At 41.9% G+C, this 288,358-nt stretch overlaps 5 protein-coding genes, 2 long non-coding RNA genes and 3 pseudogenes across 36 annotated transcripts; 6 read left to right on the top strand and 4 right to left on the bottom strand.

The window, feature by feature from the left end:
* Nucleotides 1-14,852: 14,852 nt before the first annotated feature.
* EFCAB7 (EF-hand calcium binding domain 7) lies at nt 14,853-68,143 on the bottom strand. Of its 17 annotated transcripts, none has more exons than XM_089300527.1 (15): nt 68,003-68,134; nt 64,705-64,874; nt 63,274-63,372; nt 58,173-58,384; nt 57,233-57,319; nt 56,353-56,548; nt 55,804-55,925; nt 44,832-44,973; nt 40,700-40,809; nt 38,040-38,197; nt 36,171-36,304; nt 30,076-30,224; nt 23,407-23,616; nt 18,263-18,370; nt 15,811-16,225 (listed from the first exon to the last, which is right to left on the bottom strand). In XM_089300527.1, the coding sequence occupies exons 5-15, from the start codon at nt 57,305-57,307 to the stop codon at nt 16,151-16,153; spliced, it is 1,479 nt and encodes a 492-aa protein (XP_089156653.1). In that variant the 5' UTR covers nt 57,308-57,319; nt 58,173-58,384; nt 63,274-63,372; nt 64,705-64,874; nt 68,003-68,134; the 3' UTR covers nt 15,811-16,150. The 17 variants fall into 17 exon arrangements, with proteins under 17 accessions (XP_008263349.4, XP_089156653.1, XP_089156649.1 ...); XM_089300523.1 differs by having other exon boundaries at nt 67,899-68,039; XM_008265127.5 differs by lacking the exon at nt 63,274-63,372 and having other exon boundaries at nt 14,853-16,225; nt 68,003-68,143.
* Nucleotides 68,144-68,304: 161 nt separating this feature from the next.
* ITGB3BP (integrin subunit beta 3 binding protein) lies at nt 68,305-148,139 on the top strand. Of its 11 annotated transcripts, none has more exons than XM_089300535.1 (9): nt 68,305-68,519; nt 90,407-90,437; nt 101,900-102,026; nt 117,482-117,551; nt 130,371-130,449; nt 130,875-130,968; nt 131,346-131,405; nt 138,583-138,633; nt 147,408-148,139. In XM_089300535.1, exons 1-8 carry the CDS (start codon nt 68,305-68,307, stop codon nt 138,630-138,632), a joined length of 726 nt encoding a protein of 241 aa, XP_089156661.1. In that variant the 3' UTR covers nt 138,633; nt 147,408-148,139. The 11 variants fall into 11 exon arrangements, 10 of the variants coding, with proteins under 10 accessions (XP_089156661.1, XP_089156662.1, XP_089156660.1 ...); XM_089300536.1 differs by lacking the exon at nt 147,408-148,139 and adding an exon at nt 140,362-140,453; XM_051857684.3 differs by having other exon boundaries at nt 68,330-68,515.
* Nucleotides 124,920-125,487, top strand: LOC149125683 (large ribosomal subunit protein uL23 pseudogene; annotated as a pseudogene). Its single transcript, XR_016210982.1, has one exon. The product of XR_016210982.1 is annotated as a large ribosomal subunit protein uL23 pseudogene (transcript).
* Nucleotides 148,140-149,698: 1,559 nt separating the features above from the next.
* Nucleotides 149,699-153,141, top strand: LOC149125684 (large ribosomal subunit protein eL42-like; annotated as a pseudogene).
* A 424-nt stretch (nt 153,142-153,565) lies between these two features.
* Nucleotides 153,566-213,139, bottom strand: ALG6 (ALG6 alpha-1,3-glucosyltransferase). 3 transcript variants are annotated; one of them, XM_089300542.1, is made up of 15 exons: nt 212,380-212,525; nt 208,290-208,552; nt 194,135-194,219; nt 186,486-186,575; nt 183,951-184,039; nt 183,260-183,342; nt 182,202-182,266; nt 176,387-176,578; nt 175,351-175,486; nt 173,204-173,289; nt 171,820-171,904; nt 166,608-166,678; nt 161,533-161,601; nt 161,211-161,409; nt 153,566-153,931 (listed from the first exon to the last, which is right to left on the bottom strand). In XM_089300542.1, exons 2-15 carry the CDS (start codon nt 208,369-208,371, stop codon nt 153,734-153,736), a joined length of 1,530 nt encoding a protein of 509 aa, XP_089156668.1. In that variant the 5' UTR covers nt 208,372-208,552; nt 212,380-212,525; the 3' UTR covers nt 153,566-153,733. The 3 variants fall into 3 exon arrangements, 2 of the variants coding, with proteins under 2 accessions (XP_089156668.1, XP_089156667.1); XR_016210983.1 differs by lacking the exons at nt 153,566-153,931; nt 161,211-161,409; nt 161,533-161,601; ... (8 more) ...; nt 186,486-186,575; nt 194,135-194,219 and adding exons at nt 210,484-210,562; nt 211,180-211,320; nt 211,901-212,057 and having other exon boundaries at nt 208,423-208,552; nt 212,380-213,139; XM_089300541.1 differs by lacking the exons at nt 153,566-153,931; nt 161,211-161,409; nt 161,533-161,601; ... (8 more) ...; nt 186,486-186,575; nt 194,135-194,219 and adding an exon at nt 211,901-212,057 and having other exon boundaries at nt 208,387-208,552; nt 212,380-213,125.
* Nucleotides 213,140-224,580: 11,441 nt separating this feature from the next.
* On the bottom strand, nt 224,581-232,542 carry LOC103350275 (activating signal cointegrator 1-like; annotated as a pseudogene).
* Nucleotides 232,543-252,367: 19,825 nt separating this feature from the next.
* On the top strand, nt 252,368-254,099 carry LOC149125685 (uncharacterized). The gene is made up of 2 exons (XR_016210984.1): nt 252,368-252,634; nt 253,745-254,099. It is a non-coding gene; the product is annotated as an uncharacterized LOC149125685 (long non-coding RNA).
* Nucleotides 254,100-256,929: 2,830 nt separating this feature from the next.
* Nucleotides 256,930-259,119, bottom strand: FOXD3 (forkhead box D3). Its single transcript, XM_051856414.3, has one exon. The coding sequence runs from the start codon at nt 258,979-258,981 to the stop codon at nt 257,539-257,541; it is 1,443 nt and encodes a 480-aa protein (XP_051712374.2). The 5' UTR covers nt 258,982-259,119; the 3' UTR covers nt 256,930-257,538.
* Nucleotides 259,120-259,881: 762 nt separating this feature from the next.
* On the top strand, nt 259,882-261,819 carry LOC103350276 (uncharacterized). The gene is made up of 4 exons (XM_070076978.2): nt 259,882-260,321; nt 260,483-260,604; nt 261,030-261,140; nt 261,229-261,819. Exons 3-4 carry the CDS (start codon nt 261,116-261,118, stop codon nt 261,804-261,806), a joined length of 603 nt encoding a protein of 200 aa, XP_069933079.1. The 5' UTR covers nt 259,882-260,321; nt 260,483-260,604; nt 261,030-261,115; the 3' UTR covers nt 261,807-261,819.
* Nucleotides 261,820-264,364: 2,545 nt separating this feature from the next.
* Nucleotides 264,365-273,103, top strand: LOC138850362 (uncharacterized). Its single transcript, XR_016210985.1, has 4 exons — nt 264,365-264,548; nt 265,648-265,716; nt 266,043-266,077; nt 272,618-273,103. It is a non-coding gene; the product is annotated as an uncharacterized LOC138850362 (long non-coding RNA).
* The last annotated feature ends 15,255 nt before the right edge of the window (nt 273,104-288,358 follow it).

Consider the following 288,358-nt stretch of genomic DNA (forward strand, 5'->3'; position numbering starts at 1 on the left):
GAGACCTAAGCTGAGTTCCCCACTCTTAGTTTTGGCTCTGGGAGTCTTGACTGTTGCAGCCATTTGGGGAGTGAACCAACAAATAGGAACTTCTTCTGTCTCCCTGTCTTGTTTTCTCTGCCTCTGAAATAAACAAAAATATATATTTTTTTGACAGGCAGAGTTAGACAGTGAGAGAGAGAGAGACAGAGAGACTGAGAGAAAGGTCTTCCTTCCGTTGGTTCACCCCCCAAATGGCTGCTACGGCTGGCGTGCTGCGCCGATCCGAAGCCAGGAGCCAGGTGCTTCCTCCTGGTCTCCCATACAGATGCAGGGGTCCAAGCACTTGGGCCATCCTCCACTGCCTTCCCGGGCCACAGCAGAGAGCTGGACTGGAAGAGGAGTAACTGGGACAGAACCAGCGCCCTAACCAGGACTAGAACCCAGAGTACTGGTGCCGCAGGCGGAGGATTAGCCTAGTGAGCCGTGGCGCCGGCCACAAAAATATTTTTTAAAAGATAAATTTCTCTTGGTGCAAAAAAAATTGAAATCCACATTTTTTTAAAAAAGTAGAATTTTAAAAAAAATGTTTATTTATTTATTTGAAAGGCAGAGTTACAGAGAGGTGGAAGCAGAGGCAGAGAGAAGTCTTCCAGCCACTGGTTCACTCCCCAAATGGCCGCAACAGCCTGAGCTAGGCCAATCCGAACCTGGAGCTTCTTCAGAGTCTCCCAGGCACACACAGGTTTATTGTTTTGTTTTGTTTTGTTTTGTTTTGTTTTTGTGATATGCATTTTCTATGAGCTTTTTGAAGATCCCTTATATTCCACTGCAGACAATATATCAAGGTGACCAGATTCAAGATATTCTAAGGAAGTAGGATCAACAGAACTTGATGATAGGTATGGGTTGAGTGAAAAGGAATGATGGCTCCTAGCATCCTGGGATTAGGAATTTTTAAAAATTTTTTAAAAATTTTGACAGAGTTATAGACAGTGAGAGGCAGAGACAGAGAAAAAAGTCTTCCTTCCGTTGGTTCACTCCTCAAATGGCCGCCACAGCTGGCGCTGTGCAGATCCAAAGCCAGGAGCCAGGCGCTTCCTCCTGGTCTCCAATGCGGGTGCAGGGCCCAAGCACTTGGGCCATCCTCCACTGCCCTCCCGGGCCACAGCAAAGAGCTGCACTGGAAGAGGAGCATCCAGGACTAGAACGGTGCCCATATGGGATGCCGGCGCCGCAGGCGGAGGATTAACCAAGTGAGCCATGGTGCTGGCCCTAAGGGATCAGGAATTTCATGCATATGGAGTTGGAGAGTAATCAGGTATGACCATGAATCGTTTTGGACATGTAAACTTTGGAGTGGCTGTCATCAGTTTAAGAGGAAGTACAGAATCAGATGCTGAATATATAGATCTAGTCCTTAGAAACAAGATTTGGCCAGTGCTACGGATTTACAATCCATTAGCTCACATAGTATTGGAAGACATAGGAGTGGGTAAGATCCTCTACAGAAAAGAACACAGAAGACAGAATCAATAGAGTCCAATACTGAGCTTTGAGAAACTCGCATTTAAAGGCAGGCCAAGAACTGCAGTGTGGACAAGTTGGGCTTTTTATACTTTTGAAAGAAAATTTATTTAGAAACACTGATCCAGCAAGAAGAGTTAGATGTGTTGTCCTATATGTCACCCATCATAAGCCTCGGCTTTGAACATTAGGTTACACTGAAAGGCAAGGCAGGACACATTACTGCTATGCCAATCAGGAGCCTTCCGACGACTCAAATCACCTGGAATTTGGTTGGGTTTGGACACAAAGAACAGGGAATTTCTTTGTTTCTTTTTTTGTTTTACAGACTTGTCAACTACAATTCTGAATGATTTTTTCCCCCTGCACATATAAATGACAGGTAAGTTAAATCCTGGTTAGATAAATATACAATGCTTGGTTAAATACAGTATTAATTAAAAAAAAAAAAAAAGCTTTATCTTCACCCTTCAGATATCATTATTTGCATCCCATTTTTATTGGGACTTGAACCAATGCCCACAGGGATGCCGGTACTGCAAGTGGCAGATTTACCCACTACACCACGGTGCCACCCCCACCCCCCTTTTAGGATTTTATTTATTTATTTGAGAGGTAGAGTTACAGAGAGTGGGAGAGACAGAGAGAGAGGTCTTCTATATGCTGGTTCATTCCCCAAATGGCTGCAAGAGCCGGATCTGGGCCAATCCAAAGCCAGGAGCCAGGAGCCAGGAGCCAGGAGCTTTCTCTGGGGTCTCCCATGTGGGTGCAGGGGACCAAGCACTTGGGCCATTTTCTACTGCTTTCCAAAGCCATAGCAGAGAGCTGGATTGGAAGAGGAGCAGCCAGGACTAGAACTGGTGCCCACATGGGATGCCAGTGCCACAGGTGGCGGCTTAGCCAACTATGCCACAGTGCCTACCCCCCAAATCCTTTTCTTACCCAAGAGTTCTATGAGGTCTGAGAGTCTTCCAATTAAGAGAACTGTAATAGAATAAATCATCTATATTGTCCAATAAGAATTTTCAATTATTTGTAGCTGTTTTTCGTATGTACTCGGATTAATGCTGAACAATATGTCATTTTAGTCCATTTGTTAACCCTAAATCATAAGTTCTTCCTGACCATAGATTTAGTTTATTACACTAAATTCTGATCTATTGTAGTTTGCTGAAACTACTAATTCCTACATATGGAAGCAATACAAAGCAATCTAATGTTGAATTGTGTCCATAACTTATTCAGGTATTTAAAACTTGTATGTGAATAAAACTTAGTGGATATTTGGAAGCCATAATCCTGAAATTGTTTGTTCCTACACCAAAATTATAATACTTTCTGAACTCATGTTTCAGTGGCAAGTGGTTATTCATGAAGCTATACATGAAAGGGATTGATATATGATAAATTGGACTTTTCCTTATAAGTCATTTTTGGAATCTTCTATAAAGGATATCAGTCTGAATTAATTTAAATGAATATTTGATATGCAAATATTAATATTTCAAGTGGCAAAAAGATAAGATTTTTAAAAATACAGATTGTAAAGGACATTTTTCAAGAGATAATGAATGTCTTCATTACCCTATTTCATCAATGTTCTCAATTCCTTGTTAGATGCTGTGGTAGGTTAAATAATGACCACCCCAAAAGATCTCCATGTCCTAATCCCTATAACCTGTGACCGTTACCTTAAATGGCAAAGATGACTTTGAAGATGTAATTAAATGAAGGATCTTGGGGTGGGCATGTTATCCCGGATTATTCAAGTGGGCTCTCCATGCAATCACAAGTGTCCTTGAAAGAGGAAGCCGGGGAAGATGTGACTCTAGATGCGAGGAGGGCGATATGACCATGGAGGCAGGGACTGGAATGTTGTAGTAGCAAACCAAGGCGTTAGCAGAAGCCACCACGAGCTGGAAGAGGCAAGAAATGCAGTCTCCTCCAAGAACTTCCCAGGTTAGCACAACAGCCCACTGACGCTGATTTTTGAACCTGGCCTCTAGAACTGTGAGAAAATAAATTTCTATTGTTTTGAGTCACAGAGTTTGTGGTGATTTGGTTCCATGGCCATGGGGAACTAATAAAGATGCTTTAAGTCAGGAAACTTAAGGCTTGATTCCCTGGAGGCTGAACACATGACTTCTGGAGGCCAGAAAGAGACACAAGAAAAACAAAGGGCTATCCTCAGGCTTTACTAATGAATAAGCAACAGAGAAATGTTCATCACGTAGAGCACAAATAAAGCAACCAAGAAAATCATAGAGGTAATTATTTCCAAATTGTTATTTTGATTAAATAATGATTGATCAAGGTCAAAAATGTTTTTTCTTGAATCGTCTAACAGAGTTCTCTGTTTATACATTATATAGAATTATCTACAATATACCACCTTGGAATTCTGAACATTGTCTATCAGAACTAATTTAGAGCTGTTAGTTATTATTATTATTTTTTTTTGACAGGCAGAGTTAGACAGAGAGAAGACAGAAGAAGAGAGACACAGAGAAAAAGGTCTTCCTTCCATTGGTTCACCCCCAAAAATGGCTGCCACAGCCGGCGCACTGCGCCAATCCAAAGCCAAGAGCCAAGTGCTTCCTCCTGGTCTTCCATGCGGCTGCAGGGCCCAAACACTTGGGCCATCCTCCACTGCCTTCCTGGGCCACAGCAGAGAGCGGGACTGGAAGAGGAACCGGCAGAGCTGTTAGTTATTAACAGTTTTTTCGGGGCAGCACTGAGGTGGAGCCAGTAAAGCAGCTCCCTGCAGTACCTGCATCCCATACGAGTGCTGGTTCGAATCCCGGCTGCTCCTCTTGATTCAGCTCTCTGCTATTCCCTGTGAAAGTGGTAAAAGTTGGCCTAAGTCCTTGGGCCTCCTGTACCCATGCGGGAGACCAGAAGAAGCTTCTGGCTCCTGGTTTCAAACAGTCCTGCTCCAGCCGTTGCAGTCATTTGGAAAGTGAACCAGTGGATGGAAGATTTCTCTCTCTACCTCTGCCTCCTATAACTCTGCTTTTCAAATAAATAAGTAACTCTTTAAAAAACACACACACACACACTTTTTTCTCACTTGCTTCTCAATTCTTTCTCTTGGTATTACTAACTCTTTTAGCTTCTATTATATATTTTTTCTATTTTTGAACATTTTATATTCATTATCTTCATTTACATTTATCCATCTGTTCCCATTCAAGTCATTGTATCAAATATTTACAAAACACATTTTGTATGAAACACATAGTAAAAAATACTTGGTTAGGCCTCAGATTAGTCACCTAAAATAAGATCCATATATTCAAGAAATTAAAAATAGGAAAGAAATTGATAAAAAGTAAGATATATAGTAAAATCAACAGTTACTGATTTTTTAAACAAAAGATTTATTTATTTGAAAGGCAGAATTACAGAGAGGCAGAGATAGAGAGAAAGAGAGGGTAAGAGAGAGAAAGAGAGAGATAGAGGTCTTCCATCCACTGGTTCACTCCCCAAATGGCCACAGTGGTGGAGCTAGGCCAATCTGAAGCCAGGAACCAGGAGCCAGGGGCTTATTCTGGGTCTCCCATGCAGGTGCAGGGGCCCAAGGACTTGGGCCATCTTCTACTGCTTTCTCAAGCTATAGCAGAGAGCTGGATCAGATGTTGAACAGCTGGGACTTGAGCAGGCGCCCATATGGGATGCTGGCACTGCAGGTGGTGACTTTACTTACTATGCCACAGCTCCAGTCCCAGAGCTAGGTACTGAACCCCAGTAATATGATATGAGACCTGGGTTTCTTAATCGCTAGGCTAAATGTCTGCTCCTTCTCCCCACCAGATGATTTAGAAAAAAACTCTAGGCATACAAATTGGACAATTTAGATCAAATGGACCAATTCCTCAAGAACCAAAACTACAAAAATTCAACCAAGATGAAATAGATAAACTGAAATGATGTATAGCTGTTGAAGAATAGAATTAGTATTTAAAAACTTCCTCAAAAGAAATCTCCATGTATATTTATAGTTTTTTTTTTTATTTTTTTTTTATTTTTTTTTTTTTGACAGGCAGAGTGGACAGTGAGAGAGAGAGACAGAGAGAAAGGTCTTCCTTTGCCGTTGGTTCACCCTCCAATGGCTGCCACGGCCGGCACACCGCGCTGATCCGATGGCAGGAGCCAGGAGCCAGGTGCTTTTGCTGGTCTCCCATGGGGTGCAGGACCCAAGCACTTGGGCCATCCTCCACTGCACTCCCGGGCCACAGCAGAGAGCTGGCCTGGAAGAGGGGCAACCGGGACAGAATCCGGCGCCCCAACCGGGACTAGAACCCGGTGTGCCGGCGCCGCTAGGCAGAGGATTAGCCTAGTGAGCCGCGGCGCCGGCCCATGTTTATAGTTTTAATGGGAAATAAAATATTTCAAAAAACAGAACTAATTTTACAGTCTATCCCATAAAACAAAAAGGAGCATTCCCAACTTATTTTTATGAAGCCAGCATTACTCTGATACCCATATGAGAAAGAGATTACAAATAAAACTATAGACCAACATCTCTAATAGTCACAAAAATGTTCAACAATATATCAGCACATACAATCTATAAACATATAATGATACTTCAAGATATAGAGGGGCTGGTGCTGTGGTGTAGTGGGTGAAGCCACCGCCTGCAGTGCCAGCATCCCATATAGGCGCTGGTTTGATCCCTGCTGCTCCATTTCCGATCCAGCTCTCTGCTGTGGCCTGGGAAAGCAGTAGAAGATGGCCCAAGTACTTCGGATCCTGCACCCACGTGGGAGACCCAGAAGCTCCTGGCTCCTGGCTTCGGATCAGTATAGCTCTGGCCATTGTGGCCAATTGGGGAGTGAACCATGGGATGGAAGACCCATCTCTCTCTCTGCCTCTCCTTCTCTCTGTGAAACTGTGACTTTCAAGTAAAATAAATAAATCTTAAAAAAAAAGTATGTAGAAAAATGGAATTAAAATTATGATTTTATTTTGATGCAAAACTTTTAAATCTATGCATTTTTTCATAATATGCATTTTCATGTATTATGAAAAACATGTTCCAAAATTTTTTTTGTACCAGAATAAACTCATTTGTTTCCATGAACTTTTTGAAATATCTCCACATGAAAAGAATAATATATCACAATCAAGTGGGTTTTATTCACTTGAAATTTTATCCACTTGAAATTTGAAAATCAATGAATATGACTCAATATATTTGCAGTCTAAAGAAGAAAAACCATGTAGCCATATCAATTGATGCAGAAAAAAGTCTGACAAAATTCAGCATACATTATCGATTAAAAAAATCAGAAAAATAGGAATAGAAGGAAACTTCTCCGCCCTAATAAAGGACATCTACAAAAACAAAAACATTCCCAGGTACTGGACTGAAGACTGAATGGTTTCTTACTCTAGACTGTGAGCAAGATCAGGATGTCATCCACTCCCACCACACTTATTTGACATTATAATAGAAGTGTTGGCCATTGCAATAAGCCAAGAACTAAAGTAAGAAAATGCATACAGATAAGAAAGAAACTGTCCCTATTTGCAAATGACATAATTTTCTGTGTAAGAAATCTACAAAAGAAAACAGACAAAAAAAAAAAGACAAAAATCTCCTACAACTAATAAGACTTTAGCAAGGGTCTCAGGAAATAAGACCAAATACAAAAATCAATCATATTTTTATACATTGGCAATGCAGAACTGGAAACTGGAATCTAAAAAACAACCCATTTCTAATAGCTCATAACATTTAGGAATAAATCTATTGAAGAATGTATAGGATCTGTTCTACTGAAAGCTACAAAATGCTGATGAAACAAGGAAAACCTAAATAAATACCATGCTCATGGATTAAGAATCATTTTCCTCCAAATAATTCATATATTTACGACAAAACCAAACAAAATCCTAGCAGGATTTTTTTGAAATATAAACAAGCTAGTCATAACATTTATATGGAATGAAAAAGAAAGATTAGTTATGACAATTCTGAAAAAGATATAATTGGAGGGATCATATTAGTTTTTAGACCAACTGTAAAGCTGGTCTAAATACAGTGTAATATTAGAAACACACATTAAGTAGGGCCGGTTTTGTGGCATAGTAGGGTAAACCTCCACCTGTGACACCAGCAGCCCCATATTAGTGCTGGCTGAAGATCCAGCTACTGCACTTCTGATCAAGCTTCCTGCTAATGTGTCTGAGAAAGCAGTGGAGGATGACCCAAGTGCTTGGGCCCCTGCACCCATGTGGGAGACCCAGAATAGGCTCCAGGCTCCTGGCTTTGGCTTGGTCTACCCCCAGATGTTGTAGCCATTTGGGGAGTGAACCAGTGGATGGAAGATCTCCTCTTCCTCCCTCTCTCTCTCTCTCTAACTGCCTTTCAAATAAATAAAAATTAAAAATCTTAAAAAAAAAAAAAAAGGCCGGCGCCGCAGCTCACTAGGCTAATCCTCTGCCTTGTGGCGCCGGCACACCGGATTCTGTTCCAGTTGCCCCTCTTCCAGGCCAGCTCTCTGCTGTGGCCCGGGAGTGCAGTGGAGGATGGCCCAAGTGCTTGGGCCCTGCACCCCATGGGAGACCAGGAGAAGCACCTGGGTCCTGCCTTCGGATCAGCACGGTGTGCTGGCCGCGGTGGCCATTGGAGGGTGAACCAACGGCAAAAAGGAAGACCTTTCTCTCTGTCTCTCACTGTCCACTCTGCCTGTCCAAAAAAAAAAAAAAAAAAAACCACACACACACATAAGTCAATGGAGCAGACTAGACCCAGAAATAGACTCACATAAATAGTTGGGTCAGTATAATCAGTTGATGTTCAATAATGAACAAGGACAATTTAATGGAGAAAGGAAAATCTTTTCAACAAAAACTACTAGAATAATTAACATTCATATAAAAAATGAGCCTGAACTAAAGCCTTATAACTCATATAAGAATTAACTCAAAATTAGTTATAGATACAAAGTTACAAAGTAAAACTATAAAACTTTTAGAAGAAACAGGAGAAAATCTTTGTGGCTGGGTTAGGCAAGGTCTTCTTACATTTGACACCATTGATAATGCATACTCTTAAAAGGAAATATTGAGACAATGGACTTCATCAAAATTAAAAACTCTCACTCTCCGTATGGTCCAGTTGAGAGAAGGAAAAGACAAGCTACAGACTATAATACAGTGTTTTAAAAATCACATATTCAGCAAAAGACATACCTAGAATTGATAAAGAACTCAAAACTCAATGGTAAGAAAACAAACAACTCGGCTTAGAAATGGACAAAACTCCTGAAGAGACACCTCACAAAAAGGACATATACAGACTACAAGCAAGTATATGAAAAGTTGTTAAGTATTATTACTTACTTCAAAAATGCAAATTAAAACCATACAAGGCACTACTGTACATCTATTGGAATGGGTAGTATGAAAAACAGCGACAATACCAGCTGCTGATGGGGATGCAGAACAACTGGAGTTCTCATTGCTGTGGAAATATAAAATGGTACAGCCATTCTGGAAAACACTCTGGCAGTTTCTTACTAGCTTCTCTGCTTCCCATCTAGCTTCCTGCTGACATGCACTCTGGACAGAGGATGATAGCTCAAGTACTTGAGTCTCTACTAACTACAAAGACTTGGGCTTTGGCTTTGGCCTGGCCCAGTCTGAGCTGTTGAGGGCATCTTGAGAGTGAATCAGTAAAGATCTCTCCTTGTTTATCTCTCTCTCTCTCTCTCTCTCTCTTTGCTTTTCAAGTAAAATAAAAACAAATAAACAGCAAAAAAAATTTTAAGTCAACCTGTATTTACCAGGTGACCTAGCAATTCTAACTCTGGTCCATAGGGAAATGGAAACTCATGTTCATGTAAAAACCTTAGAAAGAGTGGGGTGGGAGGAGTGGAAATTTCAGGTATTTTCTTTGTTTTCATTGGCTCTAAGTGTGCTATTTATTTCTGCACACTAATATTATAGGCAATGTGTCAATCATTACCATAGCCATTTTTAAGTACATGGATGTTAACAGCAGCTGTAAAATAATTGCCAAAATACTGGAAAGAACCCGCAGATGAATGGATAAGTAAATGATGGCATGACCATATAATAAAAACACTACTCAGAAATAAGCGCCACCAAAAAAAACACAATTATTGATACCTACATTTTAGATGATTTTCCAAGACTGAAAGAATTGAGTCTCAAATGGCTGCAATACTTCATGGTCCCATCCATGTGACATTCTTAGAAAAAAACTGTAGTGATGGAGAATAGCAGTGGTCGATGCAGCGGGGGTACACAGCAGGGTGGAACGTGGCTGTGTGGGATAGCAGGCAGGAGGCAGTTTCTTGGTGATGGAACTAGTCCATATCCAGATTGTGATGGTGGTTATATGAATTTATACAGGGGGTTAAATGAATAGAATTGCACAATTTCCCCCTGAAAAGGGTCAACTTCGCTGAATGGTGATTTAAAAAAAAAAATCCGAAATAAAAGCCCCATAGGAATAAAAAGGTATTAGTTTTAAAATAGAAGCTCAGAAGTGGAACAGCTTCTTCTGGGCTGGGGAAGGATTAAAGGTTTCATGAAAGATGAGGCATTTAAAAAATGTATGTTAGAGGTACAGCCTGTAATACTGGTTCACAATCCATCTTCTCTGATACTTTATATAATGAGGGCCAGGAACAATGTCTGCCTTGTTCGCCTCTAAGTAAGCAGTAACGAAAGCAGTGCTCTGCATGTATTAGGCACTCAATAAGTGTTTGATGAATTGATCTAATGCCTATGATATTAATAAGCATAGATAAAATAACAGGACGCTCTAGAGCAAATGAAAAACACAATACCTGAGATTTCCATCCTCCAGTCCGCCCTACTCTAAGTCCTTCCTACCCCTTCAAAGTCAAAGATGTAACTCATTCCTCTGATTTTTCCAGCCCACACTCACTTTTCCAACTTGTCCAAACTTGCTCTATCAAACTTAGTCTAACATTTTAGTGTAGTGCTTCTCAGTATTTTAAAGCCTCTGCTTCATTTCCTTTGTCATCAAAACATCCCCTTTTTATATAATTTAAAATTAAAAATACAATATATTGCATGACTAAGGATCAGTGAGTGGATTGGAGCTCTATCAAATAAATAAATAATTAACAGATCAAAGCACTACTTAGCTTCAAATTACACTTCCTTCAGTCTTCAAAAGAGATCCTCATCTGCCCCTAAATGCCTAAAATAGGCAAGCCTTCCCGCTCTCCTTTCTGTTGCCAGACCCTCACCACTAGGATAATGCTTAATGAGCAGCTTACTAACTTCAGATTTATTACAATTCCCGAATAGGCTAACGGGGCGCTCATTTCCTCAGTCCCCCCCCCCCCAGTCTTCTACTTCTTTATTATGATTAATACAGCATGTAATGGATACTTGCTCATTGGATATCAATATGTACCATTCCCCAGCTTACTCCTAATATATTTACTTCTCTGCTATAAAGAAAAAATACTTCTCAAAAGCTAAACCCAGATGACTTTTGTAATAAATGCTTAGAAAAGACATAGAGAAATTTACTTTTTAGTAATGATGCACATTCATATCTTTTTTTTTTTTTTTTTTTTTTTGGACAGGCAGAGTTAAACAGAAAGAGAGAGACAGAGAGAAAAGTCTTCCTTCCGTTGGTTCACCTCCCAAATGGCTGCCACAGCCAGGGCGCTGTGCTGATTCGAAGCCAGGAGCCAGGTGCTTCCTCCTGGTTTCCCATGCGGGTGCAGGGCCCAAGCACCTGGGCCATCCTCCACTGCACTCCCGGGCCACAGCAGAGAGCTAGACTGGAAGTGGAGCAACCGGGACAGAATCTGGTGCCCCAACCAGGACTAGAACCCGGGGTGCCAGCGCCACAGGCGGAGGATTAGCCTAGTGAGCCGAGGTGCTGGCCGGATGCACATTTATATCTAAAATTGCCAGAAAAAATACAAGGTGGTCATCTGTAACTGGCACCATTGCCTTTATGTGGTACAAGGAAATTAGTTTCAATCAGATTGTTGTACTTTAGCTGGCCTTGAATTTAACTTGATGTTGTATCCAATTGTAAAGAAAATAATAAAAATAAGAGTATGTATAAATGTCTACCATTTATTCATGTGTGCCTAAGAGAAGCTGAAAAATATGTTTTTTAATTTTTGGAGAATGGAACCACATTCCAACCCTTAATGATATGCAGATATTTTTTTCAACATTCACATACAAAGGGGTCTTCAAAAAGTTTATGGAAAACGTATATCATGAAAAAACTATGCATGGGTTTCAAGATACTTTCCACCAAAATAAACTTCTTTTATTTTTTTCACAGTTTGGATTTTTAAAAAAATTTTTCTCTACGATAGATTTAAATTTACAAAACAAAAAATTATGTAGTACTTCACTTGTTGAATACCTTCCTACATTTTCAAAACTGCATTATATACAAAAGTAGCGAAGTCCCTATTTTTAAGGTACAAACTGACGTTGGTCAATTATCACAAATGTAGGTGACTTGGGCCCTTACACTTTTCCTTTTGCAAAGACAAAGTCAGTACCTTGTTAAGAGCAGATTTCCTATTCACTTTAGAAGTTAGAAATGATTTTCAAGTAGGAATGTATATAAACCTAAGTATGCATATAGCCATAGTGTCCAGTATCTTGCTAAAAGCAGCCTAAGTCATCACAAAGGACTTACAGTGCTGAGACATTCATTCTCTCTCTGTCTGTCTCTCTCTGTGTGAGTGTATGTGTGTGTGTGTGTGTGTGTGTGTGTGTGTGTTTGTGTGTGTGAAAATAATATGCTCACCCTCTGGTGGCCAAGATCAGAAATACATTTCCATTTTCTCGGGTTGTATCCAAAATATGATTAATGTGGTATATTAAGTTTCTGCTTCATCTTTAACTTAAAACAAAATATATGAAAGAAGGCTGGCAGTTTAGTTTACTCCAATATCTAAAGAAAATTAACAAAGCAATTAATACTAATTTTGAATTGCTTATGATAGTATTTGATACTGAGTACTTCAACTGATTCTATAACATCATCAGAACTGTAAAATTTTAGAGTTGAGAGGAATTACAGTGGTTCTATAGTCTATTCTCCACTTAAAACTGCAGTGAAAAATCAAATTTTTGTTTCAGTTGTTTTTAAATCAATTAATGAAAGGAAAAAGGTCTGGTAAAAAATTCGTCATAATACTTCTATTCTGATGCTTCTAGTTTTAATTTATAAATATCCTTAGGAATTGGGAAGGTCATATTACAAATAGGTTTATTTTAATTTTCTGCTCATTTTATTCAGCCACCCAACCAATATTTATTGCATATCTGTTATGTTTAATGTGGCACATGTTGAGGTTACAACTGCCCCTGCTTTCAACTTAGTCAAAGGTACAAATAAATAACCACAATCTCAACAGTGTACAATGAGTGCTACAAGAGTGAGCGAGCACAGAGGGTCAGGGCCATCGAAGTAGTCATAGTTGGGGGAATCACTAGGGAAGGGCTCTTGGGAAAATGACTTATTCATTCAGACCTGAAAAAGGAAGAGGGAAGGGAGAGGGGAGAATTATTCTATAAGCAAGAAGGGAAAAATAACGTTCAAAGGTCCTGAGGTGGCAAAGAATGTGGAAATTGGGAGAAATTACAGAAGTATGGGTGGGAAAAAAAAAGGCTGAAGAGGAATGGTCAGAGGTGAGAAGAAAATCTGAAGAATACGGTGTTCCAGAAAGGTCACCAGTGTCCAATGCTGGAGAAAAGACTAAAATATCCACTGGATTTAATGACAAGGATGTAATTTTGACCTGGGAGGGAGTCATCGATCACATTTGAATTAACTGGGAAGAATAAATGAGTCAAAGTGGTTGTAGCAAATGTGGACAATTCTTATGTGAAGAGAAGAACAGAAATAAGAGATGCGTAAGGACAGGCTTCTTAAAGAGACTAGAACACGTGTAAGTAACAGTGGGAAAAAGCCGACACTCGGGGCATGTCTGCGGACATTTAATGGACATACTGAGGAAACAGGCAGGAATGGATTCAGAGCACAGGAGAGAGCTGGGGCACATAGCTGTCTTTTTAAATTAAACCACATATAAAGTTACCTTTTAAAATAGTATGGTCCAGGGGCTGGCCTGTGGCGTAGTGGGTAAAGCCACCACCTGCAGTGCCGGCATCCCATATGGGAGCTGGTTCAAATCCTACCTGCTCCTCTTCTGATCCAGCTCTCTGCAATGGCCTGGGAAAGCAGTAGAAGATGGCCAAGTCTTTGGGTCCCTGCACCCGTGTGAGAGACTTGGAAGAGGATCCTGGCTCCTGGCTTCAGATCAGCACAGCTCTGGCCGTTGCAGCCAAATGGGGAGTGAATCAGCAAATGGAAGACTTCTCTCTCTCTCTCTCTCTCTCTCTCTCTCTGTAACTCTGACTTTCAAATAAATAAGTCTTTAAAATAAAATAAAATAGTATGGTCAATCAGTGCAAAAGTACCTTGAAAAAGGGAAACACCTCTCAAATGTAAAGAAAACACTGTTATATGCCAATCAAGCATATTTGCTTGGTTAAAGAATTACCAGGAGCTGGAACTACAGTATAGTGGGTTGGGCCACCACCTGCAGCGCTGACATCTCATGTGGGCACCTGTTCTGGTCAGGCTGCTACATTTAATCTGGCTCCCTGCTGGTGTTCCTGGGAAAGCAGTGGACGATTGCCCAGGGGCTTGGGCCTCTGCATCCACCTGGGAGACTTAGAGGAAGCGCCTGGCTCCTGACTTCAGCCTGGCCTAGCCCTGGCTGTTGTAGCCATTTAGGGAGTGAACCAGTGAACAGAAGACCTCTCTCTCTGCCTATGGCCCTCCCTCTCTGTGATTCCGCCTTTCAAATAAATAAATACATCTTTAAAAACAATAACAACAACAATAAAAAGAATTACAAAAGCCTAGAAGTAAGGTATTTTAGGACTTGAATCAAATTTTCCTAGATATTCCACTACCACAGTAATTAAGTAATCCATAACAAGTACCTAGTTTACTGAAAGATTCAAAAATGTAACCCTGTTTATATTCATTATATAGCTGGTTCCCATGAACTTCCATTGACTTGGAAAAAAGTTTCACTTTAATCAAAATATCTGTCTTTTCTACTAAGTTTAAATGTGATTGATAAAAGACAGTTGCTTTTCCATCATTTTATGAGTGAGTTCTGGGAAGGAAAAAGGCTTAGTATGTCCAAGTGCTAATAGGGGTGGAAGGCCAGGCTTAAGTGCTTGTTGTTCTTTTTCTTAAATCTCCATGTTCCAAAGACATGGCTTAAGTTAGCCCGTCAATATCCCATTATAAAAGAACCTTTACAACTCTGGACAAAGATAACAACTTTATTACATGTTTTTATTATCATAGAGATAATTTCCTATAGCTCAACAACTGGTGAAATAGAGTATATGGTCATACTTATTAGATTTATAAAGCATTTGGCAATTAATGAAATGTTTTCATATTCCATTTCTTTTTAAAACATATTATCTAAAGAATTTAACTGCTGGCCGGCGCCGCGGCTCACTAGGCTAATCCTCCGCCTAGCGGCGCCGGCACACCGGGTTCTAGTCCCGGTCGGGGCGCCGGATTCTGTCCCGGTTGCCCCTCTTCCAGGCCAGCTCTCTGCTGTGGCCAGGGAGTGCAGTGGAGGATGGCCCAGGTGCTTGGGCCCTGCACCCCATGGGAGACCAGGAAAAGCACCTGGCTCCTGGCTCCTGCCGTCGGATCAGCGCGGTGCGCCGGCCGCAGCGCGCCGGCCGCGGCGGCCATTGGAGGGTGAACCAACGGCAAAGGAAGACCTTTCTCTCTGTCTCTCTCTCTCACTGTCCACTCTGCCTGTCAAAAAAAAAAAAAAAAAAAAAAAAAAAAAAGAATTTAACTGCTAGATAATAACCACCCATTTTATAGATACCTAAATCAAGGGCCAAAAATCCAATGACATTTAAACTATGTGCTAGCATGTACTGGGTACAAAAATAACACACTGCCATATGGTACTCATATTTCAAAAGCTGACATTTACTAGCCAAGTATTCTGTTAATGACATTGCCATTCAGTTCTTAATCGCTTAATATAATTTCATGCCCTCTACTGCTTCATTAAATGCTATATAGATTTAATTTCCATTATTTCAAAATACATTAATTAAGAGCAACCTACAAGTCAATTCATAAAAAGAACAAAATATTTCAACTACTCTCATTAGATTTTGGCCTCTTAATATAAAGATGAATTTTTCCAAATTTTGTTTCAATTTTTTCTGATTAGAAAACCAAATGGCTATTTTTATATTGAATTTTATTTTGGTTCTTTAATTAAGATAAACCAAAAATATACAATATTTTATAGAATTCACTGAGTATTACTTTTTAATTTTTATTTTGACTTACTAATCATAAATAAAATATGCTTAGAGTTACCACTAAATTAATAAGAAGGTCACAGATTAAAAACATTTATATTTTAATAATAAAAATGTCTAACATGAACATAAAATGTAGATGCATATAAATTAGTTAATTATTACATACATCAGTAAAATTGATTAGCATTTACTTGATCAATATATAGAGTAAATCTGAAGTAATTATTCTTATTTAGATAGTTCCAGGTGGAATTATTTAAGATATAAGGGAATACACACAATGATATATCCATTCTTGTCGTTCATTCAGAGGCATTACATGTTGACAAACCTGCATATAAAAATAGAAAGCTTTTACTTTTACATACTGGGTTTTTTGGCTAATTTTTCACTAGGACCAATATTTCTAGGCCTTAAATTTAAAAAAATTCTTCTACAGATAAAATTCAATAATATTTGTCCTTAGCAAGGGCTGGCAGTATATGATATATGATCTGAGGTTTAACAGGATAATCCAGTGTAAATCCTACCCCGATATAGTAGTTGTTAGCTGGAGTATAAGAATATGGGTAAAGGAGGGTGATAGAAAGTGAAGTAAATATCTTTCCTTACTAATCCTAGAGCGTTTTCTATAATGTTTTCCAGTTTTTTACTTTGTTTTGTTATTGTTGTTGTTTTAAAGATTATTTATTTATTTATTTGAAAGGCACAGATACAGAAAGAGAGGGAGAGAAGGAGACAGAAATCTTCCATTTGCTGGTTCACTCCCCAAATGGCTGCAATGGCAGGGGCTGGGCCAACCGAAGCCAGAAGCCAGAAGCTTCTGAGTCTCCCACGTGGGTGCAGGGGCCCAAGCACTTGGGCCATCTTCTGCTGCTTTCCCAAGAGCATTAGCAGGGAGCTGGATCAGAAGTAGAACAGCAGGGACTTGAACTGGTGCCCATATTGGATGCCAATTATACAAGTGGTGGCTTTACCCACTATGCCACAATGCCGGCCCCTATTTTCTGTACTCTTAATTTGAGAAACAAAGAATAATCTCTATTTATCCTGTTCTAGAATGTATTAGAATTCTATGGACAGTGTGGAGAAAGAACGGGTAAGAATATAAAGCTTCTTCCTTTTTCTCTTCACCAGATCCTGAGGTGAGGTGGGGGGCAGTGGAATGGGGAGGGGACAGTCTATTGATCTGTCCCTGTTTCTGGCTAAATTAGAATCCCAGAGTTCTGCTAATACCAGAACTAGACTCTTGACTTAATTGTTTATCTAAAATCCAGGGGTATTTTCTCTTTCAAATTAACTTAGGCAGTCTGAATAATATAGATAAAATATTTTCATTTATCAAGGTTCTTCTCTGGGGGCCCATGCTGTGGAGTAGAAGGTTAAGCCACTGCCTGCAGCACTGGTATCCCATATGAGTACCAATTCGATTCCTGGCGGCTCTACTTCCAATCCAGCTCCATGTTAATGTGTCTGAGAAAGTGTTGGAAGATGGCCCAAGTCCCTGGGCTCCTGCACCCACATGGGAGACCGGAAGAAGCTCCTGTCTCCTGGCTTCGGTCTGGGATAACTCTGGCTGTTGCAGCCATTTGGGGAAGTGAACCAACAGATGGAAGATCTCTCTCTCTCTAACTCTGCCTTTCAAATAAATAAATATTTAAAAATAAAAAAGATTCTTCTCTCTTTCTCTTTCTTAAATAAATAAAAAATCTATGGTTGGGGGACAAGAGCTTAGCCTAGCTGTTAAGACGATAGTTAAGATGTCCGCATACTACATTAGAGGACGTAGGTTTGATTCCCAGCTCTGGCTCCTGATTCTGCTTCCAGCTAATGCAGACTCTGTGAGGCAGCAGTGACAGCTCAGGTAATCAAGTTGGGTTACCTGGATTACTCAGATCCTGGCTTCAGCCCCAGCCATTACAGACATTTGGGAATGGCAGCTCTCTGTTTCTTCCTCACTGTCTCTCAAATAAATTTTAAAAATTCAAAAAATTTAAATTCCTATTATTATTAACACTACTTTGCACTTCTATATGGTGTTCTAAAATGCTTTTATGTATATCACTTTATTTTTTATCTTTACATTAACCTTGATAAGTGTCTAAAACTAATGATACTACACATGTATCACGTGTAAAGGGACTGGGACAGAGAGGTTAAATGACCTTTCCTTAGTCATTCAACCAAATAGTGGCAGAATTAGATTAAAACCAAAGTCTCTTATCTCTGAGTACAGAATAACACTGATATGAATATCATACTTTTAATAAATCTTCAACTTCAGTTCCTTTCTACATGTTTATTCATAGCATTAAAACAAACATTCAGACATAAAACAAAAAGTTTTAATTAGAAAATAATACATTACCATTGTAGATTTTGGTGCCACTTCTACTACATATGTGTTGAGTCCTTTGTTGTTCACACAGTTTTTACTTAGTTCATTGTTGACATGAATAATCAGTTTATTATCTGACTAAAAAAAAGATTTCATAAGTTACCAGTCATTTCTTTAATAAATAGAAACAAAAATAAACCTCAAATAATCCTAGAATCCTGTTAAGATCATATGGCCCGTTACAAACTCATATATACTGGCTCCTTCTCTCATCTTTGTATCTGCATCTTTTTCTCATTCATCTCATTTCTATCTGTTGCCAATAAACTTTTCTTCTAAATATTTTTTTTATTCTAAATGTGACCTTAGTCTTGATCCTTAGGCCATTATTGATATATGCTGGGCCACATTATCTTACCCTTGTCTTACTAAGGTAATAATCTTTATTTCTTTTGCTGAACCTCTAATGTTTCTACCCTCCATTAATTCTGATTCTACCTCCCAAACAAAATGCCTGAAACATCCATTTAAATGTATTACTCATCTGCTCATTTGATAAAGGTGATTTACTTAGTATCAATGATGTTTTGGGCACTGTTCTCTAGAGTCCAGAGACACTGAGATAAAAGACTCTAATGAGCTAGCTCACAATCTAGGGGAGATAGACAAAATGACAATTACAAAACACCATTCAATTTTATAATAGGGAACCATTAAACATAAAAGATGAACATTAGCTCAGACTGGAATTTCAAGAAAGAATGTTTGCAAGAAGTGACAATAATAAATAATGGTTTCTTGAGTGGACAAGAAGCAAGAGAAAATAGAATGAAGATGAAAAATGGGAGAAATGCAGGAGTCAAAATATTCCCCTGGTAAAGAACCTACAATCACTCCCAAATGACTATGAAGGGCAGTATAATGTTTTGTATGTGTGACTTTTTGCAAGTTATCTAGTCTCCCTGTGCTTTGGTTTCCTGTGTATAAAATAGGGATAGTATTTACCTTAAAGGGTTGCTAAAAATAGAAAACACACTAATATATAAAAATTCTTGTCACATGGACGGTTCTAAAATGTTAATATTATCAGCACATTTTGATGAAGGAAGTTTATTTAATTTCTTTGAGGGAGGGGCGGGCACCATTGCTCACTTGGTTAATCCTCCGCCTGCGGTGCCAGAACCCATATGGGCGCCAGGTTCTAGTCCCAGTTGCTCCTCTTCCAGTCCAGCTCTCTGCTGTGGCCCGGGAGGGCAGTGGAGGATGGCCCAGGTGCTTGGGCTCCTGCACCCGCGTGGGAGACCAGGAGGAGTCACCTGGCTCCTGGCTTTGGATTGGCGCAGTGCCGGCCATTGCGACCATTTGGGGGAGTAAACCAACGGAAGGAGGACCTTTCTCTGTTTTTCTCTCTCACTATCTGTAACTCTACCTGTCAAATAAATTTTAAATAAAATTTCTTTGAGGGAAAAGAAGGTGATAGAGGATTGCAACATGACAGGTGACAGAACAGAGGGATTGGGGTAAGGGAATGATTTTTCTACAAACTCTTTTTTTTTTTTTTTTTTTTTTGAGAGGCAGAGATAGGGACTCAAAGAGAGAAAGATAGAGACCAAGACAAAGAAAGGAAGAGCTCCCATCCTCTGGTTCATTCCTCAAATGTCCACATGGTTGCCTGCAATGGTCTGAACCAAAGCCAAGAATTCAATCCAGGTCTCCCATGTGGGTGACAGGGACTCCCACTAGAGCCATCACCTGTTGTCTCCCACATTCTGCATTGGCAGGAAGATGGAACTGGGAGCTGAGTCAGAACTCAAACCCAAGTACTCTGATGTGGAATGTGGACAACCCAACAGGCATCTTAACAGCTAAGCCAGATGCCACCTACCTCCATCTACTTTTAATTCTAAGAAAACACAGAGTCAGACAGGCAAGCAGGCTAGATCTTAAGAATCACCTTCTGGGACTGGTGTTGGGGCGTAGTGGGTAAAGCTGCTGCCTGTGATGCCAGCATCCCACATGGATGCCGGTTCATGTCCCAGCTGTTCTACTTCTGATCCAGATCCCGGCCAATGGCCTGGGAAAAACAGAGGAAGATGGCCTAAATGTTTGGGCCCCTACGACCCATGTGGGAGACCCAGATGAAGCTTCTGCCTTTGGCTGGCCCAGCCGTGGTTGTTGCAGCCATCTGGGAAGTAAACCAGAGAATGGAGTATCTCTCTCTGCGTGTCTCTTCCCCTCTTCTCTGAAACTCTTTCAAATCAATTAATCAATAAATCTTAAAAAAAAAAAAAAAGAATCACCTTTCAAAGCTGTATGACCCATGGGCATATTACAATCTATTAGGGGAAGACCCTAGTTTACTTAATCAAATCCAAATGCCTCCATCTTGGTTTCAAGATAACATAGATAATCTGGATTAGTTTTAACTATGCATTTACCTTCCTAATACTCCAAATAAAGTTTTCTGCTGCTACAAGGAAGTTACTTCATACTGATCTTCCCCATGTTTCTTTTTATACTATTTCTCCTACTTCTAAAGGCTGTCTCTATGTGCATAAATCCTAATCATCCTGAAATCCCCCACCACAGCCCCTTCTTCACCATCACAAATCCTTCCCCAAGTTTTAAGATTCAAACTAACAGCATCTACTAGAGATACAAATAGAAGAAACTACTACATACAGGAATAATACTATTTAAATTCAGTTAATTATTCTCTGATCACTTTTGAGAATATTAATTTTGTCTTTTCAACTAGCTCATAAATTCCTCAAAAGCAGAAACCATGTGTCATGTTTTAAGGTTGGCTTCTATTATGACTAAGAGATTTGGTTATATAACATTAACTCAAAATTCAGCCAAACCTTAAGTACTTACCACAAATTTATAGGAGGCATAAAAATAAGTCTCATCCACAGACTGAAAGAAATAAGCCAAAATCCTGTTTATGATTTTATAAAAATTTATAATTTCTGGAGAACTGAATATGACTGACTAAAAATTTATGCAGGGGTAGGCATCTAGCCTACAATTTTTTAAAAAGATTTATTTATTTGAAAGTCAAAGTTACACAGAGAGAGAAGGAGAGGCAAAGAGAGAAAGAGAGGTCTTCCATCTGCTGGTTCACTTCCCAAATGGTCATAACAGCTGGAGTTGGGGCAATCTAAAGCCAGGAGCCAGGAGCTTCTTCCATGGGTCTCCCATGTGGGTGCAGGGCCCAAGCACTTGGGCCATCTTTCACTGCTTTCCCAGGCCATAGCAGAGAGCTGCATCAGAAGTGGAGCAGCCAGGACTTGAACCAACATCCAGATGTGATGGTGGAGCTGCAGAGCAGTCCTACCTGCTACGCCACAGTGCTGGCCCAAATTTAAGACATCTACCTCCTACATCAGAGAGCCTAGGTTTGATACCTGGCTCTGGCTTCTGACTCCAGCTTCCTGTTGATGGACACCCAAGGGAGGTTATGATGATGGCTCAAGTAGGTAGATTCCTGCCACCTACCCACATGGGAGACCTGAACTGAATTACAGACTCCCAGCTTCAGTTCTGGTAAGTGGCCACTGTAGGCATTTGGAGAGTGAATCAGGGGTTGGGAGTTCTCTTTCTCTGCCTCTCAAATAAATTTTTAAAAAAAATTCATGCATGTACTCTCTTGACCTGTAATATCAATACAGGTTGAACATCCCTAATCCAAAAATTCAAAATCTGAAAGGCTCCAAAATCTGAAACTTTTTGATCACTGACTTGATACCTTAAGTGGAAAATCCACACCTGACCTCATGTAACAGTTGGAGTCAAAATGTAGGTGCACTAAAAATACTGAATAAAAGTACTGATGGGGCGGTGCTGCGGCGTAGTGGATTAAGTCTCTGCCTGCAGTACCAGCATCCCATGTGGGTGCTGGTTCTAGTCCCGGTTGCTCCGCTTCCAATCTAGCTCTCTGCTATGGCTTGGGAAAGTAGTAGAAGATGGCCCAGGAGCTTGGGCCCTTGTACCCACGTGGGAGACCCGGAAGAAACTCCTAGCTCCTGGCTTCAGATCGGCACAGCTCCGGCTGTGGCAGCCATTTGAGGAGTGAATGAGCGGAAGGAAGACCTTTCTCTCTGTCTCTCCCTCTCATTGTCTGTAACTCTACTTCTCAAATAAATAAATAAATCTTAAAAAAAAAAAAAAGTACTGGCCGGCGTTGCGGCTCAGTAGGCTAATCCTCTGCCTGTGGCACCAGCAACCCGGGTTCTAGTCCCAGTTGGGGCGCCGGATTCTGTCCCGGTTGCCCCTCTGTCAGTCCAGCTTTCTGCTGTGGCCTGGGAGTGCAGTGGAGGATGCAAGTCACTGGGCCCTGCACCCGCATGGGAGACCAGGAGAAACATCTGGCTCCTGGCTTCGGATCAGCGTCGTGCGCTGGCTGCAGCGCACTGGCCACAGCGGCCATTGGAGAGTGAGGAAGACCTTTCTGTCTCTCTCTCTCACTGTCCACTCTGCCTGTCCAAAAAAAAAAAAAACGTACTGACATAATATGTCAACAAAATTCATATGAAACATAAGTGAATTCTACATTTGGACTTGAGCCCCATCCCCAAGATATTTCATTATGTATAAGCAAAATACCCCCACATATGAAAAATATCCCAAATCTGAAATGTTTCTGGTCCCAAGAATTTTAGATAAGGGATATTCAACTTGTAGCAGAAAAGATGGCCAAACTAGAAATAATTACCTTGAAAAAAAGTATGTTTTCTACAGAATAAATTTAGCTAGATAAAATTATGATAATCTAAAGGATCTCTGTTAAAAGTTAATGTAAAAAGTTTTCTTCTTTGTTTATATCCTTAAATCATGATGTTTATTATTTAAAATTGCTATGTATATGTGAAGACTTTCACCAACAAATGAGACAAAATACCCAGCACCAGATTATTCTGTACTTCACTGATTTCTAAATATTTAATTTTTATAGTCTAAGAGGAACAACAATGATTTCAAGGCTTTAAAAATCAGATAAGAATTATCATGCCCAATTTAATTTGAAACCTGAGGAGAATGAATAATCACCTATTATAAGGATTATTAGTATAATGGGATATTTAATTACTGTATAATAACAGAGTAAAGGAGAAGACTAACATAATAGTGGGTTCACAGTAAAATAGGAAGAATTATCTTATAACTTATACCTTATTTTCAATAACAGAAGTTATCCAGCTGTCATGTTTGTAAGTATATATGATTATATTCTCATAGCCATCCATTGATTTGGCATTGCCGTTGGTAAGAACATATTTACAAATGGTCTTCTCAAGTTGCCCATTGCATGCCTCCATACAGACAGCTTTAATTCTTGGCTTGCACTTTTCTGCATGAATATTGATGACAAATGGACAAGCCTGAAAGGGAAGAGAAAGCGAACCTTGGTTTAGCCTTGTGGTAGAACTGAAAATTATTTATTTGGTTAAATATTTATTTATTTAATTATTTGAAAGGCAGAGTTACAGATAGAGAGGGAAAGGCAAAGAGAGACAGAGAGAGATCTTCCATCTGCTGGTTCACTCTCCAAATGGCCTCAAAGGCCAGGATTGAGCCAGGCCAGCAGCCAGGAGCCAGGAACTCCATCTGGATCTCCCACGTGGGTGGCAGAGGCCCAAGCATCTGGGCCATATTCTGCTGTTTTTCCAGGATCATTAGCAGGGAGCTCAATTGGAAGTGGAGCAGCTGGTCTTCAAACTGGCACTCATATGGTATGCCAGTGTCACAGGTGGTGGCTGCGACTAGGCCACAGTACTGGCCCCCAAAATAAATTATTATTAATATGTTTATTTTGGGGCTGGTACTGTAGTGCAGTGGGTTAACACCCTGGCCTGAAGCACCGGCATCCCATATGGGTGCCGGTTTGAGTCCCAGCTGCACCACTTCCGACCTAGTCTCTGCTATGGCCTGGGATAGCAGTAGAAGATGGCTCAAGTCCTTGGGCCCCTGCAGCCACATGGGAGACCAGGAAGAAGATCCTGGCTCCTGGCTTCGGATTGGCGCAGCTCCAGCCATTGTGGCCATCTGGGGAGTGAATCAGCGGGTGGAAGACCTCTCTCTCTCTCTGCCTCTCCTATCTCTGTGTAACTCTGACTATCAAGGAAAATAAATGTAAAATCTTTATAAAAAAAAACTGATATGTTTATTTTGTGCTTGAAGAAAATATACCATACCTTCTGACTTGTCTCTCTGATATACTTTTAGAGGAAAACATTAGCATTATGATTAAGAAATTTAAAAGCACAAAACTTTTTTTGGTAACATATTAACTGATAATGTTTATAGAAAATTATAACCTCTAGCAAATCAGAAATATCTCCTTTAGGCCATAATACCATCTCTCCATTTGGTTCAATGCTAACTAGTATCATGTTATTTAACTTTTTTTATAACTTTAAGCTTACAGAAAGAATTAATCAAAGGGTTCTATAGAAATTATGTTTGGGCCAGCGCTGTGGCATAGTATATTAAGCCTCCGCCTATGGTGCTGACATCTCATATGGGTGCCAGCTGGTGTCCTGGCTGCTCTTCTTCCTACCCAGCTCTCTGCTTATGTCCTGGGAAAGCAGTGGAAGATGGTCCAAGTGAGAAACCTGGAAGAAGCTCTTGGTTCCCAGCTTCAGATTGGCCCAGCTTCAGCTATTGCGGCCACTTGGGGAGTGAACCTCTCTCTGTAACTCTGCCTCTCAAATAAATAAATAAAAGTATTTTAAAAATTGAATTATTATATTTACAATTGAAACAATAAATAATATAGAATTGGATGTTGAGATAAGGCTGGTTATCTGAAAGACCAAGTGATTAGAGGCTGCAACTCCCAGCTTATTCACTGACTTCCAGGTAGAGGGAAGGGTCTGGAAAACACAGTCTATAAAAACTTTCAACCCTGAGATCAGACGAGCGGGACTGCTGGACCCGTGGAGGTTCTGAGAGGCTGGTGGGTTCACAGAGGGCATGGAAACTCTTGGGCCTCCCATGCCTCCAGCCTAACCCATGCATTTCTTTACCTGGCTGACCATCAATATCCTGTGTGATATATTGGCTAACACAAGTAAAGCATTTCCCTGGGTTCTGTGAGCCATCCCGGCAAATTATCAAGCCAGAGGATGTGAGGTATGAGAACTTCTTCATCTTTTTTTAGGATTTATTTTATTTGTTTGAGAGGCAGAGTTAGAGATAGAGAGGGAGAGAGATCTTCCATCCACTGGGAGTCTACTCCCAAATGGATGCAATGGCCAATGCTGGGCCAGTCTGAAGCTAGGGCCAGGAGTTTCTCCCACATGGGCCCAAGCACTTGGGCTGTCCTCTGCTGCTTTCCTAGGCACATTAGCAGGGAGCTGGATCAGAGGTAGAGCAGCCAGGACTCCAATAGGTACCCAAATGGGATGCCAGCACTGCAGGCAGCAGCTTTACCTGCTACATCACAGTGCCAGACCCATGGTTTGGGAATTTCTGTCTACAGCTGGTCAGAAACAGAGGGATATGCATGTTGGTGTTTCATGTGAGGGAGATTTTGTGGGACTGAGCCCTTAACATGTGGGATCTGAGGCTCTCTCTAGGTAGATTATGTCAGAATTGTACTGAATTACAGTGGTCCCCCGTTATCCAAGAGAGACACGTTCCTGGACCTCCAATGGATGTCTGAAAGCCCCATATACCAAACCCTGTAAGTACTGTTGTATCTACACATAGATGCCTAAGATTCAATTTAAAAATTAGGCACAGTGAAAGACTAACACCTAATAATAAGGTACACACTAATAATAAAGTAGAAGTGATTTAGAAAAAAATTAGATGTTGATAATAAGTTCACAATTCAAACAATCTAAAAACACCTTAGCTGAGGAAGATAAAGAAGATGAGAAGGAGGTGGAAGATGAAGAAGATGAAGATGATGATGAATATGTTGGTTCTAGTGTAGGGTTTTTTTATTGTCTATAAAGTATTTAATCCCCTGGACACAACTCACTCTTTTTAAAGCAAAAACTGGAAATTTAAGGCTATGTGAGATCTGTTTTAAACTGTACAATGTCTTTTTTTTTTGTCACTGTGTTTTTAGATAGCCCTTTCCTGGTGTGGTGGTATTTTCAATAGTCACTAACCCTGCTCTGGTACAGTATGCGGTTGTAGATTTGCATGGAAATTTAAAGCATGTTCTTGGTGTACAGCACAATTTAATTATATATGGGGATGGGAGTTTTTTCATCTTCAGTTGCCTCTGATGTAACTTACACGAAATGTTTTCTGTTAATTGAAAGCACTCTGTAATTGCAAAAAAAAATTTCAGCTGTTTCATTGACATTCTGAATGCTTTTAAGTGAATAGATTCTTTAAAATTAGTATTGTCTTTTTCATAGGTATGAAATTTTTCTTCTTCAGGGGAATTTAGTCTTGTTTTTGTCCCTTTTGGGTAACATGAATTATGACAGTGTTTATCTTTCCATGTAGTTAATAAAAAGCTTTTGTCTACATATCCTACATCATCATGATGGGGGTAATAAATGTTAAATTGAGGCCATTTTTATCCATTAAAAACAATCTAATATCCAAGGATATCTCTGCATTTGGATCTGAACTTTTCCAATGTGTACTTTTAGTCTTTACAACCTACAATGTATTGCACACAGTAGTATTTGACTCTTTATCCAACACAGTCTCCTGTTTTACTGTGTTCTAATTGCACTGAACTTTCAGATCCCAGGTCAAAGGACGCTCTTTCCTATGTGAGGCCTCTCTACTTGTAATGTTCTCTCCACTTCTAAGATTCCCCTCATATCTTTTCATCTACTCAGTGCCTCTTACAGATTTATCATATAGTAGGTATTCAGTAAGTACTTGTTGAATAAATGAATATATTCACAGGCAGTGATGGTAAAACTTTGGCGAAATAAAATCTGAAGTTGATTTAGAGAAGCATCAGCAGAGATTTCTGTTTTGGGGCTGGTGCTATGATGCAGCAGGTTAAGTGTGCCTGCAATGCCAGCATGTCATATGAGAATCCATTAGAGTTCTGGCTGCTCCACTTCTGACCCAGCTCCCTGCTAATGCACCTAGGAAAGCAGCAGATGGGATTCCTGGCTCCTGCCTTTGGCCAGGCACAGATCCGGCCATTTGTGGAGTGAATCAGCAGATAGATCTCATTCACTATCTCTCTCTCCTCCTCTCTCTGTAACTTTGCCTTTCAAATATATAAATTAATCTTTAAAAAAATTCTCACAAACTTTGGAAAAAAACTGATTATTCTTTGTATTTAGAACCATCGGATCTGGTTCTAAATCTGTTCAACCAGTCAGGAACAATCCCACCTAAATGAACTATCAATGCTCCTCACCTTTGAAAGACAGGCAATCAAGGACAAAATCACATTAATAAATATACCAATCAAGTGCCAACCAATCAACAGTATTCCCTGAGTAACCATGCTTTTTCAAATGTTGTCAACTCATTTATGCTTTTTTTTTTTTTTTTTTTTTTGACAGGCAGAGTGGACAGTGAGAGAGAGAGACAGAGAGAGAAAGGTCTTCCTTTTGCCGTTGGTTCACCCTCCAATGGCCGCCGCTGCAGCCAGCGCACCACGCTGATCCGATGGCAGGAGCCAGGATCCAGGTGCTTTTCCTGGTCTCCCATGGGGTGCAGGGCCCAAGCACCTGGGCCATCCTCCACTGCACTCCCTGGCCATAGCAGAGAGCTGGCCTGGAAGAGGGGCAACCGGGACAGAATCCGGCGCCCCGACCGGGACTAGAACCCGGTGTGCCGGCGCCGCAAGGTGGAGGATTAGCTCATTTATGCTTTTAAAAGCTAGACAATTACTGAACTCTGTCTTTCCTAAATCTTATATCAATGGGTATTCTACCTTATACAGAGACTATATCTGAGCATATTACCTACTCAATATATAAATAAAATTTAAATTAAAAAATTACCTCAGAATTCTGCCTTATGACTTCAAAGGTAAATGACATCAGCAAATACTATAAAAAGTCTTAAATAGGGGCTGGCGCTGTGGCGCAGTGGGTTAAAGTGTGGCCTGAAGTGCTGGCATCCCATATGGATGCTGGTTCAAGTCCCGGCTGCTCCATTTCCTATCCAGTTCTCTGCTATGGCCTGGGAAAGCAGTAGAAGATGGCTCAAGTCCTTGGGCCCCTGCACCCATGTGGGAGACCCAGAAGAAGCTCCTGGCTCCAGGCTTCGGATTAGCTCAGTTTTGGCTATTAGGTCATCTGGGCAGTGGGCCAGCAGATGGAAGACCTCTCTCTCTCTCTCTCTCTCTCTCTGGCTCTACCTCTCTCTGTAACTCTTTCAAATAAATAAAATAAAACTTTAAAAAAAAGTCTTACATAGCTCTTAACTAATTTCTTTATTAAGTGAAGCATGTATAGCAGAATCAGTACTGTTCATTAGTTAAAAGCTGATTTTATAGCATGGTTAGAATGTGGAGTTCACTCAATGTTAGGTTAAAGTAGGATAGAAAGAGTTATTATAACTATTCACCTCCTATTAATACAAATAGCAAAAATAAAAATAGAAACAACTTCTCAGAAAACAGGTTTATGAGGGTTGCTGAATGTCAAAACCAGAAATTAAACCAGGCTATCAATGAATCTTAAACTTAAAAAACTTATTGATGACAGAACTGCCCTCTTAAATTGATTTTTATATGGAAAAGGACAGTATTTTTAAGGATAGTATATTCTGGGGCCAGCACTGTGGCGTAGCAGGTAAAGCCACCGCCTGTAGTGCCAGCATCCCATATGGGCACTGGTTTGAGTCCCAGGTGCTCCACTTCCAATCCAGCTCTCTGCTATGGCCTGGGAAAGCAGTGGAAGATGGCTGAAGTTCTTGAGCCCCTGCACCCACATGGGAAACCTAGAAGAAGCTCCAGGCTCCTGGCTTCAGATCGCCCAGCTCCAGCTGTTGTGGCCATTTGGGGAATGAACCAGTGGAACAAAGAGCCCTCTCTCTCTCTCTTTCCTCTCTCTCTCTCTGTAATTCTGCCTTTCAAAGAAATAAATAAATCTTAAAAAAAAAGTATATTCTTAAAATACTCATATATTGTTATCTAACATACAGCTTGAAAACAAAACTTAAATTTTATGTATTTCTTAAACAATTTAAAAATTTTTAACTGACATAAACACTGTACCTATTTATTGAGTATCATGTGCTGTTATAATACACAGGCACACTGTGTAAACATATCTACCTCCTGAAACACTGAATTCTGTCATTTAAATATGAAGCACAAATATGGAATTGAAGAATAAAGTCTAATTTTTATTATCTCTAGCTTATCACAAGTCATTTGACTTCTGTACCTATCATGTAAATAAATAATCATTAATAGCTAAGAGCATACACAGTGCTTTGTATGAGCTAGCCACTGTCCAAGTGTTTTACAAATATTAACAAATATACCACTTATAAAAAGATCAGAATTCCAAATTCTCATATGGATACATTCTCCTCATTCTAAGAGAAATGTTCTTTTAGGACAGAGTTTCCCATTTAAGTGAGCCTTTAGTAACTCAAACAGCTATCTCCACTTAAAGAGTATAGTTTTCAAAATCATCAGTTTTTGCCTGAATATAATATGCACACATTCTTTTGTCTCTGAATAACTGAGATGTTGACAGTAACTGTGAAGTGAGAATAGTAACTTGCATAAACTGACAGAAATATGCTGTTCCACTCAGTACTCATTAATATACTACTGAAATTGAAGAATTTGAGAGCCTAATTCAAAAAATCACGTATCAGGAAAATGTTAAGGGGGTAAAATACCATGTACACTACACCCACTGGAAACAAGGAAGCCACACCTCTGTCAGCTCCAGAGCTTTATTGTAGCCCATCGAGTGCAGAATCACCCAAAGGTCACGAGGATCTCCGCCTTGATCGCTGGCTTCCATCATATTCAATTCCATAAATCCTTGTCTTGTTAATTCATTCTTCTTCGTATCAAAATTCTCTGTTAACCAAAAGTTTCTTACATAATTAAACATTTATATGGTTAATAAAATGTCTATGTATTATAATTTATAAGTGCTTATTTTAAAGGTGGCTTTATGAATCTGTAAGCAGAATAAAAGTAAATTAAGAATCGCTCCAAACATGCTTGTGAGCTACACTTCTAATTCCTGACAAGTTAGCATAGCTACTGTCACAGTACACATTTAGTTTCTCAACAAATTCTGAACTTATCAATAATATAAACATCCTAAATTAGAGGAAAGTGTAATTTATTTATTTATTTATTTTTTGACAGGCAGAGTGGACAGTGAGAGAGAGAGACAGACAGAAAGGTCTTCCTTTGCTGTTGGTTCACCCTCCAATGGCTGCCGCAACCGGTGCGCTGCGGCTAGCGCACCGCGCTGATCCGATGGCAGGAGCCAGGAGCCAGGTGCTTTTCCTGGTCTCCCATGGGGTGCAGGGCCCAAGCACCTGAGCCATCCTCCACTGTACTCCCTGGCCACAGCAGAGAACTGGCCTGGAAGAGGGGCAACCGGGACAGAATCCGGCGCCCCGACCGGGACTAGAACCCGGTGTGCCGGCGCCGCTAGGCGGAGGATTAGCCTAGTGAGCCGCGGCGCCGGCCCGGAAAGTGTAATTTTTTCTGAGTAAATTCTAGCTTACCTGCTCAATTAAGTATATAATTATATACATTTCAAAAATTAAAATGATTCATGTATATTTGCCACTTAAAACAAGTAGAACCTGTATAAATTAGATATAATAACTTAAAACTACTGGATTTTGAAAAAGGTGGATGTGGATAGGGTTATATTTGAGACTACTATCTGCCTAATTCCTCTGTTCCCTGGTCCTTAAAAGACTGTTAGACTTTGGGAATACCCCAGAGTTCAAGAGTCAATCACATTTACACAGGTAATTCTAATTATACCCATTTACCATTGGTTGTGAGGAACAACATTAAATTCACCTAGAAGTATTTAGAAATATGCAATCCCTGGATTTATCTATAACCTAGATAATAAACATCCACTTACAATAGATGCTTAAACTTTGTTAACTGTCCTACAAGAAGTGTTTTATTTTTCAACTTCTGTCTGTAATGTACCCAAGGGAAAGAGATTTTCTTACTTGAGATACTGCTTCTTTTTGTATGCGATATTCTGAAAGAGAAATACCTGTCCAAAATTTGTCAGCTGATTAATACATTAAAATGTTTAGGGTTGAAAGTGATTCATAACTTTTGCAAGGAAAAAGAAAAACAAAAAACAAATGCAGATTAAATTATATCACAGCAAGAAATGGTAGCTACCTAAATGGAAGCTGGAATCACTAGTATTAAAGCTAGATGAAAAAAAATAATATTTGATATACAATACAAAGAAATCATTACTTTAGAAAATTGTGTCTAGGTTCTGTGTTACAGACTGTCAATAACCAGTTTACTTTTAAACTTAAAATTCTAGAGCCTCATTAATTTTTTTTTCACAGAGTTAGAGAGAGAGAGAGAGAGAGAGAGAGAGAAAGGTCTTCCTTCCATTAATTCACCTCCCAAATGGCTGCTACAGTCGGCGCGCTGCACTGATCCAAAACCAGGAGCCAGGTGCCTCTTCCTGGTCTCCCATGCGGGTGCAGGGCCCAAGCACTTGGGCCATCCTCCACTGCCTTCCTGGGCCACAGCAGATAGCTGGACTGGAAGAGGAGCAACTGGGACAGAATCCGGGGCCCCATCTGGGACTAGAACCTGGTGTGCCAGTGCCACAGGTGGAGGATTAGCCTAGTGAGCCGCAGCGCCGGCCGATCCTCATTAATTTTTAAAAAGCTTATTAACACCTGAGTTCAAGACTTAATACAAACCTACCATAATCAAGACAGTGTGGTGATGGTGAAAGCACTGACAGTTAATGGAACAGAATACAGAGCCCACAAAACAGACCCACACAAATATATTCAAGACATTTAACAAAGGAGCAAAGACAGTTCACGGGAGAAATGATACTCTGAAATAATTCCACATGCAAAATGGACAAATCTAGACACAGACTACTCTTTCAACAAAATTAACTCAAAATGGGTCACAGACTCAAACGTAAAACACTAAACTAAAAAATCTAGAGATAATTTAAGAGAAAATCTAAGCAAACTTGGCTTTGTGATGAGTTTTTAGATATAACACTAAAAGTATACAAACCAAAAGTATGATCTATAAGACAAAAAAATTGATAAGTAGAACTTCATTAAAATTAAAAACTACTGTGAGGAACATTAAGAGAATGAAAATTACAAGCCGCATGCTTGAAAAAAATACTTGCAAACTATAATATGAAAAAAAGATTTGCATTCAAAATATAAAACAAACTGTTGAAGCTCAAGAAAACAAACATCCCAATTAAAAACTGGCAAAATGTCTGAACAGTCATCTCACAAAAGAAGAAATACAGAAGATGGCAAATAAGCATACGAAAAGATGCTCAACATTGTGTGTCATTAGGGAGCTGCAAATTAAGACCGCAATGAGAGATATTACACCTATTTGGAAGGCTAAAATCCAAAAAATTTACAATACCAAATGCTACTAAAAGTGTAATGCAATAGAAATTTTAATTCATTGATGTGGGAATTCAAAATGGTATAGCCACTTCAGAAGATAGTTTGCCAGTTCTTTCAAAGCTAAATGAGTTTCACCACAAAATTGAGTTGTTTAAATGAATTGAGTTAAAACTTAAATGCATACACTGTGTGAATCCAGCTTTAGGATATAAGTAAAATTATAGACATCACAGGTCGCTGAATGTTAGAGGGAAGGAAAAGACAAATGAATAACCGAAACACAGAGGCTTTTTAGGGCAATGGAGCTATTCTGTATGGCACTGTAATGGTAGATACATAATATTACATAATTGTCAAAACCCATAGAACTGTACAAGACTGAATTTTTTTTTAAATTTTTATTTTGTTTATTTGCAGAGCCAAAGAGAGATGGAGAGACACAGAGGTCTTATCTCCTGGTTTGTTCTCCAAATGCCTGCAATGGCCAGGGTTGGGCCAGGCAGGCTAAAGCCAGGAACCAGGAGCTTCTTCCAAGTATCCCACATGGGTGCAGGGGCCCAAGCACTTGGGCAGTCCTCTGCTATTTTCCCAGGCACATTAGAAGGGAGATGGATCAGAAGTAGAGCAGCTGGGACTCAAATGAGCACCAATAAAGGATGCCAGCATTGCAGGTGGTGACTTTACCTGCTACACCACAATGTCAGCCCCAAGATTGAATGCTAATAGTGAATCCTAAAATAAACTATGTACTTTAGCTAATAATGTATCAATATTTAGTTCACCAATTGTACCAATGTGCCATACTGATGTAACATGTTAATAATTGGCAGGAAAGAGAAGGATAGGTATATGGGTGATCTCTGTGTTTTCTATTCAATTTTTTCCTGTAAACTTAATATTGGTCTACAGAATTAAGTTTTTAAAATAGAATCTTACTTACCAACAATTTACCATAAGAAAATCCTAATTATGATTAACTTTTAAGGAATGTGTTCTGGTCCTAACACATATAAAATTAAAAGATCCTGTTGGGGGGCCCTTGCTGTGGCATAGCAGGTAAAGCCACTGCCTCCAGTACCGGCATCCCATATGGGCACCTGATTGAGTCTTGGTTGCTCCACTTCTGATCCAGCTCTCTGCTATAGTCTGGGAAAGTGGCAGTAGAAGATGGCCCATGTCCCTGGGCCCCTGGGCCTGCTTGGGAGACCAGGAAGAAGCTCCTGGCTCCTGGCTTTGGATTGGCGCAGCTCTGGCAGTTGTGGCCACTGGGGAGTGACCAATGGATGGAAGACCTCTCTGTCTCTCTCTCTGCCTCTGCCTCTCTGTAACTCTATCTTTCAAATAAATAAATATATCTTAAAAAAAAAAAAGATCCTATCAGTGTGGGATCTATCCAGTAGCCACTGCTTGGGATGCACACATCCCATATCAGAAGGCTGTTTTGTTTTGTTTTGTTTTGTTTTTCCTTAAAGATTTATTTATTTATTTGAAAGGCAGAATTACAGAGAGGCAGAGAGCGACAGAGAGAGAGGTCTTCCATCCACTGGTTCACTCCCCAGATGGCTGCAATGACTGGAGCTGTGCCAATCTGAAGCCAGGAGCCAGGAACTTCCTCCAGGTCTCCCACAGATGCAGGGGCCCAAGGACTTGGGCCATCTTCCACTGCTTTTCTAGGCCATAGCAGAGAGCTGGCTCAGAAGTGGAGCAGCCAGGACTTGAACTGGCGCCCATATGGGATGCTGGCACTGCAGGCGGCGGCTTTACCTGCTATGCCACAGCGCCAGCCCCTAGATGGCTGGTTTAAGTCCTGGCTGCTCTGCTTCTGATCTAGCTTCCTGCTAATGTGACTGGGAAGGCAGTAGATAATAGCCCAAGTACTAGGGTCTCTGCCACTCATGTGGGAAATGCAGATGAAATTCCAGGTTCCTGGCTCTGGCCTGGCTCAGACTCGGCTGTTACAGGCATTTGGGGAATGAACCAGCAGATGGTAAGTATCTCTTCTGTCTCTCCCTCTGTCACTCTGCCTTTCAAATAAAAAAAAATCTTATCACTACTGTTATGATTGTATATCATAAATCTTATTAATCAAAGTGTAATATTATAAAGGAATATTATATATTTCTTATTGTTTATAAAATTTAAATTTTCAGTTAAAAAGAGATACACAAAAGAATTCCTTATATTAACAATGTATTTCCAACCTCCTTGCTCTTTAGATAAACAGATTTACCAGACTTCTAGTTGGCTGACTCTGACAAGCTTAAACCGTTTTTAGAAATATACATTACTACTCCAATGACAGTATTTGTGAGTTAATCTCTCTCTTGAGCACAGTCTGGCTTCCTCATACTTCTTGTTCTCTGATCTATACATAGTTGGAGAAACCTTCTGGTTTCCCTCTTTGACCTTTGGTCCCTGGCTTAGATACACAATTTTACTTCCTAAATGACAATCAATTTTGCTTCATTCTTAGCGATATTCTTTGTCCATCTTGGCACTTTTGACTGCAATAACTCTATAGATGGACTTCCTTAATTCAAATCAAACACAAAAAACATTAAAGAATTCTTAACATATATAAGCAACTTCGTGGAAACCTCTTAATTTTTCAGTAAAACTCTAGCTTGTTGGCCCTTTGCTGCCCTCTCCTGACAATGTTAGGTCCAGTGTATCAAGAGTTAGGACTGCCTCATCTTCTGAGCCCCAAAGGGTACAGGCTGAAAACTGACATTATAATTAATTCACATTTTCTTTCTTTCTTTTTTTTTTAAAAAGACTTATTTGTTTATTTGAAAGGCAGAGTTATAGCGAGAGAAGGAGAGATAGAGATAGAGATAGAGATAGAGATAGAGATAGAGATAGAGATAGAGATAGAGATAGAGAGAGAGAGAGAATCTTTCATCCATTGGTTCACTCCCCAGATGGCTACAACAGCCAGGGTTGGGTCAGGTCAAAGCCAGGAGCCAGGAGCCAGGAGCCAGGAGGTTCATCTGGGTCTCCCATGGGGGTGGCAGGGACCCAAGGACTGGGTCATCTGCCGCTGCTTTCCCAGGTACATTACTGGATCACAAGTGGAGCAGCCAGGACTCAAACCAGCACCCAAATGGGATGCTGGCATTGCAGGTGGCAGCTTAACCCACTACACCACAACACCAGCTCCAATTCACATTTTCTTTTAACTTAAGTATTAGGCCAGCTATCAGTTTAAGGAAAATAAATATTTATGTTTTAAGTCTACAAACATGCTAACCCTTTTAATCTAATCTAAATGCAATAATAATATTCCACAGAGAAGTTTGACTTCTTATTTCTTAGGAATCAAAGGGTGAAATACATATGTATATTATATATATAAATATAATTTTTACACATTAAAAAAAAGAAAAGTGCTTACCTCTGCACACAGCCCAAGCATCTTCATCACATTTCTCACCACTTGCTCTCAATTCAAAAAAATTATATTCTTCAAGGCTAAGAAGACCATTTCCATCTAAATCAATTACTTCAAATATATCTGATAAAGCTGACCTAAAATGATCAAAATAGCAAATTATTTTTTGTCTCTAAGACAGCTAAACTGAAGAAAATCTCTATGAGGATAACTTCCAAAACAAAGTAATATCATAGATTAAACAACTTTTATGGACAATAAAGTTAATATTACCCATATACAATTTTGACTCAGTTCCACATTATGTGAGAAAAACAGGCTTCCTAGGCAACCACTGAATGAACATAGTGGAACTCAATTCACAGTAACTCCCCTTCTTCCTTTAACATTTCTCCAACTTATTTTCTTCATTCTTCCCACCTGCAGCCACATCCTATTGTGTATATGTAAGGCACAGGAGAACTAAGTTTTGGATTTTGTATTTGACAGTTGTCAAAATTAAGACAGCAATAGTAGGATCTATTTCTTTTCTTTTTTTTTTTTTTCTTTGACAGAGTGGACAGTGAGAGAGAGAGAGAGACAGAGAGAAAGGTCTTCCTTTGCCGTTGGTTCACCCTCCAATGGCCGCTGCGGCCGGTGCACTGCGCTGATCCGAAGGCAGGAGCCAGGTGCTTCCTCCTGGTCTCCCATGGGGTGCAGGGCCCAGGCACTTGGGCCATCCTCCACTGCACTCCCTGGCCACAGCAGAGAGCTGGCCTGGAAGAGGGGCAACCGGGACAGAATCCGGCGCCCTGACCGGGACTAGAACCCGGTGTGCCGGAGCTACTAGGCGGGATCTATTTCTAAGGGCAGCATATAATGAGGGGAAATTAGCAGAAGTGAGACTAAAGTGGATTTGCCAAATATATGAAACCCAGACATGAATGATAATTCTAGACCTATGAATGGAAAGTTACGTTAAAAAAGACTTATTTATTTTATTTGAATGGCAGAGAGAGAGAGAGAGGAAGGAAGGGAGGGTGGGATGGAGGGAGGAAGGAGAAATAGGGAGAGGCAGAGAAAGGGATCTTCCATTTTCTGGTTCACTCCCCAAATGCCCACTACGGTGAGAGGTGGGCAGATCATGACTTTGATAGTCATGACCCGTAACTTCTCCTGGGTCTCCCATGTGTGTGCAGGGGCCCACACATTTAGGCCATCCTCTGCTGCTTTCCCAGGCACATCAGCAGAGTGCTGGATTGGAAGTAGAACAGCCAGGACTCGGACTGGTGCCCATATGGGATGCCAGCATTGCAGGTGGCGGCTTTATCAACTACGCCACAGTGCTATCTCTGAAGGTCACTGCCAGACACCTAGTGAGTAAGTTGAGTGGAATTTAAGCATGATTTTTTGATGTATGTATACACTGCAGTTAATTTAATGAAGCTGATTAACATACTCGTTACCTCACATACTTACATTTTTGTGGGGAGAACATTTAAATTCTCCTCTCAGTAATTTTCATGTATGTAGTACACTGCGATTAACTATAGTTACCATGTTGTATGATAGATCTCTTGAACTTATTCTTCCTGTCCGAAATTCTGTGTCTTGTAAACAATCCTTCCCCCTCCATTCCCAGGCCCTTTAACCACCATTCTACTCTCTGCTTCTCTGAGTTTGACATTTTTTTAGATTCCACATTCAGTATTTGTCTTTATGTGCCTGACTTGTTCGACTTAGCATCTCCTCTAGGTTTATCCACATTGTTGTAAGAGTTGGGTTGTAAGGGTTGGATTTGAGTGGGGGCTGGCCAAAGGAAAAGGTGGAAGACAGGTTACTTACATATCCAGTCTAGATGTTGTACTTCTAACCTTAGCAAACAAAACTTACCTAAATTCCTTTGTAAGAAATAATTTTCCTGTTTCATCTCTATATACAAGTAGGGCTTCTTCTGGTACCGGCTTTCTTTCTTTCTTCAGTCTACAGCCAGTTGTGGAAGGAATTAACCAGTAAATTCCAGGTCCTAGTTCACCAGTCCATCCAAACACCTTTTCTCAAAAGAATTAAACAAAACAGAATAGAATAATGATGAGTTTTAATGAATTTTAAATTTTTTTCCTGAAAGACAAGCATTATCAATGACTTTTCAATATTTATCAACCATATTATAGTTCTATCAATCTTTTATAAGCTTCATTTTTTTTTAGCAGTAACCCCAGTACAAGACATTTAGAAGGTGGTTCACTATATAATGTTAAAACAGTTGTCTAAAACTCTAAGGTAAGAAGTTATATCTCTTCTAAATTTTCCCTAATAATCTTCCTGATAATCTTCAAAATCATCTGTGATGCAAGTATGTTCAACAAGAAGCAAAGAGAGCAATTTTAAGATATCTTTTATACAAACATTGCCTTCTGTTAAAAAAAAATGAAGAATATCCCAGATTACAGTTCCCTAACTTGATTCAAGTAGAAATTCATGAATTATAAATCAGATTTCAATGACACAAAATAAAAATTAAATATATTTTAAAGAGTTCATTAAATCTACTTTCCATGAAGTTGTTTCCTGTCAAGTGTTGCACATTTAAAATGAGTGCCAGGTTATTTGTATAGAAACAAAGCAAGTGCTATCTTGTACCTCCTGGAAGCTTTCTGGAGCCTAAAGGCTTCCCATAAAAACCAGGGGTCGTCTATGTCAAATACATTAAACCTAAGCATTTTCTAGTTATGATAGCTAAACAGTAATTTGCTCTTCAGCGTGGATGAGCTATTGAATACTGAATCCAAAAATTCCTTTAAAAACTCCAAAGACTAATACTTAAAACAAAGCTGCTCATCCAAATTCTGGGTTTCTTCCTATATCTGTCCTGAAAAGTCAGAGGAACTATCAGAGGTGATTATGTCCCATTTTGATAAAGAAGCAATTCAATATAACTGATGATGATTTTAAAGACCAAATGTCACCAAATCTATTCTTTGGAAATTAGAATCCTTTAGAATGGCCTGATATCCAGGAAGGAGAAAACATTATCTTGCTGCTTTCCATTTGCCTCCCTTATCCACATACAACTTTGAATTATTGTGGATAGAAAATGAAAAGTTTTTCCTGGGCACAAAACTATTCTTAAAGACAATAAGTGTTAAACTTAGAAATGTCAATAAAAAACCTTTATAAATACGACATGAAGCCTACATAGTAAAGAGATAAGCAGAAATCCCTTCAAACTTTATTACTGCCTAGCTATGTACTAACTTTTTTACACATTCAATCTCATAAGAAAGTAATTTTACCCAAAACAAAATGGGAAAAGCTATTGTTTTGGACAATGTTTTATTTTTAACTTAACTTTGTAATAAGTTCTGGAGAAGAGTTTAGTCAAAACATTCCCTTCTGCCTTTTATTTGTTTCTTGCCTGTAACTATTCTTGTCTTTTAGGAAGCCTATAATAAAGACTTCTATATAACATTCCATCAGGGAAATGTTTGTCTGGCATAGGTTCTATATAAAGATTAAATATGATATTGCAGTAAGCCCTTGAATAGTATTATTTCTGTTGTTGTACAGCAGATGTATTTTGTAGTCCTCATAAAATAAATAGCCACATTTATGTATCTGACTCACATATTCGGGCTCTGAGTAAATACATAATTAGAGCAGATCCGAACAATCCCAAGGGCACCATATAAAAACATTTAAAAGCATTGCTTCATATCAATGTATTTTTGAACTCTATAATATGAGTCAAGCCTGAGAATAGTAATCTTGAAGGTTTTCTATTTTGCAGTAGTAAGTCTAAGTATGAAAAACATGTACAGCAACTTTTCTGAAGTTTTGAATTATTTGCATTTAAGGGGGAAAGAGCTTTCATCAGTCGTATTTGTGAGTCTAACAACAATAACTAAATGTTCATTTGTGAGGAATGACGGCATTTAGAGGAGAGGAAAATGCAATGTCATGTAACTTTGAAGTTAAGAATCTAAGACTACTAATTAATCTTCGACTCTTAATATATCTCAGTGGCCGGCACTAGGCTAATCCTCCGCCTGTGGCGCCAGCATCCAGGGTTCTAGTCCCAAGTTGGGGCGCCAGATTCTGTTCCGGTTGCCCCTCTTCCAGGCCAGCTCTCTGCTGTGGCCCTGGAAGGCAGTGGAGGATGGCCCAAGTGCTTGGGCTCTGCATCTGCATGGGAGACCAGGAGGAGGCACCTGGCTCCTGGCTTCAGATAGGCGCGGTGTGCTGGCCGTGGCGGCCATTTGGGGGGGTGAACCAATGGAAGGAAGACCTTTCTATCTGTCTCTCTCCTCTCTCTCGCTGTCTAACTCTGCCTGTCAAATATATATATATATATATTATATATATTTCAGTAAGAAAGAGTCCTTCATAAGTAATAAAACATATATAATCTCTGTCTTTAAGTACTATTTATATCTTAATTGAAAGGGAGAATATGAGAAATTAAAAAATAAATACAGAAAAACTATTATTTTCTCCAAAATTGAGTTTGTCTTGTATTTCAAAATTAAATATTAGAAAATAAATGTACATACTTCTCTATTTTGTAGTTCAGTAAAACACAAGGGCTGTAGATTTGCTTGACTCTCATTTTCCACTAGAATATATAAAGCTGTATCAACCGATAACCAAGGAGATGGTTTTCCTATAAACAAAACAACCCAAATGACTTAAAGCAAGCAATCACTATTTATTTTTTCCTAACTGAAAAAAAGAAGTTAGTGGCTTTTTCTCTACTTGAATCTTGATGTGAATGAGATGGGAGAGGGAGTGGGAGATGAGAGGGTTGTGGGTGGTAGGGAAGTTATGGGGGGAAAAAGCCACTGTAATCCAAAAGCTGTACTTTGGAAATTTATATTTATTAAATAAATTTAAAAAACCAAAATAATAATAATTACCAAGAAAAAATAAAAAATAAAAGAAATGCATACCCCATTTTAATAGCTTAGGATTTGTAATAACCCATATACCTACATAGAGTGACCGCATGGGAAACATTCGCTACAAAGTCACTTTCTAGAAATCATAACTTTTCTTGAAATCATCAATAGCTGAGGCTGCAGGTCAATTGAAAATTTTAGGAAAATCAGACCCTTTCTGGTGGAGATGGGATGTAGGTGTCAGCTTATTTGTGGTAGACACAGGAGGAAGAGATATCAGACAGCATTTACGTACTCACAATTCCTATCTCTAATAAAAACTTTCCCCTGCATGTTAGACCTATATAACCAACTATTTGGCATTTGCATATGAGGATTACAAGAAAGAAAATACAAAATTGCAACCACAAACAAAAAAATATATCATGCTCTAACTGATGAAAATCAAAGAAAAAGAAAAAACCTTGACTATTGGTCATGGAGGGAAAAGTCCAAGTCCTCATCACAGCAAACAAATCTCTACCCAGTTTTGTCCTTGTTCCTCCCAGTCTTACTCTCCTACTGCTCTCTCCTTGTCTGCTCAAATGTAGACACACCAGCCTCTGCTACACTCTCCACACCAGCACCTGCACCTGGAATGCCCTGCCACCTCTTCCACTCTTCAGTCATTCTTTACACATCTCCTACACTCAAAAAGCTTACTCCTTCCTTGCCTTCTGTGGAAGACAGCAAGAATGAGATGCTATTTGCAATATGATACTGCAGTTCCTCCATCAAGAGATCAAGTCTATTACTCCATTCTATTAACCTAGACTTGCCTTGTGGCAGGCTAAGAACAACAGAATATAACAGAAATCACACTGAGCCAATTCTAAGTCCAGACCTATCGCCCTTTTGCTTTTTTTCCTCAGATCCCCGTTACATCATGAGGACAAATCTAGATTAGTTTTCTAGAGGATGAGAGATTACATGAGGCAGTCTAGTTGTCCCAGCTAAGACCCTGTGCATACAGACTCATGAGTAAATACATGTTTAACTGTTTTGAGTCACTGACTTTTAGGGTAGCTATGCAACAGCTGGTAACCAATACCCTTTCAAAGCCTGTTCATGTGTCAGGTTCTTAATGAAGCACACACCAATGATTCCATTTTTAATTTTAGGGGCAACACATATTCCTTCATTTTTCATAGTCCCTTCTTTACTTTCTGTTTTCTCCACAGAGCTTATCATTTTCTAACATATCATGTCATTTTCTATTTATTATGTTTATTGTTTCTCACGCTAAAATGTAAATTTAAATGTAAATTTTACAAAGATTTTTGTCTTTTTGGTGCTCTGATGTATCTTAAATACCTAAACTGATGCTTAGTATGTAAGACCCTCAATAAATATTTGATAAATAAAGGAATCTTACTCATGGGAACAGAAAATAAGCAACTACACTGCATTGTCACGACTATCTTCATTCTTTTCTCTGAAAAAATTACTACTGCAACTGTCATTTAAAAGTACCAACTCATGGAAAGCCAAGACACTGTGGCAAAAAATGACCTACATGAAGGATCTCTGTGAGAGCCCAGTGGAAAGAAGGGGCCATCAGAGAAGGATGTACTTTTCTCTGAAGGGAGGAGAGCACTTCCAATTTGCTTGTAGGCCTGTCTAAATGCTGATGGAGTTTGTGGACTCAAAAAGCTGCCATAGCCTTGGCAGCTCATGACAAGAGCCTCGGGTGATCACTGACATCATAAATAAGAGTGTCAATTGTTAAATCAACAACAGGAGTCACTGTGCACTTGCTCCCCATGTAGGACCTCTGTCCTTAATGTGTTGTGCTATGAGAATCAATGTTAAAAATTGTCTTCAAACAGTACTTTCTACTTTGTGTGTCTGTGTGGGTGCAAACTATTGAAATTTTTACTTAGTACAGAGTTGATCTTCTGTATATAGACAATTAAAAATGAATCTTACTGAAGAATGGGGTGGGAGAGGGAGTAGGAGGTGGGACAGTTTGAGGGTGGGAGGGCGGAAATGGGAGTAAGAACGGCTATATTCCAAAAGTTGTACCTATGAAATTTATATTTATTAAATAAAAGCTTTAAAAAAAAAAAGTACCAACTGCCAAATAATGTGTATACTGGGACTGGCACTGTGGCTTGACAAGTAAAGCCACTGCCTGCAGTGCCGGCATCTCATATGGGTGCTGGTTCAAGTCCTGGCTACTCTATTTCCCATCCAGCTCCAGGCTATGCCTTGGGAAAGCAATGGAAGATGGCCCAAGTCCTTGGGACCCTGCACCGATGTAGGAGACCCAGAGGAGGCTCCTGGCTTCAGATCAGCCCAGCTCTGGCCGTTGCAGCCATTTGGGCAGTGAACCAGCGGATGGAAGACCTCTCTCTCTGATTCTCCCTCTTTCTGTGGAGCTCTGCATTTCAAATAAATAAATAAATAAATTATTGTGTATACCACAAAATAGGCAGTGGAAACTTTCAAAGTCTCTACTTCCAGAGAAAAAAGAATGGATGTGGGAAGAATTCTCTAGTCAGAAAATATTTCTTTGTAAACAGATTTTTAAAAAAGACTGATTTAGACAATCAACATTAAAAGATAACTAGGGAGAGGCTGGCATCCCATATCAGAAAACTGGCTGCTCCCCTTCAAATCAAGTTCCCTGTTAATGTACCTGGGAAAGCAGTAAAAATGGCCCAAGACTTAGGTCCCCACCACCCACGTGAAGACCCAGACAGAATTCCTGCTTCTGGCCCAACCCCAGGTGTTTCAGTCATTTGGGAAGTGAAACAGTGGATAGAAAATCTCTTCCCCTCTCTCACTCTGCCTTTCAAATAAATAAATGTATCTTTTAAAAACAGATATTCGAGGAAAGCACACTTAGAGACAAGCTTGACTGATTTAAGAAGTACAAGATAGGGGTCAGCATTGTGAACTAGCAGGTAAAGCTGACGCATGTAAGCATTGTGGAGTAGCAGGTAAAACTGACACATGCAATGTTAGCATCCCATATGGACACTGGTTCTCGGCCTGGCTGCTCCACTTCTGATCCAGCTCACTGCTAATGGCCTGGGAAAAGCAGTGGAAGAAGGTGCAAGTGTTTGAGCCCCTTCCACATACTGATCTGTATGATCTGTATGAAGTTCCTGGCTCTTAGCTTCAGTCTGGCCCAAAACTGGCCATTGCAACCATCTGGGGAATCAACCCACAGTGAAAAGAAGATCTCTCTCGGCAACTCTAAGATCTCCAAAATAAATAAGTAAATCTTTTTTTTTTTTTTTAAAGTACAAGATAACCATTTTAGACAGTAGGAAATTTTACTTTTTAATCTAGAAAACAATTTTACCATGAAATAAAAAATTATTAATATGGTCTAAGACACAGAAATAGGACTTTGAAGGTTCTAAAAAAAAAAAGACTTGCACTTTCTTATCTCAAATTATATCCATATAGAACTTTTCTTAGACATATTGATTAAAAAAATTGACAACAGAAATAGCTTAGATTAGAAAGTAAAAAGTTAATTAATTCTATACCATAAGGAAACAAGGCAACATTTTTCTCACATTTTTAATAAAATGTTTTAAACACATACACAAAGTAGTTTGTTTGCTTTTTATATGATAAATAGTTAATGTACACACTAACTCTTGAAATGTAATTTTTCTTCCTAGGCAGATTATTTTCTTCATTAATTAAGACTATAAAATATTTGCAAAATATTCTAAACGGGATACATACAATTTAATGTTTTTAAAATAAACAGAAGAGTTAAACTTGCCTTCGACCTGACTCAGTTTTAATGGCTTAATTGTTAGATAAACCATGGACTTCTCAGGTATGTGCATCCTGTATTGATGACTAATGATTTTACCATCTTCTTCTAAGAAGAAGCAACCTTTTGATTGTACACATTGCCAATCCTGAAAAGGAAAAAAAAAATTTTTATTAAAAGCTTATTAAATGTCTCCTCAATACTATGTATATAGTACACTAAATAATGTAAAAAAAATTTGTCAAACATAATCACAGCCCTGCAGAAATGTCAGCATACTTAGGGCATTTGGCCCAGGTCCCATATCAGAATGCCTGAGTTCAATTCTCAGCTCTGGTTCCTGATTCCAGCTTCCTGCCAATAAAAACCCTGTGAGGCAGATGTGATGACTCAAATAACTGGGTTCTTGCCTCCCACAGGGAAGACCTAGATTGAGTTTCTGACTCCTGGTTTTGGCCTGGCTCAATCTTGACTGTTGCAGGCATTTGGGGAGTGAACCAGAGGAGGATAAGGACTCTCTCTGTCTCTCTGCCTCTCAAATAAATAGAAAAAAAATTAAAGATAATAAATACAAAATTGACATGGTACAATTCAATTATATTTGGTAGTAAAAGGTAGTAGGGATATAAAGGAATTATATATATGCAAAAAATACAATAACCTCATTTCCTAAAATCATACCTAGTACATTGTAGATGCTAAATGTTTAGTGTCAAAATGGTTAGTAGAGGCTTTTATGTCAACTGAGTGGCCAATGAATGAACTATGCCATGAAGGATTGACAGCATTTATTTGATGAGAAGTTAGGAAAAGACATAATGGAGAAAAGAAATAAGAAAATTAAATTCTTGAAAGGAGAGAAGTACTGAGGCAAAGTAATAAAATAAATACCCTGAAGTAATAATCTGGGAGACAGTAATGCTGGTACCCTAAGAATGATGGCATATTAAGGACCACTAAAACAAATATATTGAAAGAAAAAGTGATAGGACCCTGTATTGCTGGATAAAGCATCTAACAACCAAAAGAACTGTTACAAGTCTAGGTAACTAGAAGAATACTCAATAAAAATTTCATCTATAAAAAAATGCTGATACATAAAAACTACCAGTTTTGAGAAAGACCATTCTACATTGGATCTTCCATGTATCTCTTGTACCAGCCAAATCCATTCTCACAATCTGAATTAATGTCTATATGGGATATCATGACTAGCACCAAATAAAATCTGAAAATGGCATCCAGGACAGAAAATAAAGAATTCTTACTGAAATTATGAGAAAGTGGGCCATCACATAGATGTGTACACCAATGCTTTTTATCATTAGTAGGTTTGCCTATCTGTAATACAAGACATGTATCTGTTCTATTCCTGACTTCCAAGAATAGAATGAGGCTTTGAAGTACCTTTATGAAGGAAGATTTTGAAAACTTTCCATAAGCATAGTTAAATAATTAATTTCAAAAATTTAATAATAATTATTGAAAATTTACACTATAACAACATCACAAATATTTTTAATCTATTAGAGAAATATTTACTATGGTACTGAAAAGGGAAGACCAAAAATAATTTATAAAGGTATTTCTAGCTCATCCTTTAAAACAGGTTAAATTATATTAACATATTTTCATAATATATTTCATAATAATTTTAATATTTTTATTATTTAAATACATTTAAAGTAAAAATTTTTTAAATAGACAAAAATCCCTATAATTTCACCCATTCTACTTTGAATTTTATGTAATCCTTTCTAATACTGACCACATAAAAAAACCTAGGTTTTACATTTTAATAAAAGTCACTTTAAGTTCTGCTTCTAGATCTAATCTTATATGCAAGATTTTTTAAAAGATTGATTTATTTATTATTTGAAAGGCAGAGTTCCAGAGAGACAGAGGCAGACAGAGAGGGGTGGTGTTGGTATTCCATCTGCTGGTTCACTCCTCAAATGGCCATAATAGCTGTAGCTGAGCTGATCTGAAGTCAGGAGCCAGAAGCTTCTTCTGGGTCTCCCACGTGGGTGCAGGGATCTAAGCACTTGGGCCATCTTCCACTGCTTTCCCAGGCAAAACAGAGAGCTGGATTGGAAGTGGAGCAGCCAGGGCTTGAACCGGTGCCCATATGGGGTGCTGGCACTGCAGGCGGCAACTTTAACTGCTACGCCACAGCACCAGCCCTGCAAGATATTTTGCCATTGAAAAAAGAATAACATTGGAGGACTCAAGACTTTCAGATTTCAAAACTTACTATAAAACTATAATAATCAAAACATTGTGAAACTGACATAAAGATATAGAGATCAATAGACTAGAATAGATAGTTCAGAAATAAATTCTTAAATATTCTGTATAGCAAATGATTTTCAACTAAAATGCCAAGACCATTCAATGAGGTAAAGGACGGTCTTCTCAACAAATGAAGCTGGGAAAACTGAATATCTACATTCAAAAGAAAGATTTTGGACATTTACACCTTAAACAAGAATTACATCAAAGTGGACTAAAGATCTAAATGTAAATGCTAAAAGTATGAAACAGAGATTAAAACAAAGGGGGAAAGCTGACATTGGACTTGGCAATGATTATGTCACCAAAAGTGCAGGTAACAAAAACATGAATGGGACTTCATCAAAATTAAAAACTTTTGTGAATCAAAGGATACTATCAACAGAGTTAAAAGGCAAATTCATGGAATGAGAGAAACTGCTTGCAAATCACATATCTAAAATGGGCTTAACATCCAGAATATATAAAGAACTCCTACAACTCAACAATAATAAATAGACAAATTTTAAAATGGGCTTGGAGCAGATATTTAGCCTAGTGGTCAATATACTCCTGTCTCACATCTGAGTACTTGAGTTCAATTCCTGGCTCTGGCTCCTGATTCGTTTCCCACCAATGCAGATCCTGTAAGTAATGGAGTTCCTGCCACTGACGAGGAAGACCTAGATTACATTCCCTGCTCCTGGTTCTGGCCCTGGTGTGAGCATTTGGGAATGAACCAGCAAACTGGAGCTCTCTCTTTCTCTGCCTTTCAAATGAACTGAATGATCATTTCTTCAAAGAAAATATACAGATGGCCCACTAAGCACATGAAAAGATGTTCGACCATTACTAATCATTAGGGAAAGGGAAATCAGAACTACAATAAGATACCATTTCATATCTTTTAGGATAGCCACTATCAAAATAACAGAAAATAGCAAGCATTGATGAGTATGCACAGAACCTGGAATCATTGCACATTGCTCATAGCAATGTAAAATGGTGAAGCTACTGGAAAAATAGTTGGACAATTCCTCAAAAAAGTTAACACAGAATTCCATAGGATCTACTGATTTTACCTCTGGGTATATACTCAAAAGAGCAGAAAACAGGGACTCAAAATGTGTTTTTACATCAATGTTCATAGCAACATCGCTCACGATAATTGAAAGATAGAAACAATCTAACTGTCCATTAATAAATGAAGAAACAAATAAAATGTGTTACATATATGAATTTTTTTTTTACATTTACCTATCCAGAATGGTAAGGGATACTAGTTTTGAATTACAGAATATCATGGCCAGTGTCTTGGTGTAGTGAGTTAAGCTGCCACCTCCAATGCTGGCATTTCATATGGGTGTGGGTTTGAGTCCCAGCTGCTCCACTTCTGACCCAGCTCCCTGCTAATGTGCCTGGGAAAGCATCAGGAAATGGCCCAACCCCTTGTGTTCCTGCACATGCGTGGGAGACATGGATGAAGCTCCCGGCTCCTGCTTCAGCCTGGACCAGCACTGGCTGTTTCAGGCATCTGGGGAGCGAACCAGTGGATGGACAATTCTCTCTTTCTCTCTCACTCTAGAGAGTGAAATGTTGGATAAGAGTGCTCTCTATGTGTGTTTCTGTGTCTTTCTTAACTCTTACTCTCAAATAAACACAAATTTAAAAATATACAATTATTTTCAAATAAATAAATTTTTAAAAAAGAATTAAAGAATACTAAAGATAGAAAGTGTCTAAAAAGTAATTTAGTTGAGACTTCTCTTTTTATTGATGAAAAAGTCTGAAAGTTAAAGGTAGGCATGTCATAGTTCTCACTGATTGCAAAACCAGAGCTAGAACCTAGGTCTCTTTACTTTCTCTCAAGTCTACCAGTTCTATTCTAAGTTCTACCCTATTTAACAGTTATATATCAGCCCCACCATTTTTAAAAGCCAATTTTAGGGGGCCGGCGCCGTGGCTCACTTGGTTAATCCTCCACCTGCAGCGCCAGCATCCCATATGGATGCTGGTTCTAGTCCCAGTTGCTCCTCTTCCAGTCCAGCTCTCTGTTGTGGCCCAGGAAGGCAGTGGAGGATGGCCCAAGTGCTTGGGCCCTGCACTGGCATGGGAGACCAGGAAGAGGCACCTGGCTCCTGGCTTCGGATCAGCGCAGCGAGCTGGCCGCAGCGCACCGGCTGCAGCGGCTATTTGGGGGGTGAACCAACGGAAGGAAGACCTGTCTCTCTGTCTCTCTCTTTCACTGTCTAACTCTGTCAAAAAAAGCGCCAATTTTAAAAAGAAGCTCTGTGTTTATAATATTATAATAAAGCATATGTTTTGAAAAGATGTAGAGATTACACATTTTGAATTAAGTTCTCAATAAGTGTAGTTTTCTTCACCTTCCACTTGGTCCTTTGGATGCTGTCTCAAAACTGGAGAGTACTAATTTAGTTTGGATATGAAGATGGTAATATTATTATAAGTAATAATAATAATATATAATATATAATAATATAATATATAGATCATATATATAATATATATAATATATATTATAATATAATATAACATATTATAATTATAATTATATTATATATTATATATTTTATTATTATAATATTATACTATAATATTATAATACATATTATATATTATATATATTATATAGAGATGTTTATATTATATATTATAATATAATATACATTTTAATATATAATATACATTCAAATATAATATGCAATATATAATATATAATGTATTTATATATGTATTATATATTTGTACATAAATTATAAATATATAAAAATATATTTATATATTATATTATATATTATATAATATATTATACATTATAATTACATTATTATAATATTATTATATATGAAGCATATGTTATTACTAGGAAAATTTATGTCTCTAGTGTTTAGAAGTAAGCATTAAATTTTTAAAGAATTGTTAGAGTTAGTAAAAACACAATGTTTAGTTGATCTAAAACTTCTATAAAATAAACAGACTTTCAGTCACAAAAAGCAAGTTTTCTTTAGGACAAAGACTAAAATTTTATGGAAAAAAAGAGAAAAAAGTACTGATAAATTGGCTTATTCAAATAAATCAATTTGAAAGGATTACAGATTAAGTTGACAATTTGAATATTATGAGAAAAATGAAAGAAAGCTGAATTTTAAATTTTTTAGAATGATAGATTTAGAATTTCTAAGGATAGCATTGTAGCATAACAAGTAATGCCACCACCTGTGACACCAACATCCCATAAGGGCGCTGGTTCATGTCCCAGCTGCTCCACTTTCAATATAGTTCCCTGGTAATGGCCTAGTAAAAGCAGCTGAGGATGACCCAAATGTTTGGGCCCCCATTACCCACAGGGGAGACCCATATGAAGCTCCTGGCTCCCAGCTTCAGCCTGGCCCTGGGTTTGCTGTTGTAGTCATCTGGGGAGAGAACTAGCAGATGGAAGATTTCTCTTTTTCTTCCTTTTTTTTCTCTGTCTCCATCTTTTCCCTGTCCCTTTGTAACTCTGTCTAAATAAATAATTAAATAAATCTTAAAAAAAAATTCCATGCAGGTTGACACTATAAATAAAATAATGGCTTGTAATTCTTACAAAGGGCATGAGGTGGAGCTATTTTCTACCAATTCAGGTAAATTCACAGAAACCCAAGTAAACTAATACTTCGTTTCTTTGTTACATACAAATCTTATTTTCACTGATATTGTATAAGGAAATGCTGAAAAGTAAAAGCTACAAGTAGTAAAGCATAAAATTCTAGCTATGAAAGCAAATATATTAGTAAAGTTACTTTTTTCTCTTGGAACACGGTAGTGGACATGATTTGTTTTGACATACATATTCTGTATTAAAATTTTAGGCGAAGTATAATCATTAAGCAGTAGATCTACCATAGAGTTAGTCCTTGAAGGAACATAATATCATCATTATCATTTTTTATAAAGATACCCTATGTCACATACTTATTAGAAAACTATTTGCTTTTCAACAGGTTAAGAGAAGTAGGTAAAGAAAAAGCTACTTAGCTTTTTTGCTATTAAAGAATACTTAAAACATGGGTGGTGGGAAAAATTGATATGGATTGTTACCTAATGAAATGTTGAATTGATGAACATCTTGAATATGTGAAAAACTAAAAAAATTTATTTGGAGCTTTCACAAATATTAAAAAACAGTGAAAGACTTTGAGTTTAAATGTTTATATTTGTATTGCTATGTGAAGAGAAATATGTATTACAAAAACATGTTGTATAGCACATATGTAATGTTCTTTATGTATGTACAATATATATGCTTATAATATAGGTATATCTGTGCATATAGACATTTATTAACAGATTACACAACATATATATGTGCTAATTATGAGTCTGAATATAGGAAGTATTGTATTTCTGCAATTTATAAATCATGGATTGTGGTTTACTCTAATTCTAGTTATAACTGCCCTTAGCAAGGAGGTTGAAGTTATTTCTTTCTCAAATAAAAATTTTTGACATTCTTTGCATATTAGAGAACCTAAGCAAAAGGACAGAATTTTGGATTAAAAAGAATAGTAATACAGTAGGTAAGCATGGTCAAAAGAAAGTTTAAGATGTTAAGATTCTTATTTTTCTTCCTGTTATTCAACTCCTTTACCAATTGTGTGGCTTGATGCTTTACAAACATGCTTCTATTTATCCCACCCACCATAATGATTTTCTAATGTTTTTAAAATTAAATATTTATTTATTTATTATTTATGTAAGAGGCAGGCAGAAAGAGGAGAGAGAGAGAGAGAGAGAGAGAGAGAGAGAGAACTCCCACCTACTGACTCACTGCATATTCTCAGAATGGCTGGGGTAGTGCTAAGGCCAACATCTGGAGCTGCAAACTCAATCCAAGTCTCCCATATGGGTGAGAGAAATCCAATTAGTAGAACCATCACCACTTTTTCCCAGGGTCTGCATTAGCAGGAAAGAGTCAGAAGCCAGACCCAGGGATGGAACCCAAGCACCTCAATGTGGAATGTGGGCATCTCAACTGTTAGGCTAAATGCTTGCCACCAACCTTCTAATTTCTGAAAAGTTTCTCCTTCTCTGCCCAATTCCATACTTCTCTGCTCTATATGATAATGAGGTACTCAGATTTGTTTAAAATAGATTGGAAGCAATTGTGAAAACTAACAAGCCTTTAAATTACTTGTTCTATATATTCATAACCAAGTCATAATTTTTTAAAAATTTTACTTATTTTCATTTTATTTGAAAGACAGAGACTGAGGCAGAGAGAGAGAGAGAGAAAGAAAGAGAGATAGAGACTCCAAAAGACAGATGGAGAGAGATCTTTCCATCCTCTGGTTCACTCCCCAAATGCCCACAACAGACAGGACCGGGCCCAGGTCAAAGTTAAGAGCCCAGGACTCAATCTGGGTCTCCTATGTGGGTGTCACGGACAAAATACTTGAGCTACCTGCTGCCTCCAGGCTGTGCACTGGCAGGAAGCTGGACTGAAAGCAGAGTAGTGGGACACAAACCAGGCATTTTTATATAGTATGCAGGCATTCCAAGAGGCAACTCAACTGTTAGTCACATACATGTCCCAGAAATGTATAAAATTTATGAAATTTTAAAAAATACTTTCAAAGTAAAAAAAAATGAATTCTACTGAATATCCAAAGAGTTATGCATTTTTTTTTTTTACAGGTAGAGTTAGACAGTGAGAGAGAGAGAGACAGAGAGAAAGGTCTTCCTTCTGTTGGTTCACTCCCCAAATGGTCACCATGGCCGGCACGCTGCACCAATCCGAAGCCAGGAGCCAGTTGCCTCCTCCTGGTCTCCCATGGGGTGCAGGGCCCAAGCACTTGGGCCATCCTCCACTGTACTCCCGGGCCACAGCAGAGAGCTGGACTGGAAGAGGAGCAACCAGGACAGAACCGGTGCCCCAACCAGGACTAGAACCTGGAGTGCCGGAGCCGCAGGCAGAGGATTAGCTTAGTGAGCCATGGCGCCGGCCTATGCATTTTAAAAAAAAAAAAATCCTTATCCTTTCAACACATCTAATAGCAAAAGCAAATAACAGTGGACAATATTAAGATCAGAAACAAGACACAAAAAAAGAAAAAAAAGTAGTATCAATTGTAAAAGATAATACTAAATTTTCTTAGTAGACTTTCACCTAATTTCTTATTATCATCAGCATCATTCCCTTGCTCTTGATGTCTTAGATACAAAATCTAAGAAGTCTCTTGTTATACCATCACTGTAACCATCATTGGCTATTAGATCTTTCTCTTCCTAAGACCTCAGATACTACCCTAACTCAAGCTCCCATCACTTTATATATAGACAGCAGTACTAGCCTCCCAGATAATCTAATGTGAGGTCTCCGAACACAACACAATAGTAGAACGACTGTTTCTTAAACTCTATTTTTACCACATCATTCCCATATAAAGCCCTACAGTCATTTCTTAGTTCTATAACAATATTAAGAACAATTGGCCGGCGCCGCGGCTCACTAGGCTAATCCTCCGCCTAGTGGCGCCGGCACACCAGGTTCTAGTCCCGGTCGGGGCGCCGGATTCTGTCCCGGTTGCCCCTCTTCCAGGCCAGCTCTCTGCTGTGGCCAGGGAGTGCGGTGGAGGATGGCCCAGGTGCTTGGGCCCTGCACCCCATGGGAGACCAGGAAAAGCACCTGGCTCCTGGCTCCTGCCATCGGATCAGCGCGGTGCGCCGGCCGCAGTGCGCCGGCCGCGGCGGCCACTGGAGGGTGAACCAACGGCAAAGGAAGACCTTTCTCTCTGTCTCTCTCTCTCACTGTCCACTCTGCCTGTCAAAAAAATAAAAAAATAAATAAAATAAAAAAAAATAAAAATAAGAACAATTTTATTAAAGTGAATACTATGTTCATGGCACTATGATAAAGGCTTTACATATGTTGAAGTTTTAAATATTTCCAAAATATGAAAATGTAATTGCTCCCAATTTATGGATAAGGAAACCGAGACTCAGAAGAGGTGCTCGCTAAGTTAACCAACCAAGATCACAGTTATTAAGTGACAAAGCTAAGATTCAAGCTCAGGTCCATCTATATTCCAAATTCTTAATACATAGAGAACCACTTTACACAAAGTAAACACTTAATACATATTTGTTGAATAAATAATACGTTAATGAAATACAATACTATATTAACTTGGTAAATGCATTATTAGTAAGCAAATTATTGTAAGGGGCCAGCACTGTGGCATAGTAGGTGCAGCACCACCATCTCATATGGGCGCTAGTTCAAGTACTGACTGCTCCTCTTCCAATCCAGCTCTCTGCTATGATCTGGGAAAGCAGTTGAAGATGGCCCAAGTGCTTAGGCCCCTGCACCCATGTGGGAGAGTTGGAAGAAGCTCCTTGCTCCTGGCTTTGGATCAGCGCAGCTCTGGCGGTTGTGACCATTTGAGGAGTGAACCAGCAGAAGGAAGATCTTTCTCTCTGTGTCTTCCTCTCACTGTTTGTAATTCTATCTCCCAAATAAATGAATAAAATCTTAAGAACAAACAAATAAATAATAAAATAAATCTTTAAAAAATTAATTTAAAAGCCCCATATTTTATCCTAAGAATAATATTGGCATACCTTACATACTTAGTAAATATCTGTTGAACTAAAGAAATTATACCAGATATTTAAGAACACAGAGAAAAAACCTTATTATGATTTAATATAATCCATATTAACTTTTAGTTGTATCTCTCCTTACAGCTACTAAGATTGTTTATTTATACTTTTGAATCAGGTAACCAAATTATTTAACTATGTTAATTTTATTAGTATTCAATTTAGTTACAAAGTACAAACAGGTTCCATTGGTAGAAAATAATATTGTTGGAACACTAAATATTGTGTGTGAACATGTTGGACACACACACCAAATTGCTTAGGGTGTACAGATTCCTAAACAGTCTGAACAAAATTCCTTAGAGATAATGTTTTAAAATTTTAATATAGAACAAATGTCACTGTCTAGCAATTTAAAGATATAAGGGACTTCAGAGTTCAATAACAAATACAGAGTTGTTATTTGAAACAAAAATGTAGCTCTTGAGAACAATCAGTTCAGTTTTCTAACAGCAGTTATAGTATGTGGTCATAACCATTTTCCCCCCTTTTACAGAGGTCCCTAGGTGCACATTTTTAATGTATCCTAGCAGTTTCCAGTTAATGTTTTATATTTCTGTAGCTATTATTTTCTGTTGAAAGAAAACTAGTAAAGGTTGAGTCTAGAAAGGGAAAACAAAGGAAGAAGATCAATATTAACACTCTACAAATATTGACTTAGCAAAGTGACTTTCTTGTCTTTCTCTCATAGGAGTTGATATTGAATAAATGACTTATTTACAAGAAACACCCATGGAAAGCATCTGTTAAACAGAAAAAAAAATTTGCTTGTGAAGGCATATTATTAGGTAATCTACTTAGCACGTTAAAAAAGTTGAGAGTCATCATTTTTAAACTAAAGATTTATAATAACATTCTTATTATTTTTACTTTACAAATGTTACAACTGGCTGTGGGTAGAAATGTTGCATTCCACTTAAAAACCTCAAAGAATTATTTAACAAACATTCTTGATTATCAGAGATACTGAACAGTTATTAATAAACAATGTGAATTTTTTTTTCAGAAAAAAAGTCATATCTATTAATCTAAAATACTATACCTCTATTAAGTTTGGCTCAGTTAACTTGGGGTTCTGGTTACTGTTAGCACTCATGGTAATTGTGAGGGAAACAGATGTTTTGAAATTCCTAGTGCTTGACAGTAAAGGACTCCTGCTGCCACCTGTAACAAATAATTGATATTTAGTTTCATATTATGAAGTTTTCAGTAAGAGTTTGTTTCTAAATAAAGTGTAGTATAAAAGGTATATTAACTTTGTTTTCTTTGTTCTTCTTGTTGAAATAAGTTAAAAGTTTTATACTTATCAGGTTTAATGATCCTTAATTTATGGGCTACTAATAACATTCCTTACTCAATACATCATCTGAAATTTTAGTTTTCATAAAATATAATGATCCTAGCCAAGTCAAATTCCATAATAAAATTTTACTTCAATAGATTTTGACAGCTAGGTGAAAAAAATTGGATTCTCATGTGTTTCATCACCGGCAAGCTGAGATAGAAGGAAAAGTTTATCTGGATATGACCCTTCATCAGGTGGCATGTACCAATGCCTGATCAAGAAATTCTTAACATTAAAAGCAAATACCTTTATTTGAGAACATCTCCTGATTCGTTTTTCTTATGACTCTAGGTGAAGGTTTTGGTACTGGTGATGGGTCCCTTTCAAGAGTTCCTTCGATGTGGCTTCCAAACTGCTGACACTTCAGTTTGCTATCAACCTCCAGTTTGCCTAGTATAGTCTTGAGACATTGCTCATTGGTTGTCATATATAATTTACAAAACTACAGGAAATAAAAAAGTAGTCCAGTGGGTAAAACATTCAATCATACATTTGGGAGAAGGCAAATGCATAGGCAAGGGATAGACTGATAGATGGAATATATTTCCTAGTGAACTTGGTTACTCATTTTCTCGAATCAGATTGACCAGCCTCAAGTGACCTAGTGAAATGTAGCCATGATTCAATGAGGAGGTCATACTCCGAGCCAAATAAAATGTTTTACACAGCGATGTGATTTATTATTTTTTTTTTACAAGACATGTGTAGACTTGCTTTTTTTCTAAATAATTTTTATGATTCTTCCATGCCAGAAAAGGTACATTTCTGAGAGCCTCTGTGTGTGTCTACATGCACACGTATGTTATTTTAACATGGTTATATTATTTTTAATGTAGTCATCCAGTTACAACTGTGGGAATAACTTTCAAGTACAATGAATGCCTAATATGTAAGTAGTCATTGCCAATATTAAAAAGATGTGCTCCTATAAAAGCATTCTTCTGATATGTTTATTAGCTAATTTAAACATTTTAAATATATATATATTTATTAAAACATTACATGCTTACTATAAATACATACAATTTGTATTTGTCAATTTTACCTTAATAAAGATAGGGACAAAATTTTAAAAAATACTTTTCCTACACAGTATGCAAATTTGCATCAATATGACCTTATGTACCTTGATATAGTCAAACTTTCCATCAGCATTTACATCAGGCAAATTAATTATGGCATTTACTTCTTCTTGAGTCATCTTTTCCCCTCTCTGAAAAGAAGCCAATATTTATTGAAAAGCAACATAATTACCACTTTGTTATTCACAGAGGTAGCATAAATATTTTAACTTTTTCTGCAAGTTTGACCAGAAGGTTTCTCTAGAAATAAGGTAGTATAAATACTTCAACTTTTTCTACAAGTTTGACCAGAAGATTTCTCTAGAAATCAGAGTATTATGTGAAGGAAGAATGAGAGTGTCGGGGCTGGCATTTTGGCACAGCAGCAAAAGCCAGAGCTTGGGACACTCCTGGCCCAGGCCTGGTTGTTGCAGGCATTTGGGAAGGGAACCAGTGGAGGAAAGATCTGTCTCTCCCTCTCTCTATGTTACTCTGCCTTTCAAATAAATGATAAATAAATATTTTAGAAAAAGAATAAGTCTGTCATATAAAATAAGATTTTACGATTTTATTAAATTTTGTGCAAGAACACTGAATCTCAGTTTTCTAAATTGTAGAGCAAGAGTCAGTAATAACTACTATTGTGTTTAGAGCAAAGATATTTTCTAACATTATACCAAAAAACAGAATGCATTCCAAATCTCATTTATACTTTGTTTTCCTTTCACTTAGTGCATATGGACCTATCACAGATTTTCAAAGAGTTCTGGGCAAGAACGAATTGCATAGGAGCACAAGGGGATTGCAACATAGGCTCAATTTTATACTTTATTTTTTATTTACAAAGCACCTTTCATCTAGTAGGATCCCTAAGTACTTTATAAATAACATATATGTCATTCATTTCACCTGTCAATGAAACAGCTATTTTTAATGTGAACTTTGGACGACAAACCTAGACTTGAAGTTGTTTTGCATATTACAGAACAGTTTCATAAATCTTACCTTTGTTAGAAATTTATAAAGGTCAGTGTGTAAAATAGAGCCATCATCATTTACATCTAATTGCCTAAATGATTTTAGCAGGTCTGCTTTTGAAGTAGGTTTTTCCTTCCTTAAAATTACACAAAAATCATCAAAATTCAGTTTGGCTGTTTGAGAAGTCCAATATTTATTAATTGTTTTTTGGGATGGGTTTCTTCCTGCATGTTGAAGAACTGCCCAAGAAAACAGGTATGGTTATTGTAACATTCAGAATTGGTATTTAAATGTATTTTCTTCTAACCATTATACATGATATTAGACAAATACACACATACACCAATACCATTGCCTTTGGTGTTGAATATTTAGGGATATCAATATATGCCTGACTTTCAGAAATAAAAATATACATATTACCAGCTAAAGATTCTTGATTTATTAATGCCAGAACTAAATAGATTTGTTTCCTTTGTTGTCAATTTGGTCCTCAATGTATATGGTTTAAATAACTGGTAATCTATGATATACTTAAGAACTTTTACAGAAAAAAAAGATGGAAAATAACCATCTACTTAATTATATTGAGGTCATATGGGTAACCACAAAAGAAAAACATTATTACTTTTAAGGATCAACAGATACAGTAATGAAATGAAGAAATCATTTGTTTCAGAATATTAACAACAAGAAGGCATTACATCTAAAATTTCATCATTAGTAGAATTGCAACATTATTCATGTTCCAAGTATTAAATATATGCATGAAAATAACCCATTTGAGGAGCGGGTGCCATGGCTCAATAGGATAATCCTCCACCTGCGGCACCGGCACCCCGGGTTCTAGTCCCGGTTGGGGTGTCGGATTCTGTCCCGGTTGCTCCTCTTCCAGTCCAGCTCTCTGCTGTGGCCGGGTGGAGGATGGCCCAGGTGCTTGGGCCCTGCATCCGCATGGGAGACCAGGGGAAGCACCTGGCTCCTGGCTTTGGATCAGCGCGGTACACCGGCCGCAGCGGCTCTTGGGGGGTGAACAAACGGAAAATGAGGACCTTTCTCTCTGTCTCTCTCTCACTGGCCACTCTGCCTGTCAATAATAATAATAATAATAATAATAACAACCCATTTGAAGTTTGTGTCTGCTGAAAATCAAGAATGTCAACGCTGCTAGAGAAGACCATCACAGAGATACAATGGTCAAACAGCTTTTCATTATTAACCATTTCTTTATATCAATGGAAAGTTAAATAATTAATAGCAAGAAAGGCTTTGTATAATTATTTGTTGGCTGGTATTGTGGCATAGCAGGTAAAGCCACCATCTGTAGTGCCTGCATCCCATATGGGTGCCAGTTTTGAGTCCCAGCTGCTCCACTCTTTTTTTTTTTTTTTTTAAGATTATTTATTTATTTGAAAGGCAGAGCTACAGACAAGGAGAGGGAGAGACAGAGAGAGAGGTCTTCCATTCATTGGTTCACTCCCTAGATGGCCACAATGACCAGAGCTGTGCTGATCTAAAGCCAAGAGCCAGGAGTTTTTTCTGGGTTTCCCACATGGATGCAAGGGCCCAAGCACTTAGGCTACCTTCCACTGCTTTCCCAGCCATAGCAGAGAGCTGGATTGGAAGAGGAGCAGCTAGGACATGAACTGGAATCCATATGGGATGCCAGCACCACAGATGGTGGCTTAGCCCACTATGCCACAGTGCTAGCCCTGCTCCATTTCTGATCCAGCTCTCTGCTATGGCTTGGGGAAGCAGTAGAAGATGGCCCAACTTCTTGGGCCCCTGCACCTGCATGAGAAACTCGGAAGAATCTCCTGGCTCCTGGTTTTTGGATCAGTGCACCTCTGGCCATTGCAGCCATCTGGGGAATAAACCAGTGGATGGAAGAACTCCCTCTGTCTCTGCCTCTGTCTCTCTGTAACTCTGCCTTTCAAATAAATAAATAAATCTTTTAAAAAATTGTATTTATTGTACACTATAGTATAATGGTTTTCAAAAAATATAGTTTGTAAAGTTGAACATAAGTATTTTGGTAGTCTGAAATAAATTTCTGCATATTAAGACATAACTCTCAGGCTGGCGCCGCAGCTCACTAGGCTAATCCTCTGCCTTGCGGTGCAGGCACACCGGGTTCTAGTCCCAGTTGGGGTGCCGGATTCTTTCCCGGTTCCCCCTCTTCCGGGCCAGCTCTCTGCTGTGGCCCAGGAGTGCAGTGGAGGATGGCCCAAGTGCTTGGGCCCTGCACCCCATGGGAGACCAGGATAAGTACCTGGCTCCTGCCATCGGATCAGCGCGGTGCGCCAGCCGCAGCGCGCCGGCCGCAGCAGCCATTGGAGGGTGAACCAACGGCAAAAGGAAGACCTTTCTCTCTGTCTCTCTCTCACTGTCCACTCTGTCAAAAAATAAATAAAAAATAAAAAAATAAAAAAAGACATAACTCTCTGAAATGAACCAATAGTAAGTTTTCCTAAGCACCACAGAAGGAATTAACAGAATTTTAAATGGTATTAACTGTCTTAAACGATGCTACAAAATCCCTTTATAAAACCTTATGTTGCATATTTTCAACTTAGATGGGAATTCACAACATCTGTGAATTATAAATCAGCATTCAGAAAATGATAATCTGGATAATCTACAATTTAATATAATAAGAATAAAAAAATTCAGCTATCATCCAGGAAATGGAAACCAGAGCATGGTAATAAACACAGACAGTTGTGAGTCAGTTACATTAGGCATTTACTGTGCACAAGCATAATATAGGGTGATATTTTTTCAGAAATACAAACTAATTTCAAAGAAGTTATACAATCAGAATAGGAAGTCTATATCTGAAGTATAAAATTGCTATTTGTGGTTATGACTTATGGTTCTATAACATATTAGCAGTCTAGTGGTAAAAAGAAATTTTCTATCCAGGTTATGCCAGTGCATTGAGTTGATAACTTTAAGTTAACAGAAGTTACAGCTGTAATAATTGCCAACTTCCATTCACCTATAAAGCCTCTATGCAAATTCGGAGCATTGGAGATAAGGTATTTTTTTATTCCCACAGGTCTATTTTACATATAGACAATATCTCAGATTACATGCTGCCCTAAGAACAAAAGATAAGCATTTTGCCTAGTATGTAGATGATGCCTTAATTAATCTATTAATACAACCAGAGAAATGCCATGTGTATTTCAGGATTCCATCCCCAGCCAACTCCCACACTTTAAAAGCAGGGAATATAAGTAGTCTCTTTTTTTTATTTATTTAATTATTTATTTATTTATTTATTTATTTTTGGCAGGCAGAATGGACAGTGAGAGAGAGAGACAGAGAGAAAGGTCTTCCTTTGCCGTTGGTTCACCCTCCAATGGCTGCTGCGGCCGGCACACTGCGACCAGCGCACCGCGCTGATCCGAAGGCAGGAGCCAGGTGCTTCTCCTGGTCTCCCATGCGAGTGCAGGGCCCAAGCACTCGGGCCATCCTCCACTGTACTCCCGGGCCACAGCAGAGAGCTGGCCTGGAAGAGGGACAATCGGGACAGAATCCGGCGCCCCGACTGGGACTAGAACCTGGTGTGCCGGCGCCACAGGCGGAGGATTAGCCTATTGAGCCATGGTGCCAGCCTATAAGTAGACTCTAAATGAATCTGTAATTTGACAATTCAGAATTCACATGAAAGAAAATGCTCCTGCTGGTCCCACTTCGGGGAAATAGGCATGTAATTCTTTCCCATGAGTGACACTTCAGCATACATTTGTTGCTGGCTTCAGTAACAAAGACAAAATTGTTTAAAAAAATGTTTTAAATTACAAAAAAGCAACTTTCTCAGGAAAAAAATCCTATGCCAAAACTCATACTCAATAAGAAGATATCCCTGTATTTAGGAAGTTGATACAATCTAGTAATGACTAACTTGAATCTCAAAGTTTAGAATTATTTAAAGTCTATTAAATTTGATGATAGTTAAAATATGTGTAACTGTGCATGCATAAATGTTGACACACTGATCTTTTGCCAGGGTTTACTGTAAACTTTGACTTGAGTCTTCATCTATATTATTTAAAAATTGACAAAAAGGAACTTCAAAGTTCTGGTAATGGCACTGCTCCATTTAGCCTTAAAATGGAAATGTCAGAGCATATGTTATGTGCATAAGTAGTAGAAGGAAATAGAAGAAAGACAACAAAGAAAGACATCACTGATTAACATTACTCCTCTTTCAAACCAGAGTATCTGAAATAAATTGTTACAGTGTTACAAAGAATATTGTACCATAAAACCAAAATCATACATAAACGCTTTAGAGACAAACATAGCATTGTTACCTTCCCAGATTAATTTCATAAGACAGCACTTTAGTAATACATTCTCATTGACTCATAAACTAAACAGAGCAGCAGAGTACATGTTCACCTTTTTAAAAAAAGATGTATTTATTTGAAAGGCAGAGTGACAGAGACAGACAGAAAGACAAGAGATCTTCCATCTGCTGGTTCACTCTCCAAATAGTCACAACAGGTAGAGCTGAGCCAGGCTGAAGCCAAGAGCCTGGAACTCCTTCCAGGTCTCCCACGTGAGTGGCAGGGGGCCCAAGCACCTGGACCATCTTCCACTGCCAGATCGGAAGTGGAGCAGCCAGGACTCATAATCAGCACTGTGAGATGGGATGCTGGCATTGCTAGCAGCGGATTAAACTGCTGTGTCACAACACCAGCTGCATGTTAAATTTTTAGACTTAGCAGATCCATTATCCCAGTCCATTCTCAAAAGAAAATAAAGAGAAAAAAAATCTCAGATATTTTGTAAATAATGGCAGTGTCTCTCCCTCTCTGTCATTCTGCGTTTCAAATAAAAAAAACAAATATTTTAAATAATTCTATTTGTCTATATCATTTAGTGCATATTAATAAAATACTATCACTTAAAATTCAAAATGTAATATTATGCTAAATTTAAAATAATGTAAGTCAAGGTAAAAGTAAACATTATTTGAAAAACTGCTTTAGTCGTATGTTTTTAAATTATTTGACAAATATCTTTTATTTACACATCAAATAACTGTTAATGTTTGCAATTCTCATATTCTCAAAATGGAATTCTTCTAAAAGAGAAATTACTGCATACAAACCTAAGATACTGCTGCAGAAATATGTCAGAGTTTGAGATTAAGGAAGCTATTTCTAAAGTTGGTAAAATGGCTCAATCTCTCTTCCTGCAAGGAGATCACCTTGGATGAAACAGAAGGAGCAGTCAGTTATCTGGTATTGTTTCTCTCCGGTGACTCAGGACCTCCTGACATTTGATACCTCTAGCAAGGACCAAATTCAGTGGTTTGGGGGAGATTTGTAACCAGAAGAATTTAAAACTGTGGTGATCAGGGCTGGCATTGTGGTGTAGCGGATAAAGCCATATGGGTGCCGGTTAGAGACCTAGGGTTTTTCTGCTTTCAGTCCAGCTCCCTGCTATGGCCTGGGAAAGCAGCAGAAGACGGCTCAAGTGCTTGGGCCCCTGCACCCATGTGGGAGATCCAGAGGAAGCTCCTGGCTTCTGGCTTCCAATTGGCCCAGGTCCAGCCATCACAGCCAATTGGGGAGTGAACCAGTGGATAGAAGATCTCTCCTTCTCTCTGTGTGTCTCTTCCCCTCTTTGTATAACTGTAACTTTCAAATCAATCAATCAATCAATAAGTCTTTAGAAAAGAAAAAATTGGAGAAAAGCAATAAGTGATTCTCCCCCACCAAAACAAAACACATGAAACAAACAATAACAAAAAAATAAAAAACCTCAGAATCCTTATTCTCATTTAAAAATTCACTTATCTCTAAATAATTTTACAGTCACTCAACCCATTTTTATGTATCCTTTATGTCTTCCTCAGTATAGGTAAAATTCAGACCAGTGATTCAGATGCCATAAATATTTACATTCTAATATTGTGAATCTTAAAGCACCAAAATGAGAATTTAAAAAATATTTTAAGCATGGGCCGGCGCCGCGGCTCACTAGGCTAATCCTCCGCCTGCGGCGCCAGCACCCCGGGTTCTAGCACCGGTTGGGGCGCCGGATTCTGTCCCAGTTGCTCCTCTTCCAGGCCAGCTCTCTGCTGTGGCCAGGGAGTGCAGTGGAGGATGGCCCAAGTGCTTGGACCTTGCACCCCATGGAAGACCAGGAGAAGCTGCTGGCTCCTGGATTCAGACGGTGCGGCGCACTGGCCGTAGCAGTCATTTGGGGAGTGAACCAACGGAAAAAGGAAGACCTTTCGCTCTCTCTTACTGTCTAACTCTGCCTGTCAGAAAAATTAAAAAAAAATTTTTTAAGCAAGCAATAATTGATGGAAGCTTTAAATATGTCAATCCAGTCTATACACATTAGAAGTTTTATTTTGAAGTTTCTAGAACATGTAAGTATATAAAATGGCATAATAGCTTACTGCAGTTCCATTGCTCTAGTTAGTTTAAGAAATTGGAATAATTCAATAATGTAATTCTAACTAGAGTATTTCTGAATTACAAACTTTCAACCAATAAGACAGAAAGATTCAAAATTTAAAAGACTGTACCTAAGTATAGTTGATCTTTAGAAATAATGTTTTCTAAGCTGCTTTTGAAGACTGTTAAGTAGGCAGCTCTGCAGTTCATATAAAATATCTTCTCTTCAGTTAATGAGTATTTCTTTGTTCGAGGACTCTGACTGGGAAAAGCTGCACCACTTCCCGGACTGTCGGCCATTCTATTAGAAAATCATTCAAAAATCTGTTTTAGTCAAATGTTAATTGCCTAAAATGCAAATGTCAACACACCTTTCAAATGCTGAGGGAACAAGATATTTAAAAGCTGTTATATGTGGGGAAAATTTATAATACATATATGGAAAAATAGACATGAAAATTTTTATATATGGAAGAACAAGATGAAAGCTGTGTACAGTGAGTGAAAGAATTACCACAGGATAAACTAGAGTAAGCCTTTAGCAGCTGACTTCTAACTTTATATATATTCAAATACACAAGGGTACCCCAGCATGTCTGTGGAAAAAATAGAATTAGAAGATAATGATATTTTCCATAAACTTTGTGAAGACCTTTCCTACACACACATATATGTATGTGTACATATACATATACATATACATATACATATACATATATATATATATACAGTTGTTGCTCAAGTATATGAGAACACCCAAAAAACAAAAACATAATATTACACAAAAGAAGAATCGCAGGACAGGCCAGCACCATGGCTCACTTGGTTAATCCTCCGCCTGCGACGCAGACACCCCGGGTTCTAGTCCCGGTTGCTCCTCTTCCAGTCCAGCTCTCTGCTGTGGCCCTTGGAAGGCAGTGGAGGATGGCCCAAGTGCTTGGGCCCTGCACCCGCATGGGAGACCAGGAGGAAGCACCTGGCTCCTGGTTTCGGATTGGCACAGTACCGGCCGTGGCGGCCATTAGGGAAGGAAGGAAGACCTTTCTCTCTGTCTCTCTCTCACTGTCTATAACTCTGTCAAATAAAAAAAAAATAAAAAAAAAAAAGAATCACAGGACAAAGGAAAGTGTACATTTATGCTCCCAAAATAAGAAGTCAACTAAATCAGACTCTTCACAGAGTTAAGAGGGTTAAATCAATTAATACATGTGCAGCATACAGCACACTGTCTGGCACATAACAAATGCTAAACAAACTGGAGACAGCGTGAAACTCACAATAATGCTAAGTCAAATAGAAGATGATTGGCAGGTGACACCCATCCTTCACTGGATCAACCAGATGGTTTCATGAACATCTGGATTACCAAGCCCCACATTTCCAGTAATGGAATTTTTACTAGTCCTATTTAGAGCATTGCCATGGGGCTTACTATTTTCTTTTACTGATATTATTTTAGGTTTATATAATATCTCTGCTCATAAGAGCTTAAATATTTTTCATACATCTTGTGTTATCCCTACTACAGTGGTCAGGTGGTTTTTGTCCATTTTACAGATCAAGAAACTGCGGAACAGAGATGCCACCCTCCTAGTAGTAAGTGGCAGAAGGCTGTAGATTTCAATAACAGCTTCTTCGTTGTTAATGTGGATGATGATTATCGAACAATGGTTACTCTGAGCTAATAAATTACGGTGAGGGGAGGCATGGTGTCCCAGTAGGCTAAGCTGCCACTTGGGACTGTAGCACCCCATATGGAGTGCTTGGGATCAACTCCTGCCTCTGCTTCTGACCCAGCTTCCTGCTAATGTACTTGGGAGGCAGCAGATGATAACCCAAAGACTTAGTTTCCTGTCACCTATGTGGGAGATCCACATGGCATTTCTGGCTCCCAGCTTCATCCTTCCCAGCCCAGCCCAGCCCTACCTGTTGTGGCTAGTTAGGGAGTGAGCCCGGGGGTGGGTGGAAGATCCTCTCTGCCACTGCCTTTCAAATAAATAAATAGTCTTTTTAGAAAATGGTGCTGGTTGTTTTTTTTTTTAAAGTTTTTTTTTTTTATTTTTTTATTTATTTATTTTTTTTTTGACAGGCAGAGTGGACAGTGAGAGAGAGAGACAGAGAGAAAGGTCTTCCTTTTGCCGTTGGTTCACCCTCCAATGGCCGCCGCGCTGCGGCCGGCGCAGCGCGCTGATCCGAAGGCAGGAGCCAGGAGCCAGGTGCTTTTCCTGGTCTCCCATGGGGTGCAGGGCCCAAGCACCTGGGCCATCCTCCACTGCACTCCCTGGCCATAGCAGAGGGCTGGCCTGGAAGAGGGGCAACCGGGACAGAATCCGGCGCCCCGACCGGGACTAGAACCCGGTGTGCCGGCGCCGCTAGGCGGAGGATTAGCCTAGTGAGCCGCGGCGCCGGCCAGTGCTGGTTGTTTAACAGCTTCCAACATGACTTTATCCAGCTTTGACTTCTAACATACATTCCAGGCTGACGAACTGAATATTTCAAGTTCAAAAATAAGATGACACAGGTAGGGTCCCCTTCAGGACTCATTGGATTCCTACTCAGGAGGCCTAAATCACTTGCACCTTCTTGAATTATATAGGTCTTTTACACTTGGGAAAGAAAGATAATAATTGCTTATCACGGATGAAGTACCCTATTTATAATACACAGACTGCCTGCCTGACACTTTCATATTACACCAGATTTAGAAGGACCCCAAAGGGATGTGGTGTCACAGTCTGGTTACTACAAATTGGTATCACTATAATTAAGCATCCGAGTTCTAAACACATAGGAGCACACGCATATCCTCACAAATGTGAAAGAAAACTGTGCCAACAAGGAAGGGAGAACGGATGGTCGCTGCACAGCGATTTTAAAATACAAGGATTTTCAAGGATCGTCTTCACCATAGTCTTTCCCAATAAGGTAAAACTCCCACACGTGGAAATGCCACGGTAGAAGTGTTCCAGAATTCTGTTCTTTCCCTTTCTGCGATGAGAGACTACACGGAAGCTTAATTAAATATGTAATTGCACCCCTCGGGCTTGGAAACCTCCTTTATGTAAAACTCCAACCAGAGACCGAGACAGGGGCCCAGAGAGTACATCGCAGCTAACGGCTACATAAATAACCAGGCACACACAATGGCAGGAAAAATAAACTGTCTAGGAGCGCCTACGGCTTGCGAAGGGCCCCGTGCAAACAGCCATCCAAGTCGCCGTCCCGACGCGCCGAAAAGGGTCCCCAGCTAATCTCGGGCAACCTCGCGGGCTCGCTCTCGGTTCCGCGGGGCGTAAAACTGCGATCCCGCGTACACTTCGCGTACCTACTCGGACCAAGTGTTAGACCAGGAAAAGAAGCCGGTGGGAGAAGATGTAGCCGCACAGTGAGACGCAGACGAGTGAGGAGATGGAGACAGCGGTTCGCTACCTAATGCCAGCTCACAAACGAGGAGTCTCAGCCCATTCTTTCCGGTGATCCCGCGATCGTCTCTGGGCCGCCCGGCAGACAGCGGCCTTTCTCCAATCACCATGGCAACGGCACATCGCCGCCACCGGAAATAAGATGCAGAGCACCTCCACGAATGCTCCGGCTAGAAATCTAGCGGTGGTTGACTAGCGGTGGTTGATCCCGAGCGAACAGAGACGGCTGTATCTGTTCTCCGGGAGGTACCATGGCCAGAGGAGTAGCAGAAGGTTCTGTGCTTCACTCTGGAGGGAGCGGCTGAGGTCATGGGCCTAAACTCCCCACACGCCCACCCATTCCTCGCACACACTCGGATCCTTTCTCGCTGGGAGAGTGTTTCCGGAGGGTCCGCGTTCGGTGGGACACACACAGTCCAGTCCCCGCCCGCCCGCGCTTTTCGTGCTGTGTGTTGGCTGCGGAGCGTTCTCGGCTGGTTCCTGCTAGTGGCGGTGGTGCGTCTTTGGATCTCAGAATGCCGTAGGTATCTCCTCCCTAGGTTTTACTGTCTTTGAGGTCCCTCTGTGAAGAAGAGTAGATATTATGCGGCTCCACTAGCCTTTTTGTTTTCCTAATTTTTTTTTCTGAGTAAAAATTGTCGCCAGTTGTCAACCGTTCCCGGTGTTTGTGTCCTCAAAGGACTTGAACTCCACGCTAGTCTATTTCAGCACTGTTTCTCCAAGGCTTTTGACAGATGTAGGGTGTGTGCTGTAATTAGGTGATGTCTCACTTGAAATGATTTTTAAGAAGTTAATTTCCTGAAGATCGGGCAAGGTCGACTGGAACATCCCCGTAGAATCGGGAGGCCCTGCAGTACCTAGATTAGGGTAGTGGATTCATATAAACTCGTGGCAGCAGAATGCACGACTTGGGTCTGAATACTTGAATCCCAGTGAAGATTCTTTCACTGTTGGGTCCGTCACTTTTCAACTCCGCCTCCGGTTTGCTTACTGATAAGAAGAAAATTGCACTGAATGATTTCTCAATTCCCATCCAGCCCGAATAATGTGGTCATTGAGAATGACCAAAGCGGGAATAGGCATTGTGCTGCGTAATTTTCATTTTGTTATCCCAACCCCTCCTCCGTCTTCTATTGAGATGAATAAAACACAGTTGCTGCCCTACAGAAACTTAAACGAAAAAGAAACGGAGTCCCTAAAGAACGTAGCGGGCAGGAGTGGATGTCGAACTCGGGCAATGGTTTTCTGACTGCTCCTTGTTCCCAGGCTGACTTAGGTCCCACCGCGAGAGGAATCTGTTCCTTTGTTATTTTCAAAATAGAGTAAAATTTATAATAAAATGGTGGGGGAAAATTTATATCAGATACTGGTATGAAAGGTGCAGAAATAATAGCCTGCATGTATTGAATCTTTAATTATCACCTAGGAACAGTGTTTAGCAATTTGGTCTCATTGAAGGTAGGGACTACTATTATCAACACACATAAGGAAGCTGTGCACCTAATATAGTGTTGTGCACACAGCTATTAAAAATATGTTTTTCTTATACTCTTGAAAGTTACGGGCTGAGAGATTTTCCTTTCCCTAGATTTAAGCAAAAAGACTTATTTTTTATTGCTGAATTAGAATAATCAGCCAATAGCCACGTACCCAAAGCTGCAAAGAGAATGCAACAAACAAAAAATTCCAAGTTAGGAACACAGTGAAGAAAACTGGTGTGTATTTGCTTCACAAGGGCATACCAGTAGATACATGTTGTGTTAGAAGAGTTTGAGAATCTTAAAATTGAGGTTGACATCTCACTTATGAGATGAGTAACTTATGAGAGAGTATGATCTAACCTGTTTTTAATTTCTTTGAACCTTTTCACGAACAAATTTTACTAGAATAATGAATAGTTGTGGAAATATACATATATATATCCTAAAAGAATCGAAAATGAATAGGAGAGAGTAAATGTCCAATGACAGTAGAGTGGATGGATGTTTCTTAAAAATATTAAGTGAAAGAAACAATTTATTGAAAACTACATGTAGTATATCATTTCTGTAAAACTTAAGAAGCAAAAATAACCCTGTTATTTAGAGTTCTGTGCCCATTAAGATTATGAACAAAAACAAAAATGATAAATATAGCATTCAGTTTAATGGTTGCCTTCATGGGGAAGCAGATGGGGTAAAAGATGGAATATACAGTTGTACTCCATTTGGTAATGATCTAATTACTAAATTTTGTGGTGTGTTTGTGCTTTTTTTTTTTAAGATTTATTTATTTGAAAGTCAGAGTTACACAGAGAGAGAGAGAGGGAGAGAGAGAGAAAGAGGTCTTATATCCTCTGGTCTTATATCCGCTGGTTCACTCCCCAATTGGTCTCAATGGCCGGAACTGTGCCGATTCAAAGCCAGGAACCAGGAGCTTCTTCTGGGTCTCCCACATGAGTGCAGGGGCCGAAGTACTTGGGCCATCCTCCACTGCACTCCCTGGCCACAGCAGAGAGCTGGCCTGGAAGAGGGGCAACCGGGTGCCCCAACCGGGACTAGAACCCAGTGTGCCGGCGCCGCAAGGTGGAGGATTAGCCTAGTGAGCCGCGGTGCCGGCCAAGATTTATTTATTTATTTATGAAAGAGTTAAGCAGGGCAGAGGGAGAGAGAAAGAGAGGTCTTCCATCCTCTGGTTCATTCCCCAGGTGGCCGCAATGGCCAGAGCTGTGCCCATCTGAAGCCAGGAGCTTCGTCCAGGACACCCCACAGGGTGCTGGGGCCCAAGGGCTTGGGCCATCTTCTGTTGCTTTCCCAGGCCATAGCAGAGAGCTGGATCAGAAGTGGAGCAGCTGGGTCTCAAACCGGCGCCCATATGGGATGCAGGCACTGGCACTGAAGGGAGTTTTCTTTTTCATTTTTCTTTTGACAGGCAGAGTGGAGAGAGAGAGAGAGACAGAGAGAAAGGTCTTCCTTTGCCGTTGGTTCATCCTCCAATGGCCACCGCGGCCGGTGCGCTGCAGCCGGCGCACTGCGCTGATCCGATGGCAGGAGCCAGGTACTTCTCCTGGTCTCCCATGGGGTGCAGGGCCCAAGCACTTGGGCCATCCTCCACTGCACTCCCGGGCCACAGCAGAGAGCTGGCCTGGAAGAGGGACAACCGGGACAGAATCCGGCGCCCTGACCGGGACTAGAACCCAGTGTGCCGGCGCCGCAAGGCAGAGGATTAGCCTAGTGAGCCATGGCGCCAGCCTTCAAGGGAGTTTCTAAGAGAACTTTAAAATGTGCTGATTTTTCTTTATAAAGGAAGCTGAATACAAGTGAATCCTGGATCTGCTTTGCACATTTTACTGTGCCTATTTGTGTTTGTAGTCATGCTGATGCAAATGTGTAATATGATTATTTTTATTTTGTGGATTGATTACAGTAAGAGGTGAATGAAATGATATGTCAGGTCCAGCAAAAGTTAACCATGTTAAAAAAATTCTTTGAATTTTGATAGATAAAGTTCTACAATTTGTTTTACTTAAAAGTATACTACTATATTTTTTGAAGATTGATGAAATTACTAGCACTTCATCTAAGTATGAAAAATATGAAATGTAAATGTATTTTTCCTCCTACCAGTAAAATAGCTATAACTGAGAAAAGTATAATAAATCTTTTTTAAGTAACATTTCCTTTTTAATTTAGTTTTTAACAGATTCACATGGTTTAGATGCAGTTCTAAGAATATAATGATAGTCCCTCCCTCCCTCCACCAATTTCTCCCTTCTGCCCTCTCTCTCTTACTCCCCCGCTTTTCTTTAGTTTTGGGGATAACATATTTTTAATTTACATTACTTAATGGCTTAATGCTTCACCAAATAAAAAGTTTAATAAGTAAAAAGCAAAAAGGACCCTAGTTTAGTGGAAATATAGGCAAGGGCCATAAACAGAACTTAAGTGGAAATATGACTGAGTGTTTCACCTAGATACAGTATACTTTAATACCAAATAGTTAAAACTATAGTAGTATAACATTTTTTTTTTTGACAGGCAGAGTTAGACAGTGAGAGAGAGACAGAGAGAAAGGTCTTCCTTCCGTTGGTTCACCCCCAAGATGGATGCTACAGCCGGCACGCTGCACCGATCTGAAGCCGGGAGCCAGGTGCTTCCTCCTGGTCTCCTTGGGCAGGTCTCCACTGCCCTCCCGGGCCACAGCAGAGAGCTGGATAGGAAGAGGTGCAACCAGGACTAGAACCCAGTGCCCCAACCGGTACTAGAACCTGGGGTACCGGCACGGCAGGCAGAGAATTAGCCCAGTGAGCCATGGCGCTGGCCAACTTTCTTTAAAAAAAAAAAAAAAAAAAAAAAAGATTTAATTATTTTATTTGAAAGGCAGAGGAAAAGAGAGATCTTCTATCTGCTGGTTCAGTCCCCAAATGGCTACAATGGCCAAAGCTGTGCCAGTCCAAAGCCAGGAGCCAGGAGCTGCTTCTGGGTCTCCCACATGGGTACAGGGACCCAAGCTCTTTGGCTATTTTCCACTGCTTTCTCAGGCTATAGCAGAGAGCTGGATCAGAAATGGAGTAGCCAGGACTCAAACTGGCGCCCATATGAGATACCAGCACTGCAGGCGGCGGCTTTACCTGCTACACCATAGTGCTGGCCCTATATAACATTCTTTTTTATTTTTTTTTTAAGATTTTATTTATTTATTTGACGGTAGAGTTACAGACAGTGAGACAGAGAGAAAGGTCTTCCTTCCGTTGGTTCACTCCCCAAATGGCCGCAACAGCTGGAGCTACACCAGTCTGACACCAGGAGCCAGGTGCTTCTTCCCAGTCTCCCATGTGGGTGCAGGGGCCCAAGCATTTGGGCCATCTTCTACTGCTATCCCAGGTCACAGCAGAGAGCTGGACTGGAAGAGGAGCAACCGGAACTAGAACCGGCGCCCATATGGGGTGCCGGTGCTGCAGGTGGAGGATTAACATAGTGTGCCACAGCGGTGGCCCCAACATTCTTAAGCATTGGTTTGATAAAAGTATAAAACAAAGATTGACAATACTATATTTGCAGCAGTACTGATACATGCAGGCATTTTTCTTTAAAAAAAAAAAATTTTACTTATTTATTTGAAAGGCAGAGTTAGAGAGGGAGAGGGAGAGGGAGAGAGATTTTCCATTTGTTGGTTAACTTCCCAAGTGGCCGAAACAGCCAGGGCTGGGCCAGGTTGAAGCTGGAAGCCAGGAGCTTCTTCTGGTTCTCCCACGTGGGTGCGGGAGCCCAAGCACTTCAGCCATCCTCCACTGTTTTCCCAGGTGCATTAGTAGGGAGCTGGATCAGAAGTGGAATAGCCAGGACTCAGGCATTTCTTTTAATAGATCATTTTTATAATGTTGTGAGAAACTCTTCTAATGCTTAGAATCTCTAAAAGTCTTTACAATTGCAAAACAACTAGATTCTGCATAAATTACCTTTTTAATTGCATTGATGGACTATAGAGAAGTGAATTAAAACCAAATTACACATAATGGGGAGTCAGCACAAAAGAGAAATGGAATTTTCCTGAATATATTTACAGGCATTCATGTTGTACTTGGTAGAAATGGGCTAGAGGCAGAGTAAGGAGTTAAGCTTGAGACTTAGGAATTAAACTAGGAGGAAGCCAAAATGATTCCTGGTTGGTAAGGATCCCTTGGCCGGTGATGAATCAAATGTGTGTCTTTTGTGGACAGCATCTTCAGTTTATGCCCCTAGTTTTTCCACAGGTTAAGATCAACTGAACAATATTCCAAAATCATAGATAACCTAACACAAAAGGTAACTACCACAACTGAAAGTTCTGATACATAAAATCAACAGAATTAGGACTTTATAAAATGGACTTATACAAACTGTCTAAAGACAATAAAGCTGAGTCACAAAAACTAGCAATTAATAAGAAAATACTTAAAAACTAACCAGGCAGGAGCAGGCATTATCGTACAGTGAGTGAAGCTGCCACTGGGGAAGCCTCTCTAGTAGTGTGCCTGGGATGTAATCCCAACTCCGCCTCTGCTTGCAGTCCACCTTCCTGCTAATGCACTTGGGAGGCAGCAGATACTCTCAAGTCCTTGAGTCCCTGCTGCCCATGTAGGATACTCAGGTGGAACTTCACCTAGTCCAGCTCTAGCTAGCTGTTACAGGCATTTGAGGAGTGAACCAATGGATCGAAAATTTCTTGCTCTGTGGCTCTGCCTTTCAAATAAATAAAATGAATATAAACATTTTTAAAAGATTTATTGATTTGAAAGAGTTACAGAGAAAAGGGAGAGACAAAGAAAGAGAGAGATCTTCCATTCCCCAAATGGTTGGGGGGCTAGGCCAGACAAAAGCCAGGAGCCTGGAACACCATCCAAGTCTCCCATGTGGGTGGCAGGAACCCAAGCATTTAGGCCATCTTCTGCTTTTCCAGGCTCATTAGCATAGAGCTGGATCAAAAGTGAAACAGCTGAGAAGGACCCATATGGAATGCTGGGCATTGTAGGCTGTGGCTTAACCCACTGCGCCAAAACACCGCCTCTAAATAAACTTTTTTAAAAGGCCCAGATTGAAAAAAAAAAAAAAAAAAAAGACACAAGCACATTTTAAATGAGGGTGATTAGGATATTTAGAAAGTAGGGTTACTGTTGTGGTGCAGCAGGTTAAGCAAGTGCCTGCAATATTGGCATTCTGTTTTGGAATGTTGGTTCAAGTCTTGGCTGCTCTGCATCTGATCTGCCTCCCAGCTAATGTGCCTGAGAAAGCAGCTGATGATGGCCCAACTACTTGGGCCCCTGCCAACCATGTGGGACACTCAAATGGAGTTCTTGGTTCCTGGCTTTGGGTGGGCCAAGCCCTGGCTACTGCAGCTATCTGGGGAGTAAACAAGTGTGTGGAAAATCTCTCTCTCTCTGTCCCTCTGCCTTTTAAATAAATAAAAATAAAATCTTTCTAAGATGAAACAATAAATGGTAAATTAAAAAACAAGTAAAAATACAGTTGTTGAAATAAAAATTCAGTAGATGAAATTCCGTGTCAAAGTAGTTTGTATTGAACTGAATCTTCCATAGATGGTTTTAAACTCTGGAAAAAATATTTTTTTAAAGACTTATTTATTTGAAAGGCAGAGTTACAGAGGCAGAGGCGGGGTGGGGAGAGAGAGAGAGAGAGGACTTCCATCCACTGGTTCACTCCCCAGATGGCCGCAATGGCTGGAGCTACTCTGATCAGGAGCCAGGAGCCAGGAGCTTCTTGGTCTCCCACATGGGTTCAGGGGCCCAAACACTTGGGCCATCTTCCACTGCTTTCTCAGGCCATAGCAGAGAGCTGGATCAGAAGTGGAGCAGCCGGGACTCGAACTGGCATGCATATGCGATGCCAGCGCTGTAAGTGGCAGCTTTACCCACTATACCAGCGCTGGCCCCTGGGAAAAACCAACTACTTGAAGGTATTAGAGAACATCCCTAAGCAGGAAGAAATTGGAGAGCTGCTTATCCTTGAAAGAAGGAACATAGATTATGAGCAAGGTTTGTTTTTATACTGTTTTTTAAAAATTCATTTTATCTATATATATTATTTGAGAGGCAAGGAGAGAAGAGACAGAGAGAGAGACAGACAGCGTTCCCATCTGCTGGATGCCTGCATGAGCTCATCAGCTGAGGTGGGGCCAAGAAGGAACCAGGAACTCAATGCAGGTCTCACGTGGCTGGCCAGGATCTAACTGCTTGCACCATTACTGTTGCCTCCCAGGGTGCACATAACAGGAGACTGGTAGTAGCAACAGAACCAGGACTTGAACCCAAGCACTCTGATAGGGAGTGCAGGTGTCCCAAGCAATGCTCACCCCATGTTGACAGTGTTTTGCCCAAAGGTAGCCCATGTGGTTTAGCGTGGGTAGTAGTCCAGCAGAAAGTTCCTGTTTTACTTGCTTGAAGAATATTAAGTTGAGAGTTTGGAATTACTAGACTAGCTAGAAAATAAAGGGAAAATCCTAGTGAAAGGGTATCCCAAAAATGTGATTATACACTGCCTACATCTTCGGCAGGAACCAGTATAAGCACTGGAGGTTCCATAAAACCTGGCAGATAACCAATAGCTAGAATGCTGAAAGAACTGAGCAGAAATTTCAGTTGCTTCCCATCACAAAAGAGACAAAATACATAGTTTGAATTTACTCAAGTTACATGCCAAAACAAAACTCAACACTGTCAAGAGTAAGAATTCAGAGTCTCTGTCATATCACGTAGTGTCCAGCATACAGTAAAATACCAGACTTGCAAAAAAATCAAGAAACTATAATTCATTGTTGAGAGAAAAACTATGTGTTGAAATTGACTTTAAGATTATACAGATTTTTAGAATTAACAAAGACATTAAAGAACTTAATATGGTTAAGGACTTAAAGATGAGAAAATTGTCACATTGAGAAAATACCTGGGGAATCTCAGGATATAAATAGAAACTTTTTAAGGAAATTTAAAAAGAAGCAAGTGGAAATTCTGCATCTGAAAAGTGTAATATATCTGAAATGAAAATATTATCTGAGCTTACTAGCAGTGAACTTGAAGAAAACACAAATAGAAATGATCTAATCAAAGGAAGAGATAGGGGGTGGGTAGGAAACAGACTCTTCATGAATTATGGGACAAAATCAAATGGTCTAATCTGTAATCAGTATTCCTAAAAATGGAATGAGAATATGGCAGAAAAAAATTTTTAGAGATAATGACTCCGAGGGCTGGCGCTGTGGCATAGTGGGTAAAGCCGCCACCTGCAGTGCCGGCATCCCATATGGAAGCTGGTTCGAGTCCTGGCTGCTCCACTTCTAATCTAGCTCTCTGCTATGGCCTGGGAAAGCAGTGAAAGATGGTGCAAATGCTTGGGCCCCTGCACTCTTGTGGGAGACCTGGAAGAAGCTTCTGGCTCCTGGCTTCAGATTAGCATAGCTCCAGCCATTGTGACCACCTAGGGAAAGAATCAGCAGATGGAAGACCTCTCTCTCCCTCTCTCTCTCTCTGCCTCTGCCTCTCTGTAGATTTGCCTTTCAAATAAATAAATACATCTTAAAAAAAAATAATGACTCCTAAATTTTTGTAATTTTGCTGAAAACAAAATTACAAATCCAAAAGCTCAATAAACTCCAATTACGGTTGAAAGTAAGTATGTGTTGGTACACACAAGTATTTATATGCCCTACACATATACTGTTAAGTGTCAAACTGATGAAAACTAAAAATGAAGGGAGAATAATCTTGAAATCAACCATGGAAAATTGGTACTTTATGTATTGGAAAAACTATGTAGTAAAAGCTAATTTCTTGTAAGAAATAAAGCCAGAAGGTAGTGGAATAATATTTTTAAAATGCTAAAAGAAAAACCTGTCAACTCAGAATTTTTGTCTAGAGAACCATCCTTCAAAAACAAAATAAGCTGAGAATATATCACCAGTAGACCTGCCTTGAAGAATGCTAAAAAGTTCTTTGGGTGGCTGGTATTGTGGTGGAGCCAGAAAAGCTGCTGCCTGCAACACCAGCATTCCATATGGACTTCAAGTCCAGGCTGTTCCACTTCTGATCCAGCTTCCTGCTAATGGCCTGGGAAAGTAACAGAAGATGGCCCAAGTGCTTGGACCCCTGCCACCCACATGGTGGGAGACCCAGAAGAAGGTCTTGTTCCTGGCTTCAGACCAGCCCATTTGAGGAACGAACCAGCAGATGGAAGATCTCTCTCTCTCTCTCTCTCTCTCTGTCTGTCTGTCTCTCTTTCTCTCTTTCCCCCTCTCTAACTCTGCTTTTCAAAAAAAAAAAAAAAAAAACACAAAGAAGGGAAGGAGAGATAATGAAAAGAGAAAGAAAGGAGGAAAGGGTAAAGTTATGATTCGTCAGTGATGAGCATGTAGAAAATCCCAAGTAATGTAGAAAAAATTATAATATACAAAGTTCAGCTATACTGAAATATTCTAGCAATATGCATCTAGAAATTGTAGTTTTGAGTGTTTCATAATTAAATGAAATATGTACATATTGTAATATGTACATAAATTGTAGTGGTGAAATATCTCTTCTGAAACTAGTTGATATTTTGCAGTTGATGGGAGCTATGTTTTTCATTTTTGCAAAAAGGAATTTCAAATATTGTATGTTGACATAGCATTTGAGGTATCATTTTGAAATCATAGATTTTTAAAATATACATATTAGAGATAGAAGTTTGTATGTTGTATGTGTGTTCTAGCTCTGTCTACAAGACTGCCTGTAAGCAATGACATAAGTAGCAATGAACACGTATAGTGCCTACATTTTGATTTCCGAATACTAAAAAGTATCAGGTCTCATTGGAGAAAAAGCTGATTCTAAGACTGTATGGAGAATCTTTTTGTGATGGTAAGTAAGAAAGTGCTCAAAGAATTATCAGTGTATCAGCGTGAAGGGTAGATGGGCATGTTGCTTAACCTGGGATAGTTAAATATCAAAATGAATAATGACAGGAATCGCTTAAAGTGCATGTTACTATAATGTAGAGAGAAGGCTCTTGCTTGTAGAATGCTAACTATATAAGGAATGGTAGAAAATTACCAATTGCTCTTTATATGTAAAATTTTTATGTATTGCATTGGAGATGACTGGCAAGTAACATCTTAATGCTCAAACTCATATCAATACAGCAATATATCAACATCATATGTTTCAAGTTATACCGTTGAAAAGATACATCATTTTGGTTGTACTTATGCCCCCCCCAAAAAAGCATTAGCTGATCAAAGTTATAAACCCAAGTTGAGGGTTAGTCCACAAAAAATAGAAATTAAAATGCCCATGCTCTTGAAAAATGTCAAAGTCAAAGAACCAAAGAAAGGTTGAGGAATTGTTTGTTCTACATTGAAGGAGACTAAAGAGATGGGACAATTCAGTGCAATGAATGATCCAAGATTGGTCCTAGACTTGGAGGGAAATGAACTGTTAGGATCATTATCAGGATAAGTGATAAGATTTAAATATGAAGTATTGATCAGCGATACATTTTTTTCAGATTTATTTATTTGTTTGAAAGTCAGAATTACAGAGAGAAAGAGAGAGGGAGAGATCTTCCATCTACTGGTTCACTTCCCAGATGACCACAGCGGCCAGGACTGGACCGGACTGAAGCAAAGAGCCAGGAGCTTCATCTAGGTTTCCCATGTGGGTGCAGGGGTCCAGACACATGGACCATCTCCCACTGTTTTCCCAGGCATGTTAACAGGGATCTGGGTGCCAGCGCTATGGTGTAGCAGGTTTAAGCCGCCACCTGCAGTGCTGGCATCCCATATGGGCACCAGTTCAAGTCCTGGCTGCTCCACTTCCAATCCAGCTCCCTGCTAATGTGCCTGGAGAAGCAGTAGAAGATAGCTCAAGTCCTTGGGCCCCTGCACCCATGTGGGAGACCAGGAAGAAGCTCCTGGTTCTTGGCTTCGTACTGTCCCAGCTCCAGCCATCGCAGCCATTTGGGGAGTCAACCAGTGGATGGAAGACCTTTCTTTCTCTCTGCCTCTGCCTCTGCCTCTGCCTCTGCCTCTGCCTCTGCCTCTCCCTCTCTGTAACTCCATCTTTCAAGTAAAATAAATAAATAAGTCTTTAAGAAGAAAAACCAGCTAGATTGGAAGTGGCACAGCCAGAACTCAAACCAGCACCTATAGTGGCTTAACCTGATACACCACAGCACCAACCCTCAATGATATATTTTTTAGTTTTGATATTTATATTTGTATATGTTCTTGTTTTTGTAAAAACACATGGAAAATTGATAAGTAATATTTCTCAACTTATTCTCAGTGCTTCAGAAATATGCATATATGAATATAATAAATGCATATATGTATGTGTGTAGAAAGAATGAGAGGCATGGAAAGCCAAGACACTGTGGCAAAAAAAAAATGACCTAAATGAAAGATCTCTGTGCTTGAGATCCCAGTGGAAAGAACAGGCCATCAAAGAAGGAGGTACCTTTCTCTGAAGGGAGGAGAGAACTTCCACTTTGATTATGGCCTTGTCTAAATAAGGTCAGAGTTTATGAACTCAAGAGGCTTCCATAGCCTTGGCAGCTCATGACAAGAGCCTTGGGTGATTACTGACGTCATAAATAAGAGTGCCAATTGTTAAATCAACCACGGGAGTCACTGTACACTTACTCCCCATGTAGGATCTTTGTCCTTAATGTGTTGTACTATGAGAATTAACGGTATAACTAGTACTCAAACAGTACTTTATACTTTGTGTATCTGTGTGGGTGTAGTCAGGTGAAATCTTTACTTAGTATATACTAAGTTGATCTTCTGTATATAAAGATAATTGAAAATGAATCTTAATGAAGAATGGGATGGGAGAGGGAATGGGAGATGGGATGGTTGCAGGTGGTGGGGAGGTTATGGGGGAAAAAGCCTCTATAATCCAAAAGTTATACTTTTGAAATGTATATTTTTAAATAAAAGTTGAAAAAAATAAAAAAGAAGAAAGAAAGAATAAGAAAGTTTACTCCACAAAATGTAAACTAGCAGTAAATCTGGTTAAAAGATAACAAGAGTTCTTATTCTTGAACTTTTGAAGAAATTTTTTAGATTTGTTTATTTGAAAGGCAGAGATTTACATAGAGACAGAGAGAGAGATATCTTCTGTCTGCTGGTTCATTCTCCAGATGGCTGCAGTGGCCGGAGCTGGGCCAGTCCAAAGCCAGGAGCTTCTTCCTGGTCTCCCACGTGGGTGCAGGGGCCCAAGGACTTGGGGCATCTTCTGCTGCTTTCACAGGCACAATAGCTGCAGGGAGCTGAATGGAAGTGGAGCAGCCAGGACATGAACCAGTGCCCACTGGGGATGCTTGTGTTGCAGGTGGTCACTTTATTGCTTTACCTGCTACACCACAACACTGGCCCCTCTTCAACTTTTTAAAAGCTTATATTGAAATTTAAAGTTATCCAAAAAATTAATGGAAGAGTTAAACAGATGAAGAGGGAATTAGAGAACTGAAAGATAAATCTGAAGAAATTACCCAAAATAAAGTATAGAGAACAATGATACAAAGAAGATATTTAGAGACATAGATAAAAGGTTGAAAAAAGTCTAAAATTGTTTCTTAAACCCATTATTCCCAAGTCTTTAATTCTGTAAGTATTTCAGTGGTGTAATATTTATTTCAAAATTGCCATAAGGGATATTTATTGCTCAGTTTAAGACTTAATAGGTGTCCTATATATAGGACTGTGGGACATAATAGGTCGATGGAGTCTCAGGTAGAATGCAGGAGAGACAATATTTGAAGATATGGCTTAGATTTTTTTGAGAACTGACTAATAAGACACAGATCAACATAAGGCACTATGTTAGAGGTTAGACTGGTTTAATATGACATTTTTCAAGGACCTATATTTAAGCTACCTTCAATATGATTGATGGAAATAGATTTTTAAAAATCTTATCTAAGAATTTCAAACCAAAATTATTTATCATAAGTATATAAAAATTGATGCATCGTAAAAAATTGAAGGAAGTAAATGTACAATTTGTGAATTTAAGACTAATGTTTTAAGTGATAAATGCAGTTAATCAAGTAAATCATTAATTTATTTAACATGCATGTGCCGATCACTTGTGCCAGCTGTGGGAATTCAAAATGAGCTGATGATAAACCTTCTAGGAATTTCAGTTTTAATGGAAGAGATCAACAAACATTTTAGAACTTAAAACCCATCAGCTAACAGACAAGATATAAATTCCTTGATTGGGAGGAAAAGCATCAAAAAGTTATTTTAGCATGATTAATAAAGAGGTCATATATAAGTGCTACTGATTTACAGTGGAAGGATTCTTGGTGCATACTGGACTTTGACTAGGGAAACTTCTTATAGATGATTATGTTGGAGTCTCATAGGGTGAATATCAATATTAGTCTTTTGGGGGTCATTTTTATGTTGTAAGATGTAGTTCATATAGAAGAGTATATAAAATACCACCCTCTACCATTTTTAATTCTGATAGGGTTATTTGGACCCTTCCAGTAGAACTCTTAAGGAACGTACTTATGATCTTCCTTTATATGTACTGTATGCACTGATTTCAAATTATTTTGTACCACAGTACACTTAACACACAATAAATGACGCACATTTTGTCAGAATATAATAGTAATAAATATTAATGTTCATATTTGAGAATATGAGTTAGTAAAGTGGTCTTATGACATTTCTCATTTGTTCAAACTAAAGAGCATTTGACTTACATCCATTTATCTTCTGGGGTAAATATTCCCAAATATATCTGTTTGGCTTCTGTAAGAACTCTTGGCTGATTATTTGTTAATCTTTTTATAAGGACAGCTTTGACACCATAAACACATTGTCCAATAATTGGTAAAAGTTTTGGCCAGTTTTGCCATGAAGAAAAACAAGATTTGAATTTCGTTTAGGTACTCCTACACAATAACCATACTTCTACAGCAATGGAGTGCTGTTCCTTACACTTACCCATGCTGTGGTAGATATTTTTGTGTGACCATGAGAAGTTTTGAACACACAGGAATGTAGGCTTAAATGAAAAAGAGAATGCAGAAAGGAGACACACACACATACATGTATATGTATAAATATAAATTCTTCTCCCTTCTTTGCTCATTCCTGTGCATAGAATGGAAAATAAATTTCACATACCTCAATTTGCACATAAGGAATCACATGGGATGTGAATTTGTTACCTTTTGTCAAAAGATTTTTAAGCATCTCATGCACATAATAATCCTCTAAACACTCTTGTGAAGTTGGTAGCTGGTGATATTAGCGTCTCTTACAGTGAAGAGTAAATGGAAACACTGATATACTAAGTGATATTTTTATCTCCCACTCAGAAATTTGTTGCTACTTTGCAGGCCAGTATTACTATAAACATTATGAAGCTTAGGGAGATTATGTGCTTTGCCCAACCTTACGGAAGAATTTGGCATAGCATCAAGGCTCCCTGAGTCTTATCTGCTTTACTAAGTTTATTCTTCAACTCCACTCCCACCTTCATCCCTACGATTTAAAATCATCTGTAATCTACTGTTTTAAAAGGCCTACAAGGGAACCTGAAATCATTTGTGAGTTTCTGAGATGGGTGTTCTTGGTTCTTGATTAAGAATCATAAATAGCTTTCCCACCTAGAATAATTTTTTAAATATTATAACTGGTGTTAGTAACAGTTTGTAATAAAATTTACCCTCTCAGTCTGTTCTGATGAGTCAAGAATCCTGTTCAAGATACTACCACATATTAAGCTAAATAAAATCAGAAAAAATTGTCATAGAGAATAATATAGTCACTTCTACAAACATTTTTACTTTGTCCTGTTGATATAAAATTGCATATCAGGTATTTTTATCTTTTTAAAACTAAAAAATAATTGACATAGCAATCAGAATTTTGATCCCAGTGAACCTTATCTTGGTATACCTATATAATATATAACATTTAAATTATGACCATAAGTAGAAATTTGAGTAACTGAAAATGAAAAGTCACAGAGGTAAAAGGTTATCCGTAAGAAGGTAACTAAAATACAATAGATAAATATCCATTTAAAAATTATTTGACTTAAAATTATGCTAAAATATACACAAGATAAAATTAACCATTTTAACTATTTTTAAGCAGAATTCACTGTCATTAAATACCTTCAAATTGTTCTGTAATCTTCACTACCATCTGTCTCCAGAACATTTTTGTCCTTGTAAAACTAAAACTGTGCCCATTAAACAATAGTTTCTGATTCTTCCTTCTGGCCCCTGGCAACCACCATTACATTTTCTGCCTCTATGAATTTGACTACTCTTGTATGAATAGAATCATACAGTATTTATCCTTTTATAATTGGCTTGTTTTTTTAAAAAAGATTTATTTATTTGAAAGGCAGAGTTACAGAGAGGTGGTGGTGGTGGGGTCATCCATCCACCATCCACTGGTTCACTCCCCAGATGGCTGCAACACCTGGAGCTATGCTGATCCGAAGCCAGGAGGCAGGAGCTTCTTCTGGGGTCTCTCACATGGGTGCAGAGGCTCAAGGATTTGAGCCATCTTCTGCTGCTTTCCCATGCCATAACAGAGAGCTGGGTTGGAAGCAGAGCAGCCAGAACTCGAACCGGTGCCCATTTGGGATGCTGGCACTGCAGGCGGTGGCCTTAGCCACTACGCCACAGCACCAGTCCCATAATTGGTTTATTTTACTTAGCATAATATTTTCAAAGTTCATCTGTGTTGTAGCATGTGTCAGATTGCCTTCCTTTTTGAGGCTGAAAAATACTCAATTGTATGTGTATACCACATTTTGTTCATCCCTTTATCTGTCAGTGGACACCTGGGTTGCTTCTACCTTTTGGCTGTTGTGAACGGTGCTTCTGTGAACAATGGTGTATACATATGTTCATGTCCCAGCTTTCATTTCTTTTGGAAAGAATTATTGTTGGATCATAAGACAAATCTATTTTTAATTCTTTGAAGAACTGCCATGCTGTTTTCCATAGCTGCTGTACCATTTTACTTTCCCACTAGCAGTGCACAGGTGTTCTAATTTCTTCCTGCCAATACTAATTATTTTCTGCTGTTGTTTTCCTAGTAGTCATCCTAGTGGATGGGAAGTGGTGTCTCATCATACTTCTGTTTGCATTTCCCTGATGATAGATTGTGTGAGCATCTTTTGTTGAGCTTCTTGGCCATTAATATGTCTTTGGAGAAATGTATGTTCAAGTCTTTTGCCCATTTTTGTGTGCCCATTTTTTTTTTTAAAGATTTATTTATTTACTTGAAAGTCAGTTACAGAGAGAGGAGGAGAGGCAGAGAGAGAGGTCTTCCATCCACTAGTTCACTCCCCAGTTGACTACAATGGCTGGAGCTGTGCCAATCCGAAGCCAGAAGCCAGGAGCTTCTTCTGGGACTCCCACATGGGTGCACGGGCCCAAGGACTTGGACCATCTTCTACTGCTTACCCAGGCCATGGCAGAGAGCTGGATCAGAAGTGGATCACCCAGGACTCAAACCGGTGCCCATATGGGATGCTGGCACTGCAGACAGCAGCTTTATTCGCTACACCACAGCGCCAGCCCTTGTGTGCCCATTTTTAAAATATAGTAGTCACAAGAGCCACTTAACTTTACAGAACTACCAAGAGTCAGTTGTAACTTTACAGAAGTATTAGGTATTTCTTTTAATTATTAAGTGATACTTGTAGCAGAAAAAGTAGAAATTGTAAGGAAATACCCAGTATGTCTAGTCAAGTTTTGCTTGTTTATTTATGTGTTTCATCCATCCCTTCCTATCCCTATTAAAATCATCCTAATCCATTTAGCATTATCTCTTGCTTGTAGTACAGATTCTTCATGGGCAAGAGGGTGCTGTGCATATAGAAAGTCTTAATTTAAAAACTGCTAACTTGGCAGTGGACCCAGTTCTAACGGAATGATAAGAATAAATGGTCAGGGCCAGCGTTGTGGAGTAACAGGTAAGCTGCTGCCTGCAATGCCAGTATCTCATATGGGCACTGGTTTATATCCTGACTTTTCCACTTCTGATCCACCTCCCTGCTAATGTGCCTGGGAAAGCAGCAGAAGAGGGTCCAAATGCTTGGGCCCCTGCACTCACAAGGGAAACCTGGGTGAAGTTCCTGGCCCAGCCCCAGCTGTTGTGGCCATTTGGGAGTGAACCAGAAGGTGAAAGATCTCTCTCCCTCTTTCCCTTTCTCTCTCTGTAACTATTTTAAAAAAGCCATAGATTCTTCTAATATTTTTTTTTTAATTTTTTGACAGGCAGAGTGGACAGTAGAGAGAGAGACAGAGAGAAAGGTCTTCCTTTTGGCCGTTGGTTCACCCTCCAATGGCCGCCACGGCCGGCGCGCTGTGACCAGCGCACCGTGCTGATCCGAAGCTAGGAGCCAGGTGCTTCTCCTGGTCTCCCATGGGGTGCAGGGCCCAAGTACTTGGGCCATCCTCCACTGCACTCCCGGGCCACAGCAGAGAGCTGGCCTGGAAGAGGGACAACCGGGACAGAATCCGGCGCCCTGACCGGGACTAGAACCCGGTGTGCTGGCGCCGCAAGGCAGAGGATTAGCCTAGTGAACCACGGTGCCGGCCCAGATTCTTCTAATATGTTTACACTTCTTTAATTCCCTTCCCCTCAGTTTAACAAAGGTTTTCATTTTAAAGATTTATTTATCTGAAATGCAGAGTTACAGAGAAAGACAGAGACAGAGAGAATCTTCCATCTGCTGGTTCACTCCCCAAATGACCACAATGGCTGAAGCTGAGCCAGTGAAACCAGGGGTCAAAAACTACATCCAGGTCTCCCACCTGGATGCAGGAACCCAAATAATTGAACCATCTTCCACTGCTTTCCCAGGCATATTAGCAGAAAACTGGATCAAAAGTAGAGCAACCAGACTTGAACTAGTACCCTTACTAGATGCTGGTGTTGCAGGTAGCAGCTTAATCCACTGCCCCACAACACTGGCCCCTTAACAGAGATTTATGCACATTGACCTGAGCTCTTAGTTTTTCTCCCTCAAGATGTATGACTATAGGCAAATTGTACATACTCTTTTCCCTACTAGCTGAACTAAGTGATTTCTTCTAGTTCTATTAAATCTTTTTAGGATTCTTACAAATACTTCCAGCTGTTGGTTATAAATTGTCTGAATTATCTGAATACTACATCAGTGTTACCCTTAACAAATCATGTTTTTAGTTTCTTACCAAAATTTACTTTTCTGTTTACTTTTATATTTCCTTGGGCTTCTTAGATCAACATAGGACCTAATCTGGAAACCTTTTAAATCCAAGCATTTAGTTACTTTCTGTAAGAATTAACCACCAATAATAAAGCAATAATATTTTTTAAAGATTTATTTACTTATTTATTATTTATATGGGATGCAGACACAGTAGGTGGCAGCTTTACCTGCTATGCCACAGCCCCAACCTCAAAGCAATAATATTTTGAACAGTTAATATCAGGATGAATTTTGTGTTCTTCTAAAAGATAGTATTTCTGGGGCCAGCGCTGTGGCTCAGTGGGTTAACACCCTGGCCTGAAGCGCCGGCATCCCATCTGGACACCAGTTCAAGACCCGGCTGCTCCTCTTCTGATCCAGCTCTCTGCTATGGCCTGGGAAAGCAGTGGAGGGTGGCCCAAGTCCTTGGCCCCTGCACCCACGTGGGAGACCAGGAAGAAGCTCCTTGCTCCTGTCTTCAGATCAGCGCAGCTCTGGCCGTTGCAGCCATCTGAGGAGTGAACCATCGGATAGAAGACCTCTCTCTCTCTCTCTCTCTCTCTCTGCCTCTCCTCTCTCTGTGAAACTCTGACTTTCAAATAAATAAATAAGTCTTTAAAAAAAAATAAAAGATAGTATTGCATCTTTACAGCATTTAAAAACAGGATAAAAAATGTTCTGCTATGTAATTTTATTTTTTTATTTCTAACTTTTAAGTATTATAAATGTCAGACATATCATGTTTCCAAATAGGGCAATATATTCTAAAGCTAAATATAAATAATTTTCAAAGTTATCTGTCTTTTTGTTTTTAGCATCAACATAGGAGTTTCTAATGAAGTTTTAGTCTTTTTTTTAAAATTTATTTGAAAAGCGGAGTTTAGAGAACAAGAATAAGAGAGAGAGAGAGAGAGAGAGAGAGAGAGATCGATCCTCTGTCTGCTGGTTCACTCCCCAAATGACCACAATGGTCAGAGCTGGTCCAATAGGAAGCCAGGAGCCAGGAGCTTCTTCTGGGTCTCCCAAGTGGGTACAAGGATTGAAGCACTTGTACCATCTTCTGCTGCTCTCCCAGGTGTATTAGCTGGGAGTTGGATTGGAAGTGGAGCATCCGGGACTCAAACCAGTGTCCATATGGGATATGGGATTGTGGTGTGGCGGGTGGCAGCTCTACCCGCTATGCCACAACACTGACCCCCACAGTTCAAGGCTTAGTTTCGCCATCTTAGAAAGACATAGAAAGTGATGGAAAAATATATAACCTAATGTAGAACAAAACAAGTAGGCATTAACCTCATCTCAGGACTCAATAATTGTGTTCCTTTCATTACATCGAATTATCGTTTTATTTCTTTTAAAAACATTTTTTAATTCTAAATTTTGGGTTAACATGTAATACTTGTACATTTTAAGGGGTGCAATGCAGCTTTACAATACATATACATAGCTTAAACCAAACATACTAGGCAACCAACCTTCCCATTTGCTTATCTTTTCTTTGTATTTGCATCCTGCCAGCTCCTCTTTTCATCATTGTGAGCTGTAGTCACCCCATTGTACTGTGGAACACCAAGATCTGTTAGGTTTACCTTACTGTGTTTTAGTATCCATTATCCAGCTTCCCTGCTGTTGCCCTCTGCCCTACCCTCCATAGCCTCTGGTAAACAGTATTGTAAATTTCAATTGAAATATATATATGTATATATAACTTCCGATAGAATGAGAGAAAATATTTGCAAACTTCTCATTTGATGAAAGATTTATACTCAGAATACGTAGGAAATGAGAAGACTCAACAGCAGATAGCAACCAATCTAGTTAGGAAATGGGCAGAAGATCCAGACGGACATTGCCCAGAAGAAAAGATACAATTGGTTAACAAATACGTGAAAAAATGCACAGTATTGCCAGCTGTGGAGGAAGTGTAGGTCAAAACCACAGTGATGTATCATCTTACTTCAGTTAGAGTGGCTGTTATCAAAAAGACAACATAGCAGATGCTGGTGAGGATGTAGAGAAAAGGGAACTCTTACACCCTGTTGGTGGGAATACAAATTAGTATAGTCATTATAAAGAACAGTATAGAGATTCCTCAAAAAAAAACTAAAAATAGATCTGTATGGCCCAGCTATCCACTTGGGTATGTATCTAAAGAAAATGAAATCAGCATATGGAAGAAATACCTAAATTCCTATATTCATTCCAGCAGTATTCACTATAGCCAAGATACAGAGCCAAGCTAGGTACACATCAGTGAATGAATGAGTAAAGCAAATGTGGTATGTACACACAGTGGAGTATTATTAGGCCAAAGAAAATGAAATCTTGATATTTGCAGCAAAATGGATAGAACTGGAGTTCATCATGTTAAATGAATAAGGTAGAAAGAAAAATAAATACCACATGTTCTCTCATGTGGAAATTTAAAATAATATCTACAATTTTTATTCGTACCTCTGTTCACTTCATGCTTCATTGTGAATTCACATGTTGATTTTATGTAAAGTTCTGAAAGACAAAATTCTCTAAAGACTAATTTAAAAATGTAAGACTTATATAGCTATATTAAAATTAAGTAAATACTTTTTAGAGCGATAAGTTCTTTATTTAATGTTTATTGCTAGTGATTTTCATAAATTGACCATCTCTTCTTTTTTTTAATCCAGCATGTTATAAATCAGTAGTTATTTATAAAAAATTGTTTTCTAAGATTATGCAAATTTTGGTGGTGGTTTCTGTAATATAACCTTTTTAGTATCCTCTTTTGCACTATGCTCTCATCCTCTAATATTTTAAATAATTTCTGTTTTTCAGGGATAAGAAAGTACTTTTAATGCTAACTTTGTCACTGGTAAAACTAGTTTTAATTTATATTGACCTTTTTCTCCTTTGAACATTTAGTCTGCATTCAATAAAATGTTGATGACTGCTCTTTAGAAGACAGCTGTACGAAATAAAGTATTATAAATATTCAGCTTTCCTTTCTAAGCATTGTCACCAACAGCTGGGCATCCAGTTTAGCAGAACAGATTTTACACAGAGAAAGCCTGGCATGTTCCTGATTCAGTTTAGTGAAGGAAACAAAAAATAGTTTCTTATGGATTGGGGACTTATAAAGACATGGAGCATCTGTTCCTCAGTTAAGTCATAGGCTGGTTGCACTGAATCATGTTTAAAGCTACAATAATGTACGAAACTTTTTTCATGTTGCTCATACCTTAAACACCTAGTCCATTATTTCTGCAAATAATCGACTTTCAACATCTCCATTGAAGGTATGTAAATTATTTTACTCTTAAGTATAGTTTTTATTAGTGTTATTATAAAGCAGACAAATATACTAGTTTTTTACTTAGACTTCAAATAATATGACTTTAGTGTTTAAGATGTATTGTTGTCCATCCACATATGTAGAACAACATATACCAAAAAAAGATCCACTTATAATTATTCCATTTTGATATGAAGTGTTTTACTACAAAAAACAAGGCTACCATCGTAAATAATTGCATTCTTATGATATTCTGGTTTAATAAATAGGGTAAAAATTAGTTGGCAAAAGTTGCTTAAAATTTTTATTTGTATACCTTACCCTTAAATATTAAGTATTAAATATTAAGTATTTGACTTAAAGAATGTCAAATTTAAGATTCTTTTTTAATGTTTTGTTTACAGTGTTAGAAGATCACTGAAGCTGGAAGCAAATGTAAGTATTCATCTAGGAGTTTGTAATTACATGATAAAATTGTTTTTAATATTTTCTAATATAAAAATTATCAGAAAACAATATGACATGTTACACCATTTTCTGCACATAAAACTTTTGTTTGTTTTGCTTCATAAAACAGTTTTTGTAATCTATTGTGTGGACATTTGTAGCTAGCTTGAGATGTTTGCTTAAGCAGATTATTTAGAAATCTTAATGAAATAATTTAGTAGAAATTAGTAGAAAAAAAATCTGCACCTTAAATATATAAGAAACACACATGGAACTATGGTGATACTTTAATCTGCTTAATATAATCTGTTAACATGAAATAAAAACATTATAAGCATTTTTATATTAAAATGTAATCACCTACCTCAGCTATGCTGGCATGGATTAGACAACAAAATACTAACATCATAAAAAATTTTACCGTGGTTATCACAGTACAGTAAAATTGTGTTGTTGCTATTACTTTTTGTAAATCTAGTTATAGCACATTCCCAACGCCAGCATATCTTGGCATATGTTAGTTTATTATATTTTCACATTAAGTAAGGATCTGGATACAAACACTAATACTAAGATACTTATGACCTCAGGAAGCTTAACTGCAAGTATATTGGTGAGAAAGTAAATTAAAACAAATAGCTAGTCAATAAATGGGCTTTTACAAAACCCCATGTGAAAATGCCATTTCAAGAGATGGGTTTTATATGGAATTTATCTTTGAAAAGCTCACTGGTATTTAACATAGCAGAAATTTACAATTTAAAAAACTTCCTAGATGCAGTTTTTAAAATTTTAAACAAAGGTGGCAAAATACTGCAATGACAGTAAAAAAAAATCATTAGCAGGGTAATTAGCAATTTGGAGTACCATTATCCAACTTGTTCTGTGAAGAATGCAGCTGTGACTATAATTCTGCATCTGTTTCTTTGGTCAAAATAGTGTTTTGGTAGGTGAGTAGTCCAGCTTAGAATGAAATACTGTTCTTTGCTGCCCCAAAGCTGTTCTCTGGGAGATAGTAACATTATTTGAGGGGAAGAGAATGACCATTTCAGAATCTAGTATCTTCATGGAGTTACAGTTGTAATCATGGCAGGCTTTCTATTTTTTTTTTTTCTCAAATGGAATATCCTGTATTAGAAAATCACAGTGTTATGTCTGGCCCAGTTCTGTGCCTTTAAACCAGTTGACTTAGCTTAGTACCACATAGCTACCACCAACCAGCTCAGAGCAGGTTCCCAGCATGCTAGCCAGGATTTTTATTCCATTTTCTTAGCTGTTTCTGATATTGTCAGCTGTTATATGCTTGCCTCTTAATCTGTTTATAGATCTGAATTTAGATCTGACAGCTTTTGTCCTATTCCAGTATTATTTGAGCTTTTCTCCTCTACATTTCTCTCATATTCACTTCCATCCACCCTACTATCTAACACATCCAACCTAGTAACAGCCTGGCTCCCAGTTATTTTCCCATATGGCCTGTGATCCCACTGAGGTTGCCTTACCCCATCCGAAAGAAAATTAGCATTCAAAACATATACCTATAATTCTAGGAGTACTTAATTGTTGTAAAGCAATAAACTAGTCAAAACTTTGATCATTTTACCTTACAAATATGATGCTAAGGGAAGGAAGCTGGGGTCCAAGGAAGGGAGATGACCTTCTTAATGCCTGTTGGTTCAAGTGGAGTCTGTTTATCCTAAGCTAAGCCCCTGCTATGTCATCTCCCAAAGGTATTCGGAACTCCTGACTTCCAGTGTTCCCAAGGCAGCTACAGATCTTCATGGAGGTTAATGTTCCATGATGTTTTGGTGAGGCTACAAAAATAATTTTCTCATGACTCTCTTAATGGGAGAAGCTAGAGATGGATCATCCCTGTTTCTTTCCTATAATGTAGATATTAGACACTGCAAGGACCACTATATGCTGGACTTCCCAGAGCTGGATGTTCTAAGGAAATGAAGAAGGTTCCCATTTGACATCACCTATAATATTTGGATTTTTTGAGTTATTGCCCTGAAAGTACTATTTCCACATGAATTTTCAGCAGTGAGGATAATTTATTACAAACTGTTGCCCATGCCAGTCCAGATGAATTTATATGGTTATTTGGCATCTTGGCCACAAACCTAACGTAACCCAGTCTCTTTCAGGCCACCTCAGAGAGGGAATAGAAGAAGCAGATGCTACAGATGGGATGGGAAGGAGCATTCTTCTTAGAAAGTCCAACTCAGTACACATGCTCTAGAAGGAGTGGTGGTATGGGTTTCCAGGAAGATTTGCTAATTTGTTTTTTTTTTTTTACATTATTTTAAAGATTTGTTTATTTGAAAGGCAGAGTTACAGTGTGTAATGGGGTGGGGCAGGAGAGGTCTTCCATCTACTGGTTCACTCCTTCAGTGGCCACAATGGCTAGAGCTAGATCAGGCCAAAGCCAGGAGCTTCTTCCCAGTCTGCCACGTGGGTGCGGGGACCCAAGCACTTGGACCATCTTCTGCTTTCTCAGGCCATAGCAGGGAGCTGGATCTGAAGGAGAGCAGCCAGGACCTAAACTGGTACCCATATGGGATGCTGGCACTGAAGGCAATGGCTTTACCTGCTATGCCACAATGTTGGCTCCTGGATTTGCTAATTTGTACTTAGATGCCTAGTCTAGATTACTTCATTACTATTAGTAAAATACTCATGGTCTAGTCTAATTTCAGAACATTTCTATTACCATAAAAGGAAACCCCATACCTGGTAGCAGTTGGTCCTGGTTTCCTCCTACTCCTCTTCCCCCACCCCTGGCAATTACTAATACCCTTTCTGTCAAATAAGTACATCGGTTCTGGATGTTTCCTGTAAATGGAATTATGCAATTTGTGTCTTTTTGTTCCTGCCCTCTTTAATTTAATATAACATTTTTTTTTTTTTTTTTTTGACAGGCAGAGTGGACAGTGAGAGAGAGAGACAGAGAGAAAGGTCTTCCTTTGCCGTTTGTTCGCCCTCCAATGGCCGCCGCAGCCGGCGCGCTGCAGCCGGTGCACCACGCTGATCCGATGGCAGGAGCCAGGTGCTTCTCCTGGTCTCCCATGGGGTGCAGGGCCCAAGTACTTGGGCCATCCTCCTCTGCACTCCCTGGCCACAGCAGAGAGCTGGCCTGGAAGAGGGGCAACCGGGACAGAATCCGGTGCCCTGACCAGGACTAGAACCCGGTGTACCGGCGCCACAAGGCGGAGGATTAGCCTATTGAGCCACGGTGCCGGCCGTAATATAACATTTTCAGGGTTTCTCCATGTTGTAGCAAGTAACAGTACTTTGTTCCTTGTTTATGGATGAGTAATATTGCATTTTATGGATATACTTGCTACCTTTTAACTTATCCATTCCTCAGTTGAAGGACTTTTGAGTTATTTCCACTTTTTTTAAAAAAGATTTATTTATTTATTTGAAAGTCAGAACACAGAGAGAGAAGGAGAGGCAGAGAGAGAGAGAGGTCTTCCATCCATTGGTTCACTTTCCAACTGGCCGCAATGGCTGGAGCTGCACCGACGCGAACCCAGGAGCCAGGAGCCTCCTCCGGGTTTCCCACGCAAGTGCAGGGTCCTGAGGACCTGGGCCATCCTCCACTGCTTTTCCAGGCCACAGCAAGAGTTTGATTGGAAGCTGAGCAGTCAGGTCTCGAACCGGCACCCATATGGGATTCCAGCACTGCAGGCAGTGGCCTTATCCACTACGCCACAGTGCTGGCCCCTCCACTTATTGACTATTTAGAAAAATGCTGCTATGAACATTGTCGTACATGTTTTTATACAGTTTCTGTAGTTATATCCTTAGGAGCAGAATTACTGGGTCATATGAAAATTCCATGTTTAACTTTTTGAAAAACTACCAAGCTCTTTTCCCATAGCAGGGGCACCATTTTACATGTATGCCAAAACATTTGAGAGTTCCAGTGTCTCTATACACTTGACAACAAATGGCATTATCTGACTTTTTATTCTGTCTGTTCCACTGGTTATGAAGTATCCCATTATAGTTTTGATTTTTATTTCCTTGGTGACTAATCATGTTGAATAAATTTTCATGTGGTTATTGGCCATCTCTGTGTGTGTGTGTGTGTGTGTGTGTGTGTCTGTGTATATTTGAGATCTGTCTACCCAAATTCTTCTCTTGGTACTTTTTTAATTGGGTTGCCTTTTTGCTGTTGAGTTGTAAAAGTTCTTTGAAAACCATCACTTTATAAAACATAGTTTACAAATATGTTCTCCAGTTCTATGGGTCCTCTGTTCATATTCTTGATAGTGTCCCTTTGTACACAGAAAATTTTTAATTTTGATGAAGTTCAATTTTTTTCTTTGATTCCTAATCCTTTTGATGTCACATCTAAGAAAAGTAACATGAGGCATGGAAACAGAATTTTACCTGTGTTTTCTTTCTAAAATTTTTGTAGTGTTTGATCTACTTTGATTTAATTTATGTACATGGTACAAGCATTCATTTTTTTGCATGTAGATAGCCAATTGTCCCAGTTGTCCCATTTGTTGAAAAAGTAACAGACTGCTAGTGAATAGTCTTGGTACCATTGCTGTAAAAAAAATTGACCATAAATGTATGGATTTGTTTCTGAACTCTGATTGATTGCATTCACCTGTGTGTCTGTCTTCATGCCACTATCAACTGTTGGAATCCTAAAAGTTTTAATTATTGTAAATTTGAAATCAAGATGTATAAGTCAAAATTTGTTTTTTTTTTCAAGAATACTTTGGTTATGCTATATCCATTGCAGTTTCATATTAATTTTAGGATCAGCTAGTCAGTTTCTGGGGGTGGGCGAAGCAAATTAAAATTTCAACAGGGTTTATATCAAGTTTGTAGATCAGTCTGAGAGATATGTCAGTCTTAATAAAAATGTCTTCTAAACCATGAACATGAGACATATTTCTGTTTAATTAGATATTAATTTCTTCCAGTGTTTTATAGTTTTCAGTGTACAGGATTTGTACTTTTTTGGGCTAAATTTGTTAATAAGTATTTTAATCTTTTTGATTCTATAATAAATGGAATGGTTTTATAATATCATGTTTCTTTCGACCATTGCTAGTATACAGAAATGCAACTGATTTTTATATATGAATCATGTGTCCTACAACTTTGCTGAACATTTTTATTAGCTCTAATAATTTTTTAAAATAGGGTACTTAGGGTATTCTATACAAAAGATTATGTCATATACCAGTAGAGAGAATTTCACTTGAGAATTTCACTTCTTTTTGCAATCTGATGCCTTTTCTTTTTCTTGCTTGTAGCTCTGGCCAGAACCTCTAGAAAAATATTAACTAGAAGTGGCAAAAACAAGCATCCTTATCTTTTTCCTTATCTTAGGAGGAGAGCATCTAGCTTTTCACAATTTAATAAGTTAGCTATAGGTTTTTTACAGATAGCCTTTATCAGATTGAGCAAATTCTCTTCTATTGCTAGCCTGTTAAGTATTTTTTTAAAAAGATTTGTTTATTTATTTGAAAGGCAGAGTTATAAAGAGGCAGAGGCAAAGAAGAGATAGAGAGAGGGAGGTCGTCCATCTGCTGGTTCACTCCCCAGATGGCCGCAGTGGCCAGCGGCTGTGCCAGTCTGAGGCCAGAAGCCAGGAGCTTCTTCTGGGTCTCCCACATGGGTGCAGGGGCCCAAGGAGTTGGCCCATTTTCTACTGCTTTCCCAGGCCATAGCAGAGAGCTGGATTGGAAGTGGAGCAGCTAGAACTTGAACCAGTGTCCATGTGGTATGCTGGCACTGCAGGTGCCAGCTTTAGGCACTAAGCCACAGAGTGGTTTTTTTTTTTTTTTTTAACTATGAAAGGATATTGGTTTTATCAGATGCTTTTTTTGGATCTATTCAGATGATCATGTGTTTTCTTTATTCTCTTAATCTGTATGACACTAATTTTTGTATATTGAACCAACCTTGCATCTCTGGTATAAATTCAACTTGGTCATGATGTAAAATCCTTTTTATATGCCAATGGTTTCAATTTCCTAGAATTTTTGCATCTATATTCAAAAGTAATGTTGGTCTGTAATATTCTTTTGGTGTCTCTGATTCCAGTATCAGGGTAATACTAGCCTCAGAGAATGAATTGCCAAGCGTTCTCTCCTAATTTTTGAAAGAGTTTGAGAAGAATTGTTATCAACTCTTGTTTAAACATGAGTAAAATTTGCCAACTGTCTATTCCTGGGCTTTTTTTCTTGGAAATATTAACTCAATTTCTTACCATTGATCTATTCAGACTTTCTAGTTCTTTGTGATTCAGTCTTGGTAAATTGTATGTTTCTGGGAATTTGTCTATTTTATCTAGATTGTATAATTTATTAGCATACAATTGTTCATAATATCTCCTTATGATCGTTTTGTTTCTGTAAGTTCAGTAGTAACACCCCCTCTTTCATTCTTCATTTTATAATTTTAGTCTTCCCCATTCCTCCTTCCCTCCCTCCTTCCCACCTTTATCAGTCTAACTAAAGATTTGTCAATTTTGTAAAACTTTTCAAACTGAAAATATTTCATAAATGAATTATAGTGCAAGATAGTAATAGTATAATAGTAATAACTTAATACTTAAATTATTATATTGATATCTTAAAATTGTAGAGCAATGAGAAAAAATAGAAAAGCCAGTGTATTAAAATTTTTTTGCCAATGTTTTATTTTTTGTGTTAGAAAAATTTTAAGATAAAGTTTACATACCATTAAATGCCCAGATCATGAGTAACAATAAGTTTTAACCAGTGGATAGCCCCATATACAAATACCCAGTCCAGAAATAGAACGTCTGCATTAGCGTGAGTCTAATATATTGGTCATGGTCTGTCCCTGCTATCCTTTTAAGAGGATTGAGATACTGCTTAAGTGTAAAATGCCTTTGTCCTTTGCAGCTACTATAAAAACAGCAACAAAATCTCAACTTTTTTGGATCTATTAAGGATGGTTATTATGGCAGCCAGTGACTTAATTGATGTGTGGTAGTACTGGCTTAGGAAACACAGGCCAAAATTATAAAAAGTCCTTGAGGCAGCTAATGTTTAGAGTTTTCTAATATAATTCTATAACTAGTACTAGTAGTACCTAGTTACTGTATATTAGGTGGGATATTCTAAAAACCTAATTAATCAGTAAAAGTTTACAAAAAAATTATCTTTCTTTAACTGGCCTCTTGTTTCTGGTTGTCCAAATACCTATAGTACATGTTTTAAATATCTCTGGAGGTGAACATCTCCTCTGCTCCTGTCCAGTTTCCTGCTAATGCATCCTGGGAGGCAGCAAATGGTGGCTCAAGTGCTTGGGCCTTTGACACCCATGTGGGAGACCCAGATGGAGTGTCAGGCTCCTGGTTTCAGCCTGACCCAGCCCTGGCTGTAGGAGGTATTTGGGGAGTGAACCAATACATGGAAGATTGTCTCTCTCTCTCTCTCTTTCCCTCTCTCTCATCTCTTTGCCTTTCAGATGGAAAGTACATAAGTAAACATTTTTCAGAAAATGTTTCTGTGGGGGCTGGCTTTGTGGCACAGTAGGTTAAGCCACTGCCTGCAACACCAGCATCCCAGGTGAGCACTGATTTGAGTCCCTGCTGCTCTACTTCTGATTCAGCTCCCTGCTGATGTGCCTGGCAAGGCAGCAGAAGATGGGCCAAGCACTTGGGACCTTGCCACCAACGTGTGAGACCTGGATGGATTTCTAGGCTTCAGGCTTCAGCCAGGCATGGCCCAGCCCCAGCTGTTGCAGCTATTTGGAGAGTGAACCTGCAGATGGAAGATCTGTCTTTTTGTCTCTCCCTTTCTCTCACTCTGTAACTCTGTGATTGTCAAATAAATAAATAAATCTTTAAAAAAATTTTTTTTAATGTTTCTGTGTTGGGGCCAGTGCTGTGGCGTAGTGGGTAAAGCCACCGCGTCCCCATATGGAAACTGGTTCTAGTCCCAACTGTTCCACTTCCAGTCGAGCTCCCTGGGAAAGCAGCAGAGGATGGCCCAGGTCCTTGGGCTCCTGCACCCAAGTGGGTGACTCGGAAGAGGTTTCTGGCTCCTAGCTTCAGATCCATCCAGCTCTGGCCATTGCAGCCATTTAGGGAGTAAACCAGTGGACGGAAGCTTGCTCGATCGCTCTCTCTCTGCCTCTCTGTAACTCTGCTTTTCAAATAAATAAATCTTTAAAAAAAAAAGTTTCTGTGACAGTGTAGGTTATTAGCTCATAATAATAATGATCCTTCACATCCCACATTTCATTCTGAAGGAACCCTTAGTTAGTACTTTTTACATGGTTTATAATAGGTTAAAAAATCAATAAAATACAAGAATCTATTTTGTAGAATATGTTTTAAACAAGATGACAAAGCTACAATTTGTGAAATATATTGAAAGAGAATGTCATACCTATTTGAAATTATAGAGAGAACATTGGTTTTTATTTTCTGTTTTAGGCAGAAAAATCAGTGCTGAAATTTTGCTTTTGCTAATGTATATAGTGGGACCTCCTTACAAAAAGTACAGTGGTGTTTGGACTGACTGCAGACAGAACCTTAATACATGGCAATTATTTTTGTTCAGTAGTGGTGTTAATTAAGGAGTCTTTATGAGAAGCAATTGTAAATTATTATAGAAATGATCATGATCTCTATATCCTTTCATTCCATTTACATTCTGAATCCTTTCCTAGACAAATCTGTTCATCTCAGTTCCTCTGATTTTCTAGAATCACCCATGTTGAGTAGAAAGAATGCTGACTTTTCAATTTGTAGCTCAGTCTTCTCTCAAATCCCAATCTAAAGAACTCTTTCTGTTGTAAGAGACTAATGTGTAGGACAAGTTCTTCAAAGTTAAGGGCATGGCAGAATAGAGGTTCTTAGATGGATTTTAGATTACTTTTTTCTTTAGGCATCTTCAGAAATGAAAAGTTAGATACTTGGAAAAATCTTGAGGGAAAAAAAAACTTAGGGAAGTAAAAGTGTGCCTTTTTGTGTTTACCAGTAAGACAGCTATGTAAAAATGTGTTATATACAAAAGAATATTTAATGAGGTAGAAGGAAACAGTAGATTTTCAGTTTGCTCTCCATGTAGTTGTAGACAGACATATTTCCTTCTAATCAACACAAATGACCAAAAACAGGAGATACTTTATTATTTTTAAAGTTAGGCATACACACACATACCACAGTTATTTTCTGAAAGCTAGGAAATTGTTCTCAGGGAGAAATGTGTCATCTAAGTTGCAATGTTTAGATACTTGGCAATTGGATAAAATAATTGGATAAAATAGGAGAACAGATTGACATAAATGTACATTAGGGTAGTGACTTTCATTCCTGTACATACACAGTGAAATAGTTCTGGGCAATAAATTCTTGGGAAAGTAGAGTAGGGATTTGGATAAATGTCATAGTTTGTGACTTAATACATATAAACAGGTGAAAACTCAAGATGGAGAGGTAATAGTAACCACCTGATAAAGAGACTTACAACTCTTTCACACTGCAGGAAAGATTGCTTTAGAGTTATAACTTGATATTATAGGTTGACTTTTTAAAAAGGTATTGGTTACATTTGTGGCTGCTGTGGATAATAAAACAAGAAAGAAATGACTTTTATTCTCCAATACAAAGAAATCTTTACCATTTAAAATCTTTGTGATGCTGTAGATTCTGAAACTAACACCAAAATTACCTAAAAAGGTGACAGCCACTATTTCTGCCATAGGTGTCTTAAAAATACAGAATAATTGACCATACAGAATTAGGTAACTCTTTCAAGTTAGCTACCACGCTAAAGTTTAGTTCTACAATGTTGGCAACATATGAGCCTTCTGTTATCCCCAAATCTATCCTCTGTCATCTGTTCCACTTCCAGATTGAAGGTTTCTCAATGCCTTTTATTTCACTTATCTGTCAGCCCTCCCTCTTTCAACAATCCTTTGACAAATTACTGCAGCCCACCTTGATTTCCCATTTCTCTGGATCTCTGTAACATGCATACTAATTTAAGACCTTTTCTCTACTGTTTATTGGTAGACACTCCTTATGCCAGGAAAGTTGTTGTAGTATACATTAGTAATGTATGCTAATGTATACATAAGTTAGCGATGCTGGGGTGATCAGTAAGCATTATGAAAAGCAAGTTTTGCCGGCGCCGTGGCTCAATAGGCTAATCCTCCACCTTGCGGCGCTGGCACACCGGGTTCTAGTCCCGGTCGGGGCGCCGGATTCTGTCCCGGTTGCCCCTCTTCCAGGCCAGCTCTCTGCTATGGCCAGGGAGTGCAGTGGAGGATGGCCCAGGTGCTTGGGCCCTGCACCCCATGGGAGACCAGGAAAAAGCACCTGGATCCTGGCTCCTGCCATCGGATCAGCGCGGTGCGCCGGCTGCAGCGGCGGCCATTGGAGGGTCAACCAACGGCAAGGGAAGACCTTTCTCTCTCTGTCTCTCTCTCTCACTGTCCACTCTGCCTATCAAAAAAAAAAAAAAAAAAATTAAAAAAAAAAAAGAAAAGCAAGTTTTAGAAGAATTCCAGAGCACAAACAGTAGTGTGATAATGAGTGTTTGGAGGAAGTGAATTATGAGTGGGGACCTAAATCAAAGAAAGAATAGGTCTTGGGGAAGGTAAGAAAGAGAACATTCTAAGATCACAGAATGATGTGCAAACCAAATGTTCTTAGTCTACCTAGTGACTTAAATGTTAGATGAATGAACCAATGAACAAATGAGTCCATTCTGAGAGGGGCAGTAGGACAGAGTTTACTGTACTCTTCCTTTTAGGTCATTCATTCCCCACATGTTTTTAAATTTACTAGGATACAGTGATAAAAAATGGTATTTCCAGAAGCAAATTCTAATAGGGAAGACACAAATGTAAAAAATACACAAAATATGTTACCTGTTAAGAGGTTGCACACCACCCATGAAGTGCAAAGGAGGAAGCTGCAGAGAGGAGTTGTGTAGAATAGAATGGTTTCTCAAAGGCCTTAAATGTCAAAATCAATTATTTGAACATTGTTTTTGTTATCATTAAGGCCAGATCCTGTGTCAGAGCACTGTGTGAATAGCTTTTATCCGTCCTAGGATTTCTTAATGAGTCTTCCTAATGGGCAGAGAGTTTTCCTGGATTGGCCCCATAATTATACTGCAAATTCTGCTGAAAGCAAAAGTGAGGTTGTGATTGGGAGAGTCAGCCAAATCTAAACTTATTGGGAAGTACCTCTCTGAAGGTAGTAACACTGTAATGTTAAAATTTCACGAATATCTAATGAGATGGCCTGATTATTGTAAAGACTTGAAATATCTACCTACTTTGAAAGAATAATGTTCGTTTTAGGGTGGTAGTTGAATATATTTAAAAAGAAAGAAGAAAGAAATGAATATTGTTTTGAAATTTTCTGAGTCTTTAAAGGTATTTTCAAAGTATTTCTTTCCCAAATTAATATTTATTTTCAGTCATCTGAGCCTGCAAAAGTCACAAGGATTGCAACTTATTCGCCAACAACCGGAACTTGTCAGATGAGCCCATTTACTTCTCCGACAAGCTCTAAAGAAGGAGAGCACAGAAATGGACCATCAAATGGTTAGTTTAACATTCTTTTCCACTTATTTTAAGATTTTTCTAGTTATTGGTGTATCAAAATTTTGATTTAGTAATATATAGATCTTGTTACAGCTGAATTTTCTCTCAAAGAATTTAGCATAGAAAAGGTTACAATGTAACTGTTACTTTGGACATAAATGTAAACTTTCTTGGCATTACTTTAAAATTCTATGGCAGACTTTGTTCCCTTACTGTCCCATCCATTAAATAGAAATTATGACCTGACTGCCTTCAGCTACTATCAGTTACAGTGGTTACAGATATGCCCCTTAACAAGCTATCTGTCATGAGCATAAATTAAAGGGCACATAACTCATTTATTGCTGTACTACATTGAAGGGGGAAACTTACAAATGTTAGTTTTATCCATGTTGTTCATTTAGCTTTATCCACATTTAATATATTTTCATATAGCTTGCCTTTCTTGTATTTCATTTCCTTTTTCATTACTAATTTAATACAAAAGATTTATGAAAATTTTCTTGAGAAAAACCTAATTTATTTAATATGAAATTCTTTATTTTAAAATATTGCTAGATCAATTTTGATGATACATATTCATTGTTCTCTGGTAGTTTGTTCTAAAATATTTATTTAAAAACACAGACCTCTTTTCATAGGTTTGATCTTTTTATATTGAGAAAGGTCATGAAGTACTGACATGTCAGTTTCTATAATATAAAATTTTGAATAGGCTCAAATTTAATAAAATATATTTTAGATATGTTGTGATTACCCTAATTTATATTTTATTGTTTAACATTTATTGAGTACTAAGTAAGCATTCAATAGAGGCTACACAGAAACAAAAAAGTCTCATTTTACCTAATTTATTATAATGAAACACATAATGAGATATTAAACTTTTGAACTCTTTGATTTTTATTTAATCAAATGATTTTTATCTGAAAGCTACTACTATTATATTTGCTTTCATAAAAATGTATAAAGATGTATACAGTTTTTAAATTCCATCATTCTGTTTTTTTCTACATCTGCTGCATCTTGTTTTAGTTTAAAAATTAATGCCTTAGAGATTACCTACTGCTAATATGGATAGATTTTGCAAACTGAAATTGAACATGGACTTAATTCCAAATTGAAATTAAATATGGTCTTAATGGAACATTCTTTTTATCCATAAAAAGATTGGTCACATTTTTTCAGTTGACATTTAAGTGGATAATTATCACAGATTATAGTACTAAATAAGTCCTTTTTTAAAAAGTCAGACAGCAAAGATTTCTGAGATATTGGCAGTATTCTGTTTTTCGACCTCCATGGTAGTTACACTGGTTGACTCTAGTTAAACATTAAACTATACATATATGTTTTCCTTACTCTGTAATGTGTAGCTCTCATCTATAGAATTCTTAAAACAAGAGTGTTTTGTCTGGAGTCCTATATCAGATTATATTATTTGTAATCATTACAGTGCTCATCCTCATATGTCACTTTGCACATATTTTTAAAAAAAAGGAAACCTCGGCCGGCGCCGTGGCTCGCTAGGCTAATCCTCCGCCTTGCGGCGCCGGTACACCGGGTTCTAGTCCCTGTCAGGGCACCGGATTCTGTCCCGGTTGCCCCTCTTCCAGGCCAGCTCTCTGCTGTGGCCCGGGAATGCAGTGGAGGATGGCCCAAGTGCTTGGGCCCTGGACCCCATGGGAGACCAGGAGAAGCACCTGGCTCCTGGCTTCGGATAGGCGTGGTGTGCCGACCGCAGTGCGCAGGCCGTGGCAGCCATTGGAGGGTGAACCAACGGCGAAGGAAGACATTTCTCTCTGTCTCTCTCTCTCATTGTCCACTCTGCCTGTCAAAAAAAAAAAAAAAAAGAAACTTGACTCATGAAGTGACATGTTTAAATAAATAATAAATATAACTTATAAAATTATTTAAGTTCCAGAGAAAGTCAATTTCTATTAATAACTCCTACTCTTTGAATATTACACAAATTACGTAAAGTGTAAATAACATTTTCAAGGACATGTTAGGTGCTACTCACTTCCCATCACAATAAATAAAAAATCCAAAACTTCTGTCATTTTCTACTACTTGTCCTGTGTTTACACTACATTGGCCATTCTTGTCTTTGGGGAAGGAACCAACAGATGGAAGAGCGCTTGCACTCTTACTCTCTGTCTTTCAAATAAATAAACATATAAGCATTTTTTATTTTTTTACTTATTTAATTTTTTTGACAGGCAGAGTGGACAGTGAGAGAGAGAGACAGAGAGAAAGGTCTTCCTTTGCTGTTGGTTCACCCTCCAATGGCTGCTGCGGCCAGCACGCTGCGGCCAGTGCACCGCGCTGATCCGAAGCCAGGAGCCAGGTGCTCTCCTGGTCTCCCATGTGGGTGCAGGGCCCAAGGACTTGGGCCATCCTCCACTACCTTCCCAGGCCACAGGAAGAGAGCTGGCCTGGAAGAGGGGCAACCGGGACAGAATCCGGTGACCTGACTGGGGCTAGAACCCGGTGTGCCAGCGCCGCAGGCGGAGGATTAGCCTATTGAGCCGTGGCGCCGGCCCATAGAAGCATTTTTTAAAAAATCTGCATTTTCCAAAAACTTTTTGAAGCCCACAGTATGTTTTCCCTCTTCCTGTTCTCCACACTGACCAAAATGGGGTGATTTCTTTCAACTCTTCAGTTTTAGAGGGGTGTGTGTGTGTGATATCAATTAAATATTACATTTATGTGATTATGTGTGTATCATTGTATTACTGCCCTCTCTCGACCCTTAGCAAAATTTTTTTAAAGATTTATTTATTTTATTTGAAAGCCAGAGTTACAGACAAGCAGGTAGAGGCAGAGGCAGAGGCAGAGGTGGGGGCAGGGGAGAGAGAGAGATCTTCCATCCACCGGTTCACTCCCCAGATGGCCAAAACAGCCAGAGTTGTGCTGCTCACACATGGGTGCAGGGGCCCAAGGACTTGGGCCATCTTCTACTGCTTTCCCAGGCCATAGCAGAGAGCTGGATGGGAAGTGGAGCAGCCAGGACTTGAACCGGGGCAAATATGGGATGCCGCACTACAGGTTGTGGCTTTACCTGCTATGCTACAGTGCTGATCTTGCATTTTTCTGAAGATGACAGTCTTCTCTCCCTTACTGTTGGGGCATATGTTCCAGGACCCCCCCAATGGATGCCTGTTTACTATGATACCTCCCCCTTATCCACAACTGCCTTTCCATAGTTTGAGTTTCCTGCAGTCAACCACGGCCAGAAATATTACTTGGAAAATTCCAGAAATAAACAGTTGATAAGCTTGCATGCCCTTCTGAATAGTATGATGAAATGTCACACCATGCTGCTCCTTCCTGGCCCAGGACTTGAGTCATCCCTTTGTTAACATACCCATGCCATATACACTACCTGCCTGTTAGTCACTTACTGGCTATGGTTGTCAAATAGGCTGTCACAGTGTCACAATGCTTGTGTTCAAGTAAACCTCATTTTGTTAATAAGGGCCCCAAAACAAAAATAATGGTTCTGGCAATTGTATTACAGTGTATAGTTATAATTGTTTTAGTTTATTGTTAGTTATTGTTAATATCTTTTCTTGTGACTAATTTATAAATTACATTTTATCGTCTTCATATATGTATAGGTTAAAGTCTCCAGAGTCTTGAGAGATCTTGGAACATAGTATCCAAGGATAAGGAGGGGACTATTGTATGGTCCGTTTTAGGTTTTTGTTTGTTTGTTTTTCATTTTATTTGAAAGGCAGAGAGACAGATCTTCTGTCCACTGGACCACTCCATAAATGCCCTGTGTCATCCAGGGATGGGCTAGGCTGAAGCCAGGAGCCTAGAAGTGCCCTCTGCTTCTCCTATGTGGGGGTGGCAGGGACTCAAGCACTTGAGCTATCATCTGCTGCCGTCCCCTGCCCCACAATGTGCACATCAGCAACAAGCTGGAATCCAAAGCAGAGGAATTGACACCTGAACCAGATACTGGACATGGGATGCAGTTGTCCCCAAGCAGCTACTTAACTGCTGCATCAAATACTTGCCCCATACTGTGTCTTGTGCATGTATATATAATTTTAATGCCATTTTTATCATAATTAAGTACTCAACAAGCACTGTGGCTACAACTTTTTGCAGTTTGAGGTGCAACAATAGAACTAGCATTAATTTTTTTGTTCTTTATAATTTCATGTGTAGATTTAGTCTTACCATTGATCTTAGTAATCTCTCAATACATTTTTTTTTTCTTATTGAGAACTTTTACGGTAAAGAAAGCACTTTATTCGTTTCTCTTTGGCTTATCCAAATTGCTAGCATTATTGCTCTTGAGCGTTGGAGCCATTATTAAATAAAATAAAGGTTGCTTGACCACAAGCAATGTCATACCGTAGCAGACAGTCTGATAACTGAGACAACTAAGTGACTGATGGGTAGCCAGCACATAGAGCATAGATACTTAGGACAAAGGGATGATTCATGTCTCAGGTGGAACAAAGCAGGACAGTGTGAAATTTCATCACTCTCTCACAGCAGCATGCTGTTTTAAACTTAGGAACTGCTCATTTCTAGAATTTTTCCACATAGTTTTGTTGTTGTTGTTGTTGTTTTGTTTGTGACAGACAGAGTTAAACAGTGAGAGAGAGAGAGAGAGACAGAGAAAGATCTTCCTTCTGTTGGTTCACCCCTCAAATAGCTGCCACAGCCGGCACACTGCGCCAATCTGAAGCCAGGAGCCAGGTGCCTCCTCCTGGTCTCCCATGCGGGTGCAGGGCCCAAGCACTTGGGCCATCCTACACTGCCTTCCCAGGCCACAGCAGAGAGCTGGCCTGGAAGAGGAGCAGCTGGAATAGAATCCGGTGCTCCAGCTGAGACTAGAACCCAGAGTGCTGGCGCCACAGGCGGAGGATTAGTCAAGTGAGCCACGGCACAGTACGACATAGTATTTGAACCACAATTAACCATGGGTGACTAAAACCATGTAAAGCAGAACTGCAGATAAGGTGTGACTACTGTATTATATAACCTAGAGAAGACTAAAGATGGTAAGTTTTTCCCCCTTTGGTCCCAAGGACACTTCAGATTTGTTATTTAATAATAGAGTATAAGAATAACTAGCAAATATTTGGAGTCAAAAAAGTACATGTTACCTAGACAGTATAACTGTTTAAATCAACTAGACTATAGCATTATAATAGCCCAGAGAATTATTTTTTAAAAAAGATTTGTTTTATTTATGTGAAAGGCCAAGTTAGAGAGAGAGGGAAAGACACAGAGAAGGAGGTCTTCCATTTGCTGTTTCACTCTCCAAATGGCTGCATCAGCCAGGGATGGGCCAACCTGGAGCCAGGAGCTAAGAGCCCTCTTTTGGGTGAGGGCCCAAGCACTTGGGCTATTTTTCACTGCTTTCCCAGGAGCAGTAGCAGGGATCTGGATCAGAAGTGGGCAGCTGGGCCTGAAACCGTCACTCATATGTGATGCTGGCACTGCAGGTGGCAGCTTAACCTGCTATGCTGCAGCAGCAACCCTGGCCCAGAGAATTTGATGGAGAATATAATAAACCAATAAAGAAAAATGATGGGCAGAGTGAGAAGCTCAAACATCAGTCAAATAGTTCTACAAGGCTGAAATAGAGTAATGAGGCTGAGGCAGGATTTGAAGATATAACGACTGTCAGTTTCTCATAATCAAGGAAAGATCTGAGTTGCCAAATTAAACTACCATGCTTAGTCAGTGTAGGATAAATTAAAACAAAACCTGGAGTAAGTGTTTGGCCTAGCGAGTAAGATGCTGCTTGGGGCACCCACATCCTATATCAGAATCCCTGGATCAAGTCCTGAATCCCCCTTCCCTCTAATATATACCCTGGGAGGGAGCAGACAGTTCAAATATTTGGGTCCTTGCCACCCATGTGGGAGACCTGAACTGATTTGCTGGCTCCCAACTTTGGCTTGGCCCAGACCCAGCCACCACAGGCATTTGGAGAGTGATTCAGTTGATGGGAGTTTCTCTTTCTCTGTATCTGTGTCTCTGCCTTTTAAAAACATGAAAGTAAATATATTAAATTAAAAAAAGCCAAATCCACACCTAATCCTACCACTTTAAAGACAAGCAAAGAAAAGACGTTACCTACAAAGGATGACATATTGATTGTAGACTTCTTATCAGTATCAAGAATCTCACAGAAAATGGGGTAATAAAACCATATTATTGGAAAGGCAGAGAGAGGAAGGGGGAGAGAGACCTTCTATTTGCTGGTTCACTTGCCAGATGCCAACAAACAGCAAGGACTGTACCTGCTGAAGCCAGGAGCTGAGAACTCCATCTGGGTTTCCCATGTGGAGTGACTGGAACTCAAGTACTTGACCCATCATCTGGTGCCTCCCAGGTTGCACATTAGCAGGAAATTGATTTGGAAGCAGAGTAGCCAGGATTCACACCAAGTACTCCATCCTGAGATGCAAACTAACCCTCTGTGGCACAGGCCTGGCCCTGAAAGAACTTACTATAAAAAGCATATTGAACCTCAAGAAATGGAGGAGAATACAAAAAGCAGTGATAAACAAACAAACATCAGGAAATATTAATTATAAAGTCTAATGATAAATTATGCTGACTCTAAAGAAAAGTCCATTTGAGAAGGGTTTGTTAAAAACAAGCAATAGACCACACTAGTATGGTAGATAAAAAGGTAACAAATAGAAATTAAAATGCTTTGTATTTTCAGGCGGATGATGGGATATCTATCAATTGACTTTGTGTTTTTGTATACTTGCCCTTTTTTTTTTTTTGACAGGCAGAGTGGACAGTGAGAGAGAGAGACAGAGAGAAAGGTCTTCCTTTGCCGTTGGTTCACCCTCCAGTGGCTGCTGTGGCTGGCACGCTGCCGCCGGCGCATCGCGCTGATCTGAAGCCAGGAGCCAGGTGCTTCTGGTTTCCCATGCGGGTGCAGGGCCCAAGGACTTGAGCCATCCTCCACTGCACTCCCGGGCCACAGCAGAGAGCTGGCCTGGAAGAGGGGCAACCGGGACAGAATCCGGTGCCCCGACCAGGACTAGAACCCAGGATGCCCGTGCCGCAGGTGGAGGATTAGCCTAGTGAGCTGCGGTGCCGGCTATACTTGCCTTTAAAATGGAGAAAATAATAATACCTACCTCAAAATTGTGAATTAAATGAATTAATACACAAGAAGCATTTAGAATACTGCCTGCCATATAGTGTGTTTTCAGTTAATATTATTATTATTTAGACTTTAAGAAAGGTAAAGGACAATTAAGCCTAAAGGAAAAATTCAGACATTAGTTCTTTTACAAAATTAGTAGTTTATATACGAATATTAAGAAAAGAGAAGGGAAAGAAAGAAGGGGGGAAGGGAAGGAGAGAGAAAGGAAGGGAAAAAGGAAAAGAGATTCACTACCAGAAAAATGAGACTCCTGAGTCATAAGTGCATCTGAAACAAAACATGTGAAACATATTTGAGTCTGACAGGATAATCAGGAGAAACATCATTCCCTAGACATTTAAAACAACCTCTTTCAGAAACTAATGAAGCAGGTAAAAAGTTAGGGAAGATACAGACAGTTTAAACACAACTGGCCTACTGACCAACCAGATAAAATACCCAATATATGATAAAACATATGTAGAATTGTCACAAAAATGTAACTGATTTGGAATCAGAGGAGGTCTCGTTGTATTAAAAATTGCTGTTGTAGAGACCACATTCTCTAACCAAAAGTTTATGTAATTGGGAATCAATGAAAAGGCAGCACTTTAAAAAATTTTAGCCCATGTGTTTAGAAACCAAGAAATTTCTATATAATTCATTGATTAAAAATTATGATGGGAAGTATAAAATATTTAGAATTGAATGATGAAGCATGTCAACATTTAGAAAAAACTTTTTAAATTCTAGGTGGCAAGGGCCTAATCACTTGCTACCATGCACTGCCTTCCCATGTGCATTAACAGGAATCTGAATAGGAAGCAGAGCATCTGGAGTTCAAACCAGCACTCTGATATGCATAGCAAGGGGTGGCTTAACTTACTGGGTCAAAATATCAGCCCCCAGAGAAAAAAAATCTAAACCTAAATTATAATAAAGCAGTTGCTATTGGGAACATTTATGCTTATAAAATATTTTAAAAGGAAGAATTACTAAAAACTAATGAACTGAGCATTCAAGTCAGAAAGACTTCAAAAGAAAAACAAAGGAGCCAAAATAGTAGAAGGAAATAATAAAGATATGATCAGAAATTATTAAATAGAAAACTGAACAATAATAAAGAAAAACAACGAAATCAAAGGCTAGTTCCTTGAGGGGCCAGAGTTATGGTGCATGGATTAAGCCTCAGCCTGCAATGCTGGCAGCTCTCTGCTAATGTGCCTGGGAAAGCAGCAGAGGATAGCCCAAGTACTTGGGCCCCTGCTACCCAAGTAGGAGATCTGGATGGATCTCCAGACTCCTGGCTCCAGACCTTGCCCAGCCCTGGCCATTGTGGCCATTTGGGGAGTGGACCAGCAGATGGAAGATCTCTCTCTCCCCCAATCCCTCTCTCTTTCTGTTTATCTCCTCTCTTTATCTCTCTTGTGCTCTCTCTCTGCCTTTCAAATAAATAAAAGAATCTTTAAAAAAAATCAGAGCAAGAGTGACTACCTCAGAGTTGTGCAGATTAATTAGCCATTATATGTAACATGTTTGAAACAGTGGTTGGCCCTAATAAATACTGTGTATTAGCCATTATCATCATAATCATTGATTGTGCTTCCAAACCTTATGATCCGTTGAAAGCTATCTTCATTAGTTAGGGAAAGGACTCTCTGGAGCCTTATCAGAAAGTTCAAATATAATTCTGAGTGTAGTCCAGATTCAGTGATTCACCAGTATTTTGTGAAATTGCACTTAATAGTCAACTACACAGTTGGTTGTTAGCATATATTTTGTTGCTAGGTGTTTTATATATATATATATATATATATATATATATATATATATATATGCCATATAGACTCCAGCTCTTTAGTATGTGTTGTCTCCTTTGTTAACAGAATGGAATGAAATAAAGGAAAGAAATTATTAAGTAATTCAAAAATGTTTAATGATAAATTATACGATACAGTCATCTTTGATAATTGATCAAAGTATTGTCCTGAAAGATATTAAAACTGTGGGGAGCAACCCGGACTAGACTAAGTTACTGGAATTAAGACTTATTCTATGCATCTGCTCTCCCACAATATGGCGCTGGGAGAGAAGAAAACAGCTTCTACACAGCTGCCTCCAGTTCAGCCAATAAACTGTAGGACTTGCTCCTGATTGGAGGAGAGCAGCGTGCTCGGCGTGTTTGCAGCCGAGTTAGGATTGGCGGAGGAGGACTATAAAGGAGGAGAGAGACGGCATGCACCAGGAACATCTAAGAAGAACATCTAAGGGGAACACCTGTGCAGCCCCCGAGAGAGCCAGCCGGCGGTGTGCCGCTCCCCTGCGGAAGTGGGGAAAGTGGCCAGGGGGAACCGCCCTTCCACGGAGGTGGAAGGGACAGTAGCCAACCCGGGAAGAACCAGCAGCAAACCCGGGAAGGGCCGAGCAGACGAAAGAACAGCGCAGGGTCCTGTGTCGTTCCCCCACGAAGACGGGGAGCGACATAATGGTGCCGTGACTCGGATATGAAGCCTAGGCAGGGCTTAGTGTCGTTCCCCCATGAAGACGGGGAGCGACATAATGGTGCCGTGACTCAGATATGAAGCCTAGGCAGGGTTTAGTGTCGTTCCCCCATGAAGACGGGGAGCGACATAATGGTGCCGTGACTCGGATATGAAGCCTAGGCAGGGTTTAGTGTCGTTCCCCCATGAAGACGGGGAGCAACAAAAACCACTGGGTATCAGTTGAAAATTATATAAAAACTTAAGTTCTTCTATGAGAAGATGGAGATTAATATTAGCCCACATATTTCAGGATGGGATATTTAGCTAATTCATTTACAATGATAAAAAATGTTTAGAAAGGCATCGAACATACAGTAAAAATTCAAGTAAAGCATTCTTTGCTATTTCTTACCTAACATTACTGACTGCTGGTACTGAAATGTGAAAATGAATTGCAGGTTAAAGAAGCAAAGTCATTTTAATATTTAATTTTGGAACATTATAATGTAGACAGTGTAATAAAAATTCAGGAAATTAATATTAACCTTTAGGCAAAGATTTTCTGAAATAAAGATTTAATGTATAACTTAAGTTTTCATTTGTAGTCTTGTGTAAAAAAGATACATTTTCAGCTTTTTTTAGCATATTGGATTTTAATAGATTTCTACATTCCTTTCCTAAGTAAACTTTTACCATATTCCTACATTCCTTTCCTACATTCCTTTCCTAAGTAAACTTTTACCATATTGATTTATTCTGTTTGTAATTTAAGGATGTAGACTAGTCAAACAATGAAAACTTAAGAAATAAGAGAAATAACTAGTACTTTAGCAAAATTTCTAAATCATAAAGCTTTCTCTTTTTGACATAAAGGAATATTTTAAGAGGACAGCATAGGGGAAAAACTTAAAGTGTGTTTCCTGGGGCTAGCATTGTGATGTGACTCTGGCATCCCATATGGGTGCCAATTTGAGTCCCAACTGCTCCCTTTCTGATCCAGCTCCATGATAATAATGGCCTGGGAAAGCAATTAAAGATATCCAAGTCACTGGGCCCCTGCCACCTGTATGGGAGACCTGGAGGAAGCTCCTGGCTTCGACTTTGGCCTGGCCCAGCCCCAGCCATTGCAGCCATCTGGGAGTGAACTAGCAGATAGAAGATTTCTCTCTTTCTCTCTCTCTCTCTCTCTCTCTCTCAGGGTGAACTAGCAGATAGAAGATTTCTCTCTCTCTCTCTCTCTCTCAGGGTGAACTAGCAGATAGAAGATTTCTCTCTTTCTCTCTCTCTCTCTCTCTGTGTGTGTGTGTGTGTGTGTGTATAACTTTAAAATAAATATATCTTTTAAAAAAGAATATTTTGAGGTAACAGTTTACTTATAGTAAGATTTTTTTCTGAGAAGAAGGCAAGATCCAGAGTAACAATGAGAAAGATTATTGTTAGTGTATGTACAATTTAATCAAAGTATAAGTACCAGAGAACAGAAAATATTTTTTTTAAATAAAAATTTATTTGAAAGGTAGAGTTACAAAAAGTAAGGGAGAGACTGAGACAGAGAGAGTACACGGGGATCTATGTAAGTGACAGGGACCCAAACACTTGGGCTATCGTCCCCTGCTTTCCCAGGCACATTGTCAGGGAACTGGATAGGAAGTAGAGCAGCCGAGACTCAAAGCTGCACTCCTGTAGGATACCAGTGTCATAGGCCGTGGCTTAACTTGCTACACCACAACACAAGCCCCAGGAAATACACTTTAAGTAAGCTTTTCTCCTAGTAAAAAGAGCAAGTAAGAGTAATGGAATAAAAATTATTCAAAGGGAAAAAGTGTGAACTAGGATTGGAAAGTCTGTTCTAGACAATAGTAGGTTTCTTAATATGTTAATAGATTACAATTGAAAAATTAAAGAAATTGCCTATTATCTGTGTGTTTTGTTTCATCTGGAGTATTACCTAGAGCTATGCTGTCCAATTCATGTGGATATTGAGCATTTAGAATGTGACTAGTCTGAATTGAGAAATGTTATGAATGTGAAATATTCAGTAGATTTCAAAGACTAGTATAAGTATATAAATGATTTTAATAATTTTATATTGATTACCTGTTAAAGTATATATTTTAGATATATTGGGTTAAATTAAATATTAAATTTATTAAATGTTTTTTCTTTTTAAAATTTCTCTATTAGAAAATTAAAAGTTAAATAAATGTCTCATTATATTTCTGTTGGAAAATATAAGCTAGAATTGTTCATGGTGTATTATGTCAAGCAACTTTTAGTAAAATAACAAAACCATTGAGTAGTAGTTTCAGTGTCAAGGGTTGAACAAATGGAATTACATAAAAATATGTAGTTTGAGGAAAATATCATTATTCATATATTTTAAAAAGTTGTTTCTATTGATGGTTTTCCATTAGTGATAGAGTCTTTGGATTATTCATTTAATGAAAATTTATGGAAAGCCAGTACATATAAGACACTGAAAATCTTTAACTGTACTAATGTGTCCTCAAATAATTGCTTAGTGTACCTCCAGAATATAGGTATTTAATGTGTACAGTTCTATAAACCATTCTAGCCCAAACAACTAAATAGTTATTAACTCATAAAACGTTAATAAGTGCAAATATCATGTTCTGGTAAAGCTATAAAATCAAACTTTTTTATGTTCAACCCCATCTTTTAGAAGATTCTGACTTAGTTACATCTCATGTCTTCACTTGTGAAACTTGGAGAAGTTTAAATCATGGCCTTAGATAACTAAACAGCATTTTAAATGGAATGTAACCATTTATTTACTTTATTACTATCTAAAATTAATACTCTAATGAATAATGTTTTTATTAGCCATATATGTCTGAGTATCTCTTATCTAAAGTGCTTACAACCAAAAGTGTTTAAGATTTCGGATTTTGGAATATTTGCATAGACTTTACTGGCCAAGCATCCTGATTCAGAAATATAAAATCTGAAATGCTCCAAGACCTGATATTTTTTAAGTGGCACTTAAAATGTTTTGGATTTTAGAGCATTTCAGATTTTGGATGTTCATTTTCTACATTAAGAACTTTTCAAGGATTTACTAAGTAACTATGCATTTAAGAATTCAGGTATTCAGAAAATTCAAGAAACTCCACAACAACAACAAAAAAAACAACCCACTTAAGAGATGGGCCAAGGACCTCAATAGACATTTTTCAAAAGAGGAAATCCAAATGGCCAACAGACACATGAAAAAAATGTTCAAGATCACTAGCAATCAGGGAAATGCAAATCAAAACCACAATGAGGTTTCACCTCACCCCAGTTAGAATGGCTCACATTCAGAAATCTACCAACAATAGATGCTGGAGAGGGTGCGGGGGGTGGGGGGGGAGGGGGGAGGGGGAGGGATACTAATCCACTGTTGGTGGGAATGCAAATTGGTTAAGCCACTGTGGAAGTCAGTTTGGAGATTCCTCAGAAACCTGAATATAACCCTACCATTCAACCCAGCCATCCCACTACTTGGAATTTACCCAAAGGAAATTAAATCGGCAAACAAACAAGCTGTCTGCACATTAATGTTTATTGCAGCTCAATTCACAATAGCTAAGACCTGGAACCAACCCAAATGCCCATCAACAGTAGACTGGCTAAAGAAATTATGGGACATGTACTCTATAGAATACTATACAGCAGTCAAAAACAACGAAACCCGGTCATTTGCAACAAGATGGAGGAATTTGGAAAGCATCATGCTGAGTGAATTAAGCCAGTCCCAAAGGGACAAATATCATATGTTCTCCCTGATCAGCGACAACTAAGTGAGCACCAAAGGGGAAACTTGTTGAAGTGAAATGGACACTATGAGAAACAGTGACTTGATCAGCTCTTGTCCTAACGGTTGATGTACAATGTAATACTTTATCCATTTTAGTATTTTTTTTTGTTCTAGTACCATTGGTTGAACTCTGTAATTAACACACAATTATTCTTAGGTGTTTAAATTTTAACTGAAAAGTGATCCCTGTTAGGAATTTGGAAAACATTATGCTGAGTGAAATAAGCCAATCCCAAAGGGACAAATACCACTTGTTCTCCTTGACAGGTGACAACTAACTGAGCACCAAAAAGGAAACCTGTTAAAGTGAAATGAACACTATGAGAAACGGTGACTTGATCAGCCCTCACCCTGACTGTTGATGAGCAACTTGATATGTTATCCCTCTTAGTATTTTTTTTGTTTGTTCTACTTAATACTTTTGGTTGAATACTGTAATCAATACACAATTCTTCTTAAGGGCTGAAACTTAACTGAAAAGTGATCACTGTTAAATATAAGAGTGGGAATAAGAGAGGGAAGAGATGTGCAATTCGGGACATGCTCAAGCTGACTTACCTCAAACGGTAGAGTTAGAAACATACCAGGGGATTCCAATTCAATCCCATCAAGGTGGCATGTACCAATGCATCTCACTAGTCCCAGTGATCAATTTCTGTTCACAATTGATCATAATGATAGGACTAAGAACCAAAGGGATCACATAAACAAGAATAGTGTCTGCAAATACTAGCTGATAGAATAAAAAAAGGGAGAGAATGATCCAACATGGGAAGTGAGATACACAGCAGACACATAGAATGGCAGATGTCCTAAACAGCACTCTGGCCTCAGAATCAGCCCTTAAGGCATGCGGATCCTGCTGAAAAGCCCATGAGACTATTTCAGGCATGGAAAGCCAAGACACTCTGGGAAAAAAAAAAAAACCTAAATGAAAGATCTCTGCGAGTGAGATCCCAGTGGAAAGAACAGGTCTTCAAAGAAGGAGGTACCTTTCTCTGAAGGGAGGAAAGAACTTCCACTTTGACCATGGCCTTGTCTAAAAATTATCAGTCAGTGAACTCAGGGGGCTTCCATAGCCTTGGCAGCTCATGACAAGAGCCTAGGTTGATTACTGATGCCATAAACAAGAGTGTCAATTTGTTAAGTCAACAACAGGAGTCACTGTGCACTTACTCCTCATGTAGGATCTCTGTCCTTAGTGTGCTGTACATTGAGATTTAATGCTATAACTAGTACTCAAACAGTATTTCACTTTATGTTTCTGTGTGGGAGCAAACTGTTGAAATCTTTACTTAATGTATGCTAAACTGATCTTCTGTATATAAAGAGAAACGAAAATGAATCTTGATGTGAATGGAAGGGGAGAGGGAGTGGGAAAGGGGAGGGTTGCGGGTTGGAGGGACGTTATGGGGGGGAAGCCATTGTAATCCATATTCTGTACTTTGGAAATTTATATTCATTAAATAAAAGTTTTAAAAAAAGGAACAATAAAAAAAAAGAAAATGTTTTAAAAATACCTACACTTGTTCCTAAAATCAAATTGGACTTACTATTACATCACTAGGAATTTAACTGTGTTATAGATATTGTTATCACCAATTCCTGTTGCTAACTTTGATGAGAAAGAAAAGAGTGAAATAATAAAAACTGGAAGCATTAATATGGTGTGTTGTATTATAAATATTAAAAATAATGATATTTGAAGCATCCTTTATCTAGTAAAGATTACTAATATATTTAACCTAATTATATTCAGATTGAATTCTTCTCATTTTCTCTTTAATATACCAAACCTCAATGGAAATATTATTCGAAAGATTGTTTCATTATATAATATCATAATGAACAAAAAATTAGAACAGGAAATGAAAAAATAGGACACTTTTTCTTTTCTTACCTTCCATTTGTTGACTCTTTTGTTTTCTATTTAAGCTTTGGCAATCTAAATTGTATTTAAAAATTGATAGCTTCTCTCTCAGCTTTGTGTTCTTTGTTACATACATAGGGAAGAGAAGAAAATTGAATCACCTCAATTTAATGGGAAGAAAGGAATCTACAACAAAAGTCAATGATGAGTAAGTTTGTTTTTTAAATAATTTGTGTGTGTGTTTTGCAGGAAAAGGGTCATGTTAGTTAAAGTGATATTGTAAGAGTAATCATGGGCCGGCGCCACGGCTCACTAGGCTAATCCTCCGCCTTGCGGCGCCGGCACACCAGGTTCTAGTCCCGGTTGGGGCGCTGGATTCTGTCCCAGTTGCCCCTCTTCCAGGCCAGCTCTCTGCTGTGGCCCAGGAGTGCAGTGGAGGATGGCCCAGGTACTTGGGCCCTGCACCCCATGGGAGACCAGGATAAGTACCTGGCTCCTGCCATTGGATCAGCGCGGTGCGCCGGCCGCGGCAGCCATTGGAGGGTGAACCAACGGCAAAGGAAGACCTTTCTCTCTGTCTTTCTGTCTCACTGTCCACTCTGCCTGTCAAAAAAAAAAAAAATAGAGTAATCATTTATTTGTGAAAATTAATAATTTATAAGACACTGAACTTTCTTAAAGACCAAAATACCTTAATTGTCAAGTGGTTTGCAGTAATATATGTTGCCTTGATTTTAATACTCAGTGAGTCCAGTTCTCCTAGCCTCTGCATAATAGGCCAACTTAGGGTAAAACTGAGGAAAATTTCCAATTATGTGAATGGAGAAATAATACTTTGGGAACATAATGCCCAACTGATACCTGGTTGGAGTTAGAGATAGGAACACATTGTAGTTGACAGGATAAGGGATCTAAAGAATCATGAAAGGCTTACATGCCAGCAACCACCCATTTTTATATTGGCCTTCCAGTGGTCCCTTTTAATGATGAAGGAATTATCTGCAGAAACTACTGCCTGTTTATTCTGGGAAGGAAATTTATATCTTCTTCCTGGAAAAGTATAATTAAAAACATCAAAGGCTTAAATTCCCCAAGGATTTTATACATTCAGCTAATTTTATATTTCAGTGTACCCTGTGTGTCATATGCTATGAGAGATTTATTTTCCATAAATAGTCTTATAATTTGTGACTGTAACTCCAGGTCAGGTCACAGTCTTATTTATTTCATAGTGTCAAGCAAGTATACTGTTAATTGCTAATAGTCTCGAGTAAAGGGTATGGCAGCTGACTGCTACTTAGAGTACCATAAGGACAACAGGAAGAAGTTTCTCGAAGAAGCCTCATGGTTTGGCACCTCCTGCATCTGTCACAGTACCCCCTTTATTTACTTTTAGTTACTGTTTTTCCTAGCCATGCTTTTCCCCTAGCTCCGAGTATTTTCACGTTCCAGCCCTCCACCCCACAGATACCTTTTAATACTTTTTAAAAAAGATTTATTTATGAGCTGGTGTTGGTATAGCAGGTAAAGCCGCCACCTGCAGTGCAGGCATCCCATATGGGCATCAGTTCGAGTCCTGGCTGCTTCACTTCCAATCCAGCTCTCTGATAATGTGCCTGCGAAAGCAGTAAAAGATAACCCAAGTCCTTGGGGCCCTGTACCCACGTGGGAGACCTGGAAGAAGCTCCAGGCTCCTGGCTTCGAATCAATGCAGCTCCTGCTGTTGTGGCCATTTGGGGAGTGAACCAGCAGATGGAAGAGCTCTCTTTCTCTACCTCTGCCTCTCTGAAACTCTGCCTTTCAAATAAATAAATAAAATAAATATTTTTATTTATTATTAACAGAGAGAGAGAGACAGAGACAGACAGAGATCTTCTATCCACTGGCTCACTGCCCAGATGGCAGCAACAGCTAGTGTGGGCCAGGCCCAAGCAGGAGCCAGGAGCTTCATCTGAGTCTCTCATGTAGGTGGTAGGTGCTCAAGCACTTGAGCCATCTTCTGTTGCTTTCTCAAACTATGAGAAGTAGAGCAGCTGGGACAAGAATCATTACCCATATGGGATGCCATTATTGAAGGTGGTAGCTTTACCTGCTGTGCCACAACGCTGGGCCCACCACCAAATAATTTTGGTCTTAATTACTATTCCTTCGTTCACCTAACCAAAATTCCCATTTCCTGAGTGAAACTGATGTAAACTAGGTAGTAAGAGAAATCATTCTTTTTTGTCTAACTTATTTAAATTTTATAAAGTAGGAAATATATGTATATAGCAAAAAACCTAAATGTTCATAAGAAAACTAGTAGTAAATAACAATTATGAAAGTCACAGGAAATCTTGTATTTGAAAGCAGATTCCTTCTAAACCAAATTAATTCTGATACAATTATATAAAGCATAACAAACTTTGAAGTCAAAGTAGGCAGTGAAGGAAGAAATGTTTTTGGCCATGGGCATAACCATGTAATAAGAAAGCCAAACCTATAGTGTTGCTTCTGCCCTGAGTCAGCTACACTCCACCTTCTCCAAACTGTGCTTCCTTCTTTCTTCTTCTGAACATGTAAGTCTGCTTAGAGATCAGATTTTTTTACAGTAGCTCCCCTGTCAGTTTGTTTTCATATACCAAAGGAAGAGCAAGAAACTTTATTACAGAGATCACTTAGGAATCTGCCTCTGTGTATTTATTATTAATTTCCCTCAGTATGTGTTTCTGAATTTCCCTACTATTTATCACTCCATGACTTTAATTAGAGTTAATGAATTTGTCGCTTGTTGGCCTTTTGGCTAAGATCAAGTGTAGAGTTAGTGAATTTAAGGATAAACCAGTGTGTTTAAAAATATACAAAAATCTTGCATTTATGATTTTTTCTATTACCTGTAAAATTACTGCCCCAGTCTATAAGACTATTTTTAGCTTTAGTAATGAGTTCTTTATTCCATTTATTTTCTTATTTTAGAAAACTATCCTGAAGACTTGAATTTTTAAAAATCTCAAATTTAACTGAACATTTTACATTTATGGGTCAATTTTAAGTTTTTTCAATGTTCCCATTTTCATTTCATTTTCTTTGTGAAGTATCATCTAGCTAAGAAAAACATGTAATGAAAGAAGCAAGGTACCTGCTTCTAGAATGTTCATGGGGCTTCTTTCCTTGGTGGAGTCACTGTATATTCAGTGTTTGATCTTACATTGTGCAAATTCAGAAACACACCTTGAAATGTTGATAACTAAAGGGTTAACCAGTGCTAATCAGTTTCAGGAGAAATTGTTATGTCTGGAAATATCCTTTTATTATAAGAACTTTGATACAACATCTGATATCGGTTTTCTCAGGGTACTCTTCTCAGTGTGTTCAGAAAAAAGTTCTTTAGGAGTGTTCAGTAATCTGAGAATTAATGAGGGGATAAGATATTTTAAAGAATGTTTTCATTTATCTGGGAGATATTTATAGTATATTATTTCTATTATTTATATATTTATATAGAAGAGGTATTTCTGCCTAAATAACTGATATCTTCCATAAAAAAGCACTATCACATTGCCATCAGCATGGGGAAAATCGGATCTTGACCTTTCATAACACAAATGAAAATCAATTCTGAGTGGATTTCAAATCTGAATGTGAGCAGACTCATAGAATGGCAGATGTCCTAAACAGCACTATGGCCTCAGAAGCAGCCCTTATGGCATTCGCATCCAGCTGAAAAGCCCATGAGAATATTTTAGGCATGGAACGCCAAGACACTGTGGCAAAAAAAAAAAAGAAAGAAAGAAAGATCTCTGCAAGTGAGATCCCAGGTCATCAAAGAAGGAGGTACCTTTCTCTGAAGGGAGGAAAGAACTTCCACTTTGACCATGGCCTTGTCTAAATATGATCAGAGTCGGCGAACTCAAAAGGCTTCCATAGCCTTGGCAACTTATGACAAGAGCCTAGGGAGATTACTGACACCATAAACAAGAGTGTCAATTTGTTAAGTCAACAACAGGAATCACTGTGCATTTAACTCCTCATGTAGGATCTCTGTCCTAAATGTGCTGTACATTGTGATTTAATACTATAACTACTACTCAAACAGTACTTTATACTTTGTGTTTCTGTGTGGGTGCAAACTGTAGAAATCTTTACTTAATATATGCTAAATTGATCTTCTGTATATAAAGATAATTGAAAATGAATCTTGATGTGAATGCAAGGGGAGAGGGAGCAGGAGAGGGGAGAGTTGCGGGTGGGAGGGAAGTTATAGTGGGGAAAAAGCCATTGCAATCCATAAACTGTACTTTGGAAATTTATATTCATTAAATAAAAGTTAAAAAAAAATCTGAATGTGAAAGGTGAAAGAGTGGAAATTTTAGAGGAAAATATGGGACATGCCGTTGTTAAATATTTATTTAAAAGGCAGAATTGGAGATGGGAGCAGGGGAAAAGAGATATCGAGGTATCTTCTATCTGCTGGTCTACTCCCTAAATGGCCTCACCTGCTGGGACAAAGCCAGGCCACAGACAGGAGCTAGGAGCTTCATCTGGATCTCCCACATGTATGACAGGCACCCAAGTACTTGGGCCATCTTCTGTTTTTTCCCAGGTCCTTTAGCAGGGAGCTAGATCAGAAGATGGGCAGCTAGGACATGAATCAGTGCTCATGTGGGATGCCTGCATCAGACAGTGACTTAACCTGCTGCACCACAATGCAAGCCATGGTTTCAACCATAAAAGGATTAACAAATTGGACTGTTTTAAAACTTCTTCTCATGAAACGAAAAACTTTTTAGTTTGTGAAAATTAAACCCACAGAGTATGAGAAAATAATTTGCAAGGCAGCCCAATAGAAAAATGGACAAAAACTTGAGCTGGCACTTCACAGAGAAGATACTTAAATATACTAACAAACATATGAAAAGGTGCTCAACTGGGAAATGCAAATTAAAACTCCACTGGAGTCCACAGTATCCTCACTAGAATGGCTAACATAGAAACAAAGGAAAGTATGAGTTAGATTTTCCTCATGGTTGAAGATATAGAATGATTAGAATCCTTATAAACTGGTGGTGAGAATATAAATAGATAAAAACCATGTTGGAAAACTATTTGGCAACATCTACTAAACCTGTAAAAATGCACACCCTGTAGCCCAGAAATTCTTCTCCAAGGCGTATACTTAGACATAGGTATGCAATCATCCCTTGGTACATATGGGAGGTTGATTCCAGGACCAGCCCCCTATAATACCAAAATTTGCAGATACTTAACTCCCTCATATAAATGGTGTAGTATTTGCATATAAACTACACACATCCTCCTGTATACTTTAAATCATCTCTAGATTACTTAAATCTAACAAATGTAAATGCTGTATAAATAATTGTTATACTGTATTTTTAGGAAATCACTTCAAGGGAAAAAAACCTATACCTGTTCAGTATAGGCACAATTTTTCCCCCAAATATTTTCAATCTGTAGTTGGTTGAAGCAATGAGAGAGAATCTATGGGTATGGATGACCTACTATACATATATTTACCAAAAGACAAATTTTTTAAAAAAATTATTTATTTGAGAGGTAGAATTACAGACAAAGAGAGGGAGAGATGGGGAAAAGGCTTCCATCCGCTGGATCGCTTTCCAGATGGTCACTGCCAAAGCCGGACCTGAGCCAGGAGCTTCTTCCAGGTCTCCCACGCAGGTGCAGAGGCCCAAACACTTCTGCTGCTTTCTACTGCTTTCCCAGGCCATAGCAGAGAGCTCAATCAGAAGAGGGGTAGCCGGGATACAAACTAGCACCCACATAAGATGCCGACGCCACACACTTAGCCAACTATGCCACAATGCCAGCCCCAAAAGACATTCATTGCACCCTTATTGATAGTAGCCTCAAATATGAAAATACCCAAGTGTCCATCAAAAGTTGAATGGGTAAACAAATTGTGGTGTTAATCCAATGGTCTATAATGAAAATCAGCAACAAATAAAAACAACAATATGGCTAAATATCACAAACATTATGTTAAGTGCGAAAAATACTAGCTGCAGAAAAGATTACATAAGGCATAATTCCATTTGTGTAAAGTATAAAAGTAAGAAAACTAACCAATGCTGTTAAAAAAGTTAGGGTCCTGATTTCTCTCCCAACGCGTAGGGATTTCATGAAAGGAGGCATGAAGCGAATTTGTAGGGTGCTAGGAAGGTCCTGTTTGTTGATCCAGGTGCTGATTGCCCAGATAATTTTTAATTTTTGAAATAAATTAGATGTATGCTTATTTAATTTATTTATATTTATAAACTGTAATTTATCCCTGCTTTTATTTTTATAGCCATAGACCACCAAAGTGCCCTATAAATAATAACACTAGCAATTTTTTTAGACATGTCATGATTGATGAAGTAGATTTTAGCTTCAGGATTGCATAGTCCAGTCTGGGTTATATTTCATTTCCCAAACTATATTCTGTCTATTTGTAGCTCTAGGTATACTCAGTTGTTAATCAGATTAAAACATAATTATATAGTCAAATACATATGAGAAAGGGGGATATTATCTCATTCTTAAAGATTTATAAGGTGTAGTGAGAAGACATAGGTAATAATAGCTAGTAATTATTTAATACTTCCTATGTGTCAGGTTTATGCAAATATTATTACATTAATCCTCTCAATAAACACAATGAGGTAAATAATGTTATCACACTTATTTACACAGATGAAGAAACTGAATTATAGAGATGTAAAACAACAGCTTAGGTTTACAGAGCTTCCCACCTAGCAGAATTCTTTTAATTTTTGAACTAGAGTAACTGACAAAATGTTATACTGTCTTATTTTGTCTGTCCAGCATCTCTTACTGTTGGTATTAGTGTACTTAAAATCACTCCTGAGGCCGGCACCGCGGCTCACTAGGCTAATCCTCCGCCTGTGGTGCCGGCACACCGGGTTCTAGTCCTGGTTGGGGCACCAGTTCTGTCCCAGTTGCTCCTCTTCCAGTCCAGCTCTCTGCCGTGGCCCGGGAGGGCAGTGGAGGATGGCCCAAGTGCTTGGGCCCTGCACCCGCATGGGAGACCAGGAGAAGCACCTGGCTCCTGGCTTCAGATCAGCAAGGTGCGCCAGCCGCAGCGGCCACTGGGGGGTGAACCAACGGAAAAGGAAGACCCTTCTGTCTGTCTGTCTGTCTCTCTCACTGTCTACTCTAACTGTCCAAAAAAAAAAAAAAAAAAAATCACTCCTGGGGCTGGCACTGTGGTGTAGAGGGTAAAGCCACCACCTGCAGTGCTGGCATCCTGTATGGGCACCGGTTCAAGACCCGGCTGCTCCACTTCGATCCAGCTCTCTGCTATGGCCTGGGAAAGCAGTGGAAGATGGCCCAAGTCCTTGGGCTCCTACACCAGCGTAGGAGACTCAGAAGAAGCTCCTGTTTCCTGGCTTCGGCCTGGACCCACGCTGGCCCTTGCAGCAATTGGGGGTGTAAACCAACGGATAGACGATCTCTCTGTCCTTCCCTCTCTCTGTAATTCTACTTTTCAAATAGATAAATATTTTTAAAAACATTGTTACGTGAAATAAACCAAATGCATAATGACAAATATTATAAGATCTCAGTTATATGCAGTATCTAGAATACATGAATCCGCTTTTCACCAAGATGGCGCCGAAGGCGAAGAAGGAAGCTCCTGCCCCTCCTAAAGTCGAAGCCAAAGCGAAGGCCTTGAAGGCCAAGAAGGCAGTGCTGAAAGGCGTCCACAGCCACAAGAAGAAGAAGATCCGCACGTTCCCCACCTTCCGGCGGCCCAAGACACTGCGCCTCCGACGGCAGCCCAGATACCCTCGGAAGAGCGCCCCCAGGAGAAACAAGCTTGACCACTATGCCATCATCAAGTTCCCCCTGACCACGGAGTCGGCCATGAAGAAGATAGAAGACAACAACACACTGGTGTTCATTGTGGATGTCAAGGCCAACAAGCACCAGATCAAACAAGCTGTGAAGAAACTCTATGACACTGATGTGGCCAAAGTCAACACCCTGATCAGCCCTGACGGAGAGAAGAAGGCGTGTGTGCGGCTGGCTCCTGACTATGATGCTCTGGACGTTGCCAACAAAATTGGGATCATCTGAACGGAGTCCAGCTGGCTAATTCTAAATATATGATTTTTCACCATAAAAAAAAATAGATTATATGAATCCAAAAAACAAAAGGTATATTCTAGGTTACCAGAAGCTGGTGGGGGAGATCCATGATGAGTTATTGCTTAATAGTTAAGAGTTTCTGTTTGTACCAATAAGAAAGCTTTGGGAAAAAAAGTTACAGTAATGGTTATGTTTAACTCCTTCCCTATGCATCTTCATATTATGAAGGAGGGAAAACTTGAAGATTTCATTTCTGTTAATGTGCATGTAACTCTCAGGTCTTGAGATTGTCTAAAAGTACAGGTTCTTAGAGGTAGTAACTTTAGATAACAGCTTTCAGGAATGGAATTAGGAGATTTTTGTGGTTTTTGAGAGTATTTTGTTAGTGGGATAATAAGGCAAACACCTGAGTGTGGGAGGTTAATTTCAGTATAAAGGAAATGGAGATTGAGCGATTATTCATTAAATTATCAAGTAAGAAGAATTGAACAGCATTGGGACCCAGCAAAATTATGTGCGGTACTTCTAAATATTAACTGTCAACTGATGCACCACTGTTTTTCTCTAGCACTTATAGCTTAAACAAGGAGACAAAAAAAAGAAATCAAGGTTACACATTAGAAGGAAGTGTGTGTGGTAGAAGGTGAGGGGACTGAGTTAGTTAATTGTCAACAATTAACTTGAATTGATGAATTATGGAATCTGTAATAAGAAGGAAGAAAAAGAAAACTAAGAAATGAGCATATTTCTCTTGTTACTAGGAATGTATAGTCTGGTCCAGGTCCTTTTTATTCTGTTCATTGATAGTTATTTATAGAACACCTACCACACTAGGTGCTATGTTGAGTAACTTGAGTTACAACAATAAAAAGTTAGACAATAGATGGTTGCCTTCATGAAACTTACAGTCTGGAGAGGAAGACACTTGTCAACAATTCGAAGTTACAAAAAGGAGGGAAATCAGGATCTTCAGAGGCCATTATTAATGGCTTTTAGAGTTCTTGCCTTTACTTCCACTCTGTGACACCCACACAGTTACTACAGCACACACCATTCTTGTGTGCTGAGAAATCTTTAAGAAGTCATTGGATCTTTTTATCATCTGCTTTCATTTTCCTTCCCTTTTTTTTTTTTTTTAAAGATTTATTTTATTTATTTGAAAGGCAGAGTTAGAGAGAAGGAGAGAGAGATCTATCTGCTAGTTCACTCCCCAGATGGCTGCAACAGCCGGGGCTGGGCCAGGCTGAAGCTAGGAACCAGGAACTTCATCCAGGTCTCCCATGTGGGTGCAGGGGCCTAAGGACTTGAGCCATCTTCCAGTGCTTTCCTAGGCACATTAGTAGGAGCTGGGTCAGAAGCAGAGCGGCCAAGACTTGAACCGTTGCCTATATGGGACGCCAACATTGCTGGCGGTGGCTTAGCCCATTATGCCACAACACTGGCCCCAGCTTCCCCTTCTTCCACATCACTATGGCATAGTGGCAGCTGAAGTAATGCTTGCTGACCACCCGCATCAATAAATCTTAGTTAGAAGCACTCACTTCATGACCATTTCTCTGTTTCTTTAGTTCTCTCGTCAGAATATATCTAAGGAATTTCATAATAAAAAGAAAATGCTGAAACTGAATTTGAAACTAAGAACAGAAAATAATTGAAAATTATAAAGATAGGAGAAGCCTAGAACTGCAAAACTATTGCAGAACAGTAGTTTTGAAAGTTCTTTGGTTGGCGCTGCAGCTCAGTAGGCTAATCCACCTGTGGCGCCGGCACACCGGGTTCTAGTCCCGGTCGGGGCACCGGATTCTGTCCCGGTTGCCCCTCTTCCAGGCCAGCTCTCTGCTGTGGCCCGGGAGGGCAGTGGAGGATGGCCCAAGTGCTTGGGTCCTGCACCCCATGGGAGACCAGGAGAAGCACCTGGCTCCTGCCATCTGATCAGCGTGGTGCGGCGGCCATTGGAGGGTGAACCAACGGCAAAGGAAGACCTTTCTCTCTGTCTCTCTCTCTCTCACTGTCCACTCTGCCTGTCAAAAAAAAAAAAAAAAAAAAAAAAGTTGTTTGCTTGAAACTGAAGAAATTAATATAGAAGGAACTAGATGGGGCTGGCACCATGGCGCAGTAGGTTAATCCTCTGCCTGCGGTGCCAGCATCCCATATGGGTGCCAGTTCTAGTCCCGGCTGCTCCTCTTCTGAAAATAAGATAATTCTGGATTTTACAATGAGACCTTTCTAAGGAGATTAGAAAAATTCATTGAAAATTGTGTTTTTTGACATTTGCTTTCTCAAGAGGAAAGAAGACATTCAGATTGGGCTGAAGCTGACAAAAATGTCAAGTCTTGGACAACTTTCTAATGTGCCAGACCAGTTGAATTACAGTTTCTCTGTTGAAGTATCTTAGGAAGGTTGGCATTGTGATGCAGCAGGGTTAGTTGCTCTTGTAATGCTGCCATCCTATATCGGAATGCTGGCCCAGTTCATGTACCAGCTACACCACTTCCAATCCAGCTTCCTGCTGTTGTGCCTGGGAGGCAAGAGATGATGACCTAAGCACTTGAGCCTCTGTCATTCATGTGGAAGACCCAGATGGAGTTTTTGGCTTCCTGTTTTGGCCTGATCCAGCCCCGGCAGTTGGAGCCATTTGAACCAGCAGATAGAAGATACATGTCTCTCTCTCACTGTTTCTCTGACTCTCACTTTAACATTCAAGTAGATGAAAATAAAATCAACATTTTTAAAAGAGAACCTAATTTAAAAATAAATTAATATATTTTAGAGGATCAATCCAGACACTTTAAAATTAATCGGTGTTTAAAAAATAGCTGAATATTTGTTCTACTGATAAACAAGGAAAAAGTTTAATTTAAACAGGACCAAGATTTCAGTTTTCTCAAGTTATGCTACAGTAGTCTTTGGCCACAGTGCAGGATTTGATCAAATAAGGGTGCCATGAAACTGGCAAGAGTCACTAGATTTCTGATAAAGTACCTCACAATTTCTGAGTGGTTCAAAGAATCATTGCAATAGGATGAAGGATTTGATCCAATTTAGTCTAAATCTATTTAAGAGAAAGGAATAGTGTTCTGTAAGAAATGAATGGTACTCACAAATGGTTTTACTCACCAAATTGAAAGGGAGAATAGCAATAATTTTGAAATTTTATGCCATAATAAGCTTGGGAACTGTACTCATGCAGCTTAAAAGAAATAAAAGATTGTTAGTTTTGAGAAATAAATTAATGAAGGAACATCAAGATGATATTGAAGACTGGGGACTCTAAGCAAACAATAATACCATTCTAAGGCAACAAAGTAAATTTGAACTTGCATGGAAAATTCAGAAAAAAGCCTTTTAGTAGCAATGAAAATCCTATTTTCAGTATAAGTAGGATTCAGTATGTTTGAGAATTGCTATTTTGTCTAGAACGAAGGAGAGTGGCAGACAACTCACCAAATCTGCCCAGTAAGCAGTTATCTCCAAGAAGGTATGAAAAAGGAATGCACTTTACGAATTTCTTAGAATATAACAGTTGGATAATAGTTATAAAACTATTCCATGAATTTGGTTGCCATCAAGGCTTTTGAAGGGGGAAGGAATTTTTTTTTTAAAGATTTATTTAATTGAGAGGTAGAGCTATAAACAGAGGGAAAGAAAGGTCTTCCATCCACTGGTTCACTCCCCAAATGGTTGCAACGGCCAGAGCTGGTCCAATCTGAAGTCAGGAGCCAGATGCTTCCTCCAGGTCTCCCACACAGGTTAGGAGCTCAAGCACTTGTGCCATCTTCTACTGTTTTCCCAAGCTATAGCAAAGAGCTGGATTGGAAGAAGAGCAGCCAGGATACAAACCGTTGCCCATACGGGATGCTGGTGCCACAGTGCCAGCCCCATGGGAAGAATTTCTTTTACACCATGTCTGGAACATAACTTCTATTTGAGAATTGGGGCCTTATACAGATGACTTTTAATATACAATACAGGATACTTTTAAAAGTAAAATATCACCCATAATTCCACTGTCTTCTACTTTTTAATAAGCTTCAAGTCTATTTCTTTTTTGCATACTCAGTTTTTTTAAGTTTATTTGAAAAACAGAGTGAGAGAGATCTTTCATCCACTGGTTCACCCCCCAAATGTCTGAAACAGCTGGGATTCAGCCAGGCTAAACCCAGGAGCCAAGAACTCCATCTGGGTCTCACACATGGATGACAGGGACCCAAGTACTTGGGTCATCTTCTCTTGCCTTCCAGGCACATTAGCAGGAAGTTAGATTGGAAGTAGAGACAAGACTGTGTCCCAGGCAATAGCTCAACCTGCTGTACCACAACACCCACCCCTCTGATACATATTTGACTCACATGAAACAGACTATATGTACCTTATATAAGAAAATTCCAACATATTTGCCTTATTTTTAATAACAAAAATACTAATAGGTAGCACAGACATGATCTTGAAAATCATTTAAATAGAATTTATGGTTTTGCTCTTAAAATTGATATATTAGATTTGTGCTGTCTGAAACAATAGTTAGCAGCCACACATGGCTCTTGAGCACTTAAAATGTGCCTTGTTTGAAATACAGTGTTCTGTGAGTGTAAAGTACATGCTGGAGGGGTAGGCTTCTAAATTAGCAGTTAAGATGTCCAAGTCCAGTGTCAGAGTACCTGGATTCCTTCCCTGGCTCAAATCAAGGTAAAATTGGGACTATTAGTGTTCTCCAGGTGGGGACAAGTCATCTCCATCTTCCTTACTACTACTCAGTGAGAATGAGAGAAAGTGAAACTCTGAGAGTATAGTTGATAATACTGTATATTGTACTTATAAAGGAAGGAAAGAATGAAGGAGGAGCAAAGTTCTGAAAATGACTTGGCTGTGTTTAGATGCTTATACTTGCTAAGTATTTTTTGTCATTTATTTCTAGATTCATGACAATGCTATCTAAAGTTGAGAAATCATCAGACAAAATCATGGAGATAATGCAGAATTTAAACAGTATACAGGTTTGCTTTTTTTCAAATATAATTTTCATACTTTACTGCTCCATTAAAAAAGGATAGTAAGGAAAGAAGCCCTAGATTGGAGAATACAGACCAGCTGAGAGTTGGTAGAAGTTTAATTTTCTTTTCATGGAAATTTTTTTCTTTTATGAATATCATATAACCATAATAGTTTAGTAATAGCTGGCTTTCTTACATTTAAAAGTAAATTTGTAGATTCTGTTTAGTGTTTTCAATTAGTAATAAATTGTTTTATCCAGGCATTTGAGGACTTGTAATAGTTGACCTACTACAAAAAGTCAAATCTGCTAACACAGAGTTTAAGTTTTTCAAATGAAGAAAACGATGTACTTGTTTTCTCTAGACTTCTTGGAAATCTTAACTTTATAGAGAACTTATTTAACTCATCTAAGATGGTTTTCTTCCAGGCTTTAAAAGGCAATAGAGAGCTCGAAAATCTCATTGGTATCTCCTATGCATCCTGCTTCTTAAAAAGAGAAATGGAAAAAACCAAAGAACTAAGTAAGAAGAAATTTGTGAGTTGTCAATTGTATTAGTTTTAAAGATAAACTTACTAATTTTTATCAATTTTAAATCTGATAGACTTTTTCATATAAAGCACTACTGGGCATAGACAGAAAAACTGTTGCCATGTATCTTGCACCAGGGTATGTTATTTTGGGAATTCCTCTTTAATGTGAAGGAAAAGAATGTACCTTAAAATGGCTATTGGCTTTTTTAATGTAGTGCTCATTTTAAAGTAAGATACTGCATTTTATACTTGATACCTACAAATGTGTATTGCTTTGAATTATTTTTTCATAGTTATTTCTTCCAAGTAATGAGAAATTTTTCATATTCCATGTTAATTCTTAACATGAGATTTTTTTTCCTTTTAGTGATAAAAGTAACAAAACAAAAACGATTAGAAAAGAAGAATTCAAGACTTCCTCACAAAGGTAAAGAGGTATATTTTAATTTATTACATAGGAAATATTTTGATTTCAGCAGTTAAGCACCAACCGTGAGTGCTTTTCAGTATATTTTTGAAGATGTGAGTCTCATTTCAAAAATCTTACATGAGTTTAGCAGAAGACCCTGTCTGATGAGATAAGCTTTCCTGATGATTGAGCTTTTTCAATGCCTTTTGAAATAGAATTTTCAGATTAAGATTTAAATTTTGTAGTCTTTTGTTAAATTTCTATTTGAGAACACGGACAAATAGGAACAGCAGTGTATTAATATACCAGCTTTTCAGGCACATTTAAAGGGCATATTAGTTCTGGAATCTTTCAAATCATTGATGACATTGTATCTGTGACTATGCCTCTGAACATTTCACAGAATTTTTTTAAAGATTTATTTATTTATTTATCAGAGAGGCAGAGGCAGAGAGAGAGATTCATGACAATGCTATCTAAGTTTGAGAAATCATCAGCTGCAATGGCTGGAGCTGGGCTGATCTGAAGCCAGGATCCAGGAGCCTCTTCCAGGTCTCCCATGCTAGTACAGGGGCCCAAGGACTTGGACCATATTCTACTGCTTTCCCAGGCCATAGCAGAGAGCTAGATCAGAAATGAAGCATCTGGTAGTTGAACCAACGCAGATATGGGATGCCAGCACTGCAGGCAGCGGCTTTTACCTGCTACACCAAAGCACCAGCCCCATATTTCACAGTATTTTTAAGTTATCATAGGAAATACACATTCATACCTCAGTAAGCAAAATAATTACAAACTATAAAATATCAAAACTTTCAGACTAATTTAAGAGTGACCATTTTGGGGGCCAGCGCTGTGGCACAGCGGGTAAAGCCACTGCCTGTAGTGCTGGCATCCCAAATGGGCACCAGTTCGAGTCCTGGCTGCTCCACTTCCAAACAAGCTCTCTGCTATGGTCTGGGAAAGCAGTAGAAGATGGTCCAAGTCCTTGGGCTACTGCACCCACATGGGAGACCCAGAGGAGTCTCCTGGTTCCTGGCTTCGGATTGGCTCAGCTCCAGCTGGTGTGGCCATCTGGAGAGTGAACCAGTGGATGAAAGACTTCTCTCTCTCTCTCTGCCTCTGCCTTTCTGTAACTCTGCCTTTCAAATAAAATAAATAAATCTTTAAAAAAAAGAGTGATCATTTTATTATTACTGACATAGATGCCATTTAGCAGTCTCTGCAAGTGGAGTTAGGCCATGTTTTAGTCTAACAATTTTTAGTACCAGTTGTCACAGAAAGCAACCAATTGAGGTTGGCATTGTAGGTGGTGAAAGAATTCATCAGAGCAGTCAGATAGAGTGAGCAGTTAGATTTATTGAACACATTGTAAGAGAGTGGGTGGGCAGTAAAGCTAGAAGGTAGCTGGCTGCTGCTAAACAGTAAAAGGGAGCAGTGGGCAGACTAACTGCCACTACAAAATAGATTATAATCTGAGGAGTATACTTGTAACTGTAGCCATCTTCTTAGGATGAGTTTTCCTGTAATCCCAACAGGTTTTCCCAGCCAGGTAATCTGCATTTCTGCCTGCACTGCCCTTAGCTTAGGGAGTTTCCCAGTCCACCAAGTGCGTTGGGCAGCCTTCCACACCAATGACTGCCATTTATTGAGTACCAGTAATTACTATATTCCCAGTAATAGAACCAGCAAATCTTTACAGCAACACTGCAGGAGAGAGAAAGAGAAGAGGAGAGAGATCTTCCATCCATTAGTTCACTCCCCAAATGGCAAGGGCCAAATCTAAGCCTGGAGCTAGGAGCTTCTTCCGGGTCTCCTACATGGGTGGCAGGGGCCCAAACCCTTGGGCCATCTTCCGAATGTATTAGCAGAGAGCTGGATTGGAAGTGGAGCAACTGGAACTTGAAACAATACCCATATGGAATGCCAGCATATCACACAGCATCTTTTTTAATTAATTTATTTATTTGAAAGAGTTAACAGAGAGAGGTAGAGACAAAGAGAGGTTGTCCATCTACTGGTTCACTCTCCAAATTGCTGCAACAGCCGGAGCTGAGCTGATCCAAAGTCAGAAGCCAGGAGCTTCTTCTGGATCTCCCACATGGATGCAAGGGCCCAAGGACTTGGGCCATCCTCTACTGCTTTCCCTGGCACATTAGCAGGGAGCTGGATCAGAAGTGGAGCAGCTGGGACTAGAACCAGCAGCTATAGGGGATGCCAGCACTGCAGGCTGGGACCTTAACCTGCTGCACCACATTTTTTAAGAGGACTTTGGTTTTTGTTTTCTGTTTTTTTTTTGTTTTTTTTTTAATGTCAAACTGATTTTCTTTGTGTGTTCCTTATTTTGAGATGTGACTTTTATTTTCACGTCTTTGAGAAGCACAGAGAAAGAGAGAACTTCCATGTACTGATTGATTCCTTAAATGGCGATAACTACCAGGGCTACTAAGCCCAGGTAAAGCTGGAAGTTGGGAACTCAACTGCAGGACTTCCAAATGGATGACAGGAAACCAATTACTTGAGCCGTTACTGATGCTTCCCAGGTTTTGTATTAGCAAGAAACTAGAGCCAGGAGCCAGAGTTGAATGCCTAGATACCCTGCTGAAGGACATGATCTTAACCGTGAGGCTAAGCATCTGCCCCTGACCTTCAGCCTTCTATAGAAATTTCTAATTTACTTTTTTTTTTTTTTTTTTTTTTTTTTGACAGGCAGAGTGGACAGTGAGAGAGAGAGACAGAGAGAAAGGTCTTCCTTTGCCGTTGGTTCACCCTCGAATGGCCGCCGCGGCCGGCGCGCTGCGCCCGGCGCACCGCGCTGATCCGATGGCAGGAGCCAGGAGCCAGGTGCTTTTCCTGGTCTCCCATGGGGTGCAGGGCCCAAGCACCTGGGCCATCCTCCACTGCACTCCCTGGCCACAGCAGAGGGCTGGCCTGGAAGAGGGGCAACCGGGACAGAATCCGGCGCCCCGACCGGGACTAGAACCCGGTGTGCCAGCGCCGCTAGGCGGAGGATTAGCCTAGTGAGCCGCGGCGCCGGCCTTCTAATTTACTTTTTAACTGTGTTACTGTGAAGTACTATTTAATTTCAAAATGTTTTAGTAATCTTCATAATATTAGAAATCATATGAAATGTAAATAAGTCCTAAAGTATATATTGTATTTGCTTCATTTACATAATCAGGAAAAAGAGTAAGCTAAATGCATGTTGCACTATCAAAAGACTGTCCTTTGGATTCTTTTTTTTGTTTTTTTCTGGGGGGGGGGCGGGTTGTCTCTCAGATCCTTGTAAAAGTTTCCCGAGACCTTTAAAATACACAATACTAAGGCTGGTGCTGTGGCATAGTAGGCTAAGCTTCCGCCTGCAGTGCTGTTATCCCATAAGGGCGCCAGTTCGTGTCAAGCTGCTCCTCCTCTTCTGATCCAGCTCTCTGCTTATGGCCTGGGAAAGCAGTGGAAGATGGTCCAAGTACTTGGGCCCCTGCACCCATGTGGGAAATCTGGAAGAAGCTCCTGGCTCCTGGTTTTGGATTGGCCCATATCCAGCTGTTGTGGCTATTTGGGGAATGAACCAGCAGATGGAAGACCATTTTCCCTGTCTCTCCCTCACTCTGTCTGTAACTCTACCTCTTAAAGAAATAAATTAAAAAAAAAAAAAAAAAAAAGAATAGCCCTCTGACAGCTATAGAAGGGGGCATCAAGTGGAAAAAAAGATAATACCAACCGAATTGCAATATTTATGCTGTCGTTGCCCTCATTGCCCCTTCAAGTTGGTCTCTTATGTCTGTTTTGTTTTTTTTTTTCATTTCAGTGCTAGTTTCCTTTGTTAATAACTGTTGCAGTCTTGATTACAGGCAGATGAGTACAATTGTAAAAGTAACACTCTAGTGCTTTAAACAGACCATCTTGGTTTTTAGAAGAACTGGACCTTGTATATATCATGAAATACCCTCATAGAATATATGAATCAAAGAGAATATCTTGAACAAATGAAGGCTTCTCTCTTTAGGAAGTAAATTTAAAGTTATTTACTTAAAAAAAGTTATTAAAAAAAGTTATCTAGGAAGTAAATCTAACTTCATTTTCCTTAAAATCAGCTTTCTGACTGCTAGGAAAATAATGAAGTGGAAAATTCTTTTTCTGGTAGAATTTAGTGTGAATTTTCACAATTATTTTAAATTTGTTCTGCTGAAGATTTAAAACATATGACCATTCAGTGGGTTAATACAGATGGAATGTCACATTGTCATCACATGGCAAAGCATGAAATTTATTTACTTTACATAATCAACCTCTACTTTAAACAACTTGATACAGATATTCTTTGGTCAATAGATGGTATTATGTAGTACTTATTATTTTCATTTTTTTCCTGGGGACATTTAAAAATACCATCATTGTTTGTCTATGACTAGTTCTTCCAGTAAACAAAATGTTTTTGAAAAGAATGTAAGCAAATTGTAGAGCAGTTGCCAAGATATGAAATCTGGACACTTAGCTTCAGTCCAAAACATATTTTATCTTTTTTGAGAATAATTGTGTAGGTTGCAGTATGCATATTTTAAATGAAATGTAACCATCTGAACTTTACATTGTTCAAAAAAGTTGTTTCAGCTGTTTGTAATAGAAAATATTTTAAAATTTCTAGTTCAGTCTTTATAAAAAAGCATAATTATAATGTTCCTATTTGTTTAGTTAACTTTATTCTTATAAAATTCATCTTTGTTATAGGATTTCAGAATTATCAGATTCTTAGACTGCAGTGCAAATTTTAAACTCCTTCTGTTCTAAAACATAAAATACTTTGTTATTGCCTATTCATTCTACCACCCACTGAAGTATTTTTTAAGCATAAAAATATGTTGTCCTTCCCCACCCTCAGTCTTGAAAAAGTATTCATCATATCAGCAAAATAACTTTACTCCCAGAAGACTGCTACCCTCTTAGCTTTTTCTATTATATCTTAACATTAAGCAGTGGCTTTTTTCAGACAGATACTTCAGTTTTAAAAGCACTGAGGTTTGAAGTTTAGACATGATGAGTTTTACAGGAAACAACAAGAATTCCCCCTAGCTTTAACATTCTGGGTTTATCTGGAGATTAAAAAATGGAGCTATTAATTTTGGTAGCGCAAATATACATTAATGTACAGCTGAGTCCCCGAGCTCTTTTTAAGGATTCAGCTGTCATGTTTGCTGTGTACCTGGTCATACCTTTCCTACTAATAAATTTAGTACTCTTGTTTTGTACTGTTCATCACTGGGGGGATACATTTCGACTGCTGAAAATGCTTACTTGGGATTTGTCTAGGATTTAAGGAGAAACAAAATAGTTTATTATTTTTTCAAAGGCTTTTAAACTTTTTCTATGATTTAAAATTTTTTATACTTGCTAGAAGTATGATAATTTTTCTTTTAAATAATATCAGTAAAAAAATTTTAAAACTAGATTTGGCTCACTTAATAGCAATTATGTGCTTAAGAGGTGTAAATAACTTGCCTTCAGACATTACAAATATCCAGGTGCTCTGTATGTGCTGATGACAACAAAATTGAAAAGAAAGACTGTAATAATTCTGACTGGTTTTCTCTGCAGAAGATATTGATTATTTGTGTGTGGTGAGAGATTTGGAAAATTCAATTAAAGGAGTTGTGCAAAGGTTTCATAAATTTTCCTTCTACAGCGTGTACACAGACATTGTTGCGTATTAAATCAATGCAGCACTTCACAATATATTTTCTTTGAAACATAAAAATAAATAACATTTAAACAGTTCTGCTTACTACAGAAACAAATTTTATTTTCTGTGAAGCATTTAGTCATGTGCTATCACTGACTCATACACATTTGCCAGCTGTAACAAATTTTATAGACATTTCCCCCAGAGACATATCTCCCATACTATGAATTTTTAAATGAGCAAATGGTGAAGAAGGGATGTCAGCAATATAAAAATTGATCAGTTAAAAGATAAAAGCATAAGTAAAGAGATTTGTATGGTAGTCTTAATAGGTTTTATTAAATAAAAATACTATAAAAAGACAGTAATGAATAGACTGAAGACGAGCTGTTCTAGAGGTGAAGAAAAATTATTCTGGCACACTTAGGAGAAATTGGTTTTATGTCACCTGACAGGTGAATTTTTTTTCCATTTTACCCTTGGAGTAATCAAAAGAGCTCCACAAAAAAAAGAAATTCCCTATATAAGTGGTTTACATATTTTAAACACACATTGAAATAAAGCAGGTATTAATAATAGTATATAGCTAAGTAGTTAAAAGCAAGACTTGTGTAATATGTAAATATTAGGTGACTTCCTCCAGCTCAGACCTCAGATAGGAGAATGGTCATGCTATTCATATCATATGATTCAGTCCTCTGGAATCTCTCTTTCAGGACTCCATTTACCACTTTTCTTTCTTCCTGGGCTGCTCTTTTTTCCTTCTCTGACAACTCCTGCTCATCCTTTAAGGTCAGCTATGAAGCCATCTCCAGGGCTCCTAAGTAAAGCTAAATAGCTTCCTCTTCTAGGCTTACACAGCACTCGTCTGAATATTTGTAAATGCATCATGTTGTAGTGCTTTGTGATCCTTTGGAATAAGGATCTTTCTGGGCTGTTCTTTGGCCAAAAAAAGTGCTGTCTTTGTGCCATGGCCCAACCTGGATAGAACGGCCAAAGTGCAGTACAGGGAATGTGTGAACAACAAACAAGTGACCACTCTAAAAATGTCTTAAAGATTTATCTAAATATTTTCAAATATTTCAAATATGGTTACTTCTTTACATACCTTATTAACTTAATGTTTATTAAATATTTACTGTGAGCCAGGCATTGTTCTGGTCTTGGGAATATACCAACAAACAAGACAGACACAGTCTTGCCCTCAGGAGGACAGAATCCAACACAAACAATTTCAGTAGAGCACAAAGAGTATACTAACAGTGGTACTAACATACATTATGATAACAAATGTCTTTGCCATTTTCATAGTAAATTTTCAACTATACATTTTGAAATAGAATCAGCCTAATTGGTGAGTATTGAAACAAAAATTTATAGCCCCAAAACTGCTATTTATAATGTAAAATAAAACTGTATATTATTTTAATTTCATTTTGATTCAGCATTTATTATATAACATACACTGTGACAAGTTATTTGAACTTTTTGAAAAAAAAGTCTTTTTCTTTCATACAGAATTACGTTGTCTGGACAGCTATGAATTTCTTAAAGCTGCTTTAAACTGAGGTACTATTTCAAATCTTTCTAATTCAGTTTAACCTTGTTAAATTTCATTGTTTTTGTTCATGTGCAGAACATTTTATTTATATTATCAGATTTAGTACTGAGTACTGAATTTCTATAAAACAAAAAGGGACATGAGCTTTGAAGCTCCATTAGAAATTCTGTTCAATCTATTCTTATAAACTGGCGGGAAGTCTGACAAAATCTGCGTTAGAGGCTAATTGAAAAAGAACACTGTTGAACTGATGAGGCTAGCTTTGAAAGTCAGAAGAGTACATTTCAACTGAGGATGAAGAGAGCCCTTAATTGAGTACCATCCAAATAGCTAGAGAGCTACTGACAAGTAGGGTATGGTTTCTGTAGGACACATCTAATTGAACAAGACATAACAAGTCTGTTAAATTTGGAAAAGTGCTAAATTGATTAAGTAAATAATTAGATATCAATTAGTTATACCTTTCTATCAAAATAATTCCTATTGATTCAGCTATATAAGTGAAAATGATTTGTTTACAAATAGCTTATTATATACATATAAACTAGAAACAGTTTGAATCATGATGTGATTTTACTGAAGGTTCACATTAAGAACTGGCATTATCTCAGCCTTAGTGGCATCAATATTAAGATTCTTAGAAGCAAAGCAGATTCTGCTTGATATCTCTTTGAAAAAAACATTAAAGCTAAATGAAAGAATTATATTCTACCTCAAAATATATTTTTTTGGAACTGGTATCTCAAGTGATTAGTATTAGCTTCCTTACAAACTAGCTGTTCTTAAAATATTTGCAAACATACAGAAAGAAAACTATGTCACTTTAATTAAAATGTTCTGTTATACATAAAAAATAGTAGTTTATCATAATAGCTAATAATTATTGAACATCTTTTATGTCCCAGTCTGTGTTTTAAGTACTTCATATTTACTCCTTTTAATCTTGATAAGGAAGAAACGGAGGCACAAAGAAGTTAAATTCCTTGTCCCAGGAGAAAGCCAGGAGTGTAAGCTGAGTAGTCTGGACTGGAGCTTATGCTCTTGACTGCTACACAGTAGTAATCTGAGAATGGCAGGTTTCACTACTGGTCAAGGATTTTCTTTCCTATTAAGTGAGAATGTACTATATAATATATGTACACACATTCATTATAGGATTAAACATGTAATAAAACTTAAGACCCATGAAAATCCAACAGAGAACTCTTATATTGGTGATCACAGATACATATTCAGTTAAACATTTAGCAACTGAATACATAGATTTAGTGCATGGTAGATTCATTGATAAACTTTTGGGGAATTTAAGAGTACTGATAATAGCTTTTTGTTCATGGATTCTAGAAAAGAGCATCACATTTTAGAGTTTTTTTTTTAAAAATTATTTATTTGTTTATTTGAAAAGCCGGGGAGGGCGAAAGAGAATCATCCATCTGCTGGTTCACTCCACAAATTCCCACAATAGCCAGGGCTTGGCCAGTCTGAAGCAAAGAGCCAGGAACTCCATCTGGATCTCCAGGTGGGTGGCAGGAACTGAGGAACTTCGGCCATCATCTTCAGCCTCCCAGTGCATTAGCAGGATGCTGTTTTGAAAGCAGAGGCAGGATTCGATCCTGGGCACAGCAATATAAGATGTGGAAGTTCCAGGCAGTGGCCTAACACACTGTACCACAATACCTGCTCCAGGAGTGTTCTTTCGAGCCTTTAATTTTTTTTTTTTTTTTTTTTTTTGACAGGCAGAGTGGACAGTGAGAGAGAGAGACAGAGAGAAAGGTCTTCTTTTTCCATTGGTTCACCCCCCAAATGGCCACTACGGCTGGCGCATTGTACCGATCCGAAGCCAGGAGCCAGGTGCCTCTTCCTGGTCTTCCATGTGGGTGCAGGGCCCAAGCACTTGGGCCATCCTCCACTGCCTTCCTGGGCCACAGCAGAGAGTTGGACTGGAAGAGGGGCAACTGGGACAGAATCCGGCGCCCCAACCAGGACTAGAACCTGGGGTGCCGGCACCGCAGGCGGAGGATTAGCCTAGTGAGCTGCGGCACCGGCCTAGCCTTTAATTTGAGTAGTACTTTCAGAAAACTTAGAAGAATTAACTAAAATCCCCCCTTTTTAAAAAGATTTATTATTTATTGAGAAGCACAGTGACAAAAATCTTCCATCTGCTGGTTCATTTCCGTAAATGCACCTAAAACCTGGGGCTGGGCCAGGTCGAAGACAGGAGTCTAAAACTCCATCCAGGTCACCCAGATGGGTGGCAGGGACCCAAGAACTTAAGCTATCATGTGCTGACTTCCCAGGTGCATTAGCAGGAAGTTGGATCAGAAAAAGAGCAGCCAGAGACTCAAAACTGGCACTTCTATACAGGGTACATGTGTCCCAAGTGGTGGCCTAACCTCCCATAGCACAGTGCACACCCCAAGGTTCCCTTCTAATGAGAAACCATTGAGAGAGATCACAGTAAAATATAACAACTTCACCTTTGAGGCATTTTTCTAGTTTGTGCTTTGATATGTTTCCTTTTTTACTTGAGGTACTTTCTTCATAATCTCATCCGTTCCCTTGACTTTCGCTTTTACCTTTCTTTATGTGATTTCCATATCTATCTGTGACCTTCCTTTCGAGCTATAAATCGTTTGTCACCATACAATGACCCCAGATATTTTAATTATTTCCCCTTCAAATTGTTCTTCCTTCCACCTTTCTAGGAATTCTGTCATCCCATTGATCAGCTCAAAAGCCTCTCTTTTTGTCCTCATATCCAAACAGGTACCAGATCAGATCACTTCTTAAAATGGACTAGTTTATCCCTCTATTAACTGTCATCTAGATTACTGTTTTCCCCATAGAAACCTACCTCTCTGTCCTCTAGCCCCTTTCCCCTACAGCCTGTCCTGCTACTGGGCAAAATCTATGCTTTAGAATATATCACCCCACCATATCCATAATAAAATCCAAATTTAGACTGATATTAGGACTGTTGATGATCTGACCACAGTTTACCTCCCCAGTGTCTCCCTTGTGCCTCGTGAACTCTAGATTACTTGCCATTTCCTAGACTCGCTCCCCCAGCAAGTTCCTTTTTAACTTCCCTAACTTGTTCTTGTCTCCTCTGCCTAGCATTCATTTTCCCTCACTATGATCAAAATCTTACCAGTCTTTCAAAACCTGTTTATAACATGCCTTGTTCTAGGCTTCCCGAGATCCCTCTCCTCCATCCATGTTCTGTCACAGCTTCTCTCTTGTGCCTTTGTCATAGCTGCTCTACTGGTATGAATAGGGGAGGGAAATTGTCATTGTGGGGAAGCCCAGTATACAAGAATTGGCTGCCAAAAATGGAAGGTACTGTGAGAACAAAGAAAGAGGTAGACAAACCCAAGATTATAGAATATAATTTATTGGGGGACTTACGGACAGAAGTATAGGCTCACGTGACCTAAAGACAATGGATCCTTGTCCTATGGGACAGAAGAAAAAGGTTTTATAGAAAAACATGGCCTGTATACACAGCAGACTTATAGAATGGCAGATGCCCTAAATAGCACTCTGGCCTCAGAATCAGCCCTTAAGGCATTCAGATCTGGCTGAAGAGCCCATGAGAGTATTTTAGGCATGGAAAGCCAAGACACTCTGGGAAGAAAAAAAAAAAGACCTAAATGAATGATCTCTGCGAGTGAGATCCCAGTGGAAAGAACGGGGCCATCAAAGAAGGAGGTGCCTTTGTCTGAAGGGAGGAGAGAACTTCCACTTTGACTATGACCCTGTCGGAATAAGATCGAAGTCGGCAAACCCAAAAGGTTTCCATAGCCTTGGCAACTCATGACTAGAGCCTAGGGAGATTACTGATGCCATAAACAAGAGTGTCAAATTGTTAAGTCAATAACAGGAGTCACTGTGTATTTACTTCTCAAGTGGGATCTGTCCTTAATGTGTTGTCCAATGTGAAGTAATGCTATAACTAGTACTGAAATAGTATTTTACACTTTGTGTTTCTGTGTGGGTGCAAACTGATGAAATATTCACTTAATATATACTGAATCGATCTTCTGTATATAAAGATAATTGAAAATGAATCTTGATGTGAATGGAATGGGAGAGGGAGCGGGAGATGGGAGGGGTGCGAGTGGGAGGGAAATTATGGGGGAGGGGGGAGCCAATGTAATCCATAAACTGTACTTTGGAAATTTATATTTACTAAATAAAAAATAAAAAGAAAAACATGGCCTGTGACTAACCAACATACACTTGGACTTTCTCAAGAAGTACTAATATTCCAGACAACAGGGCAGCAGGCTATCTTAATGACTTCACTGTTTACCTCGTAGGGGTTGGGGTGACAGTTATGACCAAGATGCCTGCAGTTATATTAGGCTGAACTCCTATAAGTGTTAAACTCCCTGATTGTGTTCTGTGCCCCCAGAAGCCTGAGACACACATAGACCTCCTGATACCACTGTGGCCAACTTTCCCACACAGCAGCTCCAGTTCTCCCTTGCACTCCATGATTACTCTTCCCCTGTAACTGTTCAGTGAGGAGAGCTGCCCCACACAGAGTCACTCCCAGAGCCTTTAAAAGTGTAGCCTTTATGAAGCAGTGTTACAAGAGAGCAGCGGAGACAACAACTCAGGGGTCACAGGCAAAGGCAAAGAACCGTAAGGGAGAGGAAGAGAAAAAGCATGATTTTGACTCATGTTGACAGAATATGTTGGGACACTTTAGTAATAAGGTAGATAAGTCACTTGGTTAACAAAACTCTGAGGCTTAGTGAACAAAATTCTATGTATAACAACCTTTGCAACTGAATAACCAAGTTAAGGACAAAAAGACACATGAAACAGTAATAAGGTGAGGCAAGCTATGATAGGTGATACAAGTTCAGACTTCAGTTCAAGGGTTCTGGCCATTAGAAGTACAGACAAGAACTGTGAAGCCAGTGAGGAGGTAACAAGATTAGTAGATAGCATTAGAATTGATAACCTGCAACATGGCAAGCCCTCTGCTAGCTTGCCTTGTTGCACCTTCAAGCAGAATTGGAATCTTTTCAGTCCCACACTGAATCTAATTCATGAACTCTGCTTTCCTAAACCTGAGCTGAAGTTTTTGAAAAGGGCTCCAGCATACACATGCCTCTAAAAGCTGTGAAGACCATAGGCCTGCCTGACATGTTTGTAGGTCTTCATGACAGAGTGGACAGTCTCCCAACCACATGACATCAGGAAGCACAAGTCAGGTGTCCTTGAGAGTAGGCAGTGGTGGGGAAACCTCATGGTGCTTAAGAGTGTTATATAGGAGCCGGTGCTGTGGCACAGTAGATTAATCCTCTGCCTGTGGTGCTGGCATCCATATCGGCACTGGTTCCAGCTCTGGCTGCTCCCCTTTTGATCCAGCTCTCTGCTTTGGCCTGGGAAAGCAGTAGAAGATGGCCCAAGTCCTTGGGGCCCTGCACCCATGTGGGAGACCAGGAAGAGGCTCCTGGTATCTGGCTTTGAATTGGCCCAGCTCTGGCCATTGCAGCTATTTGAGGAGTGAACCAGTAGGTGGAAGACCTTTCTCTCTCTCTCTCTCTCCCTCTCCCTCTCCCTCTCACTGTCTGTAACTCTACCCCTCAAATAAAGAAATAAAATTTTAAAGGGGGGGGGGTGCTATGGCATAGTGGGTGGGGCCACTGCCTGCAGTGCTGGTATCCCATGTGGTGGCTGATTTGAGACCCTGCTGCTCCACTTCCGATCCTGCTCTCTGCCATGGTCTGGGAAAGTAGTAGAGGATGGCCCAAGTGCCTGGGCCTCTGCACCCTCATGGGAAACATGGAGGAGGCTCCTGGCTCCTAGCTCCTGATCTGCCCATCTCTGGACGTGGCTGCCATTTGGGGAGTGTACCACTGGATGGAAGATCTCTCTCTGCCTCTGCCTCTCTGTAAATCTGCCTTTCAAATAAATAAATAAATCTTAAAAATTAAAAAAAAAACAACTAGAACTAAACAGTGCTCCAACATGGATGTCAGGGTAGCAGGTGGTAGCTTAACCTGTCATGCCACACAATAAAATACTTAAAAAAAAAAGTGTTGTGTAAAAATAGTGACCTATAATATTACAAGTAAAAGGGACCAGTATTGTGGTGTAATAGGTAAAGCTGCCGCCTTCAATGTTGGCATCCCATGTGGGATTTGGCTCAAGTCCTAGTTGTTATACTTCTCCACTCTCAACCCAGCTTCCTGCTAATGTGCCTGGGAAGGCAGCAGAAGATGGCCCAAGTCCTTAGGCCACTGCATCCATGTGGGAGCCTTGGAAAAGGCTCCTGGCTCCTGGCTTCAGCCCGGCCCAGCTCCAACCATTGTGGCCATTTGGAGAGTGAACTAGCAGATGGAAGATCTCTGTCTCTCTCTGTCTTTCTCTCTCTGTAACCCTGCCTTTCGAGTAAACAAATGTCTTTTAAAAATAGACATGTATGAAATGCATGAAGTTTGCATACCTTAAATAAAAGGTTTCTATGTTAAAAAAAATAGATACGTAAATAAAAATATTACTAATATAAGACTAACCAATATTCTGGACTCTGACCAAATTTATCACACGTTTATGGGGTGTAAAGAGGAAGACTTGACAAAAGTTCCTTCCTCTTGGGTGTAAGGAGTTTAAACGTTCCTCTCTATTACAGTAAGTACCAATTGAAGAATGATATTAAAGGAATTCATGGCAAACATAGTTTGAGATGATTAGATAGTCCTTAAAGGATTTATGATTTGTTTTTAAAGAGCAGCAATCTGTTTTCAATAACCTTTTTTAAAAAAAATTTTATTTACTTATCTGAAAGGCAGAGTTAGAGAATCTTCCATCCACTGGTTTACTCCCCAAATGACTGCAATAGCCAAGGCTGAGTCAGGCCAAAGCCAAGAGCCAGGAACTCTATCTGGGTCTACCACATGGGTGTTGGGGGCCCAAGCACTTGGGCCACCTTCCTCTGCTTTCCCAGGTGCATTAACAGAGAGCTGGGATTTGAAATGTTGCTCCTAAGGGGATGCCAGCATCACAGGCAGCAGTTTACAGCCACAATACCAGCCCCTGTTTCCAATAACTTTTTTAAAATGTTTATTTGAAAGACAGAGTGACAGAGGTAAGAGAGCTTTCACCCACTGGCTCACTCCCCCAATGGCTACAACTGCCAGGGCTGGGGACAGGCTGAAACCAGGAGTCAGCAACTATATCCATATTCCCCATGTGGTAGCTGGAACCTAAGTACTTGGGTCATCACCGGCTGCCTCCCAGGTTTTTAAGTAGGAAGCTAGATGGGAACTGGAGGCAGGACTGCATCCCAGACACTATGACATGGGATGCAGGTGTCACAAGCATCAGTTTAACCCATTACACCACAACACCCACCCCCAGGATTTGTGATTTTAAAATCAATTCTAGTTATTGCACTGTGCACTGTTTGTCAGAAAGCCATGCGGACTCCAGTAATGAAAGCTTCATGCTTCACTAGGAAGTTGGATTTTGAAAAATGTGTAATATAAAATGTGCTATATAAAGAGAACAACATGAGCTAAGAAGACAGAGAAGCAAGTTGATGGACAGGTAGACCTGGGCCACATCATTGTCAGTGATGGTCCCAGGCTATGTTCAGACTTTATTTGTTCAGCAGAGGCAAGCCAGTTGAAGACCATTAGGGAAGTAACAATCCAACATGTTTTAAGAAGAGTGATACGGTCGCTAGGGGCCAGCACTGTGGCGTAGTGGGTTAAGCCTTCACCTGTGGCACCGGGATCCCATATGGGCACTGGTTCATGTCTCAGCTGCTCCTTTTCCCATCCAGCTCTCTTATGGCCTGGAATAGCAATGGAAGATGGCCCAAGCCCTTGTGCCCCTGTACCCATGTGGGATACCCAGAAGAAGCACCTGGCTTCAGATTGGCCCCAACCTCAGCTACTATGGCCATTTGGGGTACATTATTAACTATTCAACGACTAGCTGTATTACCTACTTAGTTGTGTAACCTAAACAAGAAACTTGGTTCCCCCTAAACTTTGATAATAAAATAGGATTGGTAATATTTTCTTTGTGAGAGTGTATAAAATAATTATAAACTCTTTAATAAATGATAGTCTTTCTTTCCTCTGTAGTCTTAGTAACTCTCATCATTGTATACATAACCCAGAGGATATTTATTAAGTGAACCCTAGAGCACTCAAAATCCTTATAAAAGCAGACTGGACTCTCAGACAAGAGTTGGCAAAAGTAAGCTGGCAAGTGGAAGAGAATATCTGTGGACGCTTATGAATAGGGAGCTGGAGTGGACACCCACATGCCCTCAGTTGCCCATAGCTGCTTTCTTTTCCACCAAGTCCTGAGGTCAAATGGACAAGAACCTCTGCCACCACTAGGAGTCCTCAGAGGGATACACTTGGAATAGGAAATGTGTCATGGTAAAGACTGCTTTTATTTATTTCTATTTCCCCCCTTTAGCAGCTGTTAGAGAAAACACCTGCTGAAAGGCCCTTAAGGCTTATAGACAAAGGCATGTAAATTTGATGTTTTCAGTAGCTCATGTTGGGGTTTTAAAATTCTCTCATGTAAATGTCTGCACTTAAGGTGAGGAATGCTATGTCATAAGAGTCATACTGACAATTACTTGTGAAGGTGAATCTCACTTAGAAGACTCAAAAATAAGCAAATAGGTTGCCAGCATCTAAGTAAACTAGGTACCACACTACATGGATGTTTAAGTAATTTCTTGAGTGATGAACGAAATACATGTGATGATGTAATAATCATCTTTTATATCCTGCAGGCCTTGAGAAGAAATGCACTTACTATGAGCACCAACTTTTGCATCTGCCTGATCATATTTAAAGGAACAGAAGAAATGTTTGTAATTAATCTGCCCAGTAAATACCAGCTCATAGCATGAGGCAGGTGCAAGTCTAGATAAAATTTCTTGCAGCTAATTTAAACTTTCTACACACACCAGTAGGTAATCTCAATGTAAATAATACATTTCTCTTTGACCCTTTAATGTAAGCCAGTATGTAAAAAAGGATCTTGACATACACTTTGTATCCCATATGTTTCTGTATACTTTGGACATTTGTGTATAGACCAAGTAAAGCTTATATGAAAATACTTACGTTTTCTCAAAACTCAGATTAAATCCAACGGTAAGTGTAATTAAGTACCAGTTTTCCCTTAAAGCCTTAGATGTTTGTTTATTTACAAATTCCTTTTAAAAAAGTTATTTAATTTATCTACAAGTTTATTGTGTAGTCACTATCATGGAGTGAGCTTTTAATATTGTACTCTAGTTTTTTCCTGTGCTTATGGAGAAAAAATATTTCCAAAGTTTTAAAATTTTGTACCTTTTATAAAATATTAGGATGCATTTTTCAGTACAGACTTTTAAATATGAAATGTTTTTGAGCAAAACTGCACAGACTATCCTGAATTTAAAGAAAAGACTTACTACGGAGGAGGATGTGATCCCTTCCAAATTATTTTCAAACATTAAATATCCATATTGTAGTTATGTTTTGTATCATTGTTTGTGCTGTTACAAAATATAAGGTAGGGGGAAAATCATAGAATATGTTACATCTAAAAATTCTTAATATAAATGATTTAGGTACTTAACAGTAATCCAGTTGCCTTCCTTAACATTATTTAAATAAGATTTTAAAGTAATCTGCTGAGTGTTAAGAATACTTTGTGATACAATCCTTAACAATAGAATGTTAGCAAAGGTATATGAGAAAGGATCATTCAAGCATTGAAAACTAACCTTAGGATAGAAGTCGAAACATTTTATAAAGTAACCTACATTAGGACACAAAGGGTTAAAAGCAGATTGGTCTCACATATAATCTAAGTTAGGTAGATATGTGCTTAATGCCATTAAGTCAGTCACTGTGTGTTTGACCTCCTGATATATTAAGCTTTTGCCTTTCAGAACAGCTGGGTCTGCTAAGAATCATTTCCCAGTTCTCTTCATTGTAGGTCAGATGACTCTCGCTTTATCACCCCTGGAGGCCGCGTGAAGGACAAAGCAGAAAGATCCACACACAAAACTAATGTTTACGTGGGGGAGGGGGAGAGGGATATACTTGGCCCTGATCTTCCAATGAATGTAACAGAAGAGAGACCAATTGAGACTTGTAACCATTGTGTTACTCCAACCATTATTTAGTTATATCCTATCCATCTCTTACTCTCGCTATTGAACAGAGAGGCTCCTTTCACTGCCTTGACTTTTGTAAATGTTTCACTCACTTAGTTGTGGTTTATCATTTGGACAGAGTGCTACATCGGGGATTTTTCTCCCTTCCCTAAGACATCAAAGGAAAATGACTCTATGCCTGCCTCATTTTTGAAATGTGAACACACACCCTATTCTCTTCATTACTCTCAGCCGCAAACCTAAGTTTATTGGCAACAAAGACAACTGCATTTCTCAGAAACCCTTCTTCCCTCTAAACTATACTGGAATATAACTTAAAAGGGTTCATTTGATAGGTATATGAGTGAAGAAAGTGAGAAATCTTTTCTATCTTTAATATTTCTGCATAACCTAAATATCTTTATATTAAAGCATTCCTATAATCCTGAGTTTAAGCTGCGAGACAGGCTTTGGAATGACCTACTTCTGTGATCTCAATTCATCACTGGATATTTTTGGGATTTTGGAGCCTAATCTTTCTAAGTTCAAAGTATACTGTTAAACTAGATTCTAAGAGACATGAGATGCTTGACTTAAAAGATAATCGCTATAAGATTCCTTAAAAGGTAGAATGGAACATTATATGATTAGATTAAATTCTCTGGGCAGTGGGTTTTTTTATCTATAGAATTTACCTATAAGATATCTTGAATAAGATGCATTCTATTTTAGCATTTATATAGCACTTTTATTTTTAAAGTTTCTGTACTCCAATTATTTAGGAGCTATAACTTAGAACCTCCTCGTCTTTGATTTAAGTCAACGTTCTGTGTTACACTCGAGTATACGGTTACAAAATTTTTTTAAGAAATAAGGCTGCACCAGGCAGCCAGGATGCTGACATTTGGGCACAGTGATTACAGATGGTGACCATGGGCCGCAGTGTTCCTGCTGATTCGGCAGCAATTCAAGGCTGCTTCTCTGTACTGACCTGCCCTTTGAGTCTTTATGCACATTTGCTTGGAGAAAGAAATACTTCTTGATTTTTGCTTTGTCTAAACCCACTTCTCTGACCAGACTTAGAAACACATCCCTTCCTGCTTCAGCCTGTGTCTGTCCCTGTCCAGACCCAGGTTTTCTTTGCATGGACGTGGCATTTGACTTGCACTATTTTACCATGTGCCATAACTTTATATGTTTTAATGGTTGTTTTATGAAATACATTCATAAAAAATAGGGTAAAATGATTTTTTCCCTGACTAAAGAAAATCTCTTTATGTGAGAAACAACATGGATATAATAATAATTTTTACCAATTGAATACTACAGTAAAAAATGGCTTCTGCTAATATAGAGTGACATTGTATTAACAGGACAAAGTTCAGATGAAGCATGAAGGGCAGTGGTTAAGTCACTGCTTGCTTGGGATGCCCATGTCCCATATCAGAGTGCCTGGTCCAAGTCCCAGCTTCTCCACTTCTGATCCAGCTTTCTGCTAATATGTACCCCGGGAGGTAGCAGATGATGAGCTCAAGTACTTGGGTCCGTGTCATTCATGCAGGAGCCTGGGATTTAGTAACGGGTTCCTGGCTTTAGCCCAGCCCTAACTGTTGCCAGCATTTGGGGAGTGAACCAACAGATAAAATAATAGCACTTTTTTTCTCTCTCCCTTTCAAATAAAATGAAAGTAAATAAATAAATGTTTAAAAGGATGCAGCATGATTTGAATGTGTTGGCATTGTTACTGAACGACATCATAACGAAACAGAATAAGGGGGCCGGCGCTGTGGCTCACTTGGTTAATCCTCCGCCTGCGGCGCCAGCATCCCATATGGGCACTGGGTTCTAGTCCAGTTGCTCCTCTTCCAGTCCAGCTCTCTGCTGTGGCCTAGGAAGACAGTGGAGGATGGCCCAAGTGTTTGGGCCCCTGCACCAGCATGGGAGACCAGGAAGAAGCACCTGGCTCCTGGCTTCGGATCGGCGCAATGCCGGCCGCAGCGGCCATTTGAGGAGTGAACCAATGGAAGGAAGACCTTTCTTTTTTTTTTTTTATTTTTATTTTTTATTTTTTATTTTTTTGACAGGCAGAGTGGATAGTGAGAGAGAGAGAGAGACAGAGAGAAAGGTCTTCCTTTTGCCGTTGGTTCACCCTCCAATGGCCGCCGCGGCCGGCGCGCTGCGGCCGGCGCACCGCGCTGATCCGATGGCAGGAACCAGGAGCCAGGTGCTTTTCCTGGTCTCCCCATGGGGTGCAGGGCCCGAGCACCTGGGCCATCCTCCACTGCACTCCCTGGCCACAGCAGAGGGCTGGCCTGGAAGAGGGGCAACCGGGACAGAATCCGGCGCCCCGACCGGGACTAGAACCCGGTGTGCCGGCGCCGCTAGGCGGAGGATTAGCCTAGTGAGCCACGGCGCCGGCCAGGAAGACCTTTCTGTCTCTCTTTCACTGTCTATAACTCTACCTGTCAAAAAAAAAAAAAAAAAAAAACAGAATAGGATAAAATCCTGTATAAGACAATTTAACTTTTACAGAATGATTTTGGGAGTATAGAACTAATGATCATGAATAATTAAAAGGACTTCATTCAAATCACTTAAAGCTTTAGATTTAAATTCAGAAATTCATTTATTAGATTCAAGCAAATCTATATTCTTGGGAATAATCAATCTGCCTTGGTTTAAAAATCCAAATTTGCATGGGTAACAAGGCATTTTCAAACTTCAAGCAGCTTTATTTGCTTTCTCATCTTTCATTTATTTATTTATTTTTAAAACTTGGAATTTTTTTTTAAAGATGTTCTTATTCATTTGAGAGAGAGGATTACAAAGAAGAGAGGCAGAGAGATCTTCCATCTGCTCGCTTACTCCTCAGATGTCTGCCACAGCTGGGGCTGGGCCAGACTGAAGCCAGGAGCTTCTTCTGAAACTCCCACGTGGGTGCAAGGGCCCAAGGACTTGAGTCATCTTCACTGCTTTCCCATGCTCATTATCAGTGAGTTGGATCAGAAGGGAAGCATCCAGGACTTGAACCAGTGCCTATACAGGATGCCAGTACTGCAGACAGCTAACCCGCTGTGCCACAGCACTGGCCCAGATTTATTTGAAAGGCATAGATACAGAGAGAGAGAGATCTGTCTGCTGGTTCACCCCCAAATGGCCAAGTCAGCCAGAGCTGGGCCAGGCCAAACCACGAGCTTCATCTGGATCTCCCACATGGGTACAGGGGCCCATGGACTTGGGCCATCTTCTGCTGCTTTCCCAGGTGCGTTAGCAGGGAGTTGGATTGGAAGTGGTGCAGCTAGGACATGAAACAAACAGCATATGGGATGCCAGCATTGCAGGCAGCAGCTTAACCCTTTTTACCAACCCCAGTCCCTGCCTGCTCATCTTAGATCACAAACGTTGGGATCTACGCTGCAGGTAAAGCCACCTTCTGCAGCACTGGCATCCCATATGGGTGCCAGTTTTAATCTAGGGTGTTCCACTTCAGATCCAGCTCCCGGCTATTGCGTCTGGGAAAGCGGCAGAAATTGGCCCAAATGCTTGGGCCCCTGCACCCACATGGGAGACCCAGAAGAAGCTCCTGGCTTTGGATAAGTCCAGCTCTGGCCGTTGCAACCATTTAAGGAGTGAACCAGCAGATGGAAGATCTCTCCCCCTCTCTAACTCTGCTTTTCAAATAAATAAAATCTTTTTTTAAAAAAATCACAAATGTAATTCCCTGAGTTATAACTCAGTGACGTACACATTGCTTACATTCTAATGTCAGAAAAACTAAATTTGAATACCAAAATTAGTGCTTTCCTTTAAAAAGAAAGAGCTTAACTTGCAGATTGTTTTTCAAAACCTAATAGAGCTTACCATGCCAGTAGTGCTCCATCAACATAGTGAATGTTCCGAAAACCCACTGGACCTTTTGTAAGAAGTGTTGCAAACACTACGTCATGAAGTGACACGGTAAAAGAAGGGTAAAGACTCTGTGCTTGGGAAAGCAGCGTTATGATAGGAAGCAAAGTGGCTATGGCGGACAGACTAAGCCAATTTTCCGGGAAAAAGCTAAAACTACAAAGACTGTGCTGAGGCTTCAGTGTGCGGAGCCCAGCTGCAGATCCAAAAGAATGTTTGCTATTAAGAGATGTAAACATCCTGGACTGGGAAGAAATAGGAAGAAAGGGGGCATGCAATCCAGTTCTCATCTTCATCTTATGTTTTGGTATGAAGACAATAAAATCTAAAGGTTACTACTGTTCACTTCATTTGGTCTTTTGGGAGGGAATGAACTAGAGTCATCAATAAGATTCCTCTGGGAAATTTTTAAGCTTCGAAAAAAAAAAAAACTAATAGGTAACAGGGTGTATTTCCCAAGTAAACACTGGCTCCCCCCCCCCCCCCCCACAGGCAGAGTGGATAGTGAGAGAGAGACAGAGAGAAAGGTCTTCCTTTTTGCTGTTGGTTCACCCTCCAATGGCTGCCGCGGCCAGTGCACCACACTGATCTGAAGCCAGGAGCCAGGTGCTTTTGGTCTCCCATGCAGGTGAAGGGCCCAAGGACTTGGGCCATCCTCCACTGCCCTCCTGGGCCACAGCAGAGAGCTGGCTGGACAGAATCCGGTGCCCCAACCAGGACTAGAACCCGGTGTGCCAGCGCCGCAGGCGGAGGATTAGCCTATTGAGCTGTGGTGCCGGCCAACACTGGCTTTTAAGGACATTTCCTGTTACTTTTCCATTTGACTCGCTGTGAATATTATTGAAACTACAATATGTTGTAGGCAAGCAGTACTTCAAAAATAAAACCCTACATTTGTTCTTGGTCCCCATATAAATTTATTTTGTGTAAATAACAATGACTTTGCACCATTTCCTTTCCAATAATTCCATGATTCTCAAAATGATACTTTCATTTATAGCAAAAAGTTCACCAGATATTTTAGCACTATTTCACATTTTTACATTTGTTTGGTAATGTGTTTAGTTGACTTTCTTCTGATTTCTTTCAGTTTTCGAATCCCACATGATTATAATGTTAAAGTATACCAAAAAGAACAGGAAGTTTAAGCAGGACACAAAACACACCAATACAGAAAATAAGTCCGGTAATTTCTGAGGAGGATCCAGTGTAATCGTCATCAGCGTCAGCAAGGCCATGGTGATTACTGAGAGGAAAAACTACAATAAGAAAAAAAAGTATTATTTAGTAGCATAAAGGTAAAATTTTAATGTACTTATAATTGATTTGTAACTATTAACAAAACTAAAAAGTTGGGCGTCCAGTTATTTATAGTGGTGCGTCTCAACTTCAGCTTCACATTAGAATCATCTCAGGGGTTTTACTGTTTTTATAAAAAACTTTCATTTAATAAATATAAATTTCAAAAGTACAACTTTTGGATTATAGCAGTCTTCCCCCCCATAACCACCCTCCCACCCACAAACCATCCCATCTCCTATGCCCTTTTCCATCCCATTCTTCATTGATTCATTTTTAATTATCTTTACATACAGAAGATCAACTCTATACCAATATTTCAACAGTTTGCACTACACAGACACACAAAGTAGAAAGTACTATTTGAAGACCAGTTTTACTGTTAATTCTCATAGTACAACACATTAAGGACAGAGGTCCTACATGGGGAGTAAGTGCACAGTGACTCTGTGGTTGATTTAACAATTGACACTCTTATTTATGACATCAGTGATCACCCAAGGCTCTTGTCATGAGCCACAGAGGCTATGGAAGCCTCTTGAGTTCACCAACTCTGACCTTATTTAGACAAGGCCATAGTCAAAGTGGAAGTTCTCTCCTCCCTTCAGAGAAAGGTACCTCCTTCTTTGATGACCTGTTTTTTCCACTGGGATCTCACTCACAGATCTTCCATTTAGGTTTTGTTTTTTTTTTTTTTTTTTTTTTTTTTTTTGCCACGGTGTCTTGGCTTTCCATGCCTGAAATACTCTCATGTGCTTTTTAAGCCAGATCCAAATGCCTCAAGGGCTGATTCTGAGGCCAGAGTGCTGTTTAGGGCATTTGCCATTCTATGAGTCTGCTGTGTGTTCTGCTTCCCATGTTGGATCATTCTCTCCTTCTTAATTATATCAATTATTAGCAGACACTGGTCTTATTTATGTGATCCCTTTGACACTTAATCCTATCTTTATGATCAGTTATGAACTTAAACTGATCACTTTAACTAGTAAGACGGCCTTGGTACCTGCCAACTTAATGGGATTTGGAGTCCCATGGCAAGTTTTTAGCTTTACCCTTAGGGGTAAGTCTGAGTGAGCATGTGCTGAACTGTACATCTCCTGCCTCTCTTATTCCCGCTCTTATTTTTAACAGGGATCGATTTTCAATTGAATTTAAACACCCAAGAATAATTCTATGTAAGTAAAGAGTTCAACCAATGGTATTAAGTAGAAAAAGAAAATACTAAAAGGAATAAAATAGTAAGCTGTTCCTCGACAGTCAGGACAAGGACTGATCAAGTCATTGCTTCACATAATGTCAGTTTCATTTCTACAGGTTTCCTTTTAGGTGCTCAGTTGTCACAGATTACGGAGAACATATTTGTCCCTTTGGGATCTCAGGGGTTTTAAACAATCTCAGTGCTCAGCCCAGTTCCAAAGTTTTTTTTTTTCTTTTTTTGAGATGGCTTCTATCTGCCGGTTCACTCCTCAGTTGCCCACAACAGCCATGGCTAGGCTGGACTAAAGCAGGGAGCTAGGAACTCAATCCAAGTCTCTGATATGGGTGACAGGAACCCAGAGAGTTGCCATCACCTGCTGTCTCCCAGAGTGTACATTATCAGGAAACTCCAATGGGAGTGGATTGTATCTTAACCCTTAAGAAAACGCCTGTCCCATAAATCAGGATTTAAAGAGTGGCCTTAGTACTTTTTAGAACTAGAACACTTAGAATTCTTCAAATGGCTCCCGTGTGTAGCCAAAGCCTGAAAACCACTGTCTTATCCTCCATACTGCCCACACACTGAAAAGGTATTTGGGACAGATGTTAACTCAAATTGGGATTACATGCATAGCGTCTCCTTGGGCCCTGGGTCCATGGGATATAAATTCCTAAGCTAAGCCTCAGGACCCACCACCTATTAGAAACTTTTCCATAAAAAATAAAATTATATTCCATATTCATTAGATGCTTCAAATGTACTAATGCTGCAATAAAGCACAACAGAGCGTATGAAAAAAGTCATCTGACCTCTGAGTTTTCTATGTAATAAGGCAGATAGTGAATGAAATCACAAGGTCACATGTGATTATCACATTTACTGTAATTGTGTAGTAAAGTTTCTTCTCTAAGCCAGTGTGCTGTATATTTCTGTGACGATGGAAATGTTCTGTAACTGCACTCCAGTCCAGTAGCTGCTAACCATGTGTGCAACTAAGCTTTTTGTTTGTTTGTTTGTTTGACAGGCAGAGTTAGAGAGAGAGAGAGAGACAGAGAAAAAGGTCTTCCTTCCGTTGGTTCACCCCCCAAATGGCCGCCAGGAGCCAGGTGCTTCCTCCTGGTCTCCCACACGGGTGCAGGGCCCAAGCACTTGGGCCATCCTCCACTGGGGCCTTCCCGGGCCACAGCAGAGGGCTGGACTGGAAGAGGAGCAACCGGGACAGAACTGGCGCCCCAACCGGAACTAGAACCCAGAGTACTGGCGCCGCAGGTGGAGGATTAGCCTAGTGAGCCACAGCGCCGGCCTGCAACTAAGCATTTAAGAGGTGCCTATTGTGACCAAGGAACTCAATTTTTAATTGTCTTTAAGTTCCTACATGTAATTAGTAGCTACTCTATTGAACAATGAGTTTTAGACAACAAGTCTCTTTAAGACAAGGACCAGCCAGATGGTATTCATTTTATCCCTAGCACAGTGCACACAATGTCGAAAGCAAGCCATGAGAAATAGTAAAGACCTTACTGAAGCAGGTGGGGCACACCTAAAGAGTGCTTCCATGGCTACATTACCATGGTATTGGTAAGATCTGAATACAGAGTAATGCAGTGGGCATTCCGGTGGACAAAAGGGAAGGATACAAGCTAAAAGGCGTACAAACAAATATAAATAGACTGCAAGCATCCTACACAGGAAAAATCCCTGAGGTTACTCTAGTGAGAAGTAAAAATTTCTAAAGTGAAATCACCAAAAGTTTCAAATTTAAGAATTAGGGGACTGGTTGAAATGTGCTAATATGACCTGGAATTTGGTTAAACAGAGATGCTGAAGCCTCTCCCATCTTCAACAGGAACCCACTCTTCCTCCACCCATTACCCCATTTGTCTCTTCCTGTTTCCAACGGTTTCCCATGTTGTGTTCAGTTCTCTCTTTCACTTGCGGACCTGTATCAGTTAAGCTTTCGTTTCAGTCACTCAGTGAAACAGTTCTATCTCCACTGCACTAGCCCAAAGGTCAATCCTTTGAACCTTCTTTGGTTTCTTCGCTGGTTTCCTCCTCTTGTCCCTAGCTCTGTGCATTGTAGCACTCAGTACTTGGCCCTATCGTCAGTCTACACTCAACACCCTTAGAGAGCATGACTTTAATCACCAACCATATGCTGAAGACAAACTAATCTCCAGTGTGAACCTCTCCCTCTGCCGCTCTGTAACTCTTTCAAATAAATAAGTAAATCCTTAAAAAAAATTAAATCCTGTCTTTTGCAACAAAATGGATGCAACTGGAAACCATTTTGCTTAGTGAAATAAGCCAGTCCCAAAAAGACAACATATATTTTCCCTGATTTATGGTAATTAATATAGAGAGCATAAAAATGTATGAGTGGAAATGACATTTTGAGAGTTGAATATTGTTTACAGCCCATATCTATACTGTTGAAGAACAGTGGTTTTTGCTACCTACTACTTGTTGAATTCTTTATTTGGTGAAGAGTCAAGCTTGTGATCATAAAATAAACTGAAGGTATGTCATTGTAAAAATTAAAAGAAAAAGGAAGGAAGGAGGAGCAGGGATGGGAACATGGGAAAGGTGGGAAGTATCATTATGCTTTTAAATCTGTGTACATGAAATATATGAAATTTGTTCACCTTATATAAATAAAAAATTTTAAGATAAAAAATGTAGTCTCCTTATAGGAAGGTAATCTAAACATTACCTCTTGATCTTGGCTCCTTTTTTTTTTTTTTTTTTATGATTTATTTATTTGAAAGGCAGAGTTACAGAAAGGCAAAGAGAAGTCTTCCATCTGCTAGTTCACTCCCCATATGGCTGCAACAGCCGGAGCTGAGCAGATCCGAAGCCAGGAGCCAGGAGCTTCTTCTGGGGCTCACACGTGGGTGCAGGGGCCCAAGGACTTGGACCATTTCCACTGCTTCCACAGGCCATAGCAGAAAACTGGATCAGAACTGGAGCAGCTGGGTCTCAAACCAGCGCCCATATTAGATGCCGCCATTGGAGGCAGCAGCTTTACCTGCTATGCCTCAGTGCCAGCCCTCCTATTATTTCTTTCCTTACCATGATCCAATCCATGATGTTCACTGTATTTGCAATTCTCTATCCTGAGATGCTTATCCTCAATTACTGCACACTTCACACTACTCAGGAAAGCCCTGCCACTTAAACTGTATTCACCCCTTGCCTCCTGCGTATCCGTATGCCTTGCTCGTTGCTTTATTTCCCTTGATGATAACTTTAAGACCTCTGACATGCTATACACTTTACATACGCCAGGGTCTGGATCTTCCCACTAGAATGTAACCTCCATGAGAGCAGAATTTTTGCTACTTTTGTTCATCGCTGCTTCTTCAGCCTCTAGAGGAAGGCCTGACATGCAGGAAGCACCCAGTAAGTATCTGTTGAACCAAAGAATGAGTGAGACTAGGGACTCATGGTGATTCTCACTCTAAGACTACTGGACCACATTATAGATACCACACTGGGGTTGGAATGTGGCTCATATCCAGAAATTTAGCCTCAATACCAACAAGATGAATTTTAGATCTTACCTTCCATTTGAAAACCCAAGTAGTCAATCCTGTCCTTGTTTTCTTCTCTGCCCTCTTGACTTCCTACCTCGCCTGTCCCTATTCTCCATGCTCCTCACTAAGTGCAAAACCCTCAGAATACTCACTCAGCCTGCCCGGAGAATGCCTGCCTAGTCATTCGAGACCTTCCAGGGTTTGGATAAAATACATCATCTCCTTTTCAAACCTTTGCCTCTACTCGTCTAGGACAGTCATTTTTTCTCTTTGTTATTTGGGTAATTTGTGCAATCCTCTACACTGTGTAGTCCTTAAAAAAAAAAAAAAAAAAATACAAGTGTGCCTTGCTGTGTCCCTGCTATACTCTTATCTACATCAGGGGCTAGGAAGAAGCAAAGGTCCACACATTCTAAGTGCTCACTGTATATTGGGCATGCTGCTCTCATGTTAACATTTATTGACTTATTTTATAAAAACTATTTTTTAAAAAACGACATTTAAAAAAGAGTAAGGAAAAAAACCACAAAGTCCTTCCATTCTACCCTCATTTAGTTTTATATTCTTCCAATGGTTTTATTTGCTTGTTTTGAAAAGTAAATCTCTTCAAATATTTCCATGTTATAAACATGGAAACATACTCACAAATTTTTTTAAAAATTTTATTCATTTATTTGAGACAAAAAAGAGAAAGTCACATCTGCTGGTTCACTCTCCAAATGCTGTCACTGGCTGAAACCTGACCAGGGCCAAAGTGGGATCTGGAAATATAATCTCCCACATGGATGCCAGGAACCCAATTAATTGAGCCATCACCACTGCCTCCCAAGATCTGCATTAGCAGGAAGCTGGAGTCAGGAGCCAGAACCAGGAAACCCAATGCAGGTACTCCAGTGTGGGACAGGAGCATCATAACTGCCAGGCTACAGTGCTGCTCCAGACACAAATACTCTTTTTCCTGAGCTCTATAATAAATCTCTTTGGGGCTGGGGTTGTAGTGTAGCGAGTTAAGCTACTGCCTGCCACACAGGCATCACATATGAGTGCTGGTTCAATTTCCAGCTGCTCCAATTCCAATCCAGCTCCCTGCTGATGGACCTGGGAAATCAGCAGGAAGATGGCCTGAATTCTTGGGCCCGTTTTCCACATGGGAGACCAAGGTGGAGTTCCTGGATCCTGGCTTCATCCTGGCCCAGCTCAGGCTGTTGTAGCCATTTTGGGAGTGAACCAGAGGATGGAAAATCCGGCCCCCTTTCTCTCTCTGTGTGTGTATGTGTGTATGTGTGTGTGTGTGTGTGTGTGTCCTCTCTTTGTAACTCTGCCTTTCAAATACATAATCTTTAAAAAAAAAAAAAATGGGCAAAACATTTGAATAGGAATTTCTGCAAAGAATTACACAAATGACCAAAAAGTGTATAAACAGGTGCTCAACACTAATCATTAGTATAATGAAAATCAGAATTACACTGAGATACTGGATGCCTATAATAAAAGACAGTGATAGGGGATGGTGTTGTGGCGTAGCAGATAAAGCCACCACCTGTGATGCCAGCAACCCATACAGGTGCTGGTTCATATCACCTCCTTTCCAGGCCAAAAAAAAAACAGTGATGCATGCTGTATAGGATGTGGAAACATGGACCCCTTACACATTTTTGGTAGAAATGTTGAGTCATGCTGCACTTTGGAAAATGTTTCATAGTTTCTGAAAATGCTAAAGATAGAATTACCATATGACCTAGCAATTCTTCTGCTTGGTATATACTCCAGGGAAATGAAAACATATGTACTTAATAGCTTGTACACAAATATTTACAACAGTATTACAATCACCCAAAGTGGAAACAACCTAATGTCCACCAACTTATAAATGGATAAATGAAATGTAACATATCTATATAATGGGATATAACTTGGCAATAAAAAGGGATAAACAACATTCTACAACATGGGTGAACCTCAAAAATATTATGCTAAGTGAAAAGTCATAAAACAAGACATTTTTTATGATTCCATGTTTTAGACTGAACAGGCCACTACCATCCCAATTCTTATGCTGAAGCCCTCTCCCTCAATGTGACTATATTTGGAGATAGTGCATTTAAATAGTGCATTTAGAAAGATAATTAAGATTAAGATAAGATATGGCAGCCCAAGCTAAGACATTTCACCTACTGAAATGTCCAAGACAGGCAAATCTATGGAGGAGAGAATGGATTCATAGCTACAAGGCTGGGGTTGGGAGTGAGGCTAGAATGGGGAATAACCACTAAGTGATACAAGGTTTCTTTTTGGAATAATGAACATAATCTTAAAGTTGGATTCTGATGACAGTTATCCAAATCTGTGTATATACTTAACACCACTGTGTATATACTTAAAATCACTTTAAAAGAGTGACTTTCTTTGAACTATATCTCAAAAAGTTATTAAAAAACACTTTTAATAGTATAAAAATACAGTGTCATGCAAAACATGTACCATTCTTTAAAAAACTGAACAACTTACCAAATACTGTATAATTCTGGGAAGAAATGTAAAACTTGGGAGATACTTCCTTACAGAAATGGAAAAGGATTTCAACTGCAATTCTTCTTCACAAATCTTTTCAAATATTGAAAAGCAAGTTGCACAAGCTATGAAAAAGGCCATCACTGTCACAAGCGAGGGCAGCAGCAGTCCATCCTTTAACAGCAGAGGGAGCATACTGTAATATGAAAATAGGAAAAACATCCACAGAGAATCATAGTTCAAACCACTTGTAAAAAGGATTTAAATGAGTTTACAAATGTCATTCTGAAAATATTATAAGGAAATTGGTTTGACTCACCTAAATGTTGACACAAGTAAAAACCAAGTAGACATAAAAGGAATTTCATTTAAAACTAAGCAGACAGGTCTAAAATGAAAAAATATATATTAATATTACAGAACATAATTTCAACTCCTACTTGCAAAAATGAGAACACATTTATCTGTCTGATTTTCAGGGGTAGTTAAAAAAAAAAAAAAAGAGGTAGGAAGGTCACAGAGACTACTGATTCATTCGTTATGAAAGTCCAAACAGAATTAGTCCAGATATAGATGGTGTCCACTATAACTGGAAAACTGCTTTCAGTATTCCACTTAACGGAACATTTTTTTCTCTATCATACAAACAGTACCTTAAGCAAAAGATCAGATAAGAAGATCTGAACATTCAGAAAAAGAAAGCTTTTACATGTATTTCATCCTACTTGGTAAATGTGAAATGAATTCCCAGTATAGGCGTTTTCAAACTTCCCCTATGACGCCACCATGTTACATAGCGCTCTGCAAAGTTGATACTAAAGCTGTGACAGATAAGACCACCATGCCATTGATGACCGGGCAAGATAAACCAGTTATAAAGGGAATCAAACTGATGGTAGAATAAAAGAAAAAATGAATAATAAGAGGTTAAATCAACAGGGCAACAGTATATAGGAAGCGCAATGCCTGTAAATGGGTCCACGGACTTGTTAAAGAGCTGTGAAGGGTCACAGCTCCAAACTCTGACCTCCTCACCATAGACCCTGCTCCCGTACCTCCTCGATTTAACTGTGGCCATGCTCAACAAGGGGGCTATGAGTGCTCTCATCTCTGTGAATTATTCATTCTGTGATCTTGAGCAAATAACTAATTATTTTCTTTATGTATAAATGAAAATACCTTATATTATTAAATACTTGACAGAACTCTCTGGGAAAGCATTGTGGCATCTGGTTAAGCTACTTACAAGGCCAGAGTCCCACAACAGACTGGCATTTCGAGTCCCAACTGTTCCACTTCAGATTCAGCTCCCTGCTAATGCACCTGGGAAGGTGCAGATGATGGCCCAAGTACTTGGGCCTCTACCACCCACGTGGGAGACCTGGATGGAGTTCCTGGCTCCCATCTTCAGCCTGGCCCAGCCCTGACTGTTGAGGACATTTGGGGAGTGAACCAGCAGATGGAAGACAACACGCTCGCTCGCTCGCTCTCTCTCTTTCTCTCTCTCGGCCTTTAAAATTAAATAAGTAAAATTTTTTAGAAAGAATTCTTCGCAAGTTATCACATAACATAATATTTTTTTAAAGATTTATTTTATTTTAAAGAGTTACAGAGAGGCAGAGACAGAGAGAGAAAGAGAGAGAGAGGTCTTCCATCTGCTGGTTCAATCCCCAGATGGCTGCAATGGCCAGAACTGCACCAATCCAAAGCCAGGAGCCAGGAGCTTCCTCCAGGTCTCCCATACAGGTGTAGGGGCCCAAGGACTTGGGCCAGCCTCAACTGCTTTCCTAGGCCGTAGTAGAGAGCTGGATGGGAAGTGGAGCAGCCAGGACTCGAACCAGCTCTCATATGGGATGCTGGCACTGCAGGCGGCAGCCCCAAACACTACGCCATAGCGCTGGCTCCTAGTATTTATTTTTAATAATAAAAAACTTTGCTAATGATGGTAGTATTTAAATAATTGTTGCTCTTTCTTTCGCACCCTCTCTCTCTCATTACTTTGGATCTCCTTACTTTTTAGGTTATTTTATCTTTTTTTTTTTTTTTTTTTTTTTTTTTTTTTGACAGGCAGAGTGGACAGTGAGAGAGAGAGACAGAGAGAGAAAGGTCTTCCTTTGCCGTTGGTTCACCCTCCAATGGCCGCCGCTGCAGCCGGCGCACCGCGCTGATCCTGGCAGGAGCCAGGAGCCAGGTGCTTTTCCTGGTCTCCCATGGGGTGCAGGGCCCAAGCACCTGGGCCATCCTCCACTGCACTCCCTGGCCATAGCAGAGAGCTGGCCTGGAAGAGGGGCAACCGGGACAGAATCCGGCGCCCCAACCGGGACTAGAACCCGGTGTGCCGGCGCCGCAAGGTGGAGGATTAGCCTATTGAGCCACGGCGCCGGCTCGGTTATTTTATCTTTATTTTCATTTTATTTGAAAGGCAGAGAGAAACAGAAAGAGATCTCTTATCTTGTTTAACTCCTCCAAATATCTGCGACAGGGGTGGGCCAGGCTGAAGCCAGGTATCCAGAACTCAATCTGTATCACCCATATGGATGGCAGAAACCCAAGTACTTGAGCCATCCCCTGCTGCCTCCCCGGGTGTGCATTAGCAGGAAGCTGGAATTGGAAATAAAACTGGAACTCAAACAAAGAACTCTGACATGGGATAGGGGCATCCCAAATGGCATCTTAACCACTGCACCAAACACCTACCCATGGACCTCCTTTTAAAAATGCCTTATATAGGCCGGCACCACAGCTCACTAGGCTAATCCTCCACCTTGCGGCGCCAGCACACCAGGTTCTAGTCCCAGTCAGGGCGCCGGATTCTGTCCCAGTTGCCCCTCTTCCAGGCCAGCTCTCTGCTGTGGCCAGGGAAGTGCAATGGAGGATGGCCCAAGTACTTGGGCCCTGCACCCCATGGGAGACCAGGATAAGTACCTGGCTCCTGCCATCGGATCAGCGCGGTGCGCCGGCCGCAGCAGCCATTGGAGGGTGAACCAACGGCAAAGGAAGACCTTTCTCTCTGTCTCTCTCTCTCACTGTCCACTCTGCCTGTCAAAAAAAAAAAAAAAAAGAGTAAAAAATGCCCTATATAGGCCGGCGCCGTGGCTCCATAGGCTAATCCTCTACCTGCGTCGCCAGCACCCCGGGTTCTAGTCCCAGTCGGGGTGCCGGATTCTGTCCCGGTTGCTCCTCTTCCAGTCCAGCTCTCTGCTGTGGCCTGGGAGTGCAGTGGAGGATGGCCCAAGTCCTTTGGGCCCTACACCCGCATGAGAGACCAGGAGAAGCACCTGGCTCCTGGCTTCGGATCAGTGCAGTGTGCCGGCCACAGCGGCCATTGGGGGGGTGAACCAACGGCAAAAAGGAAGACCTTTCTCTCTCTCTCTCTCTCACTGTCCACTCTGCCTGTCCAAAAAAAAAAAAAAAAAAAAAAACCCTATATAATTTTGAGCATTCTCTCGTTCTTAGAAGGATAACTTTTCCCCATGTCAATCAGCATGTGAGATGTAAGCTCTTGGGTTATGAACTGGCTGAAAATGACTACACTAAGAAAATACTGGAGTTCTTTCCATTTCACTGCTTAGTGTTTCTTAAGTGAGAATGGGTTCATGTTAACAGCAAGTACACAGTGGGTGTTCAGTAATATTGCTTTATTTTTCTAGGTCTCAATTCTTCTCCATTTATTCAATTAATATTTATCCACTAAACCCAAGTATGATCAAAAACTGATTACATACAGGCACTGAAGGAAGTGCAAAGATGAATTGAACTCAGCCCTAACCTTCAAAGCCCTCTACACTTCATAACCAAGTAGTAAAATCTCCTGCATCCTCAACCTCTTCTCAGATCCTCCCCCTTCACAATTTTGACTGAAACCATGTCTAGCTTCCCCTTCTTGCCAGAATAAATGTCCAAGTTCCTAAAGGAGCCTCCAAGGTCCTACATGATTCCCACCCATTACCGCGTCACCGTGGAAGATCTAACTTGGATGTGGGCTGCAGGGGATGATGGTAAGCAGTCCTCCCAGCTGCAAAGGTATCAGACTGCTCTGTTCAGAGGAAAGAAGCTTTCCACACAGGCCAGCCCAGCCTCCTGGGAGGCTCTGCAATGAGAATTTAGTCCAAAGTGCTACCTGATCAAAGCAATACACTACCTTCCATTTGCCACTGATCCTTCTGCACACGTATTTTCTAGTGAAGACAGGGTGAGGAGGAGAGTAGTGGTGGGTTGGGACTGACCTGGGGGAAGACACAAGTATTGCAAAGTGTTCTGGGCAGATACATTTTTTTTCTGAGGATAACAGAAAGCGCGAGTTTAACTATCCAGCAGTGGATGAGGAGTGCAGACTAAGGTCTCAGGAACAATCAGCCTCCTCAGCGGGTGCTCTGGGGCTCTTAAGAAGTACAAAGGAGAGGAGAGGCAGAGCTGCAAGTCAGGTGCATGGAGCTCAGGAGTAGATGGATGACAAAACTGCTTGATAACAGGGCATTTTATCTATCTCAAATATCAATGCAGTTTCTTGAGGGCTTGTTGATGGCTTGATCTTAGCCATGAGAAGGACGAACAGGATGTCTGTACAACTAAGCAATGGCAAAATATTATTTTCTGAAATCTGAAAGAGGCAAAGTGTTATGTTAGGAGATTCCAGTGCCTCATTAGGCAGAATGAGAGCCACTCTGCCAGAGCCCACCCCTTCCTACCTATCGTTATCTGTGCCCCTTTTACACTCTGTTATAATGAATTCAAATTTCTGGTCATGCTGACCAGACAGGGCCAGATTACTCTGCAACTTCAGCTGGCTTTCCAATCAAGGCCAGTTTCTGGAATTCACAAGCAAGCATTATTTAGCAGGTACTATTTTAATATTACGATAATAAACCCCCTGGTGTCATCTAGTTCTTTCTATGAAGACCAAGAAGAAACTCTAATGCTCTTAAAGTAATTTCAATAGGAAGTGCCAATAAGATCTATATGAAAGATTGTGCGGGAAGGAACGGAGGGAGGAAGGAGGGAAGGAGGGAAGGAGGGAGGGAGGGAGGGAAGGAGGGAGGGAGGGAGGGGGAAGGAAGACCCTCTGGGAGAACTGGAGAGAACAAGACTACTGAAGAGATGTGGAAAGGAATGAAGTGAAGAAGCTCAACTAGGAAAGCCCCTTTGGAGGACATATTTTTGTTAGTACACAGAAAATGTAGATCAAAAAACAGGAACACATCAGGAACATGTCAGTCATAATCCTCCCTTACTGTGGTTTATAAAGAAGTAAAATCTTCAAAACAACTATGAATTAATTTTTGCAAAGATATAATTAGTATTTCAATAGTGTAAGTGAATATTTGTGTGTAAATTATAAAATTTATGTATTATAAGCACATAATAACAAGGCATACTTCACACATTTCTACTTACAATGATACCAAGAGAATGGACTTTTCATGTACTTGGAAAGAAAATAAAAAGAATGACAGTGCACAGCCAACCTTTAAGAAAAAATGGGAGGAGGGAAGATGTAACAACTTGGCAAATATCAATTTAATTATGAATCTAAATAAACATCATTTCAAGTAAAATTTTAATTTTCTATCTCAAAGTAAAATATAAATATAGCACCAATATGCATAATATTTTCATCAAATTTTAAAATCAAAACTTTTTTTAAAAAACGATTGCAAAGTTATAATAACTTGAGAATCAGGTGTTAATAAACAAAACCAAATACCTCAGACACAACAATCACACCTTCCTCCTCCTTTGGAATTTCTGACAATTTAAATTAAAAAGCAGGAAGGAAAAGACGGTCAAAATCTAAAACTGGCAAAACCAATCTACTTCAGTGTTTTTAAAATGTGTATGCCAATAAAATACAGTAAATGTCTTCTAATCATTTGCTAGTTGGAGTTTTAAATTTAAAAAGTACTCAGATCTATTTTCAGAAGTTTGTATTCTGCATATCAGACATACATGTATACATATCCTTCCAGTTCTTGAGTGGAAACACCTGAATTACTACTGTGCACCTGCCATATGTTAACCCACTGGCAATCCTATCTACCATACACTTCTCTCCAGTACCCTCTGCTGATGGAGGCAGAGGAGTGGTCTAAGCCACACCTGTTTTAATAGGACGAGTAATAACCTACGTGCTAACACTCGCACTCCCTCACACTTGTTCTCCTGCTACCGTGTCAGACGGTGTAATTTCCCTGTTAAAAATTCTCTAACAGGGGCTGGCTCTATGGCACAGAGGGTTAAGCTTCTGTCTGTGATGCTGGCATCCCATATCAGAGCACTGGTTTGAGTCCCTGCTGTCCCACTTCCAATCCAGCTCCCGGCTACTGGCCCCGGAAAAAGCAATGGAAGGTAGTTTCAAATATCCGGACCCCTGCCACCTAGCTGGACAACCTGATTGGAGTTCTGGGCTCTTGGCTTCAGCCTGGTCCAGCCCTGGCCATTGTGGCCATCTGGGGAGTGAAATAGAAGACAGAAAATCTCTCTCCCTTTGTGTGTCACCCAACTTTTCAAATAAATAAAATGTCTTTAAAAAAATAAAAAAGTAAAATAGCTTCCTATTACACTTAGAATAAAACTAGAACTCCTACAAGACCTGACTGTTCCTCACTTCCTACCTGTCCCTTTATGCCTCAGACATGCCAAAAGTGTTCCTGCCTTTAAGGAAAACCCTGATTTCCTCAAGTCAAGGCCCAGATCTTCTTGTGACTGGCTCCTTCTGGATGGTCATTCACTTCTTAGGTCTAAGGTCACTTCTACCGAAAGGGTCCCCGCCCTCATCTAGAGCTGTGTGCTGTAGCCCCAGCCCACCAGCTCTCTCTACAACACCGCTGTCTGCAGAACACTCAGTCTATCTTCCTGTTGACAGGTTGCTTTTCTTTGTTGTCACTGTCTGCCAATGTCAGGAAAGGCCCCAGATAGAGACAGCAGGGCTGTTCTCGGTCCTTCACTTACATGGTGGCACCCAGAAGAGGACTTGCCACGTTACAGGGCATTCCATAAATACCAGCTGAGTAAATTAAATACAAATCGTGCACCTCTGGATCAACAGATTCACCAGACTACCTCAATCCCAAATTGATATGGAGATGTAATTCAATCAAACTTGAAGGGAAATTTTGAAAATTTTGTATTTATTTGAAAGGCAGAGAGACAGACAGTGATCTCCCACCTGCTGGCTCACACCCTAAATGCCTGCAATGGTCGGGGCCAGACCCAGCTGAAGCCGGGAGCTGAAGACTCAGTCTGGGTCTCCCATGTGCTTGGCAGAAACCCAGGTGCTTGAGCCATCTTCCACCAACTCCCAGGGTGTGCACCAACAGGAAGCTGGAACCGGAGCTGGGACCTGAACCTGAGCACTCTGCTGTGGGATGCAGACATCCCTGGCTAACCACTACGCCCAATGCCTGTCCCCAGAAAATGCTGTAAAAGTAATAATAGGCAATGTTTTATAAACTCTCAGAAATATACAACAAAAATTCAAAACAGCATCAACAAAATCAAACTAAAGAAAATTTAATTTTTTAAACACAGGGGCTTGTATTAAAACCACAGCAAACAGAATAGGAAATTAAGAAGAAGAAAATATTTTTTCTGGTTTACAGCCCCAGAATAACTGTCTCCAACACTGCTATAATTACTCAAACTCTAAAATTCTATTATCTTTTTAAATATTTCAGGCATGGAAAGCCAAGACACTCTGGCAAAAGATCTCTGCGAGTGAGATCCCAGTGGAAAGAACAGGTCATCAAAGAAGGAGGTACCTTTCTCTGAAGGGAGGAGAGAACCTCCACTTTGACTATGACCTTGTCTAAACAAGATAAGAGTCGGAGAACTCAGAGGGCTTCCATAGCCTTGGAAACTCATGACTGGAGCATAGGGAGATTACTGATGCCATAGACAGGAGTGTCAATTGGTAAAGTCAACAACAGGAGTCACTGTGCACTTACTCCTCATGTAGGATCTCTATCCTTAATGTGCTGTACATTGAGATTTAATGCTATAACGAGTACTCAAACAATATATTTCACTTTGTGTTTCTATGGGGGTGCAAACTGTTGAAATCCTTACTTAATGCATACTAAACTGATCCTCTGTAAAAAAAAAAAAAAAGAAATTATCAATTCCCAACTTGACTCTCACTGGGATTAAACATGACAATAGGTCTGATCTGATTTCATCATCATTTTAAAAAAAAATCATCTATTATTTTTCACTTTATGTTTGTGTGGGAGCAAACTGTTGAAATCCATACTTGATGTATACTAAGCTGATCTTCTGTATATTAAGATAATCAAAAATGAATCTTGATGTGAATGGAAGGGGAGAGGGAGTGGGAAAGGGGAGGGTTGTGGGTGGGAGGGACGGTATGGGGGGGAAGCCATTGTAATCCATAAGTCGTACTTTGGAAATTTATATGCATTAAATAAAAGTTTAAAAAAAATAAAAAAAATAAAAAATATTTTTTTAAATTATTTATTTATTATTTGAAAAGCAGAGTTACAGAGAGGCAGAGGCAGAGAGAGAGAGAGAAGTCTTCCATCAATTGGTTCAATCCCCAAATGGCTATAACAACTGAAGATGGGCTGATCTGAAGCCAGGAGCCAGGAGCTTCTGGGTTTCCCACACAGGTGCAGGGGCCCAAGCACTTGGGCCATCTTCTACTGCTTTCCCAGGTACATTAGCAGGGAGCTGGATCGGAAGAGGAGCAGCTGGGACTCGAACCAGCACACATAGGGGATGCCAGCACTGGCTGCTTTAATCCACTACGCCACAGCGCCAGCCCCTATTTCATTATCTTTGACATGTATCTTTATTTAGCATACTATTTCCTAGAAAAATATATAATCTTTCACACATTTGAAAATATTTCAGGGTAGGCTCATTGAAGATAACAGAGAATTATTAACCATATCCATTGTGTTCTAAATGTCCTATGGAATATTAACAGTAGATGACTTAGTATGCTGAGTTCACTCACAGAACGAAACAACAGAAGTCATCAATAAAAATGTAATGAAAAGGGAAAGAGGACCATGAGTTACCCTTTTTTGTGCTATGGTAGAGATTCGATGTTGAAATAGTTCACTGTTATGTTCTCTGTTCAGGACTGTTTTTAGTAGACCATGTATGTAAGTGGCAATCCCAGAATTTAAACCCTAAGTTCTACAGTGCTGTCCTTTTACAAGTACAATGGGATTTACTGTTTTCATAAACTAAAGGTTTTTAATACTTTAAAAGGTATTTTTAGGAGCAGGCATTAGGCCTAGCACTTAAGGCACCAGTTGAGAAGAACCACATCGTGTATCAGAGGCCCTGCTTCAATACCGGGCTCTGGTTCCTGACTCCAGCTTCCTGCTAATACGGATTCCAGGAGGCAACTGCTACGGCTCAGGTAACTGGATTCTTGCCACCAGTGTGGGAAGCCTGGGTTGAGTTCCCCACTCCCAGCTTCAGCCTTTAAAATCAAAAGACTTTTATGTCATTTTATAAATGAAGGCATACAGAACAAAATTTTAAGTATCACACAAACAGAATCATGAAGTATGTGTATAAACTACAGAATATATACCCAATCCATCTTCAAACTGATACAGGTCATCTTCCTAAACACAGATCTGACCCTTCTTCTCAGAAACCACTTTGTCTCCTATTGCACACAAACTGAATTCCAAACCTCTTCAAACCAAAGTCTTACAGAGTTTGGTCCTTTTGACCCTTACTTCTTACCATATCCTCTCCTACCCTCAACACACATACACACACACACCCCAATTTTATTGGCAGTTTCTAGAATATTCCCTATTTCTTCTTATCTCTACAAATTCTAGGTCCTTCTCATCTTGAATTTCCTAATTGCTATATGACCTCCTGTTCTAAATCTTGCCCAGCTTTCAAAATGTAGCTCAAACCTCACTTCCTCGCAGCACCTTTTAAAAATCTTCCTTCAAGATACATCTCGCTTTCCCATACCATCACAGGACTTCAGCTGTACCTGAGAGAATTTCATTCTGCCTAATAACAACAATTATGCAAGCATATGTACATTGTCACTGTTTTCTTTGTCCTCCCTCATTTACTAATATAACCCAGAATTAAATAGCTATTGAATTCAACTGAAAGGTTGTTCAGCCCAGCACAGCATCAAAGTATATATAATAAATGACAAATACTATTCAAAGAAAGAATATAATTATCTACATTTTTAAATGATCAGCTATAGGGGTTGGTGCTGTGCCTCAGCAGGTTAAAAGCCTTGACCAACAGTGCCAGCATCCCATGCGGGTGCCAGTTCAAGTCCCAGCTTCTCCACTTCCAATCTCGCTCTCTGCTATGGCCTGTGAAAGCAGCAGAGGATGGCCCAAGTCCTTGGGCCTCTATACCCACGTGGGAGACCCAGAAGAAGCTCCTGGCTCCTGGCTTTGGCCTGGCCCAGTCCTGGTGGTTGTAGCAATTTGGAGAGTGAACCAGTGGATGGAAGATATCTTTCTCTCTCTACCTCTCTCTCTGTAACTCTGCCTTTCAAATAAATAAAATAGTAAGTCTTAAAAATAAATAAATAAATAATCATTTGTAGCAACAATTAAGTATATCTAAATAATGAGAAACTTACCAGGGTAAATTTAAATCCTTTGGGAGAGGGCTGAAGTATTAATTTTACACATGCAGGAAGCAGACTCAGAAATGTAAAACAAAAGCTAAAGAATTAATAAAAACAAGAAAAATTTAGTTTTTCATGGATATAAATATTGCTAACCAAAATAAAATATTTTTAAAAGTATGAGGATCACTTTATTTATCAACCTACATTAATTTCAAACTAAAGTTTATTTTTTAAATTTAAGACCAAATAACATTTACATATTTTGTTTAGGACTGTATGATAGAGAACAAAGCATAACTCTAAATACACTAAACACTGCTGACGTTATTTTAGTCTTTAATGTCATATACAGAAAAGAAACAAAGAGGCCAGTCATTCTACTCTGGTGGTTTTGTGACATGCCAACTTGGCCAGGCTGAATACCACCCCAAGAATTCCTTTCTGGGAGGCCTCCTGGTAGGGTGGGCTACCAGAGATCCTCTCAGAAGACCTGGAGTGTGGAAGGAGGCAGCACCCATCTCCCAGTTACTCAAATGCCAACCTAAGGAAGACACTGCACAGATGTAAAGTCCTCATCCAGCTGACTTTAAGTTCATGAAAGGCAAGTGGCCTGGGGGCCTACCTTAATCAGTGGGAGCGCTTACAAGAAGGCCTACACCTTGCCTAACAGCAGCTGGGCCGGAATGGCCCTGGCCTCCCCCAGAGACGCCTGCCTGGGGGACCTCAGTTGACTCAGCCAGCCCCACAGCAGCAGAGCCAGCTCCTTGCAATCAATTCATAGACACAGTCCCATCATCTGCTCCTGGTTCTCTTCTGCTTGATCCTATTACACCACTGCCAATCAAGACCCTTCAAGATACTGAAGTTGGGTTGTACTCTCTGTTTAAGAAGAACATTAGGTGAGGCCAGTGTTGTGGCACAGGGGGTGAAGGCACCACCTCTGACACCAGCATCCCATCTGGGTGCCAGTTCAAGTCCCAACTGCTCCACTGCTGATCCAGCTCCCTGCTTATGTGCCTGGGAAAGCAGATGGTCCAAGTACTTGGGTTCCTGCCACCCGAGTGGGAGACACTGACGGAGTTCCAGACTCCTGGATTGGGGTTGGGGCTCAGCCTCGGCTGCTGCAACCATCTGAAGAATGAGACAGTGGATAGATCTCTCCCCCCCCTCTCTCCCTGTCACTCAGCCTTTCAAAATAAATAAATAAATCTAGGTAACAATTCAGAAAAGTCTTCCCAATAAAACAATTCAAATAAGAGTTTTATACAGAGGAATTATTTTAAGTGATGTGGAAAATTCACCAACACGCACCTCACTCCCTAATGATAAATAGATATTATCATAATACTTTTAGAGAAGCTTATAAACACTATATACAAACTGTGTCTCTTACCTGATTATTATCTGGATGTCACGTGGCAAAATATCCTTAATCTTCAGAAAAACACTGAAGCTGCACCAAACATTGGCTACTTTATCCTTCAAAGAGATTTGTTAGTTTTACATGACAGTGTAACTGAAAGAACTGCTAAACCCCACAAAGTACAGTCCCTATTCTAAGTAAGTGAACCTCTGAGGCATGTGAGACTTGTATTCATAATTGTAACAAATTGTGCAGTAGATTAACTCTCTAATCAGTAAACATACACACATACACATTCTCGATATTTTTTCTGTGATGGGAGTTGATCTAAAAGGTAGCCAACCATAATCTCGACGCTCCCAAAAAAATACTTAATATCTTTCAAAGAGCAGTACACTATTTCTAAAGACAGAACACATTCATTTTGGGAAATTTTTCTTAAAAAAAGACTTTTTTCCCTAATTTGTAGAACACATATTATAGTTGACGCATTTTATCACACCTCTGAGTTTATTTAAAGTAACCTACCAGCTACCAGCAATGACAAGAGCTAATTTCTAATAAATGAAGTTTAAAGGTATTAGCAGTTGTACTAGGATCGCTTTCAAAATTAAGTTTATGAACACAGTGGTGGTGCTCAACAAGCCCATCCTCTATACGGCGGCCTGAGGCACAGCCGTGGGGACACGAGGTCAAGAGAGGAACCCTCACTGCCAACTGGACCCTTGGAGCCAAGAAATGCTCTTCTGCTTTTGAGGGCAACAAGTAAATGGAAGAAACTGGCAGCACCACTGAACACGCGTGATGTTCATTTGGTCATTATTGTGATAAAAACCGTTTCTGAAATGGAATGTAAGGCAAATAACCAGGCAGCTTCTGTGGAAAGCCATGCTTTTCTTTATATAGGTGTTTAAAAGTTAGAGGTTATATAAAGAAGAAGGTATGAGGACAATTTTCAGATCACAGCTCTGCCAGGTCCTAGTCATATGAATGCCCGTCTTCTCATCTGTAAAGTGGGATCACAGCTACTTCAAAGCTACTGTGAGGATCAGACAGTTTCAGGGACGTATGCGGCAGCATAAGTGACTACAGTGTCAGTGTCATCACCACCGTCATCCCCCTGCACACACACATTCCTGCTCCTTCACAATTAATTCCTTTCATCCTTTCTTTCAAAACGCAGTTCTAACTTCCTGTAAAACTTAATGAAAGAGTAGAGAAATTGATATATTCAAAAATTAGAAGATATACGCTTTTCTAATCCTTCTTAAAAGAAATGTTATTCAAGAGTAAATTATCTGTAAATATGTTGTCTCTTTTACTAAAGGCCTTTTTGTTTTAGGGAAAAAAAAAAAAACTAGTTTAATTACTAAATCTAAATGGTCAAATTATTGTCATGAAAGTGTAACAAGAGGAGCCAGAGCTGTGGCACAGCCGGTTAAAGCCCCTGCCTGCAGCACCAGCATCCCATATGAGCCACTCCACTTCCAATCCAGCTCCCTGCTAATGTGCCTGGGAAAGCAGCTGAGGATGATCCGAATCCTTGGACCCCTACACCCACATGGGAGACCTGGAAGAAGCTCCTGGCTTTGTCTGGACCCAGCCCGTGACTGCGGCCATTTGGGGAGTGAACCAGCGGGTGGAAGACCTCTTTCTCCATCTCTACCTCTCTCTGTAACTCTTTCAAATAAATAAAATAAATCTTAAAAAAAAAAAAAAAGTCTAACAAGAGTGATTAGACCAGCATTAAATGAAATAATTCTCATTAAAAATTTCTATGGGTGAAGATTTTATCTCATAAGGAATTATGAGATCTTTCTGAAGCAAACATGATTTTTAGTTAGACAAATAATTTTCTAAGACTAAAGTGAGAATATAAAGCAAAAACTTACAGAGCTGCTAACTTTGTAGCTACAACTTTTCATGCTTTCTTTCATTGTGAACCCTATTTTATTAGAAAAATGTGTAAATTATGGATCTGCCAGTGGCATAAACATTGCCTACTCATCTAATGTTCTAGAAAATGCCAGCTGGGTCCCACACTGGCAAGGAATGACTGCAGAGGAACACAGCTGAGGCACAGCTGAGGCTCCTAATCCTTGCCTTCTCCAGGAGACCCCCGCAGGTCACAGGGGAGGTACAGTCACAGGAAAGAATGAGAGGAGCTTCAAACATGCCTCAAACAGTCCGCGGTCAACTGGGAAGAGTCTTCTTAGGACCTGCAGCGTCTGTTCCTTATCTGTGAAGAATGGCAGCCAGCAGAGGATGAAGGAACCTGCCACAGTACAAGCTAGCTTAAGTAAGAGCGCAAACCTACGACGAAACAAAGGCAACCGGTAAGACAGGGGACAGATACAAACTCTGAAAAATCTACCTCAAGAGCACCGAAGGCAACCAGGGCAAAGGGATGGCTATTCCAAATCCATGCCACCAACACAAGTTCAAGAGGGGAGTCTGCTCAGACCAGAGTTGAAAAGAAGTGCATTCTCCACCAAAAAGGCGACTATCATCAAACTGATTAACATTTCCCTTAGGTGCCATTTCCCTCGGAATAAAGGACTGCAGCCACGATGAGAAACGTGGAATGGGGACATAGTTCCACCAAGTGTATCATGGCATAAGCTCTAATGTGATGAAATCCTACAGCAATGCTCTAAGAAGCCAACAGTAAATGGACATTGGCTAAAATATTTCTCCAGTTAGGAAGATGTAAAATAAAAGAATACAGAACACGACTTAAGTCTCTCTTTTCCCACTCACCCATGAGCAACATATTTATAGGAAATTACCAATGGACAAAGTGAGACCACCTTCCTCCAGGTTAAGTTTACCAAATTCTCTGAAGTAAGTTTTTGCGATTCTGGTATTTAAATGTTAATAAAAAAAAATTGAAGGGAAAAGGCATTTGGCCTAGTAGTTAAGACCCCTGCCTCCCACATTGGAATTCCTGGGTTTGATTCCCAGCTGTGGCTCCAGATTCCAGAATCCCACGAATGCAGAACCTGAGAGGTAGCAGTGATGGCTCAAGTAATTGGGTTCCTGCCACCCACGTGGAGAACCTGGATTGAAATCCCAGCTCCTGGCTTTGACCCAGCCCAGCTATGGTAGTTGTGGGCATTTAAGAGTAAACCAGCTGATAGGGGCTCCCTTCTCTCTCTGTCTCTCTAGTTTGTTCTCTCTGCCTTTCGGGGGGAAAAAAAAAAAGTTACTTACCCTTTTCCCTTGAGGCCTTTTTTAAAACACTTGCCCAATAAAAAGCAAAAAAATGGCAAGGAATGGTAAAGTTCCATCTGTTTATAATTTAAAGCTAAGCAAAATGCCAGTGACCCTAGCAGGTCCCAGTCATAAGATACTCCAAGAACACCCCACAACGCAAAGCCAAGACTCACAGAATTATATATGAGCCTGTGTCAAGGAAATTATCTCAAAAATTAAGAGGTCTTACATTTTACAGAGCAGATTTCTTATGATTTTAAAGTAACATATACATATAATGAGAGCTATTTCTAAACAAGAATATTTTAATAGATTAAAGTGATTAGCAAATAGCAAATTCCAGTTAACAGGCTCAAATATATTAAATCTGCCAAACAGCAAGTGATCTGTTTAGGTTTAAAAGAGCAATATATAGTTAAAACATAGCTTTGTTTCTGTTAGACTACTTAACGATATTACTAGAACAGCACACCAAAATCAGGAGACTAAGACAACGTTCCAATAGCAAGTTCAAAATTTTAAAACGTGGGCAGACCTTTGGCACAGTGGTCAAGATACTGCTTAGGATCCCTGCATCCCATATCAGAGTGCCCGGGTTCACATCCTGACCCTGCCTGTTTCCAGCTTCCTGCTAATGCGCACACTTGGAAGCAACAGGTAGTGACCCAAGTACATGGATCCCAGTGACCCATATGGGAGACCCAGACTAGTTCTAAGTTCCTGGCTTTGGCCTGGCCCAGCACTGGCTCTTGTGGGCATCTGAGGAATAAACCAGCATAAAGAAGATCTAACTTTCAAATAAGTAAATAAGAACGTTTTTAAAAACTAACAGGCTCAGTATACTCCCTCTATAATTATTATATTCCTTATATCAGTAATATAGATTAATAAATGTGTGATTAGTAATTAGTAACACTATTCATTAAAAAAAAAAAAACAATATTAGCTGTGGTGTAGTAGGCTAAGCCTCCGCCTGCGCCACCAGGATCCCATACGGCTGCCATTCATGTACCGGCTGCTCCTCTTTCAATCCAGCTCTCTACTATGGCCTGGGAAAGCAGCAGAGGATGGCCCAAGTGCTTGGGCCCCTGCACTCAGGTGGGAGACCCAGACTCCTGGCTTCGGATCAGCCCAGCTCTGGCCATTGCGGCCATTTGTGGAGTGAACCAGTGGGTAGAAGACCTTTCTCTCTCTCCCTCTCTCTGGAGTCTGTAACTCTACCTCTCAAATAAATAAAATCTTTTAAAAATTAAATAAATAAAAAATTTTAAAATCGGTATTAGATTTTCAGTTCTAAATGGTGAGTGAGGCACTCATGATTACCTCCTCTCCTTCCTGAGACCCCCTTAAAACGTCAAAGAATTGAAAACATCTAAATTCACAGCCATAAAGAGAAAACGAGACTGGATTACAACAGCTAAAGGCTTTAACACAGTTCTAGAAGATAGGAACGAATGAAACGGGGTGCAAGAAGTCACAGCACGTTGGTGGCCCGGGAAGCCAGGAGCCAACCCACCCTGTGAGACCCCACAGAGCATGGGGGGCCAAGCAGCCTGCAGAGCTCGAGTGCTGTGTGAGAAAGAAACCAAGGGGACTGAGTGAAAATCCGTGGACGGGAAGGCAAATCTCACCCCACCTGTACAAACAGTATCTGGCCTCAATCTCCCCGTCAGCAACAAGGAAGGCACAGTTCCTCAAAGAAATGCAAGAACTACCCAGGGCAGCTAGTCCAGGAGTACTGTAGTGCAAAGCTCTCCACCTACAGACACTTAAGGATCCCAAGTGTGCTGACCAACTCTGCCCACGGACCAGCTCTAGAGGGAGTTCACATTTTTCTTCTTCCTCATTTTTTAAAAAAAGATGTATTGGCCGGCACCGCAACTCACTAGGCTAATCCTCCACCTTGCAGCGCTGGCACACCGGGTTCTAGTCCCAGTCGGGGTGCCAGATTCTGTCCCGGTTGCCCCTCTTCCAGGCCAGCTCTCTGCTGTGGCCCGGGAGTGCAGTAGAGGATGGCCCAAGTGCTTGGGCCCTGCACCCACATGGGAGACCAGGAGAAGCACCTGGCTCCTGCCATCGGATCAGCGCGGTGCACCGGCCTCAACGCGCCGGCCGCACCGGCCACTGGAGAGGGTGAACCAACGGCAAAGGAAGACCTTTCTCTCTGTCTCTCTCTCTCACTGTCCACTCTGCCTGTAAAAAAAAAAAAAGATGTATTTACTCACTTGAAAGTCACAGTTACAGAGAGAGAGGGAGAGACAGAGAGCTCTTCCATCCACTGGCTCACTCCCCAGTCAGCGGGCAACATCCAGCACTGGGCCAGGCCAAAGCCAGAAGCCAAGAGCTTCATGCAGGTCTCCCACATGGGTGCAGGGGCCCAAACAATTAGGTATCTTCTGCTGTTTTTCCCAGGCCATTAACAAGGAGCTGGATCAGAAGTGGAGCAGCCAGGACACGAACCCAGTGCCCATATGGGATGGTGGCGAAGCAGGTGGTGGTTTTACCCACCACACCACAACGCCAGTCCCATCTTCTTCATTCTTATGAGCAGATACACTAGGATCAAATAGGCATTTAAGGAAAACATATGACAGCAAAAGAATCAAAATGAAAAGTGGAAGAAACTGACTCTGAAGGAATAGAAATTACTCAGGGAGAGTGGATAAGGGGAGGGTTGCGGGTTGGAGGGACGTTATGGGGGGGAAGCCATTGTAATCAATATTCTGTACTTTGGAAATTTATATTCATTAAATAAAAGTTAAAAAAAAAGAAATTACTCAGGGAACAAAAAAAAGTAAATTCTAATTACAAATTTAAAATACACTTATTAACAAAATTAGTGAAAAGTTAAAGTCAAGATAATCTAAATCACAAAAGACAAAGATGCTCTAGAGATGAAATATCTAATATCTGACTAAGAAGCTCAAGAAACAAGGATTTGTGATTTCATATCAAAGAAATATGAGAGCTTCAAGAACTGATGAATAGGAGTCTTCAAAATGAATGACCCCATGCAAGTGAGCAAAACAATTAGAAAGAACACCTGTGCTGAGGGGGCTGGCACTGTGGAATAGTGGGCCAAGCCTCCACCTGCAGCACCTGCAACCCATATGGGCACAGGTTCAAGTCCTGGCTGCTCCTCTTCCACTCCAGCCCTCTGCTATGGCCTGGGAAAGCAGCAGAAGATGGCCCAAGTGCTTGGGCCCCTGCACCCATGTGAGATACCCAGAAGAAGCTCCTGGCTCCTGGCTTCGGATAGGCACAGCTCCAGCCATTGTGACCATTTAGGGAATGAAACAGTGGATGGAAGACGTTTCTCTCTGTCCCTCTTTCTCTACCTCTCAAATAAATAAATAAATCTTAAAAAAAAAAAAAAAACCTATGCTTAAACAAATCATTAAAAATTTCAGAGCACAAAAGATAATAAAATAACAATAACAGTAATAAATACCTATATAATGCTATCTCCCAAGAACTGTTTCAAGTGCTTTACAAATATTAATCCATTTAATTTTCAAAACAGGCTTACAGAGTAAGAGACATTACGGTTCCCCTCTTATGGATGAGAAAAGCAAAGCATATAATGGGTTTGGTTTTTTTTGGTCTAGCAGTTAGGACACCAATGTCCAACATCAGAGTACTTGAGTTTGAACACTGGCCCTGGCTTCTCTGGGAGGCAGCAGCAATTCAAGTAATTAGGTTCCTGCTGCTGGTGAAACAGGAATCCTAAATTATGCTCCCGGCTCCCAGTGTTGGCACCATCCTGACCCAGCCAGCGCAGGTATTTGGGGGAATGAACAAATAGATGGGAGCTTTCTTTCTTTCTCTCTCTCTCCTTCTCCTTGACAGAGTTAAACAGTGAGAGAGAGAGACAGAGAGAAAAGTTTTCCTTCCGTTGGTTCACTCCCTAAATGGCCACTATGGCTGGAGCTGAGCTGATCTGAAGCCAGGAGCTTCTTCCTAGTCTCCCACATGGGTGCAGGGGCCCAAGCACCTGGGCCAACTCCACTGCCCTCCCGGGCCACAGCAGAGAGCTGGACTGGAAGAGAAGCTGCTGGGACTAGAACCTGGTGCCCATATGGGATGCCGGCACCGCAGGCGGAGGATTAACCAAGTGAGCCGCGGGGCCGGCCCCCTCAACGAAATAATTTCTTTAATGTATCTCCACAAAATGGCTTCAGAATCCCAAAAGCTTTAAGAGTCTACTTCAAACTTTGGGGAGCAGCACAATGTGTTTGCTAGAATGGCTAAAATGAAACTGACAACTGGTAAAGATGGGGAGCACCTGGAACTTTTACATCACTGTGTACAAGAGTGTCCACTGGTACACTATGCTTAAAAACAACCAAAGATCGGGGCCAGCAGTGTGGCGCCCGGGTCAAGCGACACTGGCATCCCATACTGAAGCACCAGTTGAAGTCCCGGCTGCTCCACTTGCAAACCAGTTCCCTGTTAATGGGCCTGGGAAAGCAGAGGAAGATTACTATCCATGTGGGAGACCCAAATGGAGTTCCAGGCCCCTGACTTTGGCCTAGCCTAGCCCTGGTCACTGTGGTCACTGGGGAGTGAACCAGCAGATGGAAGACCTCTCTACTACTCTGCCTTTCAAATAAGTTAATCTTTTCTTTAAAAAAAAAAAAAAATTGTAAACAACCTTTTTCGTTTCTTTACATCATTGTTCTTGATATTGTCAGGTCATTTGATAGCCATGGTCCCACAAACGGCATTACCACCAACAGCAAAACTAAACTGGGTTAAGTGGACTGGTTTAAAATTATGATAAAAACAACTGCCAATTAAATAGTTTGCAGATCTTTTGACAGACACACATATTAATTTTATTATAACAGAAACCAAGTGGCATCAAAAGAAAAAGTTCTTGATTAAACTATCACATTTCTGTGTATTGCCTTTTATTTTTCTTTAAGACATAAGGCTACAGATAAGAACATTCAGTATATTCAAGACAGATAGGAGGACATATACAGACTATTATCAATTTAGCCTTAAAGATTTGTTAGATATCTTTTTTTTTTTTTTTTTTTTTGACAGGCAGAGTGGACAGTGAGAGAGAGAGAAAGAGAGAAAGGTCTTCCTTTTGCCGTTGGTTCACCCCCTCCAATGGCCGCTGTGGCCGGTGCACTGTGGCTGGTGCTGTGCTGATCCAAAGCCAAGAGCCAGGTGCTTCTCCTGGTCTCCCATGTGGGTGCAGGGCCCAAGCACTTGGGCCATCCTCCACTGCACTCCCGGGCCACAGCAGAGAGCTGGACTGGAAGAGGAGCAACCGGGACAGAATCCGGCACCCTGACCAGGACTAGAACCCGGGGTGCTGGCGCCACAGGCAGAGGATTAGCCTATTGAGCCATGGCACCGGTCAAGATTTGTTAGATATCAAAAAACGCATACCTAAACAGATTTTAATTATCCACTTTCAGTTTCCATAGTTACCACTATGTTAGAAAAACAATTTGTTTTAAAATTCTCCTTTTTTGTCAGATAACATTTACAAGAGACAAGAAACACATTATGCCCTTTCTGAATCAGGGAGCACAACCATACTTGGCATTCTTCTTCCAGCTCTCCAGCATTTTGTTCCCAAGCCAAACAGATGTGAAAAAGGAATTCTACTTATGATAAACATGTACTTTATACTTCAAGGAAAAATTTGGTAAAGAGATTCTTCTATATCATTGCAAAAATAACTTATATAAGCAAGTAGCAGATGGCGTTATATAAACTGAGCCTAGATTTCATAATACATAAAGTGTCATAACATGCAAATTGATTTCAATTCCAAATTAGAAAAGGATACTGAAAATGTCCATAGTCAATAAGAATAAGGCCTGGATACAGCAATATGCATAATGCATTAGCAATCTGTAAGGGAAAATATTATGAAATAAGAAAGTCATCTGCGACATCACTCAAACAGTTTGCATCTAACTCAGCAGCTAGCAAACATTCTTCTTCTGATATCCTAGGCTTGTTTTTCAAAATATTCCACGTTTATCAAACACCTTTTTTTTTAACACCTCTTTAGACACTGAGGTTTTCATGGAGGTGACTCAGGACACTTCCGAGAAAACGAAGTCACTAAACAGCATTTGTCTCAGGAAGTATCTTTACAAAGCAAAGTGACAACAAGCAGAAGTGAAGCTAACAACTAACCTATCTAAAATGGCCAACTAGAAAATTATTTAATAACTATGACCACAGAACATACAACTTTTCAAAAATGCCTTTCAGTTTAATGATTTTCACAAACCAGATGAAAATTCATATTTATGGGGCTGGCAGTTGTGGCACAATGGGTTCAGCTGCCACCTACAATGCCAGCATCCCACATTGGCACTGGTTCGAGTCCCAGCTGCTCCATTTCCAATCCAACGCTCTGCTAATGTGCCTGGGAAGGCAGCAGTAGATGGACCAAGTGCTTGGGCCCTGCCACCCATGTGGGAGATCTGGAGGGAGCTCCTGGCTTGTGGCTCCTGCAACCATTTGGAGGAATGAACCAGCAGATGTCTCTCTTTGTCTCTCCTTCTCTCTCTAACTTAGCCTTTCAAATAAATAAATAAGACTTTTTAAATTAATTAAATAAATAAAAGGCTTTTTTAAAAATCCAGATTCACTCGTTAAGCAATGAATTTAAGCAGAGTGGAGTTCAACAGTACCTAAGTTCTAACATTCAGTGGGTAACAAACCACAACAGTAAGGCATTATAATGACTACTGTAAGCTGATGTTTCCTAAAGGAAAACTAACTGACAGAAGATACAATGTTCCTCATTATTCTATCCATTCCCTAAGCTTCTGTTGCATCTATAGGCTAATAAAACATTTCAAAGATGACACAACAGGTTGAAAAACTCACCTTTTTTTTAGTTGAGATTTCTTTTAAACAACAACAGTACAAAACCACCGCAGGTATGTAAATGAGCAAATCAGCAATTAAAACTGGAAAAGTAAGCAAATAACTTTAAGCATGAATCCAATCGGATTGACAGCAAGCCACTCCACTCCTCCCACCCACCTTGACTGACAGCTCTGCTGGCTCAGGAGCCTCCCAACCTGCACACAACTGGCCCTGGGCACTCCCTTCATTCTGCATATAACTTCACTTTGTCAAACAAATTCACATATTAATCAATTAGATGTACCCAACTTTCTCTCTTTGCTCTCATTTGTGCTTAGCAATTAGGCATACTTAGAGCTGGTGCTGTGGTATAGTGGGTAAAGCTGCCACCGGTAGTCCCAGCATCCCATATGGATGCCACTTCTGATCCAGCTGCTCCACTTCCCATTCAGCTCTCTGCTATGGCCTAAGGAAACACTGGAAGCTGGCCCAAGCCCATGGGCCCCTGCACCAGCATGGGAGACCTGGAAGAAGCTCCTAGCTCCTGGCTTCAGATCAGTCCAGCTCTGGCCATTGCAGCCATTTGGGGAGATTCCAGCAGATGGAAGACCTCTCTCTCTCTGCCTCTCTGTAATTCTGCCTTTCAAATAAATAAATCAATCATTTTAAAAAAAAGTTTACTTATATACTTAATACCTATTGTTCTTACCTGTTGTACGCATAAAGAGCTTATGTGCCTGACTCTCATATCCACGTGACGTATGGAGAGCAATCCAGTCTGGATTTATAAACTTTGCCCTGCAAATCAAAACATACATACTTACACTTTATTCCTCATCATTTTTAGCAATAAGGACATAGGAACTTATTTTTTGAGAATTAGTCATTCCTCTTTTTTTTTTCTTTTTTTTTTTTTTTAACAGGCAGAGTGGACAGTGAGAGAGAGAGACAGAGAGAAAGGTCTTCCTTTGCCGTTGGTTCACCCTCCAATGGCCGCCGCGGCCGGCGCGCTGCGGCCGGCGCACCGTGCTGATCCGATGGCAGAAGCCAGGAGCCAGGTGCTTTTCCTGGTCTCCCATGGGGTGCAGGGCCCAAGCACTTGGGCCATCCTCCACTGCACTCCCTGGCCACAGCAGAGGGCTGGCCTGGAAGAGGGGCAACCGGGACAGAATCCGGCACCCCGACCGGGACTAGAACCCGGTGTGCCGGCGCCGCTAGGCGGAGGATTAGCCTAGTGAGCCGCGGCGCCGGCCCTAGTCATTCCTCTTACAAAGCAATAGACTCAACGCTTAAGATTTATTCTTTTTATTTCATCAAATGATAATGACTAAAGCCATAAAACAGCATCTGCTCTGCTCATCTTACAATGAAACCATGTAACTAGAAGCCCATCTCCACAGTTCTCATATAAAAAAAACCTGACGTGTCACATTTCACTTATTAAATGTATACCTTGCAAAGAATAATGTTAGTATTAATCAGAGGATCATGTTCCATAATTTGTAATCTTTTCAGTTATTATAACATTGGCTAGAATAAAGTTATTAATCATAAATCTTGGAGCAATTGATTGGCTCAGTATTAAGATGTTGCTTGGGACTCTGCCTCTCTTTCATGAGAGTATCTGAGTTCATGTTCTGGTTCTCTTGACTCCAGCTTCCTGCTAATGCACACCCAGGCCCCTGCCACCCATGTCAAAGACCTGGATTGGGTTCAAAGCTCTTGGCTTCAGCCTAGCCCAGCCTTGGCAGATGGGAAGTGAACCAATGGATGGGAAATTGCTCTCTTTCTCATCTCAAATAAAATAATAATATTTTAATTATAAATATTTGCATAAAACTAATCATAATCATAATGTTTAAAATATTTCCTTTATTTTAATTATTTGAAAGACAAAGGGAGACAGAGATGTCTCCCATTTGCTGATTCACTCCCCAAATGCCAGCATTAGCTGGGGCTGGCCAAGCTAAAGCTATCATAAGCCTGAAACTCAATCCAGGTCTCCCACATGGGTGCCAGGGATCCATGAGTCATCACCTGTTGCCTGCCAGGGTGTACATAAGCAGGTAGACAGAACTGGGAGCAGAGCCAGGACTTGAACCCAGGCACTCCAATAATGGAATGTGGCAATCCAAGCAGTGCCTTTAATTGCCACACTAAACACTCACCCTTAAAAACCGAAATGTGAAATAAAATTTTCAACCCTTTTATATTACCCTGAAAACTGCAAAGTATAACTGATTATCATGATAACTGGGAGCTTACTTTTAATCCATTTTTTTTATAAAATATGAAATAGTTAAAGTTGAAATAATAAAAACATGGAAGAGAAGCTCAGGAGATCCTGTGAGAAAGTTCCTCAAAATTTTGGCACAGTAGGTAAGACATGGTTTAGGACTCATAAATCCCATATCAGAATGTGTGGTTTGAGTCCTGGCTCCTCCACTTCCAACTCAGTTTCCTGCTAATGCACACCCTGGGAGGCAGCAGTATTTGGCCCAAGCTCATGCACTCGGGTCCCTGCCACCCACACAGCAGACAGAGATGGAGCTCCCAGCTCCTGGCTTTGATTTGGTCCAGCCCAGAACAAATGAGGCAGTCATTTAGGGACTGAACCAGTGGATGTCTCTTTCTCTGTATGTGTATGTGTGTGGGGGAGGGGTGGTGGTGGTGGTGTCTATCTGCCTTTCAAAGAAAGCAAAAGTGAAATTTCTGTTGGCACACTGCAGTGTGAGTTGGAACACCAAATGCAGAATAGAACTGGGTCCCACCAAAACAGAGGCTCCTCATCTTCTCTAAACCACTCCACTCCTTTAAAAGGAAGAGAGATTCCAGTCCTAATTGTAAATCTCAAGGGGAACCCTAGAGAACTCCAATTCCTAATTTGACAGATGTGGTCAGAATACTACTTGGACCTGTAGTTTTCATTTACTTTGTGCCTTCACAGAAGATTTCCTGTGCACAACTAAGCTGCATTAGATTTGTCAGCAGTCCACACATCATTGGTAATATCTATAACTAGGAAACAAGGCTGGGTTTGCTTTTCTTTTTAGCCTGTCCTCCAAAGAAATTACAAAAATGTTCCAGCTCTGCTGGTTACCTTTCTTACAACCCAACCGTAATACATAATACAACAGTAGCTTTCTGGTGCTTGTTCCTCTGTTCAACAAAGTCAGATCACACCGCGTCTTACTATACCTGTTAAGGGCATAATATTCAGTCACATTCAGAAAGAAAAACTTACACATGTGCACACAGGAGACTATGATAAGCAGTAAGAGGAGGGTAATCCAATCCCCAGTACTGTAAGTTGTTGTCACTGCTATTAAAATACCTGGAAAGAAGAAACCACCAATCCATTCATCAATATTTAAGAAATAGATGTATTCCATTCCATTCCATGTATATTCATCTCCATTTCTTTAAATTTAAGCTTAACTATTGAATTGCTAAGCTATGAATAAGTAAACCATGACAGCAGACACAAATCCAAACTGTCCCAGGCAAACTGGAACTTATTGTCACCTATTATTAGATGCAATCAATGACTAACACTCATATAACAAATATGCAACAAAAAATAAAATTCACAACAGATGATCTAATAAACTAGAGAAACAATATTTTTTAAATCACAATTTTAACAAGCAAAACATCAATATTAAAGAACACATAAAGATATGGTTTATGGAAAGAGAACTACTTTATGTAACAGGCAGGCTTGGGATAAAACTGGGGTTTTTTTGTTTTCTCAATTTCTCATCTGTTTTATTTATTTTCCATTTTAGTACTTAAAATATTTGTTTATTTTCATTTCAGTTCAAAGGCAGAGCGACAGGAAGAGATCCTCCATCCACAGGCTTACACTCTAAATGCCTGTAATAGCCAGGGTTGGGTCAGGCTATAGCCAGGAGCTCAGAACTCAATTTGGGTTTCCCATGTGGGTGATAGGAATTCAAGTACTTGAGCCATCACCTGCTGCCTCCCAGGATGCACACTGGTAGGAAGCTGGATCAGAAGAAGAAAAGCCAGGACTCACACCAGGCACTACAATATGGGATGCAGGAGTCCCAAACAGAAACTATGTGAACAATGCTAGTTCCTATGTCCGGCTGGGAACTGAATCCAAGGAGTGGGAGGGTTCAAGGATACGCAGGTTAGCTGGAGGCCCTTTTCATAGGTAGACTCTTGGAAACTGGGACACACAAATAGCATGGACCAAAGGATCCAATTGTCTAGACAGAGAGCCTGAAGACAGGCATCAGTTGTATTACTGCCACTTTCATGTTACTACTGGGCACAGCAGCCATAAGTTTAATTGTGTCTGCCACATTTGTAGCTGAAGCATTAAGTTAAACATGTGAACCTGATCAGTTACTGCCTGACACAAGGTAAGTTCTCAAGAGTAGCCCCAACCAGCCTTTAGCCACAAAACCACTGGAATGGATATAGCAATGGAAAACCAAGTAATTCAAGAATCACATTTCAACCAAACTTGATTAGGTTTTCAGCTTCTTATAAGGAAAAAGCTAATTTTCATTCACTTTAACCTTGAGAGCCACAGGAGATAAATAAAAAGAGGCACTGACAGCTAGCTCATATATAAGACATATACTAACAGTATATATACTAACAGTTATAGATACTACAGATATGTACTAACAGTAAACTCACACACTGGATTACAAGGAAAAAATGATAAAGGTTAAAAACTGGGATCTCCATTGTTACAGAAATCCCTAAATTATAAGAAAGAGGCATGGAAGATAGTAACTTAAAAGTGTTTCAAGAGGCCGGCGCTGCGGCTCAATAGGCTAATCCTCCGCCTTGTGGCGCTGGCACACCGGGTTCTAGTCCTGGTCAGGGCGCCGGATTCTGTCCCAGTTGCCCCTCTTCCAGGCCAGCTCTCTGCTGTGGCCCGGGAGTGCAGTGGAGGATGGCCCAAGTGCTTGGGCCCTGCACCCCATGGGAGACCAGGAGAAGCACCTGGCTTCTGCCATTGGATCAGCGCGGTGCACCGGCTGCAGCGGCCATTGGAGGGTGAACCAACGGCAAAGGAAGACCTTTCTCTCTGTCTCTCTCTCTCACTGTCCACTCTGCCTGTCAAGAAAAAAAAAAAAAAAGTGTTTCAAGAAAGCTTCAAGATCTACCAATAGCAACAAAGCAACTAGCTTATGTTCCTGTTTTATATACTTCAGATACACCTGAAAGTTGTATAAATACTATTTATACACTGAGATGTATTTTCCAACTGACTTCCCATGTAATCTCAGGGGATATTTTATCAGTACAAAATATGGCTGCTATACAAACTACAAAATTACATTCAAGAGGGCCAGTATTGTGGAGCAGCAGGTTAAGCAGCCACTTGCGAAACCAGTTAAATTCCCTGCCTCCAATCCAACTTCCTGCTAATGCATTTGGGAAGGCAGTAGATCAAGATCCAAATGCTTGGGCCCCTGTCACCTATGTGGAGAGACCAGGGTGGAGTTCCTGGCTCCAGACTTTAGCCTGGCCCACCACTGGCTATTGCAGTTATCTGGGGAGGGAACCAGCAGATGGAAGATGTCTCTCTCTTTCTCTAACTCTGTCTCTCACCCCTCTCTTGATGCTGTTCCTTTCAAATAAATCCTCAAAAAAATGCACATTCAGTAGTGTTACCATTAACTTCAAGATATAATTTTTTCTAACACACAATCCATAGGTGGTGGTTTTGCTTTAAAAAAATTTAACTTGAGGGGTAGGTGTGCGGCACAGGGGGTTAAGCTGTCACTTGGGATTTTTACATCCCTTATTAGAGTTCCTAAGATTGAGTCCCACCTCTACTTCCAATCCAGCTTCCTGCTTAATGTGCATAGGAGCAGCCAATGATGGCACAGTACTTGGGTTTCTGCCACCCATGTGGGAGACCTGGATGGAGTTCCTGGCTCGTGGTTTCAGGCTGACACAGCCCTGGCTGTTGTAGGCATTCAGGAATGAACCAGTGAATGGATGATCTCTCTCTCTGCCTTTCAAATAAATCTTGAAAAAATCAAAAAGTGTCTTTAAGTATACTCTTTGTGATTATTACACAGCATAGAAAATTAATACAACTGTTCATTTAAAAAGCATACAAATTATTACAAAAAATAGTCAATGCACTAGAAACATAGGAGAGAAGATATAAACAAGCAGAAATATGATGAACAATAAATTAAAAGATGTTCAAAATCACTCGAGGAAATGCAAATCTTAAAATCTGGGTGTGCAGACCGACTCAGGGGCCAGGAAGCACCTGAGAGCAGGGGCACGCAGTGATTCTGGCTCTGAGCGGAGCCCATGTCTTCTTGTGGGAATCCTCCTTGGAAACGATGGCTTGGGCTCTGATCAGCAGACCTCTGTGTGACAAATCCCACCTCTGTGTTGGACTTGCAAGACTTAGAGTTTATTCAGGCAAAAACCAAGCAACATGGTTACTACACGATCTGTTCTCAGAGGTTTGAAACCTTCGGTGAAACTTCTGAAAACTGATTGCATGATATATTTCTTTTTTAGAAAGTTATTGTTTGAGAATGATGTCTTTTTATACCAAGAAATAGTTATCCTGAATGATCTGCTGTGGCCCGGGAGGGCAGTGGAGGATGGCCCAAGTCCTTGGGCCCTGCACCCGCATGGGAGACCAGGAGAAGCACCTGGCTCCTGGCTTGGGATCAGCGCAGTGCGCTGGCTGCAGCATACCGGCTGCAGCGTGCCGGCCGCAGCGCGCCGGCCGCAGCGGCCATTGGGGGGTGAACCAACGGAAAAAGGAAGACCTTTCTCTCTGTCTCTCTCTCACTGTCCACTCTGCCTGTCAAGAAAAAGAAAATTTACCCTCCCCTTTTTCTTTAATCAATATATGTTAAAATAACAACAACAACAAAAAAAAAAGGTGTGCAGAAAGACATATTCTGATGCTAGTATCTATTAAAACTGTCTATTAGAGATTGCATATCTAGGAATCCACGCAGGAAGACCCCCACACACAGAGGAAATATCATTAATCATTCCTCCATTAACAGCCATTGAGAGGGTTTCAGGACCCTCAGTATAACTGCGCTGAACTAAACACCATACACACCAATCCCTACCGCAATTATGTGTTAAAAGCAACATGCTCAGGGAAAGTAAACTCTCCCGACCCCAGGTACACAATCATGCTTGCACTGAGCCAGCTACTTCATTCTGCTAATGATTGTTTTAAAGGTGGAAAAGAGTTTGTTCCTCAACAGAGAGAGAGATGAAAGAAGCTATAACTACTATTCTTACTTTTAACATGTTATGATACTTGTAGCCAGGCAGTCATCTAATGACTGCAGGGTGAAAAATCTCAGGATAAAAAGCTACCATGGCAGAGAAGGCACTGTGGAACAGCAGGCTGAGCGGCCACTTGTCATGCCTGCATCCCATACGGAACTGCTTCCCCAGCTTCCTGCTAATGCAGCCTGGGGGGCAGTAAAAGATGATTCAAGTACTTGGCCCCTGCCACCCACGTAGGAGATTCAGTTTGAATTCTGGTCCCCTGGTTTCAATTTCACCCAAAGCCAGCAGCTGTGAGCATCTCAGGAATGAACCAGCAGACGGGAGCCCCCCTGCCCCGTCTCTCTCTCGATCTGCCTTTCAAGTAGATGAAAATAAATAAACAAACATGCATATGAGCACAGATTTGAGTCCTGGCTGCTCTACTTCCAAACCACCTCCCTGCTAATGGGACTGGGAAAGCAGAATATGGCCACCCCTATAGAAGACCCAGATGGAGCTCCAAGCTCCTGGCTTCAGCCTGATCTAGCCCTGGCTCTTGCAATCATTTGGGGAGTAAACTAGCAGGTGGAAGATCTCTGTGTATGGGTGTGTCTCTCCCTCTCTGTAATTCTGCCTTTCAAATAAATAAATTGTTTTTAAAAAGTTAAAAAATATGGTCTGATTTACCTTGGTGATTACTTTATTTCTGCAATCAAGCAAGAGGAAAGTATTGGGGGCAGGCATTGTGGCACAGCAGGTTAAGCCACCACCAGCAGCGCCGGCATCACATATGAACACTGCTTCGAGTCTCGAGTCCTGGCTACTCCACTTCTGATTCAGCCTCCTGCTAATGCACCTGGGAAAGTGTTGGAAGATGGCCAAATGCTTGGGCCCCTGCCATCCACATGGAAGACCCAGATGGAGTTCCAGACTCCTGACTTTGGCCTGGCCCAGTCCTGGTCACTGCAGCTATTTGGGGAGTGAACCAGTGGACAGAAGTTTTCTCTCTCCCCGTCTGTCTCTCCCTCCCTCTCTGTAACTCCACCTTTCAAATAAATAAGTAAGTCTTTTTTAAAAAAAAGTTTTAAAAAAGGAAAAATATTAAGATTCTACAAATAATCCAAATAGTGACACTCATTGATTAAATCAATGTTATGATGCTGAAAGGTGCTCAAAACAGTTTAAAGAATAATGCCAAATATTTAACTGACTTCCATTTTAAATACTCCAAACTCTATCTGGGGTACAACCAACTTATTAATAGAAAATTCAATGTGAAATTCTAACATGAAACTCTCTGATAAAGAAATTATATGAAAGCAGGGATTCAAGCAATCCACAGAATAATATGAACAGTTTATACATTGTCTCTGAGAGAATAAATAACCTATCAGCTATCCAGTGAGTCAATAAATGTTATCAAGTGTTATTAGAATATATTCAATAAAAATGACACCAGCAAAAATCTCTATGAAATTATGACCATGGTGGCTGGCGCTGTATTGCAGCAGGTTAAAACCCCGGCCTGCAGCACAGACATTCCCTAAGGGTGTTTCGAGTCCTGGCTGCTCCACTTACAAGTCAGCTCCCTGCTAATGTGCCTGGGAAAGCAGTGGATGATGGCCCAAGTCCTTGGGCCCCTACACCCATGTGGGAGACCCAGAAAAAGCTCCTGGCTTCGGATGAGTTCTGCTCTGGCCATTGCAGCTAGTTGGGGAGTGAACCAGCAGATGGAAGACCTCTCTCTCTCTCTTCTCTCTCTCTGTAACTCTGTCTTTCAAATAAATAAAATAAATCTTAAAAAAAAAAAAAAAAAAAGCTGGTGCCGCGGCTCACTAGGCTAATCCTCCGCCTTGCGGCACCGGCACACCGGGTTCTAGTCCCAGTTGGGGCGCCGGATTCTGTCCCGGTTGCCCCTCTTCCAGGCCAGCTCTCTGCTGTGGCCAGGGAGTGCAGTGGAGGATGGCCCAAGTCCTTGGGCCCTGCACCCCACGGGAGACCAGGAGAAGTACCTGGCTCCTGCCATCGGATCAGCGGGGTGCGCCGGCCGCAGCGCACTGGCCGCGGCGGCCATTGGAGGGTGAACCAACGGCAAAGGAAGACCTTTCTCTCTGTCTCTCTCTCTTACTGTCCACTCTGCCTGTGAAAAAAATTAAATAAAAATAAAAATTAAAAAAAAAGGAAATTATAACCACAGCCAATATTTATTGGAAGCTCATTACATCCAAACACTGGCCTAGGTGCTTTACATGTATTACGGAATTCAATCCTTACACAAACCTAGTGAAATATATAGCTTATTATTTCCGCTCTACAAATGATAAAACTGTGGTAGAGAGAGTTAACTCATTTGCCAAAGGTCACACGGTGAGAACCTGGTAGAGTCAGGATCCGCACTCAGGCAGGGAGACTCTACAGCCAACACTCTTCACCACCAAGCTATCACTTTTTCGCCTCTCGCGCATTCTTAGCAGAGAGATTTGTAAGACCTTCAGCCAGACTCATATGTAAAATTAAAGTTAATCACCACTGTCCAAGTGATTGAGGGTAATAATGATTAATAACTTCTATCAGGGCCAGCGCTGTGGCGCAGCGGGTTAACACCCTGGCCTGAAGTACTGGCATCCCATATGGGCACTGGTTTGAGACCCAGCTGCTCCACTTCCGATCCAGCTCTCTGCTATGGCCTGGGAAAGCAGTAGAAGATGGCCCAAGTCCTTGGGCCCCTGCACCTGCATGGCAGACCCAGAAGAAGCTCCTGGATCCTGGCTTCAGATCGGTGGTAGTTACGACCGTTGCGGCCAATTGGGGAGTGAATCATTGGATAGAAGATCTCTCTCTCTCTCTCTCTCTCTCTCTCTGCCTATCCTCTCTCTGTATAACTCTGACTTTCAAATAAATAGAAAAATAAATCTTAAAAAATAAAATAAAATAATTTCTATCAACTCTGAGTTCTGAAAAAGAGAAGGTTCCAATATACTGTATGTGAAACCAGTGAAGGGTACAGCTGCATTCCTGATACACAGGAAAAAAAAAACTATAAAAATGAGACCATGTGGAAGAGAATGCATAAATATTCCTTCAGCAAATATTTACTGAGTGCCCACAATGTACAAATGGGGAACTCAAAGATGAACCAAAGGGACACATGTGAACTTTTCAGTCCTGTGACTGTAGGCTTCTCCCACTTTTTCAGCTCCACAAATTCAGCTATCTGCCATCCCCAGGGCTCTCTTCTGTTCTGACCTAGAGTTACAGCTGTGATCTTCAGTGGGAGAAGCAGTGGATGAGGCAGCAGGGAGCAAAGACTTAACCATGACAGCACACACACAGTTTATTTTCAGAGGCGTTTCTAAGACATACAGTGTTCTATCTCATGATCGTGGTATCTCCCCTGCAGGTTAAGTATCAGTGTTCTTTCTCATCAACATTCTAGCCATGGCAGAATTTTGTATATATACACATACAGGTAACTCTGAGGACTATGAAATTTCAAAGGTAACAGGTAAAACAATATGTGTAAGCGAATAAATACCTAAGAGGGTACTCGGGCTGAAGAACACTGTGTGTTCACGTACCTTTAAATAAACTATATGAACTGTGAAAACAGTAAAAGCCAGTTAAAATTATCCATACCATTGCTTGATTGGCAAATTAAAAGTAATTTCTTGCCAGTGTCTCTGAGCTTCATAATCACCAAACATAGGGGGCTTTCCAGCACCTAAGACGAAAGGTAAAAACAATCATGCACTTCAACATCTCAGGTAATTTATTTCCTTATGAACGCTTGCTAAGTATTATAATAGAGACAGTGTAGGTCATGGAAAAAGCACAAAAGTTTACCAAAAAAGTCAGAGGGCTGATCTGTGAACCCTCCCACTGCCAGCACACTCAGCGGCTTTCACATCAGGCAGGTGACATACCCTCACCAGGCGCCAGCACACTCAGACAGGATCTATGCAACCTGCACAGAAGGCCACGCGCACGAAGAAGACAACTGATCTAAGTACTCACTATGGTGCCTGGCACACGGCAGCACTCCATAAACAGACGGTACCAGGAGCTTTACTTACATCTAAGTTTACTTTTACTTCATGACAAAAACTGTCAACTACACTGTCCAATAAGTACCAGAACATAGTGACCACAAACAGCTGCATTTTACCATGGGCTTTTACAAACTAAGTATGAGGGAATTAAGGTTAAGTGTAGAAACAAATACAGATTTTATGTTACAAAGACAGATCAAGCTTTGTTGACAAATTCATTATGTAAAAACTATAAGTTCATGATTCATTTTTTTACTTTAAAATTATAAATAAAGGATAGTAGACCTTTAATAACCAACATTTTATAGTACCTACCATGTCCCATTTACAACCACCTTACAAAATAAGCATTACTATTATTATCTCCACTTTAGTTGGAAAAAAAGGTAATAGTCACTCAAGAAATAAGTAGCAGAGTCTGAATTTGAACCCAGGGAGACTGGCTCCATAGTCTACACTCTCAGGTCCTACTCTATACTGCCTCACAACCTGGTTAAGTAGGTTATTATCCTTTTTATAATTATATATATTATATATAAAATATAAATACATATTATATAATAAACATATAAATATATTTATATACTATATTATTTTTAATATTTTATATAATTATATAAATATAATTTTTATATTATATATAAAATTTAACTATTATAATTTATATATATTTATATAACAATTATATAAATATATGTGTATATTTGAAAGGCAGAGTTACAGGGAGAGAGGGGAGAGACAGAGAGAAAGAGATCTTCCATCTACTGGTTCACTCTCCAAATCCCCATGATGGTCAAAGCTGGACCAGGCTGAAGCCAGGAGTCAGAAACTCCATCCTGGTCACCTGGGTGGGTGGCAGAGGCCCATGAATGTGGGCCGTCTTCTGCTGCTTTCCCAGGTGCATTAGCAGGGAGCTGGATCAGAAGTGGAGTAGCTTCAACTTAAACCTGCACTCATGTGGGATGCCGGCATCACAGGAGGCAGCTTACACTGCTGAGCCACGATGCTGGCCTGGTTATCATCCTTAAATGATTCAAAATGACATAAGGCTCTTCCCATTTAGTAAACAGCAAACACTTACTCATTAACTTGCAAAACTGTGAGAAGGTCTAAGGACGTACAGTATAGTCACAGGTCTTGAGATCAGCAAATAAAGTGAAAATCACATATAGTCAATTATATTTATTAACCCACTGGGAAGGTGTGCCACACTTCTGAAGAATGTAGTACTGCTCACTGAAATCAAAGCCAGATTCTCTCCAACTGTTCTACACTGTACTATGTGAACTGTTTGGATTTAATGGCTGGATTATAACAATATTCTTTAAACGCTGGAATCTCTATCCAAGGAGACACCCCATCTATAAGACAGTCATGAGAAAGCAGATCTACAATCCATAGTACATATACACTGAGTGGCAGAAGAAATTACCCACAGTATATACATGCACACACGCACCCTCAATCTTTCAGAAGGAACCACATCTTAGTCATTGTTGTACTCTCAGGATATAATGCTATCTAGCAGACTTTCCATGACACGGGGCAGATTCGCACTGAGACAGCAAGATGCTGATATAATCAGTGTGACAGCAGATTTAAACACTTGAGTTTATCAGTCTGAGTTTCCACGTGCTGGACACTGTGCAGGCAGACCAACTAATTATTTTTTTAAAAAAAGATTTATCTTTATTTATTTGAAAGGCAGATGGAGAGAGAGAGATCTTCCATCTGCTGGTTCACTCCCAAAATGGTGCAATGGCCGGAGCTGAGCTGATCTAAAGCCAAGAGCTGAGAGCTACTTCCAGTTCTCCCACACTGATGCAGGGGCCCAAGGACTTGGGCCATCTTCTACTGTTTTCCCAGGCCATAGCAGAGAGCTGGATCGGAAGTGGAGCAGTCAGGACATGAACCAGCGCCCATATGGGATGCCGGCGCCGCAGGTGACAGCTTGACCTGCTGCACCACAGCGCCGGCCCTCAGACCAAGTAATTATGAGAAAGTTGCTTTAACACAATGCCACATATTGTTTCTTGGCAAAAAACAAAGTCTTGAAACTACCATGACACTTTAACATTCTAAATCTCGGGTCAGTGTTGTGGTACAGTGAGCTGCTGGGGAAGCCCACATGCCCTACTGGAATGCCTGGGAGTCCCAGCTACTCAGTGCTTCCAATGTGGCTTCTTGCTACTGCACCTGGGAGGCAGTGGATGATGGCCTTAGTACTTGAATCCCTGTCACTCACATGGGAAATTCGGATGGAGTTCCTGGCTCCTGGCTTCAGTTTGGACCAGCCCCAGCTTTTTCAGGCATTTGGGGAGTGAGTCAGGGGATGGAAGATTTCTATGTCTCTTCCCAACCCCTCTCTCTGTCACTCTGACAAATAAATCTTTTAAAAAGAGAAAACAAAAAAGGTTAAAAAACTAATGTGGTAGGCCTCTGCCCAAGCTGCTTATTCCCTAATCCACACATCTCTTCCATCAACTCATATCCAACCTTCAAGGATCACCTCAGCTTCTATGTCCTCCAAGAATCCTCCCCTAGAAGTGAAAAACACACTGACAGCTAACGACTGACTTATCAAAACACTTAGCTTTCAGTACTGTATACCTCGTCATGTAACTGGACTATTCCCTAACTGCTACCCAAATTAGAATTTTAGTTCCTATTGACAAAGTTTTTTTCAAGAGTTCAGAAGAACCATATTACTAGGCCATATTGTAGTATATTAAAAATTTGCTTAATTAATCTAAACGGAAGGGAGAGAATGGCCTATAATAAACTTTTCAAAAATGAATCAATTGCATTTTTGTGTGTGTACGTTACAGAGGGGTTGGTGCATATTTCTACACAACCATTCAATATGGCTTCATTCAGAGGGAGAGAGGAATTGTTTTTGTTGCTTTGTTTTTATTTGTTTTTGGTCCACTGGGATAATAAAAGTCAGAGAGAATCTTAAGTAATTTCTTATACCTGAAAAAAAAAAAACCCAACTAACCAGATTTTCTGAAATTGCTCCAGACTTCTGGTCAATGTGGAAGAATTTATTACCATTCTCTAACAAATAGAAGAATGGATAATGAGTCTCTTTAGAGTTGGGAAACAAGTTTCTATCCAGAGTCTGACCTACTTCAATAAATTCAGCTGACACTGGCGATGAAATTAGTACTTAAGTTTTTAAAACTGCTAAAGTGCCCTTAAAGCAACCCAGAAGGACAACCCAACTGCACCTGTGGGAGCTGCACTTGGGAAAGGCGAAAAGGATTCCTTCCACAGTGATTAATTCTACAAATTCATTGGTATGAGACTCAGAATTACATAAAGAAAACACACTAATACATATTTACAGGGCATTGATCCTGTCTCAGGAGAATGGGCTTGACGCACTTCTTAAATGTTCATTTTATTAACTCCTAAATTCAGAATTATGGTCAAATTTAAAGAACAAATCATTTTTTAAAAAGATTTATTTATTTGGGGCTGGCACTGTGTTGTAGTGGGTTAAGGCACTGCTTGAGCCCAGCTTCTTACTAAGGCACCTGGAAAAGCAGAGGAAGATGGCCCAAGTGATTGGGCCCCTGTACCCACGTGGGAGACCCAGATGAATCTCATGGCTCCTGGCTTCGGTCTTGAGGAGTGAACTAGTAGATGGAAGACTTTCTCTCTCTCTCTCTCTCTCTCTGCCTCTCCCTTGTCATTTCACCTTTCAAATAAATAAATAAATGCTTTATAAAGATTTATTTATAGAAAGTGGTATGAGAGAGAGAGAGAGAAAGACAGAGAGAGGTATATTTACCAAATGGCCACAATAGCCAGGGCTGGACCAGGACAAAGCCAGGAGCCAGGAATCCCATCAAAGTCTCCCACATAGGTGGCAGAGATTCAGGTACTTGGAGCATCATCTGCTGCCCTCCTAGGCACATTAGCAAGGAGTTGGACCAGAAGTGGAATAACCAGGACTCCAATCAGCTCTCCAATATGGGCTACTAGCATCACAACATCAGCCCCAACAAGTCATTTTTTATTAATTGTACATACAAATTGCCTTTACATTGAAATTTTTTTAAAAGAATTTGGTTAAAATTTCTCATAATAAAATCCCTCTTTTATAAACTGCTGGTAAATAAAAACTTTTAAGTTCTTACTAAGTAGAGGACTGTATTATGGCATAGCGGGTTCCTGCAAAGCCAGCATCCCATTTGAATACCAGTTCAAGTCTCAGATGCTTCACTTCTAACCCAGTTCCCTGCTAATGCACTTGGGAAAGTGCTTGGGAGACCAGGATGGAGTTCCTGGCTCCTAGCTTTGGGTTGGCCCAGTCCTGGCAGTTGTAGCTATCTGGGGAGTGATTCAGCAGATGGAACATCTCTCTCTCTCTCTCTGTGTGTGTGTGTGTGTGTGTGTGTGTCCCTCTCTCTCTCTAACAGTGCCTTTCAAATACATAGATAAATGTTGAGATAGAGATAGAGAGAGAGAGAGAGAGAGAGAGATGCTCACTCTAAACCGAGAGGAAGCAAGCATCCTTACTGCTAAATATGGAAGGACACCCAGAGGAACCAAAATGAACAGCTTGGCACACTCGGTCCAGTTCCTAACTCAGCTCCTACCCCTTCTGTTCTGTTCTGGAAGGCAGTGGATAATGGCCACAGTGCTCACAAGACACCCAGCTGGGACTTGGAATCCGATGCCAATGTGGCAAGCAGCAACTTAAACTGCTGCACCACAACGTGATATACTGTCTTTTTTTAAAAAAGCATATTGGCTTACTAATATTTAATATGTATTTCTTCTTGAATTATTTTTGTTAACATATTTTTCTAGGAATTTGTCCATTTCACCTACATATGTAAATGTATTGGCATAAAATCACTCATGTTTTCTTACCTTTTATACTTCTCCTGTATGAATGGTTATAGTTTTTTAATGTTTATTTTTTTCATTTACTAGAAAGGCAGAGTGAGAGAGAGAGACAGAGATCTTCTATCCACTGTTTCACTTCCCAGATGTCCACAAAAGCCAGGGCTGGGCCCGGCCAAAACCAGGAGCTCAGAACTCCCTCTTAAGAGTCCCAGCTGCTCTGTTTCCCATCCAGCTCTCTGGTAATGCACCTGGGCAGGCAGCAGAAAATGGTCCAAGTACTTGGGTCCCTGCCACCAATATGGGAGATTTGGATGGAGTTCCTGGACCCTGGTTTTGGCCAGGCCCAGACATGGCTGTTGCAACCATTTGGGGAGTGAACCCGTGGATGGGAGATCTCTCTGTCTTTACCTCTTTCTGTGTTACTTTGTCTTTCAAATAAATAAATAAATCTTCAAAAAAAGAAGAAAAAATAAAACCCAAACAGTTCTATAACCATTAAAGAACTCTGAAATCACTAAGTACTTTTCCACAAATTCCAGGCCCAAGTAGTTGTACTAGCAAGTGCTACCAAGCATCTAAGAAACAAACTATACCACTCTTCTATACCATACCAAATTTACAAAAAGAGGAACTATTCCTTAATTCATTTTATGAGGTTAGCATAACTTTTATATCAAACTTGACAAAGGCATTTTCTACCCCAAGGCCCTGAAAAACAATTTTCAGGAAATAAAATTACAGGACAATCTCATTGATGAGCTGAACTGCTAAACCTTAAGTATCAGTAAACCAAATGTGGCAATATACTTTAAAAAAATAATAATAATACATAACAAGCAAATAGGGTTTTCCAGGAAAGCAAGGTTGGCTCAATGCTAACAAGAACAAAAATGTATTCAATGGCAAGTTAAAAGCAACTAGTAAAATCAGGAAGATAAAGATGGCTGATGTCCACTCAACATGGTAATGAAAGACTTAGCGATAAAAAGACAAGAATAAGAAAAGGTAAAATAGTAAAAAGGAAGAAACAAAACTGTAAGTAGTCACAGATTATTTGATTTTACAGATAATATAAAAGGTCACTCAGATAAATTATTATAGTTATGGGTTTTAGAAAGGTTGCAAAATATAAAAATCAATGTTGGGGCCAGCACTATGCACTAGCTCCCTATTAGAGCTCTGGTTCAAGTTCCAGCTATTCCACTTCTGATCCAGTTCCCTACTTATGTACCTGGAAAAGCAATGGAGTATGGCCCAAGTACTTGGGCGCCTGCCATACACGTGGAAAACCCAGAAGAAGCTCCTGGCTTCAGACTACCCCAGCCCCAGCCATTGTGACCATTTGAGGAGTGAACCAGCAAATGGAAGATCTCTCTCTGTCTCCCTCACTCTCTTTAATTCTGCCTTTCAAATAAATAAATAAAATGTTTTTAAAAAATCAATGTAAAAAGTCAACTACAGGGGCTGGTGCTGTGGCATAGTGGGTAAATGCCACCACCTGCAGTGCCGGAATCCCATATGGACACTGGTTCAGGTACCAGCTGCTCCACTTCTGATCCAGCTCTCTGCTATAGCCTGGGAAAGCAGCAGAAGATGGCCTAATTCCTTGGGTCCCTGCATCTGTGTGGGAGACCTGGAGGAATCGCCTGGCTCCTGGCTTCAGACTGGTGCAGCTCCAGCTGTTGTGGCCAACTGGGGAGTGAACCAGTGGATGGAAAACCTCTCTCTCTGCCTCTCCTTCTCTGTGTAACTCCTTCAAATAAATAAATAAATCTTTAAAAAAAAAAAAAGTCAACTACACTTTTCTAGCAAAAAAAAATTTAGAAAGTTTTTAAAAGACATTGTTGGAGTCAGTGTCTTGCTATAGCTGGAAAGCCACCCCTGCAATGCTGGCATCCCATATTGTTACCGTTTATGTCCTGCTGCTCCACTTCTGATCCAGCCCCCTGCTAAAGGCTTGGGAAAAGCATCGGAGGATGGCCCAAATGTTGGGATCCTGCTACCCATGTGGGAGACGTGGATGGAGTTCCTGGCTCAGCCCTGGCTATTACGGCCATCTGAGGAGTAAACAAGCAGATGGAAGATCTCTATCTATCTCTTCATCTCTCCCTCCATCTCTATAACTCTCATTTTCTTTCTTTTTTTTTAAGATTTACTTATTTATTTGAAAGTCAGAGTTATACAGAGAGAGGAGAGGCAGAGAGTGAGAGAGAGAGATAGAGGTCTTCCATCCTCTGATTCACTCCCCAAATGGCCGCAACGGCTGGAGCTGTGCCGATCCGAAGCCAGGAGCCAGGAGCTTCTTCTGGGTCTCCCACATGGGTGCAGGGGCCCAAGGACTTGGGCCATCTTCTACTGCTTTCCCAGGCCATAGCGGAGAGCTGGATGGGAAGTGGAGAAGCCATGACTTGAACTGGCACCCATATGAGATGCAGGCATGGCAGGCAGTGGCTTTACCGGCTATGCCACAGAGCCGGTCCCCTCTATAACTCTCATTTTCATGGGGCCGATGCTGTGGCGTAGCAGGTAAAGCTGCCGCCTACAGTGCCGGCATCCTGTATGGGCTTCAGTTTGAGTCCCAGCTACTCCACTTTCGACCCAGCTCTCTGCTGTGGCCTGGGAAAGCAGTAGAAGATGGCCCAAGTGCTTGGGCCCCTGCACCTGCATGGGAGACCCAGAAGAAGCTCCCGGCTCCTGGCTTCGGATCAGTGCAGCTCTGGCCATTTTGGCCAGCTGGGGAGTGAACAAGCAGATGGAAGACCTCTCTCTCTCTCTCTGCCTCTCCTTCTCCCTCTATGTAACTCTGACTTTAAAATAAATGAAAAATCTTAAAAAAAAAAACTCATTTTCAAATAAATAAATAAATCTTTAAAACAAAAAGAAAAAAACATACCATCTACAATACAGAGGAAAAAACTAGAAGATAACCTGGGACTATATCTCAGAAAGGATGTATAAGATTATAAAATTTTGTTGAAAGACATTAAAGAGGGGCTGGTGCTGTGGCGCAGCAGATGGCCTGCTGGCATCCCATATGCGCACCAGTTCGAGTCCCAGCTGCTCCATTTCTCATCCAGCTCTCTACTATGGCCTGAGAAAGCAGTGGAGGATGGCCCAAGTCCTTGGGCCCCTGTACCCATGTGGGAGACCCAGAAGAAGCTTCTGGCTCCTGGTTTCAGATGAGCTCAGCTCTGGCCATTGCAGCCATTTGGGGAATGAACTAGTAGATAGAAGACCTCTTTCTCTCTGTCTACTTTGCTCTGTAACTCTGTCTTTTGAATAAATATTTCAAAAACAAAAGACATTAAAGAAACAGATGGAAAAACATACATGTTAATGAACTAGAAGCTCCAGTAATGACTGTCAATTCTCCCCAAGATTCATCAACAATACAGAATTTTACAATTCCAGTCAAAATCCCAACAAGATATTTCACAGGACTTAGTATGATCTAAAAGACACATACCGGTGTATATTAACTTTCTTTTGCTACACAACAGTTTGCGGGGGAAGGGCTTAAAACGATATCCTTTTGTTATCTCACAGCTAGTTAGGTCAGAAGTATGAGTGACACCTGGGAGACCCAGATGAAGTCCCTGGCTTCTGGCTTCAGTTCATTCCAGCCCCTGCTATTGTGGGCACTTGGGGAGTAAACCAGCAGATGGAAGATCTGTGTGTGTGTGTGTGTGTGTGTTTGTGTGTGTGTGTGTGTCATTCTGCTTTTCAAATAAATAAAAATAAATACTTATCTTAAAAAAAGTCTTCACATTTGAAAAACAAAGAAACACAGTGTAGGTGGGCTTAGCTCAGTTTTCTGCTCAGGGTCTCACAAATCCAAAATAAGGTGTCAGCCCATCTCTCATCTGAAGACCCAGTGGGAAAATCTACTCCCACACTCACTCGGACTATACGCACAAATACAAGTTCCTTGCGGCTGCCGATCTGAGACTCCTGTGTCCTTGCTAACTCGCAACCTTCTCACATAGCCCCAGCAACATCATTGGGTCATTCTGCTTTGAATCTCTCTAGTGTCCGCTTCTGCTGGAGAAAGTCCTCTGCTTTCAAGGGCTCATATGATTGCACTGGGCACACTGGATAATTCAATGCAACCCCCTATTTTAAAGTCAGCTGTGCCATATGACAAATCTAGCCACTCCAACAGAGATGCCATTTTCACAGATTATGAAGGCAGGACAGCTTTGGGGAGCCATGTTAGAAATGCTGCCTACTACAACAGGAAAGAACAAAGCCAAGAGCAGTCAAGACACTCACAAAGCAGGACTATCAGGTGGGAGAACTTGCTCCATCGTATACCAAGATTTATCATAAACTTGCAGTAATAAGACATGGCAGTATTGGGCCAATGGATCAAAATGGAGAGTCAGAAACAGAACCATGTGTATATGAAAATCTTAAAAAGACAGAACCTGTAACACAGATTAGTGTGAAATGTTGGACTACTCAATAAGTGGGCTGAAATAATTGATTATCCAAGTGAAAAAAATCCAGTGAATCCCCATAACTTAAAACACAAAAATCAATTCTAAGGAGATCAGAATTTAGGAAAGACAAACTTAAAAATTCTGGATTTAGGAAAATATCTTCATGACCTACGAGTACAGAAGGAGTTCTGGAAGATACAAAAAAAAAAAAAAAACACAAATCACAAGGGAAAAAGACTAATAACATTATTTAAAATTAAACACTTGTGTTCAGCAAAAGAGTATGAAAAGACAAGCCACAAACTGGGAAAAGGTATTTGCAACTCATTTGAAGGTTAGCTTTCAGAATAGAGAACACATGAGGAAAGGAAAAAATAATATATAAACAAAAAAGTTTACATGGATTTCAAAATCTTTGAACCAAAATAAATTTATCTTTTATTTCCATTTTCCATGAACTTTTGGAGTGTCTTTGTGTATATATATTTAAATAGACAACATATAAGGGGAAAACCTAATAGAAATATACAAATGGTATAAACAAGTTTTTCACAGAAAAGGAAATACAAAGGGCTAATAAACATGAAAATATGTTCAATCTCATCAGTAATGAAATAATCTCAAAACCACAATGAAATATCATTTAACACACTCCACACTGACAAAACTTCAAAAACTTAACAGTACCCAAATGTTTTAAAGGATGTGGAATCACAGGAACTCTCCTAGGAGGGAACTGCCCCAATACCAGAAAAGCTTAGGATGGATGATGCACACAAAATTTGCCTCCAGAATTGGAGCAAAAAAATTTTAATGCATCTCTTGCACTTGCTTTGCTCTAGATCTGATGCTTGGTGTGAGCTCACAGAGAAATGAACCAAAATAGGACCTGACTACTTTGGTTCTAGCCAAGAAAAAAAGAAGCCATGCAATTAGCCGGCCCTAGCTCACCAGGGAGCTGCCTGGAGAGTGAAGTCAGAGCCTCCCTAACCCCAGTAATAAAGTGTTCTCCAGGGCCAGCTGAAGATGGATTTATGCACTCCTAGACCTCCAGCCAAACTCTCTCTCTCTCAGAACTCACCCTTTCCAGCTGACTAGAATACAGCCCAATCTTCAGAGACCCAAAACGAAATCCATTACCTTCCCTGCTGAATCTACTCTACCACTTGGTTTTGAGCCTCAGTATCTGAACAAGAAGCCATTCTCAAACTCCTCCTTTTATTTATCCTCACATACAATTGGCCATTAAATTCTGCTGATGTTCATTCAATGTGGCTCAGATTTAGCGACCTGGTCTAGGCCCTCGTCATCCCTCATCTGGACCACTGCCATCAGCTGTGTGCACCAATACTCATATACCAATACAGACCAATACATAAACTCACTTACGGCCAATGCACACAGATGCTGCCAGTGTAATCTGCCTACCAGCACTCTCACCTCCCACACTCCCAACTCCACGCAGCACTGAGAGCTGTCTTTTAAAGAAACAAACCTGCAGTACAGCGGCTAAGCTGCCACTTGGAACGCCTGCAGCCCACATCAGAGTGCCTGGGATCTGCTTCTGAGTCAGTTTCCTGCTAATGCACTTCCTGGGAGGTAGCCAGTGACAGCTCAGGTACTTACTTTCCTGCCACTCACACGGGAAACCTGGATGGAGTTCCAGGATCCTCGATCTGGCCTGGTGCAGTCCAGGCTGTTGCAGGCATTTGGGGAGTGAAGCAGAAGACGGGAACAGATGGAAGATCTATTTCTGTCTGTGTTTCTCTCTGTGTGTCACTTTGACTTTCAAATAAAGAAAACAAAATGGAGGAAATATGATGTGACCCCTATGCTTAAAAACTTGCATCGTCCAAAAGATAGAGCCCTCATACGTTAGTATGGCTCCACCTAGGCCATTTATGTCACCACTTCATCTTCCTCTTAGCATGCCCACTGTATTCCACTCCCACTTAATGCTGTCACCATTCCTCAACGAGCAATCCGTCTCAGTTCATGCTGTCTCCCCCTACCTCTCCTCACCTCCTTTTCTCCCTAGTAAAATCCTTCTCTCTTTTAGAAAAAGCTTCACTGTTACACTCGAAGCTTTCTCGCCTGTACTAGAAATCTCTTGTGTAGCCAGTCTGTGCTGTTCATACCACACTACATTTGAATGTAGTAATGTAACCAAGAGCTCTTCAAAAAGCTCACAGGAAATGCATATTACGAAGAACAATGCATGGATTTTTTTTAAATTTTGCACCAAAATAAACATCTCTTAATTCCATTTTGCACAATCTTTTTGAAGACCCTTTATATGTTTGTATTTACATGTCTGCCTGACTCACTAGATTGTGAACTTCTCTAGGGAAGATCCCATTTACTATTCTGGGTCGACCCAAAGACTCGACCTGAAGGTTTAGTCACCAGCAAGGACCATTTTCTGCACAGCAGACATTCTGACATTTTGGGGTTAAATAATCTAATGTGAAATCAAAGGGGGTAAGCTATGAACCCTAAATGTGCTGACTGTATCACTACACTATCAAAAAAGCAAACATAATGCTTACCTATTATTTCAAGTAGTCCTCACAACAACCTGTTAAAGTATGTATTAATACTCTCACTTTGCAAGAGATACCTGAGGCTTCCAGAAATTAAGACACTTCTGGGGCCCCCCACTCCACCCTGGTGCTGTGGCATAGAGGGTTAAGCTGCCACCTACAATGCTGACCACCCACGTGGGAGACTTGGATGAAGCTCCTCGTGGCTCCTGGCTTCAGCCTGGCCCACCACGGATGGTTGCAGCCATTTGGGGAGTGAACCAGCAGATAGAACACCTCTCTGTCTCTCCTACTCTCCCTTTAAGTCTTTCAAATAAATAAATAAATCTTTAAAGAGAAGAAAGAAACTTCCACAACAAGATCAGGAAGCTAATGGGTGAAATAACTAAAGTTTGAGGCCAAGTTTCTGCTGCTTTAAAGTGATTTTACCTCTTCAAGATTCCTCAAATTCAGTGAGCATTTAACTGACTTGGCTTAGGCCTCTTCTTTGTCAGAAATCAGAGCGCAATTATAAAAGCACTGACTCTGAAATCAAACACAATTATATCTGCATCAGTTTTCATTTATTGGTTATCTCACTTTCCATTTATAAATGAGCAATATTATCTACCTTCAGTGGTTGTGGTAAGTACTAAAGAAAACAGTGTCCAGCATACAGTAAATACTCAAAAAAGAGCTCTAACGGCTATTACTACTATTATTACTACTACTGACTCATCTCCCTGTCATAAGTTATTTTCTACAACCAAGTAATTTGTCTAGCCAACTAAATAACCAAATCTCCTGCCACTGCCTTCCCATACTTTTTCTTTCAGAAATCTTTTTATGCTACCACAATACTGAACACCTATGATAACCATGCTCTCTCATGCCTGCACTGTCTTTTGCACATGTTCCTGCTCTATAACACGTTCCCCATTTGAGCTGCTTGACAATTCCAACTCATCCTTCAAACCTTGAAATCAAACATCTCTGAAGTCTTCCCTAATGTATACTCATTCACTTCTAATAATACACCAAACATACTTCTATGTCATAGCTATCACATGGTACTGTGACCACTTACCTATCAATTTGTAGCCTATCTGAGTAGTGGATATTCACCTGTGCAAGGGTACTTCAAACAGTTCATGGAAAATGGAATTAAAAGATGTTTACTTTGGGACAAAAAAATGTTTGGAATCTATGCAGTTTTTCATAGACATTTTCCATGAAATTTTTGAAGTACCTTTGTATTTCAAGCACCCAGCACAATATCTGAACACGAGAAGTGCTAAATAAATACTCCCAGAGGGGCTGGCACTGTGGCATGGGTCCCTGCAACCATGTGGGAGACCCGGAAGAAGCTCCTGACTCCCGGCTCCAGATCAGCACAGCTCTGACCTTTGCGGCCAACTGGGGAGTGAGCCAGCAGACAGAAGACCTCTCTCTCTCTGCCTCTCCTTCTCTCTCCATGTAAATCTGATTTTCAAATAAATAATAAACAAATCTTAAATACATAAATACTCCCAGAGCTAAATTTAATCCTACCCCACAGTCTCCAGGACCACATTCTATCACCCCCCCGCCCCCATTTCTAATCTTACTCCTCCTTTGGCTCTACTCCAGCCTTTGGGGTACTGACTCAGGTCTTTCTGCAATGTCTATACATACTTAATCATCTCTGAATGTGTCATCTTTCCAGTTAGAATATGTTTTTGTTTTCTCAAGTCAAAAGGCCCATTTAGCTACCACACATACTTTTTATTAGAATTAGACGTTTAGATGTATTTTCTTGACACACCAATTAAAATTCTTCTCTTAGTAAGAAAACTCTAAACTGTGACCACAAAAACAAGCCAAAAGAGCTATTTAAAGTTATATTTGCCCGTCTTTTAAACAGTCAGAAATGTATTACCTGAGTAAGAATTAAGAGAAACTGTCCACCGTACTGTCAGTCCTATTAGGACCACCACTGTCATCAAGTACCATTTCTCCATGGTTCCTCAAAGTCAGGGCGGGGATGTAAAACAGGGCCAGGGCCAGGCACTTTTAGCACCAAGTCAATCACTTCTTTACTTGATCAGGGGAATGTCATCACTTCTTTGGAATTTGGAGATGGTTTCAAATGATGCTTTGTTTCCAAGGAGTAAAAATTCATTACATCTGTGAAGAAGTAGCCTGAAGAAAAAAAAGATACCAAGATTTAGCAGGGCACCACCTGTAACAACAAGGCTATTAAACTAAGAAGAAAGATTGAGAATTGAGCGGGAGGACTGGCACAGAGGGAAGGGGTAGTGTTAAGTTCCACATCCCTTAGCCCTTCCTGTCAAAGGGGCTCAACAAGTCTAAAGATACAGGTTAGATGTGCTCTCACAAGGAGTATTTCGGAGAGAAGAAACAACAGAGCCAGGTCAATAGTAGCCAGTGAGTTCCAGCTAGCATATGTCCACCTCCAGGCCCAGCTAAAGGTACACATGGGAGCTTCACCTTTGGAACAGAACAAAAGAATTCTGTCTTTATATTTAGTTTGTTAAGTCTTCCACTAAAACAATTACTGCAGTTTTATTTTCTTATTTCTCTTCTTTTAAATGATACTTGTAGGAAGCACACCAACTTTCTTTGAGAAACAAACCTTTGCAAAAGTCATCAGGAAGAGCTCCAAATCTTACGAGAAAATACAAAAATGGTAAAAATTAATCAAATACATGTTTCTTTTTTTTCCATTTTTTCCTTAGGATATACATTAATTTAAATATTTTCAGGAAAATAAAAATAATAACAGAACTGAAAATGAAAGGAAAAACTGGTACATTCCACCTACTGGGCTAAAATCACTCTTATTTGCATAAAAACATCTGGGGCTGGCGCTGTGGCACAGCATATTAACGCCCTGGCCTGAAGCGCCGGCATCCCATATGGGCACCAGTTAGAAACCTGGCTGCTCCACTTCCTTTCCAGCTCTCTGCTATGGCCTGGGAAAGCAGCAGAAGATGGCCAAGTCCCTGGGCCCCTGGCCCCTGGCTTCGGATCAGCGTAGATCTGGCCGTTGAGGCCAACTGGGGAGTGAACCATTGGATGGAAGACCTCTCTCTCTCTCTGCCTCTCCTTTCTCTGTGTAACTCTTTCAAATAAATAAATAAATCTTTAAAAAATAAAATAAAAAATCCATGAACAATTCCTGAAGTAATGACATCTAGCATCTCAATCAAGCAGAATGACTCAAGCATTTATTTATTAACTTCAAGATTTACTTATTGATTTGTTTCAAAGACAGAGCTAGAGAGAGAGAGAAGGAGAGACAGAAAGAGCTCTTCTATTTGCTAGTTCACTCCACAAATGGCCACAACAGCCAGGGCTGGGCCAGACCAAAGCCAGGAGCCTGGAGCTTCTTCTGGGCCTCCCAGGTGAGTGCAAGGGGTCCAAGTATCTGGAGCATCCTCCACTGCTATCCCAGGCACATTAGCAGAGAGCTGAATCGGAAGTGGAGCAGCCAGGACTTGAACCAGCATCCATATGGGATGACGGTATCAGCATCCTCTGTTATTTTTCTTTTTTAAGATTTTGATTTATTCATTTGAAAGGCAAAGCAAGAGATAAATCAATCTTCCATCCACTGGTTCACTTCCCAAATGGCCACAATGGCCAGGGCTAGGCCAGGTCGAGGTCAGAGCCTGGAACTCCATATAGGTATCTCACACAGGCTGCAGGGACCCAAGTACTTGGGCCATCATCTGCTGCCTGCCAGGAGCATTAGACAGAAGCTGGATCAGAAGCAGAGCAATGGGACCCACATCGGCACTCCATGCAGCAGTTTAACCCACCGTACCATGATGCTCGCTCCCAGGAAGCTAACCCAACTCACTGGCTCATCTTTTGTCATTCATGTTATATCACAACTCTCCTTGCAGCGATCATCCCTCACACCCTACTACAATGCCCTCCACTTACTGTTTGTACCACTACTGTTTTAAATTTTCTTCCTAATTCTTTACACTTCCAGAAATTGTATTCTTATATATAACATGGAACAATCTCAAACACATTTAAAAAAAAAAAAACAAAAAAAACCTTGGGGGCCAGTGCTATGACACAGTGAGTAAAGCCACTACCTGCAGTGCCAGCATCCCACATGGGCAATGGTTCGAGTCCCAGCTGCTCCACTCCTGATCCAGCTCCTTGTTATTGCACCTGGGAAAACACTGGAAGATAGCCCAAGTCCTTGGGCCCCTGCACCTATGTGGGAGACCCAGATAAAGCTCCTGGCTTCGGCCTGGCCCAGCCCCAGCCATAGCAGCCATTTAAAGAGTGAACTAGCAGTTGGAGGATCTCTCTCTCTTTCTGTCTCTCCTCTCCCTCTCTTTCAAATAAATAAATCTTTAAAAAAAAAAAAAAAAAAAAAAAAAGCTAGACACCCAAAAACACATTTGCAAAAGACTCATAAAAGGACAGAACGGGCCGGCGCCGCAGCTCACTAGGCTAATCCTCCGCCTTGCGGCGCCAGCACACCAGGTTCTAGTCCCAGTCGGGGTGCCGGATTCTGTCCCGGTTGCCCCTCTTCCAGGCCAGCTCTCTGCTGTGGCCCGGGAGTGCAGTGGAGGATGGCCCAAGTGCTTGGGCCCTGCACCCCATGGGAGACCAGGAGAAGCGCCTGGCTCCCAGCTTCGGATCAGCGGGGTGCGCCAGCTGCAGTGCACCGGCCACAGCGGCCATTGGAGGATGAACGAATGGTAAAAAGGAAGACCTTTCTTTCTGTCTCTCTCTCACTGTCCACTCTGCCTGTCAAAAAAAAAAAAAAAAGAACGAACCTGCGTTGTTGGAAATCAGCCAAGGGGTTAGCTTCAGGAAGCAAAAAAGGAGTGGTGATTGGCAGGGGTCTCCAGGGATATCATCTGAGACATCGGAGTGTTCTCTCTTGATTTGAGTGGTGACAAAAAGACATGTTTACTCTGTGATAAATCACAAGTAACAAATTGTGATTTAGGTATAGTATTGTTCTGCAGCTATGTTACCCAGTTGGAAAAAAAAAAAAAAAAAAGCTGGGAGCCAGTATTGTGTTGCTATGGGTTAGGTCACTGCCTGCATACCAGTGTCCCATGTCAGAGTGCTGGTTCCAGATCCAACTACACTGCTTCTAGTCCAGCTCCCTGCTAATGGGCCTGGGAAGGCAGCAGAAGATGGCCCAAGGACCTGTATGTATGTGTGTGTGGTGTGTGTTTACTCTCCTCTCTCTGTTGATGTGCCTTTCAAATAAATCTTAAAAAATAAATAAATAAATTGCATTTATTTGTCAGGTAGAAAAATGCTTCCTTAATCGTTGCTCTGTTCCCTGCATCTAGAAAGCAGGTGACGGTGAGATATCTGCTGAATGCAGGAGGGTTATGTGTGCAAGCAGAGGGGAGGGACCTCATTTTATTGAGGCTAAAGATTTTAAGTGAGACATCTGGGACGTGAACCAGCAGATGGAAAGATAGTGAGCCTTTGACCCCTCTCTGACTTCCCACCTGCAGAGCAAAGCTGGGTAACTACCTCGTCCGTGCATGCGCCACCGAGCTGCCTCGCAGTGGCAGTGGGCTCTCGCCCCTGCTCTGCCCTGACAGCGCATCTAGGAAGAGAATTCCTCCGTCCACGTCCCAGGGCCGAGCCGGCTCCTCTCAGCCGGCAAGATTCTCCCACGGTGGAAACACTACCCAAGAAGCGCAGTTCGCCGGGTGAGCGCATGCGGCAACAACGACCCCTCTAGACGCGTCTCCCCCCTTCTCCGGAGGTCCACACCCTCAGGACCACAGGGACAAGGAGGCCAGGCCCGCTCCGACCAGGGGATACCACCACCACCACCGCCGCCGCCGCGTCCCCTACCGGACCCTAGAACACCCTGCAGGCTGGGCTGGGGGAGGCCTCGGGTCGTGGAGCGCGGGTGGGGGTCGGGCAGCCTGCACCGCGCTGGCTCGTGGCGCCTCCCACACCGGCTCGGGGACCAGAACCGCCAGGAATTCCCCCTCTCTTACCCCACTGCCCGCCCGGCGTTGGGATTCCCGCCTGCCACGGGTCTCAGGAGGGCGCCTGCGCGCTCGCCCCAGCTGCGGGCGGCTGCTCCGGCCTTCCGCTCCACGTGCTCGCGCACCGCCCGCCAGCTCGCGCAGCCGGCGCAGGGGCGAGCCCGTCGAGCGTGAGGGGCGGGGCGAGCGACCTGGGCGCGGAAGGGAGGCAGCCGGTTTACAAGGCGGGGCACGAGCGGCTGGAACTCGAGAGGGCTCGCGTCCCGGGTTAGGCTAGGGGCAGGTGGAAAGCCCCTTGCTCTTCTTTCCTGGGATGGTGGCCAAGGCCTGAGGCGCTGCTTATTCCACGAATTCCTGATAGGGGCGGGTGCTGGCTCGCTCCACAGAAGAGAGAGCCCTTTGGCTGGTCGCCGTGACTGGGCAGCAGGTCTTCTGGGCCAGTGCCTCAAGGAGTCAGAAAGCCAGCCTGCTTGGTTATCTTGGAGCCGCCTGCCTGTGAAGAATGCGGCACGAGCGCAGGCGTGGGACGGCTGGGGTGTCCCATCACGTCGGAAGCATCTCTGAACGTCCCAGAAGAAAGCTCTGCCCTCCAGTTGCCACTGCACAGGCCTCATCGGGCGGCATAGCTCAGCCATACCTAAACTTATCAAAAAGAGCCATGGTCCCCCTGTCCTGCCACTCTGTATAAGCCTGCCCTTCTAATTTACTCGGTTAAGTACCAACAGATACAAGGCTGTGGCTTTAACTTGCTGCTAAGTGTGTTTGAACAGCTCCCTAGACTTGCAGCGTTGATCAGCAGGGCAAGGTGAACTTCCAGACCTAAAACTTGATTTAAAAGACCATCGGTCCTGGAATTGTGGAGAAATATGACCAAGTCCGTGCACTCAAGGGATCTAGTTCTCACTGAAAAGACATTTTGGGGGCTGGTGTTGGGGCGAAGCAGGTTAAGGCACATATGCCCGCATGCCATATGAGTGCCAGTTTGAGTCCTGACTTCACTTCCTAATGTACCTGGGAAGGCAGCAAATGATGGCCCAAGTACTTGGATCCATGCCACCCACATGGGAGACCTAGATGAAGGCCTGGCTTCTGGCTTTGGCCTAGCCGAATCCTGGCCAGTGGAGCCATCTGGGGAGTGAACTAGCATTTGAATATCTGTCTCTTTCTCCCGGTCTGTCTCTCCCTTTCTCTCTCTAACTCTGCCTTTCAAATAAGTAAGTCTTGAGAAAAGGGAAAAAAGACATTTTCATGTCTAAAAGGATAGAAAGCAAAAGAAAGAAGCACATTCTAATTGCCACATGATTGGTATAAACACCAAGCACTGTAGTAGTTAAGAGAAGCGGACTCACTGTAAACTACCAACCATCAGGAATTACTTTTCCTGCAGGCATCAGCTGAGCTTTGAAGGAGAGCCTGGGCTTAGATAACCCAAGAGGATGCGAGCAGGAATCTAGACAAAGGAAATGGTTCAAGCCAAAACTGTGACAGCTGAAAAGTGCAGAACATGTCCTCCAGTTCAGCTGCTGGGTGATGAAGCTGGAAAGGAAGAATCGTGGAGGGCCTTGAATACCAGGCTGTGATGTTGGGAATTTATTCAGTGATCAGTAAGGGGCCATTAAAATGACTTGTAGTAGGGAGTCAGGTGTACAGTGCAGTGTTGGAGAACACTTAAAGTGGTAATAATGGGCCAGATAAATGAGAGGGAGAGGTAGAAGTCATTATAGTAGGCCATGCGTGGTTAGACAAGGGCCTAGACTAAGATGGTAACGGAACTGGAAAGGAAGGGATCAAGTGGAAAATATATGAATCTTGGTAATGTAATAGATACATAGAAGAAGCAAAGGAGAGGAGAGAATGAAGGATGGCTCCCAAGGTTTCAGTCCCATTACTGGAAGAACTGATAGCTCTAAGGAAGTCTGGAGGATAAGATGGCTTGGAGGGTGGGCATTTGGCCTGCTGGTTAACACACCACTTACAGTGCTGACATCCCATATCAGAGTACCTGGCTTTGGGCCCTGGTGTTACTCCCAGTTCCAGTTGCTTGATAATGCACATATTGGGAGGCAATAAATAATGATAATCCAGTGGTCAGGTCCCAGGACTACACATGGGTGACCCGGATAGAGTTCCAGCTCCTGACTTTAGCCTGGTCCAGCCCTGGATATACATAACGGATACTCAATAAATGTATTTTTAATCTTTTAAAAATTTATTTATTTGTTTTCATTTTATTTGAAAAGCAGAAAATGAAAGGGAGACATGGGGACTCTTCCATCTGCTGGTTCACCTCCCAAATGCCTGCAACATCCAGTGCTGGGCCAGGCCAAAGCAGGAGCTCAGAAATCCATTTAGGTCTGTCACATGAATGGTAGGAACCTAAATGCTTGGGTTATCATCTGCCACCTCCCAGGCACGTTGGCAGGAAGCTAGACCAGAAGCTGAGGAGCTGGGACTCAAACCAGGACTCTGACATAGGATTAGGTGTCCCAAGCAGTGTATTAACCCACTGTACCACAATGCCCACCAAAAACACCTGCATTTTAAATGACAGCATCTACTAGAAACAAAAAGTCATAACAAAACTGTGAAGCGGATCAAGTTTAGAGACAGGATAGAATGTTGGTTAAGTAACAGTGTCTGACTCTGGAGACAGATTTAGATTTGAATCTCAGTTCTGGCCAGATGTTTGGCCTAATAGTTAAGACACTGGTTCGGATGCCTACATCTCATCCCAGAGTACCTGGTCTCATTCTCCAGCTCCAGATACTGACTCCAGCTTCCTGATAATGCAGCAGTGATAACTCAAGCAATTGTGGTCCTGCCACCCACGTGGGAGAACTGAACCATTGCAGGCCTTTGGAGAGTGAACTAGCATATGGGAGTGCTATCTATCTGAAGTAACATCTTAACAGTAGGACCTCCATTTTAGAGCACCTGAGACTTCATCTTGAGGAAGGACCCCCCCCACCGTGAGATTCTGGTCTGAAACTGTGATCTAAGACTCAGACAATAACAGTACTCATACAGTAACAGTACACTGTATCCCACTTGGCAGAGCATAGAAACTCCCTAGCATGATTGCTCAAGCTTAAAACAGATAGGCTGCACCTGGATTAATGTTAAGATTGTAAGTTGTCTATTTTCAAGATTGTAATTGATATTAGTTTCATGTAGGCCTTAGGTCAGCTTGACCCTAGTAACCATGTATCCTCCCCCCCCCCCCATCCTATCAACCATGTATTCCCTCTCTCCTCCTTGTGGTTTTTGCCTTTATAAGCCCTGTTGCTTTGAGCTGTGGGGTGGAGAGTTCTTTAGGGCATTGACCCACTCTCCACCACTGGCAGTAAAGGATTATCAAGTTTTTATCAACGTGTGGTGCTCTTCTGTTTACATTCGCTCAGGTACAACATATCTATCATCTATCTATCTCTGACTCTCAGTAAATTTGTTTTTCAAGATACAGAGGTGGTGTTGTAGCACACAGGTTAAGCCACTGCCATGCCCGCATCCCATACTGGGATCAGCTTCCCTGCACTTCCGATACAACTTCCTACTGATGCACCTTGGAGGCAGCAGATGATGGCCCAAGTATTTGGATTCCTGCCAGTCACATGGGAGACCGAATGGAGTTCCTGGCTCCTGGCTTCAGCTTGGTCCATCCCTGGCTGTTTGTAGGTATTTGGGGGAGTGAAACAGCAAATGGAAGATCTCTCTCTATCTCTCCCTTTCTCTCTGCCACTCTGTTTTTCAAGTAAATAAATTAATCTTTTTAAAAAAATAAAAATTGGATGGGGCCAGCACTGTAGCATAGTCGGTTAAGCTTCTGCCTACAGGGCCAGCATCCCATATGGCACCAATTCAAGTCCCAGCTGCTCCACTTACAATCCAGCTCCCTGCTAATGGCCTGGGGAAGCAATGCAAGATGGCCCAAGTTCTTGGGCCCTTGCACCCACGTGGGAGACCTGGAGGAAGCTCCTGGCTTTGGATCAGCCTAGCTCTGACTGTTGTAGCCATTTGGGATGTGAACCAGCAAATGGACGACCTCTCTCTCTCTCTCTGTCTCTCCCTCTCTCTATTTAGTAACTCTGCCTCTCAAATAAATAATAAATTGTTTTAAAAAAATAGGACATAGTGAAAGAGTAAGGCTTTTTAAAAATCAGTTTTTGTTTTTCATTTTTGTTTTGCAATTCATGAATTTCCTTGAAAACAAAGCAACAGAGAGTGAGAGCAGGAGATCTTCTTCCATGGATCACTTCCCAACTGTCCTCAACAGTTAGGGTTGAACAGGCCAAAGCCAGGAACCAGTAACTGCATCTGGGTATCCCATCTGGGTGGCAGGGTCCCTTAAGTATTGGGGCCATCATCCACTGTCTTTCCAGGTGCATTAGCAGGACACTGGATCAGAGGTGGAATAGCCAGGGCTTAAATCAGCACACTGATGTGGGATGCCTGTATCACAAACAGTGACTTAACTTGCTGCGCCACAACTCTGGCCCCCAAAAATCTCAGTTCTCAAACCTCCTAGATAGGTGATGTTGGTAAATCTCCTAATGACTCAATGATGTAATTATTCCACCTAAAAAAATTAATAATAGCACCATATTCTTTGAGTTGTAATGACAGCAAAATAAAGTTACATATTTAAAACTTTGAATATATTGCCTGGCATACAGTATGCAATCAGTAAATAATAGCTATAAGAAGAGATACTTCGTATGTTCTCATTTTCTGATAGCCTTTTCCTCTCTTTGAAGTGTCTTCTTTCCTCTACCACATAACAGCCTGTGTACACTCACACCCCCACCAAAAAGCCTACTTAGTTCTTACTATCTGAAAATTTTCTCTGAAACAAATTTACAGTAATATGAAACCTTCCTCAAGATTTGTTCCATTTAAAGGAGCAATATCCATCTCTATGGCCAGTTTGGCCAATAGGTGATGGTTTCAATTAGCTGCTGCTATGTAACAAATTCCATCAACATGTAGAGGCTTAAACAGTGATCACTTCATTTGCTCATGATTCTATGGATCTAGAATCCAGACAGGATTCACTGGTAGTTCTTCTGTTCCACCGGCATTGGCAGAGTTTCCTCATGAGGCTGCATTCATCTGAGAGATCAGCTGAGGCTAGAACGCCTACAGTGGCTTCAGCACTCTGTCCACGGGGTCTCTCTCTCCACCAAGTTACATGCACTTCTTACATGGCAGCTTGCTTCCCACAGAGAGCACTCCAAGAATCAAAGGCAAGACTTGAACACTTTTACATGTCAGCCCTAGCTGCGTTAAACAGAATTTATAGGAGACCAAGCCAAAATAGAATTACCCATGCTGAAGTTCCATGCCACCAAGCGAAAAATAAGTTGGTTTTTTTGTTTGTTTGTTTTTTGTTTTTCAAAGATTTATTTTATTTTACCTGAAAGTCAGAGTTAGAGAGAAAAGGAGAGGCAGAGAGAGAGGTCTTCCATCTGCTGGATCACTCCCCAGCTGCCCCTATCCAAAGCCAGGAGCTTCTTCCATGTCTCCCATGCGGGTGCAGGGGCCCAAGGACTTGGGCCATCTTCTACTGCTTTCCCAGGCCACAGCAGAGAGCTGGATCAGAAGTGGAGCAGCTGTGACATGAACTGGCACCCATATGGGATGCCAGTACTACAGGTACTAAGCCACAGCACCAGCCCCAGAAAACTAAGTTGTTTATCTGACCTTCCACAAAAACCAAGAGAAAGACAAATAGCCAAATCCCTACACAGGCTATTTTTAGCCAGCATTATCAGGAAGCCCTCTCTACTTTAACTTTTATAAGTAAAAAGAGCTTTTAAATGACCAACTTGTTTTTTGTTCTCTTTCTGCTTTTCTCGGCCCTTTTGTCTATAAGCTAACATGCCCTGCTCAACTCATTGGAATACTCAGAATGAGATATTGCCTATTTCTAGAATCATGAATATGAGCCAATGGAGAGTTTAAACTAAATTTGTTGTAATTTTGTCTTTTGATCAAAACAGCATCACACTCTCCTCATTCTATTGGTCAAGTCAAAGAGCCAGCCCTGATTCAAGGAGAGGGGAAATAGATTCTACCTCCCAATGGGAAGAGTGGGAAGGGATTTATGGCCATCTCTAATATAGCACAGAAAAACTTGCACATAACTAAAAATGGAAAAAAGCCCAACTAACTATCCTAATCTTATTACTTGTTATCAGCCAGGAGGTCAAAGTTCAAATCCTGTAAATTTCTTGTCTTTCTACCATATATTTCACAAAAGCAGCAACCTATGGTTGCCATTTCACTCGTATACAGTGAAGGTGATGATCACATGGTGCAAATTACACATACCTTACGATGTGTTGAATCCTGTCGCCTCACATTGAAAGGTTGATGTCTTAATACTTAGTGCCTTAGAATGTTGCTACATTTGGAGGGAAGGATTTTAAAGTGATAGTTAAGGGCTGGAAATGTGGCGTAGTGGGCTAAGCCTCCACCTGCAGTGCCTGCATCCCATGTGGGCGCCGGTTCCAGTCCCAGATGTTCCTCTTCCAATCCAGCTTTCTGCTACGGGAAAGCAGTGAAAGGCTCAAGTCCTTGGGCCCCTGCACCCAAGGGGGAGCCCCCAAAGAAGTTCCTGGCTCCTGGCTTTGGATTGGCCCAGCTCCAGCTGTTGTGGTCATTTGGGGAGTGAACCAATGGATGGAAGATCTTTCTCTCCATTTCTCCCTCTGTCTGTCTGTAACTCTACCTATCAAATAAATAAATAAAAGAGAGGTAGTTAAAGTTAAATGTGGTCATCAGCGTGGGCCCTAAACCAGTATAGCCAACATCCTTGTAAGAATAGAAAATTTCACTGTGCCACAGGCCATCTTCAAAGAAAAATATGAAATTGGCCACACACGTACGTCCACATAAAGGGAAGACCACATGAAGTCACATGGAGAAGGCCATCCAGAGCCACAGAGAGAGGCCTTGGGAGAAACCAACCCTGCAGGAGCCTTGACCTGAGATGTCCAACCTGCAGGCCCAGGAGACAATGAAATCCTGCTGTTTAAACTACCCAGCCTGTGGTATTTGTTTACAGCGGCCCTAAAAAACTAACACATACTGCCTTGAAGCTGCTTTCAATACTCAATGAGCTAGGCAGACATCTTCACCCAAGTCATACTTTTACAGCAGTTTCTTGTCCCTTTGCTAGCTCACTGCCACTCACTGAGAAAACAATACCTGGGTCCCAGCACACCCTTGATTCCTTGTGAAAACCACTCATAGCTGCTCTTTGAAAGAGAATTCCTTTTTCTCAGGACACTTTCCTCCATGGACCCTTGTATGCCATTTTCTGCTCTTCTGAAATCTCCGACCTTCTGAAACGTCCAGGTCTCAGTGTGCTCTTGCTCCCTGCAGGGCGAAAGTCCACCCAAGTAGCACAGGGTGAGAGTAACCTCCACATTTCCAAGTCTCCACGTAAATGCTCACCAAAGTCTTTTAGATACGGCTCACCTGAGTACCCCTGTAACTCTGAGAGAATGGCAGGACAGATATTATCCTCCCTTTCTAACACAGGAAATAACAATTTTAAGAGATTATTTATTTGAAATATAGAGTGACAGAGAGAGAGAAATCTTCCATCCTCAGGTGCCCGCAATAACCAGGGCTGGGCTAGGCAAAGCCAGGAGTCCAGAATTCCATCTGGATATCCCACGTGGAAGTCAAGCATTAGAGTGTTGCCCACTGCCTTCCCAGGCCCATTCGCAGGAAGCTGAATGGGAAACAGAGCAGCCAGAACTCAAACTGGCACTCCAGTACGGGATGTGGTGTCCCAAGTGACCATACCACAACACCTGCCCCCACGTGAGACAACTTGAGAGCGACATTTCCCACATCACGTTCTACTGAACTCTGGTTTCGTGGAACAATAACTGTTATCAAGGGAATTGTGTGTATGTGGTTTCTTGATGCCAAAAAAAACCAAGAACATTGGGTTACACAAAACAAGGATGATTCCTTATTCCAAGTCTTCTCAGAGTTTTTAACTTTTTTTTCTTGAAGTACATTTATTAACTTGAAAGGCAAAACAAGGGAGAAAGGGAGAAAGAGAGCGGTCTCCATCTCCTGGGTCATTCCCCAAATGACTGCAACAGCCAGGGTCAGGCGAGGCTGCAGCTAGGAGGCCAGAACTCCATCTGGGGTCTCCCATACGTGCGGCAATTATTTGAGCCACTCTCTGCTGCCTCCCAGCATGCGCATTAGCAGCGAGTGGAGACAGGACTCCCACCCAGGCATGCTACTATGGGACACAGGTGTTCCACGAAGTGACTTAATCACTGCACCAAACACCTGCCCACCTCAGAGCCTGTTATATGCTCTGTACATCAGGATTCTCCAAGAGAACATAGAATTTCCAAGCCTGCCTGACACAAAATGCTGTCTCCATAGCCCATCCCACCTCTCACTTCCCATCCCACAGAGTGGTCCATGAAATACACTATTGATAATTTTGTTTGAAACATTGTGTAATTTTCCAGAGAAATATAGCAAATAAATGACTGAACCATGATTAAAATATGCATCTTAGTTCCTTTCATTCATTTTAGATTTATACAAAAGGAAGTAGGAATATGAAGTTTGCAGATGAAATTAATTATAAAACAAAATTAAATGGAAAAATAAATGTCTGATATTCAAAAATAAGATGAAACAAAATAATTTGAATGTATAGCCAGAGGGCTGCTTAGCTATACAAAGAGTAACTGTCCCGGGGCCGGCGCTGTGGCATAGCAGGTGAAGCCGCAGTCTGCAGTAATAATATCGCATATGGGCAGCAATTTGAGTCCTGGCTGCTCCACTTCCAGTCCAGCTCTCTGCTATGGCCTGGGAAAGCAGTGGAAGATGGCCCACATCCTTGGGCCCCTGCGCCGGTGTAGGAGACCTGGAAGAAACTCCTGGCTCCTGGCTTCGGATCCGTGCAGCTCTGGCCATTGCAACTTTTTGGGGAGTGAACTATTGGATGGAAAACCTCTCTCTCTCTCTCTCTCTCTCTCTCTCTCTCTCTCTCTGTGTGTGTGTGTGTGTGTGTATGTGTGTGTCTGACTCTGCCTCTCTGTAACTCTGCCTTTCAAACAACTAAATAAATCTAAAAAAAAGAGTAACTGTCCCAAGTGACTTTACCGCCTTGCAACTTTATGCTAAATCCCTAATGAGATATGACTGAAAAATAAATACATTAAAGATGTGCACTTTTTGTCTTCAAGGAGGTAGCACAGCAGATGCAGGGATGAGTCTTCCCTCTGAAGACCATACCCAGAGAGACCAGTGACTCCATCAAGAATGTCAAGGCCAAAATCCAAGACCAGGAGGGGTTCCACCTGGCCTGCAGCCTGCTGAGTGCAGTAAACAGTGGGGGGGGATGCTGCATGTCTCAGCCTCAAACATCCAGAGACTGCACCCTGCACCTGGTGCTTCCTTCCTTGGGAGGTGGGGGTACTACATCTTCCCTCTGCCAGCTCACTCAGAAATGCAAGGATGGCATCTACGACCCGGATGATGACCTGCCACCTGTACCGTGCCACCTGCGCAGCAAGCTGTCCACCACCCAAGAAGTGAGACTTCATCAACAACCCCCTCCCCCAAGGAGAAGGTCAAATGAGGCCCCTCTACTGGCTCCTCTTCCCCCACAAGGCAGCCTCCTTCCCCAGGTTCATGGCCCTGGGGCCTCAGTGAAGTTTCCTTTAGGTTGACTGAAGAAGAGAGAGAAGGAAAGGAAGGAAAGAAGGGGGAAGGAAGGCAAGGAGGAAGGAAGGAAAAGAGAGAGAGAGAGAGAGAGAGAAATCTATTAAAATAAAAATTTTAACAATTTTCATATGTAATTGTGTTATTGCTATTAGTGTTAGATTATTAGATTCTGAGACTATCCTATGTGTAAAGCAAGATAAAGAAAATGAAAATTCATGCAGTTTTCAAATTCTGTTACCTCTAGTGTTTAAGACCAGGATTCCAGGCATGGGAAAAATAAGCTAGAGACTGTAAGATGAAGATACTAATAGTTAATATGAACTCAGCATTTATTTTATTGAATCATTGGAAGGAAGGAAGGGAGAGGGGGAGGGAGGGAGGGAAGAAGGGAGAGAGGAGAAGTGGGAGAGAGGGAGGGAAACAGTTCCAAGATATTTTCACAAAAAAAAGAGTAACCCATTAGTAATTAGTAATCTCCTTAGCACACAGATTGTGGTCCTGAGATACCACTTCCCACCAAAAGGAACCAGGGATGCTTGGAGAAATAGCTAATTGTAGGTTTGGAAAAGAAGTATACAGAAATAAATCTGGGACATCTTGTTATACCAGATAACAAGGAAACCATGACCCAGGCATAGTAGACTACTAGGATCATATCAAAAGGACATAGCAGGGGCCAGCACTGTAGCACAGGCTGCAACACCAGCATCCTGTATGAGCACCACTTTGTCCCAGCTCCTCTGCTTTGCATCCAGCTCCCTGCTAATGGGCCTGGGAAAGCAGGAGATAGCCAAGTACTTGGGTCCCTGCCTCCCATGTGGGAGACCCGAATGGAGTTCCAGACTCAGCTCTGCCACTGTGGCCATTTGCAGAATGAACCAGCAAATGGAACATCTCTCCCTCTATCTGTAACTCTGCCTTTCAAATAAATAAGTAAATATTAAAAACTTAATAAAAATAAAAGGACAAAACAGACAACTTGCAGGGATTCCCACAGGCCATGCCCAACACTGAGCAAATGAAAACACAAGAACAACAATGGATTGATACACAACAATCATGAATTGTTTGTCATGTTCTTCATGAATTCATAATGATACTTCTCTTTGGAACAAAGGTCACCAATGGAATAAGCTAATAAACTAAGTCATTATTTTGAAACCTGGTAAATAAGGAAACAGAATAGTGTAGTTGTTCTTTTTTTTTTTTTTTAAGGTTCAAACTTGAACTAAGAATCCCATAACAGTCAAGCTTAACTCTATTTATTTATTTATTTATTTGAGAGGTAGAGTTACAGACAGCATGAGGGAGAGACAGAAAGGTCTTCCATCTGCTGGTTCACTCCTCAAATGGCTGTAATGGCCAGAGCTGGGCTGATCCAAAGCCAGGAGCCAAAAGCTTTTTCTGGGTCTCCTATGAGGATACAGGGGCCTAAGCACTTGGGCCATCTTCTGCTACTTACCCAGGTCATAGCCAAGAGCGGGATCAGAAGAGGAGCAGCCGGGACTAGGACCATGCCCATATGGGATGACAGCGCTGTAGGCAGGGGCTTTGCCTACTATGCCACAGCACTAGCCCCAGTTATTCTTTCTTGTATAAACATTTCCACTGGGTAGCCAAATAATTGATGGGGGAAAGTCTCCTGATGGAGTATTTCAGCTCTCCTGCTCCCCTGCATCCTTGTTTCAAATGATAGAACAATTTTATATGTGTAAAAAATCTCTTTGGGCTGGGTTGGTGCTGTGACATAGTGGGCAAAGCCTCCTCAGCCTGCAGTGCCAGCATCCCATATGGGTGCCTGTTCGAGTCCCAGCTGCTCCATTTCCAATACAGCTCTCTGCTAACACACTTGGGAAGATGGCCCAAGTCCTTGGACTCCTGCACCCATGTGGGAGACCCAGAAGAAGCTCCTGGCTCCTTGCTTCAAGTTGGCCCAGCTCCAACCATTGTGGCTATTTGAGGAGTGAGCCAGCAGATGGAAGATTTTCTCTCTCTCTCTCTAAGCCTCTGCCTCACTGTAATTCTGTCTCTCAAATAAACATATAAATCTTTAAAAAAAATCTCTTTGGGGACCTCAAAAACTTCCCCATATTTGGATGGAACCAAAGTGGATCAACAGAAAACTGGGTTGTTGTTGAGTGTGAATTGAGTGGTTTCAAGTTGTTTAATGAAGCTAACCAAGTTAATGTATGGTCACCTATGGATAGACTCATTTAGTCAACAAATATTTATCAACTAGCCTGCCCTCAAAGAACTTACAAACCAGGATATATATGGCACAAGAAGACATAATAATTATTGTTTTTTCAAGATTTTGACCCACTACATAAAGTAAGAATCTCATTCTTTTAGAAGAATGTACAGATTTTGGTAAGATTTTTAATTTGGACAGAGTCAAGCCTGATGCCAAGCCTTTGGATTTCCATTGCTGTATTTCCAAAGAGCTAATGGATGATAAGTTTAGTATACAAAACCCCACCATGGTGTACAGTTCCTTTTGTCTTGAGTTAGACAGCTTTATTCTGCTTCATTAACTCCTTCTTTGCTCCTTGATGGATCTTGGAATCTAGCTTCCAGATTTTTAGATTTCCTTTATTACAAAACTTCACAGTCATTTCCTGGGAATTTTTGCAATTGAAAAAAAATGGAGAGGGGCTTCCCATTTGGGTGCTGGTTCAAGTCCCAGCTGCTCCACTTCTGATCCAGCTCTCTGCAAATGCACCTTGGAAAGCAGTAGAAAATGGCCAAAGTGTTTGGGCCCCTGCATTCACATGGGAGACTCAGGTGAAACTCCTGGCACCTGGTTTTGGATCGGTCCAGCTTTGGCTGTTGTGGTCATTTGGGGAGTGAACCAGCAGATGGAAGATCTCTCCTTCTCTCTCTGACTTTGTAGCTCCACATTTCAAACAAATAAATAAATCTTTAAAAAAATAACATCAGCACCTTTTACAAAATAAATAAAAATTAAAAAAAGAAAACAAATGGAGAACCAGATTCTTGACTGATGTATGGAAATTGCTCTGTAAATTCTTTCTGAGATAAGCAGTCAGTTAGGGCCACACAGCCCAGAAGACACACTGAGGGATAGTCATTGGAAAATTCCACATGTTTCCATGAAGGAGACCATACCATAGCCTGGAGTTTTTGGACTGCTTGAGGGGAGAGTTTTTGGTCTGTGGCTGCTATTTAAAGTTATCCTCTGTGTGGGGTGTACCAGGATCTTCCCTCCACCCTTTTAATCACTCTGCCAAGCAAAGCAGCCCATAGCTGATATGTAGAAAGGCACCGGCCACCACCAAAGCCTTCCTGAAATTCTTCTTTCTGCATTCACAGCTGGTGTTGATGTAAGTTGCACTCTAGTCCCAATTCTGCTAAATGGAAAGCCTTCTTCTGCGAGGCTGCACATGTCTAGTCAACCCACTGGGAAGGGGTCTGGTACAGGCTGGGATTCACCATAACTCCCAAGGCATCTTCAGAAGATCCATCCAATTTGATCAGTGACTGGTTCGAAGTTCCACTGGTAAAGGTCTGTATCGCTAGTTCATCTAGTCTGCTGTGATGCTCGGCTAGTGGAGGTTCTCTTCCAGGATCTTCCGACCTGCAAAGTCAATGGTGACCACCTTTGAGAGTCGAGAGGCACACTGAAGCTCTCTCAGCTCTTTCTCTCACTTCTTCAGGGCTTCATGCTCGACTTTGGACCACCACTGGTTAGAATCACTGGCAATGTAATCTGAGTCCTCATCAGTGACTTGGGGGTTCAGATGCTAGTTCCATCAAACGCTAATAGTTTATCTTACACTTGATGGTCTTCTCCAGACCAGACTTAACGCATGATTCTTGGTGAGGAAGAAGGTCCTGGGTAGAGACATCTGCCTTTCTGGAGTTGTTTGTCCCTGACATGAGCCCTTTTAATAGTTTCTGGCTCTTGTTTGAGTCACCCTGTAAAATACCCTGTTCATGTGTATGTACCAGAGAGCCACAGAATACGCAGGGGCCAGAACCCTCTTGCTCATGGACAACATGCCCACAGATCACACTTTTGATGAGCTTGTGCTTCTGGCCCAGGCAGTCCAAGGGTGGCAACTGTGGAGTGGGACTGCAAGCTTGTGCTGTCCCTCTCTTCTGTGTAAATTGACAAACCTTGTTGTCTTCTCCACAGAGTTGCTGTTCTCTTGTGCCTTGGCCAAATCAAAAGGTGATTTGACCTCTACAGCTGTGTCAGGCTCAGCAAATGCAGGAACTTTCTATTGGTTTCTCCCTTTCCCTCAACCTCGTGTTAGCTGGTCTCCTGATCTTTGACCATCTAAAATTCCATCTTTTTTGAAGTACTGCTGCATAGGATCAGAAATCAGCTCCTGATCATTCTTCTTCCATTTGGTTATAAGTTGTTCTATGAATTGATCATTTGGGCCCTCATTTCCCTGGAGGAATTCAGTAACATATTTTCCTATCTCTTTGGCACTCTCAATTAAAAAAACGTGCCTATTAAATCAGTTGCTTCCCTTCCATCAACTTTTCAGTCCTTCCTGCTTCCCCATTCACTTAGCCAGTGCACATCCCAGACCTCCCTCCCACTTCGGACCTGAACTGTTCTCTCTGCATGATTTCCTTGCTGACATTCAGGCCAAAAGTTTTCCACAACCACTGGGTGCACCTGCACACCAGCAGCTCTCTGGATACTGCCCCAGCTACCACTAACTACCCTCTTATCTACTTATTTGAAAGGCAGAGTGACAGAGAGAAAGGGAGAGACAGAGAAAGAGGTTTTCCATCCATTGGTTTGCTCTCCATATGGCCAGAATGGACAGGTCTGGGCCAGGCCAAAGCCAGGAGTCAGAACTCCATCCAGGTCTCCCACATGGGTGGCAGGGACCCAAGTACTTGGGCCATCTTCTGCTGCTTTCCCAAGTACATCAGCAAGAAGTTGGATGGGAAGAAAAGTAATGAGGACTCAAACTAGCTCAGATGCAAGTGGCAAATTAGCCTACCACACCACAAATCCAGTCCTAATTACTGTTTGTTATTTTTACTGTCAGTTACAGATACCAATTTGTATTATTTTCATAGACATAGAGATTTTTCAACTGTATATTTTTTTGACAGGCAGAGTGGACATCAATGGTATATTTTTTAAAGATTTATTTATCTATTTGAAAGGCAGAGTTAAAGAGAGGCAGAGAGAGAGAGACAAAAAGAGGTCTTCTGGCCATTGGTTCACTCCTCAGATGGTCACAGTGGCTGGTGCTGTGCTGATCCAAAGCCATCAGCTTCATCTGGATCTCCCATATGTGTTCAGGGCCCAAGCACTTAGGCCATCTTCACTTGCCTTCCCAGGCCACACCAGAGAGCTGGATAGGAAGTGAAACAGCTGAGACTTGAACTGGCGTCCATATGGGATGCCAGCACTGCAGATGGTAGCTTTACCTGCTACACCACAGTGCCAGCCCCTCAACTGTATATATTTATATAATCACACATATAAGAATAGTTTTGTTGATGCAGGCCATAAAAGAGCTAATACATGTTCTTGCCACATAGTTCAGTGTTACTGTAACAGAATGTAGAAACAATTCTAAGTACATATATTCACATTTTTATGTCTTTACTTATGTCTAAAAAGACATAAATAAGATAGAAGAAATATAAATCTATAAAGACCCACAGATATAATTTGGTATAGGAATCTATGTTCTATAAAATCATAAGATTTTAACACTCTGTTTTTAGAAGTTATTTAAAATAAAGGATGGCGCTTATATCTGTACAGATAAAAAGAGTTCTTTAATGTGGCAATATAATGTATTCATTGGTTCATGGACCCCGAACCTCCAAGGAGTATCACAAATCTACATCTCTCTCAGCCCAGGATTTTGAATTTACATTTAAACACATGATATATGATGTGACTTAGCTCAGCCTATGTTTTGGAGAATTAGCACAAGTATAATCCCCTATAATGAGTGACACTGTTGGGTCGGTGTGCAGGTAGGTCTGTAAAGCCAAAGTGTTAACACCATCGCTGCTTTATTACTTTATCTCCAGTGTCTTTCACAACTGAGTGGATTGTCACACTCTATTATGTGGCACACAGATCCATTGGCTTAGCGTTATCATGGTACTTGTCTAAAACGGTCTTTGAAAATGAAAATTTGGGCTAAATATAAAGGAGGCAACCTGCCAGTAAGAACTATTCAAACCAAAAGCCTTCCCGAGGGAAATAGTAAGAACTCCACTTTAAAATCGTATAAATCAAGACAGTAGGAGGTTCCAACTTGTGAAATGTACAGTAAATACATCAGGATTTAAAGTCATATTTTTAAACAAATCTCTGTGTATAGTCAGGCATCACAGTCCACGCCAGAGAAATATGGTAAGTGCAAAAATAGCCTTTGCTTCCCACTTGATGTGTGGCTTTTATTCACCTTTTTTTTTTTTTTCAAAGATTGTCAAACTAACAAGGAGTGTTAAAGAGAGGGGCAGGACACAAAATATGGATGGCGTGATTTTTATGTCACCGTTCTGTTTGGTAGTAGGCTTGGGGTTTGGTTTTAACGAGAAAGGAGACAGGGGATGTTGTCAGTCTCAGTGCTCTGCCTCTAGGAAGGTGGATTTAAACATCTAAATGAGATACCACATATGCTCCATCACTGTAGCTACTGCATATCACCCGAATGGTGCTCATAAAATGAAGGGAAGAACCTGAGTGCTTTGATGGCGTAACAGAAAATAATCCTTCCTGGATATGCAGTGGAGACAGGTTTGGATAAACTCTACCTATAAAAAGTTATTTTCTGTAATTGATGGAGTTAGTTTTCTGGAATAAGAGCTGAACTGAACAGAACGAAGTTGTTACTGAATCTGCTGTAGTCCGTTCAGCAGAAGTAACCTCTAGGTGCCCTTTTTCTTTCAGGATTTCTTCTAGGATCCAGACAAGAGGGCTAGGAAAATGAAAGAGTCTTCTCCCCTCATTTAAAACATTCAAATCAGCAACCCAAGAAAGCAGATGATAAGGAGAAATAAAAAATGAAAACAAGGGCTGGCACTGTAGCACAGTGGACTAAGCCTCCACTGTGGCACTGGAATCCCCTATGGGCGCTGGTTCGAGTCCCAGCTGCTCTTCTTCCAATCCCGCTCTTTGCTATGGCCTGGGAAAGCAGCAGAGGATGGCCCAAGTGCTTGGGCCCCTGCACCCAAGTGGGAGACTTGGAAGAAGCTCCTGGCTCCTGGCTTCAGATAGGCCCAGCTCCAGCCATTGCAACCATCTGGAGAGTGAACCAGAGGGTGGAAGACTTTTCTCTCTGTCTATAACTCTATCTCTCAAATAAATAAATAAATAATCTTTTTAAAAAAAATGAAAACCAAACCAAACCAAAAGAATCCCTTTTTCAAAAATCCCTACCCGAAGTTGTGGAATGTTGTTGTATTTTGTGCTTTTCCAATGCTGGTGCACTTGTCTTCTGTAATTGTTCTTGGGAAAGATGGAGCTACTGTATTACCCTAGGTATGCATTCCAGCTGATTAGAAGGGTGGGGCCAGAGAGTGCTAAATCCTATTCAAATAAATGAGAGGGGCTGGCAACGGAGAGCGTGAACAGTCGTTCTCCAAAATAGACCCCAGTGAAATGCCATTATGATTCTCAGATACCCTGCATTTTCCTCTCCAAAGAATTCTACAGAACATTGTGGTTTAAATGAAATGCACCAAAGCTAGTATCTAGTTCCATTAAACTCTCATTGGACTCCTTGGTTTGTGCTCTGCTAGAAGCTTTCTGCCTGTGTGTACTTTTCTTTCCAAATGAATTTTCCCTGAAGGCGTCAGGGAAGTGGAGAATCTTCCCTGGAAGCTCCTCTTCTAATTTTGGCCTCTTCCCTGCTGTAAAGTACTCGGCTCCCTTAAGTCATTTAGCAGTCTGAGATTGAAGTACCTTCAAGGTTGCTGTTTTCTGGTTCTTCCTTGCTGTTACTGATTTGTTGCAAACATCCAGGCAGAAATGTTTACTGAGTCCTGGAATCGAAGATACCCAGATCAAATTTTGGAAAAACTTATGTTGCTAACAAAGCTCTCTACTTTGTCAGCACCCATATCTTACATTGAATTAATGAAGTTTTGGTAGTTGTTTAAATAGATTAAATGTCACACTTTAAATAGAAAGAGAAGGTTCTACCTAACTGACCTATTTTTCATCTGTGATTTAGAAAAAGGCGAGATTAGCATGGATATTGCATTTTCAAGGACCTTGCCACTATTAAATAGACTGTTAAGTGCATTTTATGGCTGAAGAGTCTGTTCTCAGTTCAGTCTACAAGACGTGCTAAGTTCATCTCTACCTGCTACATTGAACATTCACTGACTAAAATACTTTCTGTGGAGGTAATACCCATGCTCTGTATCTTTTAAGTACATAACTCTAAATATTTTAGGACTAGTAAAACGTCACTCAATAAAAGTCCAAAGAATATGTGTTGTTCCTCAAGAAAACCAGAATATTCGTATTTATCCAACAATATACTTCACTGACCAAATGTTGAAAAATAACACAAGCACTCACAAAATGAGATGAATAGTCTTATTTAAACCAAAAAAGCAACAATAACTGGTTAAAACTGTCCTGACAGCAACTCAATTTGTTCTCAGTCTTTCAATGCTGTGAGGGAGGTGTAGTTTATGGGATCATGCTCTGTACTGAATAGAACCAGTATTTTATCATTCATTCTCACAAATATTTGAACCAACTTCAGCTTTCTTTCCTTGTTTCAAATTTGTAAGATGGGAAATGGGGTCTAAGGGGTGGTTTCCATTTGCTGGTTCCCTCCCCAAATACTTGTAACAACCTGGAATGGGCCAGGCTGAAACCAGGAACCTGGAACTCAATCTGGGTCTCCCATGTGGGTGGCAGGGACAAAACCATGTGAGCTACCATCACTGCTTCCAGGATGTGCATTAGCAAGGAGCAGAGCTGCGAACTCAGGCACTGAAAATAGGAAGCAGGTGTCCCGTGTGACATCCTAACCACCACACCAAATGCCCACCCCCATATTACCTTTTTCTTTAGGTTGCTTTTGAACATAAATGAAAATATAACTGAGTGAACATGAGGGAAAAATTAAAGACACTCAGATAGGGGTGAGCATTTGGCAAAGTGGTTGGGTTGCTGCTTGGGACGCCCATGTCCCACCTTAGGTGGAATTAGTCAGGTTCAAGTCCTGGCGAAATCTCTCAATTCCAGCTTCCTGCTAATATATACCCTACAACAAGTTATTAGGCAACAGGTTATGATGTGGGTTCACTCCTGCCACTCAGCGGGGAGAACAGGATTGGGTTCCTGGCCCCTGTCTTCAGCCTGACCCAGCCTTGGCTGTTGCAGGCATTCGGGGAGTGAACCAGCAGATGAAAGATTTCTGCCTTGCAAATAAAATGCAAATAAATAAAATAAAACAAAATGGGGGTATGCATGGTGGCACGGAAGGTTAAGTCGCCACTTGGCATGCCTGCACCCCATATCAGAGTGTCTGGATTGAGTTCCACCTGCATTTCTGACCCAGCTCCCAGCTAATGCACACTCTGGGAAGCAGCAGGCAAGGACTCAATACATGGATCCCTGCTTCTCATGTGGGCGGCCCACCGACTGGACAGAATGGGAAAGGCTCTACCAATTACTTGTGGCAGAAAGGAAGAAGAACCAAATGAGACTTTTCCCATATTCAGAGTGGTCAGTAGGATTTCCTCACTGGAAGTCAAATTTGGGGAATTTAAAAGGCTTCAATGATCAAAATTCAGGTCTCCGCTACTGGAAGTCTTCAGAACCAATCATCTCCCTCTCTCCCCTCAAGAGGATCTTTTGGTTCATTAAATCTTGAATTGAAGAATCTCTTTAATTCCTACTTTCGACTTCTGGACAAGATGGAGACTACCAAACAATTAAAGTCAAAGTTCTGCCATGCCAGAGAGCAAAGCTGACAAGTAGTCCTCCTAATAGAAGTCTCCTTTCTTTAATGAGACTGACTTCTTTTGGGTTTGTTAGCATAATGCTAACAATTATACACTTGGGTAGCAGACAGTGAGATGTAGGAAAATAATTTAGTTTATATGTGTTATTTATCATTTTAATAGCATGTATATTAGTTTTCTTATTTATTCTTTCTTCTTTATTTGAAAGGGAGAGAGAGAGAGAGAGAGAGAGAGAGAGAGAGAAGAGTGAGAGAGAATCTTTAATCTACTGGTTCATTCCCCAAATGCCTACAACAGCTAGTGTTGGACCAGGCCAAAACCAGGAATCAGGAACTCCACCCAGGTCTTGTCTCCCATGTGTGTGGCAGGGACCCAAGTATTTGGGCCATGACCCACTGCCTTCCCAGGTGCATTAGCAGGTATCTGGATTGGAAACAGAACTCTAATAAGGGATATGGACATACCAACCAGCCGCTTATCCTGCTGCATCACACTACCTTCCCCCTTCATTCCTCCTTGCTAATATCATCCTTACGGCATCTAATTAATTCCTCCTTGTGTTGCAGTTAGATGTACATATATGTTGCCTGCAACTAGATTTTAATCTTCCTTTTAAATAAAAAAGAAAATTTATTTATCTAAAAAGCAGAATTACATTAAAGAGAGAGAGAGACAAAGAAAGATCTTCTATCTCCTATCTGTCTCTCTCTCTTTGGCTACAACAAAGTCAGAAGCCAGGAATTTCATTGGGCTCTCACACATAGGTGGTAGGGCCTAAGCACTGTGCCATCTGCCGCTACTTTCCCAGGGAGGGAGCTGGATCAGAAGTGGAGCAGCCAGGACACAAACCAGCACACATACATGGTGGTCACAGGTGGTCGCTTCCCTGCTATGCCACAATGCTGGTCCCTCAAAAAGAATAAGGGCACACAAAAAAGAATAAGGGTACACATCTTATTCTTTTCCATATTATTTATAATTTTCAGAATATTTGAACCAGTGAGTTCACAATAAAAATTTGTCAGATTAATTTTAAAAGTCATTAACTCACCAATTAATAATCAAAATTGTGTTAATTATAGACTAAGTAAAGCTCCTGAATTCCCTGTGGGACCTATTAGGATAACAAATATACTTGATGGTACATTTTGCTTTAAAAATATCCCAAAAGGGGAGCAGACATTTGGCCTAGTGCTTAAGACTCCACTTAGGAGGCTGGCACTGTGGCGTAGCCTGTGGCTGGCATCCCATCTGGGTACTAGTTTGCATCCCGGCAGCTCCACTTCTGATCCAGCTCTCAGTGTAATGTGCCTGGGAAAGCAGTGGAAGATGGCCAAGTGCTTGGGCCTCTGCACCCACGTGAGTGACCCAGAGGAAGCTCCTGGCTCCTGGCTTTGGCTTGGCTTGGCCCTGGCCATTTGGGGAGTGAACCACCAGATGGAAGGCCTCTCTCTCCTATCTGTCTCTCTCTCTCTGTAACTCTGCCTTTCAAATAAATAAAATAAATCTTTTAAAAAAAAGCACTTACTTGGACACCAACATCCCATATTAGATGGCCTGAATTTAAGTCTGGCTCTGCTTTCAATTCCAATTTCTTGCCACTAGGCACTCTGAGAAGCAGCAAGTGATAGCTCAAGTACTTGTGTTCTTGTATCCCATGTGGGAGACCCAGACTGAGTTTCAGTCTTCTGGCTTTGACCTGGTCCAGCCCTGTCTGTTGCAGGCATTTTGGGAAGTGAATCAATGGATGGAATATTTTTGTCTCAGTCTCTCTCTCTATTTTTCTCTATTTCTCCCTCTCTGCCTTTCAAATATAATTTGTATGTGTATATGTATATTTGTATGTATAAATAATATTTATAAGTTGTTATGTGTTATAATCTGTTATATGTATTTACATATGTAATGTACATATAATATAATTTATACATATAATTTCATATATGTGTGTCTCTAAAGGAAAAATAATCTAGACTCATTTTGATCAAGGTTATTTGTAACTTGGTAAACTGTTTATTCCATGGATATATCCATAACTAGGTTTCTTTTTTAAAAAAATTATTTATTTATTTGAAAGGCAGAGTTAGAGAGAGAAGGTGAGACAGAGAGATCCTCCATCTGCTGGTTCACTCCCCTCCCCTGCAATATTTGGAGCTGTGCTGATTCAAAGTCAGGAGCCTGGAGCTTCTTCTGGGTCTCCCACGCGGGTGCAGGGGCCCAGGCACTTGGGCTACTTTCCCAGGCACATTATTGTGGTGGAATGAGAAGGCCGTGCCAAGATAGCACTGGCAAGAGAGCGTCAGTTACTCAGGAAATGGCTTCGGAATCCACCTGGCAAAGGAGCCTGCCTGGCAACAAGCAGTGGTTGGTTACGGCATAAACCGCCCCTTGACCGGATTGGCTACTTCGGCTATATAAGCTGCTGCACCAACTGAAATAAATGGAGCCTGTGAGCTTCTCGCCTGTAGCCTGCTTTTACCTAACTCTCTGTGTCTGTGTCGTGACTCCACACTTCTTACCCCTACCGCACTCCTCCTCTCAGAATGAATCCACAGCAACACAATATCAGGGAGCTGAATCCACAGCAACACATTATCAGGGAGCTGGATCAGAAGTGGAGTTGCTGGAACTTGAACCAGTGCCCATACGGGATGCCAACACTGCAGGGGTGGTTTTACTGGCAATGCACAGTACTAGGCCCCCAGGACTAGGTTTCTTAACAAATGTCATCTTAAGTGTTAAAGTGATCATATTAAGCATTAAAGTGAACATATAGATAGGTTTAAGTGTTAAAATTATTATATAAATAGGATCCACTGTCTGGTAACAATAATAGATAGAATTAAAAAGGAGAGGCCAGCGCCGCAGCTCACTAGGCTAATCCTCCGCCTGCAGCGCCTGCACCCCAGGTTCTAGTCCAGGTTGGGGTGCCGGATTCTGTCCCGGTTGCTCCTCTTCCAGTCCAGCTCTCTGCTGTGGCCTGGAAAGGCAGTGGAGGATGGCCCAAATGCTTGGGCCCTGCACCCGCATGGGAGACCAGGAGGAAGCACCTGGCTCCTGGCTTTAGATCAGTGCAGCGCCAGCTGTAGCGGCCATTTGGGGGATGAACCAATGGAAGGAAGACCTTTCTCTCTGTCTCTCTCTCTCATTCTCACTGTCTAACTCTGCCTGTCAAAATAAATAAATTAATTAAAAAGGAGAGAATTTTCCAACATGGGAAGTAGTCCACACAGCAAACACATAGAATGACAATCACTTTAAGTAACACTCTGACCTCAGAGTCAGCCCTTAAGACATTCTGGTCTAGCTGAAAAGCCCCTGAGAACATTTCAGGCATGGAAAGCCAAGATACTGTGGCAAAAAAATGTTCTACATGAAGGATTTCTGTGAATGAGACCCCCAGGCCATCAAAGAAGGATGCATTTTTCTCTAAAGGGAGGAGAGAACATCCACTTTGCTTATGGCCTTGTCTAAATACTGACAGAGTTTGTCTTCAATGAGTTGTATTATGAAAGTTAACTGTAAAACTAGTTTTCAAACAGTTTTTTTTGTGTGTGTGCAAATTGTTGAATCTTTACTTAGTATGGAGTTGGTCTTCAGTGTACAAAGTGAAACAAAAATAAATCTTATTTATGGGCCTGGAAAGGGGGGAGGAAGGGAGGGGTGGGAGTGTGAGTGTGAGTAAGAGGATGGGTATGGTGGGAAGAATAACTATATTCCTAAAATTGTACTTATGAAATTCATATTGCTTAAGATATTATTAATTAATTAAAGAAGAAAAGAAGCACTGAGGCTGATAATTCAGTTCTACATTTTGCTTTTCTCACAGTTTCCTGAATTATTTCTTTAGTCTTTTTTTTTTTTTGCTTGGTTGACATATTAGCTATAAAATTCTTAACTAGGAGAGCAATAGGAATACAAAGTTGTTGAAATTTCTTAAACAAACATCACTAATAAATTGTATTTAGAAAAAGGAAACCCTAATGGAAATGAAAACACATTAAAAGCACAAGACTAAAAGCCAAGACCTAGTCTAATCCTGATGCTGCTACTAATTGTGTTACCTTATCCAAAATGCTTTAACCTTTCAGGCCTTGGTTTCCTTACTTACAATATTAGGAGATTTTTATATAAGATAATCTCCAAGGTCCTACTCAATTTTCTTCTCTTTTCTTTTTTTAAAGATGTATTTTATTTATTTATTTGAAAGGCAGAGTTACAGAGAGAGGAGAGAAACAGAGAGGGAAAGAGACCTTCCATCCACTGGTTTCATCCACTCCTGAAATGGCCATAACAGCCTGAACTGGGCTGGCCTGAAGCCAGGAGCCAGGAGCCAGGAGCTTCTTCCAAGTCTCTCACATTGAGTGGGAGGGGCCCAAAGACTTGGGCCCTTCTGTTGTCCCAGAGGCATTAGCAGGCAGCTAGATTGTAAGTGGAACAGCCAAGACTCGAACTAGTGCCCATATGGGATGCCAGCACAGCAGCTCATAGCTTAAGCCACTGTACCACAGTACCAGCCCTTCTAATTTTCAAAAGACTATGAATTTATTACAAATAGCATTCTTATTTTTTAAATTATGTGATACCTCTTATTGAAAAAAGTAATGCTTGCAAATAGTGAACCAAAAATGGCCAGAGATTTTTTGTAGCTCCTTCTAGTAAAGAAGTGAATTCTATTTCCCCACTCCTTGAATCGAGGCTAGCCTTGTGACTCTCTTTGATGAACAGTATGAATTCAGGCCCCAAGAAGCCTTACAGTGTCTGTTCACACTCTCTTTGAACACTGGCATCATAGAAGGAGACTTGGGTAGTGGCTGGAGATTCGTGGCTTAGAGGGCAGCCAGCACCAAAAGCGAGACATTTCAGTGTGACCATCCAGCTCTTCTCTGATCACCAGATGACAGCAGCCAGGAGAAATGGCTGAGTCTAGCTCTAATTGTTGACCCTTAGAATTGTAACCAAATAAAATATTAGCTTTACCATTGAGTTTTAAGGTGATACTACATAAAGTGATAGATAATGGCAAACTATGTCTGGTAGATTTTTTTTTTTTTTTCAGAATAAGCAAAGGGGGGCAGGCATTTGGCCAAGTACTTAAGATGTAGGTCAAAACACTCAGCCCATATTAGTGAACCAGCCAATGGAGCTCTCTCTATTTATTTATTTTTTTAAAGATGTTGAGTTTGTACAACACTTTTTTTTAAAAGATTTATTTTATTCATTTGAAAGACAGAATTACAGAGAGAGGTAGAGATAGACAGAGAGGTCTTCCATCCACTGGTTCACTCCCCAGATGGTCGCAATGGCCGGAGCTGCGCCAATCCAAAGCCAGGAGCCAGGAGCTTCTTCCAGGTCTTCCACCTGGGTGCAGGGGCCCAAGGACTTGGGTCATCTTCTACTGCTTTCCCAGGCCATAGCAGAGAGCTGGATGGGACGAGGAGCAGCCGGGACTAGAATCGGTGCCCATATGGGATGCCAGCGCTTCAGGTCAGGGCTTTAACCTGCTGAGCCACAGTGCCGGCCCCTCTCTCTGTCTATTTCTACATGTCTCTCTCTGTGTCTCTGCCTCTCAAGTAAATAAGTAGATAATTTCCAAAGAGAAAAACAGAATCTGAATTAAAAAAAAAAAAAAGTAAGCCTTCCTTCCTCAAATCTCAGTGCCCATCCTGAGAAACAACAACCCCCCAATGGCAGCTTGTACCACACACTCGTCTGCACCTGGCTAGTCTCCTAATACGACACAGAGCTTCCTCCACGTCAATCATAGGAATGACCTCAGTGTAAGGAAAGAGGTACAGCACAAAGAGGAGAAAGGATATGAACCAACAGCCAAAACAAATTTATTCAAGGGAATAAGTTTGCAGAGGTGGCTAACTGCTGGTGTGTATACAGGGTGAGCTCATGGCAGAGAGCGAGAATTTAGTTATGGGCTGGTTTTATATCTTCTGGGCTGGTTTTTTATAGCGTAAGCCAGCTAAGGGCCATGGAGGAGTGGAGAAGCTAAGCTAGCTTGTGCAGGCTTTTCAAACTCAGACAGAAGATCGATCTCTCTCTCTCTCTCTTTCTCTGTCTTTCCTTTCTCTGTGGCCCTGCCTTTCAAATCAATAAAAAATAATTTAAGAAAAAAAAAAAAAAAAGAAGAAGCAGAGGAGCTAGGACTTGAACTGGAATTTCAATATGGGATGTAGGCATCCCAAGCAGCAGCTTAACCTGCTGCACCACAATGCCTGCCCCTTTACTTGTTCTCGATAGTAATTTTCACTTGGATAGGTTGCCTTGTCTGTCTCTTCAGTCCTCCCTACGATAGTGTTGGCCTTAAATGCTGTTTCTTCACACCTCACCTCTCACCTACAACTGAAGGGTACATGCTAGATTAGGGTTAGACCTCTCAGACAAAAGTTGAATTCCAGTTATGCCACTCATTTCTGGGCAGGCAGGGGAGACATCTGAACAGAGATGGAAATGATGAGTATAAGTTAGCCTTGTGAGTAGTGGTGGTGGTGTGTGGGTTGGTATATGTGAGAGAGGATAGAAAGGAAGATTATAGGAAGGATAGACATTGGCTCAAAGGCGAAATAGTGTGATACTTCAGGGAAATTTAACAATGTTTTCCCAAACACGGTCTCATTTCATCCCATTATGCATAATTTTGCACAGTGAGAAGCAGGCATTGTGTGCAGTGGGTTAGGCTTTTGCTTGGGACAGCTGCATCCTGTATCAGAATGCCTGGGATGGAGTCCCACCTCTACTTCCTCCCCAACTTCCTGCTAATGCACACACACCCTGGGAGCAGATGATGGCTCAAGTACTTGAGTCCCTGACAGCCATGTGAGAGACCCAGATGGAGTTCCAGGTCTGTCTTTGGTCTGGCCCAGCCCCAGCCATTGAAGGCATTTGAAGAGTAAAACACTAGATGGAAGATCTCTCTATTTCTCTCCTCTCTCTCTGCCTTTCTAATAAATAAATAAAATTTTTTAAAAAGTATTCTGGACTCGCCAGCTTTCTGTTTTGCTATCCTCAGCTTTTGTTATTATATACACATTATTTATGGTAGATAAAATAATGATCTCCCAGCCGGCGCCGTGGCTCAATAGGCTAATCCTCCACCTTGCGGCGCCGGCACACCGGGTTCTAGTCCCGGTTGGGGCGCCGGATTCTGTCCCGGTTGCCCCTCTTCCAGGCCAGCTCTCTGCTATGGCCAGGGAGTGCAGTGGAGGATGGCCCAGGTGCTTGGGCCCTGCACCCCATGGGAGACCAGGAAAAGCACCTGGCTCCTGGCTCCTGCCAGGATCAGCACGGTGCGCCGGCTGCAGCGGCGGCCATTGGAGGGTGAACCAACGGCAAAAGGAAGACCTTTCTCTCTCTGTCTCTCTCTCTCACTGTCCACTCTGCCTGTAAAAAAAAAAAAAAAAAAAAAAAAAAAAAAAAAAAAAAAAAAATAATGATCTCCCAAAAATGTCTATTTCTTAATACCCAGAACCTATGAACATAATTCTTTGCATAGCAAATGGGATTTTGTACCCGTGATTTAGTTACAGATATTGACATGAGGGATACTATCCTGGATTACCCAGATGGGATTAATGCAATCATAAGAGTCTTTATAAGGAGGAAGTGAGAGAGTCAAAGAAGCAGATGTGTTGACAGAAGGTCAGAGGTCAGAGGGAAGAAGAGAGGTTGAGATTTGAATGCTGTTAGTTTTGAAGATGGGGAAGGGGCCATGAGCCCAGAAAAGCAGGCAGCTCTTGGAAGCTGGAAAAGTTCAGACCTCAAGAACTGTTAAATAATAATTTGTGTTTTAAGCCATTATGTTTATATTTTACTAGGCAATAGGAAACTGATGTATCACTGATGGTTGCAACATGGCTGTGTGACTTCCAGATAATGCATTCATATCTAACACAGGAAGAAGGGGTAGGGGGTGAAAAGGCCAAGGGCGCTACATCAACTCCTTTTGTCAGGAAGGCAAAAGCTTTCACAGCTATTCTGCCAGCCAACTTCCCCCTACAAACCATGGACTAGAACTTGGACATAATGAGCACTTCTAGCTGCAAGGGATGGTAGAAAAGTATCTCCGTTTCCAGTCTGATTGTCTGATTATCAATGAAAGCATACAAAGCTTGTGTTGAGACGTGGAGCCTGGGAGCATGTTACTGAAGGTGGCTTCACCAAGGAGGAAGGGCCACGGGAAAGTCTTGGTCCTCTTGTGCTCTCATAGTGGGTGACTTCAGTCTTTTTGGAAGGGGAGTATGGCTATCCTAAGGAGCGCATCTGGGAGGCTTTGCCTGGGGAGTGCTGATGTGTGGCTTGAACCTGAATCATAGGGGACTTTTGAACTCCATGAGTGGATTCCTCCCATTAGGTGGAGGGGGTTACACCTGTTCCAAAATGTTAGGGAGTGGAAGCTGGAAAGTGATAGCCATTAGAAGGACATCAGAGAGCACAAAAGTGGTAAGTGTTGGCGTGCAGAGGGGAGACAGAAGTGAAAGCAAGTATGCTACCAGGGATACAATGCAGAAAAAGCCATCATTAGATTCAATCAATGCTTATCTGTTTGGTAGCTCTCTTGATGAGAGGCAAAACTCCCCTCAGGGAAAGGCATTGGTGGGACTGGCGATCACAGACGGAAAGCCTGGGTAGACTCCTTGGCCTTGGACAGATGCCTGGGCAGAGGATCTAGTAATTGTAGCTTTTGGCAGCAGGTCAGAAGCCTGCTGTAGTGTACCAGGAGGAACACACAGCACTGAGGATAGCAAAGCATGGCTTTGGCAGGGAGACAAAAGCTAGACAAGAATGTATGTTGCCTTGGGCAGTGATTACCCTCACTGGCACTGGCCAGAGTGTGCGACTGTCCTGCTAGTTGTGGATGTCAGGTAGAAGTTTCTTTGCATGAGTGGTCTCCAGGGATCTTTGCCAGGGAGCACCATCCTTGATCCTCAGCCTTCCCTCCTATAGATGGACTCGTGTAGATGCATAAGTGTTTATGTATAGAGATGATCATTGCATCCATGTTTATAAATAACTGAAAAGCAAAACTCACCTCAATGTCTGTCTGGAGGAGCTTGTTAAATAAATTATGCTGAATATGTATAATGGGATAGTCTAAGGGATGGAGCAAGGGCAAAAGTTTTAGATAGATTTCAGTTCCCTGCCCCAGACCCCACTCCATGGGGACACCTCCCCCAGTCATCTTCCTCAACCGGCTCAACCCCACTCCCTGCTTTCCTGAGATGTCTTCCTTGCTACCTCCTCCAGCCCACTCAGCTATGACACACTCTGCTCCCTGCCTACTTGACTGAAAGCAGAGATCAGAAGCAGAATAGCCGGGACTTAAACGGGTGCTCATATGGGCTGCTTGTGTCACAGGCAGTGACTTAACCCACTGTGCCACAATGCCAGCTCCTACTCTTCTGATCCAGCTTCCTGCTAACATGCCTGGGAAAGCAACAGAAGAGTGCCCAGGGAGTTGAGACCCTACCACCCACTGTATGAGACTCAGATGGAGTTCCTGGCTCCTGGATTCTGCTTGGCCCAGCCATTTGTGGGGGTGAACCAGAAGATGGAAAATTTCTCTCCCTCTCTCTCTCTGTCACTCTGCCTTTCAAATAAATGCATAAATCTTTTTAAAAAGAGAATTTTAGCTTTAAATAAATAATTTTTCAAGGACACATAGCAAAATGTGTATGGGGAAGATGGAAGTCAGACCTCTGTATTTTGCTGGAGTAGAGGGTAATTTGGAAACCAATGCTCTATTTCATTTTTAGTCCAAATGAGTCCTCATCTTCCCTCTTCACTCTTTTCCTTAATGGCGTTTGCTCCCCTAATGACCATAGTTGTGAAATTATGGAACCCAAGAGCTAGAAGATGATTTAGTGAGCATCTGGACAAAACCTCTTGGCAATCCAGATGGCACCCAGAATCTCCCTGCCCCTTAAGCCCTGCTGAGAATGACTCACGGCCCGATTCCACCGCCCATGGAAAACCCAAGGCCTTGGCCAGCGCCGCAGCTCTATAGGCTAATCCTCCGCCTGCAGCGCCAGCACACGGGTTCTAGTCCCGGTCGGGGCGCCGGATTCTGTCCTGGTTGCCCCTCTTCCAGGCCAGCTCTCTGCTGTGGCCCGGGAGTGCAGTGGAGGATGGCCCAAGTCCTTGGGCCCTGCACCCCACGGGAGACCAGGAGAAGCACCTGGCTCCTGGCTTTGGATCAGCGTGGTGTGCCGTGCGGCCATTGGAGGGTAAACCAACGGTAAAGGAAGACCTTTCTCTCTGTCCCTCTCTCTCTCTCACTGTCCACTCTGCCTGTCAAAAAAAAAAAAAAAGAAAAGAAAAGAAAAAAAAAAGAAAACCCAAGGCCTTTCCCAGTGCTCTGAGCAGACTTAGGGATTTGTTCTAATGGTGGCTGCTTCTGGTCCCAACTCCTTTGTCTTCCAAGTTCTTGGTCTTTATTCTTTATTGTTGTTTCTCCTGGATTCCAGCCTTGGTCTTGATTCACACACACGATTCAATGCTATTAAGTGACTATGGAAGCAAATCATACATCTCCTACACCTCATGTGATACTGACAAGAAAATGAGGCATAAATTAGTTAAAAGACTTGCCCAAGGTGACTCAGATGATGGGGACAGGGTTGAGCCAAGAAGTCAAGTTTCCTTCTCCTTCACCCTTTTTTGTGCAGGGTAGAGTTGGGTAAAAAGACCTGGGTGGCAGTGCCCATTCCCTGACAAACAAAGGCAGCTCCAAGAGTTTTCCTCAAATCTTCACCACTTGTTAAATGAACAACGTTTTAGTCTATCTGGCTGCCATGCAGAATACCTTAGGCTGGGGGCTTAAGCCAAGTGTTTCTTTTCTCATTATTCAGAACAAGATCCAGCAGGATTGGTTCCTGGTGAAGGTTTTTTTTTTTTTTTCCTGGCTTGTAGAAGCCTTTCCTTGGGAAATGTGCTGATACACAGGGTGGGAAGACACCTTCTTCTTCTTCCAAGGCCACCAAATCATCAGATTAGGGCCCCATTCTTTTGTTGTTGTTGTTGTTGTTGTGTTTTTTTTTTTTTTTTTTGAAAGGCAAAGCCACAGAGAGAAATATAGAGAGAGATCTTCCACCTACTAGTTCACTCCCCAAAGGCTGCAATGGCTAGAGCTGGGCCAAAGCCAGGAGCCAGGAGCTTCATCCAGGTCTCCCACTTGGGTGCAGGAGTCCAAGGATTTGAGCCGTCTTCCACTGCTTTCCCAGGCACATTAGCAAGGAGCTGGATTAGAAGTGGAGCAGCTGGACTTGAACCGGTGCCCATATGGGATGCCTGCAGTGCCAGTAGCAGCTTAACCTGCTAAGCTATAACACTGGCCCCCTAGGGCCGCATTCCTAACGCACTTAATTTTAATTGTCTCTTAAAATTGTATCTCTAAATATAGTCACATTGGGAGTTCAGACTTCGTTTTATGAATTTGGGGAAGAGGAAGAGACAGAACCCATAATATAGTCTAGTTAACAGTTAGAGGAAGAAGAACGGTATAATCTCAAAAAAAATTCTCACCTGCCTTCCCAACTCATAGTGAAATGTGTTTTTTAAACATTTATTTGTTTATTTGACAGAGTAACAGAGAAAAAGAGAGAGAGAGAATCTTCCATCTGCTAGTTTACTTCCCAGATGGCTGCAATGGTTGGGGCTTGGACAGGCCAAAGCCAGGTGCCTGGAACTCCATGTAGGTCTGCCATGTGAGTTGCAGGGGCCCAAGCACTTGGGCCATCTTCAACTGCCTTCCCAGGTGCATTAGCAGGAAGCTAGATTGGAAGCAGAGCTGCTAGTACTCAAACTGATACTGGATGCCAGATCATAAGTAGAGGCTTCACCCACTGTGCCACTGTAGTGGAGTTTTAACTATGAAAACAATGTACCATGGATAAATTATTCAGTGTCATTACTAAGACAAAAGAGCTTGCAAGTCACCGAACAATCCTTGAGTGCCTGCTATGTGCCAGGTGCAGTGCAAGAACATTACAGAGATTAACACATTTCATCCTCATAACCATCTTTTTTTTTTTTTTTTTTTGACAGGCAGAGTGGACAGTGAGAGAGAGAGACAGAGAGAAAGGTCTTCCTTTGCCATTGGTTCACCCTCCAATGGCCACCGCGGCCAGCGCGCTGTGGCCGGCGCACCGCGCTGATCCAATGGCAGGAGCAGGTACTTATCCTGGTCTCCCATGGGGTGCAGGACCCAAGCACTTGGGCCATCCTCCACTGCACTCCCAGGCCACAGCAGAGAGCTGGCCTGGAAGAGGGGCAACTGGGTCAGAATCCGGCGCCCTGACCGGGACTAGAACCCGGTGTGCCGGCACTGCAAGGCAGAGGATTAGCCTAGTGAGTCGTGGCACCTGCCAAGTACATAGGTATTTGCTACAAAATTCTTTCATCTTTTCCATGTCTGAAATTTGCCAAAATAAAATGCTGAATTCCCTTCCCCAAATATTACTTCACTATATTTGTACCCAAAAAGTCACTCAAGCAATTTTGTCTTCCTATTTTTTTTTTTAAAAAGGCAACCTTTGCTCCCTGTTCTTTATTGAGATGCCCACCTTGTCTGTCAGGTGCACTCTCTTCATTATTTCTCGTCATTAAAGTTTGCTAGCATGCTTAAGACTAAAAACAAAACAACAACAAGAATTCCCTCCCCAGCATCCCACATAATACAATGTAATTTAACTACTACATTGCATAGATAGACAAGGCCACAGACTTACAGTGGAATTGCCTAGAGGTATCGCCAAAGAATGTCACTGGGAGTCTCATTTCTGCAGATCGTGGCAAGCACAGAAAGGGGAGGGGGATGAGTTAATATATTTACTAAAGAGAAGGCCCCCATGCTAACTATCAGTGAAACAATATTTATCTTATTTTTTAACTATCTCTTAGTTTTATTGATATTTCCTGTTGCCTTTCTAGTTTCTTTTTTTAAAAAAAGATTTTATTTATTTATTTGAGAGGAGAGTTGGAGAGAGAGAGGTCTTCCATCCACTGGTTCACTGCCTAAATGGCCACAGGGCCAGAGCTGGGCTGATCCGAAGCCAAGCTTCTTCTGGGTCTCCCACATGGGTACAGAGTCCCTAGCATTTGGGCCATCTTCCACTGCTTTCCCAGGACGTGAACAGAGAGCTGGATTGGAAGAGGAGCAGCAGGGACAGGAACCGGAGCCCATATGGGATGCTGATGCCATAGGCAAAGGCTTAGCCTACTACACCACAGCGTAACCTCCAACATTTATCTTTTTAAAGATTTATTTATTTATTTATTTGAAAGGCAGAGTACAGACAGAGGGAAAGACAGATCTTCCATCTGCTAATTCACTTCCACCCCATTGGCTGCAATGGCCTGGCCTGGACCAGGCTGAAGTCAAGATCTCCATCTGGGTCTCCCACGTGGGTGGCAGTGATTCAAGTACTTGAGCCATTACCTGCTGCTTCCTAGGGTGCAGGAAGCTGGGTGGAAACAGAGGTGATACTTAACTCAGGCACTCTGATAAAGGATGTGGGCATTCCAAGCAGGGGCTTACCCACTGAGCACAAGGCCCACTCCTGCCAGGACACCTGGTGTGCAGCCAGGGAGGGCCTGCTCCCCCACGGGTGGCTGTCTTCTCACTGCAGTTGCATAAGGTGGAAGGGACAAAGGATTTCTCTTTGATCTTTTTTCTTTTCTACATCGTTTCTTTTACTCTTGTATTCTCTTGTGACTCTTCAATTTATTTGATAGTCAAGCAAATTGAGGGCATTAAGCCAATTCTTGAGGGCTCTGCCCTCATGACCTAATCACCTTTCAAAGGCTCCTGTCCTATCACCCTCATCTTGGGGGTTAGACTTTGAATCCATGGGGGCAGGTGCTATGGCAGCTGGTTAAACCTCTGTCCTAGGATCCACAGCCTCCACTTCTGATCCAGCTTCCTACTAATGAGTATTCTGAGAGGCAGCAGATAATGGCCCAAGTACTTGTTTCATGCCACTCACATGGCATATCCCACAGGATGGATCTGTGTGTGTGCATGTGTATGTGTGCTCATGTGTACATACATTTGTGTCTCTGTCTTTCCAATAAATAAATATTTTTTAAAAAGAGAGAGGGGGCGTACACTGTGGCTCAGCAGGTTAAAGCCCTAGCCTGCAGTGCAGGCATTCCATATGGGCACTGGTTCAAGTCCCGACTGCTCCACTTCTGAACCAGCTCCCTACTAATGCACCTGGAAAAGCAGCAGAGGATGGCCCAAGTCCTTGGGCCCCTGCATGGATGTGGGAGACCTGGAAGAAGCTCCTGGCTCCTGGCTTCAGATCGGCCTATCTCAGGCCATTGCAGCCATTTGGGGAGTGAACCAGCGGATGGAAGACCTCTCTATTCCCCCTCCGACATTGTGAGACTCTGGTCTGAAACTATGATCTAAAACAGTTGGACAATAGCAGTTCACTACATCACACTTGGCAGAGCATAGAAACCCCCTAGCATGATCGCTCAAGCTTGGAAGTGGATAGGCTACACCTGGGTTAATGATAAAAATGTAATTTGTCTATGTCCTATATATGATTAAAACCAATACCTGGATTAATGTCAAGATTATAATTGGAATTGTTAAGATTGTAACTGGTATTGTCAAGATTATAATTGATACTAGTTTCGCATAGGTTTTAGGTCAGCTTGACCCCGGTAACCATGTATTCCCCCCTGTTCCTAGCAACCATGAATTCCCCTCCCGATTTTGTGGTTTTTGCCTTTATAAACCCTGTTGCTTTGGGCTTCAGGGTTGAGAGTTCTTTAGGGCATGAGCCCACCCTCCACCGCCAGCAATAAAGGACCATCAAATTTTATCAGTGTGTGATGCTCCTTTGTTTACACTCGCTCAGGTACAACACTGTACCTCTGCCTTTCAAATAAATAAAATAAATCTTTGGGGAGAAAAAAAAGAGAGAGAGGGGCCAGAGTTGTGACAAGGAGCGTTAAGCTGTCACCTGTGATACCAGCATCCTATATGATTGTCAGTTTCAGACCCAGATGCTCCACATCCCATCCAGCACTCTGCTAAAATGCCTGCGAAAGCAGCAGAAGATGGCTCAACTTTTTAATCCCTGCCACCCACATGGGAAGCCCAGATGGAGTTCCAGGCACCTGGCTTCAGCCTGGCACAGCTCCAGCCATTTGTAGCCATCTGGGGGGTGAACCAGTAGATGGAAGATCACTCTCTTTCTCTGTCTCTCCCTCTCTCTTTGCTTTCAAATAAATAAATAAACAAATAAATAAACAAACCTTTACCCCCCCCAAATTAAAATAATTAAATTAAAATTAAACTAAAAAACAGACCGCGGTTGAGCCAGGATTTGAAATCAGATGATACCAATTCTGCATCAGTGCCTTCTTGTTAGACTTCTGAGTAATTAATTCATAACCTTTCTCCTTCTGATATAAATTTGGAAGCAACTGAGAAGTAGACACAGGAGTCAGAAATTTTTTTAAATGTTAACTTTATTTCTCGTCAAAGCTAATTTGAAAGATGTTCAACCAAGTGGACTTGTTAGAAGTTGTTAAACCAGTCAGATTTACCTCCCCAGTCACAGGCAACACTAAACAGGTGCAGGCCTCACCCATGAGTCTAGAGCATATTTTGCTAAGCTCACAGCATGGCAATGACTGACAACGGGATCCTCTGTGCCAGCAGGCAGGTCCAAAATGCACAGACGTGGCTAACCCACATGCTCCCACTTACTTCTTCCTAATTCACCAAAGTAACTCTTCCTCCTCAGTGGAGGGGGCGTGAGAAGCCCAGGTGCTCCTCTAATGAAAACTCCCCACATGAACGTGGGGACAAGCATCTCCTCACCTAGCCCTATTTAGTTCAGCTCTATAATAAAAACAAACAAATTTTTAAAAAAAGCAACTAGCTACACACACAACGAACAACTAACTACGCAAACAACTAGCTACAGACACAAAGGAATAATTTGGATGCCTCTAGAGAGTACATTCACATATACAATTTAAAACTGAGGTGCCTCTGGGGCAGGGTTTGGCATAGCAGTTAAATCATTGCTTGGGACACCCCCATCCCCAAAGCCAGGAGCCAGGTAGGCAATCCAGGTTGTCTCCCATGGTGGCAGGAGCCCAGCTAATTGAACTATCACTACTTCCTCCCAGGGTCTTCATTAACAAGAAACTGGAATCAGCAGTAGGAGTCAAGTGCTAAACACAGGACATTCCAGTGTGGGATATGGGCATCTTACCTTCTAGGCCATTCTTACTTTTGAAATGCTCCCATTATCCAGATGGTATAACTGAGGTGGGCCTTAACGAACTCAGAATTAGGTATTGGCTGAATTAGATCCAGTGTAGGCAGTGAGTGACTTGAAATCTTAGTGTATGTCTAGGAGAATGCTAACGCTGGTCCAGCCAGACCAGAGCTCAGCAAAGAGACATAAGGCACATGTCCTTGTTCTCGTGAAAGTGCTATCATAGCTTTAATGACTATTGTCAAGATCTCTCATCCACAAGACTGAAAAATCCCCTCAAAGTGAAAAAGTGATTTACCAAGCAGCCCTACAGAGTAAATTGTTTCACATTTGTTAAGTTGTAAGAACACAAAAATGATACCTAGCTCAAACAGATGGAAGGGACAGTGGTCTCCGCAACTTCATTTTTAAATATGAAATGTGACACTACTTGGTTTATGGTATCAGAGACAAAAGCAAAGGTTGTCTCATGAAAATATGACCACTATAAAATCAGCAAAACTGGATAGTAATAATACCCACCACTTGTGAGCACCTCGAATGCATCCTGATATATCTTCAGATTATGAGCTCCATTTTACAGACGAGAAAACACATTCAGAAAGGCTAAGTAACTTTGATCAAGATCATGAAGCAAAGAAATGGCAGAGCCCAAGTTTGACCCTAAGACCACCAAATATAAAGTCTCTGCTTTTTCTAGACTATCCTTCTGTGTCAAATAATAAACCCTCCCTAGTAGAGAAAAGTGATTCTGTCTCCTCTCTCCCCAACTCATGCAGGAGTATGATTCCCAAAGTTGTATGTTAATGGTACTGAGAGGGTGGAAACTTAATCTGACTCTGGTGTTTAGAGATGAGGTCCTTGGAATGTGATTAGGATTAGATAAAATCATTCAGGCAGATCCCCCATGACTGAATCCCGCTGGCTTTGTAAGAGGGAGAGAGACCAGACACACCTTGTCTCTTGCCATGTGATGCCCTGTGCCACCTGCAGGCCGCCAGGAAGACAGCCATCACCAGCTGAGACCATGTACCCCCAGAACTGAAGCCAAAATAAACTTATGCCCTTTTAAAAAAAGATTTATTTATTTACCTAAAAGGGGGAGAGAGAGAGACTGGGAAGAAGCTCGTGGCTCCTGGCTTCAGATCGGCCCAGCTCTGGCCATTGCAGCCATTTGGGGAGTGAACCAGCAGATGGAGGACCTCTCTCTCTGTGTGTGTGTGTCTCTCTGTGTGTCTCTCTCTCTGCCTTTGCCTCTCTGTAACTTTGCCTTTCAAGTAATAAATAAATATATCTAAAAAAAAGTAGAGCAGCCAGTACTTGTGCTTGGATATGGGGTGCCACTGTAGCAAGCCATGGCTTAACCTCCTGTGCCACAATGCTGGCCCCAAGCTTATTTTCTTTACAAAGTTAGCTTACCATAGGTATTTTGTTATGGTAAGGAAAAGTGACTAATACAGAAAGGGATCAGTTTGGGAAATGTAGTATAGCTATCTCTCACACAGTGTGTAGCTCCTGTAATTAATAAAATGCTTCCTCATTGCCCATCTCATTGAATGTAAAAATACTTTAACCAAAAACAAGGTAATCCAGTAAGGATATATATTAAGTATACCACACCAGAATAATTGCTCCCCAAATGGAAGGTGGATTCACTCACAATCTCTCATGATGCTTCTCTAAGTTATTCCTGGGGCCTCCTGGTGCTAGAAGGGATGATTTCCGTTCCATTCCCAACTATAAGATCCAGTATCAATACCAGAAGAAAGGAGTCCTTAACCTGCTGCGAGTCTGGATGACAGATATCCTGCAATGACACATACCTTAAATCAAAAGTAAAATCAAGGTTTAAAAAATCTTTAAATTTTTAACAGTTACTCAGAAAGTTAATATTTTGAAATGATAGTTATTATACCATAATTCCTCTCTTTCCCTCACCGAAATTTTGCAATAGTGGTCTTTACTCTGGGCAAATATAGAATCTATGAGACACTTGCAAGTTCAATGTCAGGACTAGGACTAGGAATTAGTCTTGTCTTCTAATCCTATCTATTAACTCTTATACTCAATTCCCTGTAGCAACAGGAGTGACTTTATCATACAGTCATAATTCCTGATGTATGTGGAAAGGTGGTGCTGGTGAAGGACCATCAATAAAGCGGGTGTTCCACCGCGGTGCTGATTAATTTCTGCTGATCTGAATACTACCTGGCTCCTGTAACCAACATGTACATTTGCACGATGACAGAGCTTGAGATACGCTTTATTGGCATAGTCTGTAGCAATGCGAAGAAAGAAGCTAAAGTGGCTATATAAAGACTCAATCACACCAACTGGGATGCAAATTTGTAAAGCTACATTAACTGGCAAACACAGAAAAGCATATTCTCTTGATACCAAGCAGCAGACAATGGACAAAACATCTGGAATTTTCCTTGTTTCCACTTTTCGATCTTAAAGAGTGCATCTTTTGGAGAAGATACCTAAACTCCTACTTTTATATGCGGAATGGCTTATCTGGGGAATGGTTTAGATGATTAGTAGGTAAGAGCTAACTTTTATGCCAAGAGATGCAGCAATGAAAGATAAATCAAATGATTTGCTTAACTTTTAAAGCTGCTTTTCATCTGGAACAAGTGTCCTGAACACAGAACCCTGAAGCTTTAGCTTTTGCTCAAAAACAAGCAGCTGCTTTAATGTAGAAGCTGGAGAGTGTCTAGATGAAAAAAAAAGAAAATTTGCTACATGAAAATATGGCCAATTGACTCAAATTCATTCTCCTTTTTTAAGGAAATGAAAGAGTTCTGTCAAAGAAAGACATCTGAACAAATAAAGATTCTCTTGAGTGAAGTGGATGCCTTTGTTGGGAATGAGTGTTCCCTCATCCCCCTGGAAAGAACACAGGCAGAGGCTGGCTGGAAGGGGAAGCGCTCTACAGGGCTTTCCCCTTTCCGTGGGCAGTGGAACTGGCTGCTGGTATTTCCAGCTGGGAGTTTTCAACTAATCTCATGATGGTGGAGAAAACAGGCCAGAAAATCCAATTACATTATGAACGGTTGACATGTCTCATACTTTTCAGATCTCTAATAAATGCTTTTTAAATTCATTCATTTAAAAAATTAACAGGGTGTTTATAGAAGCATTTGTTATATAGATGGGAACTGAAGAGAAGGAAGGGGTAGAAAGTCCCCCACACTCTTGAGAAACACCTGATTTACCAATTCACAGCCTCCAAGCTTGCCTAGGCAACTAAGTTGGGTCGGCCCCCTTTGGTTCAGCGAGGTTAGGCAGTAAGGGATTCACCAGGAAATCACAGATCCTAACAATGGCTCATTAGTTGCCACAGTGGGCTCCAAGAAGGCGCTGCCTTCCAGGTGGAACTTGAGAGCAAAGAGAAAATTTGGGGTGAGGAATGCTCTAATGCTGATGGAGTTCCCTGAGAAGCCAGGCCCTTGCAGGAAAGGGGTCAACAGCGAACTGTGTGAAGTCTGGGGAGACATGCAGTCTTGCTCACCATCTACTGAGTGGAGAGCAGGAGGTGGAGTTTGGAAGGCTCTTGTAGGACGTGCACCGCAATTGTGCCGCCGCACCCACAGGGGCATCCGCGACACCCAGAATTTGACACCCCTCGCGGCGCGTCGGCGGCTGGGCGCGCGGGCCAGTGTTGGGGGACACTCGAGTCCTGGCCGCGTCACCGACAGCCCTCACTCCAGGGCTGTGGCCTAATTAGCGCGTGGAAAAACCTGCCCGGAGCGCCTGAGAGCTCCCAGCTTGGGGCGTCACTCAGCGGGGATTTGCTTCCCGTCACCATCTCCCGTGCGCCCGCGGGGAACGGGCCGAGTCCCCACCCTTCGTACGGCTGCACGCCCACCTCTGCCGCGACGCCTCTTTAACGGCTGGAGTTCCTCCCGAATGAATTCGAAGTCTCTTCTTCCTTCCCTCCCTCCAAGGCAGGGGGAGCTGGAGTCCCGCAGGCCGGACCTCGAGGCTGGCGCGGGGGTGATCGCGACACCACAGCGCCGTGGCTGGGCCGCCCACCGTCGGCTGTAGGCGAGCTTCAGGGCCTGCAGTCCCTGCCCGCTTTCTTCGCTCCCAGCAGGAGAGCGGCGGGTGCCCTGGGCCGCGCGCGAGAGGCCCCAGCGCCCGGGTCCGCCCCTGCCCGGAACGTGGTCCGGCTCGGCCCCGCGCTGATGGCGACTTTCTCCTCTCCGCGTACCCCAGCCTTCCTTACCCCCAGTGTTCGCTGCTTTGCTTTCCTCCAGTGGCGCCTTGCAGCCAAGCAAAGGGCACTCCTCTCTCCTCTGAGCATTTCCGTAGCTGACCCTTGGGCTGCTGAGTGACCCTGGGTAAGTCACGGGACCTCTGGGCCTCTGTGAAGAGAGGCAGGGGGAGATCCCGGGAGCCGCTGCTGGTGCCAACCTTCTAGCCCGGTTTTCCAGAAGGTGCATCGGGGGCCTTGCGCGAGGGACTTCGGATGCCACACACACACACACACACACACACACACCCGCCTGGCCACGGACGGGGCTGGAGCCGTGTGCATCAGCCCAAAATTGTCCTGGAGAGAATGGCTGCTTCGGGACAGGTCTCATAGCAGGAGTGGGGAGGGGACCTATTTGCTTCCTTTTGCAAACACCTTGATGTAAACCACCCCCTCGGACAGAAAGCGGGGATGACCAGGCTTTCTCGGGAAGCCCTTGGCTGGTTCTGCAACCCTCCTTGTCTAACGTATGCTGTGCGCCCGCCCTGCGGTGCTGGTCGAGATCCGGGGAGCGGAGAATGGCCTGTGCATTCCTAAGAGGGCAAGAGGGTGGAGGGGCAGGGAGAAGTTGGCTCTGGACGCAGCTCCGCCAACTGTCGGAGGGCGGCGAAGGGAGGGTGGTCTTCTCCTCGGGCCCGGGATCTGGTTACCTTTCATTCGCCTCCGAGGCCGCGTCCTGCGCTAATGGGCGTCTGTCAGCGGCGGGCTCGGGTTTCCCCACTTGCCTAGCACAGTGGAAGCCCGGGGGCGAACAGCAAAGCCGACCGCTCAGCCGGAGAGCGACACGCGCGGCCTCTCCAGCTGGGCGTGCAGGCCCCGGGGAGGGTGGGCACCTCGGGCTCCTGCTCCGGCCCAGGGCGTGGTCGAGGGACTCCAAGCCGAGAGGAGGCTCCACCTTTTAAAAGCCGCCTGCAGACCAAACTCTGTTTTGCTCCATCCTTCCAGGTAGCGGAGGGTGAGAGGGAGGAGCTGGGCTGGGTTCTGGGACTACTCTTAGAAAAATCCATTTTGTGCGCCTAAAATCGAGGTGTTCAAATTCAAGTTCAACACTACCCGTGCTTAGAACAGAGTTATTTTCTCGGTCCAGAGGCCATTAAAGTCAATAAAACAAAAAACCAAAACCCCAGGCACTCTACATGTTCTTTACAGTTTATACAACAGTTGTCACTGACACTAACTCACCTAATTCTGCAAGCCCAAGCGGCAGGCAGGCTCACTCGGTGGTGGAGTCAAGAAAATGGAGAGATTCGGAGACACCCTGCGGCTCCTCGGAAGCCACAGGAACCGCCTCGTCCCGGACCCGGACGCCTTCTGCAAGGCCTGCCTCATCCCACTGCTGCTAGTCTCTCCTCGGCGACACAGACCGCCACCTGCACCCCAAGGCGGGGCCTGGGCGCTCTCGGGTCTCCGGCCGCACGCTCACGCCACGGTCGCGGACGCAGCTGCAGTCGGGCATGGGCACGTGCCCCTGGAGCTGCCTCTCCTGCCGAGGCTCTGCCTACCCCGTGTTAAGATAAATACCCTCAAATAGAACTGCTAATTGCTTCCAAGTCAATGTTTCCTCCTCACTAAACTTTATTGCTTCCCAGTCTTGAGGACAAACTCCCTTGGGGGGGGGGGGGATGTCGTGTCCCTCCCAGGGGAGAGGCCGAGGGAAGCAGCAGCTTCTCGAAGGCGCAACCTGGGCGTCTCAGGGCCCGAGGCTCCGGGGAGGTGGCGGGGGACTCGGGGCCCGGGAGCGAAGGAGAGGCCTCCGAGGGCGGGGCCTGACCCCTCCGAGACCGACCGAGAAGTTTTCCACCTGCCCATCGCCCCCTACAGGCCACATCCGCCACGGCAGCGCGAGCCCCGCACGGCCGGTGCGCGCTTTTTGCTCTATCCTGGTCCTCATTTCCAGCACCCCCAGATCCACCCTCCCTTCCCCGCGGGGGGCTGGATGCGGGGGCCCCACTCAGGAACTCCGTCCTGAGGACGCTGCTGGGTCTACAGGCCTGGGGAACGGGTTAATGTTCTAGAAATCGGTGCCGGAGGATATGGAAACGTGTTTGAATTCCTGCACACCCGAAAGCTCAAATCCCTCCCTACCCCCCTCCCCAGGTATCCACACGCTTCCTCCTTTGATGGCAAATAAATCCGCTCCCCCTCTTTCCTTTATTCCTTTCAAGTGGAATAGAACGCGGGTATCCGTGGCGTAGGCTTCAATCTCGGCGGGAGGGCGAATTCCGGCGCCTTTTGTCGCAGGTGCGGGCGTTCGATCGCTTCCAACCGGGGGTTCCGAGCGCCCGCGCGCCCCACCGGTAAGAGCCTGCGCTCGCTGTCTACGACATCTGCATTTCCCCTTCTGCTCCAAATCCTCGCAGTTTCGAAAGCATCAACCCCAAAGAGCTTTGCAGGGGATGACGGCCAGGCCTACCTTCCTGGCATCTGCCAGGACTGGGAAGAACCGCTGGCCGGTTGGGGGCTCTCAGGGCTTCCCAGCGTTGCAGATACAAAGGAAAGGGGGCCCTTCTCGCGGCTGCGGCCCTGCGGTTAGGGGAGAAGCGGCCGGCGGACCCCTGCTCCTCCACCCCCGCCGCCCAAGGCAGCCCTAGAAAAAGCCCCACTGGCCTCAAAGGGCGGCTTGCGGCAGAGAGTCACGCTGCGGGCTCAGGCTCGGCCGGCATCGCTGCTATGCGCGGAAATATGAGCGAGTAATTTTATAAGTAACAAAGGATCAGGGATGGAATGAGGCCCCTGTTATCCGATGTCATCGAGAAGCCTTGGATCAGCAGCTTCTTGAGGCTAAAAGTGAATTCAAGAAGCCCTGCCTTTCCCTTTTCCCAGGGGTGTCCGCTAAATTTAGAAATAAGCTCTGTGTGTTTGCACAAATCATGTACCATTTGCTGTTTGTGTAAAAACCGATTAGCCAGACACAACTGTGAAACAACTTGCTACTTTTATAGCTGCAACACACAAACAAATTTAGATCCGTTGCGTTTTCCTCGCAAAGGAGATCCTAAGGGACCGGCCCGGAGCCGGTGCGGCGCGTGCTCCCCCGGGAGGCGAAGGTGCGGGCCGCTCCCCGGAAGGCGGCTGCGACTCGGGTTCCAGCCGCCGCACCCCCCGGCAGCTTGTTTTATTTTAGGACCCTGATCCCGACGGAATGTTTACTCAGGGCACAATAATGTTTACCGTTTACTAGGAAAACAGGTTCGGTATTGGGCGGCCGGCGGAGGCTAAGAGGAGCGGGCTCGGCGCGGCGGCTCGGCCGCACCTCCACCTCCGCGGTGGCCAGGGCGCCCACCGCGCCTTCCGAGCGGGACGCGCCGGCTCGGGTCCTCAGCGACCATTTCGCGTAAGCAATCCCAGCAGCTAAACTGACTACCAAATAACTAGGACGCATGCTGTAGAGGAGATGCTGGCGGCGAGCCGGCCTCCCGCGTCAGGGTGTTAGCTTTCTGCCTTAATATTAAAAAAAAAAAAAAAAGGTTCAAACAGCTGAAATGCACATTCGAACACTCCACGAGGACATGCCTTGTTCATGCCCCACAAGCTCACATTGCACACTAACCTAAACTAAGGTAAAGTAAAAAACGGCGGGGAAGGTGAAGTGCACCTGTTTTTAAAAGGGTATTAAGGCCACCATTCTCGGCCTCCAGTAAGGCTTCGGGCTGGAGGGACAGGAGGCATCCATAGGAATCCTAGAGAAACCCAGTCATCCTGTGGCTGGATCGTTGCACAGGAAAGAGGTATCCTATCTTAAAATATTATGAAAGAATAAAAGTTACGGACAATCTGTCATATTAATATAGATAATAGATAAAAATCCCACTGCAAAATGTAAAATGCTGTCACACAAATTCAAAAAAAATCAGCTGGGTTCATTTACCATTTTCATTTAAAAGATGAAAAGAAATTATTTCAAAAATCTTAAGATATAATCGCTCAAGTGAGGGATGTTTGGAATATGCTTTCGGGGGCTAATTAAAATGACCCAGAACTCTGGTACGTGAGGAGCTTCCATTGTGGAAAATACTCGTCTGATTCCCCCCCCCCCAAAAAAAGCTGTTAAAAGACTCGCTATTGTTTAGAATTACATTTTTTAAAATGACAGTTTACTTTATCCACACCAGTGTGTGGTCATTTAGATTTGATAAGTTGACAAGAACCAGCTCATCACCCATATCCTGACTTTTGTGTGAAAAACAAAAACATTAGCGCAATTTAAATTAGACAAACCCTTCCCTTTCTCCAACTAAAATGTTTTCACATTCAAATTGTGAATTGGCAAAGTTTGAAAAGGTCATCACTTTAAACTCTTCGGTTTTCTGGGGAAGATAAAATGCAAATACCATTTTTAACTCTTGGCATTTACTTCAGACACCTAAACAAAACTCTAGATTAAGCATTTTAAAAATTTATTTACAAAGTTGTTTACAACACGATGGAATAACATTTAGAATACCATATATATTCATTCATATATAAACAGACTTTTATAATAGAATGACATTTTTCGCCTTTTTGAAAATTTTTTTTATATTTAAAATCTCCCAACGTCTCTATACATTCTTTTTCTCGGATAAAACTGCGGAGAGTGAACCTTCAAAAAAAATGAAAGTTCAGAGCTCTAAATCTACTGAATTTTTTTTCTTAAAAAAATAAAAACCCCAAAAGGAAAGTCAGTAATTTTTATACAAATATGTACAAAGAATTTCCCTCCCATCCCCACGGTACTGAGACCAGGCGCCGTCGGGGTGTATGTCTGGAAAATTCGGTTTTCGGGTTTACCTGTACGGAAAGCTATTCCCGGCGGGCGCGCGGTGAGTTTGCTCGGCCGGTTTAGGTGTGAGCGAGAGGGCGGAGGCCGCTGGAGGCCAAGAGGGGGACCTGGGGGGTTGGAAGAGTCCGGGATTGGGCAGGGGGGCCGGGGCGGGGCACGCAGCCCCGCGAGGACAGCCAGCACCCGGGGCCGCCGCCGGGCCCTGCGTCCCAGCCACCCGCGCGCCCCTATTGCGCAGGCCACTTGGCTTGAGCGGCGGCGGCGGCGGCGGCGGCCGCCGAGGCTGCGGGCTGCAGGAACTGTCCCGAGAGTGGCACGCTCAGGATGGGCGCGATGGTGGCGGTCGTCCGGCTTAGCGACAGCGGCTGGTGCGTGGCCATGAGCGCCGCCGACTGCACAGTCCCGGGCGGCCGCAGGAAGGACTGCGCGGTGCCGCCGCCCCCGCCGCCCCCGGTGGCCCCAGTGCCGCCGGCGCCCGCCGCGCCCGCCGCCGAGCCCCCGGGCGCCGCCGAGCCCCCGCCGATGATGTTCTCGATGCTGAACGACGGCCGCGCGCTGGGCTCGGACTTGATGAGCGACGCCGTGGTGCCCGCGGCGCCCGCCGTGCCCGCGGCGGCCGCGGCAGCACCCAGGCTGTTGAGCTGCAGCTGCAGGCCCGGGCCGAGCTGCGAGCCGAAGGCGGCCGCCTTGCGGCCCAGCTCGCCCGAGGGCAGCAGCGGCACGGCGGGCGGCAGCACCGGCGCCACCGGCGGCAGCGCGTACGGGTACTGGAGCGCAGCGGCGGCTGCCGCGGCCGCTGCGGCCGCCGGGTGCGAGTAGGCGCCGGCCGCGGCCGCGGGGTGCAGGCCGTAGGGGCGGCCGTAGGGTCCCGCGGCGCCCGCCGCCGCCGCCAGGCTGTAGGCGCCGAAGCTCTGCATCATGAGCGCCGTCTGCTCGCGCAGGTGCTCCTGCTGGTGGCGCTTGAAGCGTTTCCGGCGCCGCAGGAAGCTGCCGTTGTCGAACATGTCCTCGGACTGCGGGTCCAGGGTCCAGTAGTTGCCCTTGCCGGGGTTGCCCGGCTCGCGGGGGATCTTGACGAAGCAGTCGTTGAGCGAGAGGTTGTGGCGGATGCTGTTCTGCCAGGCGGGGAACTTCTCCCGGTAGTAGGGGAAGCGGTTGCTGATGAATTCGCAGATGCCGCTCAGGGTCAGCTTCTTCTGCGGGCTCTGCAGGATGGCCATGGTGATGAGCGCGATGTACGAGTAGGGCGGCTTCACCAGGCTGTTCTTGGGCTTGCTCGGGGCCAGGCCGCCCGCCGCGGCGCCGCCACCTGCGCCGGGCCCGCCGCCGCCGCCCGCGCCGCTGCCCTCCTCGCCGCCAGCGCCGCCCTTGCAGCCGTCCGCCTCGGGCGCGCCCACCTCGGCCCCGGCCCCGGCCCCGGCCCCGGTCGCCTCCTTGGGCAACACCAGCGGCTGCTGGGGCTGCCCGTGGTGGGGGGCCGCCGGCGGCCCCTCGTCCGCCTCGTCCAGGCGCAGCTCCGGCGGCCCCGCGGGGCTGTCGCAGCCCGCGTCACTGTCCTTCTCCTCCAGCCCGTCGTCGCCCTCGCCCACCACATCGATGTCCACGTCCTCGGCCGTCAGCACCGTCTGGCCGGACATGTCGCTGGCGCTGCCGCCGCCGGAGAGGGTCATCCCTCCTCGGGGTGGGTGGCGGCGGCGGAGAGGGAGCGGCGGGCGCAGAGAGAGTCGTCAGGGGCTGCCGCGGAGCTCCGGGGAAGGGGCTCTGGGCGCCCCCCGAAAAGATGGGGGCAGGGAGAGAAGAGGGGGGTCAGGCGGCTCGGGGCCGGCCCGGCTCGCTCACACTCGGCGGCCAGGCATCGCGCGGCGCGGGCGCCGCCGTCCGCCCCCCGCGGCCGCCCTCCGCCAACTCCAGCAGTCCCCGGCCGCTTCTCCACGCCGCGCCCCCTCACTTCACCCGCTGGTCCTCGGCCTCCGGCCCCAGGCGCGCAGGAGCGGTCCAGGCGGGCGCGGGACACCGGGCGCCGGGCAGCTCGGGAGGGCGCGGGGCAGGGGCAACTGCGGGGCGGGGGTGGGGGGTTGGGGGGTCTTGTCAGGGCCGCCGAAGCCCCGGTAGTCGAAAGTCCCGTTTTAAGGACTGGCCTGATAGATTACTTTCTACTTAAAGATCCAGCGGGAGGCGGGGCCACGTGACCGCGCGTGACGTCAGGGCCGCCGCGGAGCCGGCCAAACTCAAGTTGGTTCAGGGAATTGTCAACAAAGGGACAAGACGCGCAACTCTGCACCGCACCGCGCGCCGGCACCCGCGGGCCCCGAGGGCGCGCCGGCCGGCCCCGAGACCCCGGCCCAGGCCAGAGCGGGCGCTGGGGCCCGGGGAGGGGGCGGGTGTGGGTGGGTGTGAGCCAGCGAGGGCGTGGGCCTGGGAGCGGCTGCCGGAGCGCCGGGCTCCCGCGGCCCAGCCTTCCCCGCCCCCTCGCCCCCCCCCTCCGCCCACACTCCTTGGACAGGGACTGGGCGACGTAGAATGAGATCTCCATCCCATTTTTTGAAAAGCAAAAACTTGGTCGCTTTTCTGCTTTTGTTTGTTTTTAGCTGTAAAGAGTAAGGGCGGCGCACCCGGCTTCCTCTTGCTAATCAGCCCGCAGACCTCCCTGCAGCCTCAGTGCCCGTGGCGGGCACGACACCTGCTGCGGCGTCTCCCTTGCTTCCCACCAAGGTCTAACCACTCGGGGCCTGATTTCGTTTTCCCTGACTGATGCCAGCGTGTTTTTCCCCACCGCGCGGCTGCAAAACAGCATTCGCTAGCGTCTCCGAAGGACAGAAAATAGCTATTGATTAATCTATTAGATTAGTTGCCGAGAGAAATAAAAACGACGTTAAAAACAAAACAAAACAAAAAACAGGGACCCTCTAAAGAAGCCGAAACTGGCTGCTTGGAGTTGCTTAGCGGTTTAGCATATGAAAAAGTCGGAAATGAGGCGCTGGGGAAGGAGCCGGTAGTGGCCACTGCCTGGGTAAGTCGACGGGCGCGGGGAGGAGGCCTGGGGCCTCCAGGTTCGACGCCGCGCCCCGTGGGGACCGCCGAAGGACTGCCTGGGGAGCGGGGGTGGCGTGGAGCCTGCAGGCAAGCTGGGCCCTCTGTGGCCGGTCGCTAACGTGGATTTTCTCTCCGAAGGCGTAGCCGTAGCCGCTGTGTCCGAGATCGAACTTGTACGGGAAACCAGCGGCAGCGCGGGTGGTGGAGGCGAGGAGGTGGCCGGTGCACTCGGAGTTTCCTGCTTAGGAAAGTCAGCGATGGTAGGCAAGACTGTGGGGACTTCACCGGGAACCGGGGGGCGGCGAGCGGCGTGGCTAGGGCGTGTGGACCCCACACCGCCGAGGGGGATCGGAGCTTGGGACCCTTGAGTTTGCGGTGCGCCTGCCTCGGTGGCCGGCATTTAGGCCGCCTTTCCACGAGTGGCGGGCTCCTGGAACCCAAGCCCATCCTGGCTGCGGACCGCCTGGGGAGGGGAGGGCCGGCCTCATCAGAGGAAGGAGCGCGAGAGGAGGGGGTTTGAGAGTCAGGAATCGGTGAAATATTTACACAAGTCCCCGGGAAAGTGATTTAAATCCGGGTGGACAGTGCACCTTCTGCCTCTCTCAGTCCACCCGTGACCCCTGTCCTTTGCCTGGCACACTAAATAAATTAAAAACTAAAAATATATAAACTTGCTCCCTTACAGGCATTGCGACACACAAATTAATTTCCATCTCCCTGACACCGTTCCCCCGGATATAAAACCAGCCCACTGGATCCCGACTTCGCAGGATGTCTCCGCTTGGGGATGGGGCGGGTGAGATTGGCTCCACCCTGAGACCCCCCCGCCATGCTCTCGGGGGTCTACCTGACCCTAAAATGAATCTCTGAGCTGTTTTCCGCAGTTGCACCGCGCTGTGGTCCGCAGGATCCTAAAGAGTTGGCAACGCCGTCTAGACTGCATTCTGCGAAACCGACGGGACCGCGTGGCAAGCTGGCTACCCGCCGACCTGGGCTGCCGGAGGTCTCCGGGGCTACTGCTAACGCAACCCAGAGGGAGGTCGGGAGGACCAGAAGCCGACGTTTACAAAGCCGGAAGCTCCTTTGGCTCGACCCGGACCGCCCAGCGCGAGAGGCAGGCACCTGGCGCGGCGCGGGCCCCACTGAGGCCTCGGTGGCGTGGACGTGTGCGAGTGTCCGCGCCTGGGAGCACGGCGGCCCTAAGCTGCCCTCGCCGCTCTTCTCGACGTGGTCTCCGAGTAAACCTAGCTCGGATTTCACCGCCCGCCGGCGCTGGCTTGGAGCCCCCTCCACGCCGCCCATCGCCGCAGCCCGCCTGCCCTCCGCCGAGCCGGGGCCTGAGCGGTCCATTCCCGGGTGTCTCCTTGGAACGTCCCTGGGGAAGGGGGCTGAACAACTCCCAGCTGCCAGTTCCATTTGTTGCGCTTTTTTCCTTCGACACAATAAAAGTCAAATTAATTGATTCATACCATTAATTACGGCGCGTAGCGTGAAAAGCGACGCTTCCCCTCCGTTAGAGATCCATTGTGCTAATCTCTTGTTCAATCAGTGTTACCATCTGATGCCGGGGCCGGCCCTTACAGAAACTTTTCGACTCGATTAGCTCAATGATGAGCCGCGCAGGACCAACTGGCTGCGGCCTCGACGTCCCGCGCCCGAGCCGGCCTCGCCGATCACTATGGCTTTTCCGCCGAGGCTACGGGTTTCTCCGCGGCCGCGGGCTTCTTTCTCCCGGGCGGACGGTAGCTGTAGCCCAGCCTCCCGGGACGCGAAGGAAGCCTAGCGCGGCCCTGGCGGGAGACAGGAAAGTTCTCGCCGCGGGAGGCCGCCGGGGCGCGCACGGGCCCGGGCTGGAGGCCACCTGGGTTCGGGGTGGATGAATTCAGTTTGCGCGTAATTGAGGTTTGCAGCCCCAAAGCCTGCAAGTTGTCAGTAAGACTCTTCCGTGGAGGGCGAGGAGGGACAGTGTGGGAGAGGCAGCAGACATTTGGGGCGGGGGAGAGGGGTATGCGCGTTTTTCTGAGGCTCAAGGAGTTGCGGGACAGGAGGTAGAAGGAGAATGAGCGCACGCACACATACAGTTAGGAGTGAGTGACTGCTTGGGTCCCAGCGAGCAAACTTCCCAGGAGAGGCGTCAAGAGGAAGTTGGCAGCGGCTGTCTCACCTGCTCAGGTGTGTGATACATTTCACCCAGAAGAGAGGGGAATGAGATTGAAAGTCCCTTTCGGGATCTCCCAGAGTGGGCAGAGGACGGAACACCCGGCTGGGGGAGCCACTGGGACTGGGTGGTCGGGGGTGGGGGTAGGATGGGAAGGAAATTGAGACATCGCCCGGGAGGGGAGATTTAGTGTGTGCGGGGGGGGGGGGATTGGGTGGGAGAGAAGGACAGGTTGGGGAAGAAAGGGATAGAGGAACAATTTATGACAGAGAAGGGAAATTAATTACAGCTCAGTTTGGCTTAGGCGGTCAACACGGAAGGAGGGCCTCGGACACAGAGTTCCCGAGGTGGGAATGGCCCACCTACCCCTTGTCAGGCCTCTTCGAACTCAGACACCGCGCTCAGGGCTGGGAGAAATCGCTGGCGCGGTGTCAGACGGAGTCGCCCATGCCTGCGCACAGACGCCCTATTCTTACAACCCGGGTAGCCAGGGTCAAGTTCTAACGAGTGGGGGTCGCGGCCCCCACCCCAAGGGGCTACCCCGGCTCTCGAAAAGGAGGCAAAATATGGGTGGAGGCTTACGGAAAATACCCCCCATTCGCTCCCTCCCTCAAGGACCAACGCCTGCCCCTGGGCAGTCTTCACAGATCTGTTCAACTATTACTAATCTCTTTGTCAGGAGGGCGGCCACAAGGGAAGGTGGGACGGGCCGAGGGGGTACCCGGGACCTCTACCCGCAGGATTATCTTCCATTTCCCAGCGGGTGCGATTTTCAACTTCTCAAAGCCACCCTGCATAGCGCGCTCTCGCACCTCTCCACCTTTCTTTGGGTCAAATAAATAAACGGCTGATGGAATGTTCTTGTTTGAATTTGCATCTCAAAACTGAATTTATTTTCAAAGTACCTGTCACCGAAGGTACACGCCTAGGCGTGCCTGTCGACGGCGAGAGACCAAAAGGAAAGGAGAGAGAGGGGATGGTTTCGAATTTATTTATATTGGAAATGTATAAACATCCATTCTGTAAAAGGCAACACGTTTAATTAACGATGAGAGAGCGGTTAGGGGCAGAAAGCTAGTAAAATTGTGTGATAAATTTATGGCATTGTTAGCGTGCTTTTAATTATGGCTATTATGTTAATTATTTCACATTAGCATGGAGTTATCAGCAGCATGTCAGATTTAATCAAAACGAGCCTTTCTCTCGAAAATTGTTCTTTTCATCCGCGAGGAGAAAGGTCCTGGGCAAGACCAGGGGCTTAAAAATGACTTGGCACTGGGAGCGCGAGTCTTTGCGTCGCGGCTTGGTGCGCGGCGGCCGGGCCAGGCGGCGCGCGGGGTCCCTCCAGGCTACCGGCAGCCCGCGGAGGAGCCGGGGGCTGGGTTTTTAGGAATTCACCATTTTCACCCCCTTCGGAGCCGACACTTCATCATGCGGGATCACTCTGTCAAACAATATGATGCTGCTCATTTTTATCTGTCCCGCTTTACAAAATCCCCATTCAGTCGGCGGAGGAGTAACAAAAGCCTCGGCGCGGCGGCCGCACAGCGCGCGAGGAAGAAGGGCGCCCGGGGCTGCGGAAAGCAGGCGGCGGGCGCGTCCCTCGCCGCCCGAGGGAGCGCGGCCTGTTGGGCCGCGAGCGCCCAGGTGCCGGCTCCTCGGGTGTGGCCCCAGCGGGACACGCCTCTCTCCTACCCGCGCCCGCCCGCCCTCGGCCTCCCCGGTGGGCGCGGGGCGAGAAAGTCCCTTTCCCTTTCCGCGAGCGACTCGCCCACCCAGGCCACATCGATTTCTTAATCACCGTCGATCGATTTATTGGGAGCAAATAAATAGCCCGTTTTGGAAACGTTTCAATTGTTGGCTTGATGGCGAGGGCACGGGCGCGGGAGGGCGCGCGCGCGGGAAGGGGCTTGTGGGAAGGCGGGGAGCGCGACCTGCGCTCGGACCTCTGGCCGCGCCGGGCCCCCTCGAGGTTCCGCTTCTCCTCTCGGGTCCGGCTCCCCCTGGCGGCGGGGCGTCCAGCCCACTTCCCCGGCGTGCCCGCAGGTCAGCGCGCCCGGCTTTCTGACTCCTTCGCTACGTGCCCCGTGCGAGGCCACCGCAAGACCCCGCGTCCACCTCCGGGCCCCGCGCAGGGAGGGAGCCCCCTCCCCCAGGCGGGCCGCTCGCCGGCGGCCTTCCGGCGCGGGCTGCGACGTCGCGGCCTGCTCGCCCCTGGGCCGGGAGCGGCCTTCCTGCCCAGGACCACTCGGGCCCCCGCCCTTCCCGGGACAGGCTGTGGACCCGCCAGCTGTTGCCTTATTTTTAGCGCCATTCCATTCGCGCGGTTATATTTAACTCGACCCACTCCTCTGAGGAGGTCGCGCGGACATCGAATTCTCCACATCGCAGCTCGGGCCCGCCCGCCTTGCCTCGGGGGCAGCTCCTCAAGGGGGCAGATTGGAAAACCCCTGCTCAAGAATCTTTGACATCTTCGGAGCTTGGCGAGGACGGCAGAGGGGAGGGCGGCCGGGTTCTGGAAGCGGCCGCCACCGCCACCTCGCCAGCGAGGATCCCGCCTCGCGTGGGGGAGGGGAAGAGGAGCCAGAGCCAGGGGCCAGGGCTCGCGGTCCGGAGCCCTGGGTCCGGCTCCTACTAATGCATGACCCAGAGCACCCAGGTGACCCGGAAGATCTCTCTGCCCTGCCCTTCAGAAAGCTGGTAATTTTCCACGCACGCAGGCATTCCTTCTCCTCACTCCTCCACCCCCCCCCCCCCCAACAGGATACTTAACTTCGAAGAATAGGCCGCAAAATCTCAACCAGACCGTGCCAGGCACTCACTCGGGAGAAAGGACCCACCTGGGTAACAGGCAGAAACACCCTTGTGATACGTTATTCACATAGGCCAGACTGCATTGTACCTGACCAGGGATCTCGAAACACATTTGAAATTTAACTTTTGACAGTTTGAAAGAGAGGACTTCCTCTCCCTTGGGTACAAAGTGGTAATTCTGGCTGCCTCATTGGTGTAGAACTCCCTGCAAGTGTAGACGCTGGTTGGCTAAAAGTCACACAGGGCAAATTCATAGAGGGGGTGTGTGTGTGTGTGTGTGTGTGTGTACGTACACCTTTCTCATTTATTTCCTTATGAATACTTTATCAAGCTGCTGCAGACTCTGGAAGGTGCTAGGCATGGAAAGAATTCAACCCAAGGTCCCTCAAGGAAGAGCCAGGTAAGAGAATGAGTGTTTCAGTACAAGGTAGGGTCTGTGGCAGAGGAATCAGGGCTGGAGAGGAGGCCCTTTCTCAGCTGGTGGGGAATGAAGTGTGAGGCCTTGGGACAACACTGACTTCAGGGGTGTTCAGAGAAGATGAGCAGGAAGTAAATTAGAACCTCGAGTATTTGGGCAAGGCAACTACTTAGGTTGGGTGCCTAACAGTAGTAGTTCTGGCTAGCCAGGGAAATGTGACAAGATTAATAGAGGAGGGAGGGCAGACAAGGGAAAGGGGAGGGTGAACATGGAGTTTTGCTGAGAAATTTTGTCTTGATCTCTTTCAGACTACCTGGATACATACTGACCGACAAATACACAGGTGAAATCTCAAACAGAATTTAAGTAAGAGAAAATGAGCTGGGGAAGAGAATGGCAGGGAGAGACTATTGCAAAGGCTTATTGGTATACCCAGCTGTCTTTCTAACCTTATATTCATCGAGAGCCAGGCACTGGAATTTTGGGGGTAAAACAGGTTGGCTCCACTTTTAGGATGCTAACCCCTTAAGAGAGGTTTTTGTTGATTGTTGTATCGCCAGTCAAGTCCTGGGTGTGGGGTGAGGGGATAGTTTCACAAATGCACAAATATTGACTGAATGGCCATATCAGTAAGACATAGCCCCACTGTGATGGGGAACTTATTTCAGTAAGGGGTTAAGCATTGTGGCACTGCAAGTTAAGCTTCTACTTGGACATTTGCATACCATATCAGAGTACTTGGGATCCAGTCCTGTCTCTGTTTCCAATCCAGCTTCCTGCTAGTGTGCCTGGGATGCAGCAGATAATGGCCCAAGTGACTGTGTCCCTGCCACCGACATGTGGTACCCAGAGAGCATTCCTGTTTCCTGGCTTTGGCCTGGCTTGGCTCTGACTGTTAGAAGTATTTACGAGTCAACCAGCAGATAAGAGAGCTTTCTCTGTCATTCTACCTTCATATATGTGTGTGTGTGTGTGTGTGTGTATATATATGCACGCGCACACACACACATACATATATGCATATATATATATATACACATATACAGTGTGATGAGTTGTAAATACATGTCATAGAATGTTCCTGGAAAGCAGGGTAGTCATAACTGATTCTGCCTGGAAAGAAGAGCTGTGTAGTAAGGTTTTCCAAAGAAATTTTTCTTGAATGATGAGTAACAGGTGGGTGAAAAGAACGGAGTTCTAAGTGGAAAACACAGCATGAGCAAAGACACACAGGTACACAAGACTGGAGGAGCAATGTGTAGTTTGGGGGAGTTGCTGGATTGATACAAGAGGAAGTAGACAAGGGTTAAATCTTGAAGATTCCTGGATATTGGGCTACGAAGCCTAGCCTCAGATTGACAAGGAACAACTGAAGAATTTTGAATGTATGATTGGCAAGATCAGAATAAAATTTGGAACTGATCTTTGGGAGATATGTGGAGGGTATTCAGGAGAGGCTAAAAGATGAGAGATTGAGGAGGTGATTTCAGGTATTTCAGTACTAGGTGATGAAGATGTGATTCAAATTATGGGCAGTGGGACTAGAGAAGGGGGAACAAATTGCAGAGGATTTCAGAGGTAAAACTGATAGGTTTAAATATCTGAGTTGCGAGGGAGAGAAAATTCTTGGTAATTCCTGGATACGACTTCTGGAAATCTGGGGAAAATGTCAATATCATTAACAGAGAGAGAGAATACAAATAGGGGACACTCTCTGGTCTCTTCTGTCATCCACAAGCACAAGTTATATATATATATATATATAATTTTTTTTTTTTGACAGGCAGAGTTAGACAGAGAGAGAGAGACAGAGAGAAAGGTCTTCCTTCTGTTAGTTCACTTCCCAAATGGCCGCCACGGTTGGCACTGCGCCGATCCGAAGCCAGGAGCCAGGTGCTTCCTCCTGGTCTCCCATGCAGGTGCAGGACCCAAGCACTTGGGCCATCCTCCACTGCCTTCCTGGGCCACAGCAGAGAGCTGGACTGGAAGAGGAGCAACTGGACAGAATCTGGCGCCCCAAGCAGGACTAGGACCTGGGGTGCCAGCCCGCAGGCAGAGGATTAGCCTAGTGAGCTGTGGCGCCAGCCACAAGTTACTCTTAAGTATCTGTGGAGCACATCACCTCATTATTCAAGGAGGCCCAAACCCTTCAGTAAGACATGCCAGGTATGCTGTAATCAGGCTCCCACTTCTAGTTTCATTTGCACTTCATGCTGCAGTCCTATGAGACTATAGTAGATTTGCTGGAAATATTTTTTTTAAGTTTAATTTTTATTTATTTATTTGAAAAGCATAGAAACAGAGGAGAGAAAATAAGAGCGCTCTCCTACTGGTTCACTCCTCAAGTAACCTTAATGGCTGGAGCTGGGCCAGGCTGAAGCCAGGAACCCAGAATTCCATCTGAATCTCCCTCATGGCAAGAACCCGAGTTTCTTGAGCTATTGTCTGCTGCTTCCCAGGATGCATTAGCAGGAAGGTAAATCAGAAGCAGGGGAGCCGAGACCTGAACCAGAACTCTGATGTGGGATGCGTGTGACCCAAGCAACAACTTAACCCTGTACTAGCCACACCTTCACCTCCATCCCTCACCAGTCGTGTGACCTTGAACAAATTCCTTAGACTAACTGTGCCTCCTTTGTTCATCTATAAAATGAGGATAAGCTACCTTGCTTGTGGAATTGGTGTAAGGATTAAGAAAATCCGGGGGGGGGGCACCTTGGCTCAATAGGCTAATCCTCCACCTGCGGCGCTGGCACACTGGGTTCTAGTCCCGGTCAGGGCACCGGATCCTGTCCCAGTTGCTCCTCTTCCAGGTCAGCTCTCTGCTGTGACCCGGGAGTACAGTGGAGGATGGCCCAAGTCATTGGGCCCTGCACCCGCATGGGAGACCAGGAGAGGCACCTGGTTCCTGGCTTCGGATCAGCGCGATGCACCGGCCGCAGCGGCCGTTGCAGGGTGAACCAATGGCAAAGGAAGACCTTTCTCTCTGTCTCTCTCTCTGTCCACTCAGTCTGTCAAAAAAAAAAAAAAAAAGGATTAAGAACACCCAAGAACTTAGAATGGCATTTGGAACATATCTGAAAAATAATAATAATGGCTTGTGTCTTTGCAATGTCTTCCCTTGTTTTCTGATTGAAAGACGTGGCCTCAGCTTTCTAGGAGTTTTCACTGTAGTTGTGACAAGCCAAAGAGGCAGACATTGGAAGCCCTTGAAGTCAGAGATGAGAGGCTTAGATTTTTATTATTTTTGTCTTGAAAGTGACTATTATGGAATTTTGAACAGAGTAATGATACAACAGGACATGTTTTAGCAATATCGCTCTGTCACCAGTGTGGAGAATGGACTGAAGGGGGAAGATGATGAGTTCAGTTTTGCACATACTGAATGAGAGGCACTGGTGAGATTTTTTTTTTTAAAGTTTTTAAAATTTATTTGAAAGAGTCACAGAGAGAGAGGGAGAGACAGAGAGATCTTCCTTGTGCTGGTTCACTCCCCAGATGACTGCAAGGGCTAGGGCTGGGCCAGGTTGAAGCCAGGAGCCAGGATCTTCATCCAGGTCTCCCATGTGGATGCAGGGGCCCCAGCACTTGAGCCATCCTTTGCTGCTTTTCCCAGGCCATTAGCAGAGAGCTGGATCAGAAGTGGAGCAGCTGGAACTCAAACTGGTACCAATATGACATGTTGGATTCTCAGGCAGTGGCTTTACCTGCTAGAATACAATGCTAGCCCCCTTGGTGAAATTTCTGAGATAATTAGCAAAAAATAAGACCCTGGAATAATACTGTTCCAGGAATATAATGAGAGCCACAAATATGAACCGTGTGTATACTTTCTTTTTTTTTTATTTTATTTATTTGTTTTTTGACAGGCAGAGTGGACAGTGAGAGAGAGACAGAGAGAAAGGTCTTCCTTTGCCGTTGGTTCACCCTCCAATGGCCGCCGCGGCCAGCGGGCTGTGGCCAACGCAGCGCGCTGATCTGGAGCCAGGAGCCAGGTGCTTCTCCTGGTCTCCCATGGGGTGCAGAGCCCAAGCACTTGGGCCATCCTCCACTGCACTACTGGCCTGGAAGAGGGGCAACCGGGACAGAATCTGGTGCCCCAACTGGGACTAGAACCCGGTGTGCCGGAGCTGCAAGGCGGAGGATTAGCCTAGTGAGCCGCGGCGCCAGCCACCGTGTGTATACTTTCAAATTTCTTTTTTCTTTCTAAAGATTTGTTTTATTGGGGCCGGCGCTGTGGCGTAGCAGGTAAAGTCACCGCCTGCAGTGCTGGCATCCCATATGGGCACCGTTTCGTGTCCTGGCTGCTTCACTTCGAATTCAGCTCTCTGGTATGGCCTGAGTAAGCAGTAGAATATGGCCCAAATCCTTGGGCCCCTGTACCCATGTGGGAGACCCAGAAGAAGCTCCTGGCTCCTGGCTTCAGATTGGTGCAGCTCCAGCCATTGTGGCCATTTGGGGAGTGAACCAGCAGATGGAAGAGCTCTCTCTTTGTCTCTCCTTCTTTCTCTGTATCACTCTGACTTCCAAATAAAATAAATAAAATCTTTAAAAAATTTTATTTATTTATTTATTTTGACAGGTAGAGTTAGACAGTGAGAGAGACAGAGAAAGGTCTTCCTTCTGTTGGTTCACCCCCAAAATGACCGCTACGGCCGGCGCACTGCGCCGATCCAAAGCCAGGAGCCAGGTGCTTCCTCCTAGTCTCCCATGCAGGTGCAGGGCCCAATGACTTGGGCCATCCTCCACTGCCTTCCTGGGCCACAGCAGTGAGCTGGCCTGGAAGAGGAGCAACCAGGACAAAACCGGTGCCCCAACTGGGACTAGGACCTGGGGTGCCAGCGTTGCAGGTGGAGGATTAGCCTAGTGAGCTGCAGTGCCGGCTGGTTTGATTTATTTGAAAGTCAGAGTTACAGAGAGAGGTAGAAACAGAGAATGAGAGAGTCTTCCATCTGCTGGTTCACTCCCCAAATGGCTTTAACAACCAGAGCTGAGCAGATCCAAAGCTAGGAGCCAAGAGCTTCTTCTGGGTCTCTCATGACTTGGGCCATATTCCACTGCTTTCCCAGGTGCCAGGTGCATTAACAAGGAATTAGATCAGAAGAAGAGCATCCAGGACTCAAACTGATACCCATATGGGATGTCAGCTCTGCAGGCAAGGGCTTTAACCTGTTGTACCACAGCGCTGGCCCCACTTTCAAATTTCTAATAGCCACATTTTGAAAAGTAAAAAGAAGCATATATGATCAATTCTAATGACAATTTTACTAACCACAACATATTTAAAAATATTGCCACGTAGACATGTAATTGATAGAACATTAATGAGATATTTCCATTCATTTGTGGGGGGGGGGAGTCCTTGACATATGGTATGTATTTTAACTGTATGATCACCTCAATATGAAGTAGCCAGTTTCTTTTAAATATTTATTTCTTTTATTTGAAAGGCAGAGTAATAGAGAGAGAGGAAGAGAGAGATCTTCCATCTGCTGGTTCATTCCCCCAGGTGACTACAACATCCAGATCTGGGCCAGACAAAAGCCAAGAGACAGGAACTCCACTGAGATCTCCCATATGGGTGCAAGGAATCTAAGTACTTGGGCCATCACCTACTGCTTCCCAGGCATATTAGCAGGAAGCTAGATTAGAAGTACAGAGTAGCCAGGACTCAAACCCTGTGCTTCAATATGACATGTGGACATCACCAGTAGTGACCCAACTTGCTGTGCCACAACACCCACCCTACAAGTGGTTAGATTCCAAGTGTTCCACAGCCATGTGTGGCTAAGGGCCATCATGTAAGACAACTCAACTACATAGTAAAAGAGAGAAGCCAGGACTACAGATAAAAATTTGGTACACATTGACGTTCAAATGTGATAGTTTGTGTAATAAGAGTGTGCATGCCCAGTAAATGAGAGTGCATAGGATGAGGATAAGACCAAGGGAATAGTAGAGATGGGAAGAAGAGTCCAGAAAAGAAGGTGGGAAGGTAAGTAAAACATAAATCAGGAGTTGGCACTATCATGGAAACCAAGGAAGAAAGAATTTTGAGAAGAGTACTTTATAGTCAAGTCTTTCTGAGATTTATTTTATTATGTATAATTGTTATGTAAATATTATTATAAGGGTTAAGCCACCTCTGATAAGAATTATTTAAATATAACTAGACTACCGGGCCGGCGCCGTGGCTCAATAGGCTAATCCTCCACCTTGCGGCGCCGGCACACCGGGTTCTAGTCCCGGTCGGGGCACCGGATTCTGTCCCGGTTGCCCCTCTTCCAGGCCAGCTCTCTGCTATGGCCAGGGAGTGCAGTGGAGGATGGCCCAGGTGCTTGGGCCCTGCACCCCATGGGAAACCAGGAAAAGCACCTGGATCCTGGCTCCTGCCATCGGATCAGCGCGGTGCGCCGGCTGCAGCGGCGGCCATTGGAGGGTGAACCAACGGCAAAGGAAGACCTTTCTCTCTCTGTCTCTCTCTCTCACTGTCCACTCTGCCTGTCAAAAATAAAATAAAAAAAAAATATAACTAGACTACCTATATAACAATAATTCTTATAAGAATTGTTCAAATATAAGTGGATATTTCAGGTAAGAAAGCTGTTGAGAATAGATAGTATTTCTTCATTGTGTATACAGTTGCAAAATGTTATTGTTGGATTTCATGAAAACTCATGTGTATTATCTCATCCCGTGAACTTGTCCCACAGTCACAGTGACCAGTCATTTGTCCCTTTTGGCCTGGAACAGTTCCAGATTATGCTCACTTTTCAAGTATAATCTTTTCTAGGCCTATTTTATTCTCAGAAATGTCTTGGTTTTGATTGTAAGTGACTTGGTTACCCCACACATAGTAGACTACTTTTTTTTTTTTTGACAGGCAGAGTTAGAGAGAGACAGAAAGGTCCTCCTTTTCCATTGGTTCACCCCCTCAAATGGCCGCTACAGCTGGCGCACTGCGTCGATCCGAAGCCAGGAGACAGGTGCCTCCTCCTGGTCTTCCATGCGGGTGCAGGGGCCCAAGCATCTTGGGCCATCCTCCACTACCTTCCCGGGCCACAGCAGAGAGCTGGACTGGAAGAGGAACAACTGAGACAGAATCTGGCACCCCAATCGGGACTAGAACCCGGGGTACCGGCGCCGCATGCAGAGGATTAGCCAAGTGAGCTGCGGTGCCGGCCAGTAGACATCATTTTTAACACTTGGAGCCTACCCTGATGCTACCCAGCCAGTCTTCTACAGATGGAGAGGGAAGTATTTGAAACAAGCAAATATGATTGCCACTTACAGTCATTTTCATTGCCACCCATGGAGGTCAATTCTCTTTGTATTTTGGTGAAGTTTTCTGGAGGGAAATTGAGGGAATAAAACCTGCCGAATAAGACTGTGGCTGACTCATCTCTGTGAACCGCAATACATCTATCCATTCCTACCCTTCTACAGCCTCAAGATCATGAAAGTGATTTTTTTATGGACTTGCTAAGTACCAGGTGTTCTCCTATGTAATTTGAGTGTATTTATTTACTTCTTAGAACAACCTTGGCAGAGAGGCTCTGCAGTTATTATTTTCGAATGAGGAAGGTCACTCAGCCAGGATTTGAACCCAGTTTGGCTTCAGAGCCTATGCTCTTCACCACTACATTGTATGACCCTGCAATATCATCTTGATTTTTATCTACCTCTTCCTTCCCTTCTTCATCCTTAAAAACTTTCTCACTGGTAACCACAATTGAATTATTTGAATTTTTTTAGATTTAATTATATATTTGACAGGCAGAGTAACAGAGAAAGGATGGAAGAGAGAGAGGGAAGGAGGGGGAGAGGGAGAGAGAGAGGGATTTACCCACTAATTCACTCTCCAAATAGCTACAATAGCCAGGGCTGGTCCAGGCCAATGCCAGGATCTGGGAACTCCATCCTGGTTTCCCACATGGATAGCGGGGGCCCAAGTACTTGGGCCTTCCCAGGTGCATTAGTAGTGAGCTGGGTCACAATCAGAGTAGCCAGGCTTGAACAAGCACTCCAACATGGAATTGTGGCATTGCAAGTAGCAGCTTAACCTGCTGCCCCACAACACTGGCCCTGAATTAAGCCTTTTAATATAACATATTGATCAAATATATCTATAATTTTAATGCTAATTATCTGAGCTACAGAAGATGATGCACAAAGAACAGAGATCTTTACTCTGTATTCATTACTGCAGAGTCTGATAATTTTGTCCTTTTTATAGTATGACAACATATAGCAACCATTCTGTGCTATTTTCTTTCAAAAGGAGCTGTAGAGGGTTGGGTGCAGCAGGTAAGGCACAGATTGGAATGCCCATATCCCACATCAATGCCTGAGTTTGAGTTCCAGCTCTGCTACCAAATCTAGTTTTCTACTAATGCAGACCCAAGGAGGCAATTGTGTGATGGCTCAAGTTTTTAGATTCTTGCCACCCAACTGGAAGAGCTGGATTGAGTTCCTGGCTCTGGGGCAATTGAGGGGTGAACCAGTGGAGAGAAGCTTTCTCTGTCTACTTGTCTGTCTGCCTCTCAAGTAGATAAAGTAAAAATTTAACAAAGGGGTGGGATACATAATACTTTCTTGGTAACTGATTTTGAGAGCCTCTCAGGAAAGATAGTCTTTAGGAAAAAATAAATACAGAATTTTAAATAATTGCCTCTAATTGGTATTTATTACTGCATTATCCCCCAGTTTAGAAGCTTAACATAACAAATGTTTCCTCCTAGCTTCTGTAGGTCAGGAATTCAGAAGGGGCAGAGCTTGGTGGTTCTTGCTCAGGATCTCTCATGAGGTTAGTTATAGCCAGGACACCCATCCATGCTGCAGTATCTGAGGACTTGGCTCATTTATGTGGCTGCTTGCAGGAGACCTTGGTTTCTTCTTATGTAGACATCTCCATAGGATGCTTAAGTGTCCTTATGACATGGTAGCTGGCTCCCAGAGCAAGTGATCGAGGAGAAAGAGCAAGGAAGAAGCCACAATGTCATTTATGACCTAGCCTCATCAGGCGCTTTCCGGTTTGCTGAGTCTGTTGGTGGTACAGACCAACCCTGATGCACTGTAGCAGTGTGCTGTATGAGGTTGAGCTTGCCATAAGGTGGGGGTGATTGGGAGCCATCATGGAGGCTAGCTGCTTTAGCCCACCCTCCAGAGCCTGTATTCATGTCACTCCCACGTGTAAAATGTGCTCACCTTCCAAGGTTCCTGAAAGTCTCATTCTAGTACAGAATCACCTCAGAGTACAGAATCTCATCCTACAAATCAAATTCAGGTGTAGGTGAGCTCCTTAACTATAGCTCCTTGGGCACAGTTATTTAAAAAATATTTATTTTCATTTTATTTGAAAGGCCAAGAAAGAGAGAGAGAGAGAGGTATTTCATTTACTGATTGACTCCCTTTATGCCCATAACAGCCAGGGCTAGATTAGGCCAGCCTGAAGCCAGGAGCCCAGAATTCAATCTAGGTCTTCTACTTGGGTAGCAGGGACCCAAACACTTGTGCATTAGCAGGAAGTGGAGTTGGAAGCAGAGTAAGCAGGACTCAAGTATGCAATCTGATATGGGATAAGGGTATCCCAAGCAGCAACTTAACTGCTGTGCCAAATGCTTCCCCCACCCCCTAGTCTGATTTTGACTTGAAGACCTGTGAACTGAAGACATAAGACACCTTCAACATACAACATAAAATAGAGCTATATCTGGAATAATAGGAGAACTTCAGAGCCGCCCCTGCTCTAGAAGGGGGACCAGGGAGTCAGTCAAGATTAACTGATCCCTTGTAATTCTGGAATTCAGTTAGGTGTAGGTTGACTCTTCCTTGATTAGGCTTCAGTACCTGAGAACAGTTCTCCATGACTCACAGCTCTGCCTTCCTGCTCTTGTTTCCACCCTCAGTCATCTTCTTTCTCGTGAAAGTTACTGTATATTTGCAGTGAGCATGGTAGTTGCTTTTAGCATGCTGTCTGCTTATAGAAGTTTAGCAGAGTACAAGAACTTCTTTTATAAAAAGTGTATTTACTTGTATTTGTTTGAAAGAGAGAGAGAAATCTTCCATTGACTGGTTCACTTCCCAAATGCCCTCAACAGCCTGGGCTGGGCCAGGCCAAACCCAGAAGCCAGGATCTCTAGTGTGAGTATCAGGACCCCAAGAACTTGAGCTGTCATCTGTTGCCTCCAAGGGTGTGCATCAACAGGAAGCTGAATCAGAAGTGGAGGTAGAACTCAAACCCAAGCCCTCTGATATGGGATGTAGTTGTCCCAAGCAGTGACCTAAGCCACTGTATAAAACACTTGCCCCCCAAAACTTCTTTTCATTTTCTTCTATCTCCCTTTAAGTCCAAGCTAGGAGTGTTTCTGCCAGTATAATTCTCTTTTGCTAAAATAGTTCTCAATGTCTCTGTCTTCCTTATGGCCTTGTGTATTGATGGAAATGAACTCCATTCAAGTTCTAGAGGGCAGAACTCACTTGATTGAATTCAGATATGATGGTTTCACTCTCCTTGCACAGTTTACTCACACTGATTACAGTATGGTCAAGTGATGCCATTCTGGCCAATGAGACAGAAGATTAGTCAGGGATTTCTGTGAAAGATTTTTTTTGCTGACAAAAAGATTTTGGGGCCGGGCAGGGGGTAGGTTGAGGGGCGTTGTTGTGGTGCAGCTAGTTAAGCTGCTGCCTGAAACCCTGGCATTCCATATAGGCACCCGCTCAAATCCCAGCTGTTCTACATCTGATCCAGCTGCCTGCTAATGTGCCTTGGAAAGTAGTGGAAGATGGCTCAAGTACTTGGGCCCTTGAATCCCTGGGTTTGGCCTGGCCCAACCCCAGTTGTTGTGCCCATCTGGGAAGTAAACCAGCAGATAGAAGATCTCTCTCTGTCTCTCCCTATCTCTCTGTAACTCTGCATTTCAAATAGATAAACAAATCCTTTTAAAAAGAAAAAGCTATAAAAGGTCTCCAAGAAAGAAGGAGTCTCTTTTTTATGAGACATGAGTATATCTGCATTTCATCCTTGCTGCTGTCATTTGTGGTCCTGAGAGTGGCAAAGAGATGGAAAATACCCGAGTTTCCTTATGTAGCTGAGCAACTGAGCTAATCAGTGCTGGGACAACAAATTTTCTTTATATAAAACCTGTTGCTAGCAGTGGAATTGTGGCACAACAGACTGAGCTGCTATTTGGGATACCAGCGTCCCATTTCAGAGTGCCTGGTATGGAGTCCACGTCTGCTCCTGATTCTAGCTCAGCTTCCTGATAATGTGCACCTTGGGAGGCAACAAATGATGGCTCAAGGACTTGGGTCCCTACACCTACATGGGAGACCTGTACAGAATTCCTGGCTTTGGGCTTCTACGTGGCCCCATTGCAGCTCTTGTGGGTATTTCTGGAGTGAATTAACAGATGAAAGAGCTTTCTTTCTTCACTGTGTCTTTCAAATAAATAAATAGGTTGGCATTGTGGCACAGTGGGTTAAGCCACTGCGTCCTATATTATAGTGCCAATTCTGTTCCAGCTCCCTGCTATTGTACCTGAGAAGGCAGGAGATGGCCCAAGTGTGTGGAGTCTTGCCACCATTGTGGGAGAGCAAGATGGAGTTCCTGGCTTCTGCCTGGCCCAGCCGCGGCTGTTGAGGACATTTGGGAAGTGAACAGGTGGATGGAAGATCTCTCTTCTCTCTCCCTTCCACTCTGTCTCCTCTCTCTTTGATGCTCTGCCTTTCAAATAAATAAATAGATCTTTTTAAAAAATAATAACTTAGGGGACTGGTGTTGTGGCATAGGGGGTTAAGCTTTGACCTGTGATGCAGGAATCCTCTGTGGGCACTGATTCAAATCCTGGCTGTTCCACTTCTAATTCAACTCTCTGCTAATGGCCTGGGAAAAACAGAAGATGCCCAAGTGTTTGAGCCCCTGCCACTCACATGGGAAACCTGGATGAAGCTCCTGGCTCCTGACTTTGGTTTGGCCCAGTCCTGGCCATTTCAGCCGTTGGGAAATGAACCAGTGGATGAAAGATCTCTGTCTCTGTCTTTTTGTCTCTGTGTGTGTGTGTTTGTGTCTTTCCTTCTCTCTCTGTAACTGCCTTTCAAATAAATAAATAAATCTTTAATAATAAACAAACATAAAAACATTTTACTCTTTAAAAAAACCAATTTGCTACTTGTGGCCACACATTTCAAGTGAAACCTAGTCCTTTGTTTAGCCAGTTGCTGAGATAAAGGCTGGAGAAAGGGAACCATGGGGTACAAGCAGGGTGTATGTGACTGTTGCAAGCACAGAGGAAGGACTCTCCAAACAAGTGACTGTAACTGGGGCTCTCCCTCCTCCCTTCCTCTCCACTTACCCATCTCTGCTGCCCTCACACACACACCCTCCTGCCCTGTACTCCCACACCTGGCTCCTACCCTTTGCTCCTTCACTTCTCTGAATCCTATTTTCTCTTTCCCATCCTCCCTGCCTCTCCTTTCTGATTCTGTTCTTTGAGCTGCCATCTCTTTGCGTGTACTGTCTTACCCAATCCCTGCAACAGCTCTGTATAGTAGCACTGCTAATCTTCCCACTATTCAGTTGAGAGAGTAAACAATTTGTTCACGGTCATACAACTAAAAAGTGGCCCAATGGGCGTCCATTTCAAGCCTACGGGATTCCAAAGTCTGTGTGCTTGAACCACTCTGCAGGCGTGAAAGGGGTTCTTGTAGAAGAAAACTCAGTGTTAAAGCAGTTAAATGCATATTACCTAATTGATGGATGTAGATAGAAAACTAGGGTCAGGACCTGTGGCTCTTGAGTGAGCCAGTTCTTAGTTTATAAAATTAGTTTGTTTCCCAGAGACCTGGTTATTTTGCCACATCACAGGTAGCCAGGCCAGAGCAGTTCAGTCCCGGATCCTGTCACCCACCCCCACCCCCCATGTAACAAGCTGCTAAAAGGGTGGCAATCACCTGTGATAGTTACTGTTTTTCCAGAATATTTGTTACTAAGCCATGGATAAGAAACCCGCGGGAGCAAATCTTTGTGTGTTGTTAGCTTAGATGTCCTGCATTTGCTGTGGTTTAACAGGGTCATATTTAGTTTTGACCATCACCTTTCCATCAGAGGAGTGGGATATTGGCCTCCAAAACACCCAAGGAATCTTCCGCCTTTGGTAGTCGGTAGTCTTTTTCAGTCTGTAACTCCTCGGGACTCCTTAAGAATTCAAATTTTCTTGAATACAGTGCCTTAAAGAGGAAAGTGTTTTCTTTGTGGTCTGATTGGGGTGTTGTTTAGAGAAAGGGGGACTTAGTTTGGAGATACGCAGGACTCACATCCTCTTTAGAACTGAGAGGAAAACTCACACAGAGCCCTGATGTCCCAAAACATTTACAGTTTTTGAATATTCACTCCAGCTAATTTGAAATACTTAGAGAGAAACAGCTCCACCAACTCTTTTATTATGTTAATCTCATTTACATACCAACTGGTATTGTTTATATAGGGGATTTTGACTGTGGTATTGTTTGCCTAAGGAAGAAAACATGGTAACAATCTTGTCAGGCAGTATTTACAGTCTACATGCAGTATATATTTGGGGAATCTTGCTAAAATATAGCATGACAGGAAATTTCAATAAGCGTGTTTAAATGAATTCTAACAAAGCAGACAGAAAGGAAATATGCTTCCCTGGTTCTGAAACATTTATCTCCCTGGGTGGAAAAGGGTAGGGGTAAACTTTTGAATGATAGATAGCGCAAGAGAAAAATGTACATTAATCTGTGGTTTAATGTGCACTCTAAATGTCTTAATTGCTTTTAAAGCCATGTAAATAAATAATATCCAAAGGATGTGAATTAATATCCTAAGAAAATGACTTTCCTGATCTAAGGGCTCCTATTTCAAATAATATTTATAAGACACCGCAATAATTTTTGGCCCAGAATTCAGAAACCTCTGGTTGGGAGACCTAAATTTACCAACTGTTCAGGCAGGAATATTTGTGTTGTGTTTTTCCAGTAGACTAATCATTGTCCTGGGTGTTCACATGTTATTTTACAAGGGAGGGAGCTCTTCCAGGGAGGGGACAGGCTTTAGTACAATCCCAGAGAATCTGAAGCTAAGACTTGAACCTGAAAATACACTCATCACGCCCTTAGTTTTACTTCTGAGCAGAACACTTTATGTCTTATAGAGAGAGCTTGGAAAATAGACTTGCTTTAAATAAGCACCAGTTTTCTGAATTAAAAATGAATGTATCTGGGCATAATGTTGCTCACTCTCCCTTCAGATATTTAAAACAGAAATCTACAGGCTGATTACCATTCTGGAGAAGTTTTAGTTTTTATTTGTTTATCTTCATTTTATTTCAAAGGCAGAGAGACAGAGAGGAGAGGGATCCTCCATCCCCAAATTCCAGCAACAGCCAGGGTGGGGCTGAAGCCAGCAGCCTGGAATTCCATCTGGGTCTCCGACAGGAGTGGCAGGGACTCAAGTACTTGAGTCTCCCAGGGGCATTGGTGAGGTCATTTTGGAGAAGTTTTAATTTTGAACTTTATTTGATTTGTAAAAATCAGCTTATTCTTTCACTCGTGTTCCCATGAGTGGCACTTGCTGAAGACTCTGTGATATTTTTAGTTTTAATCATGACTCATGATGAGTTTTACATTGTCATACAGTATATAAAATATATGTAACTACATGCATACACATGCCACACAAGTTCCATAGAACAAGATACATGTTATATATGTAGTACTATAGTTTTTTTTTTTTCTTTTGAAGGTTTATTTATTTATTTGAAAAGCATAGTTACAGAGAGAGAGGGGGAGAGACAGACAAAGAGATCTTTCATCTGCTGGTTGACTCCTCTAATTGCCTTAACAGCAGGGGCTGATTCAGGCCAAAACCAGGAGCCAGGAACTCCATCCAGCAGGGGCCCACGTACTTGGGCTGTCTTCCTGTTATTTTCCTAGGCTCATCAGTGGGATGCTGGATGGGAAGTGGAGCAGCCAGGACTCACGTGGGATATCCGGCATTGCAGGCAAGAAACAGCTTAACCTGTGCCACAATTCCAGCCCTCGAATTTTTTTTTTCTATTCGAATAAAAAGAATGTTAGTCACAAACCATGAAATTGATTTCATGGGTGCTATCATACTTGACTCCTGTGTGAGACCTGTGTGAGACCTGGATGGAGTTCCTGGCTCCTGGCTTCACCCTGACGCAGACCTGGTTATTGTAAGCATTTGAGAAGTGAACCAACAGATGGAAGATCATTTTCTCTCTCCCTTTTTCTCTCTCTTTCTGTCAGTCTTCCTTCCAAGTAGATGAAAATAAATAAAAATTAAACAAACAAACAAACAAAAAGATGTTTTATCTTGAGTGCCTGTCAGATTTGGTGGATACACTTTAAACCTATTGTAGAGGTGATGTTTCACTGTTTTTGTACTTACTTTATGTGACAGATGAGTCTTTAGAAGGCTCACCTATTTACATTAGTGAAAATACATTTAATATTTGTAAATGTACTTGCTTTTTAAGCATAGTATATGGGTATTTAATTTTTTTTTTCAAAAATATGTAATTTTGTTTAAAGATTTATTTTATTTATCTGAAAGGCAGAATTACACAGAGAGAGGTCTTCCATCTGCTGGTTCACTCCCCAAATGCCCACAATAACCTGAGGTAGGCCAGGCCAAAGCCAGGAGCCAGGAGCTTCATCCCGGTCTCCCACAAGGGTGCAGAGGATCAGGAACTTGTTCCATCTTCTGCTGCTTTCCTAGGCCTATTAGCAGGGAACTGGATTAGAAATGGAGCAACTGGGACTCGAACTGGAGCCCATATGGGATGCCAATGTTGTAGGTGGAGGCTTTACCTCCTATGCCACAATGCTGGCCCCTCAAAACTTAGGAAATTTTCTAAAACTTATAAGTCCTCTTGAAATTAATAGCAAATAATATTGGAATGGCAACTCCAGGAAGGCAGGGGGTTTTGTCTGTTTTGTTCACTTCTCTATCTTGTTTTCATATAGACCACACACACCATTGCAGATCAGCATTCCTTATCGCATTGTCTACAAGACCTTTGAGCCACCATCACATTTAAAAAATAAACTCATTAACTTAAAATTGTTGCTTTAAGTGAAGTAATTGATGCCAGGAAAAGAAGAACAAATAACCAGTGGGAGACAAAAGAAATTCTAATATGAATAATAATATCAACCATTTGGAGCACTTAATAGCTAAGGTAGGGAGGGAGGAATTCAGTTCTCACAACTCTGAGTAGATACTGTTTTTAGCCCCTTTTTGAAGAAGTTTCAGATTTAGATTGTATAGGTAAATTGATCAAGGTCTCATAGCTAGTAAAAAAGTCAGCTGGAATTTGAGCTCAGGTCCAAAATTTTTTTTTAAAAAAAGAATATACGTATGGTTTTTTATATGCATCAAGTATTAGATAATATGAGTACTAATAAAACAGTAATAATAATAAACTCCATATTGAGTACTTAATTTCCATATACTTCTCTTTGGGCTTACATATCACCAATAATTTAATTCTGAAAATCATACACACACAGACACACAGCTATACATAGAGACACACAGACACATATATATATATCTCCATCAGGCTTTGTAAAATTAATGCTCAGCAAGATCAATAAGCTTAATCTAACATACAAAGGTAACTGTAGGGTGAGGGGTTTTTTGGCTCTAAAACCCGAAACTTTTATTGTGTCCCTGTCTCCTATCTACCCTGCTATGCAATGAAACATGTAGTCTTTGCTCTGTCATCACAGAAACCTTCTTATCATATCACCAAACCCAATGTTTTAGTGATTATAGTACTTTTTTTTAAAGATTTATTTATTTATGTGAAAAGCAGAATTACACAGAGAAAGAATCTTCCATCTGCTGGTTCACTCCCCAAATGGCTGCAATGACCGGGGCTAAGCCAGGCTGAATCCAGGAGCTTCTTCTGGGTCTCCTTTGTGGGTGCAGGGGCCCGAGGACTTGGGTCATCTTCTGATGCTTTCCCAGTTGCACTAGCAGAGAGCTGGATCAGAAGTGGAGCAGCTGGGACTCGAATCACTGCTCATATGGGATGCCAGCACTGCAGGCAGCTGCTGAATCCGCTGAGCCACAGAGCCAGCCCCAACCATTATAGTACTTGAGGTTGAAGCTTTTTAAGGCACTGAAGTTAACTTACACACTTTGGTTTGAAATTCCTGTATTTGTTATTTTGCCTTTATTCACTTAAACAACTGAATAGAGAATCTATTGTATACCAGGTATTAGGTTTACATTGGTAACAAACCATATGCAGTCCTTGCTTTCATGACCATGGGGTCAAATGGAACAAATAGACAACAGACAAGTAAAGAAACAGATAGATAAGGTATATGGGCGATGAATATTATGGTGGGAAACAGTAGCTGGCAAGCTTGTGGTGACTTATTTTAAGCTAAGAGTGGATTTTTCTGCTAAGATCTGAGGGGTGAGGAGTGAGCCTTCATAAGGGCACAGAGGGTTGATGAGCGGTGAGGAAGGTAAAGGGGCACTGTGTTCCAGATCGTGGAATGACCTCGAAAAAAGCTCTGAGGCAAGGAAAAAAGAAAAAAAAAAAAAAAAGACATGGCCAGCCAGGAGCTTGGTGATTAAAACTCAGAGAGAGAGAGAGGAATTTTGACTAGAGCTTGGCAGGTGACAAATCATACAGGGTCTCAGAAACCACAGAAAGGAGTTTGGATTTGGTTACAAGTAAAAAAAGGATAGACCTTAGATGAGGCCTGCTTGTAACACTTCAGTCTTTTACTAACAATCAGGGTTTTTACTTGGAATACCCTATTGCATCAAATGAACTGACACTATCTCTTTAATTTACAAGTGTTAACTGCTTTGTATATCTTTACTGTTATTCAGTATTTTCACATCTTTTCAAAAGGGCTTGTGAAAATGCTCAGTTCACTCCCCCCTCCACACACACACACAGGTTAGTGATCTGAAAAGGGTATTTTAATCAGGTTGACCTTAGTAGTTGATCACTTCATTATTCATATGTATATCAAAAAAATTAAATATATACAATTTCTTATTAAAAACAAGGAAGAAAATGCCCAGTGTTTTACTTTTATTCCCATGTTACCTGTTAGCACCAGTAGGTCAGCATTTAGAAATCAATGATTGAAATCTTACTAAATAACTCAACTATGGATTTTAACCTAATGAATTTGCATACAGGATGCAGCATTAATATCATAAAATATTATATCATAAAGTAGAATGTGTCAAGCAGCCTAATGACCTACTCCTGAGAGTTCAGAAGAAGAAAGGAGTCCTTTTGGCCCTACAAGACAAAAGCAAAAGTAGAGAGGATTAAGGGGGACTTCCTGAAGGAGGTAGCACTTACTCTAGGCTTTGAAAGGATAACTAGGATTTGAACATTAGGAAGTTGAGAAAAGGGCAAAAATCTTGTTAAAGTTCAGCGTATGAATGTATGTGTGTGTGTGTGTGTGTGTGAGTGTGTGTATGTGTTTAGCTGTGGTCCCCACTGCACTGTGGATCCTCAATTTGATATGAAGGTCACCAGACCCTTGGGAGACATCCAGGACTAAAATAGTCAGAATGTGTTATGCAGTAGGATTGAAGTTCATGGAGTTCCACAGGAAATTATTTGTGGTCCCAGTCAGGGCTGTTTATGTTTGTTAACAGATTCTAGAGCAGAGAAGTAGTTTGAAAAGAGCCCTAACTGGGGAGACCAAGAGTCTAGTTTTGTTCTACTGCTATCTCAAAGTGTGACTTTATCTCTGAAACTACCTCTGTTTCCCTGTCTATAAAATGGAAAGTGGTAATTCTGTCCCCTTTGTCCCCTTCTTAATGGTGTCCTAGAAGGCTGGGAACAGTAATTAACAAAGCTCAGAAGAAAGATGCTGGTTGAATCAAACAATGAAAACAATCAAGAAAGCATGCAAAATGAATTATTTAAACTCTTCCCCTCAGGCAGAAGGCTTTATATAGAACCATTGGGGAGTTTGAAATTCACTTTCTTTTAAAAAACAAAATATCCTGGAAGTTAAAAGGAAACTGATGTATTTAAATTTGTGGCTCTGGGGAGTCATTCAGAAGTCTGAGAGTGCAGGCACTTGTAAGACTGTCAGTTCTTTCTCCCAGGGTGGGGAGGGTGAGGACAGTGGAAGTAAAAAGCAAAAACCAAAATCAGTTTCCAACACAGCGCTCATAACTGCAGCACACACTGAATGCCAGTTACAATCACAACATATGAAATGTTTGGAGTTAGGTTGAAGATGCTCTAAAGAGTTTTCTTAGGAAAAAAGGGGCTATTTAAGAAGGTAAGGTACAATACTGTGATATTTTATCCTGAATGATATCGCTGAATGATATGTCCTGGGGGAAAAAAGTTAAATTAAATGGTAAAATAGATTATTGTGAAGCATTTACTACATCCATCAACCCTCTTCTCCCTAGCCTAATATAGTTACATAATCATAATGAAATGATCACCTGAAGGAAATTATTCTTTCTGATCTTAATTTAAAGCAATGCTGATTTTAAGTACTAAGATGACAAAATCAGGGCTTTTAATTAATTAGCAAAACTATTTCCTAGAGGAGTTAAAAAACTCCATATATTTTAACATATTGCCATCAATATGTTTGTTTTCTGTATAATTTAATAATTTAAAATACCTTTTCAAAGAAAATATTTTGGGTGAATCCTTGGCTTTTATACATTAATTTATAGCCAGCTAGGATCCCAAACCAAGGTTTCTAGAATGGATGGTTTTTGATGCAAATATTTTTATAAGATTTACAAATGTATATTGAAAATGCTTTTCAACAATCACCAGGACAGAACAGCATTAAGCCATACTGCCTTTCCCCATCTGCTTCTCCAAGACGTTTGCCACGTCAACATAATGTTCCTGAACTTTCAGTGTATGTGCACCCACTCTCTGCACACATCTGCATCGTGTTTTCCGAGCTGTGTACACTTAGTCTTGGAACTCTCAGCTTGTACTCTGGCCATCTGCTCTGGTTTTGGGAGCTCCTTCTTCTGCTCTCATGAGGTCACGATTTTGCAGTGAGTGAAGTCTATTGTGATCTCTCTCATTTATCTTGCGTTCTGGCAAATCTACAATGGCTGGCCAAAGATGCACATGAATAAGGGTGGGTATCTAGGCTAGCAGTTAAGAGGCCTGCATCCCATATTGGAGTTTCTGGGTTAGAGGTGCCTCTGGCTCCAGACTCTAGCTTCCTGCTAATACAGAACCTGGGAGGGAAAGGGGATGGCTCAAGTAAATGTGTTCCTGGTTCTTGCCTTTGGCCTAGTTCAGTGTTGGCCATTGTGGACTTCGGAGAAGTGACCCAGCAGCCAGGAGCTCTCTGTCTTACAAATAAATAAGGAAAAAATTTAAAAAGCTATACATAAATGGTTTTTGTTACAAAGTATCAAAGAAAGGTCATCTTACTGGATGTTAAAATGTATTTTTTCAAGTTTATTTATTTGGAAGGTGGAGGGCAGGGGAGAAATAGAAAAAATTTCCATCCACTGGTTCATTCCTCAAATGCCTAGGATAGCCAGGATGGGCCAGTCTGAAACCGGGTGCCTGGAACTCCATCTGAGTCTCCCAAATGGGTAGCAGGGATCCACATATTTGAGCCATCTTCTGCTGCCTCCCAAGATGTGCATCAGCAGGAAACCACTGGAAATAGAGGTGGAATTACAGGCACTCTGTTATGGGTTATGTACCACAGTGCCTGTCTCATTAGAATTTTTAAGAGAGCTGGCATTATGGTACATTAAGCTGCCACTTGTGACCCAGCATCCCATATTGGTGGCTACTCCAATTCCAAACCAACTTCCTGCTAATGCTGGGAAGTTAGCAGGTAATGGCTCAAGTTCTTGGGCCACATAGGTGGCAGACCAGGATGGAGTTCCTAGCTCCTGCCTCCAGGCTAGCCTAGACCTGGCTGTTGTAGCCACTTGGGGAATGAGTCAGCAGATGGAAGATCTCCCTGGCACTCTGCCTTCCAAATATATAAAGAAATCTTTTTAAAGGCAGCTTGAGGTATCTTCAAGTGAAGAGTAGTGGAGAAAAGCCTTTAAGGATTTGGTGAAGCCTTTGATATTATGAAGGCCATGGAGGATTGACTGATAACTGTAGGAAGGTAGCAGAAGGTGACTCTTACCTAAAGGATACAATGATTGCAAAGCATTTGAAGGAACAATTGCTAACTTACAAAGCAGCTCCAGGGGGGCTATGCTAAAACAATTGCATGTGCACTGATTTCCTTTGCACACCTATTTCAGGAATGCAACCCCCACACACATACGCATCCGGACTAAACAGGATTATTTACCCAGGCTGGAGAACCTAATGATAATCTGTGACATGGAGTGGCAAAGGTGCCCAGATTTGCCATTTTCTTCGATACTAAAGACAAAAATATGTAATTTGTGCTTTCTTTTGCCTTGGTTAGTTAAAACAGTAGAGGTAGCTGTGACTAAGGCACATTAAGCGTTTAGAAAGATGAGTAAGAACTTCACAAAACAAAGGGACTGCCAGGGAGCTTGCATGGTCCTGCTTCTTTCATCCCACTGTGAGGTTACTGCAGTTAGCATCTGTTGGTTACGTGAATTCATAGATTATAATATAGAGTTAAAATGACACTTACAAATTATACATGTGACTTAAGCTTGAAAAGATTCCTGCAAAGAAACTTCGGTTTGCAGACAGCGCTAAGGAGAAAATGTTAACGCCAACTCTTCTCTTAAGAGAGTTCTTCCTTAACCACTTCACAAGACAAAAATAATGATGGTCTCATTAGAATTCTTCTGTGCATGTTAGAAAATAAAACAATGCAACAGGGATCAAATTATATCTGACAAGAAAATGGCCCCAAACCCTCAAAATTATCACAAGACAATTTTTTGAAATATGAATTTATGTATCCTCTATTGTTAGTGATCAGCCCCATCCCATGTGCATTATGTTTTAGGTAATTGATTCAGAAGTCTTTATAGAGCACTCGTTGCAGTTCAGGCACTGTTCTAGGTGTCTGGGAGCATCAGTGAAACATAATGATGCTTGTTCCAGTGCAGCTTACTTCCCATCAAGACAATACAATATACAGCATGTCTATACTGTCTTAGAAGGCCATAAATGTTAAAGGGGAAAAATGAGGAAGAGAATAAAAGAATTTGCAGTGCTAGAAGAGGTGCAGTTGCTAATGTAAATATCATTGCCAGGGTAGGTCTTAAATGTAATGTTTGAAGGAAGACTTGAAGGAAGTACATACTTGGTGTACTATACTCCTAAGGTATCTGCATTGCATTTTTTTTTTAAGATTTTTTTTTATTTGAAAGGCAGAGTGACAAAGACAGAGGGGGAGGGGAGACAGAGAAAGAGAGAAAGAGAGAGAATGTTCTTCCATCTGCTTGTACATTCCCTGCATGCCTGCAACAACCAGAGCAGGGCCAGGCCAAAACCAAGATCCAAGAACTCCATCTGAGTCTCCCAGATGTGTGGCAGGGATCCAAGTATTTGGACCATAATCTGTTGTTTTTCTGAAATTACGAGAAATCTGAATCTATTAGAAGGCAGAGGTGGGCCTCCATCCC

Source organism: Oryctolagus cuniculus, chromosome 7 (assembly GCF_051225735.1).
Source record: "Oryctolagus cuniculus isolate XC-2025 breed Fujian yellow rabbit chromosome 7, ASM5122573v1, whole genome shotgun sequence".
NCBI lineage: Eukaryota > Metazoa > Chordata > Mammalia > Lagomorpha > Leporidae > Oryctolagus > Oryctolagus cuniculus.

Coding starts and splice junctions, on each gene's coding strand:
- EFCAB7 (XM_051857672.3), bottom strand. CDS start 68,105: ATGGTGATTGGAGAAAGGCCGCTGTCTGCCGGGCGGCCCAGAGACGAT. Junction 55,926..56,352: donor GGAGATGTTCTCAAATAAAG/GTATTTGCTTTT, acceptor TATTTGTTACAG/GTGGCAGCAGGAGTCCTTTA. Junction 44,974..55,803: donor CTGAGCCAAACTTAATAGAG/GTATAGTATTTT, acceptor TTTCCTTTTCAG/GATTGGCAATGTGTACAATC.
- ITGB3BP (XM_089300533.1), top strand. CDS start 68,305: ATGGGCCTAAACTCCCCACACGCCCACCCATTCCTCGCACACACTCGG. Junction 117,552..130,370: donor ACAACAAAAGTCAATGATGA/GTAAGTTTGTTT, acceptor ATTTATTTCTAG/ATTCATGACAATGCTATCTA. Junction 130,969..131,345: donor GGAAAAAACCAAAGAACTAA/GTAAGAAGAAAT, acceptor TTTTCCTTTTAG/TGATAAAAGTAACAAAACAA.
- ALG6 (XM_089300542.1), bottom strand. CDS start 208,371: ATGGAGAAATGGTACTTGATGACAGTGGTGGTCCTAATAGGACTGACA. Junction 183,343..183,950: donor GCTCTTTATGCGTACAACAG/GTAAGAACAATA, acceptor TTACTTTTCCAG/TTTTAATTGCTGATTTGCTC. Junction 173,290..175,350: donor TTGACCGCGGACTGTTTGAG/GCATGTTTGAAG, acceptor ATCTCTTTGAAG/GATAAAGTAGCCAATGTTTG.
- FOXD3 (XM_051856414.3), bottom strand. CDS start 258,981: ATGACCCTCTCCGGCGGCGGCAGCGCCAGCGACATGTCCGGCCAGACG.
- LOC103350276 (XM_070076978.2), top strand. CDS start 261,116: ATGTCTCCGCTTGGGGATGGGGCGG. Junction 261,141..261,228: donor TCCGCTTGGGGATGGGGCGG/GTGAGATTGGCT, acceptor TGTTTTCCGCAG/TTGCACCGCGCTGTGGTCCG.